General features: G+C 40.3%; 2 protein-coding genes and 1 long non-coding RNA gene across 4 annotated transcripts; 1 reads left to right on the top strand and 2 right to left on the bottom strand.

Annotated features, from left to right (window-relative positions):
* The first annotated feature begins 34,658 nt into the window (after window positions 1-34,658).
* CAMK4 (calcium/calmodulin dependent protein kinase IV) lies at window positions 34,659-174,238 on the top strand. Of its 2 annotated transcripts, none has more exons than XM_030968453.1 (11): window positions 34,659-34,949; window positions 94,125-94,203; window positions 114,194-114,256; window positions 114,815-114,897; window positions 126,982-127,054; window positions 158,935-159,025; window positions 160,839-160,913; window positions 164,283-164,358; window positions 167,968-168,094; window positions 170,075-170,227; window positions 172,462-174,238. In XM_030968453.1, the coding sequence occupies exons 1-11, from the start codon at window positions 34,777-34,779 to the stop codon at window positions 172,636-172,638; spliced, it is 1,170 nt and encodes a 389-aa protein (XP_030824313.1). In that variant the 5' UTR covers window positions 34,659-34,776; the 3' UTR covers window positions 172,639-174,238. The 2 variants fall into 2 exon arrangements, with proteins under 2 accessions (XP_030824313.1, XP_030824314.1); XM_030968454.1 differs by lacking the exon at window positions 34,659-34,949 and adding an exon at window positions 104,791-104,937 and having other exon boundaries at window positions 94,124-94,203.
* Window positions 174,239-187,463: 13,225 nt separating this feature from the next.
* On the bottom strand, window positions 187,464-194,295 carry STARD4 (StAR related lipid transfer domain containing 4). The gene is made up of 5 exons (XM_030968593.1): window positions 193,882-194,295; window positions 191,973-192,022; window positions 190,122-190,248; window positions 188,858-188,972; window positions 187,464-188,286 (listed from the first exon to the last, which is right to left on the bottom strand). The coding sequence occupies exons 1-5, from the start codon at window positions 193,984-193,986 to the stop codon at window positions 188,060-188,062; spliced, it is 624 nt and encodes a 207-aa protein (XP_030824453.1). The 5' UTR covers window positions 193,987-194,295; the 3' UTR covers window positions 187,464-188,059.
* A 50,980-nt stretch (window positions 194,296-245,275) lies between these two features.
* LOC115915107 lies at window positions 245,276-265,371 on the bottom strand. Its single transcript, XR_004061483.1, has 4 exons — window positions 265,099-265,371; window positions 263,549-263,611; window positions 250,367-250,444; window positions 245,276-246,958 (listed from the first exon to the last, which is right to left on the bottom strand). It is a non-coding gene; the product is annotated as an uncharacterized LOC115915107 (long non-coding RNA).
* Between the last annotated feature and the right edge of the window lie 11,523 nt (window positions 265,372-276,894).

Raw genomic sequence — 276,894 nt, 5'->3', positions numbered from 1 at the left:
CCTTATCTAAACATGAGTCCCATAACCAAGGCTACTGTGTCTCTTATCCGGTTTGTTTTATGGGTGAATAAGGTGAGGAATTCATGGATTTTTAACTTCCTCTGGAAAGCAGGCACATGGATTCACAGCTATCACACATTAAGTGTATGTTTTTGGGGTTACTTTAATAATGGCACCTGCTGTAAAGAAATGACCCCAGGTGAAATCTTCTCCCAACCCTTTAGCCATTTCTTTGGGTCTGCCCCACCAGTTTTTGAAGGGTTCAGATCCACTCTAAATATTAATGATATCATACAGTGGCTGGTGTTGCTGATAGGCCTGCTCTATTTAGCATTTAGAGAGAAGGGGAGACTTACCTGGATAACTACCATGACACCTGACCCTGCCCCACAGCCCACCCCAGCTAGGGATGCTGCTGCCCCAGAGCCTGACCCTGCCCCACAGCCCACCCCAGCTAGGGATGCTGCTGCCCCAGAGCCTGACCCTGCCCCACAGCCCACCACAGATGTGAACTACCCAGATTGGGTGGGGGTTTGGTGAAGGAGATACATGAGATGGGCCAGATGCTGAAAGAATACACTTCCCCAGCTGGTGAGAAGCCCTCCCCCGGCCCTGAAGAGGGAGAGTCTAACAGTGCAGCAGCGGAACCCACAGATGTTACAACTGTCCAGGCTCCAGCTGAATTGCAAAGGCAATCACAGCCAGCAGCAGTTGCCCCTGTAGAAACAAGGAGATCTAAGATGAAAGCAGAGCACCCAGATAGGGGAGGGCCCTCACAAGCCACAGGGGAACCAGAGGTTGCGATCATCACCGAGTCCCTGACGTACGAAAGTCTCCGTAATCTGCACAAAGACATTGTACGACGGGGACGTGAGGCTTATACAACCTGGCTACTTCGGGTCTGGGATCTTACGGGTACAGGCATCCAGCTGGATGGTGGTGAGGCAAGGAATTTGGGACCCTTGACCCAGGACTCAGGTATCAATCAGATTTTTGTAAGGGAGCCAGGGTCCCTTTCCCTCTGGGAGCGGCTTTTAATAAGTGTCAGAGAGAGGTTTGTTCACAGGGAAAGAATGCAGGAGCACCACCATAGAATGCGCTGGAAGACTCTTGAAGAAGGGATCCAACAGCTGAGAGAAGTGGCAGTATTGGAGGTACTTTTTGGGAGGGATGGACAGCATGATAATGACCCCGACAAAGTCAGGTGCACAGGGCAAATGTTGTGGAGCCTGGCAAATCTAGGGCCATCCCAATACACCACGTTTATTACAACAATTAATGCTGACACCAACCGAGAGACAGTAGGTTCTGTGGCCAACAAGCTTAGGAATTATGAAAGTATGATCAATGGCCTGATGCAGGCTCATGTCTCTGCCGTGGTCCAAGAACTCAGAGAGGAGATGAGGGAGATGATGAGGAAGAACAGTTCCCATATAGCACCAGTGCGAGTCACAGGCCCCAGAGTCAGAGCCCAACGTTCCCCAGCTACAGAGAGAGGGTACACCCCACGGGCTGACCTGTGGTTTTTCCTGCGTGACCATGGGGAAGACATGGGAAGGTGGGATAGAAAACCCACTTCTGTCCTGGCAGCACGAGTGCGTCAACTCAAGGAGGGAAACACTAATCAAGGGAACTCCAGTAAAGTGAAGGTAGCCTCAACCTCCCATGACCGAGCTGCTGAGTATGATCTGTCAGATCCCCTGGAAGGCACCTCTACCATGTATACCCAGTTAGAGGGGCCCTGCCTCTAGCCAGGGGGAGGCACGGGAAAACCGGATTTTCTAGACGGTGTGGATCCAATGGCCTGGCACATCAGAACCACGAAAGTACGATGCTTTAGTTGATACTGGTGCGCAGTGTACCCTAATACCATCGGGACATGTGGGGGCAGAACCCATTTCCATTGCCGGGGTGACGGGGGGATCACAGCAATTGACCCTGTTAGAAGCCGAGGTGAGCCTGACTGGGAAAGAGTGGAAAAAACATCCTATTGTGACTGGCCCAGAGGCCCCGTGTATTCTGGGCATAGATTTCCTCCGGAACAGCTATTACAAAGACCCAAAGAGACTCAGATGGGCTTTTGGCATAGCTGCTGTAGAAGCAGAAAACATCAAGCAGTTGAACACTTTGCCTGGACTATCAGAAAGCCCATCTGCAGTAGGTCTCCTGAAAGTAAAAGAGCAACGAGTGCCAATTGCCACCTCGACAGTGCACCGCCGGCAGTATCGGACGAATCGAGATGCTGTGCTCCCCATCCACAAAATGATCCGTGAGCTGGAGAGCCAAGGGGTGGTCAGCAAGACTCACTCACCCTTCAACAGTCCCATCTGGCCCATGTGCACAAGTCTGACAAAGAATGGAGATTGACTGTAGACTATCGTGGCTTGAATGAAGTGACTCCACCACTGAGCGCTGCTGTGCCGGACATGCTGGAACTCCAGTACGAGCTGGAGTCCAAAGCAGCAAAGTAGTATGCCACTATAGACATTGCTAACGCATTTTTCTCCATTCCTCTGGCAGCAGAATGCAGGCCTCAGTTTGCTTTCACCTGGAGGGGCGTGCAGTACACCTGGAACCGACTGCCCCAGGGGTGGAAGCACAGTCCCACCATCTGCCATGGACTGATCCAGACTGCACTGGAAAAGGGTGAGGCTCCAGAGCACTTGCAGTACATCGATGACATCATTGTGTGGGGAAACACGGCAATGGAAGTATTTGAGAAAGGAGAGAGGATCATCAGGATTCTGCTAGAAGCCGGCTTCGCTATCAAGAAGAGCAAAGTCAAGGGACCTGCCCGAGAGATCCAGTTCCTGGGAGTGAAGTGGCAAGACGGACGGCGTCAGATTCCCACTGAGGTCATCAACAAAATCACCGCGATGTCTCCACCAACTAGCAAGAAGGAAACGCAAGCTTTCCTGGGTGCCATAGGTTTTTGGAGGATGCACATTCCCGAATACAGTCAGATTGTGAGCCCTCTCTACCTGGTCACCCGCAAGAAGAACGAGTTCCACTGAGGCCCAGAGCAGCAACAAGCCTTTGCCCAGATCAAGCAGGAAATCGCTCATGCGGTTGCCCTTGGCCCAGTCAGGACAGGATCAGAGGTGAAGAACGTGCTCTACTCTGCAGCCGGGAACCATGGCTTGTCCTGGAGCCTTTAGCAGAAAGCGCCTGAAGAGACTCGAGGCCGACCCCTAAGATTTTAGAGTCGAAGCTACAGAAGGTCTGAAGCCAACTACACTCCCACAGAGAAGGAAATCTTGGCTGCCTATGAAGGAGTCCAGGCTGCCTCAGAGGTGATTGGCACGGAAGCACAACTCCTCCTGGCACCCCGACTACCGGTGCTGGGGTGGATGTTCAAAGCAAAGGTTCCCACCACCCACCACGCCACTGATGCTACATAGAGCAAGTGGATTGCTCTTATCACACAGCGCGCCCGTATTGGAAACCCAAATCGCCCTGGGATTCTGGAAATAATTACAAACTGGCCGGAAAGTGAGAACTTTGGTCTGACTGATGAAGAGGAACAAGAACCAGTGACACGGGCTGAAGAAGCTCCTCCATATAACCAGCTGCCCCCAGAGGAAACGCGCTACGCCCTTTTCACTGACGGTTCCTGTCGCATCGTAGGGATGAACCGGAAGTGGAAAGCAGCTGTATGGAGCCCCACATGACAAGTTGCACAAGCTACCGAAGGAGAAGGTGGATCAAGCCAGCTTGCTGAACTCAAAGCTGTTCAGCTGGCCCTGGACATTGCTAAGAGAGAGAAGTGGCCAAAGCTCTACCTTTACACTGATTCATGGATGGTAGCCAACGCACTGTGGGGATGGCTAGAGAAGTAGAAAAAGGCCAACTAGCAGCGTAGGGGAAAACCGATCTGGGCTGCTGATGAATGGAAAGACATTGCCGCTCAGTTAGAGAAGCTACCTGTGAAAGTCCGTCATGTTGATGCCCATGTCCCCAAGGGTCGGGCTAATGAGGAACACCGAAACAATGAGCAGGTAGATCTGGCAGCAAAAATAGAGGTGTCAAAGATAGACTTGGATTGGCAACATAAGGGGGAGTTGTTCTTAGCTCGATGGGCCCATGATGCCTCAGGTCATCAGGGTAGAAATGCCACCTATAAGTGGGCACGAGACCGAGGGGTGGATCTAACCATGGACAGTATTTCTCAAGTTATCCATGACTGTGAGACATGTGCTGCCATCAAACAGGCCAAGCGAGTGAAGCCGCTCTGGTATGGTGGGCGTTGGTCCAAGTACAAGTATGGGGAGGCCTGGCAGATTGACTACATCCCACTGCCCCAGACACGCCAAGGCAAGCGCTACGTGCTGACCATGGTGGAAGCCACCACTGGATGGTTGGAGACCCACCCTGTGCCTCATGCCACTGCCAGGAACACCATCCTTGGCCTGGAAAAGCAAATCCTGTGGAGACATGGCACCCCTGAGAGAATTGAGTCAGATAATGGGACTCATTTCAAGAATGGCCTTATCAACACCTGGGCCAGGGAACATGGCATTGAATAGATATATCATATCCCCTATCATGCACCAGCTGCCGAGAAAGTTGAACGGTGCAATGGACTACTTAAAACTACCCTGAAAGCACTCGGGGGGGGGACTTTTAGAAATTGGGAAATGAACTTAGCAAAAGCCACCTGGATGGTCAACACCAGAGGGTCCATAAATCGAGCTGGTCCTGCCCAGTCTGAACCACTGCACACAGTAGATGGAGATAAAGTCCCTGTTGTACACGTGAAAAGTATTTTGCTAAAGACTGTTTGGATTACTCCCACCTCAGGTAAAGATAAACCCATCCGTGGAATTGTTTTTGCTCAAGGACCTGGTTGCACTTGGTGGGTAATGCAGAAAGATGGAGAAAGCCGTTGTGTGCCACAGGGAAACCTAGTTTTAAGTGAGGACTGTGTGTAAGGTTTGGGTTTTGGGTTTTTTTTTGTGATACAGATGGAAATAGGAAAAGGGGTGGATAATGTTGAAGATTGCATGCAAGATGTTTTCCATTACCATCTGTATGGCTGATTACCTTGTCAAGTGAGCAGTTTACCTTATCTCTCTCTTTGAATGACTACATTCACACCTTCCTCCGCTGATAACAGACTATTGAATATCACTGCATGACTGATAAGAACTATAACATCCCTTTGTGAGATGCTCCGCCCAGAGGGAGGAGCCAAGCACTGCTACCCCATATACTCTGAGATTCTGAAATTGCAGTTCAGTTCTGTCTCCACGAGATTCCCCAGAGGAACAGCAGCTGCCTTTTCCTCCTGGATCTTCAGAGGAAGAATACATCCTTCTCTACAGATTCCCCTTGCTCCAACAGAACCACACCTGATACTTCAGAGGACTGCAGCCACATTTTCAATCGGACTGCCACCAACACCCTGACCCACAGGGTGTCAGGTTGGGCTCTGACTCTGTCAGTGTTGTTCCAGTGGACTGCATTGTTTATTTTATTCTTTTTATTTCTTCCCTATTAAAGAACTGTTATTGCCTGCTCCCATATCTTTGCCTGAGAGCCCCTTAATTTAAAATTATAGCAATTCGGAAGGGGGGGAGGGTTTACATTCTCAATTTCAGGGGAGGCTCCTGCCTTCCTTAGCAGACTCCTGTCTTTCCAAACCTAGACAATCATCCACCTCCAGCCCCCTGCCATGGGCAGGAACACCTTTCACTAGACCAGGTTGCTCAGGGCCCCTTCCAGCCTGACTGGACACTTCCAGGGATGGGGCATCCACAGCTTTGTTGTGGTCGTGGTGTCTCACCATTGTCACAGGGAAAAATTTCCTGTTCGTGTCCAATTTGAACGTACTGCCCTCGAGTCTAAAGCCATCATGTACACACGAGGTTTCTACAAAGTTTGCTGCTGAGATTTAAGAAAATCCCTTGTAGCACAGAATTATTAGTTTCTGGTGGTATGGTTCTTGGCAACCCATTGCTCCCAATTTATTGGATTGATCTGAAGTTGTCCAAAATACCTTAAATGTCAGTGTAATGAACCTCTCAGCTCGCAGGTGTTACTGTAGCTCCTTTAGAAGATCTTTCAGAATAATGTTCTGAATAAAGACACAATGCTCAAAGGTTGATAAGGCAGTATTTGGGGACCTGCCTCTGTGGAAGAAGGAAGTGTGGATAAAGAACTTTCATGTTGGGTCAGAGGAAGGGTCTGTCAAGCCCACTCTTCTGTCTCCAGCTGGAGGAAGGGAGATTTGTAGTATAGCAGCCTGGTTGTGTATAAAGCGATTGTTTCTCAAGCGTATCACAGCACCTTTCAGCAGACAGCAATTAGATCTCTGTGACCCATCTGTAGCCTGACAGTTGTGTTTAATGTTCTGTGACAGACCTTTTGTTCTCTGTGAGTTCATCTAATCTCTTTTAGAACCCATTTATCCTTCACAACATCCTGTAGTAATGGGGCCTACAATTTAATTAGCGGGAATAATGTATTTCTGTTTATATACTCCAGACCTGCTATCTTCTAACATTGTATGCCTCTCCTTGAATGTGAGAAATATCAGCTGTGCTCTAGTCTTCATGCTTCCCAGACTTTGCCTCAGAGCAGTGGTGAAAGGGTTTCTGCTCATGAAGGACATACTTTATTTTGCTGAGTGCATGTCTGCTTTTTCACTGACATCCAAGAACCCTTTCTGGGCACAGATGTTTAAATCTGTATGTACAAGATTTGTCTACAAAACCTGTAAGGATTGTGGAGCAGGGTTTTTTTTTCCCCTTCCATTTTCATGGTCTGCTTGATGTAGTCATAAGAAAAAACTCAGCCAAACAGGCTATATTATTAAAACAGAAACATCAGGATAATTTTTGTGGGCTATGTATGTATAACACAGTTGACATGATGTTTGCAGTCCTGTATGACCTCATTAAATGTGTTTAATGCAGTTCCTTATACACCTACCTATTTGAAGTCCACCTGGAGCATGTCAATAACTTCCTTCAGAATATAGTATTAAGATGTGAGTGATATCTCACCTTCTTTATTCTTGTCTTTTTCTCAACATTTCTACTCATCACTGCTATTTCAGGGGTGTTTTACTACTATTAGAGCTGTAGAGTCTTCCACCACTAGTTCTGATTGCTTCATGTTCCTGGTCTTTTATTTTGTCCTTTTTACTCCACATCAAAATGATAAACAACTTGCTGTTAATAAAAAACCTCTTCAGAAATAAAAAGTAATTTCCTCCTGTGAGTGGATGAAAGTAGATATTTCACCTGCTTTTTCCTGTATTATTACTTTGCCTGAGGCATAAAGGACAGTATTTTGTGATATTAGTCAAAATTTTTTGATTACAAGTGGTAATGTACATGGAAACTGAATTTGATAATTTGGGCTTTGTTGCCCGTAAGAACTCTGGCTAGCATGGTGCTTTTGTAATGGCTTATGCAACGGGATGTGGAGAAATGCTAGATGGATGAAGGGATATTCATGTTAACTCTAGGTTCTCTTCCAAACAGGGCAGCTACTGGGGATTTTACCATTCTTACACAATGCCAAGCCCATCTTGAGTAGCAGCTTGCTGTTAAAATTCTCTGTGTTATGTGTGTGTGACAGCGCTCCTTCCAGCTTCCTCTCAAGCCTGTCCCCACCTCTGTTCCTGTGCTTCCTTTTCACCATGGTTTTCTCAGCTCTTTTGGTTCCTGAGTGCAGCTGCTGCTCTTAGCAACTCCTGCACATAGCAGTCCTGTCAAGTTAGGTTCTCTGTACTTCCACTGTTTTCTTTTGACTGTTATTTTTTCCAGACACATTTGGTACTCCTGGTTGTTTTGAGACTGGTAGCTGGACCTTGCTGCCTGAATTTGCTACTGGGTGGATTCAGATTCTGCACAGTGAATGTTGCTCTTCTCTGATCCATAAGAAGCCTTCAATTTTAGTCGTCTTTGGTTTCCTTTTTCATTCAAGTAAAAATAGAGGTATTATGAGGCATGCGAACATGTAGACAGAGTAGAAGGATAGCAATGTTTACATTAGCTACATTGTTCAGTAGCCAACCTATACCTCTGACTTGAAGCTGTCCAACATTTTGTACATTTCAAATTTAACTCTTACTTCTTCAAGAAAAATATAAGAAAGATCTGTCTGTGCAAGTTGTTATACTGCAAGTCCTAGAGTAAGGACACTGGAAGATACTCATTTGCATTCTGTGACTTTGAAAAGGCAGGGTGTTTGTTGGCATATTTGAACTCTGTTAATGTGCTCTGTTTTAAACTCCTGTGAAGGAGTTTAGCATTGTTCAAGGATCACTATTACATAAGTAGTTTACTGTGTTGTCTGTTGGTGTCAGCCTGTTGTCTGATGTTTCCTGAATATCGCACGTCAATCTTCCCAGCACATCACAATTTGTATCTTAAGAGGTATTTGTTTTATGAAAAATTATCCTGTAATAAAAGTAATTTACCTTTTCAGAGATGAGGAATCCAATCAGTCTCTTATTTGATGCCAGTGCAAGGACTGGCATCCTTTACTTTTTTATGTGTTTACAATATATGTTAGAGGAGACCAAAATGCTGTCATTACATGTCCTTAACCCCTGTGCTTTTCTTTTTGTGAGGCAGTGGTGAATTGAGGAAAGCAAAATGAAAGATGAAATAATCAAGATTTTTCTACCCTGGCTGTTATGTCTTCTACTCTATGATTGTGTGTTCCCCAGAAGGATTAAATGAGCTCTCTGGTGCTTGTTGCACATCACAAAGCTTTGCTGTTTAGTAGCAGTCTCTGAAAAATTACTTTCCTCCACTGATGTGTGCACTGCTAGTTTGTGAAACAGCTTATGTGGTTAAGTGGAATTACATACTGCTTCCCTGACTATCCAGTGTGTTAAAAGATGTGCTGGCTCTGTAACTGTTAGATTATGAGTGTTTTAAGGACCTCACCCTGAAGGATCAGATCACCTTGGTGTTTTGCAGTTACCTGAAATCACCCATAGAATAAGTCAGAATCAGGCAGAAAAAAATGCTTGCAGAATCCTCACTCAGTTGCTATTTTTGTAGAGACTGGAAATAAAAAGAAAACTCACCTACTTAACTTAAGTCCAGAGGGTTCCTTCACCTTTTTTTGTTAGCCTGTAGCCAAGCTGATATTTGCCTTAGAGGTACACAGCTGAAGATCTATCACTGTTTCTGAAGTTTCCCAATATTGGTCTCAAAATGAGACGAATTTCACAACTCATCTCATCCATTAGCACTCCAAACACTTTTTGAGGGTTGTTCAGATTCACATGCCTCAAAAGGATTTTGTTAAGTATAGCTCACTGAAAAACATAGCCATGACATTCATTTCTTACAACCAGTGATGTTCCTGCTGCTCTGGAACTGTTCCATCTGTTTGGCACAGCTGGAACTGAAAAGTCACCAGCCTGTTGTAATGCTACAGGTCCCTTCCTGTCCTGTGGAGGAAAGGTTAAGCCTAGGTAAAAATCACGTTTTCAGAGCGTGTCAGGTTACATATTTTGTTGAACATCAGGTTTGGTCACACAGGGTTGTGCAGCTGGTTGTTCTTCACGTTTGTGATTAACCTTTGTGTTTGCCCATTGGTTTGGGTTGATGAAAGGGTGAGGGATGACTGCCCAGTTCTCTTTGAAGAATTACATTTCAACAGAATCAAGACAAATGTAAGCTATTTCAGCAGTGCTTACATCAGTGCTTAATTGAGATGGTTTATTCATGGTGCTAGAGTAAACAGCACCATCTGTACAGAAATCCCTGCAGGTCCCTTTGTGTTGGTGGGTGAGGATGACAACCCACTGGTGCATATGGAAAGGGAAGAAATACTTGATACTTTTTTTTTTTCCCCTTCAGTCTCCACAGGCAAAGCCTGCTTCCGTTTTCAGTGTGTACCAGCACCCTCTCTGAGGGAGATGCCAGCAATTGAGTTTGAAACTCTAGAGTGCAGAGCTCTGAAGTCACCTCATAACCAAGGGACTGCACAGGACTCGTGCACACATGCTGTCCAACATGAGGAGGTCCCTGACAACTGGGTTGAGGCTGTTGTGCCCATTTTTAACAGAGGTGAAGTGGAGGATGGGGGGACCTGTTGGTTCATCAAGCTTCCCTCACTCTCCAAAGAATCGTGGAGCATGTGCTGCATGCGCCTTTGGAATCCATCTCCAGTGCACAAAGAGAAAGATTAGGAGAGTCACGAGGGCAATTCCTGCTTGCCCAAGGTGCTCGCCTTCTAGGATGAAATGGCCGGTTGGGTGCACAAAGGAAGAGCCATGAATTTAATGATCAAATTTAGTGCAATTACAGCAGTCTGTGATTACATTATCATAGTCTATTATGAAACACTGTAAATTGCTACTCTGAAAGTCAACAGGCATGCTTTCAGTTAATATTTTGCAAATTATGGTGCTTGTTCATGGCAGTCTATGCACCGTGTACCTTTTATACCGCGAGCTGACTTAAGCATCATATTGGTTCTGCAGCACCAAGGTGTGTGAATTACTTCTGCAGTTATCCGTTACAATCAGCATTACAGAAATTAATTTAGTCGTGTTCTAATTATGTGTAATGCATGATTATTTTGTTTAATATCCCATAGCAAAGAAGCTCAATAAATTAGATGCAGAATGTTGAATAATGCTAATGGTATTCAAGAGATTTGCACTGAGGTGTAGAAGAATTAGGCTGCTAAACGAGTTGAAAGTATTTCAAGTGAATGGCTGACAAAAAATTATTCTAGAGTTGGTGTGTGCCACAACACACTTGGCTGTTTTATATGTTCTTGCCTTTTATCCACAGAGGTTTCAATTTTGTGTATCACCACTGTATCATGTCTCCTGCTGCAGCTATAGATCTTCCTTCTTTTTCTTCTTTCTTCTTCTTTTTACAATAGCTTCTTCAGCCTATTTCATAACCATTTGGTAACACAATTTGTGTTTGAACAAAGACTGTTCCTGGGGTACAAGATGCTTACTCTGGGAATGGTGAGAGGTCCAAGAAATACTGTTAACAGAGGCTGCAAAACCACACAGCCAGCTGAGAAAAGAGACGCAGAGTGCAGTTTTCTTAGTGTCAACGTGGTACCTAGAAATGTATTTGTGGAACAAGACTCTGCTGCTTAGGCTTGGAGACAGCAAATTGTGCAAGAAACAGACTATGATGTATCCTCAGGAGCTGAGTGCTTCTCAGTCAGGAAAATGCATGAACTGATTTAAAGAATCTGTGCAATCAGAAGTAGGAAAGGTTGTCTGTCCTCAGGAAGAGAATGGGCCCCAGTACAGTGGTACTTGACCCAGGAGAGAATGTTCTCTCTAGAGATGCTGTCCTCATTGCCCCATCTTTCTCAGAAATTAATGAAAATTTGCCTGAATATCACAGGAGTTACTACAACAACAACAACAAAAACTGATTGGAGGAGAAAAACACAGAGCATCATTTACACAAGAGGACTTGTAGATAATGAAGTAATACCAGTGTTCCTGCAGGGAAGCAAGGGTCTGATTACTGAAAGCCTGTAACGAGTGAAGACAAACATTCATATTTCTCCTCTTCCCTGCTTAGCTGTGGGAGCACTGAGGCTGTGCTGTAGAAGGTCTCTTTGCCCTTACAGTGAATTGACTGCAAGATCTTACCTTTATGCCTCAGATTAGTCTTAAGGCCCTTCTGCTTAGACAGGGTCACAGGGTCCAAAAGTGCCCCAGCTGGCTAATGTTAAACACCGAGGATATCACATGCAAGTTGCAATCCTGGCCTTCTTTGCAGGACCAAACAGAATTATTTCCTCATAAGCAGAAGGCCCAAACCTGGAATTCTGCCTTTCTGAAAACTGACTTGGTTTTCTATATAAATTGGGATTCAAGTCTGTCTGTTGTGATTGACAGTCTTGAGATCTTAAAGGGCAAGAGAAAGAAATGTAAGTGGAAAAATACAAAGATATTGCCAAAGTACTAACTTGATAAAAATACGTGAAAATTTTACAGATTTTTTTTTCTCAAAAGAATCCAATTAGTGAGATATACTGAATGTTTCTAGGGGCTGTCAAGACCTGAACAGATTTGTCTTTCTAAACAGAAGGTTAAGGTACAAATTATTTTTTCATGAAAATATCAGTTTCTTTGAGTTTGGGCAATTTTTAGATCTAATTTATAACTATTTAATAATCTACATTGTAAAGAAAGAAAGTACTGAAATTATTAAAATTAAAGGAAAAATATCAGTGAAATATTAGGAGAGAAATCATGAAAATTATTAAATTTTAATCCTAAGGGATAATGATACTGAAAACATTATCTGCTAATGAAAGCTTACCATGTTAGATTCTCTGCTTCATGCTCATGAGAATGTTTTTTAACTGAGCCTAGTACCTGTTGTTTAAAGAATAACTCTTGAATATATAATACATATGTAAATTGACTGTTTTGACATAAGTGAGGAGGTCCTGTTCTTCATTTTATGCCTTTTCCTTTCATGCTCTAAGGAAAGGCTTCGAAAATATGGTACTTTTTTTCAAGCAGAACCATAGCACAGCTTAGATACTCATTCCTCAGTTTATTTATCATTTTGGTATGTTGGAGAAGGAAATCCTGGAGCCACAGATCACTACAGATGATACCTTTAATCTTGACATAACCAACCCTTATGACCCCAGCTCCACTTAAGTCTCTGGACTAAGAAAGGCAGATGGAGCTCTGGGATTAGCTCTGTGAGCTGTTACTCGACTTCAGCATTGACCATGAGCTCCTTGATAGGCCTGGACAGCCTAAACAGAGACATAATGTACTGACTGAGGCATCAGATTCAGATGTTCCAATGATAACATGAATTTAAACCCATTTTAATTGATATATCAAGTGCTGTGGGCTTGTGCCCAGGAGTGGAGTGTCAGTGTTAAGCTGAAAGCTGAGGCTGGAGAAGGAACCAAACCCAAACCATGATGGTAGAATATTCTTACCATCTCAGTGTGCTCCCTCAATAAAAGAATGGTTACAGCAGCCTCTCTGAAGTTCAGCTTTATATGCTGCTCCAGATTTGCTTGTTACTCTGATTTAAATACTTTTAAAAATACTGGTTACAGTTCTAAAAGAGATGCTGTGGTCTAGGTAACTATTAAGCTGTTTTAGCTGTCTGCTTTTAATAACTGTCAGTCCTAAGTGAACTGTCAATTAAAATGACAGATTCCTGTTGATTAGAGATATCTACAGTGAATCTCTAGTCAGTGACAAGAAACAGGCTTCTATGCTACAGGACAGCCTGCTGTAATAACAGGAAAACTATGTTTTATAATAGGCCATAAATTAATTTTCTACTGCCTTTCCACAATAAAATAGTATGTTGTTTTGAAAAGAGATTGGGGTAAAACCTTTAAACAAAAATTTTGTAGAACTTACAAAGACAAGATTGCTAAATAAGAATTTTACATAATCATGATTGAGAACTACACTCAGAAAAGCTAAGTAACTGTTTTTATGTGCACTGGAGAACATTAAATGAAACAATTCACCGTCTTTAAATAGAGAAGGACAACTGGCAGTTTCCAACGATGTTCTAGATTCTGTTGTCCTGTTGTAATTAGTCTACATAGACTTACCACAGACTTCTACCTCCTACAAATACTAACCTCACTAGATATTGGAAACACATATTTGGGAAAGTGACAGACAAATGAAAACCATTTGAAATTATTTTAAGTCAAATAAAATAAAAAATTTCATGATTAAGAGAATGATGTAATTTTCCTGCTTTTCCTCCTTTTCCAATCAGTCAAAAGGCACTCATAAGATTTCTTCTTAGCTATGACTATTATCCCCCCAAAACCAGAAAAGCAGTTTACTTGCATTAATTGATTAAGTTTCCAACTATGTTTGTCAATCCTCTCAGTTTATATGAAATTGTTCTTGCAGTCTCCACTCCACTCCATATATCATCTACAGAAGTTTGAAGAGCTGAATCAAATTCTGCAGCCACATCTGGTCAATTCAGCATTTTCTTGTCCGTATTCCACAGTTCTCAACAAGATTCTTTCTTTGCATTGTTTAGTTATGCTTTTCTCCTTTGGCTAAAAGGGAGGATGTCTTACTAAAATGACAGGATTGTTGCTCAGATTGTACAAAGATAAAGGAAAAATCTTATTTGTTCCATTAATCTTTGTAATTTCCACTCTAGGATTCAAACTGTAACAATTATCCTTTGTAACAGACTGCTTCTATTCCTATTAGAGACTGGCTTGAAAGGCAGGCGCTTCTTTTTCCATTGTTATTTTGTTAGCAACCACTTTCTGAGGAGCTAATTCTCAGTCTAAGCAGCACCCACTCATTCCATGATGTCAGTAATAATTTCCACTTCCCCAATTGGAGGTTCAAAGACTAAAAGTGCTTGGCTTGGATAAATTTAACTTCACAGCAAACCATGAATAGGTAAGTGTCGTCAGAACTGTGTGACTTGTAGGAAAATGGACCATCTAGCATACTGCCATGTAGAAATATCTGTACATTGTCATTTAGGAGTGTTACCCAGGTGTTCAGTTCCCAGCTGTGGTTTCCAGGCCTAAAAAGCTTGGTGCTAGCTAGTTATCTCTTGCTTTTCTCATCACACAGTCTTGATACACCTGTTGTTGCTGAATGTCCTTTAGGAAGTCAGCAGAATGACTAGAAATGGTACAGAGGATTTCCAACTCTTAGCTCCAACCCTTGTCCTACCACTCAGTATTAGTCCCGTCTTGAGAAAACTGGAATGTAGGAAAAAGAGTAATGAAAGTCATGATTTCTGCATTCATGGTAAGCTGGGTTAGAGATAAAACTATCTTTTAGTTTCCATGGTGTGACCAACTGTATTTTTGTGGAGATTGCTGCTCAAGCACTTTACCCTTTAGCATTACCATTGCTAATGGCTCAACCTATCTTCTCCATCTCCAGCAAAACCCTTCAGAGCTTGTCTGCATTAGCTCCAAACAGCACTTCTAGATTTACAGGGGAAATAGAGTGATTTATTACCATTACACAGAGTAAATTATCCACACAATCAAATGCTTAAACATTACTCTAACACAACCCAAAACAATTTCTTCCTAGCGAAATAAAAGAACACTAAATGGTCAAGTCTGGCTCCTAATAAGACTGGATCATATAATAGTGTTCATATTCATAAATGAAGAGATAGAAATCACTGGGCTTTATTCTATCCAGAAATCCAATAAGAAATTGTTCTGTGAACTCAGAATACTTCACTCATGTGAGTCATTTTGTTGTCATGTGAATACTGATAAATCTAATTATAATCTTATTGAAAACTTTATCTTGCTCCTTTCTCTCTACAAAGACGAGTACCTGGATAGTCAAAGTGACAGTGAAGAATGCGTTGTTGACCTTAGGCTGTCTCATTCTTTCTACACTTGAACACTTCCAGAGATGGTGACTCCACAGACTCCCTAGGCAACTTATTTCAATGCCTGACCACTCTGCCAGTGAAAACTTTTTTCTGATACCAAGTCTGAACTTCCCCATGCACAGCTTATGGCCATTTCCTTCAAGAAAATCTCCTGCTGTGTGTGTACTGCTGAAGGCTTGTGGGTTTGACTCATAGCAGGGCATTTGCACTATTTATTATTTATTTACTGCATTGTTTGTGTGTATATCTTGTTGCCCAAAATTTCAGAACTCTGGTGACACACTATGGCCTAAGAATGGCAAAGGGATTGACATGGGGTTTGGATGCCATCCAGTACATGGAGGATTGAATGTAAATGCAGGTAAACCCAGAAACTCAGGTGAAATATTAGACCTTTCTGATACTGCCCTACACTACTGGACCCACAGATAATGAGTGTCCTGAAAACCAAAAAGCCAGGCAGATGACAATGGCCTACCTTCTTGCCTTTCTTTGCTCTCTCCTGTATATCTGCAACCCTTCACTATATGAACATCAGGGCTATGATTCATGGGCTCTAAAGCAAACCAGGATCCCACAGCACAGGAAGGGAAGTCACTCTCTTACAGCTCTATAAAAATACCTGAAAGGAGGCTGTGGGAGTTGGTCTCTTCTGCCAGAAGTCCCCACATAGCAGGAGATTTTCTTGAAGGAAGTTTTTCTGTGTTGCAATGAACGGAAAGGTTATTTAGAAAAATAACCTATAGGAAAAATCCCTTCAGTAACGTCTTATTTTTATCTAACCAGCTGTTTTAAGTTTTGCTTTATGCTGAGGTAAAAAATGTGAAACTTCTTTGTAATGACAAATGCAGCTCTGTTAGATCTGACCGAAGTGGCCGAAAACGACAAGGAAAAGTGAAATACAGCAAGAACGTCTACTTCCTCTAAAACACTTTCTCAGGCTTTACAAGTTGAAGTTAATGGGCTATCAGAGGCAAACATGGTTTCTAGGTGTTTTGGGATTCAAACAATGGATTTGTTTTTCCAATTTATGAATCTGCCTGGCTTCTTTTGAATCCATCTACATTTTAGGAATCTGCAGCATCCCACAGCAAGTAGTTTCAGAAATTAGAGCTGCTTCCTCTTGCTTATTTGAGGGAAGCTTCCTATTAACCCTACTTTATTTCCCTTGGTTCTGTCACAGAAAAATAGCACCACACAATCCTTATCCAACCTGGGCTCCCTCCTCCCTTGTCCCCTCCTTTTGATTTTCTAGTTCTTCAGTATGGGTAAAATTAAAACAGAAGCAGTTGAAAATATGACCTCATATAGGGAAGGAAAAATTTCTACCTATTCAGAGTAGATATGGGGATGTATAAACAGTAAACAGTGTAGGTACTCTTTTTCATTAAATTTAAAATATTTACAATTACTTTATGTTTTGAATGCTTTCATGAGTAGCCATGAAAACTGATTATTTCTTGAGTTGTTTGCAGCTTGGGATAACTGCAAACATCAGAGAGTAAGTTTCTGTCTGCATCATCCTCTTAGTTAGCAAGATAACTATTAACCTGGGAAGAAAACACAGGCAAACCTCCTGGAACCCTATGCTGGTTTTTGAGAAGATCTTTAAAAAAACAAAGCAAAACAAAACCAAACCCACAAACAAACAAACAAACAAACAACAACAACAACAACAAAACCATTAAAAATTCACAAAGTAGCAAAGTGAAGTTGACTAACTTGTTTTCAGGTACTTCATGAACTAACAATTACCAATTCTGGATTAAAAAACAAAAACCTATTCAGAGTGTATCAGCCTTTTGTCAATAATATGCCCTTGCTTGTCAAACTCCAAAGTCTCAACTCCATTTCAATGCTGAGAAACCATTTCAAAACAACATTGTTTTCCCTTGGAAATTTTATATTAATCAGAGCTTTGGATGAGATCTGGGCACAGGTGGACAGGTCTTCAGGTTGTGCTGGCCCTCTGAAATGCAGAGACTGTGCTTTTGCAGGTTCTTTTCAATATATGGAGCCATTAGCAGTAAATGAACAACCTCATTTGTGATGTCAGGACCAAAGCACTCTTTCTCTCCCTCATCATATAGGATGAGCTGGCAGCTGGTGAAGTGTGCTTGGCTTTGGATTGCCATTGTGGAGCAGCTCTGTTGCAAAAGCATGACCTGGCATTAAACACTTAAACAGGCAGAAAAAATGCTGAGAGTATGAGTTGTTTATTGTGTTCTCTGTTTTGCACACACATTTAAATGTCCATATTATTTAATGGGATCTCTTACATTGTTTGCAGACTCCGTAACTTCTCTGAGGCTCTGTACAAACTTTTAAAAGCATATTCAATGTTAATATTCAAGTACTGTAAAGCAAATGCAGGAGACTGATAAATTATATGTGACATTTATTATGCTACATTCTGTGCTGACCCAGAGCTAATGGAAATTACAGAGTATTGTTTGCCTGTATTTGTTCCCATTAAGAGTACTTGTCCTCAGTGGCTCTTTGGGCTGCTCATCTTATCTATTTATCTGTTTAGTGGCTCAAGCTGCCTGAGGTCTTTCTAACTCTTATGATCAGTTCCACTTCTGTAAGGACAAATAGACAAGGGGGATCACAGTCAGAGGAAAGATGTGTGCTTATATCTTCACAAATAATTGGATGGGTGAAGGTATGGGTGTTTAACGACTCGCAATGGGGTCTTAATGTCTCTGCTGACTTTGGGCAGCAGGTTTGCTGCAGAGCTCATACAGTTTGGCTCCTGAGACAGACAAGTGGGTCTGCACACCCCTGAACTTCGGAACCTTGGGGTGGAACAGGAGGTTCAAGGGGGGATATGGGGTAGGCGGTTCGGAAGGCTGTACCTCAGCCAAAGCGGAAAGGCAGAGGGCAACATGCAGCCGGGAGCTCAGGATGAAAGGAGGCTGCACCCTCCGAAACCCTGAGAGAGAAAACCCCACCGCCATGTGCCCCGGTGGACTCCCTGTCTTTATTCAAATAAAGGCTAAGGACTCCTCTGTCCCCTTTTTGGACATAAAGCCTAACGTTTGTGGATTTTCCTGACAAAAAGAAGGAACAAATCTGCAAAAAGGTAAAAGCTTGCAGTTCAAACAGGGGTTGCAGAAAAGCTGAGTTCCATGCGAAACTAGAACAGAAAGATGTCAGTTCTTTTCTCAGATCTGTCACCATCTCTCAGTGCCTTAAATAAAACTGTAATGTATTCCTGAGTTCCTTCATCAATGAACCAGTGCTCAGTGTGTCACTGTTACCAGGAACTCAAGGAATTTTTTTTAAATGAGCGAAACAACGCGGCAGACTAGAAGGAAATATCTTTCTCAAAATGCAAGCAATACTGAGGCACATAAAGGTTGTGGCCTGCTCTGTGCCAGAGTGTCATACTGTGCTTATACACGCCTTGTTAGAACAGTCACATTTAGCTCTTGCAAAACATTTCCAGCAGTTGGACTTCCATAACTGCCAGCCAGAATGATTGAGTAGTTTGGATGCCTTCCAAGGCTCATCCTTCTCCCAGTAACCTAGATTGTTTAAGATCAAGTGTGTCAGAGACAAAAATATTCCCTAGCAATGCCTGTTACAGGAACTGCTGGAAACTTCACTGGATGTGACTCAAACCAGAGAAGAATATGGTTTGTTGCAAATTCATATTGGCAGCTCTTGAAGTGTCAAGTTTGGTCATATTAAGCCTGAACAATTTTCATGTCTGGCCTTCTGAATTATGGACAGGGAAATAATCTCCTGATGGCAGGTGGTTAAAAGACTGCCATCTATCCCAACTCATAAAGGAATATGGAAATTCTACAAAGATTCTTCAACAAGGGAGTGTGGGTGTTCAGCCCCTTCTATTGAATGGGGCACCCTTCATCCTTGTGGTGACTGAGGTGTGTGAGGAGTGTGGTCCTGGACTCTGAACTGACTCAAAGGCAGAAAAAAGTATTTTTGGTGTTTGGTGATGACTTGAAAAAGCGAGTTCTTGAATATTTGCTCACAGCATTCTGTCCCTGTGCAGTGTCCTTACCTTTACTACCTCCAGCCTAGAAGAGCCTCAGGGGAAAAATTCTTATATTTTGGTGGAGTCTGTTTAGGAGCAATTACTTAGTCTTGAAAATGTCCAGACATTCTTCCTCTGTGGTAAGCATCATCATGTTTTAATAATGATATTTTCATTACACTTTCTAGCTACGTGGAGGAATGACTTCACCACTGCTGAGATACTGTCTGAGAAAGGAAAGCGAAATTTGATGAAGGCTTTAGTGGACCTGGACATCAGGCTTCATCTGTGATGCTGAATGCATTCACTACAATAGGAAATAGCAAAGGAAGGAGAGGCGGGCACACTTCAGCAAGTGAAGGCTCTTCAGGTCTATAAAACAAATGTTGAATTTTTTTTTTCTTCATTTTGTGATCAAGACACTAATTTTTCCTTTTTTTTGTTTTTTAGACACAAGCGATCTATGTGCTGTCTGCATTATATTAGCTGATTCTTGTTATGTGTTCAGAGATTAAAATCAGTCTAGTATACTTTTTAAACTGTAAGATTTTACTTTGTATCTTCAAATGAAGAGACTTCACCAGCTGCAAGTCAGCAAAGATATGCAGCCATGTATTTGCAGCCTCACTCTCCTCTAGCTTTATCTTTTTTAGGCTAGGAGACATTTTCAGCAACTCTGCTATCACATGGTCTTATTTTTTTTTATTTTTTTTTTTAATTTTACATGGTAAATTATTTGATGCCTGCTGGGAATAAAATTCCATTCTAGCTAAGGCTGTTACAGAAGGAGCATTGCTATATTGGTAATAGCAATGATGTGAGCACTAACTGTGAGCACAACAGCTTTTCAGGAAGTTAAGAAGGCTTGGGATGCAAAAAATGTAAATTCACTGCAGATTTACATATTTTAATGATAAGACATATGTGATAATTTAATCAGGAGATTATGGGTGGAGGAATGGGGGGCAGGGGAAGCACATGTTCATAGCATCTCACTGGCGATACTCTCCTTATGCTGCCAGAAGGCAACAGATAGTTTTGACCTACCATTTAATGAGAAAATGAGACGCCAATAGAGGATAATTTTGTAACTCACATATATTCCTTAGCATCCTTCTGCTTTCATCTCCTAGTTTGCATTCTGGTTATAAAATTTTTGAATATCTTGTAAGAACTTTGAGAGCAAGTGGGGGATACTGACATGTGGAACATACTGTCAGCCACTGGAAGTTGTCTGGAGCCACTGATGCCCAACAAGTTTAAATTTGGTCTGTCATAGTATTTGTTTGGTTTCACAAATGAGGCCCCTGGTTAATATTTCCCTCCTATCCTATAGGTCATCACAGCAGCCTCAGCACCAGTGTCCATACATGACCTCTCCATACTTCACCAAAAAAGTTCTCCTTCCCTCTGCCAGCGTTGTTTTCTGTCACTTGCAATGATCTGTTTCTCATGCCTCTTCAGCTAATTTCCAGTTCGTACCTATTTATTCTGCAGAACAGCAGCCTCCTAAATTAAAATGTGGTCCGCATACTCTGGATACAGCGCAACAAAATCAGGCATTGTTGCACAGGGATCCTTATTTTCAATAGCAAGTATAGATGATTCAGCCTTAGATGCAGCTCTTCTTTTGCCACCTGGTTATTCTTTTCATGGAAAAATCAAACCTCCCTGTACTTCCAAGTGTGTGAACTATGCTGATAGTTCATAGATAGTTCATTTTCACACAGTAGACTACTATGAAATAATTAATTCTTGTCATGGGGAACATCTCACTAGCAAACATACCATAAGGTACAGTCCCAGTCCCTGGAGTCTTTCTTTGCAATTTGTATGAACTCTTGCAGCTGCAATCCTGTTTAAGGGTTGACAGCGCTTTCAGTTTAAATTCACAATTTTTAAAGAATTCAGTATGCAAATATGATTGTGGCAGAAAATTGTGGTACCTACAGATGACTTAGGCAGCGGGCCTTCTTCTTTTCTTGGCTCTGGGGCTTTTTTTTAAAAAAATATATGCATATCTGAACCTTTGCTGTTTCTTTCAGCTTAAGAAAATATGAAAGAGACTGCTGGTTGGGAACGATGCTTTCTGTGGCCTATGAGAAAAGTTTGCAGTTTGTGTAGCTGCAATTTTAAACAACCTGCGTTTTTTAGGAAGTTTGCAGGGAAGTTTAGATGGTCCAATGGCATGGAACTAATGCTGTTTCTTCAAAATTTAAATTTTTTTGCTAATGGGGGCCATAACCTAAGCTTGTATTCACCAATCCACTTAGACTTTTACTTGGTTCAGCAAGGTGTACACGTGAGCTTAATTTCCAGTAAAATCTGTGACATTAATTGGAGCCCATTTCTTACACCTTGCTCAGTAAAGATGTTAGATGTAGAAGAAGAGCCTCTTCCAGGATGAGAATGCAGTGTGAGCTGGAGCTGAAAAGAGGAGAACCTGCCCTGTTCTTGGTGTGGTACCTGCTGATTAGACAACTGTAATCAGCCAGGAGGAAGTGAAGCACCTGATTGCTTGCTCCTGCACTAAAGACTTTAAAAGACACATTTCTGGGATTAACAGTTCAGGACAAAATCACCTGTGACCACAAGGGAGGGGATCTGAGAGCCCAGAGTGCACTCCCAGCATCCTGTATATCGGGTCGTGGTCCAAATCCACCAGAAACCAATTCTTGTTTTCGGGCAGATCAGCTCCTGTGCTGCCCTGGCCAGGCTGAAGGCAGATAAGCTTGTTTACAAGAGCTGGTCACATGTGTTTATGAATCTGAGCATGACTTATGTGTACACCATCTACACATGTCACATCAGCATAAGTCCATGGCAACCAATCCCACTGATATGAGTGGGACCAGGCATTCTGCCTCCTGCTTGCTTGCCTCTAATTTGTCACAGGAACATGTTGAATACAGGATTTTTTAAAAGTTTAAAGCTGCTCAAAGCTCTTTGTCTCTGTTCTGTGCTGCTTGTCTTGCTGTCATACCTTAATTCTGCTTTTCTCTTCCCATTTGTAGCCTTTGGCAGAGTCTATTTCTGGATGCATCATTTTAGTAGAAAATTTATGCTGTTGCTGTGGGAGTGATTCTCTGGTTCAGTGGGAGAAAAAGAGAAGGGATTTTCTCTGAAAATCTGTCACTAGTTTTGTATCAGTGGTATAACCTGTATCCTTGAAAATAAATATGTTGTGGTGAGTTGATTTCTAGAGGAAAAGCACTCCCTTAGGTGGTCTTGAATGGTGTTTGTTTTTGTTTTTGTTTTTTTTTTTTTAATTGAGAGCAAAGTTTGTGCTGAAATTATTTGGGTTTATCTAATAACAATATTAGAATTCTGCAGAAGTCATTGTAAGAGTGTAAACCAGCATGTTGTTCTACAGAAACGCTGTGTTCTTGACCAAGTCACTGAGGATTCGCTAATCCAAACTGAAACAGCAGGAAGATTAGATTCTTTAAAAGAAGCTGATGTTAAATGCAACATGGATTTAAAAACTTAATGTGAAAATTGCTTGTTGACATGGTCAAGTTATGTATAGAATAAAGACAATCTTACAGATCTCAGTGATCTGTTTTTCACCAGACCCAGCTTCATTGTTTGGTTTGAACATTTTGCACATATCACAGGGCCTCTCTTATAAAAGTTCTGGGTTTGGCAGCTTAGACAGAAGTTTGTAGGTTTGAAAACAGCATCCTGTATAGAATTGAGTGAATAGATGTAAAGTCGAGGTACCCTGAATTTCAGTACTCTATTGGTCTTGGTTTTCTCCTCTAACAACAGGATGAGGATGATTCATGTGGTCTCCAAATTAATTTTATTATTTTTCTAGGACTCCTATTCCATGTCATGCAGCTAGTCAAAATGCGCACCAGGTACTGTAGAAATTATTTTTGACAGAAAAAAAATGTACACAATGTTATAAGTTAAGCTTGTGAATTCTCCAAGCCAATCAAGAATTCTCTGAGCCGATCAGAATACAATTGAGAATTTATTGGGCAAGGATAACAAGCAAGTTCAGCGCGCTTGGGCGGCCGGGATTCTCTTCTCCCCAAGGTCCACAACTTCCCAAGGCTCCTGAGTCCTTTTTTATCCGCTCCGTCTTCCTGCGTTCGTGTCTTCTGTTTCTGCATACGTCCTCTGTAGTGTTCCAGGCTGTTGCTAGGGGGGTCTTTTCCTGCCTCCTGGTGGTCCCGACCCTCCTGTTTTTGCAAGCGAGCAGATTCTTATCTTGAGTGGGACTTCCAGCTGTGCTTATGGTGGGTCTGTGCTATTCCTGTTAAACAAGGCTTGTGCAGTTACAAGACTTTTTTTTTGTTAAGTATACAAAGTCTTATGACATTTAACATCCAGGCTCCTATAGTTACATTACATATTTTGGTGAACAAACATTAGTTACTTATAACACACAATACATAAGGATACAGGCAGGATATTACTTGGAATAGCTATACTAGCAGTTACTGTGCCTGAAAATGGTAAATATGGCTTGGCCAAACTTTGAACTTCTGTCTTCCTTTTATTTGCAAACTTTTTAACCAGAAAACTGTTTTTCCTGTGGCAGAGCACAGGTGAGACTTCTGAAGACTAGTACAAGGAGAAATATACAATTGAAATGCTGGTTTCATTGAAATGCTGCTCTCATTGATGTCAGAGGAACTCAGGCCTTTCTCTAATAATTTCAAAGTTTGGCTTGAAAATATTGTACACTTTTATGGGCAGAGTAACAGAACAGAGATATAGATGATCCATGTAGTTTCCAAAATATTTTATCAGTCTCCCACTTAATACCTGTAAATCTATTGAGAAAAATAATATTTGGGGATGTGGTATTTATGGTGATGCTGCAGCATCCACTTCACTCAGCTTTCCTCATGACTATTCTGTGATTCTATGACAAGGTGCTAAATTAGCTGTGTTACTCTTAAACTCTAGATATCATCACTTCTGGAAAATCTTCACACCTCCAGAGCACTTACCCTCCTGCTTTTTATTACTTCCACTCATTTGAACTCATTTGAACATGACAGTGGCTGATGCAGGATTTCTTGGTCTTTCTTGTCATGACCTGCTAAATGGTTTTCCTGCTGACATCCCGTCAGGAAAGAAATGGCTGCAAGTTCTACCCAAAAGCATGGTGTGTTTTGCCGTGTTTAGCCATGCTGCATGACTATGAAAAATGTGGAAAGCCATAGCCAAGATAAATGTACCAAAGAGATGGTTCTTCACTTTCCTGTCTTTTAGGCTCTTCATTGTTAGCAACTGAGGAGTTTGGGATTTTGGTTTTGTTTGGTTTTCTTTCTGTTTGTTTGGGTGGCCATTTTTTTGTTTGTTTGTTGTTGTTGTCTGTGTTTCTCTGTCATAGAACTGAGGACTACCTTCTCCAAAGGAAAAAAAATAAAAGCTCAAGAGGAATCCAGTGTACTCAGAGCTAAACTTGGTAAACAATTCCCTAAAACTGAAGAAGAAACTAATTCATTTCATTTGGAAGAAATAAAATATTTTCTATAGGTACTTTTGAAGTCAAATATTCTGCTTAAAAACTAATTTTTGTTCTTTTAAAAGTTCTATTGAAAAAGTTAACCCAATCTGAGTCTGATGAAGAATTTTGTTTACGTGAAATAAGTCACTTGCCTTTTACTGCAAGACCCAAAAATACTGATTGTAAGTTGCCTTAAATAAGTTAGTGTGGGATTTAACCAACCAACCAGGGAGTCTCCTGCAAAGCCAAAGATGAAACACACACACAAGTCTTCACTCTGGTGAGGAGCAAAGAGACTCTTTCTTGTTTACGCTCATTTCAGGTTGAAGGTACTTCTTTCCAAATCAGTCAGAGAAACATAACGAGCTCTGCTATTCCTCATTTCACTTTGATAGCTCACATTTCCTTCCCCATGTGAGTTAAGATGCTTATCTATGTAACTGCTGACATTTTGTACCAGTATCTGCTAAAAATCCTAGGGAAATATGAAAGTGGCGAGTTAAATGGAAGCAGTCTTTTGTGATTATTTTCTGGAAATCTTTTGTAGAAAAATATTAGCTGGTAAACAGACAGACCTAGCATTATCAGTACACTTTCATCTGGTGTTGTAAAAACCCCATCATTTTCCAAATCGGGGTCAAACTCTTGACCCTGAAGGTGGACCGATGGCAAACTTTCTCCAAGGTGTCTGACCGGATATTTCTTTCAGCTGCTAATAGGCTTAGAGATCATTGGCATTGCATAAGTATAAACCAATGTTTGTTTCTGATCTATTATTAAAATCATACAAATAATTGTTCAGCCTTTAACTGGATTAAGAAAAAAAAAGTGTCAAGAGCCTCTATCTAAGAGCCAGAAGGTGTGAGGAACATACAGCAAGAATAGCTTGGAGAGTGCTTAGAGTGCTTAATGCCTTAGTTTGTTTGTTTCCATACACTGATTAGTGATTTTACTATTGCCTTCCTACATGAGACTTCTACAGAAGCAGGAGGCATGGTCTTCAAGTGCAAAAACCTTTCTGTACATCTACAGTAATCATGTGCAGATCAGCATTCAAATTATACATTTTTTTTTACCTATACCTACCTTGTCAAGTACTCTTCTGAAGACTAAAGGATTATTTATATCCTCTTAGTGAACTTAGCTTTACTGTGAAGACTGGTCCACTGCAGGGTAGGATTTGTTTTAATGTATTTTGACAATAAGCAAAAAATGGACAGATCCATTTAAACACTATTCTGATTGATGATCATAGCATTTGGTTAAGTGAAGAATTTTTCACTGAAATCGATGTTCAATATTTCACTGACTGCATTTCCGTTCAGATTTTTTAAAGAATAGATATGTTATGCTACTTAAGGAAATCAGGATGTCCTTAAAATTTTACTGGCAACAAGAGGAATTTATGAGTCTTTTCAAAGTGATTTATATGAGTCAGATGTTGCCAAGGCTTTTAGGTACACTTCATAAATCAGGGGTCTAAACAATGGTAAGAGTATTTACAGTACCAAACTACTGTGTGAAAAAATAAACAAGAGGAACTGTTTACATAAGTAATTAAACTGCTCTACATTTCGTTTTGCTCCAGATTTACTGAACTGGAGTTTGCAAGGTGGGGTTTTGGTGGAGAGGAAGGTGATGGAATCAATTCCAGCCTGTTCAAGGGCAGACTTGCTGCTGGCTGAGTGAGAAGTAACACCTCTGGGGTAGCATTGCTAAGAACAGGGAAAAAAAACCCCTGCACAGCAGAGACAGGAGTCCAAAGAGAGGAGGGACCAAGGTCAGTGAAGAAGGAGGGCAGGAGCGGCTGCAGGCAGAAGCAGATTCCCCTGCAGCCCGTGGTGCAGCCCATGTGAGGCAGCTGTGTCCCTGCAGCCTTTGGAGATCCGTGGTGGATCAGAGACCCACCTGCAGCCCATGGAGACCTCACACTGGAGCAAGTGGATGTGCCCAAAAGAGGCTGTGACCCCATGGGAAGCCAGTGCTGGAGCAAGCCCCTGACAGGATTTCACGATCATCTGGGGGCCCTATGCTGAGTTTCTGAAGGGTTGCACCCCAAGGAAGGGACCCAGACAGGAGCAGTTTGTGAAGAACTGCAGTCCATGGAAAGGATTTGAGCTGGAGAAGCTCACTGAGGGCTCTCCCACATGGGAAGGGCCCCCATGCTGGAGCACAGAAAGCGAGTGGGGAGTCCAGCCCCCGAGGAGGGAGGAGTGGCAGAGGCATGTCCTTCACTGACCACAGCCCCACTCCTCATCCCCCTGCAGCGCCGCTGGGGAGGAGACAGAGAAAAACTGACTGAAATTAAGAAGAGAGGAGCTGAAGGGAAGGTGTTTTAAACTGAATCTATTTTACCTATCATGGCAACTGCTGGGTGACCTCTCCCTGCCCTTATCTCGCCCCAAAGGCTTTTCCTTCCATTTTCTTTCCCCTGCCCCAGTGAGGAAGGTGGCAATAGAGCAGTTTGGGCAGGCACCAGCCAGGGCCAATCCACCACACTGGTGAGATCATAATGGAATACATGGGTGGAGACTCTCAAATACCATCTTTACACAGCAACTCTTATATCCAACTCACTTTACTAGGAATTCTACCTGGATGCCTTATATTCTACATTTAATCTTGTACATTTTAGTTGGAATGCAATAGTTGAAGGGATGAGTATAGTAATAAAATAATACATTTGTTCAGTCTGCAAATGTGATCATCATTGTTAATTCCCACCACGGTAATTAATGAGGGGTACAAGATTTAAAAAATTTCGCCAAGCAAGAATTTAAACAAAGTGAAGTGCAGCTGATTTTCTTAAACCGCAAATAAAACTCATATCTTGTGCTTGGAAATGCACAATTTTATTGGTGTAACACATTTGAATATATATATGTGTATTGTGCAGAGAAGAAATTGGAGTGCTGTGACTTGGAAATACTGACTTTTGTTTTGCCTTGGAGGGATTCAGATTTTTCTGTTTTACAAGATGCAGCATATCTTGTATGGAAGTACAGTCTCATATGATCTTGAGTCATGTGTGAATTTATCAGGTACTTCCAATGCTTCCAAGTTTTTTATGAAAACAGCAGAAATTTTCTATGCTCTATGTACATATGCCCGCACTTATATCAGTGTGTCTAATGATACTGAGTTGCTGAATAATTGGTGGGACCTTGCATTTCACCAGCAGCTTAGTGTAAGGTATCCCTTTGTACACCCTTTCATTACAGTAACTACTTTTGAATTGTAATAAATACAGAGTAAAAATCTTTATGTGTGTGCTATCAGAGAGCAGAAGAGCTGCTGAAAGTCTTCCTTTTACCTAATAGCAAACTCTTCTCACCCTTAAATTATTTGCAGTGAATTTTCAAGAATCAAAATGGAAAAATCCAGGAATTATACGGAGAAAGTTGAGCAGAGTGAGGAAATTTTTTATTCTGGAGCTCCAGGACTTTTATACAAGAACTGTTGAAGAGTGAAGCAGTTAGCTGAGAGCTTTATGTTTGCGCGGAGCCAACCTCATGCAGGCCTGAAATAGGCACCACGTTTAGGTGAGACAAAGTGAGTTAGAATTTGTGTTTTCCTCCTCCTCTCTTCCACATTTGTCCACAGATAAGCTTATGAACATTACTGCCTGGGGCACAGATGCCCTTCTCCTGTGTCTCTGGTCAACCTGTGTCAGGGAAATATTGTTACAGGTAGTAGGGCCATATGAATCCAAAGACTCAAGGGCCCTGTAAAAGAACAAAACCCCCAAAGCACAAACATTCAGTCTAGAGGGGAGTAAATGGAGTAATTATTCTCTGAAATACTCACACACAGGCATTTTCACTCCTTTGGAATTTTTGCATAAACATTTCCCACAACTGCTGTCTCATTTTGAGATCCCTCAACAAAAGCATCAGGTCTGTCTCTTAAAATTATTGCCTTCATGGAGACCAAAGGCACAGTCTAGTACTGGACCTAAACACAAAACTAAATAGTTAACCTTTACTTTTGAATCGGATATTTTTCTAATACCTGGATTTTTTTCCAGAGTTAGATCTTTTCTAGAACCCCTTTAGCTAACACAGCAAGCCGGTAATCATCAATATCAGCCAGGGCACTCAAACAGATTAGATTGCAATTGAACAAGACCATATCTGGATGCTTAATCAGAAGGATGTACAAAACAATATCAACAAACTACAGCCATTTCCTGTCTCATAAAAGCTGCAATTTTCCTGAATTTGCAGAACTGGAAGCAATCCAATCAGAAATCACTGAAGTAAATTAGAATAGCTATTTTTTCTCTTCTGTACCATGCCCTGGGTACAAACTGTTTGTATTTCCCACTGTTGTCACGGGCACTCAAGTCACAAGAAAACCAGTCACAACTACACTACAGTTAACAGCTCTCTCAATTTAAAACCACTCAAATATGAGGCAAATGAGTGAAACAAAGAAGGTCTGTTCCATAATGGATTGCAGCAGTCAGAATTGATAGCCTTAATTGTTTTTCACAACACAGCAGGGTTTTATTTATTTTGTTTGGGGTAAGGGGAGGTCACAGAATCAGACAACTGGAAAGGCAAGATTACTTGCTGGTCTAGCTAGTAACTTGGCTGCCTTTTGGAACAGCAGTAGGGATCACCTTGAATTCTCTTCGATTTCAACAGTGAGCATTATGTTCTTGAAAATGGATCAGCTACTGAACTCACTTTACTACTGGATGAGGAGTTGAGGTGCTGGCAATGGAGAGTTTGCTTTACACCTGTAGTAAGAAATCTTGCATTGTTGAATCTGCATGTATTTATATGGGAAGACCAAGCAGACAGCTTAGACTGCCTCTCTCTGCTAGGCAATACAACCCAGAAGCACCTGCTGAATTTTTAACTGGGTTTTGCTCACAAATCAGCAAAAGGACATGCACAACCACTGACTAACTTTTAAAATTGAGTGGCAGCTGTTCCCCTTCAAGTTATTCCTTAATGTCTTCTTCAGCACTGGGCAAAACATACATTTTAGAAAATAGAAAAAATGTGGTTTAAATATGGAGGTTTTTTATTTCTTCAATTCATTGCAAATCCACACAGGGTGCTAATGCTTAAACGTCCTTGTAACCTTCCTCCAAAATGACCAGTTTACCAGAGTTGAGGTTGAACTCCAGCCTACCCTGGGAAAGTGAATTCTCTTCATAAATCACCATTCCTCAGAAACTGCTAACTTTGCCTTCCTCTTACAGTCTTCATAAAATTTCCTGTATGCAGACTTCTTTTTCCAAATACCAAAACATAGATGAATTTTTCTTTTATTTCTTGAGAGTGAAAGAAACAATATTAACATCACTTTTAAAATCTTTGATTTTAAAAGTTCTTGCCTCTGACTAGGACTCTTTATATTTGTTTTCCTAGTAAGTTTTTCCAGCTTTCTGTTGAAAGGGTTGAAAATATGGCATCACCTTAAACCTGGCATAAAGTTTGTATTCTTACTTGTACATTTTAGATTTCACGTCATGGTTTGCTTTTTTTGGGGGGTGCAGGGGGTGGTGAGAGGAAGGTGTTCCTTCTCCCTGTGATGGAGGGAGTTTAAACTACATATTTAAACTATTTAATAGCATTTGACAAGGAGGAGAAAATTTTGCCTTAGAAACAAGGAACACTACATCCTGGAGAAATTTCTCTAGCTGCTAATAATGGCAGAGGACCTCCAGCTGGATTTTGTTTGAGCAGAGATTAGAGACCCAGCAACAGCTAAGTGAGCTTAACTCAGGAAGAGCTATGTGTGACTTCTGTGGGTCCTACCAGGTGACTTCTGGTTTATGAAGCTTGTCCTCAAGGGGGTGGTTTATTTAGGTTTAATGACTCACAGGCTTGTGGACCAGCTTTATTTTTTTTTTGTGAACCAGCGCTGTTTGATCCTGGAAAATGAAAGGGAATGCTTCAAGTATCCTCCTACATTCTAGAAATCAAATGATTTATTGAATCACTTAAAGAGGGACAGGAAAGATAAGTGACCATGGTGCAAAGATAACTGTTCTGCGTGCCTTCCCACAATGACTATAAAATGACCCTATTGATACCCTCAGCCCACATGATGTGGTTCAGAGATGGGTGAATCACACTGTTTTCTAACAGTTTATCATCAGGCAATCACTCCTTTTATCCCCATTTACACGTCTGCTTTTCCCAGTCACTGGCAAAAAAGTTCATCTCAACTTCAAAACCTGTGGGTAGGGTTTGTGGTAAAGGGCACGTTGTTACTGTCCCTCACCTCTAATGTCACTCTGCAAAGGGTCAGTCTGTTCCTCCTCTTTGTTTCCTTGCATAACGACACCTCCTCTCCAACATCACTATTCTGCTGGCCTCTCCCAGCACTGCATTTATTCTCACCTGATTTAAATTCTTCATGTACACAGCTGATGAAAGAGTCCATCTTTACCCAGCAGCCCTATAAATCTTTAAGTAGACTTAGATTTACACATAAAACAGCATGAAAGATGATAATAAATTAAGAGACTGTGACGAACTTGTTCAATACAAGTAATAAGGCTTCCTAAACATAAATAAAAACAAGGAAATTGGCAGAAGTTTTTGGCATTCCCAACTGACAGGCATCCATGGAAGCTTACATAGTGATTCAGAGGTACTGGAAGTTGAGTGGGAGATGAAAGATGTTACAGAAAATAAAACCTAATGCAAGGCTTTGTATTCAGCAAGGAAAATCAATGACAGGGAAGGGAAGTGAAAGCTTTGGGGATTTGCCTTGATCTCAACTTTGACTTGTGTGTGACACGGTTTTAGCAACCTCTGTTTCAGAAGACTTAATCTGCATTACAATTATAGCAGGTAAGCATCTGGTCTAGCACAGGTGGAAATGCAGAATCTATACTGGATCATCTTTGTAAAGAAGGAAGTTCTAGTACACAAAAACCTCTTTGAGAAAAGTATTGCTTAATGGGGACTATATCTGACAATTTGCTTTTCACAGATAACCTTTATTGCAATAGGTGTGGACACACTTATACCTTCAACAAGAAGCTGCTGCAGTTTGTCCAGGAAGAAATGCTGACCTAAGTTTCAGGGGACTAACACAGTGCTCTTTCAAATGATGCCCACAAACTGGAAACTGCTTATTCAAAACTCGGGACAGAACTTGGTTTTTTTTTTTGAGTTCCTACAAAAGGCGTAACTACATAGAATTGTATTAAAATTTCAGAAGTCAGGTTTAAAAAGTTCCTATCCCACATTTACCTTTTAATTTAGCCCTCTAAGGTATGTTCTGCTTATACCTGGTGCAGTGATGTCTGTATAAAGGACAAGGGCATTCACAAAACAGGACTACAGCAACCAGGAAGGGAGAAAGATTACTGACCCCACACCTCCACCAAGACACCAGATAACATTCCTGCTTTGGGGTCTAAATTTATGGGTGACAGGCAAGAGGCAGAAAATTGGACGTCTCTTGCATGTATGTTTTGTTCATATAAACTGCCTCCTCCTTGACCTGCCTTTTTTTTGTTTGAGTTTGTAACCTGGGTTTGTTGCCAGGAAAAGTATGATCTTTGTATCTCCATAATAAAATTTTGTACATGGTGTGTCACAAATTGATAAATGCAGATTTGTTAGCGTTTTAGTTTCATGTCCAATACAGTTGGTGCAAATCTTCACATGGTTAACACAGACCTGAGTTGGAGCACTTCACATTTGAAACGCTGTCTTTGGTTTCCATGATACTGAGAGGCATTTTTTTGCTGGTTAGATACAGTGTGCTGAAGACTTCCTTTAATTCCACATGGACATATTTGGATCTCATGATCTTAATTTTTGAAGGATGTGGACCTTCTGAAGAGCAAGGTCCAGTCAGTTTTCAAGTACAAGGTTGTCAGCATTGTGCAGTGCAGCTCACTTTTGAGTCAAGAGTTTCAGAGAAAGTAACATGCCTTTTCTAGATATACCCTAGTAAAAAAAAAAAAAAATAAAAAAAGAAAATCCACTGGTGCTACATCATTTACCAAGGAGTAGCTGAAGGCTCATGGTAACTATATCTAGATCATTAGAGACACGAACCTGATTGCAGGTACCCGGATAAATATAGTACTACTAAAACAATTTCTTCAAAAACCCCACCAGAACTGAATTATATGTGCCCTTTGGCTTGCAAAATACATTAGAAATTTGACTGAAAATAGGATGTGGAAAACCACTGTCTTCTAAGTGTGCTGATTTGCCATTTTGTGTGTGTGTGATTTTCTTAATCAGTGACCATTTCTTCTCCCAACAAATAAGATGAAAAAGTGTCACCTATCAGCCAAAGACTTCTGAAGAAAAGCTCTGCATGCACCAGCAGAGGCAGAGCAAGCTGGGGGGTTGAAAGAGGGCACAAGCAGCAGTGAAAAGGCTGCCTGGTGCTTTGGTGCTGATATCAGCCCTGTCACTATGGGTGCTCTGGGCGTGACGTTCATCCCAAAGGAAATTTGGAGTTGCTGTCAAACTGTATTTGATGTAACTTGGTTTCCTAATCAGGACTTTGGGTTACTTTTTCCTGACTTCCAAATACGAATTTGAAAATGATAAAATCTCAAATTACAGTGGGGTCTACATTTTAATTTTATAATGGCAGTAACTCCAGGCAGAAAGGTTTTATTTCTCTTTTATCTATTTCATTTATCTCTCATTCTTTCCCACTAGTAACAAAGACTAGTTTAGAATATACTTCTTCTATTTGGTTACACAGAGAGAAGCACTTCTTTGTTAAGATCTTTGAGAAATTAAGAGGTTCAGAATTAAGATTAATTGCCCATCCGGTTACAGTTAGGAACTTCTAGAACAGTAAGAGACAGACTTGTTTATGAGGGGAATCAAATAATTTTGGAAAACATCACATCTGAATCAGCAAAACACTGAACAGGATACTGTGCTTTATTTGAGGAAGAAACTCGACGTTTGAAAAACAGGCCAGCGAATTGTGGTTGAAATTTGGAGAGCAATACTTCGTCCCTTCTGCTGTGCAGGTTCGCACATGGTCCATTTTACCTCCTGCCTGTGCTGGCATGGCAGTGCGAGTGGGTGTGACAGCACAGAGAGGATGCGAGTGGGATTGCTCTGGCACACTATGCATGCCAGGCACACACAACTGCTGCTGTTTTATTTCGCCACTACACCAACAGAAACGACCCTTCTTGTAGATGTTTCTGGCTAAGGATTCTGCAGTCGGGGATGTAGCATGCTTTAGTATAATTCGCGTGCATTTCATAACCTGCAGATTTCATAACCTGTTAGAGAGTGGCATTGCAGCAAAGCTATTTTATTTCTCTATGGCTTCTTTTAGTTCTCTGGTGGGAAGGGAAGATGTGTTTTGGGGATTTTTATAGTCATGTTCGAGAATTTGTCAGTCTCTTTCTTTCCCACTGCTGTTTGCCTTGCTCAGCCTCAGCCCCCACACCCTCCTCGCCAAATTCACGGCAGAATTCCTGAACTCCCGCTCGGAAACTGGAAAAACGCTGCGGCATGGCGGGCCGGCGCCCACCGCCCTCCGGGCTGCGCATCCCGCCCGGCCCCGCCGCACGCCGCCCGCGGATCGGGACGCGATTCCTGCTGCCGTGCGCTGTCCCCCGCGGGGCCGTGTCCCGCTCCCGGCGCCGCTGAACTCGGGGCGCTGCCTCGGCCCGGCCCGGCCTGCCCAGGGGCTCTCTCGCCGCAGGTTCGGGGGGCGGAGGGAGCGGGCGGGGGGCGATGCAGGCGCATCCCCCGCCCCGGGCCCGCCCGGCCCCGCCGGGCTCGGCACCCGCCACCGCCTCTCAGGGGCGGCGCGGGGGGAAGGAGGAGCAGGGGAGAGGGAGGGGAGAGCGAGGGAGGGAAGGAAATAAGTAAGGAAGGAGAGAAAGAGGGAGGGAGGCGAGGTGTAGCCGCCGCCTTGTCGCTCTGCGTTCTGCAGCCGGCGCGGAGGAGAGGACAGCCCCCGGCAGGCGTCCCGGCATGCTGAAAGTCACCATGCCCTCCTCATCCTCATCCTCATCGTCCTCCTCATCCTCCTCCTCTGGCTCCTCGGCCGCCAGCCGCCCCGGCTCCGCCGCGCCCGACTACTGGATCGATGGCTCCAACAAGGACACCCTGGCTCACTACTTCGAGCTGGAGTCCGAGCTGGGACGGTGAGGCGGGCCGGGCCGGGCCGGGCCGGGCGGGCGGGCGGGCGGGCGGGGGGCGGCCGGGGCTCGGTGTCCCTGCCCGCGTCGCTGTGGCCGGAGCGGCAAAACTTTGGCGTGCGTGAGCGGCAGCGGGAGACCGTGCGGCTTTCACCAGGGGCAGGCTTTCGAAGGAAAAATCCCAGCTCCCCGAGAGCCAAGCCGAGAAACCCCCGGGTGAAGGGAATGATTCTGGGGAGGAGGCGTCTCTGCGCTCGGCGGGCGGCTCTTGGGCAGGGTACCTGTGTGCTGCCGGCTGAAGGGTGGGCATCGCTTCAGAGCGCCGAAACGCCGCCTCATTCGCGGCATCCCTCACGCCAGACCTTCCGCCGCTCTCTCCATTAGCGGAACCGTGCGCTGACAAAACTCCCACCCGAGACAGGATTCCCTGAACAGGCCTCTGCAAGCAGGGTCCTTCCCATCGGGGTGCAGGGTAGGCGAGGCAGCTGCTACATCTTCATTCATTGATTTTTGTACTGCTACCCTGGTGATGGTCCTGCCCAGCAACTTAAAGGTCCCAAGTGTTCAGGTTCTTAAAAACTGAAGTCTGATGTAAAAACTCTGTATCTGACGTGCAATTTTTGCCCTCTTGATGCATTTGTTAATTCATGTTGAATTTTCAGGTAGAAACTAATGTGCAAAAAAGTGAAAAATTGCAGGGTCTTTGAAGTTCACAGTACATGGCTTAAATGTGTAAGTCAGTAGGCAGCAAATAGCAGCTGTTAGTTTTGCCAATGATAGAGCATTAAAACTCCTGAATAAATGTGGGAAATTTGCAGATACGTGGTTGCCTTGGAAGAATACTCTTTCCAGAAAGGACATGCAATGAAAGTTATTGCTACAAAGCATACCTGTGCTTTCTGTACCTTAACTAATAGGGGCAGGAAAGGGGATAGTAATATAATATAGCATAACTCTTGACTTTCTGCCTAGGTCTTATACATCTGCTGCTACGTTTTTTCCCCCCTCACTGTTGCTGCTATTCCTAGCCAGATTTAATAGGTATAATTTTATGTATACTTATCACATTTATATTTGACTTCACTGTACCCCTGTGCAGAAGCATAAAAATATAAAGCGGGAAATATTGGTGTGTTGGTTGTGTGTCTAGAGTCAACAGAAATGGAAACCAAACAAAATACAGCAGTTGATACCAACCCTGTCCCCTGTGTTAGAACTCTTCTCTGGTGTCTGTCTAGAATCCTTCCACCTTTTGTGATGGTGACTGTGGGCTTTGCTTTTAGTGCAATATGCATTGGTGATGCATCTTGGGTTTGTTGCATAAGGAGGTGTTTTTAACATGTGAAATAAATCTCCAGGTTTTGGTAGGAGGAGTTAATGCCTGTAAAAGTATTAGAGTAAAGGTGAGATGCAATGGATTTTTCTAACCTGCAAGGTGAGAGAAACACTAACAAAAGGTTTGAATGTGGAAGATAACCGCACCCAAGCAGTGTAGAGATGTGAGCCCTTAGGTCTGCTCTGTTCCTGGGTAGAGCTAGGAAGTAAGATTTAAAGCAGAAACAATATAGGAGAAAACAACCATCTTGATCAAAGATTGAGGTGGAGAAGGGACAGGTGAACTTGGAGGGCTACATGGTTTGAGAGAAAATTTCTCTAATGGGTATGGCAATGAGACCTTGGTCCTTAGGCCAGCTTTGAGGTCTTTTCAGGGCCAGCACCCAGAGTGCTGATGGTTGTCTCAGAAGCCCTCTGATAGGTGTATCATGGCAAATCTATAAAGAAGATCCAACAGTCCCTCTTGGTTCCCAAGTGTCATATAAAAATGTATTGCTTTGTCTTGGTAACCCTTTCTCCAAACTTTTAGTTTTGCATATGGTTTTGAGTATGTCTACAAAAACAAAATTATTTATTGCCTAGCTAGGTTAGTGTTGGGGAAAATGTGTCAGGTGAGGCTGAATAATGTGGCTATGTGATCCCTTTAGATGCAGTAAATAAAGTAATATACTGAAATAACCAATGAAAAAGATTGTCCTAAATTATCTTTAGCAAATACAGGGATTGAAAGATGTCTTTTGGCAGACTCCAGAGATCTGCATTTGGACAGCTGTAGCCAAATATGGGAATTCCCATTTGGAAGGAGTGCTTCTTGTGCAAAGTATATCTGAGATATCCCTAAGACTTCTAACTCTGTAACTCTTGCTTGCATGACTAGCTAAGGAGTCATGGAAGAAGAGGGAGATGATCCTTTAGAAAGAGTGATAAAATGCCTTTAAGCTTAGGTGGGAGTCAGCAGTTGTTTTTAAACAGTGGAGTTCCACAGGGATCACTTTATGTGTCTGTGCTGCTCAGCACATTCATAGATAGAGGGGTTTAACAGAAATATTTGCCGGTCTTTGTAAATTGTCAGGTGTTTAAAGGTTGTGTTGCCTACAAAGGATTACAGAAAGGAACAACTTACTCTGCTGTTAGGGCATTTAAATGGCAGATGAAGTTTGGATAAATAAAATGGCGTGGATGGAACATCTCATTAGAGGTGCTTGTTGGCTGGGGTTTTTTTTTGTTTTTTTTTTTTTTTTTTCTTTCATGCAGGCCCTTGGGGGTATCTGTCAAAAAATGGGGCATCCAGTCAAAACTCAGTGACAGGAGGTAAGGCTGCTTTAGCAGAGTGTACTGGAAGTCCTGGCCATGGACACTATGGATGCTGAGGGCTTACATGGACTTAATGGGCAACAAGACAACTTTACATGCAGGAAATCCACTAAGACTTATTAAACCTGAAGATGCTAACTATTGAACTGTAAGTTCTTGAGGGTTTTCAGGGTGTTCTCTGACAGTGTTGACAGGAGTTTGCTCTATTCTCACATTCTTCTTGAGGCATCTGTGTTTGGCCACTGTTCATACTCTGGGCTAGATAGGCCTTTATTCTCATTCTTTTATTCTGTTTTATGTTCCACTGAAGCCCTGATTAGTTCACCTTCCTCTTAATCCATTTTTACAAGGTTTTTGTGTGTAAGTGGAGCTCAAAAATGTGAAATTTTGTACCTTGCTTTAAAAAATGTCTTTCTTTTACAGGCTGCAATTGTTTATGTAGAATTTGGAATTTTATTCTGAGCGTATTTTATCTAAAAGCTTATTTTCCACACTTCCTTGGAAAAAGATGTTGAAAATGTTGTACTCTAAACTTAGATTTCCTTAAGGACTGAAACCTTTTGTTAGCCTTATATAACCCCTGCTTCTGAATTTATCTTTGGGCTTCTGAATTCAGGGCTGGTCTAAATATGGTATTTGACTGAAGGAGAAATTCAGTAATGATTTTTTTGATACCCAGCAATACTACAAAAAATGAAAATTTTCTTTGTTGGAATTTTACTTGACAGGCAACCTCTTTGCCTAACTAACTACACAACTGTCTTTGATGAAACTGTCTCATGTTACTATTGTAGGCAGATTGCAAATCTATTAAATGGTCAAAAGCAGATGAAAGTATTTCCAAGCAAATCCTTTGGGCTTTCTTTCTTCCAAGGTTACCTTTTCCTGCCTGGGCAATCTTTCAGCTGTGTGATCCTTGCTGAAGACTGAGACTGAAAGGCTCTCAGTACTTGGCAACTTAGCTTGGACTGACAGTGTGAGCTGAATCATAGGTGGTTTATGTCCTTGAGTTTTTAGCACAGAGAAAGTTTAAATCTAATGTACAGCTTGAACTCAAGATCTAAGTGTGCAGAATGACATCTTACTCTGTCAATCCTATTTATGAAAGCTGTCATTCTAACACGTACTTTTGTAATGGCAGAAGTAGATGAAATCAGCTAACTTCTTTGTCAGCTAATTTAAGCTAACAAAGCAAAAACTTCTTTGTCAAGCTGATAAAAGCTTTATTTTGTAGAAATGGATTGGTTTTGCACTTGATGCTTGGAAGTTCAAACAGTTTTTGCTTTGAAAGCATGCCAATTATTTTACCCTCCATCCCTTCATTAAAAAAAAGGTTCCTTTTTCTGTTCATCTCAAGAGTAATTTGTTTTACAGACTCTTTGCCCTGTTTATTTTGAAAAAATAATTTTCACAGTGTGCTTTAGGGTGCATTTAAATTAGGTCTGTCCCTCCTTCGTAACAATCTTGGTCACTTGCTTGTGAGTTTTTTTTGGTTTTTTTTGTGGACCTGAGGATTTTCTGAAGTGATGCAGGGATGCAAGTGACAGGCAGCACGTGTCTGTGGTGCTAGCTGTCTTTTAGGAATCGTGATGGGAATTATCTTTGAGCAGAAACTGCCCGTGTAGATGTGCCTGTGCCACAGACTGCACCTTGCCTGCTACCCTCCCACCTTCAGACAATGTGCAGGAGGAATTTTCCCTCAGACAGTTCCTGCCCATGGTGGGGAGGCTGTTGAGGAGGTGGGAAGAGTGAAGTTTCTGTCTTGGGTACCAGAAACCAGAACTTGCAGTGAATAGCCTGGGCTTTGACAACTAAAATTCTTTACTCAGTGCAGGGTGTGATTTTTCCACCCCTAGTTTTGTCTGGTTCAGCTCAAGAGCTGGTTGATTTGGAGGTAAAAAGCTGTGTTGAAAAAGCAGTGAAAGAAAATGTACTATTCCATAAATAATACCTGAAATGAATAGGTGATCAGTTCTGTGTAAATTTGACAGCTTTCTCATACTTAAAAAAAGAGCTATTAATAATGAAAAATTATGATAGAGAACAGTTATTTCTTGATTTTCAAGGTGGTTTTTTTCTGTCAGCCACCATGCATTTATGTCACTGGTTTAGATAATGTTTTCTAATTTGAAAAATTATATTTCTAATTGAGAAAATGAATAGCTCTTGAAATAAGTACTCTTAAGAATACTGAAAAAGTTATTTTCACAGATTGGTTTTAGGAGTGAAAATCATATAATTTGTGTTAATGCAAGAATTGTCAGGCTTGAAAAACATCACATTGAACTGCAAGAGGTAGGATGTTACAGAGTCATTCTTTTAGCATATTACAGAGAGAATCACAGAATATCTTGAATTGGAAGGGACCTACCAGGATTATTGAAGTCCAAATCTTACTGAAGAGAGAAAATCTGAAATCAAATAAGTATTTTCAAGAGCAATTGAAGAAAGTGGTTGTGGAATAAGCTTGTGTGATTCTGGGTGGAGAGCAGATAAATTTACTGAAGTTCTGTGGTATCAGAAGCATATTATCTGTTCATTCCACACAGTATCTTTTTGTGTGTGTAAGTGTGCACACTATTGTGTAAGGGATTGTAATGGACACAGTTGCACAGGCAGAATTCTTCCAGTAGAAGTTGTTTAAAGCTTGCTCACATAGTAAATAGCCACATTTAAAAAGACCACCAGTTATGAAAAACTCAGTGAAAAAATACTCAGCAGTTTGCAATAGCCTGTGCCCCATCTGTGGAAGTTCAAGTGCTCGCTAGGAAGGGCTAACTATCCTCTTCAGTCACTAAGATCAAAGAAGTTTTATTTTTCTGAATATTCTCTGAAAAGTTCAATAAGGAAATTTTTAAAAATAGTCATTCCTAGCCCTTATTTCGTTTCAAGTGTAACAGTTGAGCCAGCTTTATTGCAGTAGATGAGAACAATTCTTCTGCAGTCTTCTGCTATCCACAATATTGACTGGGCTCTGGGAAAGCAATCTTCTGACCTGCACATTGTGTAGAAAAAACTGCAGAGGTTTGAATATTATTTTCATCTATATATATGCAATATGAATGAGCCATTAGTAGGAGTTCAGACTGTATAACAATAAAGAACATGTACTTCCTTGTGCTTTGAAAATGAAGCAGAATTTAAACATAGAAACTTGCATATTTATTTGCTCCTTACTTCTTTGCTTAGGCATTCTTACCATACTTCCTTCATTCACAAAAAGCAAGCCTTTATTATCTGAACAATCAGTAATTTCACAAGGAATATTCTTTTTCCAGTACAGGGTTGATAATTCTGAGAAAGGGAAACCATTTATTTCCAAATGTTGGTGCTGCTTTTTTGTTCTTTGCTTGTCTAATGTCTTTTCTGGTATTTATAATTTCAGTTCTTCTTCCATTATAAAAAAAAAAGGGTAAGAATGACACATTTTATGACTATTCAGTAATATACTGGAAATTGTCTTACATTTTGGTGTTAGTGATGCTTTATTTGGCCTTGCATTGTCAATGTCATTACTATCATGGGTTACTCTCTGTTAAAACACATGGACAATTGGAGCCCATCCATATTTGCATCTGTTGCCCCATGAACAGATTGATGAGGTGTTATTTTACTCCTTAGAGTTTTATTCCAAAGTAATTCTGAACTAGGAGACCCTGTAACAATATGACTTTGCAAGTGGCCACTCAATGTGTAGCGAGTAAAGATTTTGAATTTGAATTTGATCTTCAGGGAACAAGAGGATAGAATCCACCAAAGTGGATTTGGTTCAGACATGAGTAATGGCTTGGACAACATGGTGCTGTAGATTATAAGTTTGCCTCCTTTCATTTATGTGGTTATCTGTGCTAGAGATAAAGGACCATAAAATGTAATAGAGAAGGAAATGGGAGCCCTCCTGAGGAACAAAAATAATTATGAAACATGCTGCCCTTTGACAGTGTACTATCTATATACCATGGCATTTTGAGGGGGATAATGTAAAAGCAAGTCCAAGAGTTGTAATTCACAGCCTGAAAAATAAAACACTAAATTTTATGCCCTTCAACAAATGTATAGTCTGTGTTCCAATGCATACCTTGCTGTGAGCATCCATATGCCACAGATAGGATGCCAGAACTCCAACTTTACCTCAGAACTGATGTCATCTCCACAGTCCTTTTCCCCAGACCCTCCTCACCGGAGACATGTGATGCTTTTCTCCTCTGGCCTGTCTCCAGGCATTGTGAAGAAAAACCAAAAACAACTTCCTTGGATTTAAGGAACAGCTGTCAATTCTAAAACAGGATCATGTATGTGTTCCTTTCCATGCCTTTCCCCACAATAATTTTTCCTTCTTGCAAATATTCGTATTTTGCTCTCAATTGAGATGATTATGAACACACCAATATGTTTACTTTTTTTCAAGCTTTTGATCTTTAAAGCATATCCATGTCTACCAGGTTCACTGCCTTTGGGTACTGATACTGCATCTTAATTTAGTCAATTTAGTGTGATTTCGTTAATGAAGACAACCCTGATTGCACCACAGACTTTAACAGAATGGAATGCAATTAAAAAATTCCAACAAATGTCTTTTTTTTGTCCTTTTGTATTGAGGTGACTGGGAGGGGCAGTCGATCAGATCAGCTGTCACTGGTATTATCTTCAAGTACTTCTGAAATAATGTTCATATTGATTTTCTCTAAATAGTCCTTGTTAACAGAGTCACACTGACAGTGCCAAAGGATGTGGTATGTGATTTTATTTTCTACTTAGATTTAAAAAAATTAAACGCACCATGCTGAAATGATTGGACTTCTGTACCCTTCTACAGAAGACTGGACATAAATAGTGCAGTTTTCACTTGATAATAAGATCTTTAGCTATTATATTTATTGGTGATTAGTTGTTTCAATTTTATTCAAACTTGAGGACATAACTCTTTCAGATTCTCTAAATACAAGACAGTGTTTGCTGTTTTCTGACGTATTAGGTGTCCTGCACCAGCCTAAAGTTGTGGATCAACATCATTATTTTAAGAAAATGCTTTGGACCAGAAAAAAATTCAATGCTTTTGACACAATATGATTGTTTTATATTAATGTGGTGGTATTACATAGTTTTAGATTTTTCTGAGAAAGTTGATGTTTTGGTAAGGCTGATAAAGCCCTGGGAGAGTCTTTACTCATGGATGAGGAAAGATTTTTTTAAATGTAATTTTTTAGCCTATTGACATATTTTCTAGTTTAATGAACCACATTTCTGATCTGATGTACAGTGCTTTACAGGTGTTTGGGTTTTTGTCTTCCTGATGGAGAATGTGTTTATCAGCTTCCTGTGTTGTGCAATAATGATTTGTTAAAACTGAATGCAACACATACTGAGAACTCCACCACCATTATCATAATGTATGCTCAGAGAGCTGTAGGATGCATGTACATGAATGTTTTTAGCTGCCTACTTTGAGTGATCCTTTCTTGGATCCTTCTCTACACATTCTCTTAAACCCTCATGATTTTCTGGCTGACTAGCTTAGTAAAATTAAAATTGAAAAAGTTGAAAGCTGATTTTGTAATGGGAAGCAACACTTCAAGGTATAGGTACTGATGACCCCTTAGGAAATGACTGATGACATTGTTTAATGACTTTAGGCTCCAAGTGATCAGAGAAAGAAACCTAACAAAGGTGGGGTTTTTCCCTTCTCCCTCTCACCCATCATTTTTTTTTCTGGGGATTCTGTTCAGCCTTTTCAATGGAAGCTGCAAATGCTTGTGGAGCACACTGTTCACCAGTCTGCTGCTGACTGTCAGAGGATTAACTTGAGTTGAAAGAGGAAGGCAAATGCTAATCTTAAAAAATGCTACTAGAACAACAAGTAACTGATAACATTGGAGCAACACGTATGGTACTGAAATGGCAATAATAAATTAATTTTGTTTGGTGCAGGGAGGAGGAAGACTGGTATCTTACTCTCCCTTCACAGCATTTTAATTCAAGAATGGCTCAACTGTAAAAAAGAACAGAGTTTAGTAGTTAAAATTAGCAACTGATGAATTCTAAGTAAGATCAGTAATCAATTCCAAATGGGGTCAATATGCAATATGGGGAAAATCTGCAATGAAAGAGACCCTAAAATTCACAAGCAGGTTTTTTTTTCTCTGTCTCCTAGGGGTGAAACCCATCTCCATCACTGTATTACCTCCATGATAAATATGCACATAAATTATTTTTTGAGTTTAAATTAAAATACCATCTTTCTTCATAATTTGTATTATAAGTCTTCAAAAGTGGGTGGAGCAGGAATAAAACCAAATTAAAAAGGCAGTTTTATTTATTGCTATAAAAGTTGTTCAGATAGTTGATTTGATTGCCAGTGGCATAAAGAGAATATTCTTTTCAGAGAATCATTAATTTCAAATTAGAAAAAAACCCCTTGGTCACCTTCTCCTTAGCACAATGCCATTTGAATATTGAGGTTGTCTCGTTATAGTACACTAGCTCATGTTAATGTACAATGATTTCAATTGATTTGGTCCATAATAGGCTATTTTTATTGTTCATGCTACACTTATATAGTAGAAGAAAAAACCAAAATATTTTAACCTCTTTGCATTTTTTTCCTGCATGACTTCAGAAAAGATGAAATGTCATTTGTGATGGAAAAGTCATATTAGATGTATTTCCCTTGCAAATGACTGTCTAAATTAGGACTGGTGAAATTTATTCTTCACATAAATAGCCCTCCAAATTACTTTCTTTCTCTTGTCAGTCTCTATTCTGTGAACTGGTTATATTTGCTATTTTTTAATTAACACAATAAATATATTCCAGATAGCCTGTTTAAGTAATTTTCCATGGTGTTTCTTATGAACCATGTGTTTTAACTGTATCAAATACCTAGTAATACCATTTTACTGTGTTTTGCTCTAAGTCACAGCTAAGATAGAATAATAATGATTAACAAGATGTGTTACTCACCCACAATGGCATGTGGCCATTAGCAGACCATATGTAATTCTTTAGAGCCATACCCGTTAAAGCTTGTTTTATCCACATATTCTTATCTTTGCAGTAGTTAATTTTCATATTTGAGGACTCTGGAATTTTCATCCCATGATAAATTTCAATATTTTGGCATTTCTCTTTGTTTTGACTTAGAATGAGTAATTGAAGTACTTACGCAATGTGGGTAAGGGGTAGTTTCACACCATGGAATTATTCAATCATTTTGAATTAAAATTTACAAATCTTTTCACATTTGTGTTTTATGTTCATTAAAGACATTCTTTGCTCAAAGTAACCAGATTGCAAGTATGAAGTAAGTTAATATCTTGTGTGATGGTACCTTATGAGAGTTCTGATTCAGGTCCCTCTTAACAGTTTTTGTCTTCTGTCTTTGATTCTTGCTTGGACTGTGATCTTCAAGCTACACCAAAAGTGATGCAGCTTTCGTGTGATTTATTTCCCTGCTGGAACATAGAGAGGTTACAGAAGCTCTGTTTGTCTACTGCCTCCAGTTACAAAATTGTCAGGCTTTTCTAATAAGAACAATAAACATTATTGAATGGGATGACATGGGGTCACATTTGCGTTTTTTACAACTGCTGTCTTGGTGGCTTATAGCTGTCTGGTTGTTTGTTGCCCAAACTGTATGTTTTCCATTTTCCTTCTCTGTTTGCAATTGATGGGATTTTATAGTGGTGTTCTTGTAATTTGTCTGTACTTCATGACCATGCAGTTAATGCAGCTAAATTTTATCCCTTTTCTCTTCATCCTACTCCCCAGGTAGTAAGTACAGGCTTTTTCTTTCTGTTATTATAGCTCTCTGATGCACTGCCAATGCCTCCCCACCTTTATCATCAGCAAACTGAATCAGCATACTCCAAAGTTCATGCCAAAGAAGATAATTCAAATATTAAATAAGACGTAGAACCAACCAAAGGCATAGTGCTCAAACATACGTGCATGTCAGATAAAAGCAAAAACACTGAAGTTATGTGCAATGTGTTTCTGGCAAGTTTTGGTGAAGGTTAGATGCAAAGGCAAAGAGACTGAGACTGAGAAACAAAATCCTAAAAGAAAATGGCTAATAAAATTGTTCTCCTCTATACCATTATTCCACTCCAACTGAAACTGAAACAAATCAGAATTCTTGCAGTATTGCCCATACCAAAAATGAGTCTCTTTTATTTTCCTTTGGTGATTCCTAGCTCCTTTAGCTAAGTGAGTCTATTCTCACCTTTCCTCTCCCCAGCTCCCAGTGCTTTCTCTAGAAAGAGGAAACACTCAAATGCACTCTCAATCATATTTATACAAAGAGGAAAAAATAATCTCCACATATTTAATGGGCACAACTTCAGAAGCTGCAAAATTGGTCATTCTACACCTGTCTTCTTGTGATGGGTGCCCAATAATATAATTGGCGTGCTAGTCAGGAAGCTGACAGAAATCTTGGTGTTTCAGTAGATTAGGTTTTAATATGCAGATAGGTGTAATCCTCCTCCTGTTCTTGAAATGTGGATTAAGTGCGTATAAATTTATTGACTGCTGAATGTTGAAGGACTCATCTCCAGTAAATCTGTCAGACAAAACAGAATATTTTTACAAGGCATTTGAAAATTATGTGGGTCTGTGAGTTATCTGCAGCCTGATAGGTACTAATTTTTTATCCATCCAGCGTAATAGTTGCAGTTGTGAAAAGTCACAGCAACATTGACATAAAATACTTGCCTTCCTAGGTATTATGAAAAATCTCTTTTAAATTTGCTTGTAAACATTTCCTCTGAAAACACACTGTGGAGGAATTTGGTTTTTTTACTCCCAGGTAGTTGGTTATGGTAGTTCTTCAACAGAGGACCACATCTGTGAGTTAGAATAATTAACTTAAATTTAAGGACTCCTTACATGCAAGGGTGAAGAGAACTACCTTGACCGTGGTTACAATAAAAATTTTAATTTAGAAGAAAGTCTGTAACCATCTGTACTTCTATAACAGCCTTTTAAATATGAGCAAGGCAGACAAGAATTGTGCCTAAAATTGGTATGTGATAGTTTTGCAGAAGAGACTGTACGACATGGTTGCCCATGTTACCAGGAGCTGTCTGGATGACTCAGGAAAGTTCTCAGTTATCTTCAGAATAACTGCATTGATTTTCAGTGTCCTCTTGTTGGCAGCAGTAAGTTCAGTATTGATCTGTTGATACCACCAAAGGATCAGGCAGATTCTCCTAGTCACATTCTTATCTCAAATTGAAATCAAAATGTCTTTAGGGGCCGATGTACTCTCCTGCATCCCTAATGCCTGGCTAGTGGAAAATGTACCTAAACTGCAGTTGTTGCTCTCAGAGATGGGTATGCAGTGCCTTGGGCATGTGTGTTTTAGTGTTTAAAGGAAAGTTAAATTTGCCTTCCAGAAAGAATCAACTCTAATGATACCATGAATGTGCTTTCCCATTTTGCTTGTGAAGACATTTTGTTTGGAAACATTCATCATTTGTTTCCAGAACTTTCAGCCATTTCAGAGTCTACTGACTAATGCATACAACATATATATATATATATATATGCTTGCAATACAATTTAGAATCAACTGGTCATCCTAAGTAATTTGAGTCTTTATGGTGTAAGAATGGTGGTGCTGGGTCAGATCAAAAGCCTGTTAGGGCTGATATCCTGTCTCCTATCAGCAGTGAGAAGCACATGCCTAGAAGAGTGGGTGCAAGAACATCTATCCTTTGATGCTTGCCCAGAGCAGCCCCTCAGCCTCCAGAAATCTGAAGCTAATCTGAACCTTCAGCTCTGTTCCTCATACCAGAGTAGTCACCTAAATTTGCATGCAGTGCTTGAGAGGTGACGCAGAATCACAGAATGGATGGGCTTGGCAGAGACTTATTAAGATCATCCAGTCCAACCTCTCTGCTTAACAAAGTTAGTTAGAGAAGGTTTCCCAGCAGAGCTTTGAATGGATGGAGATAAACCAGGGGAGACATTCACCCAGTGAAATTATACGTGGGCTAATACTTAATACCTCTTAACAGTTGTTGGGTTTGGGGCTGCCTTTTTTTTTTTTCCCATAGTCAAGGACTTGGTTTGTGTAATTTGTGTAATTTTGGACTATATATCAAGATGTCTTTTCTTGTGATAATAGGACAATTATTTTGTTTAATATAGGAAATTAGGATTGCGTACAATATTCATAATTTAGTATTTATTTGCAGGGAATTTTCTCTGCCATTTAATACCCTATAACTGAATCTCAGTGCACACCTGTTGCAGCTGGGCACAGATTTACTGTGGAGAAACTGGATTATAAAAAATTCCCAACCAGATATTTTCACCTCATTTCTCATCTCAGCTCCCTGGGTAGCAGACACCAGCTCTGGTCAATTAGACTTATTGATGACCTCTCTGCACTGTGAAAGCTTAAGTTTTATTCCTTCCCTGTTTTGTGTCTCTTAACCAGCTGCTAATTCATTGGTGCTTTCTGTAGTTTCTTCAAGTACCTGTTTTGAGGGACCTTATCAAGTAACTTCTGAAAATCAATCAAACCTACTTTATATTGAAAATCTTGCTGAATCTTTCAGAGAAGTTCTGTGGTTTTAATACACAGCTTCTTTTTACAGAAGCCCTATGAATTCTTCCCCAGGTGCATGTATGTATCCATATATCCACAGTTCATATTCTTAGAGCTTTATATGATTTCAGCCATGTAGAGCAACAGTACAGTCATTTAGTTCCCTCTGATTAACATTTTTAAAAATTGTCACATTTGTTCTGTTTCAGTCTAAAATAGCTAAGTCAGTGTTGTACAAAAGTTTAGATATCACTTTAATTTAAGCTATCTCATCTATGAGTTCAAGTTAATCAAATAACTGAGTCTCATCCACTGCCCATAATGTGCTATTGGTAATTTTATCTGTTTTTTCCATGTTTTTTGGTTCTTCACTCTCTCTATCTATATGAGCATTGAAGATCTTTTCTTTCTTCCATCTGTCTTCTGAGTAAAGAAAGATTCTAGCATTGGAAAACATTAGATTTATAAAAGGCTTTTCAATAGACACAAAATCTTTACATAAAATTTTATAATGATGTTGCAGCCACTTTTCAGTGCATTGTGGCCATTCTGTGCTTGCTGAAGAGATCACCTTCAACACAGAATGTTTTCCATTTGGTGAAAAAACAGGTAAGATGTTACTCTCCTGTCATTTGATGGGAATGCCCATTAACAGTAGATCTTAGGGGAGAGTGAAGCTGCAGAAGCTGCTGCTCATCCTTGCAAGGTTTCATCCTACACCTTCCTTTTACTGTGCTAAGGCACAGTTTGGGTAAGGTGAAGGTCTTCACATATTGTCACTATTTTTTATGTTTCACCACATGGTGTTCACCCCCTTTAAATCCAGCAAAGGAAAAATGTGCATGACTAAATATAAGCAAAATTTTGTTAAATTATTCTAAATCCCCCATGCAGTGCCAAATCAGTTCATTTTTCTCGTTGATGAATTGTGCAATGGACAGACCATTTTGGGAAGCTGAGGGATAGAAGTTGAGTTCCAGCCTAATAGGCAGATAGAGAAAATTTACTTTGTGTTATAGGCATAGTTTTTGGTGTAGAAATTGTGAATGAATGTTATGAGTCTTGCATCAAATTGGTGTTTTTCAGTGTTTCTGGAATATATTTATGTAACCTTTATTTTTCTTTTTATAGCTTATAAGAGAAATACAGGTGGCTGGAATAGGCTGGAAAATATATTGTCCTAATTGGACAGTGAAATATGTGCCTAAATGACTGCCATTTAGCCTCACAAAGCTGTGTAAGGGTGTTTCAATGTCTACTGTAGTCAATAATCTGAATGATGGCTCCTTGGCTGGTTAGTCCTTTCTGTCAGCCTCCATTGTCCCATCTGCTATCATCTGTGACCTTACATTACAGCATCAGTTTTGTTGTAGGAAAACTCCGTTTTGTTTAACTGCTAGGAGGTAAAACATTTGATTGAAGCTAATCATGCTTATCATTGTCCCTGAAGCAATAAGATGCTGTTGTGAATACTCTATAATTCATTCGGCTGCTGTGAATTCAAATGTGTGCGCACATGTAGGTGCGACCTCGGGTGGATGGGAAGGGGAGTGGCAAGCTTTTAATGTGTAGTGACTTTTGTGGTTCCTTTTGATGTCAGGTGAATGGGAACCACTGAAGAGGGTGCACTGATGGAGATGAAATGAGTGGGAGGTATTTAGAAGTCTAATGGAACCCTTATTTTTTTGGAAGTGTTTGTTCCAACTTCTGTTGACGGACAACACTGCATTCCGAATTTATGTTAAAAAAACTCTCCAAAGTCGGTTGAAAGCTGTTGGTCATAATAGTTCTTGAGGCCCAATAGAGGTGATAAAATGCCTACATCAAATAATGGAATTATTTAGGGTGGAAAAAGACCTCACCATAAACCTAATGCTGTGACATTCACCACCAAACCATGACCTCAAGAACTGTGTCTCAATGTCTTTGAAACGCCATGTTGCTGTTGCTGCTGACCATTTCCCCTTGGATTCTGGGGAATTCATCCTGCTTCATATCTCTGTCTTCCAGCCCAGGGGGCGGGGTATCCCAAGGTAACTCCTCTGATGTGCTGCCAGTGCTCTTGGCCACAGGGGCACCACGGCTGCACAGGTTTCTTCTGTGCCTTGTCAGGTGAAGTCTGGAAGTGTGTCAAGCTCCAGCAGCTGTACAGAGCAGCCTTTCTCTCCATGCTTCCCCACACCTGAGATGCTCCAAGCATCCAAAATTTCTGAGGCGCTGCCAGCACCCCAGCTGGTGGTGTCCTTTCCCACAGAGGTGCTCAGAAGGGATGTTTTGAATCTGCTCTTTCTTTCATGCTGACTCCACATCTCTTATTCTCAAATGGTCAAACTTCTGCCAACAGCTGCCGTCCATTATGGCTCGCAAATGTCTAGTTGTGGCTTCAGGTTGCTAGTCAATTTCTCACTTTCTTCAGCTAAATTCTTTTTGTGTGTCTTCTTGGGGTTACCCTTCTAATAACATGACAGAATAAAACTTCTCCTTTCTTACCCTGTTGCCACACGGTGCCTTCTGAGTGGTGGAAAGAGGAAAGCCAAGTGAGAATATTCTTCCTTGCTTTTAGTTTTTCAAAAAAATGCAGAAGGCTGTTATCTCTGATTTGGCCTTTTTCACAGCCTTGATTTGTGCTAGAACATTCTGGTGCTGGGAAGTAACAATGTTCAACCTGATCCCTCAGTCATTCAAAAATGAACATTTTCATGGACTCTGAAAGAAGTGTTATTCATCTCAAATGAACTGGCCTCAAAAAATTGAAGAGAAGACTGGAGAATGAAATGAGCATTATGATGCACAGAAACTGTTGATTTATTGTGGAGTGTCAGACTTCATTTAGGGCTCTACCTTGAACTGGGAATCCTATGAGAATTTGCCCTGCCGTGCTGAGATAGAGATATGTCATCCTGTCAATGATTTCCCTTCAAACTCCAATACAAAATACACGCTTTGAGCATGCCTTCTTTCATAAAATTCTCATGTGCCAGACTCTCTACCAAAGTAGTTTAAGCTGCCTTGAAAGATCAAGTGTGAAAACTATCAGTTTGCCATGAAGACTTTTGCCTCTGGGTTTCACAGGATTGGACTCTGACAGGGTTGGGATGACTAATGGGATGGGTGTTCACTGATTTTACACCAGCACCACCCCCAGCTTTCCCCATTTCCAATTATGAGCCAAATCTACCACCAAAATCAGTGTTTTCTGACTTTCAAGCCTGAAAAGCTGCAGAGAGGTCAGTGTTCTTTCATCACCATACAGAGTGCTTTCCAGCTTAGACTGCCATTACAATCATTATGAAACAAACCTGGTTTGTTTTCCACCTAAAGTATATTTTACATAAAACCTGATTTCTTCAAAAATGACAAAAGGGAATCTTTCACTGTGAAGAACATTTTTTTGTTAACATTTAAGAAATTTTGCCCATAATAGCATGAGCAAATCTTGGTACACAGCAAAAATATTGGAAAATATGCTTTCATACAACATGAATTTCCCTAAAATTTCATAAATTCAGCTTCAAAAACTGTCTGCAGCCTGGGTTTTTTACTTCACTGACTGATGGTGGGAAAGGAATTGTTAGTTAGAAAGCTGTCTTCAATTCATTCAAGTGATTGCTTGGGTAGGCACAGTTATTCTTGTTAAATGCAGATACTTAAGTGGAAGTCAGAGTACTTGGAAAACAGACTGCATCTGCCTACTGCTCTGCAGCAAATCCTTTGCTCACCACTTCTGCAAGTAAGAATTTTGTTGTACCATCTGCGTGCTTAAATGATGGTGAATGATTCAGGAATGGTGATGCTTCTTCCTGTGTAGTGGTCCTATTGTTCTCTTCCTTCTTCTTGGCAGATTTCTGGTGGAGGAATGTTGTTTGTTTCTGCTGCTCAACACCAAGAGAGTTATATGGGGAGCCTGAATAATGATGGTCCTGAAAGGTGTTTGGAGACTTGTCAGGCACCTTTTTTTGTCTGGACGTGCTCCTCTGTCTGTTCCCTTCAGCTATGGGCTCAGGAGCCCGGGGTGACTGAGGAAACAGGGACCTCAGTAGGTTTTGCCCCTTCTCAGGTGTCCTTTCTGTGTCCTTGCAGCTGTTCTGGCCCCGTCATGCAGCCTGCACTCACAACCAAAAGAGAATAGGTGATGGGTGTCTCTTCCATTTGGAACCTCGCCCAGGATGATGCTGTGCCTCCCCTCTTGGGAATGATCGGGCTGGAAATGAGAATATACCATGACAAGTGGTACATACACCATTGAAAACTCACTTTTTTTTTCATTAATATTCTAAAAGGCGCTTCTGAGTTTCAATCATTTCAGTTTTACCGAGACTGAAGTAGTTGCAGAACTAAAATTTAAGTAGTGCCAAGGATTAAAGATTCCTGTGCTCTACTTAAAAAGCTTCACCAGGTGACTTTTAATGAGGTAGTCAGTGGAGAGTTTCTGTGGTCTGCTGATGTTTTGCATAGACTGGCAAAGAGAGAGGCTGTCATCCTCTGTCAGCACTGTGCTCTGCGTCTGACTGAGGCTGCCTGAGAACTTCATCCGCACACATGCATTAAGGGACATCAACTTCCTGTGCATGTAATATCTGCTTAGTTTTCACTACGAATAATTACTTTGGTCAGCCAAGGCTGGGACATCTTCAAGACTCTTGAGTAAATTGGGGGATTTAAAAGCAATGAGTCCTGGTGTAGCCATACTGATGGAAAAGCAGCAGCTTCAGGTAGAATGATGGGAGGCAAATCTATTATGATGCAGGATAACAGGTTTTGGGGTTTTTCTGCTAATGCATTAATTGTTATTTGTAATTGCATTAACTTGAATAATTCCTTTTGAGGGAAACTGCAACATGCATATGGGCATCCTCTGTGATAAAATATTGAAAGTCCAATACATCAGGGCTGGTTCAAGCTATTGTTAATGTTATTGTTCAAGATCTTATGGCTTAAAGAGCTATTTTATATTCTACTTAGGTGTGGTTTTCCTTCCTGTAGTACTTCAGTCCCATAGGATTGGGCTACCTTACCATCTTAGGGTAGCTTGCAGTGTGAGACAGTGTTCATATAGGTTTTACACCAAAAAACTGCAAGATTTTAAAGGTAGCTCTGAAATGTGTAGTCCATTTCTCTCTGCTGCTTTTTTTGCTATTATTTGGATTTCTTCCTAGAAGTTGTGCTCCATTGCTGAGAGCATTTCCAGATGTTTCCATGGGGTACTTGCTTTGTGTGATTGCTGTCTCTAAGGTGGTGTTTGCATGTACACAGATCGTTGTGACATTGTCCCTTAGCTTTTTAGCAGTATTTTCCAGGAGTCACCAATGTATATTTACAGATACTTATGAGCAAAAGCTGAAGTAATAAACTGTGTCACCAGACATGCATACAGATCTGTTTGAAGGCAGGGGTTTTGCAGAAGAAAAAGCATTTGGATTTAATCAAATGGAAATCATGACTGACTGCTTCAAGCTATGCTTTCTTGCATATAATTGGGGATCATGATTTTTGCTAGTGTGTTAAATTCTTCTGTGCTGTGACTCCCCTAGCTCACCACTCTTCTTTTACAAAAGCTTGTAGCATGACCACTATAAGCTCTGTTCTTTGAAAACACAAATAACCCATCTCTTCATCTTTAGGGAGAAAATACTTTCTTTTTACTTTGTATTGAAGTCTTCAATTTTCTTTTCAGAATGATTTCAGACATCATTATTAAACTATATCCAGCAGTCTTCTTCACTACTCTTACCAAATGATTGCATGAAAAGCAGAGAAAGCCCATTGCTCTATGCTAGAAAGACTAAAAAATACAATTTCTAAAGAATGGAAAGTAACTGAGAGCACTCCAGAGTGCCAGGACCAGCTCAAAGTACACTAGTGTATAGCATCAAGTGTAGCAGAGATTTGCAGGAAACTGTAGAGACAAAGGTAAATATATATATATATATACATATATATGTGTGTGTGTGTGTGTGTGTGTGTGTATTTGTATTTGTATGGAATAACAGAGGATGTGTTCAGCTGCCTCCAGACTTGCCAAGATTCACCTCCATGTTGAATAGATCATGGGCATGTAGAGAGGTTTTATTGTATGAATTAACATCATCTGGAGATACCCTGAGGGAGGTATTTGTTTCTTCTAACTTAGCTGGGGAGGGGTCTTTCTGACTAGTTATTTAGATTGTCCAGATCTGCTTTAATTCTTGTGTGCTCTCAAGCATACATTCCCACATTTGGAGTGTCTGCAAAAAACCCACCTATTTTTGACTTGCTAAAGCAATCATGACCTGTCTATAATGACCTCTTATGATAATCCATGAAAGCACTGAGCAGCATCAAACAGAGGAGCAGACACAGGACTGTTGGCACATCCATCCATTTGAATAAATTGCAACTAATTTTAACTCTCAGATCATTTATAACTGTTATTTCAATGTGTTTACCTAATGTTTCACTAACCCTGTAGTGTTCTGTCCTAGACTGTCTCCCTATTATTTCTGAGAAGGGTGTGTGAGACAATGTCATAAGCTTCATGGGGGTGAAAGTCTTTGTCATCTTCTGCCTCCACTTGTAATGAGGCCTGTTACAGGGGAGGAAAAAATATGTTTGATAATTAATTGGTCTTGAAAAATGAAACTTTCTTGCCAGTCATCTCTTCATTCTCTGGTGCTGACAAATACTTTTCTTAAGGGTTTTTTTTTTTGCCCCTGGTATTTCGCCAGTGCTCACATTGTCTTTTCTTTTAGAGACAGAGGCAGTTTGGCTTTCTTGTAAGTTTCTCAGTCTGATAGTTTGTCACTCATTTCCCCTGAGTTAAAAAACAGCCACTTGTGGCTTTGAAATGTCTTCAGATCATGCTGTTAATATTCTGAGATAAAACTAATGAAGGCAAGCAATTGTGATAACATGTAATTTTTCTCTCCGCAGTGTTAAGCTGTTACAAAGCTGTTAAATTCTTCTGCTCACCTGAGAAACTGACCCTTTTGTGGAAGACAGAGATTAAACTTGAGCTTTGCAGAGATTTTATGACTGTTTTTTTTTCACCTCTGTACCAAGTAGCTGGTTAACAATGCTCCTAGTCTTTCTTGTAACTCTCCTTTGCCTTTGACCCTTCATATTTGGCCTTGTTTTTCAGAGATGTCCTGTGCAAGCCTTTACTTTCTTTTACAATTGTCATTAGTGATATGACCAGTTTTGTTTTGGAAAGGTGGGATGTCTGTTTCTTTGTTGTTTTTTCTTTTCTGCTTTTTCCTCTTTGTGGTTGAGGAAAAGTCCTGTTTGCTATGTTGGTCTTTTTTTATACTTACATCTCCCTGACTTGCATTGGACTATTTTGCACTGCTGCTTGTTGCTGTGTTTTCTGCATACTTTCCTGGGTGTTCTTGCCTTAAACTTAACTGTCTCTGATCCAGATTCCTGGTTCTGAGTGTGACTTCAAAACAACAAATCCAATATTCAATTAGTTACCTATTACACCCTGTACCCTATGACTACAAAACTGTTTCCAATGATTTGTCAAAACTGTTCATATTCAGCACTGAACAAATGTAAATTATAGAAAACGGTTCTGTTTTTTCTATTGTACTTTCCTTTTTTTATTTTATTTATTTTCATTTATCTTTATTGAAGCCATATCCTGAACCTCTTGTACAGCATTCACCTCTGAAACATTGCATGTAGTAATATTTAAGTCAAATAGCACATATACGTAGCTGCCAAAGTTTTTGTACTGAATTATATGTGACATTGCTCATATTTATTATTTTCAAGAGACATTCAGGAACAGAAATAAAGCCATTCCCATGGAATATTGAAAAGGCTTTTGTTTAGTGATATACAAGTCAGTACCTTCTCTATGAAGCTGGAAAGTTGATTTTCTATAAATTGGCCTTCCAAACAGAGCTGCCAACTGCAAGTAGGGTAAATATCAGTTATTTAGGTAAATATAGTCATTGTCAGTTACATAGGGTTGTACATTAGTAGTTACATGGGATTTCTAGTGAAGAGTTACAGTGGGCTTTTTCCAGACAGAAGAAATGGACACTTTGTGGATGTATTTACTCATAAGTGGCAGAATACACCACTCACATATGTGGAGATTTCCCCCTTTTCTAAGAAGTCTGTTGGTAATTATTCTAAGTATCTTGTATACCTACACTCATTCATATGAGCTTTCCAAAATTATTCAGGAAATTAGTTTCCATAAAAAGAAACTTATATAGCAACTATATTGAAACATGAGGAAGTCAAACACATTGTCAGTATCTCTTGCATAGAGCATGCTGTCAGTTTTGTTCAGACTTAACAGCCTTATGTTTCTTTTCCATGAGATGCTGGGTGCAGTTGTATTCCTTCTGTGAATGGGGAGATGCAGAGAGGTAATATGTTTTTGTGCTTGCTAAGAAGATAATTCCTTGAGTAGTACAGACTTAGTATTTTTCATTTCACAGGGAAGAATTCCAGGTCCTGTGAGATGTCACAAATTCTTAAGAATTCATATAACCAGCTGTGCTTGCTTCATCTGTGAAAGGCAAGAAAACCCAAAGGTGAAATGGTGCTAGTATCTACATCTGATAGCAACAAAATATTTTGGAAGAAAATCTAAAAACCTCAAAATCTGAGTAGTTGTACCATTAGTTACATTAAAATATTACATTTTACCAGATACTCCTGAGTACTAGTTTTTTGGGTCCTTGTGAAACTGATAGTGCTTTTGTAATTCTGATATTTCTAAACAATAATATACCTTACCATTTATCTAGCTAAAAATCTGTACATTTCAAGATTGGAGAGTCTTTTTTAGCTAGGCACCTCAATTGAGCTCCATAGGAGATCTCATGTTACAAGAGCCAAGTTCACACTTTCAGCATGAGACACAACTGTACCATTGGTGTTTTACAAGAACTGCTGAAACCTTCCATGATACCAACTTTTACTTCTAGAAATAACTGCTGACTGAGTGGGTCATGATATAAACTTAATTTTTGATTATATTGAATAGATCCAAACAACTGTCTAAATGTGTTTTCAAACTGTGACCTCAGAGTAACCTTACTGTTTATTTTCAGTTGCAGTTTCATAAACTGTTATGGTGTCCTGTGAGGTAATATCCCTCAAACTATAAAGGTTTGTGTCCTTTTACTCAGGAAATTAACTTTTTTAGTTAGGAATGCAAAAAAGTAAATAATGGCACCAATGACTAGCTGAGGAAGTTGCCTTCTTCTCTTCCCTATAATCTGGTCTGTGTTGGCCATTGCTGTGATGGGGATGTCTCATGCATGGAGTGAAGAGGAAGGTATAATGTACAGTGAAAAACACAGAGGCATGTTTATAAAAACAGATCAGGCTTTTCATAAAAAGTAGTTTTATAGAAGTATGGCATCAAGATGAGATGCACATTTTGAACATTTCAAGAGAATAGATTGTGAAGTGAAAGAGCTCATTGATTCAGATTATACATAAATACTTGAGAGTAGTCACCAGGTGTCTGTCCAGGCTGTTGACATGAAGAGCACACAGTTGCACAGTCAAGATTACCTTAATAGATTTATCAGAACAATATATTCTTAAAAACATTAATATTTAGATTGAACAGTGTTCAAAATAATCTGTCACTTGAAGACACAGAACTGTCTGATATTACAACAGCCCACTCAATGAGGGTCAATTTTAACTGTGAGAAGGAGACATACAGTATTTTAATATTAAAGTACACAAAAGGACAAATAGAAACACATAAGAAAGTACAGACAGCAAATACATGATGTCATGAAAGTCAAATGTCTGCTCTCAGAATAAATTTCTTTCTTTGACCTGTTACACTGAACATATTTTTAGTTAGATTGTAGGTGTCCTCAGCTGATTCTTTCTTCACAATTCTTGAAATGTTGACTGAGGTCCTAAAAATGCATGGAGAAAAATAACCCCCAGATGGCAAAAGATTAATTAGGAATATGCTTAGACCCTGAGGCCATTCACATTCATGCTGTACAAGTTGTCCAATTTTACTTTCAAAGAAATGTTTTACTTAAACTTAAAAGGGATGGATTACGGGACTCTTTGAGGCTCTGAATGTTTCAGTCATACCAAGAAAACATTGTAGAAAATGCATCTATTCCCTTTCTTTTTTCTGATCTGTTATGGAATTAAGTACTCATGGAATTAAGCTTTGGAACAGACTCAAAAGTACTTCTGTATTTCAATCTTTTTTTTTTTCTGCTTTCCTTTAAAACCTATTTTATTTATTATACATTTATAGAAGTGTACTTAACTGCTAAATAAATTTGCAACAAAAGGAAAATCAGATTGATTGTAGTTGTGAAAATTACTGGCTTGATGTGAACCACTACTCTTCACTTGAGGAAATTACACTTGAATTGTGCTTGAAGGCTGTACTGCCATTCGTGGGACATTGTCAGGCTGAAGAATTAGGCAGAGAGAAACCTAATAAAGCTGAACAGGGGCAAGTGTAGGGTCCTGCACCTGTGGGGGAAGACACCCTGTAGCAGCACAGGTTGGGGGCTCACCCACTGGTGAGCAGCTCTTCTGGGTAGGACACTGTGGTGCTGGTGGGTGACAAGTTGACCATGAGCTGGTCATGTGTGCCCTGGGGGCCAGGAGAGACAGTGGTATCCTGGGATGCGTGGGGAGGAGTGTGGCCAGCAGGTCAGGGAGGTGATCCTGCTCCCCTTCTTGCCCTAGTGAGGCCCATCTGGGGTACTGTGTTCATATTTGGTTTCCACAGCTGTAGAAAGAGAAGGAGCTACTGAAGAGGGTCCAGTGGAGGCTGCAGAGATGATGAGGGGTCTGGGGCATCTCTCTTATGAGGAGAGGTGGGATCTGGGTCTGTTTAGTCTGGAGAGGACTGACAGGGGATCTCACTAATGCAAATAAATAGCTCCAAGGTGGGTGCCAGGAGGATGAAGCCAGACTCCCTTCAGTGGTGCTCAGTGACAGGACAAGGAGTAATAGCCATAAACTAAAACACAAGAATTTCCATCTCAACTTGAGGAAGAACTTCTTCCCATTGAGGGTGGCAGAGCACTGGAAGAGCTGCCCAGGGAGGGTGTGGAATCTCCCCCTCTGAAGACATTCAAAACCCACCTGGGGCCATTCCTGATTCACCTGCTCTAGGTGACTGTACCTTGGTAGGGGGTTGGATGAGATGATCTCCAGAGATCCCTTTCAACCCTAAATATTCTGTCAAATTGTGGAGATTTGGGGGATTTAAATGACAAAGTAAGCTTACATTTTAGAGTGAAAGGCTTTGCAGATAGGAGGATAGTATAAAAATAGAAATTTGTGAGAAAAGAGAACAAAAAGATGTGGCTCTTCTCTGAAGAGCAATTCTGTGAATAGCATTGTACAGGCAGATAAAAGATCTTTTTGTATTTTGTTAAGTCCTGGATTAAATCTCTGATTCTTATGAAAGAGAATTTATTTTTTCCTACTCCTTCTAATAGTGCTTGACCAACAATAATAATTCTTCAGTCTTAACTGAAGACTCAACTTGTGAAGGCTGAAAAGAGCTTGAAAACTGAGGTCAGTCATATAACACAGTTAAAATCAAGCGTGTTTTTAAAAGCTGTAATAGGTCATGGTCACATAAAACAATTCAGCAGAGGATGTTCAGATAAAAGAGTATGAGCTCACTTTCCCTTTTGTTCACTCTTGCATTGCAGAGGAGATGTGTAGAAATCTGCTGCACTTTCTCCGAGTCCATAGAAGAAACAACATGTTCAACATCAGCGCCTGGATTCATTGAGTAAAGTGAAACTTCGCAGGATACACTGCAAAGTTTCCACAATTGCCTGCTGTTGTGCACTTAATCTTAGTCTATAAGGCACTGTAATGATTGATGAAATGAAGTGAATTAGGCCTGCCTTTCCCAACACTATACTGCAGTACAGGTATTTGCATTTTACTGGGGGCAGATGCAGCTCAGGTGACTTGTGCACAATTCCTGCAGATCATGGTGCCACTGAAGTCGCAAAGGTAGTCGTAGGATCAGACAGGGAAGTTTGTAGATCCCAGCTCTCTGCTGTGGATAAAGGTACTTTCAAGTAACCTAGAACATACTTTATTCCAGAAGTCAGTTATTTTTAATCTCTAAAGAGTTTTGCAAGGGTATCTTTTAAATACATGTCATCTGGACATTTTCAGCATGACCTGTGATTCTGCTGACATGAAATTTAACTCTTTGCTTCTATGCATTATTTTTTTTCCAAAGGAGAAAGGTAATTTCAATTATTTATGAACTCAAATGCAAGATCTTTAAATAGGCAGGAAAATTAAAAAGACAGAGTATCTGCAGATGTGTTTTCTGTCAGTAACTGTCAGAAAGCTGCATGGAGGAGGGGATGGAGGCTTAGTATCAGTAGGGGTCCAGAAAATGTGTGATATGAAACAGAGCAGCATTTACATACCTGTCACTCAGAAACCCTATAATTCCACCAAATTTGGATATAGAATCAAATTCAACTGCTGAGTTTGCCCACGTGTTTCTTATATTAAAAGGAGAGTGAGTAAGACATGTTGATAAAGCTTTCCTAATTCAAGTTAGGCAAAATCAGTTTCATCATTTTTAGAAGTGAGGCTTCCCTGCATAAAAAGACACGACAGCAAATTATATTTGAAGCAAAGTTTGAAATTAGTCACCCTTATTTCTACAGCATTGTGTGATTATGTAACACTGTACATACATTTATGCAGCATATCTGTAACTGATGTGTTCCGAACTCCCCAGATGCATTTCCCAACGGCACTGTTTGGAACATAAACTGGAGAAACAGAGATAGTGAACAATTACAGCTCTGTACAATCCAGGTAGCAGCATCATTTTGTAAACCAGTTACTATTATTGTCAGAATAAGCCTGAACTTTCATTGAAGTTTACATTCCTCACACAGAGTCTTCACAAACTTCACTTCTATCAATAAGCAAACTTCCTACCCAAAGTCAAAATCACATCATGACAGCACTTCAACACATAGGTCATTTACTGATGCTTGTCCTTTTGCCATCATTACAATGAAACTGTAAAAGCTACAACCATTTCCTGCAAGCAACATTTACCCTGAACATTTCTCTTTTTCATTCAGTGCTATGCAGTGTCATTGAGCAACAACAGCAGCTTTGAAACAGCATCAGGGCAGCCATAAGCAGCGTGTCTGATCTACCAGCTAGGAGGAGAGAGGGCAGAGATGAGTAGTTTCTGTTTGAGGCCAGCTTTGGGTTTGGGGTGACCCCGCTCTCGCCATCAGCCGTGCCGCTGGCCATGGTGCTGAGCGCCGGAGCCGGGACGGGACAGACCCGAGCGGGAGTGGAGGCTGTGGGAGCCTTACCCTGGAGCAAAAGTCATATAAACTGCTACAGGAGAAAGAAAAAAGGGACTGGTGTTCCTAGCAGAGAAACTGGGAAATAAAGATTGCTGCATGTTTTATTTTCCTTGTGAGTAAGGATGGCACACGGCGCTGCTGCGCGGAAGAGTTCAGGAAACTGAGAACTTTGTCAAACTTTTGGGTAATTGGCTGTAATTGAATTTAAACATTATTTTGATCAGACTTATTGCAGAATTGCTGCTGTGATCATTTCAGCTAGGAACTGTGTGGCTAGTTATGGCAGAAAAATTTGGTTGGAATTGCAGGTTATAAGGAGTAGAAGCAAAGGAGAAACTCTGTGTTTCGCCTTGTTCTTGCTTTTAATTTAAAGTGAGACAGCAATTTTTCTACAGTTTGTTTGAGTTAAATAGTAATATGGCATGCCTAGGCCATTTTTCCTCTTTCAGCCTAGAAACATTTGAAGTCCTGTATGCCGTAGCTGTTCTGTTTGAAAATCACTGATTTCTTTATCTCTTTGCAATATCGGTGACAATTATGCCAATGATAAGCAATGCTTTTTTCCTGCAAGTGAACAGAAAATATTTCTACTGGGTTTTTTTACCCTCTCAGCCTGAGAAAACTTATTTTAAAATTTAAGTTTCTGTACGGTGTGCTGCATTTGCAGAAGTCCTATCATGTTACAGCTGAACGTGCTTGATTGAAAAGACAAGTTTATATGTTTTGGAAGAACCTCCTCTAGCAGTCTTCTGCATTTTCCATGCCTGCTCCTATGTTCCCACACATTAGTAAGTTAACCAATGTTAAGTTGGTAATCAGCATTATTTTTTGATACCTTTGCAGCAGTCATATTTGGTGGAAATTCTTGCCCTTGTAAGCTGCTGCAAGCTGCTTATTTGTTTTGCTAGAAGATGTGCATAATTAAGGCATTCTGCTTATCTTACTTTAGTTTTGGTAGTGCAGCTATTAACAAGTATCTCCCTTATACAATCAGAATACAATTTACAAGCTGCAATGAATTACTCATTTTCTTTGGCTGAAGTTTTGATAAGCAGAAAAATCTTGGTGATGCTGTCAAAATGAAAATCAGTTGCAGAAAGCTGATGTTTTGTTAGTGTTTCCTTAAGCCCTCTAATGTTACCTCCTGCAAAATCCCTGCAATTAAGTGTCATGGACACCTGCAGATTTTGAGTCCTGTATTGAAGACAGCCTTTGTTTTGTGGCAGGGGAATTACCATATTCCCAAAATCCAGTTGATAGTCTGTATTTCTCTAAGATCCTGACTTGTCACCTGTTCAAGCCATCACTCTTTAAACAGTTCACAAACTTCGCCAGTGTTTGAAATGTGGGAATCACAGGTGATAAGATCATATTCTTTCCTCCTGGGTTTCTCTAAGTGATGATTTTGAGTCCTTGCTGAGGTCAAAAAAATGCAGAGTGAGACATTGGAAAGCAGCATAAGAAACTATTTTTAATTAAATAAATTAGCGTACTACTTTGCATGTATACTTAGTTCACTATACTATTTTGATGAAAACTCAATTTATATTCTATTGGAAAGGTTTCCAAAATACCACCTACTTCTCCATTGGAGAAATGATTTAACATTTTCACTTGCAACAGAACATGCAAATGTACAAATTGAGTGGGTTTGCTTTCTATGGAAATAATAGACAAAACGTTTGTAACTAGCTAGAAAAGATGCATTTTCTTGTGTTATAAATAACGCCACTTTTTCTGGCATTTCTTTTGTGCATGCTAAATGTAACTGATAATTCTAATAACATTTTCAGGTTTTATCCATTACTGCTTTTCTGGTCACATCAGATGTGTATTCTACATACCTTTTAAACTCTTCTGAAGGTGGGGGAAGGGGAGGGTCCATTGTTTTTCAGGTTTTCATTTCTTAATGTATGAGTTTCTTTCTAGTCACACATTTTAGTCTTCTCTTGGCATTTTTCTTTGAACTTGACAATGTACTTTTGCCCTTCTTATTTCTGCACAGAATGGTATTTTAATGGTTAAACTAGAAGATCAAATAGGTGGTCATGTTGCCCTTTTCTGCCTCCTTTTTCTGGCTTGTTTTCACTTTTGAGAACCTTTGTTGCTCAGTCTTACCTGGAAGTTTGTCAGCTGCTTCTTCTGATTGTCTTGTGATGCGAGACCTCTTGTTTGGCATGCAATCAGTTGCTCTGGTGGTTTTCTATCTGAAATGAAATGACAGAAAAGAAATTTCTAATGTGATGTCAAAGGGAGGACTGAATCCACCATCCCTGAATTAATTTCAAAATTGCAGCTTGTAGTGTGTTTTTCGGCAAAGAAATCTGGAAGGGGGGACGGGATGCCAACTGAGAAGCAGAGTTCCAGAATGGCTTCTCAGCTGTGCCATTCTTTCTTCTAACTTCACACACCATCTTGCATCTTAGATCCAAGGTCAGCTTGAGTGGGCTTGAGGCTAGGGACAATTTTTCACATGTTCTTCGTGATGGTAAGCGAACGGTAACAGGGCGTTCTCACACAAACGGTAGCAGTGTGAGAATGGCTTTGGAGCTCTTCTTTGTCCTACTGGATCTCCTCACCTCTCCTCATTATCACTCAGAGCTAACACTTTCAGTGCACTCACTGGAATAAAATCTGCTTTCTATCTGTGATGCTTACCTGATTTCAAACTTTGCTAACGTCCAAATGCTCGTTTTCCTCTGGCAGCAAAAAAGTCAGTTACAGTTCCAGATCAAATGTACTGGACACTGCCAGATAAAAGCACCTTCTCTTCAGAAACGCCGTTTTTGTACATTGAACTAAGTCTCATTTTGCCTTTTGCTAGCAGTAAATATGGGAAAATCATCCTAGAAGTGTGAAATACTTCAAGTACCCATAAATGCTAAATTCTTCTTGCTTTTGCATATGCAGAATATGCAGAGAGAAAAATTGCAGAATGTTGACAGAGAAATTTTATCTTCAAAGTTTTTTATGTCATTCTAAAACAGTTACTTACAGTGTTTGTATGGCAGAAGCTTTGTGATCTGTCTGTAAACTGAGGAACAACTTTTACTGACAAGCTGGGACAGCTGTCAAGAGAGGAAATGAACTTCATTGTTACCATTGTAATTTGCATTTCTTCCATTTATACTGTGGGGAAAACATGGCCATGCCTGTGTGGACCTAATGTGTGACTTTGAAATTGATGTAACTCCTGTTCTTTTCCAAGTGTGCTTTGTATCTGAGACATCTTTTATTTGCCCCTTCCCTGAAAGTTTATTTTATTCATTCGCACTGACATCTTGCAGTGTCATTTTCGCTTAACACCCATCTATGCATTCAAATAGTTTTCATCGTTTCCATTTTAGGATATCTATAAATCTTTTTCTAATCTGTCTTCTGAGACTTATCAGCTGCAATGTTGATGTGACCACTTCTCATGCCAGCACTTTTGTTTTTACATGAGGCTGAAAGAAAATCTGAGGCATGTTACTGACCTGTATTAAAAGCCAAGATATATGTGATTTGTTTATTTCCTCAGTGGTTTTCGTTGTCATTGTTTATTACTGTTTCTGTGTCCTCACAGTTATTGTAGGTGAATCAGAAATTAAGCAGTCAAATGTCAACTATCTTCCTTCTCAAACATTCTCGCTGAATCAAGCAATCTTCAGAGAAAGTTAAGTTACACCACATCCTAGTGGTGGGAAGTACCACACCCTTGCCATTCTTATTTTTGTGACTACCTGATAACATACTTTTAATAAAAAACCACTTTTTATGAAACATAAAGTTACTTTTTAATATTTTATTTTTTACTATGATGATTTTGCACACTGTTGGCTTTTGCTGATTTTTTTTCATGGCAGTTTAGATACTTGCAAAATATTTCTGTTTAGAAATATTAATCTGCAGAATATTAACCTGCAGAATGTGACAAATAACCCCATGGCTTCCTGTATTAATTTGTTTTCTGCTGTATAGAACAATCAAGTTTATATATGGGTACATCTCTTCTTTTTGTAAATACTGTGTCACAGGTATGTGATCTGATGCGGTGCAAGCTGACACCTGGTAAACTTGGACACATAGTGAGTTAATAACATTTTAATCCTGACCAGGACCAGGTTTTCTGTGCCTTGCATGGTTCCCAAGCTGAATCTATCTGATTGCTAAAATATGAACTAACTTTCTGTTATACTTTGCTGCATGACATCACATGAGAGGATGCCAGAAAAAAAAAAAAATAGAGTTGACCCATTAAAACTCCATGGGTGATATGAACTTGTGGAATGTGCAAAGAACACAAAATCACTTACTCTATTTTTTCCATATGCTAGATGGAAAAATACTGATATACTACTATTCCAGTTGCTATATATTAGTGACTGATGTGCAATCACACATTGTCTGTGCTCTTGTCTTGCTGGCAATGCTTCCCTAATGCAGCCCAAGATGCCTGGTCCTTCATTCCATAACCACCCTTATCTCCAAAGCCTTGTTAGGCTTTGCATCTTCCCTGGAATTATTGTTATTGTTGATTTGGGGTTTTTTTTTTGCTTTAGAATGTTTATTTCTCATTCATTTGAAACAGGCTCATTAGTTAAACTAATCTAGCGAACACTTGACTGAATCAGAATCCTCTATCTCGTCCTGTGTAATAGCAGTTAGTTTTCTTGGGCAAGACAAATTATCCAAGGACGAGAGATTGTCACATCTGAGCAATTAAATCTTGTAGAAATATACTATTAAAGTGATTAAGAAAATTAAATTTAAAATGTAGAATTTTGCTTGAATGATAAATGACAAAATAACAAGTTAGCATATTTTAAAGTCCATATCTCTATGGCAGAAAAGTAAGGGTCAAATATTATTAATCATTAGTTGTTACTGATTCAGGGAATAAGTTTATAACTTGTTTGCAGGATACATTATGGCAAGAAAATGTGATTGTTGCTTTTTGTTTTGTTACAGATGGTTGTGCCACACATATTTGTAAATTCAAGGAGATGTTTTGCCCAAAAAAAAGCTTTGTGTAGCCACAGCTTTCACTTGGTGGTGCACATGATGTGTTGCATGTTGAGAAACTCATGGGAAATAAAGTAGGAATTTTATTTGATCTTTAATTTAATCTGAAATGAGTGGCCACATGCAGGAACAGAGAAACAACCCTACCGGTTAGCAAAGCAATAACAAGTATACATTTAAGCTGGTTCTATCTTTTGTTGCTAGGGTTTCTTAATGGGAATATAGGAATCTTGCTTCATTTAATCTAGTCTTGAATATTTCTTGGTTTAAAAATAAGATGTGACATGCCACTGCAGTGCCTTTTAACTGAGTTCACTGTTCCTCTAAGCCAATAGCATTTTATCACCCCCAAATCCAGATTTTTTTCTCTTCTCTTTTCTACACATTTTGGAGGAAATGGACAGAATTCTGTTGGATGTTCATGGTTTCCAGCAGTTGTATTGCAAATAAAATGTAGCCTGAGAGTTTGGATGATGATATGTGCTTGTAGATTCATTATCTGAACATATTTATATTTTACATAAACGTGAAGTCAGAGTTTATATCAGAGCATGTCTGTATTGTGTTTTGTTTGCAAGCTCTGCTAGCATCCAAGATGATTATACAGAGCTTAGGTATATGTGAAAAATATATGCTTCAATTCTTTTTAGTGATGAGAGAGACTCACTGGGGTTTCCGGGTGAACAGTGTCAATGTACTATTCAAGTCTAAGAACCTGTGTAGGATAGATCATGCAGTTTCACCAAATCTTTTGTTTGCTTGATGTTCTGGATCTGTGCAGTGTCTCCTCGAAAAGTGGAAATAAAATATTCTGCAATGGGATTGAAATCAAGAAAGAAGAAGAACTTCTTTGAATTAGAATGAAAACTATTACAGCAAGATAAGTTTTAAATAAATAAGCTTCGTGCTTGGATAGAAATCTTGTGCCTTTTTGGCGTAATTATTTACTTTACACTGGTGTCTACAGCCTAAGAACATTAATGCTGCCCAAAGCACTGTGTGACAGGAGGGATGTCTCCCTCTCCACTGCACAGGCAGAACCCACAGAAACATGGACCAAGCAGCCACTGTGGGCGAGGAGTTAGGCCATGAACTCTGAAGACAGAAAGTCAGATGGGATATCCCAAATGTGTCTCAGGGAAAGCAAAATACCAACAACAAAGCCACCACCACCAAAAAACCCCCAATCAACCAAAGCCAGTGGGAGCCTGTGTATTCAGTTCCAGAAGTTCTGTGTTTCTGCTGGTCAGCAATAGTTCTGCTCATTTGTCTTCCCTGCTCTGTTGCTGCTCTTTCTGGTTTCGGGGCTTTCTAACTGGACCACCAGAGAGCATGGCATTTGAAAATTGAATGTCTGGTGCTGCTGGTGTGAGATGGAAGGCAGCAGGCACAACAAAGGCCATGGCTGGTAAGATGGGAGGCCCTGGGAAGGATTTTGTGAAGCAGAGAAATGTTACAAGACAAGAAGAAGAGAATTTACAGAATCAAAAGCCTCTCATGGTAAAGCTGTGGCCTGTGTCTGTTTTCACTCTCTGAGTTTTGTCTGTCCTTAGTTGCAGCAGTGCATTGGGAGCAGCTGACCTGGCTGAGCTCATCTGGCCTTGGAGCTACTGGGGGAGAAGCTGCAGAAGGGACCAGGAGTGACTCCCAGCCACTCCTGTCACCTAATCTGGGGGTTCCCTTGGCCAATGGCAGTGCTAGCCTTCAGCACAAGGACCTCTGGCACCATCTCCAGCAGCTTCAAGGCAAAGTTAAGGGGAAGCCTCTTGCAAAGCCTCCCTCCAGCTCCATCCTCAGAAGCGTCCATGTCAGCAGGATTCTCATTTCTGCAGCTGTGAACATTAACAGGTCTGAGCTTACAGGCTGCAGGTTTGACTGGCTTGCCCACATTCCCTCCTGAAAAGCATTTGTGTAATTGGCAATTTTGCACGGTCACATCTTCTCCAGATCTTCCTGCAATACAAAGACAGAAGTTTTGACTTCCAGAGCTAAATTAAGCTTCCAGTTCTTTCTGCATCAAACACAAGACCAACTTCCAAACCTGAAGTTTAGTCTTTTGTATAACAGGTATCACCTGATGTAGATATAAACTATATATTAAACATTTCTATCTAGGAAAGAACAGATCCTGTCTCAGTCCAGCATTTTGTCTCTTGTTTCTGTACCTCAAAACTCCACTTTTTTTTTTTTTTACAGTCTTGATTTTATAAAACTTTTCATGTCGGTCATTTTATGTTTTAAAATGGGTTCAGTATTTCATACCATTTGTTACTGCTGGAAGCTTGATCAAGACATGGTTTCTCTGGTGGTTGAACCTGCCTGAAGAGATGAATTGAGCTTGGCTGAGAGGCATATACCCCTCAAGGTGCTTTATTACCACTCCTCCTCACACCCATTCAGTTAATTAAAACACTATGAAAAGTTTTGGATCAGGATGGGGATAGGGAGATCTCTTTACTATTTATTAATATTTACCATGACAGGCAAAACAATTGCCCATGATCTTGGGGCAATTGATTTTATTTAATGCCAATTAATATCAGACTAGGATGGGGGGAAATGAGAGCAAATCTTAAGCCATTTTTCCCACACATACACACATCTTACGAGAGTCAACTTGAAGGGTTGCAGTCAATTCACAGCACTTTATCCCTGGTACTTCTCCCTCCTGATGCTCTTTCCCTGCTCTGATATGGGGTCCATCCCATGGGAGACTGTCCTTCCCAGCCTTCTCCAACATGGGTTATTCCCTTGGGCTGCAGTTCTTCACTAACTGCTCCAGTGTTGGTCACTTTCCACAGGGTGCAGTCCTTCAGGAACTGGCTGATTAAAATAGTTTTGGGGCAGGTGTCTCCTCCTGTGAGGCAAAATGAAGAAAAAATATAAATAAAGTTTTCATCAAAGCAAGACCAGTCAAACAAGAGCTTGACTATGTCTCAGTTGCTTCTGTTTTATTGCTGGAAAAACACGAGGTGCTTGGAGAAATGTTTTGAATTTCCAAAATACAAAAATATAGACAGCAAGGTCTGTGTAGCATGTCAATAAAGAATCTTGAAACTTTATGTTTGAAACATTGGATTATAAACTCCTTTTGACAAAATACATGCAATTAACAAAGCGTACATAAATAATTTGAATCAAACTTTCAAGTGCTAGTAGTAAATAGTCATTATGAAAATACTGCAAAATATAGGTACAAAAAAGAGCTGTTACTGAAATGACTGAACCTAACATAATTGAAGGTGTGCTGTATTTCCAGTGAATGAAAATTACTGCAAGGCACAGACTTTAGGCAGCAATAGAGGTCTTTCTCTTCTTTGTTAGATAGCACTGTTTAGAGGAAGAGACCCTGAAAATAAATTACAACTTTCTACCAATGCCAAGAAATTTAATTTTCTTTGTTATTGACCTAGAAAAAGCTTTGAGTATTGCAGCACGTAAATAAACAGAAGTATTTGGCCTTTGCCTGAAAACACAGCAGAACTCAGGCATCACCTAATGAGTTGCTGCGCAGTTAGAATCTTTCCCCAGTCATAAGAAATGTAAGCAATCTAAATAAGGATCCATTCTACTGTTGTGTGAATTTATGATGTTTGAAACAAAGTTAATGATGCATGTAATTCACTGAATTAAAGAATTAACTCACTCTTTGTTTCATGACGTCTTGATGACATGAACAAGAAATTGTCATAATAAATTAAATACAGTACAGCAAAAGATGAGAGAACCTCAGATATGTTTTCTTTAAGAAATAAAATCATTATGTATTGTCCTGGAATGTCAAGGCTGCATAGGAAGGGTGTTCATTTTAATTACCCCCTTAACATGATTGATAGAAAGTTATTTATTTTGGAGTCTCAGGATCCTTGTGACTGAAGAATGATCAGAAACATATGCTTGGATTTATTGTAGAAATGCAGAGCCAAGTGCTGGATTCTCATTTTTCTCCTCTCAGTTGGCACAGTGAAGAGAAAAATGGAAAATATATGCCACAGCTCATAAACTCATAAATTTATTTCTTACCATTTCAGATACATTTTCCAATTGTTTTGCAATTTCTGGACTGAAGAAGAAATGTGATGTGAGGCTGGGGAGTTCATCCATCCAAATTTTTGTGGTGTTCTGCCAACACACAAAAGTTATGTCCCTGCTGGAATTTTACCTAAACCCCATATCTGTCTGCCTGAGACATGTGCAGAATTTAGAACAAGGCAGATAAAAGATTGCAGAGTCAAATCAGTCACCTAGTGCTGAGCAACATTAATTTAAAATGTGCTTTCTGATGATCTGGTTCACTTCTGCTCTCAAATGCATGGTTATGAAAGAAACTTTCTGAAATGGTAGCTGCTGTAATTCTGTCTGACTGCTAACCTCTTCAGTCCTGATGATTTACTGAGGGAAGAAACATGCATTGCCATGGTTATCTCGAGGAATTTGGTAAGAAGCAGAAGTGTCCCCTACACCAAAATCTTTTCTGTAGCCTTTCTCACACATCAATTTAGTAACAAAGACTGGTAAAAAGAATATTTGTACCTAAGAGAAAGTGGCTAGGGAAAGAGAAAGTTGCTAAAAATACAGTGCTTTTTCCCTTCAAGTGGTATGTGGGGAGATCTGAGGAGTTGATTTGAGTCTGTGAATCCAGTTACAGAAAAGAACTAAGTGGCTGGCAAAAGCAGAATATAAACCCTCCAATAGTAGTGGTCACATGTATTAGTTGATTCATATATACCTGGTGAAATGATGTGTGAACTGAAAGTATTTTAAAGAATTCTGGTATTTTTGTCCATGTCTAGCTTGGAGAATAGGGTGTGTTGCTCAAGTAGCAAGAGTTTTGTCTTGAAACACTTGTGGGATAACTAGAGTTAAAAAAAAGGGAAGTAGGTGATTTGTCAGAAAGAAAATTGGGTCATATCCCTTTCCCAGAAAGGTGTTGTTCTTGGATGTGCAGGTGTAGGGGAAAACATTACAAATATATATAGTTTTTCTATAAAGACCATATTTGTGATCACACTGGATGAATGAAGCAACTGGAAAGAGAAAATATCAATGTTTTGTCTCTTCGTGATTCTCTACTTACACAGAACTCTAAAAATTTTAAAAAGTGTTTTTCACACTGCTTCTCTGGAATGTCTGGGGCTTTTTTCTTCCTTTTTCAAAAGTACTCTTTTTCATGTTAGTGTTAGGTGCAGATGCTGGCTTTTTAGAAATCATCTATGACACTCTTACTGTCGCCACTGGTCCATTACATAAGGAGCTTCTTGAAATGACAACCTTAAAAAAAGAAAGTACGTTTAATAGAAGGCTTCAATTTTGAATAACCCACAGAGTAAAAGGGGTGAACAAACTGGCACAGGTAGCTCTTTTCAAATCCAATCGTAGAAGAAGGTGCAGTGTACTTTTCCTGTCACTCATCTCTGAATAAGCGATTCCTAGCACTCTTCAGTAATTGTTTATTGGTTTGTTTTTCTTTAAAATAATAAGATTTTATGAATATATGTCTTTTTCCTAGCTGTTGCCTGTATGTGTGCACCTAGGATTTGCCTAGGGCCATGAGATGCCATCATGCCATGAGTGATTGATAGCTGCTGTAAGATGTATTCTTTCATTACCATGGCAGAAAAACTGTAGCTGATCAAAAGCAGCAACAGTGGAGGCAGTTACATACTTATTTAAATGATATGCTGCAAGAGCACTTAAAACCACATGATATGGTAGACTTAAATAACCTCACATTTACAGAACAGCAGTAGGCAGGTAAAGACACTGCAAGAAGGCAAAATGCACCTACTTAATCTATTGTGATAGTAAGAGATCAAGTGAAAATGGTTTCTTTTTTTCTTACATTTATGCATAGGAGCATAAGGGATTTTCAGTGCTTTTAGAAGAGAAGATGAGCTTGAGGGGGAAGAATATAGGCAGCCTATTAACGGTGGATTAATATGGTGACTTTATGCATTCTTCTTTAAAAACTGGGGTTTTTTCAGCTTACAGAATGAGTTTACTTTCATATGAAGAACAGACAGACAGATATTCTTTAAGGATGGTGGTTCTTCAGGGTTGAAATTTGAATACTATGAGTTAGGCTCGGTAGCGTCTGTCAGGCCACAGACTGGTCAGTTACACAAGGTGTGTAGAAAGGGCACAGGCCTGTTTAGACTACATTTTAGTCAGGCATGAGTTATGCCCACATGCAAGCATGAGGCTTGATACTCTATTTTGATGCAAGTTGCCACAGTTAACTTTTTTTTAAAATTATTTTTCCCCTCAATTCCTGAATCTGTAATATTTTTAAATGGCATTAGGTGTAGCAAGTCTACACAGCTGTGTTTCATATAATTTTTGATGCTACATTGAACCTTAAAAAATTGGCATCACATTTAGTTATGTTCAGCAAGTGTTGCATTTTCTCTAAGATACTTATGATTAAATTAAGGTATGAAAAAAGAAAAAATAAAGTCCTAAGCTATTATGTATTCTTCACTCCATTTTATGCTTCTCTATACTATTACTCATTGCCTAGACTTGAAGAGTAATACAGTTGTTCTCCTCAAACTTGCAGTTTCTCTCTTGCTCTTATTCTCTGCTGTGGTTTTTTTTTTGGTCATTGCATGCTCTGTGTCCCCAAACTCTGAAACCATGAGCCTACATGCTTATTTTCTATTTGCTGCTGCTTCTATTCTGAATTCCTTTTTCTCACTTCCTCTCTTACTATGCAGCTCTTCTCTTGGCGTGTCTGCTGACCCACTCTGCACACTCCCACCACCTCCTCCTCTCACCACCTTATCTTTGTGTGCCTGTCTTCTCACTTCAGCATCCATCCCTCCTCAGCCTTCCTCAGTGTCTAGATATCTACCTATCTCATCTCCAGATAGCTAGATAAATATAGATACATGTATACACATCCTTCTCCATTCCTTCATCTAAGATGGCTTCTCTGTTGTGTTTTTTTTTTTCTCCCAAAGGTTTTTCTTCCCTGTGTTCTTTCTCCTTCTTCTTCAAGTGGTGGTGTGCTGTGGGGAACTTTGTGCGTGCCCCACGACACAGTGTAGCCGCTTTCTCAGAACAGTTTTGTGGGAATTCATAAAGTTAGAGGGTTTATAGGAAGGTGGGAAAAAGACAGGCCTCAGTTGCCGCAGAGTTATGAATATTGCTGATGCATCAGAAGAAGTATGTAAGCTGTAGAAGAAGACGTGAGGAATAGAACAGCAGAGTTGTGTATTAAGCGATTTGGAATAGCTTTCTAAGTTGCAAAAAGTTTCTATAAGCAAGGTTAACCTCATGAATAGGGTTTTATGCCTTGTCTTTTTATAAATGAATAAGCAAGCATTGTTTTACGTGTGCCTATGTTGATTGGTTAGAGTCACTGTCAATATGCTTTTGCTTTGTGTAATTGGCTAGGACGGGTATTTGGTATGTTGTAACATAAAGTTTCTTTGGCTTGCTGCCGAGATAGCGAGCTGCTAGCATCTCTGCGTGGATCAAATAATGTAATAAGACAGATGCTAGAAAATAAACAGCTCTAGATGCATTCCAAGCAACCCCGTCCCATTTGTGTCTATATAAATTGCTGGCATCAGGTTCTGTCACACATGTTAGTCTGCACTTGTCTGGGGGCACGTGGGGAGGCAGAGGATTGAGAGAATCATGAAAATTTTCATTTTGACTACATCAAAAGAGTTTCCAGTGCTGTTCACTGACAAAGACATGGGAGGGCTCTGAATCATGAGAGACATGTATCATGGTGACCTTTTTTGCTGCTTGAGAGTCTTGAGAAGAGTTTGCCATGACCTGCATTCAAAAACTCATTGCTCTGTGGGCTGCTGTACTTGGAAAGAGTGGGAGCAATTTCCCCTATCAAAGACAGCTGCCTTTATAGGTACCTATATAAAGCTTTGTTGGTGCTCAGAGTTAAAACTCCTCCAGGTCATGTTATACCCGAACTATTAAAAATGCCCTTAGGACAGAATGAACCATGTTCCAAAACTGCCAATTGCTCTCTGTTATCTGCAAAGGGAATTCAGATAATTATCAGGGAGGTACACGCTGACATTTGATTAGATGAGTTTTGCTCACTGTTTCTGTACAAATGGAAAGAAAAAAATTGTGTTGAGTCAGACAAGCAGTTTGATGGTTCAGAAAATGTGTTCAGCACTCCCTTTAGCATCACAAACTGTCAGACAAATGGGAAGGCAAAGCCAAAGTAGAGTAAGATTCTGCCAATGAGATATCTGATGAGTCTGCTAATAAGGAAGAGTTACTCAAAGTCCTGTGTTTTACCAAAAGCTGATGTAAATACTGTTAGGAGATAAAATTAGCCAAAGGTGTTTAATACTTAATGTCTCAAGTCCTGGTCTTAACTTTGCAATATTACATCTTTCTAAACTCCCTTGAACTGACATTGGAGTTTTTACACTTTTTTCCTTCTCTGAAAATAAATAATTCCTTGGTTACACCTGAGAATGCCCAAGGGAGCAAAAATTTATCTGAAAAGAGCCAAGCTTGGTTTGAGGCTATTCTCTTGATGCTTGTGGAGCTTTTAACTGTTCTGTTAGGATACATTGTGCTGGTAGCTGACACCTTACGTGCTTTGGCCAAATTCTTCCTGGTTTTGTAACCTCTTCACCCACTTTAGGTCAATACTAAGATGAAGAATTGGTTCTTTGTAAGATTAATGTATGCTACGGGAGGTATAGATTTTAAAAAATCAGTTAAACAGACAATTTTAGAAATGTTGCCATTTGCTAAACATTTTCCAGTGCTCAGTAAAATGGTCTTTACAAGAAAATCTTAGGCATTTTCACCATATGATCAGCTCATGTTACTGATGTAGTATCTGAAGACAGAACTAAAAGATGTTTGCTTTTTCCACAGTGTCGTTATATCTGATAACATATTATCTCCTCATGCAGTTTGCCCTTTTAGAGTATCATGGCTGAAACAATATTGCCCCTCTTACAGTTACTGTATGGAGTATGGTGTTCACTTTATTGTATGAAAATTGCTTGAAAAAAATTACAAGTTTTTTTTTTAACGCACGCAAAAATTTATGCAACACAACCAGAGCAGCAATTTTCCTTATAGAGTTGTGTAGCCCTGCTGCAGTGTTTGAGTCAATGGGAGTAATTTCACATTACTGCTGTATACTGCCCATTTCTAGTACTTCTAGTACAAAAATAGCCTTGCATGTTCATTATTAATAGCCCTTAAAAATTTAAGTTTTTGAATACAAATGAAAAAAAAACAAAGCAACACCACAGCAAACCTCTAAAACAAATGTTCAAAAGCAACCCAAGCAAGATTAAAAAAAAAAAAAAGTGTCAAAAGACTGTGAGCCTCCTAATAGGCAACCATGTTGTAAATAACAGTATTTTCTGCAGTTTCTGTAACTTAAAACATTCTGTTTACAAGTGATCCATGTAATAGTGAACTTTCCAAGAAGGTCCCAGGTTGGAAGATTGGTGCTGTGCCTTCTGTCTCCCTGGGGCTGTGGCTGGCTCCTCTCCCCTTCCCTGGGAGCAGACCATGCTTCTCACATGAACTTCCCCTCTCTTCAGGTGATGCCTCTTGGGGCAGCATTCCTGTCTCAGACTAATGGGATGCATCTTTCTGATCAGGGACTAATGAAATTAGAAAGCCAGGATTCTTCCTTTTTTTTTTTTTTTTAGTAGTATTCTCATTCCTTTTACTTTACTAGAGGCAAGGGGCTTTCATTTATCATACTCGGTGTTTTTTATTATCAAACAGACTACAGTGCTATAAACCAGGCAGCAAAATAATTACCCTTAAATCTCTCTTTATAGGCAATTACTGTTAACTCTTTGCAAATTATATCCAGTCTGATGGACAAATTATGAAGCTCTGACTTACTATTGCTGTTGATAGGAGTAGATTTGAAACTCTGGAAAATTATTTCACGTCTTTAAATTATAGTCAGGGAGATTATTAGTGCAAATTGGGAGAAAACAAGCTACCTCTTCATTTTTTTAACACTGGCACTAGACCTTCCTGATAACTAGAAAATGTGTTGAATGCAGAGTTCCTCCATTAGGAACAAAATGTGGTGCACTTACAAAATTTCTTAAGCCCTTTGGTGAGAGAAGGGGAATGAAGATGAAAACAGGGTGGTTTGTTGTGTGATATGATAAATGGGAAGTTTGCTGATTTTATCTTTTCTAAATATTTACAAAACTAAGTTGAGCAGCAGGTTAGCAATACTTGTTAATTTCAGGAGGAAGCTAAGCTAAGCCCATTTTGTTGATACTTTGGAAATCAGAGTCTTTTGCAGCTACAGATGCTTTAAAAAATAAATTAGGGGGGAAAATTAGAATGATGAAGTCCTGTGGGTCATATCTCACAAAATCTGTGCTATTTCACAGAAATCAACAAGTGATCCTGTAAGTCTCATAACTGGGAATTACTTTTGCTGCCTACATTGTTGTAGTGTGACTGCAGTGAATGAGTATGAAATGCCATGAATGAATAAGAAAAGACATGAGCCAGTTGAGCCATGGTGTACTAATCCAGGATAACTTCTGTAATTACTTCCGATTTTATGTAACTGCATATAAAATATGTCATATAAATGGTGAAATCATTGCTGAAGTGCAAGCTGGGACCTCATTAATGTCCTGAATAGTTTTAGCAGTTTTATCAAAGACTGATTACTCTTACCATTTATCTTCATGGTGCTACAGCAAATATGTCTTTCTTCAGATTTGAATGATTGGGAATTCCTCTGTATAGATTTTCATTTTTCCTAAGGTCTCAGGGATACTCTGTTCCTCAGAGGGCACGTCAGCATCACTGTGCCATGCCCTTGCTTCCTGAGGGTGGTCTAGATTTGGGAGTTTCAAAAACAGGGCGAATACAAGTAAAAGGTGGTGCTGTGACATGGCTGATAGTTCTGTTTTACCTTCCAGAGAATTAATACAGCTGATAATAAACTTAATACAGAGCATTCTTTTATGCATTATATGTTTTGGGATTTTCAAAAGACTTTAATTCTGTGGCATAACAAAAATCACTGATTGGCGAATATTCCATTAAGTATTGCAGTGCAAGATCCTATCTTCTGTGAAAAGAGACATTCTCCATTAGAAGTTCATGTGTGCTTTCTAGGAGACAGAAGGCTGCAGTAAATGCCAATGTCTGGGATGAACTATGATGATGGAAAAACATTTTCACTAAACGAAGCAAAGGGAGGTTTTCTTTTGATTACCGTTTGGGGGGAATAGCTCAGTATTTGAAAGTTTCAAAAGTATTTGAAATGAAATAAGGGAAAAAATGGAAAAATGGGAAAAAATGCACTTTGTCCAGGAACGTTGCATGGTTCTCTCACTTTCTTGTGGCCCACAATAGCGTTTTTGCTCCTCTGCAGTCTGATAATGGCAATACAACATCCACTGATCGTTGCTATGCAGGACTGAAAAAATCTCTGGCTAAAAATCATGCACCTAGATTTTAGGGTATTACATTCAGTCCCTGAGTGTTGGTGAGGTGCTTTGCCTTCTGTGCTGCAGTGGAGAACGGGTTCAGCTCCTGGCAGTGTTTGGAGCTCATGGCTGAGTTGTCTGCTCTTGACTGTGCTGCATCCAGTGGAGTGGACCTCTTTGATTCATGGGCAGTGAACCACTGGGTGGGAGCTCAGTGAGCCAGGAGTGGGTTCCCAAGCAGGGGCAATGTGGTGTCAGTGTCCAGCAAAGGGATAATGTCTGACTGGTGCAAATAATACAGTGTGTCCTCCCTTATCTGACTGGCAAGAGGGATATTTGTAAATGTACATCAATTTTCCTGCTGATAAACACACTAGAAATATTCTAACTCCATCTGTCCTGTTTCCTTCCTTTGTTTTGAGAGGAGAGGCAGGATTAGCAGTAAATAATAAGAATGTTGTTTGGAATCATGACATATGGAAGTATGTTTGCTGAGTGTGACTTCATAATATTTGTCCTGTTCTCCTACCTCTTGAGAGCTACCCTGTGACCGCACCTGGGAGCTGTTTCACAGCCCAGATGAATCAAACAGAACGACATGGGTCTTTTGAGTCAGGGTGACCTTTTAAGAATTTTTTCTCTCTCTCTCCAGAGCTCACCATATGGCCAGGCTATCTCAGCATTTCTGCAGCAACAGCAGCAGCTTCTGATTTCTCTGGCTGTAGCCAGGCCCACCCTGCTGGAAGATGAGGAGATGAACTATGTTAGAAGTTAGGAATTCTCACTGGAGTTGGAGCACATGCACATTTAAATACTTAGGGTTTACCTTTCAAGAAGGCCAATATGCCACTTCTTAAGAACTCTGTCTTAATTTGACTTCCCCAGAGAACAAAAAATGAAAGACTAATGTAACGCACTGAGAAATCAGTTTCTCATGTAGTAAGATTCCTGACACAAATTAGCACAATCCCTATATTTTAAAATTAAGAGGTTTTGCCCTGGGGCAATAATTCAGGAAATGTACTTAATTTTCTGCTATTGTAGCTCTACACTGCAAAACAGCTCCCACAGTCAGCTTAGGTGTTAGTGAAGATATTTGTGAGGTCTGTGATCTTTGCCCTTTGGTAAAAGCTAAGAAGTATATGAAGTACATATCTCCTTTTTTTAACTTCCCTCTTCTGTTGTTTTTGTTGTTGTTGTTGTTGTTTGGATGGGGGCCGGGGGTTGTTGGCAGGTTTTAGCCTGTGTGTGATTTTTATTTCAAGAACATAGTAATTCTGTATTAGAAAACTGATGCTGCCAAAGGAAGGTGTATTTTGCTTTTTACTTTTGGAGCAATTAAGGCAGAAATTTCAGACTTTTAATTACTCCTCTTCACAGACATTACACTTCAGCACCCTTCAATTAGGACCCAGTCCTACTCCTTTGCTGCTGACAAATTCACCTTGTAGATAAATTTTGCATTTATGCTGCTATAGAAAGGCTTTCCAAAGAAAAATTATGTAAAAAGCACTCTAATTAGCTAAATGCAGCCATAAGGGTAAATCCAGGGATGTTGCAGCAAGTGCATTATAGCAGTGTGTTATTCAGGTAACAGGTTTTTTTCCTGGGGTTACTGATGGTGGCTTTGAAGAGTCCTCCTCAAAAATAAGAGTATGGAGAAATGAAGCAATTAATTTTAAATATATTACCTGAAGCTTCTAAGTGGCTTGTAATGCCTATAATTAGCTTCATGTAAGAACAAGGATATATAACAGATGGAAATATCTCAGTAGCACCTGCTTTGGTGTAAATTTATTGCTTATATCTGAATGACAAATAGATAAAGATATGTGTTACACAGTTTTTCTATAATCTGGAATGACAGCTCTGGTTCTTCAAGTTGCTCTGTGTGTGCTTTCTTCTTTAACTGACATATTTTTCTATGTTGTGCAGTCATTGTCCACAAATACATCTGCATGACATCACCACATCCCACTTCTGACCTAAACTCTTTTTCAGACCTAGATTAGATATCCATAGTTGAAAGCCACTCTTCACTTTTTATGTCCTGCCTCAACTTTCTTTCCTGCCTCTGCCTTTGAAAGGAGATGCAGAGGGTTTCTGAGTGTCTCAAGCAGTAGCAAAGTGCATTTGAGGTTGTCAAAATCTAAAGAGTGCTAAACTTATCCTTCACTGGGAAAAGGGCTTGCAAGAATAGTGCTTGTATTGAAAACTTCCCTGTAAGTACTAGAAAAATATCTTAGTGCTTCTGATTGTCCTGTTTACTGTTTTCACTTGCATAATGTCATTCCCTAGGAAAATAAAAAAAAAAAACCTAGGGTTTTTATCAGTGTTACTGTTTTTATTGTTAGACATATTATCTCTTAATCAGTTTTCTTCTTACAATACGTGTTCAGCAGGGGAAAAAAGAAGAAGGAAGTGGGTTTAAACCCTCATTGGCACCAAAGCAAGTATGTTGTCCATGTCCCAGTGTCCTGTGATTAAAATCAAACCACATGACTGCATGTGCAGTCCCTCAGATCTTATGGAGATTATGTTAATTGTTCTTGCTTCCTACAGCTAAATCTCTTTTGTGCTTGAGTCAGTTTGTAGAAGTAGTGTAGTTCCATGAGTCTGAATCACACTTTTTTTGTATAACCAGGGTATATGTAGACTGTTTAAGGTTGTAATATTTTACAGTCTAAGTCTGTAATATTTTAAATATGAGGTATTTTTAGTTTATGTTCTGCCTACCTGATTTATTAATTGACCCCAAATAGGACCGTGAGAGTTACTGAAATAGTGCACAATCTTCTCAAAATGCAGAAGTGCTAAGGGGAGAGCAGCACAGATCGTGGGCAATAAGTTACAGAAATGCTGATAGCTCCAGTGGGTGAATGGAAAAACCAGAAAGCTGCAGGAGGAAAGGGACAGAGTGGGACAGAGCCTCCAGTGTCCTTGAGACAACAGTCTGCCCTGTGCACAAACTTTTTGGATCCTTGAGCATTTTTAGAAAATGCAAGACAAAAATCTCTCTCTAAAGGACAAGGACTGTTTAGCCACAATCATTAATATTTTGTCAGCCATAACCACCTGGTCTTTTGTCAAGACAGGGCATCCTCCTACTCAGATTGCTGTGATCCTTGTGCTTGCAACAGTTTCTGAAGTTTGTGACTGTATTCAAAGTTTAACAAGCATTAGTGTTGCGTCATTAAAAGCATTTGTTTCTTAACAGAATTCACAACTTGCCATTGCCAACAGGTGTGTTACTAAGTCAGTGGGGGAAAAAATTATTTTCAAAGGTTCAGATGGAGGAATAAGGAAAACATTTATTCTGAATAAAAATGTGGATAAACTTCTCAGCAAAATAGTGAACCTCAAAATATATTTTTTTTTCAGGATGCATCAAATAATTCAAAATTATATTTTGCCCCCTTTTTGGAGCCAAAGCTTTTGAGAGCCCAACATTACTAAAATTCTGTATGGCACTGATGTAGGGTAAAACTTTGTGCTATTTTGTTAGATAAAAACATTAATAACTAGATACTTGTACAGAAAATATTGTTAAAGCATAACTGAGCATCTAGAGAGATGGTGATTGATCAACACGAATCTTATGCATCTGCAGTTAAATCTTCAAAAAAGAGTTCTTTGATTTTGGATAAATTTTGCCAAATCGGGCACAAGCCCAGAAGCCGAATTTTGACACCTGGGAAGTTAAGTTTGCAGAGTTGGACTTCACATGAGATCTCATTAAGGGTGTTTCTCTCCAAGCATCAAGAAAAGAAATTGTGGGAAGGGGTGACAGAATTACATGATGCATTTCACAGCTTGGTTCTTATTCAAAGGAGAATGTTCTGCATGTCAGTGTGACATCCAATCTGCAGGGCACGAGGGGGTTTGCAGGGACATGGAGCAACGTGTAGGGACCCAAAGGAGCATGCAGGGACACAGAGCAGTGTGCAGGAATACAAAGGGGTGTTCAGGGACAAAAGTGATGTGTGAGGACAGAAAGGAGAGTGCAGGGACACAAAGGTGGTTCCAGCGACACAAAAAGAGATGTGGACACACAAGTGCTGCTGAGGGACACAGAAGCACCGGCCTGTCTGACAACAGAAGGCCTTTGAAGTTCCACGTCCAAACCTTCTACCCTGCTGGTGCACCACAGCTCTTTTCCCAGGCTGTGGGTGATGTGGATGCTGGAGCTGTGCCTGCAGGGCACCTCTGCTGTGCAGGGCACACAGCAGCCACTTGCTGGCATGGACAGCTGAGCTGCATGGCTGTAACCCGCTTGGGGCTTACAGGGGCATGAACCAGCACATGGGCATAAACATGACTGTGTGTTTTGTTTTAGGTCGCTCTCTGAAGATACACACAGAACCTTTTTAAAACATCTTTTAAAAATGTGAACATGTAAATCCTATACAGACTATACAGACAGTCTTAAATACTGTCTAACTGCAATTCTATTTTACATTCCAGTGGAGTTTGAAAATGACAGCCTTCAGGTATGTCATTGGAGTTTCAGTATGATGGGGAGAGCACGAAAGTAATTTATTTCCAAACATCTGATACACCACTGTGCTGAGTTCATTATGTAGAGGAGTACAGACTGACGCAGATTAGATGAGATTCATTATCCCGGATTACAGATCAGCTCTGACAGCTAAAAAGTCTCAGTCCTTTAAAAATGGAAAGTGCAGCCTTTCTCTAGCATCACCAATTAAACACTGGCTTGATCAGTGACTGGTGCAGAGAACTTAAAGAAAAGATGAAAGATGTTCATGGACGAGAAGTTCTGGAATCTTCTCCTTGAAAACAATTTCATACTTTGTAAAAAGAGTTCCCTAATTTCAAGGATTGAGTAGTGGTGACACTGTCATGAAAACAATTCAATGTATACTTGCCTGCAGATGTGTGTGATTAATTACCAAGATGGTCTGTGATCATGGTGATTGAGAAGAGCTTCTTAGCATCCTGTTGAAGTTTCTGTTGGTTTATCTGCACTGGGAACTGTCAAAGTATAGGATGGTGAAAATCGGAATTTCAGAAAAAGTAGAAAAGGCAACATGGAACAGAATATACAGCAGTAGCACTAAGAAGGGAGGAAGCTGAAATGCATTATTGATTAAATTTACTAAACAATATATTTTAAAAATGTGGTGGGGGAAGAGGAAAAAGAAGAAAAAGATAAGTTCTTTAATTAGTAGGGAATACTACCAAAGAAAACATTGTGTGGAAAAAGCTGGAATCTTAAAAACGTTAAAGGCCCAATTAGAGCAGGTGTGAGAATATTTGAGTCAGAGTCCTGATGTCACTGGTGAGTTGGTAAAGAAGGAAACTTCTGGGAGGAATATCATAGTTTTCACCTGCAATCCTTCAGAGTAACTATGGGCAGGGAGTATGGACTAGGTGGAGTCTGTTGAACTGAAACACAGAAAGTCTTTCCTACAACAAAGGGTTTTTTTATGTAGTTCATTGCTCCAGGTGTCAGCTGATGCAGGAAAGAGAGAGTGGCTCATTTGGAAGTTGGTCTTGTGTTTGATGCAGAAAGAACTGGAAGCTTAATTTAGCTCTGGAAGTCAAAACTTCTATCTTTGTATTGCAGGAAGATCTGGAGAAGATGTGACCGTGCAAAATTGCCAATTACACAAATGCTTTTCAGGAGGGAATGTGGGCAAGCCAGTCAAACCTGCAGCCTGTAAGCTCAGACCTGTTAATGTTCACAGCTCCAGAAATGAGAATCCTGCTGACATGGACGCTTCTGAGGATGGAGCTGGAGGGAGGCTTTGCAAGAGGCTTCCCCTTAACTTTGCCTTGAAGCTGCTGGAGATGGTGCCAGAGGTCCTTGTGCTGAAGGCTAGCACTGCCATTGGCCAAGGGAACCCCCAGATTAGGTGACAGGAGTGGCTGGGAGTCACTCCTGGTCCCTTCTGCAGCTTCTCCCCCAGTAGCTCCAAGGCCAGATGAGCTCAGCCAGGTCAGCTGCTCCCAATGCACTGCTGCAACTAAGGACAGACAAAACTCAGAGAGTGAAAACAGACACAGGCCACAGCTTTACCATGAGAGGCTTTTGATTCTGTAAATTCTCTTCTTCTTGTCTTGTAACATTTCTCTGCTTCACAAAATCCTTCCCAGGGCCTCCCATCTTACCAGCCATGGCCTTTGTTGGGCCTGCTGCCTTCCATCTCACACCAGCAGCACCAGACATTCAATTTTCAAATGCCATGCTCTCTGGTGGTCCAGTTAGAAAGCCCCAAAACCAGAAAGAGCAGCAACAGAGCAGGGAAGACAAATGAGCAGAACTATTGCTGACCAGCAGAAACACAGAACTTCTGGAACTGAATACACAGGCTCCCACTGGCTTTGGTTGATTGGGGGTTTTTTGGTGGTGGTGGCTTTGTTGTTGGTATTTTGCTTTCCCTGAGACACATTTGGGATATCCCATCTGACTTTCTGTCTTCGGAGTTCATGGCCTAACTCCACGCCCACAGTGGCTGCTTGGTCCATGTTTCTGTGGGTTCTGCCTGTGCAGTGGAGAGGGAGACATCCCTCCTGTCACACAGTGCTTTGGGCAGCATTAATGTTCTTAGGCTGTAGACACCAGTGTAAAGTAAATAATTACGCCAAAAAGGCACAAGATCTCTATCCAAGCCTGAAGATAATATGATTAAAATATGTTTTAATGTAAGATTTTTCTTTCCAATTTCCACTCTATTTATTAATTGTCAATAATTAAAATTAATTTCCCCAAGCGAAGTCAGTTTTGCCCATGTTATAAACTGGTAAGGGATCTCTCTGTCCTCATCTCAACCCAAAATCTTTTCTGTCATGCTCCCCACCAGCTTCTCCCCAATCCTGTTGATGGACTGGAAGTGATGGAGCAACCTGGAGGGTACCTGGAGGCAAGGACACCCCCCTGCAGTCCTGCATGGTGTGCATGTGTCCCTGAGAAGGAAGGTGTGGTGATCCCAGCTTCCTGTCCACTTTGTGCCTGGCGCCAGGGTGGGTGGTGAGGAGGGCTCCATGACATCTGTGGGTTAGCTGAGGACAGATGCAGCGTTTTTCCTCTGTGCATGTGGAATAAATCCAGCATTTAAGGAAGATCTAGACCGACTTAGGTCTTTCCCAGCCACCAGAACTGAAGCTGGAAGAGCTGGTCTTACAGTTTTGGAAGACAGGACCTGACTTGAAACCTCCCCTGTGCCTACAGTAAGTTGACATTTGGCTGCCAGGCCTGGCAGGATTGCAAACCCTTTCACTCTGATGTAAATAACTCTCACTGGCAAAACCTGCAGCAGAGTACATGCCTTCTTCACCTCCTCAAGAATTTTTTTCTGTTTTATAAATAATAACTGTGTCTCTCTGCTGCAGCTTCATCTTTCTTCTGTAGCTTTGTCAATGCAGTAAAATTACAGCTAAGTGTTAAGTCTGCAGGTAATTTTTATGATAATGGCAAGTTGGGTTTTCTGACTGTGACAAAAATACTAGAAGCAGCAGATTAAAAGACCTCTCTATTATGGAAAATTAGCTATTTCAATTTATCTTTCGAGAATATATTTAAATATGATCAGAATACACAAAATGTTATAAAATATGTTAATTTAGGGAGCATTGGCAAAATATTATGCATTCCTCCCAATTATTTTGCATTGCCTGGCTTTCAGTCTTATAGCTTATGATTAGAAATGTCTGTCCCACCAGGTTTAAAGAAGAAAACATATGTAATAGCTAAAAACAGCCGAAGAACTTTTGAATCTGTCATATATTAAAATTTTCTTTGTTGTCTTGTGCTAAGGGATCCTGGGCTGGCACTGAACATAAACTTCTTGGCAAAAGCAATTTATTTCAGAGAAGCCACTGCATAGGAATTGATTATTCTGCACAACACAAACCTTCAAGGAGAAAACTCTGTAACTTACCAAAAAGAGGGCTATTAAGGATACACATGGGCACATGAGCTTTCAGAATCCAGAAAATGCCTAGACCTAAACTTGCTGGTTGTAAAGTTTGTTCAAAGCTAGATTTAAATGTGCAGACACAAACAACCATTAATTTTTCCCTGTCTGATTTCAAATAACTTTCCTATGTACAGAGCAAGCTGTTAGAAGTCCATAAGCTCCACCCTGCTTCCCTTCCCTCGACCAGGGGAACTAGAGTCAACATGTGAGGATGTTCATGCTGCCACATGCTCTGATTTAGTGTTAAGTTCAGTCTGCCTTCTGCATCTGGAGGATGCATGAAGAGCAGTAATCAATGGTGGTGACACCTGCTCATAGTACAGGCTGTTTAAAACTCTTCCTGATGAAGGAATATGAAAAAAAACCCAGGAAAAATAAAATTTAAAAAAAAAAAAACAGGCAGGTAATTTTGCAATGGCCCAGGAAGGAAGGCTTGTAACACAGAGGGTTTTACAAAGTTTTTACTGCTCAGCACTCTTTTCTCCTCACATGCCCTCTTCATGAAGTTTAAATAAATAATGTTTATTCTTCATTAGTATATTTTAAGAGGAGGAGGGGGGAAAAGTGCTGCTTATGAGATAGGGGTTGAAATGGCGCTTTAAACAAGGCACATGTATTCCCAGGAGGGGTGAGTTCACTGGGTAGGTTCAGTGGTCCGGCTTTGTGCGGCACTTGGGGAGGCCAGTCACACCATATCTGTGCACAGCATCTGTCTGTGACTGTGAGAAAGCCCTTGAGCCAGCCCAAGGATCTGGGGCTGCATCTCGCACACATTGTGTTAGCACTTGTGTTGGAAGATTTGTCTCACTGTGTCCAAAGTTCAGTATTGAGGACAAAAACATGCATGGCTTGCCTTGGTCCACTCTTCCACCTTCTTTTCTTTGCTCTGCTCATTTCACTGAACTGCTTAGACGTGGGTAGCTAAGAACTGTCCAGCCCCTGAAAAGAGAAGAGCGTTCTCAAGGACAACTAATTTCTAAATAAAATATTCAAGATCGCTTTCTGGGTCTGTTGGACTTCATGTTAAAAGGTGAGCTCCCCACTATTATAAGTTTGGTTTCAGCCAAGTTAAAGTCACATGGTTTTTTCTGACTTGGTAGGAAAAATTTGTGTTTCCTACAGGGAACTCCTGTGTGGTTTAAGAAATACAGCTACTCCAATGTGTGGTCTGACCCAACATATTTGAGGGGCTAAAGGAAAAAGAAGAAATGGTGAATGTATTTTCTATACATTTTTCTTACACAGTGCTGTAGGAAGTGCTCTAATCTTCACCTTGTATCTGCATTTCAGCAGTCACACCTGAAGTTTTGTTTAGGAACCCAAATTTCAGAAAGGTGGGATACTTCAAGGGAGCAATGTACACAGAGAACAGCAGTAACCTCTGGAATTAGGTGTAGTTTGAGTTCTGCTTCTGTGCTTTTCAAATTGATGCTTGAGATAATGATTCTTGCTTTTAAGTTTGGGTCAGCTATTTCCACTCAGTGAAAGGCAGTGAAGTCAGATTCAGTGCTGGGGGTCTCTTTCTTCTCAATATTTATCTACAAGCTAAACTGAAATTTAAGAAGTAGCATTTGATGTGGGGGAAATTATGTAGTGTTAATGTGGATATGAAAGAATGCAGCTAATGTGACACCTAACTGAATTCCTGCAGTTTAAAAAGGTGCTACATCCAGGTGTAACAATGTGTTTAGCCTCTCTGTGGGATAGAGGTCCTTTTCTGTAAATTTCCTGCAATATTTGAGGGAAGGTCTTCATTGGAAGCAAGTTAGAAATGCTGCTGCAGTGCCAGCAGGAATTATCAGCTGCTGGTCCAGCCACCGCAGCAGGAGTGGCTTGAACTGCTGCATTTTAATTTGTGTTTCAGCAGCCAACCTACCCCATGTCTAAAGAATTATAGTTCTACAAACTGTTATCTGTGGCATTTACAGGTTCAAGAATATTAGCAAGCACTAGTTTGATTACAGTTTTTTTGGTTTTTTTAATGGTGTAGGTCTTTTGTTGTGTTTTATCTGCTGAATGCAGTGAAGGCTGAATATAAAAAATAACTTTTTGGGCTATTGCATTGCCTTTGGAGGCCAGTCTGAACAATTGCTGAAAAGTCCTTTCACCTCAAATACTAGAAAATCTACTCAGCAGCTAAAAGTAAAAAAACAAAAACAAACAAACAAACAAACAAACACCAAAAAAAGAAACCCACCCCAAACAATAAACCAAAACAACAAAAAACTGAAAAGGTATGGATGTTTTAATTCTAAAAATCAAACCAGCCAGAACTCTGGAACGCAATTTCTTGAATTAGATTTCCTTTTCAGAACCATGTACATTTTTTCCACTAACCTTGCCTTCATTAAAGATTTGTTTTATTCCTCATAGTATGTGGGAATTCAAGGCTTTTTGCTGCTCCTAAATGATCTATGTTTTGTGAAATTTTCCATTCTGTTTACAAATCATGAAATAATGAGGGAAAAGGCAGGGCTACAGTGGCTTGCAATTGCTTGCAAGCCCTGTATATGTAGATATTGACATTTAGAAGAAGCTTTGAGATTAGATTTGAATAATTTAAGAATTGTTTGTTAGATTACTGCAGAAAGAGTTTGTTTGATACTTCTACATGAAATGCAAGTTGTGAGAATTCCCAAATTTACATGTATGTATTTTTGAAAGTGAAGGCAATATTAGTAATACCATGGAATATGCACTCTTAAACTAATTTTAATTCCTCACTGTTAATAGATTTTCTCTTATCTTTTTTTGTTTGTTTTTCAACATTTTTGTTTGGTTGGTTGGTTGGTTTTGGTTGGTTTTTTTTTGTTGTTGTTTTTTCCAGTCTTTTAACTTCGAACAGGATGTTTAATTTGGAAGTCTAGGAATAGTAATTTCATTTCTATAAATCCATTTTGACCTTTTAGTGTATATCTAAGAAAAGGTAAATTAATGAGCTTTAACTTTATGCTTCTGTAAACTATACAAAGAAATCAGTATTCTTTGTGGAAACCTATAATGGACTTTGATCTCTTGCTGCAGTTTTGGCAGCACAGATTTCCATGGCTTTGTACCAGGTGCAGTTTTCTTGGGACTGATCATTCTTTCCACGTGTTTTTATTGGACAAACTTGATTGTGTAATTATTCCTTGACTGCATGAAGCACAAACTAATTTATTTTCAAAAAATCAATCCATAACTTAAGGAATTTAATCCAAATGAAATTTACAGGAGATTACATTGAGGACTGTATTTGTAATGAGTTGATTCAGAGGCAACATAAAAACCAGGATGAGTGGGTATGGTGTGGAAATGCTGACCTACTTTTGAAAAGATTGAATTTCCTTCTTACAGTGAAATTACTGCCAATGAGTGTTATTTTATTTTAAAAGCTGCAGCTTGAGGAATTTACTTTTACTACCTACCTGTGGCCAAGTAAACATATGGCTGCATTTCATTTTGGTTGCCTTTCCTGTTTCAGAGGCAGAAGCTTTTTTTGGGTTTCAGGGAAGAAATGCTTTTTCCAAACTGGGTCAAATTCTGTCTTTTCCTGTTTTGTATTTTCTCTCTCTGCCAGGCTCTGCTGCAGGATCTTGCAAATTCCATTTTCTCCTTTATGTGCAAATTCTGCTGATCACTTCCACCTCCTTAACACCCCTCCTGGGCGTCCCTGCCTTCCTTCCATCTGTGCTGACACCACTATTTTTGACAGCATCTATTTGAAGTGTGGCCGTGCCTTTTCTCTCAGTCTTGCTGTCTGGAGTCCTTAGCACAGGCAGGGCACTGTGGTGCTGCTGCCCTGCCTTTAAAGCAGTGTCTTTCTGAAATCACTGGAAGCTCAGTAACACCTGAGAATCGTAATAACAAAAATAATCCAGAATGCTCAACCAATTGTATATTGAGAGGTGGGTGGGGAGGGGGCAGAAGGTTTTGCACATTTTAAATATTTCGAAAGCGCTTTTCAAAATCGTGTCTTAGACAACACACATGCAGAGGTCAGTTATTGAATTTGAGTCTATTTTGATGTATTTAGTGGCACACACTTACTTGGTTGACTAATGGGTGAGTGAATTTATCATGCAGCTGAAGTATTTGCACTTCAGGAAAACTATTTCTGTGCTAATACTGGGTTGTGTGTGCCTCAGCTGTGATACATTCCATGCACAGGACATCATGAGGTTTCTTATGTGTTGTCATTGTCTGCATTGTAGGTGGCATCACAAAAGTGAGTGTTTTTGTTGTCCATTATGACCACGCAATAAAGATGTATAAATGAGTTTCAGGTTTTTTCTAAGTTCAATACATATATGTATATATAGAAATAGGTTTTTGTAGTAAAGAATTTGGCGTCTTCACAATAAGATGACTCGTGTTGTTGCTTTTCTTCTTTAGCATGATCACAGTTATACCTGGGATTTTAAAAGTAAATCTTTAACAGAATCATTAAGCAGATTTCCAGATTGAAATACATGTACGAGTAAAGGAGAATGGCAATATTTTCAACAATTCTAATTACTATTCTCTAACTTGGCCAACTGCACATTCCAAGAATATGCTTTCTTTTCCTTTCCTTTCCTTTTTTTTTTTTTGTTCCTATTTTTCTTATTCCAGCCAATTTCAAATAATTTATGTTTTGAATTCAGGTAGACTGTTTCCAGGCAAAGGTGCAAAAAACCCAGCAGCTGGAAGCTCCTTTAAGCCTAATTTTGCTTAGAAGTAAATAAATGCACACTTACAAACACAGATATATATAAAATAAATATTGCATATAAATGTGTATGCATATATGCAAAGATATATATATTTCTATATATTCACTAAATACAAAGAGGCAAAAGCTGACCGAATCAATTCTAAATAGGCATACACAATAGAGTGAGTAATGTTGTGGAATATGGGAGACATGATTTCTGTTTTCTAGCCTGAACTGGTAATGGGTCACTTGTCAGTCATGCTCTGCAATGCACTTCTGCAAGTGATTATCAGCTGTTTGGGCTCAGGGCCCTCTCAGTTTCTCCCATTTAAGCTGTTAATGGGGGTGGGTTAAATAGTCTCCAGGGTTTGTGTCTGCTGCTTATCAAATAACCATCAAGTATGGGTGATCTCTTTCTATAGCAGTATTTACATTTATTGTTCAGACGAAGCAAACACCCCTTGCAGAGAATGGGACATTGGGAGGCTCCAGGTCTGCCTGTCTGGCCATGAATTCCATGCCTGAGGGAAGTGGCGTGTTGCCACAAGGTTTCCTGGTTTCTGTATATTTGTGTATTCTTACAAAACGTATCAATGAAGTTTTCAGTTGATGCAAATTCGAGAGGAGGTTCTGAGAAGCCGGGTGATGGCAGTCAAGGTTTGATGTTGCAAAAACGTAGGGTAGGGGCAAGAGGTTACAATTAGCAGCTCTCTGTGCTTCAGCTTCCCGTGAGAGTCTTGCAGCTGAATCTTCCCACTGCTCTCTGGTGATGAAAGCTTGAATTGCTCCAGCTGGTGACCTTCCAAGTCACAGAGTCACTTGGGAAAGCTGGATGTGCTGATTCAGCAGAAAGCTCCAGCAGGAAGCCAAAGAAAGAAGCAGAGCAAACCACCCGGATTTACATGAGGCAGTTCTGTTTATGCATTTACATTAAGTTCCATAGGCTGATTTCTGCTTGCACCACTTCCCTCCACTCCTCACTATCTTTTTTTTTTTTTAACTGTGAAGAAGTGAAGCTATCCGGTTACCAACAAAGATACAAGGAATCAGGTCCATACTAATAATAGGTCTCTGCTGTTTAGCGCCAGACGTAGTGTAAGCAGGTTGCCATCCCGTTCCTGATTTCCTATACTGGTTTCTACCTGGAAGAGGAAAGCAGAGCTGGTTGTTAGTTAATGTTAGGTGTTTTCTCTCCTGGCTGGTGAGAGCTGGTTAAAGCCATGTAAATCACAAGCAAAATCTTTCAAAGTGTTCCCAAGTCTTGCCATACCTTGTCATCAATTGTGCACCAAAGTAGGACTGCAGGGGTATGCAGAAATCTGTTCAATAGAGAATAATTTCCAAAGTAGCACCTTTGTTTGTGTTTTGAATATTGACTAATGAGCCTGATGTCAAACTGCTCAACTGGATTCTCTCTCTGGGCTATCTTGCATCTCTTTCAAGCATTATGCTGCCTGTCTTCCAGGTTTGGGTACTGTCAAATGAACTGTTAAAGGTGGTGTGATGCTATCTACCCTTTCTGGTGGAGATGTCCGTCTCATCTCTAAGACAGTTAAAGAATCTGGGGTGTTCTAGTGGCTAGGCTCTTATTTACATGGAAGACTTTGCAAGCTGGTGATGCAAATACTGACAGTAGCTTTACTGAGAGACAGGGACTGCCCTCCATTGCCACAGCAGCAGTGAACATCAAGAGATTTGTACAGGAATTATCATCTATTTATTTGGATTAATAGCTGCTGCTAAATAGCTTCTCTAATTCTGCCCTCACCCAAATACAATAAATTCTAGAAAGTTTGCTGCCTATTTGTAAGGACATATGTAAACTAATGAGTTTAATGTTTGTACTGCACTCTGTGTATGTGAAGCAGGGTGCAGGAATGATTTGCAGTTTATGCACTGACTTCCCCATTGCAATCCTGCAGTGAAGTACTGGAGATATAAACCTTATCACAGCATATTCTTAGAATTCTATCTTTTAACAGTTTTGTTGTATTTAAAAGATGTGAGGGGTTTTTTAATGTGATATATTTTTTCTTCATGCTAAATAGAGTCTTTGGAGACTTGGCTAGGGAGAGGAGATCTAATTAAATTCATGTAATGATTCTGGGAGTCATTGAAGCTCTCAGTACTCCCACACGTTTATCAATATACTTTGAAGAGAGACAAATCATTTTAGCATTTGAGATGAAGTGAAGATTAATTTATATGTGGTGCAGAGAAGCCCCCAGATGACTGAGCTGCATAACCCTTGCCACAGGCGACCTTTCTTTATGAAGAGGTCTTTCTGAAATAAATCTTCTCAATCAAATGCCAGTTCTTGTGCTCACTCATGAAATTATGAAAATAGGGATGTGCCTACTACTGCAGAGCCTTGTGTGGCACCTGTCTGGCCCATGCTGAGGCGGGAGAAGAGCAGGGCACCCATGGCAGTTCTGTACAGCACCTAGAATAATGAATCTTGTTGCCACAGCTTTATTCCTATGGTCAAGTGTGGCTATGCCATTCTGCTGTTTAAAAGAAAGCTGCTCCTGTCATGGTTGTCTCCTGTAGACTCACTGAGATGGGTTTCTCCTGGTTCAGAGGGATGTGCAGTGCAATTTGGCATCTGGTATGCGTGAGAGTTCGCTCACTGCAGAGCTGCTCTGTGCACTTCTGCAGTGGTTGTTCAGGAGGTCATATATGACAACTGCAGTCTCCTCTACCTTAAAAATATGCAGCTACTTAGAAGTGCTGAGTCTTGGAATGGGTCTGAGGAAAGGAAGTTTCCAAAAATGCCTTCAGTGATGGTGCTTCAGTACGTCTGTTTTGGGTAGAATACAAAGGGATCTGGATGGTTTCTAACCAGTATGAGCTTGCCAGAGGTTTCAACCTCTCTTTAGGTAATTCATAGATACAGGGCCCTTGCTTGACAGAAACAAGTAAAGCACAGCAAGTTGAGCCTCTCTCTGGAAACCGCCTGCCCCAACTATGCACTCAGAGAAGTGCCTTCCATCCTGCAGAGCCATAATTTTATGAGTGCTCAGGCTTTTCACATTCAAGTAATCACACCTTGAAGGCAAACAGAAGATGTAAGCTCAGGCTACTTTTGCTGTGAACAAGTCCCACCAATTTCCACTGGATTATCCTAAAGTGCTGCCTCCTCCATTTGGCTTTTTGGTCCAGCGGGCAAGGAGCAGCACAAAAATTTTCTCTTCTGTTTCACCATTGCTGTCATCAGCAATTATTGAGAAGGCCCCCCAATGTAACTTACTGTCACAGATATGTTGCCTTAACAAAGACAAGAAGTGGTGACTTGATTATCCAAGGAAATGTCCAGGGATTGCCATGAGACAGAAACGGTGTGGCCAAGAAGGATGTTAAACTCTTGCAACTTCCGTTGGCTGAGTAACTGCTGAGGTTCTCTGGTTGAACACAGAGGGGTTTTGACAATTCTTGGGGTTGGGGGGGAGGGTTTATTGCATCTGTGGGGAAGAGTTGAGATAGTTTTGCCCAAACTGGGAGGAGTAGAAAGTGTAGGCAACTCTGTTTATTGACAGATTCGAAGAGTTGTATGTACAACCCAACTATTCTTCCTTTTTTTTTTTTTTTATTATTTTAAATTTAGTGGGGCTACATCCATTGTCTACAGATGCAGGCAGAAAGGGACCCAGAAACCTTACGCCGTCAAAATGTTGAAGAAGACAGTAAGTCATTTTTGTTTTGTTTTGCTTTGCTTTGGAATATGTTTGGGATTTTCTCTGGGCTTTTTTTTCCTTATTTTTGGCCTTTTTTTTTGTTGGTTTTTTTTTGTGCAGGTTATTCATGTGGGGAAAATGTGCTAGATTTAGGATTATAAGCTGCTGAACTTGTATTTTCCATGAGTGATCTTTGGCTCCTCATCACCAAAACAGCTGTTAGAGGTAACAGTACTGTAGAGGGAATGCCTAATCCCCACAAATCTGGCTTGTACCTTCTGCTGGTGTTGTCTGTATACACTTGGATTTGGCAAAAAACTTAAAGAGAAAAATATGTCTTTATCTTTCATTAAAAAAACAAAAAAGGACACCTTGAAAAATTTAAATATTCAGTGTTTTGTCTTTGATGTAATACATTGCTTTGCTCAAAAAATGCCATGACACAATTAATCTTTTTTCAGAAACTGATTTAAAACACCAACTCAAACCCAAGTAAAATGAAATGTATTGTAGTGGGGTTTTTTTTACCACTATGAAATTGCTAGAGAACCAGTTGAGGTGACAATTTATTTTTAGAACTCCATGTATGTCACACTTATACTACAGCTATTTTTGTGTGTTCTGAAAAATAGACGGTGGAAAGCAAGAAGAGAGGCTTAGAGAAGAAAGGCAAGCTATGGACTGAGAGACTTCATGCAGAAAGACACTGTGGGGCATGGGGTAGAGCAGTTCATATTCCTAGGATGGAAAAAGAAGTCTGAGAGAAAGCAAGCAAGCTGTGAGGCATGCATGTGGTATTTTTTCATGAATGGTTTTGATTCAGTTTATCCCAGCGTTAGAACATTCATTATTCCATAATGTTCAGGAACGTTCACATGTAGAAACATAAGGATGGGTGGGTAGGCATAACCATGCCCAAATGGTGGCTCCACTGGTGGTCTCAGTGCAAGATGTAATGAGTAGGTTTCACATGAGTAAAATGTTGGCATTAATTTGTCGTCTTTGAACATGAGCCAAGGTTTAAACTGGCACAAAGATTCAGTTGTGTGTGCTGCTTTTGAATTTGCATCTGGCACACTGGAAGAAGCAGAGCATGTGCATTGCTGGAGCTTGTGGTCTGCTGTTCCTATGGAAGGGCAGAGAATTTTTGAGGTTTCATCTGTTCATTATGCCAGTGATTCTATAATGTTTTAGGAGTATACTGTCCTATAATTCTCATTCTGAAATGCAACAGGAAGAACTACATTTTTTAAAAATATTTCTCTGCCTTTTGATTTTTGTTTTTGCTTTCATGGAAATTTATGTTTACAATTTCACATTTATGTATTTATGCTAGATCTATTTTTCTGTGTCTGAAACTAGTCAATTTAGACATTGGTAGACTTGCTGTAGCACAGGCTTGATTTTTTTTTTTTTTTTAATGTCACCAAAGGAAAAGGCTATAGTTATGTAAGTTGTTTTTGCATCAGCAATAATATATAAGTTTCACTTAATGCAGTCTTGGTTATATTAGCAGTGTGGTTAAGCAGTTCACAGAGCTGAGTTGTTCCCAGTGTAATTAATGCACTTTAGGATGTTTTGCTATGAAAACAAGCAATCCTCTTAGGCAAATGAGCTTTTCTGTGTAAATGAGAACATGGAAGAGAATGCTTTAAGGATGCGCCACTGCTTGTGTCTGACCAATTTGGAGATGTAATTGTTATCACAGGGAATGAACTACCCGTGCCAGTGTTCTTACAGCAGGAGGTCTGATCTTTGCTCAGGGTGTCTCAATATAAAAATTAACCATGTGTGGGCCAAGTCGTTTACTAAAGTGTTGATCAGCTTAAGTTTCCTCTTGCCTTTTTGAAAACAATTAGAAAAAAGAATGGCTGTTCAATAGTAGAGGAAAAGGGATGAGAGGAAAAGAAGAGGAGCCTGTGATTGTTTTTTGGTAGAGTCCCATTTCTTCAATTCCATTCGTAAATGTACATAAGGGAGCTCTGAGGAGCACATGGGTTGAAGTTAGAAGACAAAGGAAGATGACAAAAAACCAAATACTCTTGATTTTTCCATTCAAACTGACTGTCTGAATGGAAATAGTCTGCTGCTTCAAATGAGACTGACTCTTTAAGGAAGAGGTCTGTAAAAACAGGGTGAGGGACAGGGGTAGGGTGGTCCAGATTGCTCTGGAAGTGATGACAAGTGATGCGTGATTAGGAGGCTGGTGGCTGATGGGCAGCTCCAGATTTTTGGGTGATGATCACTGAAGTGCTGTAATTTGAAGTAAAGTATTAGAAATCATTACTTTTGTCCCACGGGAACAGCTTTGGTAAGAACATAGGATCCTTTAGGATTGAAGTAGTCCACTAGGAACAGACTGCAAGAAACATAAAATAGCTATCAGGGTTCTTTTCATTTAAACAGAATGAGTAATTTTTCACTTTGCATGATTAATACATTCTTATTTAAGAGCAAATAAAATTTTGGGCAAGATCTATCATCCAGTTCTGAGAATACATGCTTGTACAGGGTTTTGAGCTCCTAGGAGGTTCTGCAATTAATACATTTTTTAACATCTTGTTTAATAAAATAGGAGTAGATTATTCGCTAATTTTTGGGGGGTCTGGGGGATGTGAGGGGTTTCATCTGTGGTTTAGGGGTTTTTTAAAGGGGTTAAACCATCAAAGAGTAACAGTACAAAACATTTATACAAATCTTTCTGGGTAACTAAAATAAAGTGTTCATGATATTACATTTCTGTTGAGAGGTTTAATAGTTCTTGACCATTAATACAAATTTTCTACAATTTCAAAGGCAGGAAGAAAAAAGGGTTTTTACTGCTTCAAAATTATTGAAGCAGAATGCTTCCATTTTCTGTTGATTTTAGTTTTGTCAAGCCCAAGTTTAGGAGTAGTTTAAAATCCTTTAATTACACTTATGGTGAATAAAATTTACTTCAACAAACACCTCTGATTCTTATGCCTGAAGTGTCTTAATGTCAAAGCTGGGAAACTAAGAGGCAAGTTAGAACCTTAGCTTCTAGAGCTGCTAAAACACAACTGTCAGAAGGGTTAGAGAGGTCCAAAGAAAAGTTGATTTTTGAATTAGCAGGAGAGACACTCTCCAATAACATATAAGAAATAAAATTTGTAATGGTTCTTAAGAGCTACCAAAAAAAAGTTTAAAACCCAAAATCTATGGGTCAGATGAATAAGCACGCAAAAATATTGCCTGTGACTTCATCATCTAACCTTTGTGCTTAGTTCCTGGGCATAACTGAAATGTATTGCCTGCTCATTTGCTATGTTTAGCAGGTCTTTTAAATTCCACGCAGGTGGTAAATGTAAAGATATGAACCATGTCATTTCTTTGGGGGGAAATCTATTTCATGAAGCAAGAAAGAAGCAAAAGCAGATCACATAGCACTTCAGAAAAAGTCATCAAATGAGCAGAGTACTGTGATGAACTTTTACACTTGCAATTGCAAATATGAGATTGTTTTGCTTTTTACTATTCATTTTACCGCTCCTTGATGACTCAGTGCTACAGAAAAGTGAAATATCTTTAGGATACACTTTGCAAAAATTATTCCTACTACTCTTAAACTGAGATTTAAAAATTATGATTTACAACCAGTCATTCTGGAGTGGTCATTGCTGCAAACAACATGCAGCATATGGATCATATTGGAAGAATGAAGTTCTCTAAGGAAGCAAACAAATATATGTGGTATTTTTTATATGAAGTCTCTTATCTGCTTTTCCACATTTTGGTGTGTTTTGAGGAAGCTAAGCAGCCTGGGGTAAGAATCTGGGTAGGTGAATGCCTTCCAAGAAATTAGATCCACCTCCGCCTTAAATTTCCTACCTGAGTCTGGACAAGTTTCTTTAAAAATAGTGATGAGAACAGATGGACTCTGCTGCATGGTTTCTAAACTAAGACACCAAGTGCCTGCCTACATTATTGGTCTACCAAGTGCTAACTACTGCAGCTGAAGTAATTTTGGTGCTGCCACTGCAATAAAGCAACATGCTCTGCTGAAAGGACAATAGAATTCTGAGCTGGGTTGTCTATAGCCTGGGTCCTGGCATGTTCCCAGTATTTCTTTTGGTTTCAACTTTTTCATCCATAAAAATAAGATACTATTTATTTTATTTGCTTCTCAGCAATGCTTTGAATGAAGCCTGGTTAATATTTCTCAGTTCTAATGGATATGTGCTGTCCCCTAAGCACAATTAAGCATTATGAAATATTAGACCCTGTCTGTCTCAGTCAATGAGACATACAAGTATAAAGACTGTTTTGGAAAATTTTCATTTTGTTTTCCTTCTTTTTTATGTGTGGGCATCCTCCCTCACACAGTTTGTGATGCTTAAATAATACTTCTGCAGCACTTTTATCAAAATCAGTACACAAGAAGCAGCATTCTTCCTGCAGACTGGTTGATATTCAAATTCAGGCAAATGTTCAGGCCCATCAATTTTTTCTCAGATCTGAAACAGAGCAACAGCTTTGAAGCAATACATACTCTGGAAATAGGTGGGCTGGGATTAATACAATTGTACAAATAAGTTAGACTGTTTGAAGACAACAGATACTTTATGTCTGTGGATCAGAAAGGAGAGTGAGCAAATGCAATGGGAATAGGCTTCCCTTGTGGATAATGAGGTTGGATATCTGGAGTTAGGGTCTGAAGGAGATCATAATGGTCTATAAGGCACATCTAAAAAGTCTTGGTTGCATTACTGTTTGCACAAATACATATTGACACACACATGTGTGTATATATATATATATATATATATATACACACACACACACATTGGGAATAAAAAATTAGAAAGCTGAAAGCTTAAATGGAACTCAATCTGGCCACTGCTGTGAAGGATAATCGATGAGGAAAAGGCTCAGATGCCTTCTTTGCCTCAGACCTCAATGGTAAGGCCTGATTATCCTCAGGGAAGCAGCCCCAGCTGGCAGGCAGGGACAGGGAGCAGAACAGACCCTGTGCAGTCCAGGAGGAGGGAGGCAGAGACCTGCTGAGCCACTGAGACACTCACAAGTCCATGGGACCAGGTGGGATTCATCCAAGGGTGCTGAGGGAGCTGGAGAAGGAGCTTGCCAAGCTGCTCTGCCTCGCTGATCATCAGTCCTATCTAAATGGGAAGGTCCCAGATGATTTGGAGGCTGGCTAATGTGATGTCCATCCACAAGAAGGGCAGGAAAATGGATGCAGGGAAGTACAGGCCTGTGAGCCAGACCTTGTTGCCAGGGAAGATGATGGAGAAGATCATCTTGGATGCAATCACATGGCAAATACAGTGCAGGGGATCAGGCACAGCCAGCAGGGGTCTGGGAATGGCACATCCTGCCTGACAACCTGATCTCTTTTCATGAGCAGGTGACCTGCCTAGTGAATGCAGTAAAGGGGGTGTGAATGTGGGTGTGTCTGCCTGGACTTCAGCAAAGCCTTTGGTACTATCTCCCCAGAAAAGCTGGCAGCCCATGCCTTGGACAGGAGCACTCTTGGCTGGGTTAGGAACTGTTTGGATGCCGGGCCCAGAGAGTGGTGGTGAATGGTGCTGGGCCCGGCTGGCCTCTGGTCACTGGTGGTGTCCCCAGGATCAGTGCTGGGCCCAGTTCTGTGTAATATCTTCACTGGTGATCTGGATGAGGGGGCGTCAATTGCACCTTCCATAAGGTAAGTTAGATAAGATAAGTAAGATAAGACTAAGTTAGATTAGAGTGTTGATCTGCTGGAGGGCAGGAAGGCTCTGCAGAGGGATCTGGACAGGCTGGATTGATAGGCCAAGGCTACTTGTATGAGGTTCAATTAGACCAAGTCCCAGGTCCTGCTCTTGGGTCACAACAACCCCTTCAGCTCTACAGGCTGGGGGAAAAGTGTCTGGAAAGCTGCCTGGTGGGAAAGGACCTGGGGAGCTGGTCAAGAGGAGCTGAACATGAGCCAGCTGTGCCCAGGTGGCCAAGGCCAAGGGCACCTGGCTGGGGTGAGCAGTAGTGGGGCAGCAGGGACAGGGCAGTGACCATCCCCCTGTGCTGGCACTGCTGGGGCTGCATCTCAAATCCTCTGTCCACTTCTGGGTCCCTCACTGCAAGGGAGACATTGCCGTGCCAGAAAAGAGAACAGAGCTGGGGAAGGAGATTAAGTCCTTTGAGGAGTAGGTGAGGAGTGTGGGTGTATTTAGCGTGGAGAAAAAGAGGCTCAGATGACCTTGCTCTCTAAAACTGAATGGAGGTTGTAGTGGAATGAGGGTCATCCGCTTCTCCCAGGTAACAGGAGACAGGATGAAAGTAAATGGCCTCAAACTGCAGCTGGGGAACTTCCAGCTGGACATTAGGAGGAATTTCTTCACAGAAGGGTGGTTAGACATTGGAATGGGCTGCCCAGGGATATGGTGGAAGCACCATCCCTGGAGGTGTATTCAAGAAATGACAATATGGCACTCAGTGCTCCTGTCTCTTCGACGAGGTGGCAATTGGTCAAAGACATGATTTGATCATCCTGGAAGTCTTTTCATCCCAAATGATTCTGTGATATATAGATATACATATATATCTAAGAATGTATGTTTTATAGACACAAATATACAAACACCTATACACGCACCCTAGAAGATTATGTATTAATATGATATTGGATTTAAAACTCTTATGTATTCCCAACTCCACAGGGAATATAGTTGGCTGAGTTTTTTATTTTCTGTTGCAGTGAATTGGTGGTATTAAGTTATCAAGAGGCTCATGCAAATGTTTAGTTTTGTCTCTTGAAGGAACACTGCTTTTTGTTGAGCCTTCCCAACTGATTAGGAAGACAAGCATCAGGGTGGAAGGGACAGGGGAGGAATGGGTGGAGACTTGTGTATCTCATTGGCATAACCAGAATTAGTAAATTGGTCCTATATTAACTTCAGGAGAAAATGATGTATGTTTGTAGGTGTAAAATTAAGCCTTCTATTTATTGCCATGTGGTCCTATGTGATTTATATTTTAAGTGCCTCCTTCCTCCATATGCCTGTTTCTCTATAAATTTTGTATATGAATATATACACACACACACGCACACACACACACATCTATGTGTATATATCTATATTTATATAGCTATCTATATCTATCTATATTTATCTATATCTATATTTAATCTATCCACCTCCATTGGTGCAGTAACTGTAAGTGCTCATAGTGGACAAATAGTTATGAGTGATAAAGTTTAGCAGGCAAAAAAGCAAGAGCCTGACATAATACACCAATTTGTATGACATGCTAAGGCAGTATCCTTTTTTCTTCAGGTTAGAAATGTGTGGTACATATTCACATTCATATGCTGATTTAAGGTCATTTTTTTCCTCACATTGTATTAATGTGTAATATTCTGATTTTTTTTTTCAAATTTTTCAAAAAAAGTGAAAGAATTGTTCACACTTAACCCTACGTGAAAACAGTCAACTGCACACCACTGTACATCAGTACACAATAAAAAGGACTATTTTTGTCCACTAGCTCACACTTTGTCTTCAGTTATTTTTTCATATACACACACATACACGTGCACACCACACAGGCCACTGCTTGGTAATAAAAGGGAAACAGTAATTTCCTAACTACCACTTAATTACCACTCCACCTGCACTACTACCTCTTAATTTTTCCTGGCTTTCTCATTTTTCTTCATCCATGTCATTATCTCATATGGATATACATATGCAGTTCACACTCTCATGTTTTTACTGGGAGACCAAAAAAAAAAAAAATTTAAGTCAAAATTACTTTGAATAAAGAAATAAGGCAGTAAAACTTTGAGTTTTCCACTTCTTATTTTCAGCTTTCCCTCATGTAAGGGGAGTCTGGTTTCCATTTTCTGATTCACTACCATCCAAAAGAAATGAGTTTTGAGTAGAAATACATCAAATGCATAGTGTCTAAAGTAGGACAAAGAAGTTCAATTAAATTCTCTACAAAATAAGAGACAACTAAAGCATTTATTTTCTACACTATGTTACCAATAGAGTTTTGCTCTAGAAGCTGTGAAATCAGGCACCTGTCAATAAAGGTGGAAATGTAACTGAAAAATAAATTTGTTAGGCATTTTAGTACTTGCAAAGAAACAAACAAAAAAAAAGGTTGTGTCAGGACAATTTTTAGGAAAGGAAAAAAAATCCCTTTCTACTATTGTAAAACCCTGCCCTATGTACATAAAGTTATTTAAAATCTGCAGTACGTAGTAGTGGAGGTATTATGTAAAAATCACTTCATGTAGAATAATATTTTTTCCTGTGACCATTTAGATTGAATTGCTATGTTATTCTTGAGTAAGTCAGAACTTTGGTTAAGATTTTGAGAATTGACAGTATGTATTATATTTCTTCCTTACCTAATTTATAGGTACTCAGAAATGGTCATTTTTGGTCTTCACAGCTTATTTTTCAGAAATACAAAGATCATATAATAAAAAGAGAAAAATATAAAGCTCAACCCATTATGCTGTTCAGGGAACCTCAACCTACACTCTACATTGCACTGTTAAACAAGTAGTTCTGAGTGATAATATCCTTTAGGTGATAAATTCGGTCAAAAAACCCAAACCCGAAAAAACGACACATGTTTAGCTTTTAATTGCTTGATAGGAACTCTGAGAAATTATCTCAGCCACAGGTATTCTTCCACCAACCCATCCATGCACATTTTGCTCCTTTCCTGTTGCAGTGATTTGTCTTCTCCATGGCTTTGCCCACGCCTGAGGGACCTCCGTGCCTGGGGTGCACATAAATGTGGGCGGGTAACACGGGGAGTAGGACCAGAAACTCTTACTCAGTGAGGCTGTGTTCAATGCCACACAACCCTACAAAGGGGTGGCATTTCTGCACAGTGGTGCAGAGATAAATATTAAGCTATCCTGAGATTATACCCCTCCTCTTTGGAAACCTTTCATTATTTGCAGCCTGTTAAAGAATTCTGGAGATGCACCCTGATTGAGCAGAGGAGGCCAGGTTTCTGCATAAGTGGTGAGTCTGTGAAGCTTGTGCTGGGGCTCTCTGAAAGTGTTCCTCCCCTGCATTTTAGGAAGTTTTTGTTTTTAGATGTGTATCGTGTGATGCTGTCATCACAGGTGTGACAGCTGTTCTTTTGGGGGAGAGTGATTCTAACCTGCAGAATAATGAATTAAGGGAAAACTGTATGCACTAAAATATGAAGAGGGCAGAAGATAAGAAATTATAGTGCTTTCTCCAGTGCTAGCCATTCAGGTTTTGGAATAAATCATGAACATTTTATGACTAAAAATGTGTCATCCTGTGCTTATTATTCTGAAGCTGAGTTCTCTGTAACCTCTCAGAGAGGCAAATCTAATTGAGATCTGTAGAAGAGAGGATTTATTTTACAAAGGGTTCTGTAATCAGAATGTTCTTACTTGACAAACTGGCTTATTTCCAGATAAAATATATGCTTTTTGGCTGATGTGGTCTTCATTTATTTTTGTCTTTTAAAAGATCCACCTGTAGGGAGGGAGGAATGAAAAAGCAAAGGTGGAAATTAACTCAGCAGCTGTATAAGCAGCACAATCTGAGGGCTCTGATACAGAAGCTTCTTTGAGAAATCAGGAATGCAGTACCTTAGTCTGATTTCCTTCAGATGCATCACCTGGCCAGAGGATCTCTCAAGACTAGAATTAAGGTTCAATACAAATTTCTAAGCTGAGTGTTGTGACAGCTGATAGCTGCAGCACTGGTGTGTGTGAGTGAGGTTTGTGACAAGTTTTTGTTACACTAAACTTGCTCTCTAATCAAGTCACTGAAAAAGGGCTTTCTTAAGAAAAAGCCCCAAACAAAATAACCCCAAAAGCCCCATGCTCCTCCAACAAACAATACACCAGCTAAACCCAAACTCTGAATAAATAAATAAAAAGTAATAACTTGTTTTCATACATATGTGAAAAATCCATCCCACTTCCTATCTTATTCTTCTCCCTTCATTTTGTGCAGTCTTCAAATACTACTACTCGTTTCCAAAAAGCTATTCCTTTACACTTTGCATATATTTAACAAGGAGTTGAAAAGAGCTGAAAGTATTTCCATAAATACATAGAAATAGCATTAATAGGATGATTATTTTGTATTTCAGTCCTGTGATATCCAAGTCTCTTTCTTTTGCAATTTGTTGGAGACAATCCTGATTTCAGATTTTTGTTAGAATTGCAGCTATTACATGATGTGCTAACTTGTGAGAGCTTCTAAGCAGCACTCTCACAAATATCAACCTGCAGAAATTTAGGTTTTTGTCTGCAAGATACATAACACTGATATAGGTTTCATGTCTTTGTAAAGTGATAAAAGAACAGTACTACAAGAAGAAATAGCATGATAATAATTGTAGGTTTCTGAATTGAGTAGTAAACACAGTAGATACAGGATTTGAATAACTCCATTATATGGTTTTCAAGAGTTTGTGAGAAAAGTCATAATTCCTGAAGATGAAAGCTCTAATTCCCAGAAATAAGAAGCCATAAATCTGTTAATCAGAATTATTACCAGGAAAATTATTCACTTCACCATTATAACTAATTTCAGTTATTCTTTTTGGGCCATTTCTGTGTTACAGCTGCACCACCCCGGTGAGAACACACATTAGCATTTCCATGTTTTATGGATGAGGACCACAGGAGATAGAGCTGTATTTGTATCCAGGCAGTTGATACCACAGTTCATAGCACATCAACAACTACCCCCTGCATCCTTTACTTCACAGGTAAAATCTGTCCTCTCATCTCCACACCTATGGGGTCTTGAGGGATTCCAAGTTTGGTTTCCTTTTTTTTTATTTTCTTTTTTTTTATTTTCTTTTTTTTTATATATATCATAATTGCATCCAAATCACACAGTAGAATCAGAGGCAGGTTTTAGGTCAGGTATTGTGATTTTCCAAATCTGCGTGTGACTTCACTGACCATAAAGGGAGACATAAAGTCTCCTGAAACTCAAAACCTGTTCTGGTTTGGGTTTATATAGCTTAAAATTTTCACCTTTCAGCATCTCCTCCATTTACTCTTAAATTGTATGAAGCATCAGGGAGCACAGGATCAAATATGAAAGGCACCCTGTGGCTCTTTGTGCACTGAATTCATGGGTTGAGGTGACCTGTTGGGGAGGGACATCACTGTATATTCCTTCTGCTCTCAGCCTGCTCAGTCACTTGTCCTTTTTTCCCAGCACAACTCATAGTTCTTAGCAGAGGAGGCAAGTTAACATGCTGCCATTAATGGAGCTGAGACATCCTCCATTGGGACTGGAGAGATGCAGGAACAAAAGCAGTCCTGTAAATTACAGTGTTATTTGTTGACACGTAGTGCTAACAAGAGAATCTCAGCTCACAGTTCCTAATCTAAGAAGCAAGCTCTCTAAATTAGTTACAAAGGCTTGCTTCCACGTCTGCCTATCTTTCTTAACCATCTCACTATTTCTACATGCTTCTCTGTATCATCTTCCAAGTATATAAAATACTTCTCATTTTCAGTCCCTGAAAATCTTCAGCATGAGAGTCCTTCCCTGTTTTCCTTTTAGCCTCCTCTGTTTTATTTAGTTATTCAGATTATAAGGTATACAACCTATAAATCTGAAGCACTTTTGGGGTCCATGTGTATGAGTCCCGTGAGCGTAGAATTGCAGGTTCTGGATACTATCAAGCAACCCAGAAATTGCTCCAGGACTCCTTGTTATCAGTGTTTGGGGCTGACCTGCCTGAGAAATGGGCTAGAATCCAGACATTGCAGGTCTCCTAGTACAGGGGTCATTTGAGCAGCAGGCTGAGAGATCCAGGATGGTTCAGAAGAGGAAACATGCACGACTTAATTTGCACCTGACATTGTCATGCTTTTACCCCACCTGAAATATTTTGAAAATAAATCAACCTCATTTGAGCTTCAGTGCCACCAGCTAAGCCTTCCCTACCGCCATCTGTGTAACTGCTCATAAATGGAGTGGTGCAGCATGTAGCCCCTTAAAGGCTACCATGAAGAAAATTAATTCCAGCCCAGACAAAACTGCTTCATTGATTACATGGAATTATTTGATATCTGTGATTGAGGTTATAATATTAACGGTAGCCTTGATGCAACAGACCTTCATTGGGTATCAGTGGACTCATACAAGTTGAATTGAGAAAAGGATGGATAATAAGGGTAATAAGGACCAGCTTATTATTCATGTGAAATTTCTTAACTAGCAGCAAGCATTGCACTTGGCTAATGATATAAGCAGATATAATTCATTCCAGATCTTTATCATGCAGCTGAGGGCTCCTGAGAATTCGGAGTGATTTTAAGATAAAGCATCAATGACAGGAAACATCCTATCACCAAGTAGCTCTCCATTCCTAATTTTCATGAAGCACTTTGTTTATTCAGAGGAATGGTGTGAATGAGAAGCCAAGATGTTTAATACTGGATGCGTTACCCAGGATAAAAGCTAGAATAATAAATTTTCACTGAGAAGAGAGGAAATTTTTGGATTTGTAACAGTCATAGCTGAAAAGCAAGAATATACAAGAAGATGGCAAGTACAGATTTATAAATAGAGCCATAAATGCATCTATTTTGGCAAAAACAAAAGAAGTTACCTTTGATTTTACACATTGTTCTTGCATCTTAAAAGTGTCCTCCCCCACCCAGCTTTGGGAACAGTAACAATGGCAGTAACACACTATAAATAGTGAATCGCTGAAGTGAGCAATTCATGAATACCTAATAGGCTTAAATTTGTTTGCATAAACTGCTCAACAATTATCTAACATATTTGCAGAAATCTGTGTGTTAATGAGACAGGGAAAGAGATAGCAACCAAATTAGTCATGTAGTTAGACCAGAGCCTATAATGAGGCTTATTCTAATGAACATATAACTTGTTTTGTACTCTCATAAATAAATATAAGCATAAATAAATATACAACATAAAATATGTCGTTGCAAATGACCAGTGCTGTGCAAGCTGTAAGTGGCTCTGAACCCATCCATTCACTCTGTGGGGATGACACCAGGTTAATGTGGGTGAGTAACAGAATCTGTTCACTGTGGATCCTGTGTCTTTGGGGAATGCTACCTGCATCTGGTTACCTTTACTACTGAAACCATGTGTTTTAAGATGCAGGGCCTGTTAATCTGACATGCAAGTGTTTATTTACTGTGCTTACAGACGCAAGTTTGTACAGCCACATGAATTTTCTGTATCCATCTGATGGTTTCCCTGCAAATGTACTGTGCTTTTCTTCAGAAACTGTAGAGTTGCTTCCTTGATGGAACAATTTACTCTTAACAGATTAACAGTCCTATCCCATGAAGATAGGTCAGTCTCTTTCAGCTTCTACAAACCCAGGTATTTGCAGGCAACAGCTACCAGACATTTAATCAGCTGACAGGACAAATGCAGGCACATTGATGTAACCAGCATTATTACCATGCAGGTATGTTCAGTCTGAGGAATATTCCTCACTTGAAGGACTGCAGTTGGAAATTGGAAGCATGAAGAAATGTGCAGAAAATAGTTGCTCTGGGAGTGAATAGTTTTTTGGGTTTTTTTCTTCATTAGTAATACAAAATTACTTATGTAGGGTAAAAATAAAGATCCTCAGTAACCCACTGTTGTTGTTTAACCCCAGCTGGCTCCTAAGGCCTGTGGAGCTGCTCGCTTGCTCATCCCCAGCAGGACAGGGAGAAAGTCAGAAGGGTAAAAGTGAGAAGACTCATGGGTTGAGATGCAGACAGCTTAATAGGCAAAGCAAAAGCTGTGCACATAAGCAAAGCAAGGTAAGGAATTAATTCACTGTGTTTCTTGGTAAGCCATCTCCAGGAAAACAAGGCTCTATCACCCAGAACAGTGACTTGGGAAGACTTTGAATTATCTCCCCCCACCCCTTTCCTTTTTGTCCCCCAGCTTTATGTCCTGAGCATGATGCTGCATGGTCTAGAATATCCCTTTGGTCTTCTGGAGTCGCCTGTCCTGGCTCTGTCTCCTCCCAGTTCCTTGTGCACCTCCAACCTTATCCCTGGTGTGCTGGAAGGAGAAGCAGAAAAGGCCTTGGCTCAGTGCAAGCCCTGCTCAGCAATAATAAAAGCATCCCCGAATTATCCACACTATTTCTAGCACCAATCAAAGCCCAACCCTATGCTAGCCACTGTGAAGGAGATAAACTCTATCCCAGCCAAACCAGCACACCTGCACTGTGCAAACTCGGGGCTGAGTTTAGGGAAGATACCACAGGGCTGTGCAGTTGCTGTTGTGCTTTATGGAGTTGTCTGTTGTGCTCTGTAGGGAGCACACGTTAAGCTTGAGTGCAGAAAGAGCCAGAATAATCTGGCCAGTGTAAAATACAAAAAGATTATTTCAAACTGGTTGGTTTTTTTTTTTAAGATAATGTTAGTCTGTTAGGAATTCAAAAGTTGTTGCTGCACCACAGAGAGAGGGCTGCAGGCCTTGCTGAGAAGGTCAAGCAATGTCCCACCAAGAGCAGCTGCTAAGACATAGGAGGAATTCTTTACTTGAGAAACTGCTATTGTCATTTAATGAACAAATCATCTGAAGCAGCTGTTAAATAAATGTCCTAATTGGAACAATGATGCATCCCTTCATTCAGAAGGGTCAATTTTTAAAATTCTGCTTTTACCTACTGTCCACTGCCATGCTGATTACTGAATTACAGCAGAGTAATTCAGAGAAGTGGGCTGAGTCTCATATAAGTCCCTAGTTTCATTTGTTCTGGGATCTTTCTGTCATATCACTTTTTGAAACCTTTATGTCTTTATCACTTATGCTGAAGACTGACATTTATCTCGTCTTGATACATAGATGAGATCAGATGATTTCAATACAATCCATCTTTATGAAGATGTAAATACACATTCAGAAGTCTTCTTTAAAGTGTTTTATCCTTGAAGTCTTGACTGAAAAATTTTGTGAGAAGGTACTCTATGAATGAACTGGGCAGAAACTGAAATTCCTGTCATTCAGGACATTCTGAAATTGAAAAGCAAGGCCTTAAACTGCATAGAAAATATTTTCTTTGAACCTTCTTCTTGTGAAGATTTATTTAAATTCAAGCCTATTTCTTTTTTTCTCAAACCTCTCAAGAGAGCCTAGGTAACCCATCACTACTGTGTTTAGTTGTGACAACTGGGAGCAGACCTTTTAGGCTATCAGGGAATGACAACTCTGCTTGTGTGTACAGTCTGTGTCTGTACATGTTTTAATATTTCAGCTTAACTGTGAGAAGGCAACATAATGCCAAAATTATAAATGGTAATTAGGAATTGATGCCATAAAATAAAGACAGGTTTGCGCTTCAGAGCAGTTACTGTATGAGCAAATAAAACTTTTTTCTTGGAAGCACTTTCAATAGTGTAGTGTCAAATACTAATAATGCTTTGCACTGTGATCCCCCCTGTAAGTGCAATTGCTCATATTGGAGATGTTCATGTGAGTCAAGAAGTGGGATATTAATTAAGGAGCTGTGCAGAGCTGGTGTGAACAGACTCCCTGAGGTGGGCAGTGCTGTGAAGCTCCTCAGGAGATGTTTTGCATTGATTTCTTCACAGCCATTGCCTGGGCACAGTGTTTTCACTGCACAGGGGTCACACCTGGGCAAATGTGCCCCTTTGCCTCCCCAGTGCCCAGGGGAAGGAGAACAGCAGAGACTGAGCTTGCAGGATGAGGAATGGGCTCTTCCTCTTGCTCTCTACTGAGTCCGAGGGCACAAGAAAACATCCATTGGCCGCCTGGTTTTAGAGTGGTACTATACTGCAAAGATGCAGCTGGATTAATCTGTGTAAAGTGGTGGTTCATTTTGTCTTGTTTCATTTAATTCACACAGAAACAAGACTTTTACATCTCAGCGGATTTTAGCATTACTCCATCTCACCATCTTGGGGCATGGAAACATGGAAGAACCTCAGCTTTCATTAAGGAATTTTCCATTCCTATCTCTTGTCAAAACAATCTGAAATTCAAAAATAAGAAGTGCCTTTAATACAAATCTAATGCTCCTTTTCTGCATGATCAGGATGAAATTTCAAAGACAGGGTAATTGCAGACCCATATCTATCTTTAAAAGACATAAATACCTAATTCTACTGAAGTGAAATAACTGGAGGGACAAATACTAGGAGTAATCCAGGAATGATCACCCTTTTAATGCAAATGCTTTGTTATAAATTAAGGGGGGAAAGCATTCCTAGATTGCTTCTTGCTCCCAAGTTCAGGCTTTTAGATCTTTGCTGCTGCAGGTACTTTATCTAGTTAGATTAAAGCCAGCATGCAGGTGCTTATCTCTGCTGCAGTCACAGCTCCTGGTTTGCTTGCTAGAGTTTACTGAGGAGCCCTGGAAGCCACAGCACCAGGCAGTGGCTGTGCAGCACCTACAAGCTGCTTTTGCAGATTTGCTGCCTGTCAGCGTTCCATGCGCCTCCACAGTAAGCTGAGGAAACACATAGGTGCTGTGGGTTTTAATAATCACAGGCCATCTAACAACTTTGTTTGGGTCGTCTTTTGGCCTATGACAGTGAAATCTTCAAACACAGGGTCAGCAGTGAGGGGATGATAAATAACTGCTTTGGTTTACCTGTCAAATGACTTCTCCTGATGTGGGTGTTCCATAGCAGGTTGTTGCTCTGCGGGCCTATCATGGCAAATGCCCTTGGATTACTTGCGATTTAAAGTTTGCAAATACAGAAAATAAAGCTTAGTAAAATTGCACCAGTGTCAAAATCACCTGACCAGGCATTTACACAACCTGGCATTACAGAAGTAATGTTTTTCACACAAATTAATCATTTAAGTAGAAATCAAATTACACTGATGAAATATTTGACCAAAAGTGTACTTTAGCCATTTAGCATAGATTAAAAGCAAAGAATAAAGGATAAAAGGAAAATTTCTCAACTAGTGGAACTGTGAAACCTCTGAAAGTTAACATTTGATTGTTTTTTCACTTCACAAATGGACCAGTTCTGCTGATCCCATTATTCTTGACTGTAATATACTGACACATATCTCACTGATGCTCCTCTGAGTAATGCTAATTTAAGGAAAGCTCAGATAGTTTTCAAGCACTGAACTGCCTATTTAAATTGCATCCAAAGAGGAGGAGACAAAATAAAGAATTTTGCAACCTCACTTTGATCAGTTATTACATACACACAAATCAGACCGCTGTATTTGATCTAGCCCAACATACTTAATTTGCCCAAACATTTGTGGTAATGGCATATTTTGATTAAATTATCCGAGTTTTAAAAATTGTTACTATAGCAACATACACTCTAGAGTGAGATGCCTGACTCTCATCCTAGCAAGTAATTTCTGTCAGGAAATTATTTGATAGGATGATGATAGGAAAATTCAATATAAGTAGTTGAATTTCTCATATTCCTGCCCAAACTAAAAATAAGCCAGGTTTGTCCCTGATATAAGTAGGTACCTTTTTTTTTGGTAGGAGCTGAACAAGGTAAGTGTTGACATAACTCTATCTGTTCTTAGCGTAGGAGAAGGTAAGAAGATAAAAGTGATAAAATAGCCTGTCTGTAATGAAATGTCATGACTAAATATGTCCCTGTTTTTACTCTGAAACATTTCATATCACCTGTGCATGCCCATCTCTCTAGTAAAATCTGTCCCAATAGCTATTACATATAAATATGTAACACTCCTGAGTGTTTCTCTGCAGCATATTTGACATTGAATCTTATCATCTTGAATTTTGAGGTACCTTTTCCTCATACCATCATCTGAGAAAGTGTTGAAAGTCTGCTGTGGTGTGTCAGGTCACAAACTTGATCACAGAGGAACTCAACTACAGTTTGAGAGTAAATGACTATGAAATGAAAAGACCTCAAACTGAGTCTTAGTCCATGTTTTGGCTTAATTAGGTGAGAGGCAAGGTGAGAGGAGGCCTCTGTACTTTGTCACTTGTAACTACTCAGTGCCAAAAGAAGTCTTCTTTAGACTTTGGGCAGCCTTTTCCATGCTTGCTCCCAGGTATGCTTGGTGCCCAAACATTTTCAAATCTGCAGGAAACAAACTGTGAGTTGTTCAGTCTATAGCAGTGCTTTTGGATAAGGTACATTTTTCAGTCTAAACTGCTCTGCTGGGAATATCACTGTCCATGCACATCTGTACATTAATTTTTCTGAGGTGCAAAGCATGGGGGAACAGTCACAGTGTGTATCACTGTGTGAATCATCAAAAGCCCTTTGTTGCCCAACAGTGACCTTTGGAGGCCTTTGCTGCATGTTTGCACTCACTGAAGTAACCCAAAGTGATGCCAAGGAGATGGTAAAACTGAGCAAGACCACAGGCTGGTGCTTGCAGCATTTTAGAAAAAGTTCACAGGAGCATATCGTCAAATCTGCTGCAGTGTTTATGTGGCAGAAAAAAGAAATTTGTTAATTGCATTTGGAGTAGAAAGCAAAAACATTTATAAATCATGCATTGGTCACAAGCTTAAAGGGTCCTGAGTTTGATCCCAGAGCAAGTGTTCATCCTTGAAGATTTTGTTATTGGCCATATATTTTACCTTCAGCTAGATGTTCAGGTAATGGAATATTTCATTCCTCTTCAATATTTGATTTCTTTTCCTGCTTACATGCACTGAATTTGTCCAAAGTTGGTTTTTCGTGCTTCATTTTGCTTCCTGGCAGAAGCACTAGAAGAGATTGAATGTCAGTGAGTTTTAAGAAAGCCCTGAGGACTCCAGTTCTCTACTCATTTACACCACTGTGGCATTACTAAGCTGGAATTGTCCCTGATTGACACAAGGGGAGCATCAAATTCTGCCTATCCAGTAGTTCTGAATGTAATGGATACTTGGATTTTGTTGACGTTAGAAAAAAATAAATTACCGAGGAGTAGCTCTCTCCTTTCAGGTGATAAAATGTGTCTTCAGATGTGTCTTCTTCACTAAGAATTTGAAGGCAATTTTATGACCCTTTAAAGGTTTATATATTATGACTGCTATTCATTTCCCATCTGATGTAAAAAGCCAGAACCAAAACCTGACTTTGATAAAAAGCCTCCACGACAAAAAAAGCAGAATGTTCTGCCTGACGTCATGTATGTCATCAACTTTGAACCACAGTGACTTGCTGACTCTTACTAATTTCAGAACCCTCTGAGTCATCAATGTAGGACTTCTCTAGGGTTTGGGAGAATATTTGCAAATCAGGTAGTTTCCTCATAAGTGTATTAATTGCCTTAGAAACATAAAAGCATTCATCATTTGCTTACAAACATTTTCCATTCTTGCCTGCTTAGGCATTCTAGTTCCAGGAGAGCTGCATTTTCTTTCCTGAACAAAATACTCCCTAGCTCCATGCTTCTTGTGAGAAATGACTGATGACCCCCAGAACATAAGTTGTGATTGTCGAAGACTGCAGTTTGAAAAGGGAAGGGGTAATCTTCTCAGAGGTTTAACCAATAATTTGAATTAATAGATCATTCTGTCAGAGATAGTTGAAGCAAATTGAGGTTAAACCTTGTACTCTGTGGCTGGAGGTATTTGGAGGTATTTGCACCACTTTTTTGCTCTAAGCAGTAAGTTACACTACTTTGATGAGCACGTCCTTCATGCAGAAACCTTTTCCAGCACAGCTGCTGGACAGTGTGTCAAAAGTTGCATAAACTCAATAAACATAAGTAGCAATAGACAAGGTCAGAACTTGAGTAAAACCAGGAATTTTCTCACCTTTTTCAGATATCTTTCCTATATCGTACTTCTTGTGTGACTCACATGTATAGTTGTAATAGTTTTGCTGGGTGTGGACATTTCCCTGTTATAGTATCCATCTTGTGTTAATGGAAAATTTCTCTTTCCAGTGTGCTTGACTCGTGTGTCTCACATTACCTTACTCTTCTGGGAGATCTGGAAGTGCTATTCATACATAGCATCCTGTGATTCACCCAGAAGTTTCTGTGCTGAACATGGAAATAATTTTTTCCCTTTTTCCCTCCCCACTTTTAACCAGGTAGACAAGAAAATTGTCCGCACTGAAATTGGAGTTCTCCTTCGCCTTTCGCATCCCAACATTGTAAGTTTAGCCAAGTTACTCCGCTCCACATTTCTTTCCTTCTTTTTTTAACACTCCTTCTGTTTATGAAAGACTGTTGTGGTTGTACAGGAAAAGCTGTACATGAAGACCTGTACAGACCTGGATTAAAACTCCGGGTTCTCTTAGTGGGCATGCTAGCAGCTTTTTTTATGAACATCTGTTAAGTTATACTTCCATTTTAAGATAAAACAATCATGTTCTTACAGAGCTGAGTGAGAAACTATGTGAAAGAAGTTCTGCAAATGAAAGTAGGAGTTGGTGTTTTTAGTCCTGAGAGACTTAAAGACCAAAAGGTCTCACTTTTTGGTTTCTCTGAGAGATTGGCAGATGGCATCTTAAACTCCTGTATTTCACAGAAGTTACTGAGGTATGAGAATAACCAAAAGAGTGAAAAAAAAGGAAAAATCTAGCACAAAAAAACTGGGAGAGAATGAGGTAACTCTCCCAGCTGTGTTCTCTGTGCTACTGTTGACCTTCAGAAGTGCTCTGCAAGAAGACAAATAAGCAAAAGAAATACTTTCTGTATTCTTTTACCAGATAAAACTGAAGGAGATATTTGAGACCCCTACAGAAATCAGTCTTGTTCTGGAACTCGTCACTGGTGGAGAACTCTTTGACAGGTAAGTTATCTGTACATACCTCTCCCAGTACCTTCCTTCCCCAAGGATGTTAGAGTTCAAATTTCTTCTCTGTATGTAAACCCTGTATTAGTAATTACTGGAATTATTTTACCAGCATATGAGTGATTCACATGAATAAATACCTGCAGCAAATATCCTAAGAGTGCCTTTGGAAATGTAATTACCATGAGACTTTTGGGGGGGTGAAAAATGAAAATGAAATTAAAATGGAGGAATTAGCCAGTAAATGTTGAAGAAAGGTGCTCAGCAGGCAGACAGCATCAAGTGTGTTAGAGCAGACAAAAGATGGGAAAAACTGGCAAAATCTCCTTGACAGATCATCATAAAACAGATTAGGTGGCAATCAGCCTGCTAGGAGGATAGTGTTATGTCAGATAAAAAATTTGTAAGCAGACTAACAGGAAAGAAATTCTCTTTGGTATTTACTGTGTTTATCAAACATCTGCTTTTGCTACAAAAGTTCTTCAAGACATCTGTTGAGTTCTGAAGGTTTTGCTCATGAGGCTGCTCATGCTTCTGAAGTGCATATGCATAAAGTGAGATGATTCTGTAATAGTGTTGGGATGTTATTTTATTGGTAGGGATTTGGGTTTTTTAGACCAAGAGATGATAAGGAAAGCATTTATACTGGCTTGAGTAAATGAATTAACTGACCGGTGTTAGTGATTTCAAGCTCACCTAAGGACAGGTTATTTGATATTCCTAGTTCTATAATTAAAATTTAGCATCATAGAGGAATATTACAAAAATACACATATTCAATCTGAAAGTATCTTCCACTTGAAAAAACAAAAGCATACTTTTTTTTTTTATACCATGATCATACCTTCAACCTAGACAAGAGCTATTCCTGAACAACAACAACAAAAGCAACTGCTCCTGTGACATCCTAAGTTCGACAGAAGAAGGGTGATTACTCTCTCAATACTGAGGCAAAGGAATGAGGAAAGACATGCTGCAAGTTAAAGTACTAGTGAGGCCCCAGTCCTGAGCTGGAGACAACCCTGGGCACAGTGCCTCACCTTTCACGAAGCCCTTTATATTTGCACATGGGTTTCAGATCAGATCATTCTCAGGAGGGCTGGATACTCTATAGGAATCTTTCATGAGATCTTGCAAAGGCAAAACACAAAAAACCCAGTGAAGCAGTTGGTTCCTGAGCAGCAACCATCTGTGTGGTAGGAGAACTGAAGAGAAAAGATTACATGAGATCCAGGATGGGGAACCACATTATTTGATTAAACCAGGATTTAATATACTGACAGTTTCAACATTCTGTAAGCTATACTCAGTGGTGACTATGGGATTTGATCTGTCAGATTGATCTTTTCAAAAAGATTGGATGCTTGATCCAATAGTTTGGACAGCTAGGACCAGTTGCATTCTGACTAGAAGGAAAGTCACTCAGTGGAATTGCAGAGCCCCCTTGTGATGCTGTAGATAAGCACCAATATTGTGGAGATCTGAACTCTGCACCCTCCTTTGCCCCATGTACAACAGAACTGGAAACTTTGTCAATACAGACCTCTGTGATTTGGAAAAAGACCCAACAAGTAATGAAACAAGAAACCATATTAAATTATTTTCAGCTCTTAAGCCGGGAGTATTACTTCACTCTTCAACCTTAAACTAAAAATAATTAAACAGAAATATGCAGCCAAGATGTTTTGCACTAGTGACTCCAATTAAACACTAGCTGTTTCCCCTTTCTAAGCTGGGCTAAAGGATTAAAACTTGCATTGTTCTGTACAATATCTGCCATCTGAGCTTTTGGGAGGATAAATTTAGCTTTCTGCCTTAGGGCAGATTCCCCTCTCATGCATAATCTTTTCAGTCCTTACATCTTTTTATCGTGCAACCAGGAAATGTCCTGACTGACAGAGAGACCTTGTGCACACCTTTTCCTGTGCTTGTATGATTCCCATCACAGGAGAAAGATAATGAATGACCTGGAATACCTCCTCCTGAGCAGAGGAGCTGTGTCAGCTGTCAGGGACAGCTGTGACCAGGTTTGAGATCCACCCCATGGCTGTCCCCAGGGTGAGACCCTGTGTGGACAAGCAGGACCCCAGTGTGGCCTGGCACCACCTCCAGGGTGTGCCAGGAATACCTTATTTGTCTTATTTTTAAACCACCGCCCATACACAGACAGCAAAGCAGCTTTTATACTCTGGAGGAGTTTCTCTTATCCCTCTTTCTAATCAGCTATGAGCAAATGACACAGCTGGGCCTGTTACACAAGCAGCGCTGCTCTCCTGGCTGCAAACACCTTCATTGCTGTTACTGCTAAATCTCGTAATATGCTGCTACTTTTTATATCAACTGTTTTATTGCTCCGGTTTTCTCCCATCCCAGATGTCCATTCTTCTTCTGAATACTATTTGAGCTGCAGAAGAGTAAGTTCTTCCATGCAAACATCCCTCTTATCACGAAGATGATTTTATAAACACCCAAGATCCAATTAGTCTTCTAGAATCCTGTTAGCATTGTTGATGTGCTGCTGGTTTCATGCCATTCTAACTAAAAGTTCTGGATAATGAAATTATTCTTTTCCTTCACCATATTTAACAGTACTGTCAAATCATCCACATTATTGCTAAAATGAACTGTCATTATGACAATTTTTCAGTTGTGTTACCTAAAGGAAGATAAATTCAAGTGAATGTATCAGTTTGACACCTGAGTTAATACAGTTCAAATCAGACTGATTAGGGCTGTATTTTTAAAAAGAAAACTGTTTCTCAGACTTCATACATCACATTGTGGGTCATATCCTACATACCACCCCAAATACAAACTCAAAACTGGAGACGTTGGTGTAAATTACAATATTTATTGATAATGTATATGATGATTTTTGCCAACCCAGCAAGTGAGGAGGGACAAAGAACTTGTGTCAGAGAATGACGAAGAGAATGGCAGACTACTGGAGGAATTTACCAGGATAGAGAGAAAAATGCAGCAGGTCTAAATTAACTGGTATTAAAGTTCTTTACAGGTGCTGCATCTCCAGCCTAGTGCTAGGACATACTTCTCACATTTGCCCCTCCTCTTTCATTCCTGCATGTCTAAAACAGACAGGCATGGTTGAAGTGCATTTAAACCAGCAGTGTTTTGACAGAGCCCCAAGGGACAATCTTCTGATAAGGCTCGGAGTGTTCCAGTAATGGTAAGCCCAAAAGCACAATCTGATATCTTGTCTTTTATGGGCTACCTTTTGTTCAAGTTGGGGGTTTTTTTTGCAATCAAATTTTATTCGTATCTATTGTCTTCCAGCTGAATCACCAGTATATATCTGTTTCTCAAATATGAATGTCAGCAAAAAAAATCAACTCTACTTTAACTTCTTTTTAGTCAGAATACCTGCAGATTGCTAAGAATAGTTTTTGGTTTTTCCACTTCAGATAAAAATGTCAATACATTCATAATTGTTTTTACTTTGGCATCTTGACCATAGGCTTTTCTGTTTCTTCTTTCATGTTATTATTAAGTGCACCAGACAATGTCTAAAAATAGCACTTGCAGCTGACAGTCTCTTGACTCACTTCCATTTCAAAGTTCACATAATTTCCTGTGAACTCTAGGTTCAAACTCATATTCTCTTCTTTTATATAGTATGCATTAACAAAAATATTGTTAATATTTAATTAATATTAATTAAATATTATTGTTCTAAATAACTTGCCTTTTTAAGACGTGTAAGAATGATTGCTTCTTATGGACAAAATATAGCAAAGCTTTCCCAGGCATTAGGAGCACCTTTTTGTTTGCGCCTTTGGAAATTAAAATTGCTAAGGGATGTCAAAAATATTCAAGGAATTAATCAGTCACTAAAGTGGGAGTCTTTTATGAGCTAGTGTCAGAATAGCACTTTCTGTTTGCTTCAGTGCCCTGGCCTCATTATGTTATGGCAGTCTGTCTGTCTTGTGAACAGGGGTCGGAGAAGTCCTTTGGACTCCCTGCTTCGTGGGACCATGTTACAGATCCCTCACTCAGGACTGGCAAAAATAGAAAGAGGTTGTGCCTTGACTACACCAACTATGCCTGTTCTCTGAAGCTGGAGTCAAGAAACAGAACTCTGATAAATGTGCTCTTTGATATCTTAGTAGTTTATTTAGCTTCTCTTGAATTTATCTTCAGTAATGATACGACCGAGTAATTTCAGAATAAAGACATGTGCATTAATGCTCATTTGTAGTCCTTCCTTCCAATGTAATTTGGTATTTTGTTTTTCATACAGAGTTGCAGTAATGCCTTTACACCTGTTTTTTTTTGGTGGTCAGTGCCCAATTTTATGTCACTCTGGAAACTGGGAAAGCCCTTTGTAAGTTGTACATATCAGTGCCTGTGAAGCTCTTTAGTTTATTAGATATTTTTAATATGAAGGTTCTTGAGATTATAGCTCCTCTGACAGATGTATTCTTAGTTTTCTAACACAGCCTTAGCATTGTAATATAGATATACATAGTCTGTATGGCAGACAAACTAGGTGAATTAAATTAACCTGCTAAATTAGTTAGAAAGTTGATTGAGGCTTAGCTGAATCCCTTGATTATTAATAAATTTTAATTTCTTATTTGATTGAAATTCAGAGATGTTTTCACAGCCTTTGAAGTATATATACCCACAGACTATATAACTGTACATATATATGTTCATACAGAAAGTCCCTGACTGACCCAAGTGTAATGATGTGCCTTCTGTGCATTGATTCAACACCTCTCCTGAAATTATAAAGTCACTTAGGACATGTGTGGCTTTGCACATTTTGGATTTAATTGCTTTTTTTGTTGGGGACATTATGACAAGAGTGTGAAGCGAAGTCAGAATGTTTTAGGAAGAAGTGCAGTTTTCCTAAATATTCAGAGCACTGAAATGCTTTTCCTAGATGATAATTAAGGGGATTTTTTAATGAAAGCCTGAAAAGCAAATATGTTTTAGGTAATGTACTTCTCAGTTCAGTGTTAATCTTTAGTCGCAGTTGTAAGGAATGGATCACAGACCTGTAAACTATAAAAGAGGTGCCAAGGCCACAAAAGAAGGTCTTGAAGAGGTGAACCTAAAATAATCCTGAACTGAATCATGATAATGTGAATGCTCCTGGGAATTGTGACATAGAGGAATATAAGCACAGTCTGAGTTATGCAAACTGTGCTCAGTTCCAACATTTGATGGTCTGTTGTTCACTTGTGCTGGGAAGTGGGTGATGTGCCAGAGCGAGCTCCAGAGCAACATGTTTAAAATGTCATGGTAGCTACAGCTGCACTGGTTTGGCATGGAGGGCTGGAGTGGGCAGGTGGGTCACCTGAACTTGGGTAGGATCTTTCTACCACCCTTGGGCATCCATGGTTTTGGTTTTTGTTTCTTAAATACCTCTGTAGTCTTATGTGTAAGCTATTCCAGTGACTCTCCAGACTGATAATTATATTCAGTGTCAATACTAGAAAAAACTTTCTTCTGTAAATTCAGCCAGTATTTGTTTGCCTTACCCCCAGTAGGTAGAGAGAACATAATTACTTTATTCCTTAAAGCACACTTTATAGAAAGCTCTCATGCAGCAGAGCATTGTGAAAGACTATTTTCTTTGCCCCTGCAGTCTTTTGTCCCTCATAATGTTTTCTCTGTTTCAGTTGCTGTCTGTTGAAAGTCCTCCACATGCCCACATCTTTCCCATATCCTGGGGCCCTTAGCTGGTCAGAGAAACCCGATTAAAACCTCAGTAGCTGTTGCTAGGTAGCTTCATTGGTGCCTTCAGTGCTGCTCTTTTCCCCTCCCCAGGCCACTGCCTGTTTTGCAAGCTTTCAGGGATTCCCCTGAGTTGTGACATGCTCCAGTAACTCCCTTTGCTGCATTGCCTCACACGGCCCCTTGCACGGGAGCTTTTGAGGGAAGCTTGCAGCCAGTTCATGAGCGCTGCGGCTTCACAACTTCTAGAAGCAAAGACTGTTGTTTTTTAAAATATCTTCCGAGATCAAGCTCCTGAAAGGTGAACTTGTCTAATTCTGTGGGTGCCGAGTTGGAAGTAGAAGGTTGAAGAGGGGGAAACAAGTCCTAGTATGAGCTATGAGAAATATGTAATCTTTCTCTAAATTCGCTTGCATGCCTCATCTATCAGAGAGTGAGTCTTGCTTAGTAACAATGGAAGGAAAACAGTTTTCCTGAATGACTGCAGTGCTGAATTTCGTTTATAAACACAGTATTGAAGAAAAACTTCTAGTTTGTTTCTCAGGGAATCAGATCCAATCAGTATTTCCCATTATCTTTTTTCAGATGACAGACAGGCAGTTTGAGTCATTAGAGACAGTAACAGCTAGCCTGCTCTGGAATATGAACATGGTTGTAGAATAAGGGAGATTCTGCAGAGCTAATTTTAAAAATATTTATTATTCCTCACTTTTGTAGTATGGAAAATGCATCCATATTTATGTGGGAAACCTTTTTTTTAACTAAACAAATGCAACTAGGAATTGCAATCACCTCAATACAGACAAGAACTAATAGATCTGTGAATCATTCATTGAGAAACTGTCCCTTGTGGAAACCATTTTGCTATTGAATAGAGTGATGTCATTTTCTTTTCCTGTTTCTGCTAGTTTTTGTCTCACTTTATCTTGTAGAAATCTTCTAATTTCATTTTAATTGAGTACAAGAATTTGCATAAGAATTGAGTGGTTGCAGAAAAAATCTCCATGACAACCAAAGCATTTTAGATAAATTAACATTTATTGTATAGAACCAAGCAATTTTTAAAATGGTTAGGACATATTGGCATTGGAATAGAACTTGTATGTATCACAGGCAGCATCCTGCCTGAGACTGTAGATGAAGTAGCATGACACAGCTAAGATGTGGTGCAAGGGTTTTGGGTAAAAGCCAGCTTAGAGGCAGAATGAAAATTACCCTAGAAAGAGTGATGGCTTTTTTTAATGTCACAGTAGTTATAAAAGATGGTCTGCAGGGCAAATACAGACAGCACTCAAAGAAAACAAAACAATGTTGGGAACTGATAAAGTATAATAATTTTTACTGTCTTAGATAGCCAAGTTTAGCAGGACTTTTGCAAGCCACATGATGTGTTTCTAAATTCAGCTAATATTCAAATGCTACCAACTCCACATTGTGAAGAAATAGTATTTATAGCAGCAACATTAAATAATTGCTAAGAGGTGTGTACTGCCAGTGTCTAGCCCCGTCTAGCATCCTCTGGCATTGGATGAATCCTCTCCTTGCTCAAAGCAGGTTCCTGGGTGGTTTTGATTTTCTTTTTCTACCAGTGCAGCCGTGCAAGCTCTGTTTCTCTTGCTGGACTTGGAAATAGCTTGCCCCCTGTGTTGTTACTCTTCGAAAAATCAAACCCCAAACCTAGTCCTGTCCTTCTCTGATGAAATGTTTGTTCCTTTAGGAGACACTGATTATTTTCACTTGCCTGATGTGCTAATCGTTAATGCCCAGAAACATGTCCTAGCCAAATGTAAAATTGTATACCAATATAATTTTAATACTCCTCTGAAAATTGATTCTTAAATGATGCATTGGGATTCCCTATCTCTTTCCTCCTTGATTTTCAGTTCCCATGTGTTTAGCTTAGCCGGACTGCGCATTTCCTTTTTTTCCCCTACCAGTAAAAATATTTCTGCAGAGCAGGTATGGCCACTATCTCCCTCTCTTTACTGGAATGGCCCACTGCTTTCCATGGCTTCACACAGATACAGTGAATTAAAGCCCAGCAGCAGGAAGAATGCCCCAAAAGGAGTAAAATGCTTTTCATGGTCTTCCCATATCACACTGGATGCTGCAGGGACGGGATGAATGCTGGTAGGAGTTCATGTATCTGCAGATGTAGACCCTCATGAAGACATGCAACATGGAAATATTATTTAAAAATCGGCAAGAGCTGCAGTTCCATGGTACTGAGGCTACACTGAAAACCATCTGCAAAACTAAAGAATTTATATTGCAAGAAAACTTCCAGTGCTCATAAGGAAAGGAAATGCTGGAAAGGCCAGTTGAATCTGGCGAGGATTACTGCCAATGATGAAACACTTGAACACATACATGTGTTTGATGATGGAGGCTGCCAAAATATCAGCTGTATTCCTCCCCAGACACACATTATGCCATTTCCACGTGCTTGCTGGGCAGTGTGATGCTGGGGTGGTTTTCTCACTGCTAAATCTGTTATACCCCCATTACCTGGCAAGGCTCTTCCACCCCTGGGCAGCAGCAGCGGCTGAAAGAGCAAGATAACACAGATTTCCATGGGGTGCCCGAGCCCTGCAGGCAGGCAGGAATGTGTCTCAGCACCATGGGACTCAGGCTGTTCCCAAAGGACATCTCCTTCTCTGCTGGCACTGGGAGTAGGAGCTCTGGGAATTATTTTCCTGCTCCTCTATTTAGGAGGAGGCAGATTTGTCTCAAATATGATGACATGTGTTTGGAAAGACAAGATTGAGTCAGGTGGTATTTTGGGAGAGCTCTGGCTTGCTGTCCATCTAGTAGCCATTCTGCTAAATGTGTGTCTTGACATATAAAAGTGTCAACAATGGATCAGCATATTCAAATAAATGTGTGTGCAGAACCATGAAAAAGGGATGCTACACAAACAGGCATTGCATTTTTGCTCGGTCTAGAATGTCTCTATTTTGAAGTTGCGTCTTAAATTTCCTGGATGCCTGCAGCACCAAATTAAGTGTTTTTCCAAGCATATTCTCTGTTTTCCAGCAGTTTCCTGCTGTATTCCTCACAGTTGTTCTCTCCAGCACCCTCTTGGCCTACCTGGCTCATTGATACATATCAATGAAAATATTTAATTAGTTCCTTCTTGCTGCTGTTCCTATCTTTCTGTCCTCTAAGCAAAGGCCTAATCTTCCTTCACCCATGATTTTGTCAAAGATCATCCTGTAAACTAGGTATAAATAGTTGGGGTTTGCTTCAGTAATAGTGAAATAAGATATTTCTGCAGGTTTCCTTCCCCTTATAGAAAAAAGGCAATGAGTAATTGTTAATCTGCAGGCTGAATTTGAAAAATCCTTTTAAAGAAGACTCATTGGTCTCAGGTAGGAGTCTTGCTGGCACACCTACCATTTGTCTTATGTAAACTGTCATGGGGAGGATGCAAAAAATAAATATGCAGATGATCCCCCAGCTTTACTAGATAACCTAAACTACAGGATAATCTTCTTTCACTATTGCTCTTACTGCCTAATAGCCAGGTTTTAGTTCTAAAGCAGAGTACCCTTGGAAATAAATTTTCATCTTTAAAAAGGGATATGTATTTTTTCATTTATTGCTGTCACAGAATATTGGGGCTTTCGTTTGCTAGATTATTATTAATTAAGAGTAAGGTTTCTATCCTCAATAAATCTGAATTCTAGACTTCTGGAAAACTGGAAAGGTAACTCTGTATGACATGACCTGTAATTGGCCAGTGCATATTATTCACCTGTAACATTGGCATATGGGTCCAGTGCATTGCAGAATATTTCTACAGTTGTTTCTTATTGCTTTCCAGAAATATGGGCCCACACTTCATTACATTTTTTATTTTAAAGTGTAAATTACAAGGCTTCATCTACAAGGTCTTTGTGTTTTCTCTGCTGTGCGTTTAATATAAATAATGACAGCAGCATGCTGTCCTTACCAGCATATATTGTCTAAATCAGCATGGACTCATCTTGAGGTCAAGAGGGCAGCCTTGAGTGTCTCTTTGATTTTTTCCTTGTTTCCAGTGGTCAGGTAATTAACATTGGCTGGGCATTTACAGGAAGCTCCTGTTTTCTTTGATTTTGATGAGTGGAGGAAAATACAAAGACATAGACTGCCGTTAAGGTTTTTTGTTTTGTTTTGTTTTGTTTTCATTCCCCTGGTTTACTCATTTCAAAAAGATAGAAAAAAGTCTGAGCTACCACACTGTAAATAGAGAATTTTTTTGGATTAAGGGAGAAATGTAAATTGAATTGTAACTGCCTTACTTCATAATCCCCTGATTTTATTCTGAGATATATTGGAAAAACAGAGTATTCTAAATACTGTTTAAGCCTTAGAACCTGCCTCATGCATTTCTGAAGTCAGGTGCACAAGGTTACCCTGCACTTGGGGGACTCAGTGTGTGGGGCAGGGTGGATGCTACAGACCAGCACATCTGGCTGACACTACTTCATTTGAATCAAAAAGGAGGAGGAAGAAAAGCCAGTGTATTTGGGGCAATGAATGCAAGAGCATTAATGGGGCTCAGGTATCACAATGTAATCTAACACAAGAGGATAATTCAGCCTGAAATGGCTGAGGAGTAATCTAGGCTACAAGCACAATGTAGAATTTTATGGAGTAATTTTTAGGTTTTTGTAACCTCTTTCCTATACTTCAGGGTAAAAGCCTAATATAATGTCTCAGTGAGTAAGATTTGCTTTGTTTTTCCCTTATGGTGATAAGTTCCAGTAAAACTCTCCCTAATGGTGTAAACAGATGACCAAAATAGGAGAAGGGCTGAAGGCATAAAAAAAGCAAAGGTGTTAAAGCAGTGCTTATGGCAGGACAGCTAAAGGGTTGCCAAAAAACCCAAAGAACCCAAACCAAACAAGCTTCTAGAAATAATCCCAAGCAATTATGCAGCAAAGAAATAATGATGAAATAGATGAGCTGTTTGAGGGGGATTACTTGCTGTTGTTGCTGCCGCACGAATAGACTCAGTTCTCTGTGAACACAATGAGTGTAAAGGTCAAGAGATGGCAGCTGATGGGGAATATCCCTGGCTTCCCACAGTGTGTTGCCTCTGTGTCTGGTGGAGTGCTGTCTTTGCATTGTTTCTTATTTCTAATCACTTAATGTTCTAATGAGTATAAAGTAATGCTTTTGCGTGTAGTTACTCACACCTTTCCTGTCAGTTTTGTGAAGCTGTGAGGAGCTGCATTGATGGTAACTCAGCATTAATCTGTTATTTCAGTGAAAGGAAGTGATAAAAAGTGCAGAGCAGGAGTAGTGGGGAGAAAGAAGGATAGCCTTCCTGCCACCAGCTAAGCCTTTTTATGGATCTTGGGGCAGAAGGTCTTTCCAGTGACCCCAGACATTAAAGGTTCCTTGCTGTTCTGCTTCATGGGGATTTTAGGATATTGTTTTATAAAACTGCCTGTCTGCTTGCAGAACATCATTTTATAGAATGTCTTGTAGGTGCCACAGGCTCTGTTCCAAGACAACATCTGTCTATGTTTTCTTGGGCTTTGAAAAATTAATATACTAAAAATATCAAGACTTCAGATCAAAAATCTGACCTTTAAGGTAACTCTCTGAGGGACAATTATTGTAGTTCACAACTACTATGTTCAGTTACAAACATTAGTAAAAACACTGTTGAGTGTCTTAAATAGAGTATTAGGATATCTTAATGATAGATCCTTCTTTTATTAATTGCTTGTACATCATTATGCAAACCTGTGTCTACTGCTGACTCTGTAAGGAAAAGTAGCTTTTCAGAAAGAAAAAAGTAGCTTTAGTTGTAAAAATCCTGGGTTTCCTTGCATATAGCATCCCCAGTTTTCTACTGAGGGAAAAGAGACAGTTGTTTAGCCCATCACACTTGAGGAATAATTTGAAACTAGTAAAGTTTTACACTAACCTTTACCCTTGAATAATTCTGTGTGTGCATTGCATTTGTTTTATAACTTACTATATATCTGTCTGTTTAACTAACTAACTAACTAACTAACTGGGGAACAGGGGCTTAAGTTAAATATAAAAGTGAAAAAACAGTTCCTAAATGTTGAATAGTTTTGTCTTTCAGTAATTCAGATTCCCTGCATGTCAGAAAGTTTAAAAAATTCTAACTAAATGTGTATGTATATTATGAGAATCTTATCCAGTTGATATCTTACCTCCTGCATTTCATTTAATTGTAAATCAAGGGTAACTTAAATTGCAAAAGGGCTATTTTCTAGTCTCTTGGGGACACTCCACTGTCCTGGTCATATTTCAATTTGATTGCTTAGCTGTCTCATTTTTGAAAAGGAGCATCTACCTTCACTGTTTATTCACCTTGGTTCTTAACTGTGTTGCTTTTTTTTTCTGTAGGATTGTGGAAAAGGGGTACTACAGTGAAAGAGATGCTGCTGATGCTGTCAAACAAATCCTGGAGGCAGTTTCTGTGAGTATTATCTGGCATATCATGCTCAGCACCTGATCTTTCATCCGTGGTGGCTCAATAAATATTTGTGTGTGAAAGAGGCAGTGTGCACAGGTTTCCTCTGACAATCAGCTCCTTCCTGATAATTTTTAAGTAATCAGTGACACTTTGAAGAATTGCACTTCAATCACAGTGACAGTACTGTTGAGAGAGAGCAGAATAATAATTGTTACCAGTAGCTTGTGCAATTTCTAATGTACCGTCTTCCTCTTTATGTTTTGTGCCTTTCAAACATTGGATTTTTTTATATAATAATTTCACATTCTATTAGTTAGAGAAATACAGATTCTTGAGGAAGGTTTCTAATGTCTACATACAGCATTTCTGTACATTTTCTGTGCTTCTTAGTCACTTGTGGCTCTTCCATCTGATTTCACACAAGATGTTCTCCAAACCAGCAATCAGATGCTGGGGAAATAACTTAAGAAATTAATTTGCCCAATGTCCAGTGTAAATGTTGGCAGTGTTCACTTCCAGTACAGAAGATAGGGGACAAGAGAAAAGAGAGGTCAGCCTGCAGGCTCATCTGAGGCATGTTAGTGGTGAGCAGGCTCTGTACAGGCCATCCATGGAAACTCAGTGTCAAAGGAGCTGTCCTCAGAAAAGGACTGGTGGGGATTACTGGCCTCTGCAGAAGGTATCCATAGATGAGGAGATTAATGGTTACAGCAGCAATTCTGTTCATCAGAAGGAGCAGGGCAACCTGGGCATGTTTGCCTGGGATGATAACAAAATACCTCAGTGTGAAAAACCCCTGTTGGTATTATTAGTGTGAGCCTGTTCACACTAAATAAGATTTGAGAACTGACGTTCACAACACTAACTGCACATACTGCAAGGCCATGCCTGTTCACTTCATGGTCCCTTCTGAATGATCTGATGTCTACTGTGTCACTGACATCCAAAGAAATCTAAATTATGTATTTTACAGCACAACATAATGCATTTGTATAAACTTTCAAAATTGGCTCTGATTATTATTTTATTTCTAATTTTTTCTTTCTGTTGAAGTGCCCTAGTTAAGATGGCTCTACATTATTTAACATTCTTTTACAAAAAAAAATTATTAATAAGTTCTGCTAAAATATATTTCAGACAGTGTTTAAGCTCTTTATTTTAAAGCCAGAAACAAAAGAAAAATCTTCCTCTTCTATGAGCCGTAATAGCTTGGCTGAAATCAATGGAACAGTGACGTATGAAAATTATAAAGCTGATTTTTATATAAGCAATAATTAGGATTTCTATGGTTCCTTGTAGTAGGTCCCTAACTAGGATGAACTCTATTCACTTCTGCTCTTACAGCTGACACCAAATATCTAAGCCAAAGCTGGAAGAGCTGTGGAAGTGGCAGTTCCCAGCTTGGGATCTCTGCAGCCCTGCAGAAGTACTCTGATAGATTTGGGCTATAAACTTGACAGAATGATGTTTGTGAGCAGGACAGGAGCTATTGTTCGGAACTGGAAAATGCTGCTGCAGCAGAATAATCTTTTCAAAATAAAAGGAAATGTATCCTTAGATCATTCTTAAAACCAAATATTTGTACAATTTGTACAATAGGCAATGCCAATGAATACCCTTCTGGCACCACACAGGCTTTTTGAACTATCTGAATTTTATAAATTGCTCTTTGAAAAAGCAGCGTCCAGCCTTCCTTTGCTGACCTCTCTTGAGCTAAATGTTTTATAAGGCCCCTGTTCAGGGCTGTTGCTATAGTCATGGATCTGTCCTTGCAGTGGATCATTAAGGAGGAGGTATTATGTCTTCATATAGCAAAGGTTTTTATGAGACACTTCTAAAGAATTTAATAAGTGTAGAGTGGCCTTTTAAAAGCACATAAGCATTTTTTATTCAATTTCCTTTGAAATTGTTAAAGCAAATGGACTGAATTACAGACTAATCAATAAAGATTAGTCAATCAATAAATTCTAGGTCTGTCTTTTTCTGGTTTTTTCAGGCTTTTGTAATACCTGAATACCTGTATGCCCAGCTTAACTGGCTTACCAACAATTAATCAAGCAACCAAAGTATCGCACAGAAGATTAATCTGAATCTTCATGTCACAAACCATCATAAATATATCAGACATCTGTAATCCCAAGATCGGAGAAAATAACAAAACCAGTGCTGTCATGTAGACCTCCACATTAATTTTGTCTTTTTTCATTATTTTCCTTTCTTCTGTTTACATCTGATCTGGAGTTCCCAGGCAGTGGCTGTATTTGCCCTTAGAGGGAACACATTACTTTTTTTTTCCTCTCTTTTGCATTTTTGCCTTTTCCGTTACTCTTTAGCTGTTCTTCAGGCTGGGAGAAAGCTTCATTCATAAGATAAAAGGCTTATACAAAACTAGGTCAAACCAATGTTCATCCCTTTAGCTCTTCTGCTGTGCTGTTCAAGACAAGTGGAGAGGTTTTGTTCCTCTCTGACAGCACACGGAGATGAGATGGAATCTCATGATTCCGTGAATGAGTTTCATGCCTAAAGAGGACGCATTTGAAGGCAGTCTTTCTTGGAACACTATTGTAATTCCTTTCCTCTCAGGGAATAAGTTACATGCAGTGTGGTCTTCTTGCACATGTATTTTAGTAGCAGTTTTTGGTTTTTTGGGTTTTTTTGGGTTTGTTGTTGTTGTTGGTTTTTTGTAGTGAGAGAATTTCTGCCTGTAGATGAGGCCAGATCTTCACTGAAGTGAAGAATGAGTTATTGATGTTTTGGTATCCAAGTAGTCCTCAAGAGATTGGTCACAGAAGGAATATTCTACACTTCTTTAGGAGAAGAACGCATATCCATTTTTTAGGTAGTTAAACTTCATAAAATTATACTGATATTTTTTTAATGTGTACTCTTCAAATCTTATATTTGTCACTAAAAGTAATGCTGTTCCTTCTTACCTATTCTACGTTAGTGTAAAAGGAATACTTTCTGCTTGGGGGCTAAATTACTCTTTTCAATATATTTAAATTTGAAATTAAGTTTAAAGTTTAGTTTTCTGTATTTAGGGTAGTTACTAGCATACATACAATATTTAGTTTTGAGCTCATCCATCAGTCTCTAAATTAATTTCCCATCAAATTTTACAGTAATTTGTTTTCTTAGATGGCCCATTATCTTGTCTAGATAGGAATACTTTCCTGAAGTTATATGTGGGACTCCCTCCATTTCTATTTTTTAGTTTAAATTTTCTACCGCTTCAAGCTTCATTATAGATCTGCGCTTCTGGATCCTTGTCATTTTAAACTCACAGGGAGCATGCTGAACTGCCAGGTATGGTGGCAAAGCCTGGGGGCACTTAAGCAGCTTGCAGGTTTGAGAGAGAAAGTCCAGATTAAAGGTTTCTATTCATTTCAGAGAATTTTGATCTGTCCAATAATGAACTGTATGTTAGTAGGTAAGAACCTACTTACGAATATGCAGCTTGCAAGCACATTTACAACATCTGAGTTACTGCTGTGTCTGACAATTGTTGCTTGGGCCAAATGAGCTAATCAGACTTCTAAAGGCAGGTTAAGACTCAAGAGAATTGATTTAGATATCTGGGGAGTTTGGCATTCAAAGAAAAGTGTGCAAGAGATAAAGATTATGCAGAGGTTTCCTTTTTGTTTCTATACAGTCATTGAGTTAGTTCTTGCTGGAGATAGAGACAACAAATGTATTTTTAGTTTTAGCCACCAGCTACAAGGTGAACTTACTTGAGGTGTAATTGTCACGTGTTTCTAAAATTTTGAACAAGGTGAATGTCTTACATTATCAATATATATTTAACAAAGCCTAAAAAGGCACACACCAAAAAAGGATAAGAGTTGGGAAGAAACACGGAGCTCAGTTCTGTAGAAAATGAAGTCAAAATTAAGAGAAGAGAATGACAGGGATGCCTAGGTATTACAACAGAGGGAAAAGACTTGTCTAAAATAGTAGCAAAATTTGGGAATACTCTATGCAGGAAGAAAAATACTATGCTTGATTGAAGATATTGAAGAACATTGACTTCCTCTCTTTAGAAGATTTTGCAAAGGATTTTCTTTTCAATAGATGAGGCATTTGTACCTTCAGGTTTCTACCCCGTCACTGATGAATCCTGAGTGTTTTCCATTTTCCCTCTGGCAGTAGAGAGTGGCTTTCTGAGTCTGCTCCTGGCATAAGTGTTTTTATCCATAAGGAGGAATTTAAGGAACAGACACTGTTCTGATCTATTACCCACCAACCCCTGCTTTTTTGAGGGAGAAAGAAGGGGAAATGTAAAATTCTTCTGTCAAATTTTCTGTATGTTTGCTTGAAAGTGGAACTTTAGAAACTTGCAGGTTTAGGCCAGATTCAGTATGTCTTCAACTATGTGGTTGTTGCTGAAGACCAATGCTTGATACTATAAGACAAGGAATTTGCTAAGGATTATGATTTTGTACTGTATTCCCTGAAAGCGTGGTCCACTTTGGCCATTACCCTTTTTACAGGCTCACAGCCTCTTGAAATAGCGTAGACACTACTTTGATAGTGGTTGTATTGCACTGCAGGATAAAGAAGTTCTAGCAATATTTCTAAAAAGGACTTCCATAATAAAACATGCCTCACACACACAATAAACCCTGTATAACAAAGCAGAGTGTCAGACAGAGGAGGAATGAAATAAGGGAAGAATCTGTTGTTTGGTTGCATTGTATCTTATAATACAGTGAAGGCAGGCAAGGAATGATGGTTGGATTGATATCAGGATGTGCTTTGCAGGTCAATTACATTTATTCTTCCCTAACTGGGAACACTGCCAGAGGCATGGCATGCAACCTAATGACTTGTATTAAGAATTAACAACATCTGTCCATCCCATGGCATTGTTGTCGGGTTTTTATGAAACAAAAAATAATTTCTACTTGATCTAGTCTAGGCGCAAAGTGTTAATTTTTTCAGGATTTACTTCTGAGACTTGAAGGTGAATCTTCTTGGAGAGAGATGGTTTAACACATTATGTACAGAGATGACTCCATGGAAGCTGGGAAATTGTCTTGGCCTTTTCTTCCACTTGGTGACAACGTTTTAACAGGGACTTGATCAGTGCCCTGGGAGATTATTCAGTCACACTGCTGTTAAGAACAGATAAACAAGTAGGTAAACTGAGAAGTTGTGTAAGAAACCAATCCAAGTGCTGCCCCTGCCTGGGAGAGAAATGCATTTGTGTTTCTCAGGTGCTGCTTCTGAAGCAATGTTCAATAATGGTTCCATACACAGATAATCTGCTTAGAGGGTGAAGGCATTCTTAATGAGTCAGTTCATAATATTGCAAGCTTATATTTGATTGCTTTTCATGTTTGTTGTAGACAGATTTTGAACTATTTCTTCTTGTAATTGGGGAGGGTAACAGAGTGGGACTTATTATCACACTAACTTGGTTTATCAGTGCCTTGATTCAAAATTATTTTTTTAGAAACATTTTTTGAGATCCATTTTCATCTGAGTACAAGGTCATCTTGTAGCACACATATTGAAGAAGAGTTACAGTCAAAAGAGCCCAGCAATGCTGTCATCAGCAATGAGGAAATGAGGGTATTGTATTTGCTATTATCACTAATAGAGGAAATGGAGTGAGCAGATTTACTGTATTACAGTTACTGTCCAGTGCAGCAAAAAGTCAGGGTCATAGTTGCGTAATTGTTACTATTTTATATTATACTTTCATCTAAGTAAACTCTATTGGAAAATATTGGAAAATATTTAGAAGTAACAATGAATGTGACTAATTATCACTTGATTTAACTCTCAGCACGCCACAAATGCCAAATGATGCTGTGTTTGAGTCAGTAGCTGATACCTAGTCCAAGAGACTGACATTTCCAGGGAAATTGCTGTCTAAGAACTGACTGGGGACTCAAGGAATTGACCTTTTCCCAATTAATCTCAGGGAGATGGGCAATCTTTCTGCACCTTCATTTATAAGATGGATTGTTGAAAATATTGTGTGAAGAGAGTGCTGACCCTGTCCAAAAGCTGAGTCTATCTGCCTCATTCACTAATTCTTGAGGCATTGTTTGGTGATGGCCTGGCCATCTCCTTTAGGGGGAAAACAGCATAGGAAACCAGCTCTGTGAGGGTCTGACTCTTGTCTTCAGACAGCCACACATTGCTCTTCTCTATGTTAGCCAGCATGGAGTTAGCAATTAACAAGCGCAAGTAAAGGAAAATGACTGCATTTATCTCAGGCCTTAAACTGCTAATACTCCTTTTATTACAATAATTTTTATTGCATGTATTTTGCAAACTGTAATGCAGGGATAGGGCACTCAAGTACCTGTTCCTAGGGGACTCACTGTACACTCTGCATCTCCAAAAAGTACATGCTGCTGTATGAGCTTGGCTCTGAAGGTTTCTGAGTTGGAGAAGCTGCTAAAGTATCCTGAGATCCTCACATACTGTGTATCAACAGTAAAAGTCTGCCAGCTGGGCGCTGCAGAAAGAGTCAAGAAGAATTGATGAAGACTAAGGAAGTGTCAGGAATTGCCCTAGAGGGAATACCGAAGTAGAAACCCCCCAGCTGTGCATGGAGAGGTAGAGGAGAATTGTGAACTGACACTGCAGGAATGCCACAGGCGACTGCTGCCCCTCATGCCAACTGTGCAGCCTTGACAGCCGTGTGGACACATATTGCAGTATTTCACTAAGGACTGAAAGGCATCTGGTTAAATGTTACATTAAAAAAAGAACCGCCTTGATGTTGCTGCTTTGTCCCCAAAAATATTTACTGAAGCCTAAGGAAATCCTTAGGCACAGTCCTCTAGGACTGTGTTTTTTGTTTCCTAAGCCACCTGTGCCTGTGAGACTAAGCAAGGACAGGCTTGTTTCCCTTGTGTCTTGCTATCCATGCATCAGCAATGAGGGTAAGGAATAAAGAAACGTTGATTTCAGGACTAAATTTCAACAGAACCTGTGAAAATAAAGACAATTGCCAAAAAATTAGTCAGTAGTATTATTGTAGCCTTATGCAATTCTGCACCTCCAATTTCATAGTACTAGACTGACTAAGATAGCAGCCTCTCAGCAGAACAGCTGCTTGCAAAATTGCATTTTTTTCATTAGGTTGTATGGAAACTTACCATAACCTCCATGTCTGTGATTTGGATAAAAGGGTAAGATAATTTCTGCCCTGTTGGGGGGAGATTCCTGGCATGCCAAGGAGTTGTCATAAGCTAAGATTGACTGACACTGATCCCTTTTAAATAGGCTGCATAGAAATTAATCAGTCATTGTTTCAGTTTGGTGGATCTATTTCTGTGGCCCTGGTAGCCACATGAGTGAATCAAAACTCCTCATTTAATCTCAAGATCCCTAACTGCTCCCCTGAAATGTCGGAAACTGTGGATATTTTGGAACTCACAATGAAACTGGATTTCTCCATTTTTAATTTACTATTTCCTGGTTATTTTTATGTCTCTGAGTGACTGGTTTACATGATGTTATTACACTTGTTTGCCGGCACATGAAGAATGCTTTCTGAGGCCTTTTACCTCCACTTTTATTATTTCTGTCAACAAATCCAGAGAATTTGAATTTCTAGACTTTAAATTTCACACACTCCTTCTTCTCATTTGAGCTTTACACAGACTTCCATGTTGGAAAAGCCAAACCCTGGTAGAGGTCAATATTGAAGCCAATGCTTCCAGCAGTCAGCACCACCCCACACTCACCACTTCATTAGATTTGAGTCCACAATTTTACTTCATGAGCTAGAAATAATGAGACCAGGTATTTATAAGAAACAGGGTCTCCTGTTCAGCTTCAGAAACAGGTTCAGGTAGTGGGGGAACAGGGCTTTTTAGGAGCTGTGTTAGATGGTGTCTGAATGAAGCACACGGTCAATGGTAGTTTGATTTCTGGACATTGACAAATTTGACTGTTTGGTGAACAGTGCTGGATGTGAGGATTTTTTTTATTTTCTGACACAAGTTCTTATGCAATGGTAAGGATGGGCAGCACCTGGAGTATTAACAAACAGTATATTTGCATTATTGAAATGTGCTTTTCCAAATACTCAGCTGAGTCCATTTGATGAGCAGCAATAGCAAAAATTCAGCAAGCTGTCAGGAAGTAAACATATGAATATTTTATTTCTTATGTTTTAAAGTTACTTTGTTTTACTATTGTGGTTTCCTGTCTATAAAACATTATTGTATTTTGTAATTATTATCATACTTTACAGCAATAAGATATAATAATTCTGAATTATATTTTAGTGAGAAAAATCTAACAACTGTAGAGCTAGATATAATAAATTATCAGGGCTGCAATCCTTTTCCTCACGTCTGACTGTGCCTGCTTCACTGGGGTCCTTATATCTTTTTGTGTGACACAATGATGGATTTTTTTATAAGGAACTTGGAAAGTCAAGCAATAAAATCTGTTAAAATTATGTCCTTTATTTAAAAATCAAGATTTAATCTAAAATTCCATATGGATTTGATAATATCTGGTATGGAGCATTGCTGCCAACAAAAAATTCCATATGGTTTTCTGTGCCGATGCAACCACCCTGGAATAAGTTTGCGCTTGTGGCTGTCTGGAAGGATGAATAATTGAACAACCTCAGAAAAGATAAATTTGACAGCTCCATGTCTCACAAATAAGAGTTTTTTCTTCCTGAGTTCTGAGAGGGTGCTTCATTAAAGTGTCTTTAGTCTGAGCACCGCATGAGCATTCAGCTGTACATGGAGTGTCTTGTCTTGTAGCGTTTTCCTTGATGACAGGGCTAAAAAAATATCTCCTTTGCTGGCTGCCTAAATTTTTCCACCTTAATTTAATAGTGAGAGATGTTTGGTATCGTGTTAGTTTCTTGTAAAATGTATTTGAAATTATTTAATAGTCTGAAAAATTATTACTTGGAGGGAGCAGACTGACTCCCTGCATCTTCTTCGTAAAGAAAGAAAGGGTAGAAGGCAAAAATAATGCAGCAGATGTCCTGAAGAGGAGATCTGTGCAATCAGGGTTTACCTCCTGTATTTTATTCACGTCAATCCTAGTTTTTTCTTCTGAGACCCTCCCTCTGACTTTGTTTCACGTTGGAAATCCAAAGCAGGGAGGATCAACAAGCGAGAGCTTGTTCACAGCTGCAGGCAGACAAGGTACCACAGCTCCCTGCCTAGAGAGAACTGAGAATTGCCTGCTGCAAAGACACCTTCTCCTCAGAGAGGGTCTTCCACCTCCCAGGGGCTGCTTCTTCTTTGGGTTTACCGGGCTCCCACCTCCAGGTGCAGGAGCAGAGGGAGGTTCCTGCCCTGCTCCTGCCCGTGCAGGTGCCGATGCAGAGGTGCACAGGGATCTGCCAGAATCTTTGCTTCCTGTGCAGGGACTGATGGAGGGGTGGTTCCCCTTCATGCTGGGTGCTTTCCACAGCTCCCATCCTCCAAATGGTGCAGTAGGGTAGTGCCATTTACTGTATACCCAGATTTGGTATATTTATTTTGCAAATAAAGTATTCTGCTGTTCACACGCCTACTGGTAAATCAAACAGATGAACCTAAGCCAGTTTTTTTTTATAAGAACAACATAGTTTCAGACTGAATATTCTTAACAAATCAGGGGTTATCTCACTATTTTGAAGGATTCATCTGGTTTTCTGTGAAAGCATAAGTCCTTGCAATAATTTTGAATGAATGATTGTCTAGAAGGGCAAACCTGTCAAAAATTAAATTAATAAATCCACAAATAAAATTAGAAGCTTCCATCTCTAGTAAGCTTTGAATTCTCTAATCAGATGGTGTGAAAAAAAAAATCTGGCAACATGTAGAGAAACCAACTGAAAGACAAATTCTGATATACTTTGCTTTTAAATATCTGTGTGGTCACTGAAATTTGCAGCAAGGATAAGGTCCAGTATGTCACTTGAATATAAAATAACCATTTCCAGCCCTACATGTTTTTGCAGTTGTTTCCATGTGAGACTGGAGGATGGCTGCTGTGCTGGGTTGACTCTAGTGTTATCAATGAAGGTGTTCCAGCTGCCACTTTCCTAAGCTTATTTTCAGAGTGGGGGTCTGTGAAGGATCCCCTGTTTAGTCAGGTGCAGACCTTCTTCCTTGCCAGACTTGCTGCATTTTCCCCATCTCTGCTGATCTTAAGGAAGAAGCAGACTGAAGCAGTTACATCTGAGCAGACCTTTAAGCATGTGTTTCAGGAATGCACAAAAGATTTTTATAGTTATCTTAGTGATAATGAAGAAATAACTGTTTAAATAACGTAAGGATACTTTCCAAACTGTTGGATGAGATGAGTGATATAATTGGGTTAACATTGCTGCAAGTGAGCTGGCTGGTAAATAGAATTTGGAATAGCCAGCAAAGCGTGTCTATTCTGCGGCTCTTTTTGAGATCTGTAACCCAGTAATCAGAGTTCAGGATCAAACATGGGACTGTTCCACCTGTGCTCTGTGGCTCGCATCACACCTCAGGCTTTAGAGCTGAGGGGCAGCAGCCTGGCACTGGCAAGGTGGCCTCTACTCCCATGTCCCCACTGCCACAGAGATGTGCAAGACACAGCCCTGGGCTGCACAGCTCCCTCATGCTCCAGCCTGTGCCAGATTCCCCAAAAAACAACTGCCAGAGCTGGCCAGGTTTAGATCTCTAACTCAGATTAAACTGTCTTCCCCAGAAAGTCTTTAGTGTGTTGAAAGCAAGGGTTCATGAAATTCTGTCACTCTTCAGGTCTGATGTACTCAATATGTTGTTATGCAGAATGGGCATGTGGCTCTTCAAGAGTAAATTATTCACCCCTTACTATATTACTATTTTACTTACTGTTCTTCCTGGACTTTATTTTCCATGACCTTTTCTCTTTATTGTTTCTTAGAATTGTTTGCTTTCTGCATGAAATGCAGACCAACGTATCTAAATAATGAAAAGTCATGGACCAGTTCATTGCTTTCTGTCAGTCTTCAATTTGATTGATATGCTTAAAATCACAGAGCTGATGTCTTCTATCTAGGCAAAGAAAATTAAATTATTTAATATGGTAAGGCACAGCTAAGCAAAAGAAAAGAAATAATTCACTGGACTATTGTTTTCAAACACTGAAAATCTACCTTGGAGAGATGAGTTTTTGTTTCAAAGCTGTGTCCAATGTCTTGTAAACTTGGCAAGGGCCTTTGGCTGAAATCCTTTCATGCAGCTTTGGACATCTAAGAAGGAATGACAGCTGAAAAATAAGGTTGGTCATTAGGCTTCCCTGTTGGACCTCCCGCCAGTTACCACAAGAACAAACCCTTAATCACATCCCTTCCTAAAGACAAGCTAAAACAATCTCTGACACAGCCCCTATAAAAATTCTCATCTGAAGCCAGAAGTGATGACAAGAGCCTGGCAACCCTTCAAACACAAGACCCTTAAGACCCCACAAGAACCTACTCATCAAAAACATTGAATGAAAAGCGCTGTGTACCCAGTGGGGTGTGTGGCCCTTCCAGCAGGGGCTGCAGGCATGTCCATCACTGGCCTTCTTGACCCTGTTTCTTGTTCTGCTGCTGCAGCATGATCTTGGTTTGTTACCAGTGCTCAGGGGAGTCTACAGTTTTTTCTGATTAGAAAAAGTAGTTTGTATGTTGAGTAGTTTGTATTCTGAGCTCGAAGTTGCAAGTGGGGAAGGAGGTTATCCCCTGGAGGGACAGGGAGATAGAATCCTTCACTACCCTTTTGGGGGGTGTCAGAGACTACTGGGAGCTTCTGTGTCATTCTTCCTGTAATCCTAGTCCTAATCCTAGTAACAGCTGCATCCATGCTTTTGGGTTGATCAATAAATGCAAAACAATGAGGGGTGAGAGGCCATAAATCCTCTCCAGTTCTTAAATGTCTGGTCCTTTCCTCACAGTGCTCAGCATGGCAGTAGAGACTAGAAACATGTCTACAGTGTTGGGAGGTCAGAAATCCAGCTCTGATCCTCTCCCTGGATGCAAAGTTTTCTGCTGAAACAAAATTGAATGTAGCTTTATGCCTGTTGTCCTTCCCTTCCAATGCAGGTATAGGACCTAAGGTTATTTAGATTTGCACAGCAATTAATCACACGAGATTTGAGAATAAGTTGCCACATCTGGCATGCTGTAGTTTGTTCATCTGCTATCAGTTCTGATTTACTCTGAATTACAAACCTAAATGTGTAAAATTTCTCTCAAACACAAAAGAGTGAAACATTCAAGTAAGATTTGTGCAGTATTTGGCAATGGAGGTAATTGTACATAACATTTCACGATAATTAAAGGACTGCTGTTTCTGTAATGGCATGGACATATGGGACCTTACCAGAATGAGCAGCTGATTCCTCTATGTTATTATTTACTCTTTTCTTAGGATCTGTGCCAGGAAAATATAATTTATATCCTTCCTAACTTAGGGGGAAGGTTACATTTTGTAAAGTGAGAGATTTTTGCCTTTCTTTACTGATTTGCCTGGGTTTTATTCAGTTTCAGGAGGTTCAGTCTCTGGTTGACTTCTAGCTCTGGTGACATTTGCTTTGAATGGAGAGCCTCACTACTGAAAATCATTTAAGTGTCCAGTTCAAGCCACAGAAGTTTTAAAAAGTCTGTTTCTTTAAACAAAGTAGTAAGCATGATAGGCATTGCACTTAGGCAGAAAGGAATTTCTGAATGCCATTGCATTTCCATTCAGGAGCATCATTGTGTTTCAACAATTTGGAAAGTCACTTTGAACTTGGCATGGACATTCGTCCTTGGGTTCTGTCATAAATCTTCATTTGCAGTGTTTACTTTGCATTCTGTGTTAATTTCGGGGGGTGTCTAAGCAGGGAAACATGGCTAACAAACAACAGTGGAATGTTCATTCTAATAGGTTGTGTGTGCAGTTTAACAGGTAGATGAGCTTGTCTGCAGATATTGTTGATAACACTAGTGGGCTTCTTCTTGAGGAATCAGAACTTACTTTAAAAGTAAAGAACTTAGATTTTAATTAACTTAGAAAACTCTTTGGTATAATTTAGTGGTGTAGCTGTGGTTTGTATTTCAAACAAGTCTGGTCAGACCAAAGCATTCTGAATGTTAAATAACTGCAGCCAATCAATAAAGAATTTTAGAAATAAATATTTAAAACACTGTTTGTTTGGCTTTTTTTAAGATTCCTTACCTGATTTCAGCATAAGAAAGAATAGATTTTTTAAAAAAGGGTGTGCTCTGAGGTGTAACATGAACACACTGGCATAAACCCAGCATCAAATCTGTGTAAAGAAAAGCCGAGGCTGTGCTGGGTTACACTTTGTGAGGCTGGAAAATACACCACTCTACAAAAAGGGTATGCACATCCTTGTTGCAAAAATTAGGTGTCACTAAGCAGATGCTCTACAGCATCCCACTGCCCTCCTCTGGGTCTGTCTGGGGTGGCTTTGCCCTCTCCAGAAAAAGTGTTCAGGCACTGGAAGCAGCAGCAATGCATGCTGCCTTGCTTGGGACAGGAATGGTTGCTTGAAGCCCCAGCTGTGCCTTGTTGATCGATGGAAAAGGAGAAGAGAAACCTGTGTATTTTGCCTTCAGCCATCATTGCAATAGCAGTTTTTTATCCAGGATTTGCCTTGAGAAGAAGGAGTATTTAAAGCAAAGGAAATGGTGCCTTCAGATGTGGCTGTAAAAAAAATAAATAGTGGCCTTCAGCCATTTACAAAAATACAGTTCTCTTGGTTGCCAAAATGAAAGCCTCTTTTTCGTATTTGTTTCTTTAGTTTTTTTAGGGTTCAGAATGTTGGCATTTCTCTTGAAAAGAAGTGGCTTGTCTTCAGGAAAGGACTGAGACGCCACAGAGTCACACATTTAAATGCTAACTACAGAGAAGTCTCTTCAGTCCCTGAGATGTGGCATGTACAGCCTCAGGTGTTGTGCACTGCTGGGCTTTGGCTGAAGCAGGTAAAACTGTCCCAAAGACTGAAGCCCTTTAGATAACAGATTGCACACCAGGTCCTGTCCTGAATTTTAGAATACTTTGTTATTAGCAAGTATTTTCCTTTAAAAAAAAAAATCACACTTTTTCTAGGGATTTTATTAACTTATTTTTGCATGTTTAGTTCACAGTGACTAATCATACCTCCAGAATTAATCCTTCTTGATTTCATGAAGGCTAGGGAAAGGGAAGGGAATATGCTCTGAACAGGGAACTAGAACCTTATATGCCCTTTTGCCTGCAAAATAAAAGCAAATAAAGCCTCAGCTGAAATAATTATACTTCTCTTGTTGAGAGTATTTTTTTAATAAGAGGCATTCCAACAGAAAGCAGCTATAATGTAATAATTTCCTGGCAGCCACAGTATATATTATTGCATGACCTTTTCCTTTGCTTTCATAATTCTGCCTGCCCTAGCCACACCAGCTGCCTGCTGCCTCCTTCCAGGATGGTCACAGCTCCCCAAACTGGGCCTTAAAATCCTGGTCAAGGATGTTGTCCCTCAAGTTTAGTAGGGACTGATGTGCAGCAGAAGGTACAAATGCACAGCTCCCCATGGAAGCAATCCTACTGAAACACACATTCTTAATTTTGCACCAAAGTGTTACAGGCTAAATGCTCTTGCTTTCTTCTAAAGAAAATGTTCCTGGTTTGGTTCAGTTCTTGTAGGATGTGGTGGTGTACATTTATATGCATACACTCATTCATGTAATGTGATAGTCTGTAGCTTAATGTTGCCTGCACTCAGTAGACATTGTGGTAATTTTTTTGTGTTGAAAATACCAGGTTTTCCTCATCATTCACATGCATACTGTTACAATTCTATGACAAAATCTTCCAAAACCTGGGATGAGATAGCTTAAGCACAGTGACAGTTAAGATAATTAGGTTTGTCAAAGAGGTAGATGCAGTAAATTAGTTTTAGTGGTGGAAAATGTTGGCATTTTCATAAGTTTTCATAACATTTTTGATCTATTCCTGCAAATCATGTGTTTGATGGTGTGCTTGAGAGTTTCTGTTCCCTTGTTTGGAAACAGCATTGGTTTGTATGAAACTGTTGTGACTTTTCATAATAATTTTTGTCTAAACACAGTTACTGTCATCTCTGCAAGTTCAAAAAAACTGAATGATGACTGCAGCACCTGAAGCCCCAAAGCTTTTGTTCACTGGTTTAGCAGGGGAAAAAAATACATCCTATACTGAAAACTGGGCATGTATTACATCAAAGTACAGATTTTACTGTGAATAAATCCTCCATCTGCAGAGGATCAATGCTGCACTGAAGCCAGTGGGGTAAACACAACAATTAAATTTGGTCTTGTTGACTCCACAGTTTGCAAAAAGCATCCCTGACTTCACAGGTGTGCTCACTTTTGGACTCTTGGAAGGATGCTCAAATCTGAAATTCTGTTTCCATTATCTCCATAAGTTCTAGGATTTTTGCTGTTGCCATCATAGATATATCGTCTCACAGAGCTGTGATCATGAGACCAGTCAGCTTTTTGCTACTGCATTTCTGTTGGAAACCTCCTTTGACCTCAGTGATTAAGTAACAGGCGTGAGTTTTCATTCCTCCTTCCATCTTGTCCATTCTTGTCTTGACAAACAGGATTTGTTTCCTCTCACAGCCTACAACTATTGTTAAGCCAAATAAGCCCATATGTTTAATCTCTGCTCATAAAAACATGGACTTCAGGCTTAATAGGTTTCTTACTGGGAGGTCTGAACCTGATTGCAACCTGTTCTGGGAAAACTCCAGTCTCATATTTCAGGCACCTGTGCTCAAGGTGAAATAATTCAAAATTAAACAAATTCTTCTGATGACTTAGATAGGCCTTATCTTTACATGTATCACCTTATATATGTAAAATATTGCATTTCACTTTATTAATCTTCCTTTGCAAAATGAGAATTTTCATGTTCTTCAAAATTCGTTTCTTTTTCAGTCCAGAAAACTCTCACTATATAAGCTAAATGCTACAGCACATAGTAGCATCATCAGCCTGTTTTTGGCATCTGATCTGAACCAGAGTCTTGTGGAGTGGCACCTCTGTCCATGACAGTATCTCCCCTGCTGCATCTGAGGACTGCATTTGTCTGTTGCAAAAAGGCGTTGCTCCAGGAGTTCACCCTGTGCCTCTGGGATGTACTCATAGCACATCTTGTGGTGTATAAACACACCTAAGCATCTCTCTCCCTCTTGCCTTTCCAGCTGGTAACTCCTCACCCATGAGCTCAACAACTCTGTATAGGTGTCCAGTAGCAGGAATGATTACCACACCTGAGGGATGTTGGTATATTACATTTTCCTGCGGACCTGTCAGCACTGAATGCAGCTCATCTCTGGAGTGGTCTTATGAAATTGGTTATATCTGCTGTGTGAGGAAAACAGCAGAGCTGTGTGCACTACAGGACATGCTGCCAGGATGCTGGAAGACGTGTAAACATGGATAAAGGCTGGTGCTTAACACAGATCCTGGAGTATCTGGGTGAGAGAAGCAGTGCAAGGGGGTGTGAGAGACCTAAGAAGGACGTGGAAAGGCTAAAACAAGTGTGATAATAGAGGAGGGACAGACCTTCAAATGAGCAAGAAGATACCAGTAGCTTGACTATTTAGCCCTGTGGAATGAATAACTGAAGAGAAAAGAAATAAAAGGTACCCTGAAACTAGTTTTAAAAAAGGAAAAGAGAAGAGCAGCAACAGAAGCAAAGATGGGTTATAGGCAACCTATTAACAGGATTCTGTGAGCTAAGTTAAAGGATGGTAATTATCCAAAAATCAATTTAAGTAACCATTAAAAACCTAACCAATTGAATGTACATAAACTGGAGACCTCATCATAGACAAGACTGTGTAGAAGCCTTGTAGTCTGCAGTGCTATCTTTGGTGTTTGACAAAAGTCTCAATGAAACATATGTTTGCCAATTTTATCTGAGCCTCACAGATTGAAAGATGTAATTTTCAGCAGTACCTTTCCTTTACATCCCTATTTCAGAGCTACAAGATGTCTCTGCACCATATTCCCTCTTGAACTGGAACTAAGCAGCCCATTAAATCTTTCCCCTTTGACATGTCAGCAGCTTGAGCAGCTCTTACCTGACAGAAGACATTCCTCATCTGAACTTCTTGCAGTGCATCACTGAGCAGACAGAAAAGCCATCTCCTCTCACTTATTTGCAGTGTTTTTTGTACTGGGGCTTTGGCTGAGCAGGGATCACTCTCAGTGTGATGTTCACCCTGGCAAGCACTGAGCTGAGATCAATACTTAAGGATGTAGTTGTCATTTCCAGTTCATCAGTGAAATAAAGTACTCCCAGCTCATTGTTTCCCTTTTGTCCTTCTTACTTTCAGCCTGTGTCCTCCTTCAGCCCAGTGCATAAATGCTTGCAGCCAGCTCTTACCCAAGAAATAGGATTTGATGCATGGAGTCAGATTCCCTATGCATCAAATCCTATTTCTGATAATTAGCACAACACACAGAAGCCACCAAAAACTACAACTAAAAACCACTGAAAAAGCTGTCTTTGGGGCTTGAGCCTGGCTCAATGACAGATGCCCACCCAATCTGCTCTATCCCTCCCCTTCCTCAGATGGGCAGGGGAGGAAAAAACAGCAAAAAGCTCATGAGTCAAGGGCAGGAAGAGATCGCTTAGCAACTTCCATCACAGGCAAAGCAGACTCAATTTTGGAAAATTAGTTTAATTTATTACCAATTAAATCACAGTGTGATAACGAGAAAATATTCTCTCTTCTCTCCTTGAAGTGCTGTTTCTGTGGTGAGGGAATTTTTTCCCTTCTTAAATACCTTATCCTAGAGTTGCCGCCCCTCTTGTTGATGGCCAGCCTTGGGTACACGTTGGAGCCAGCTGGAATTGGTTCCCTTGGATGGGGGGGAAGCTTTTTGGCAGATTCTCACAGAAGCCACCCCTATAGTCCCCTTGCTCCCAAAACCCAGCAAACCCAGCACCTTTTAGTATAAACTGGAAGGAAAAGGAAAAAAAATACCATAGCATGTCCTTTATAGCTGTACTTGCATGGCCTTAGAAGAAATTCTTGGTTTGACCCACACACACTCCTCCTGGAAGGTTGCCCTGAATACTTGAGACTTTCACAGTGAGGAGCTTTTTTCTCATTTCCGGCCTAAAAATATTCATAGCTACTTTCTGGTTGGGTTTTATGTGCCAAGAATGGGTTAGCTTAAGCCTGTTCCTTCCACCCTGCCTGGTGTTGATGGGTGTGTACTTGTAGAGGATGATCAAATCCTCCTTCAAACCTCTACTTTGCATTGCTGAACAGGGCAAATTTGGCACTGTCTCATCAAACAACAGCCTCTCCAGTCCTCCATCAGTCCCTCGTTTTCCAGAACAGGTTTCTCAACACCGAGTGCTTTCCTTGCTTTGTGCTCCTGTCTACTTTGCACTCTCCTACTGATCTCTGTTTCCATCGGTGCAACCATCAGCAAGACCAACTAGACACCAGAGGTAATGTTAGATACTTGACTGAAATCCAGACATATTCACATCTGTGATTTTTGCATGAAGTTTACTATCAAAACTTCCAAGGAAGAGGATTTCTTTACCTCCAAACAGCCCACAGGCAGGATGTTTTCTCCTTCAGCACTGGTGTTTATATTCACATTCGCCACTGAGCCTAGTCCAGGTGTGGTTTGATAAGAGGAGGTTCTGGGACAGGAGTGGCACCCCATGTTCTGAAATATGTTAAAATGAACATTGATTTATCTTCTCTTAGCATTTCTCAGTCTTATGGAATTGTTTAACCACAGCCTGCAGAGGCTGAGGGAGTTCACGTTCCTCTTATGTAATTATACCATGCAAAACTGTGAAAGACTTTGCAATTTTTACTTTGTGTTTCTTCATAATATTTCACATTTATAATCCACATCATAGCAAATCAGAAACCTCAGTGATTAAAAAAAACCCAAACATAAATGATGGCATCATAGACATTGAGATGATGAAAGCCAGGGTGTCAAGAAAGGATATAATTTTCAGTCGTCTCTTCACAGTTTTTCAGTTAGGCTGTTTTGTTGTTCTGATCAATAGGAGTTTAGCTGTTTACTTGAATGAGGCCAAAATAGCTTTTTTCTGTTTATTTGGATTTATGTTTAGATTCAGAGACGTGAGAGAAAAAGTTTTTCATCCCAGCTAGCATTCCTGTTTCTCATTACATATTTTAGATTTATTTACTGATATTTTGAGGTAAAAAGCTTTCTATACACAAATCTTTAGTACAATCATTCCTTCAATTTGGAAGTTGATCTAGAACAATAAATAGGTTTTATATCTCATACTGATTGCTAGGCTAATCAATAAAAATCCAAATAAACAGGAATCTGTGGACCAGATTCTTAATTATCCTGTTGTGTCCTTTTAGTATGGGAATAAATTTAACTTCAGTGTTAATCTTTAAGTCTCTTGTACTTGATACAAAAACACAAACCTAGATTAAAATACAAAATGAAAAACATACTGCCACCCTAATGTCCAGCCCTCAGAGTGCAGTGATAATATGTGACTGAGTGTTGGTCATTACATTTAATTCCACAGTTTTAAACCAGAAGACCTCAACTCTCTTTGAGAGCCACATCAGTGACTGTCTGCTGATCAGGGCTACAGGGATGTCTGAATTATGGTGGTAGTGCAGTGCAAAACACTAAACTAGCACACACACTGCGGTTTCTTTGAAGATGACAGAAACATTTACACTGATTTCATGGGATTATTTGCTGTTTGTCATGCGTGGCTGATCCTTTTTCTAGCTCTAAGTCCTAATTGAAAATTACCTGTGGCCTGCAAACGCCTGAGACGCTTTTGCACCCCTGGCTCCTCCTGTCTGACTGCAGAGCCTGAGGCAGATGCTGGAGGTGACAGCAGGTTCTCATATTTTAGGCATATTTTATTTAGGCATATTTTATTTAGACATATTTTATCACTATTCACCTGGAAAGCACTTTTATTTTTCGAGTTTGTCACTTGCTTAGAGAAACAGTTCTGGAAGTTGCAGTTTGGGAAAGGCTGGCTTATTTGCATTGGGAATACAATGCGTCCACAAAGTCAAAATACTAGGGTTTTCTTGTCAGTTCTGGCTTTTTAGAATATGTGACAGAGCACAACAATTTTTTTCTTCATATTTGTAGGCATTTTAATGAAGATTTTCTGAATACTGGGAAGAGTATGGCATACTAAGAGAAATTTAATTTTTGTAGTTTTTTATGGACATCTCCATTGTAATAGCAACATTTGGAATTAAGAGAGATTCATGTAGAAACCAGGAAAAATACTTGGAAACATGTTTCTGAAAATCTTTCAGTGATGAAAATACAATTTTATATTAAATCTCTTACTGTGTCTTCCAGTATTAGCAGATCTCATAAAGGAAAATGTCTGTAGCCTTTTGGATATTAAAACAACAGTCATATGATGTATTTTAAAAGTTGGTAGCATTGCCTGTAGTTCTGGACTAGAGCAGCAAAACCACAGGGAGGTTACTTTGTTAGACAGAAATTAAATATCCCATTTTGATCTGTTCCTGGCCTTTCTATAAAAGAGGAGCTGCTAGCAAATTCAGGTTTACAATTTAGCATTTCTCTGCATGGCACGTGGTATTTCAAAATTCCAGGTGTCTGAACAATGGACATGGAGTGCCTTGATGAAGTTGTGATGATTCCCAGCAGAACATGAAATTTTCCTCCACTTTCAAGAGTCTGCACAAACACGTAATATGCCTTTACAGAAAACTCATAATTATACTCCTGTGCAATCTGAGAAAGATTTTCAATAGAAGCAGTCACCTATGTATTAGAGTAACCACAGGCTAACCTGACCTCTTCCTCTTACTAGCAAATGAGAATTTTACATCTCCTTCCAGTTACATTCTTCAAGGCATAGCTAAATCTGTCTGATTTTTAAAAATACTTGATTTCCTTACAGATATTGCTGGTATCTTGTAAAGTACAGCAGAAATGTGTGTTCCTAATGCCATCACCTGAAGAAAAATTCAGGCTTTAAAACCTAGAATGGAAATGGATCTTATGAATTCTCACTGTTTTGGGGATCCTAAGTAACTGTCCATTAAGTTGTTTGGGTTTTTTCACTGAGTCCCCATGATAGAGCATAATAGACTTCTACTCTCATTTTACATATTTGCAAAAACATGAAAGCTGAGGATAGTTTACAGGCCTAGCCTGCAAGGTGTACCTTGAGCAAGGGGATGCCTCAGGTATGGTGCTGCCGACAGAAATGATATTTTATTTTCCTTCCTGATCTCAGAATAGGAGAGTGCATGTGTCATTTCTGTGAGGCTGAGATCAGTCCCAGTTTGCCACACCACCACTGTGGTTTAATGTAATGGCACCTGGAAGACTGATGTTGGCTTTGTTATTGCACAGGCTGAGGGCTCACATCAAGAAAATGAATGAGTGGAGACTCTTCCATGTGTGTACTCCTTGAAGGCTAAGCTGTTTAAAATTACATTTTGTAAAAAGTCTGTAACAGAAGTAAAAGAAGATTATTCTTTTTTTAATTAAATGGTTTATGCAGCTTAAATGTGTGGTCAGTATTAGACTTAACAAGTGATGCCAATGTAGGCCAAACTTGACCATTCAAGGAAAGCAGTATAATATAACACAAAAAAAATCTGTGTGTTATTTATGCATAAAGAAGAATTCAAATGCAGGATTATGAATAACCCATAGATAAGATGATGCATTAAAAATTACAGAAATTACAGACTTTTTAAAAATGCATATTTAGGAATGAGAGTTTTATGGATGGACAAGAGAAATTTCATCCTCTTTGGTTTTTTAAAATGCATATTTTGGAATGAGAGTTTTATGGATGGACAAGAGAAATTTCATCCTCTTTGGTTTATTACAGTGAAATTTCACCTTTGAAATAATTTGTCTGACTCTACCAAAACAGTCATTCACTGTCAGCAGTGACAGCTGGCTTGTTACAGACAATATCCATGCCATTAAATTGTGCCAGTGCCAGCCTTCAAAAACAAAAAATGGCCAGATTCAAATTGCCTGGTGGGAATACCCTTTCACTTGAGAAACAGGGTGTTGTTTTGATCTGTGCTGATTTACCCAGGACTTTTCTAAACATCTGAACAATGTAGACAATTGTGTACTGGCACCCAGGAGCACTTCCTGACATGGCTTAATTTTGTAGTGTACAGTAGTACAGGCAGAACAAAATCTGCTTGTTCAAGAGCACATACTAAAGACTAACTTACCCATTTAAGATCTACATTACTTTATGAAATATCCCTCTTAAAAAAAAAAAGGAAAAAAATAATCAAAATGAAATTTAGTGCTTTGATCGGAATCCAAAAAAATCAATTTCTTGCAAGAAAACTAAAATATGTTGGTTCAGAATGAACAGACACGCACCTGTGGCTAATTAGGGTATTGTATTTTGGCCCTGTTACAGTATCCTAGAGCTGTGGCTTGTGAATCCCTGTGGTCAGTGAAACCTAATGCTGACAGAAATAGTTTTCCATTAGCTAAATGTCTCTCTGATGATGAAAGTTACTGGGACCCGACCTAGCACCAGATATCATTGACAACAGCTTTAGATCTATTCTAGATTGGTTTTCATTTGTATGTTTTTCAATTTCCCAGTGGCGAAACCAAAGACATTAGTGGCTTGCAAAAACAGTGCTTGCTTTTCAATAACCTGCTCAGAATAGAGAATCTACTTAAGTTTTAAATTTGCTAGAATTGCAGTGATCTTGCTGAATTTTGCATTCTATATAGGGATAAAAGCCTTTCTGTAGGTATATGCCATTGGCTAAAAGGTAGAAACTCAATTTTATAAAATTAGTCCCTGCTTCCTTTCAAATTTGCTGTAGTTGCATTACTTTACAAAGACACGTTCGTGTATTTACAAAGCTTTTGAGAGGTTTTTTTTGTAGGTTGGTTTTAAATAATTCCATCTCGTATGCTATTTAAATATTTTTCATGTCTTGAAGTTAATTAAAAACTCTTGCTTATTAGGGATTTGTTTGTTTGTTTGTTTGTTTATAAAGTGACTGTGGTCAATAAAGTAAAATATGGTGAAGACAGTAAGCACAGCAAAGTGGTAGAATGCAATGTGATTTTGATGCTTTTTGTCTTCTGACCTCTGTACAAACCATAAAACCTCAGCACACTGTGGAGGGTTGGTTGTAAGAGCTCTGTTGAGTTGAGTTGAGCAGAGAGGTTCTATGAGCTGAATAAAACTGTAGATTAAATAGGTGCTTGTACCAAGGAAGAACTGCACTGCGAGGTTTTGGCTTTTGTTTTAAGAAGGGTGCTGTTTTGGGGGGAGTTTGACTCTCCCAGGTTTTTTTTGCACCTCATGAAGGAGAGTACTGTACCTCAGCAGGTCTGACAGATCGAGTCACAGCTGTTCAGCTCTGCCCACTACAATTTTGTGGCATTACCCTGCATCTATTACAATGGCTCTTTTGAATTCCACCATAAACGACTGAGTTTTCCCAAAACAAAATATATTCTTCACCCTTTCCATAGGAAACTGGAGAGGGGCAGGCACTGGGAAGGTGCCCAGTCTGTGTGGAGACTGCAGTGGGAAGATTTTCCTACATGAGGGGTCTGGCAATTGCAGGAGAAGATGCATCATCTTTGTCTTCTGTACCCCAGACATACAGAACAGAAAAAACCCCAAAAACACCAACAAACCAACTAACCAACCAAAAAAAACCAAAACCCAAACAAACAACAGCAACAAAACCACCCCAAAACAACAAAAAAAAGAAAATTAGGCAGAGTGGCTGTGTGAGCAACATGGTAAATGTATGTTAATTCTCCTCTGAATTCTGCAGGTGGGCGGTTGTTCTGGATGGATGTAGAGAAAAAGCCACTATATCAAAGCTCTTCTAGCTGCTCTGATGCTGTGGCCTACTTACAGCTTAAGAGGAGAATTTCATGCCACTGCAGACAGTTAGCTCTCTGCACAAAGCCCACTCGTTTGGGAGTTGTGTGGGAAGGTGTGTGTGTTACCATCTCCTACATATGTCAGATTGTACAGAAATTACTGTACATCGTTTGCTGTCACCACGCCTGGTGGCGTGTCATCATCCCTAAGGCTGCTTCACTCTCCTAAAAGCTAGAATGTTCAAAAAGATAAAAATGCTTCCAAATGTAAAAGAAAATTAACTGTGGGGAATGCAGTTGGAAGTTTATATAACCCAACTGCTTAATTTAAAACCTCCTTTCTGACCTATCTCATAACTCTGAATATCGTAGACCAGCAAAGAAAATAATGAGATTTGGATTTATTCATCTATGCTGATGCATTTCTTCATTCTTTTTCATAATACAAAGATTTATTATCTGAAATTATAAATCAAATTAGTTGTGTTAGTGCATACTTGTGCTAAGTACAAAGGCATATATTCTTTGTTCCACTAAAACAATGTTCAGTTAAATTAATCTGACTAGGTTAATGGATATTTTATGAAAATGTTTGGAAGTCAGTTTCTCGAGTAGCAAACATAATGGTATACTCCTATTTCCCAGAGCAACCAGTAAAAGGAAGACAAGTGCAAAGAATCAGATTTCTGCAAGATGTTTGGAGGAGCTTTCATTATTTGTGACCTTTCTAGGTCTCTGTTTTGTTGTTATCCAGACAATGAAGTCCATAACTTGCTGAAATAATACATCCAGAAAATAAATTGATAGTGGTTTCATCTATTGTGGTGATAAAGGGGACCTCTGTTCATTCAGTCTCAAAACCAGTGTGACTACCAGAAAGGAAAGCTGGCAAAGAGGAGATATGGATGTGTACATAACTGTAACTTGATCTCACACTTTATTACTGAAGATTTGCTGATGCTTGTGGAGCTGGGTTCTGACATTATCATTGATGGTGGGTTTTTATTTGGTGACTTTTTTTTTTTAAGCTTTTTAAGCAGGAATTCTAACATATACCTCTGCAAGACCTCTTAAAACAACCCCTGTATATTCAAAAATATTTCTATTCTTGTGTTCTATTTTGTACAGAAAAAACTTAACCCCAAACATTTTTTTTACCAGGTGAGAAATGAAGTTAGATAAATGCACTTTTACATAATCAGCACAAGTAAAACTATCTAATTTCCAAAGCCAAAGCATATAGGATTTCAAGTCCTGTTCTGCATTTAAAGTTATGTGCTGCCTAAGGGATAAACGGAACAGGAACAGGCTGTCATATTACTATACATATTTTAAATAAAGTCTGAAAATTTTGAAGTAGGGGAATTTTACATGGATTTCACTGGTAGCACCATTTAAAAAACAAATTATTATGTGTCCCCATTCCCTTTGCACTTTTCACTCTGACATCTGTGCAGCTTATATGCCTCAACAGTTTCAAAAATGTAGAAACTGAGATGCAGAAGAACTGCCTGGTTTGCCCTAGGATAAGCCTAGAGTAGCTTCAGGTCACATATCATATCCTCTTATCAATCTGTGACTTCTGTGCACTTGTTGGACCTGTGAATTGCAAATTGGCTAATACATGCATGAGATTGTAATAGTGCAGAGGTCCTCATTAACTATAATATTTTAGATATCTCCCGATTCCCCCAAGCTGCATGTGTCTTGTTTTCCAAAGTCTGCACCAACATGGAATGTAGGATTCCAGGTACATTTTCAGTGGTGCATTTTGAATGTTTCTCTGTACTCTATAAGGTCTGTACTGAATGGTGATTTTTAGACACCACATAGATGGAGACTGGCTTTCCTATTTTACCTGTATAAGGTGAGCTGACTCACCTTCCTAGGACTAGAAAACAGGATTTTTTTTCCCAATATCCTTCTAGTTTATTGAAAGTTTATTTAAGCTTCCTCTTAACTGATGCAAAATCAGCATCAATTAACCATGCCTTATTCAAACAGTATATGGCTGTAATCAAACCAAATTACTGTGCCGTAGCTTTCATTATGCAATGACACTCTTTTTTGCAGCTTTTGTGAGGGCCACAGAAAGAGCTTAATTACAAGTCTAGACATTCCTGAAAAGAGAGCAATAAAAGTCCCTGATTTCAGTTCCTTATGCATGTAATGACTGCATTTATAGCAGAAAATGTCCAATGCTGGCTTTGGTTTAAAACCCTACTGTCCTGGTTTTGTAATAAATTCAACATGTGAGTCCTAAATATATTCTATCCAGCAATGAAACTGGCGGAAATTTTCCTTTTGAAAACGTGAGTGAATCTGGTATTCATGATCATGGCTGTCACATTATCAGCATCCTGGACAGAAATTGCTGTAATGAAACCGCTGCACCAGCCACATCAGACAACAGACTTCTCCCCGCTGCTAATGCACACGGAAATCTGCCATTGTCTGTGCTTGAATGAAGGTCACTGCTTAGAAAGAGCCCATCCTGTAGTTAAACACTGACATGTGTGGAAGCAGAGAACAGGTCAGGGTCTACATGCCTGGGCTTGAATAACAGCAGGAATTCAAAGGCTGAAGCCAGGAAGGCCAAGGCAGAAAATGAGAATGAATCTAGAATGAAACAAGAGGGGTAGCAAGCTCAATCATCCCCATAAGAAGTGCTACAGGTGAAGGAGACCTATTGAAAGATGTCTAGAAGAAGGAAGCAGTTTCTATCTCTTTTTTTCCTGCTAGTTTCCATAAATGTTGAGCTATACTCAGATGTCTAGCACATTTAATAGCAGTGAATAAGCTGTAAAGGATGAGCCTACAATAAGAAAAATTACTAAAAATTAGCTTCAGAGTGTATTCAAATAATTTAGATATTTTTTAAAGTTCTTTGCACCCAGTGTCCTGCATGGTACAATCTTTAAAGATCAAGCTTTTTAAGCCTAAAATAGGTGTAATAAATAACACTCACATCCAATATTGGCCGGGCAGTGAAGCAGATATATTCAGTACTCACTTCCAGAGGAAGAAGGAAGGAATTAACTTCTCTTCCCCCAGAAATTTGAAGTAAATAATGAAGAAAATAATATGGGACACCTGGGGAATAACAAGGCATGGAGGACACCAGGAAGGCAGGATTTTGTTCAGATCAAGCCATGCCAAATCAATCTTGACATAAATAAAGCTTTCAGTACTTGACTCATCTGACAGTTTTACAGTAAATTATTGAAATATTATCAAGGTTATATGGCTTTAAGCTGGTTAGAGACTGGTTGTCTCTACTGAGAGAATGTGTATCAGAAGAGCAAAAGTGGAAGTTCAGAAGAAGCCTTGCCTGCTCTGCTTTTTTAGTGGTTTTTTGTTGCTAACCTCATATGATGGAATAGAAGCTCCTCTTACAAAAAGTCTGTACACCATAAAATTGGAGAAAGCTGCAAATATGTTGCAGAGTAGGATTAGGAATAAAATAATATTGCTAAAATTCAATGTCCTTTTTTTTCAGTCAAGGCAGTGGAAAAAAAGAGAAAGGGCTTGAAGGTTACACTGGATCAACAGGCAGACAGGAGTGGTAAATGCTGGAAATAAATGGCAAATACATTTATTAATACATTTTATAAAATTTGTCAGGCCACAACTACTGGAATGCATTTTTTGCATTTTCAACACATTAGTGCAAGTTGACACTTTCCTGTAGGAGAAAACAAGAATGACCACAAGTCTAGAAAAGACTGACCAAACAAAAGTCCTGCAATCTTAGAGAGAAGAATAACTGTGTACATGATAACAAGCATTCAGAAGGCTCTTGCAAAACAAGGAGATAATCTACTTTCTGCCTTTTCCATATGTAGGAAACAAAGCAATGGGTTTCATCTGCTCTTTTCAAAATTCAGGTGAGTTGCAGGGAAGTACTTTGTAAGAGTCAGAAATGCACAGCCCTGTAATAAATTGCTTGGGGAAATTCTAAAGTGTCTAATAGCAGAGGTCTGCAGGAATAAATTGAACAACTGTTGTAGGTGTAATTGATGCTGCCAAGGAGCATAGAGAGGAATAGATCATTCAGGTTCATTACAGCCCTACTTTTCTACAGTTCTGTGTAATGGGTGCCATAAATAAAATTAAGGGATAGGGCCAGAGTTTTAAGCAGTTTACATTTGTCCTTTTGTCATAAAATCTTTCAAGTTAGATAGATGCCTGAATTATTAAACAACAAAACAAAGACCAAAAGAAACTTTCATGCATCAGAGTGAGAGCTTTTTGGAAAAAAAGCTTAGAGGGAAAGAAAAAAAAAAGTCTTTCTGTTGCAGTCATAGTTAGAGTCATGGAAGTTGCTCAGTCATGAATTCCTGTTGTGTACCCCAGGAGCAAAGGCTGAGATGAAGGCTGTCTTCATTTTAAGCAGGTCCTACAGAGAAGCATCTGTATATCAAACTCAGCATGACCTAGTGTCATGATAAGTCTGACCTCAAAGTTTATCAAAGAGTAATAAGACTGTGCTACTCAAATTTGTTATAAAACTTTTCTCCAGATTACCTGAGAAATTTTTGTGATATTTTATTGGCTAGCATACTCTATTGAAAATCTGAAGAAAGTGAAAACTGAATATTTTAGCTACAGTGAGAGTACCACATCATGATCACATTTTAATGTGCGTGCCCTGTTAAACTGTTCTGCAGTGCTATGCATTTACAAACTCTACATCCAGACACAGAAATAAAGTATTTTCCAAGTCTTATCTATAACTTTTATGTGGGAAAAGTGATGTAATTCAGTAATGCCTAGGTTTGTAAAGTGAGTTCTGGCATGATATCTGGGCCCAGATCCTTCATTTGATCATATAACTTAGTCATGAAGAGCCATAACATATAAATAGTAGAGGACCTGTCTTACAGTGGAAATGCACAATGCCCAACTCTGTACTACAAACTAGGAAAGTCTTTGAAGTTATGCAAAGGAACATAACTTTTATTAAAATCGGCATATGAGAAATAAAGGGAGAGCAATCAAAATAAAGCACATATAAATTGAGATAAGTGTTAAACAAAGTGGATTATGCTAATTTAACTAAATCTGTTCTAAACCAAGATGCTTTATCTCATGCTGTTCATATTTCTACAAGACCAAATAGTATTCCTTCAATACCTGGAGCTCTAACACTACGCGGGGAGAATGGGACTGATGAAAATTTGGAAATAGGGCAGTCCCAGGGTATCTACTAACTAAGGGAGCAGTGCTGAAAAGGGACAGTGTTGCAAGGGGGTTGTGGAGCAGGAAATGCTCTCAGTGAGTGACAGGTGGCCCAGGCTGGAGGACAGGAGGTCGCTGCATCTGCTAGAGACCTTTACTAACAAGGCAGTTTGGAGGCAGACACCTTGTACAGAAGTCCAGACAGCTGTCTAACCCCTCAGAGGCCTAGGGATCCACAAGCCTAAATAATACTTCCATGAAGAATGGGGCATCCATGTCCGTAAAACCACTGGGGTTTTTTTGTTGGGTTGCTTTGGGGATTTTTTTATCCATGTTGTCCTTCTGTCTGCTAGTTCACAACAAAGCTATTGACCCTATTGGCAATACTCAAAAAAATTTGATGAATTATGAAAATATAAGCTGCCAACAGTAGCTGTTAAAGCCAGGACCTGGCAGCATGAGGCATCCCTGGCCATACACGTCTTGTCCCAGCCCAAATATGAAGTCAAGCAAGAGAAACAAAGGATGAGAGAGGAAAGAGCAGCAAGGACAGATTTTAGGGTGCGACCATGGCAGGATTTATGTGGGCTGCAGAGAGATGACAGAGGAGTTCCTGCGTCTGGGCAGGAATTCTGGATTAGATGCTGGGAAGATAAGGGGCAGTGTGGTGAAGAGGAAGTAGGTGCAGGTGTTGTGATGAGGGCACATGAGAAAGAGAGCTCAGATTATTGCAGTGACAATCTTTGAAAGGCATGGGTTAAATTATTGAGGCAATTTTCATTTCTTGGGCACGCCTATGTGTAAGTTTTATGCAAATGGTGGGCTGGACAGGGGAGAGAAATTTTCCTACTTGGGGTTTTGTAAGTTTGTAACAGAAAAAACAGTCTACACTCCAAGTTCAATGAGTTAAAAAGTAAGTCAGTCGTAGGGCACGGGAGTGGTTAGCAGATGTTCTCAATTATTGTTCTGACTGTGTCTGAGAAGGAGCCCCACAAGCCAGTCTCATTTTATGACTTAAAAGGGAGGAAAAGTTGAACAGCTTCTAAAGTTTTTCCCAAAATTCCCTCCCACAAAAATGTGTTTCTGGAAAGAGAAGAAAATTTCTATGTTTTCAGCCTCACAGCATAAAATGTTTTTAGGATTATGGGCACGTGGTAAAAAGGACCTGCTAAAAGACTACAAACTTGGCTGGAACATTGTCTGCACAAATTTGGTTAAGGACTTTTTGTGCAGCTGAATTGGCAGTGTCTGTTTTCCATCAAGTGATCATGAAATGTTTGATCCTTCTCACTCCTACAGAGGCAGCTAAACTGATTTTCAGCACATGAACACAGACCAGTTCAGACATCTTTTTCTGTCCACTCCAGTCTGATGGCTTTTGGTATCACCTCTGCATGTCAGACACATCACTGCTATGCTGTGGGAGCTACAGTTAGGCATGATGAAGATATATTTTTATAGAGGGTAGACATGATTGTTTACAGGCATGCAGATGTGGCTGCATTAAATGATGTAGCAGTGTACTATCCATCAGTTTCCATATGTTGTTGGCTGTTTTTATCTTGGATAATTGATTAGTTACCTCACTGTGGAAAACAGCTGGAACAAACACTTAAATTTCGCTGTGAAGTAAGGTGAAAGTCTTTGCCTGATCTCTAAAAGCCAGATCATCTGGTGGCTTTAGGATTGCAGAGAAAGTCAATAAAGAACACTTATTGCACTGTGAGAAAAAACACTTGTGAAAAACACACAGTGTCACTAAAACAATGGCCAAGGACAGAGCAATGTATTCCTTCTTAATGTTATTTAATCACTGGCAATTTATAGGAGATACGCAGTCAAGAATTCACCTCAGACACTAACTCAAGTGTACATTATTATAGCTGTATTGTCTAGGTGAATATTCAACCATTTGTCATTTCCTGGATAAATATACACAGAGACTGGGGTTTTTTGGTAGTGAAAACACAGCTGAGAGAGATGCTACCAAAATGTAGAACAGGAGACTTTTGAATAAGATAATGTTATTCTACCCTTCAGCAATTCTCTTCTAAGACTTCAGAGTTTTGTGTGAATATTTTATCAACAAGAAATACAGATTTTCTCTCACCAGTTTATCCATTTTGTCTATTGTATATTATATTTTATATTGTATATTATATATTGTATATTGTATATTATATTTTTTTCTATTTCTGTCCATAGCAGTATAAGTGGAAGCCATATGTTCTAGAAATTCTTCTTTCCATTAGTGCATGGCAGGAATTCAATAGTGAGTGGATTTGCATGTACTTTGGCAAGACAGATGGATTTTTGGAACTTTCCAGTTGAGTGGTTTTAAAACTTGTAGAAAATCTGCACCAAGGGACCCCAAGCATTGTAGTTGACCCAGGACACCTACTGCATCATTTCTATTCAAATACGTCTATTTAATTGTTTAATAGTTACGTGGCCATTTTCCTATCTCTAAGAATGTTATAATGTGCAGAAACTGCCTTCCTCTGAGCCAGACTTTGGCATCTCATCATCTGTCAGACTGTTTCGTAGGAGCTACTGCTGTATTAAAATTCAAGGATACTTTCTGACATGCTTTTGTTCCCATATGATGAACATAGTGTTATCTTTGAACATAGTGTTATCTTTGCCTTCCCAAATTTTATTTTCCTATTCAGATTACAGTATGAATCCAAGGATTCTCTGCTGAGCAAGTTTGTAGAGAAAAGAGCTGCTGAAAATTAGTGAAGTAACTCTGTGTCACACACAGAGAAAATATTAATCTGTTGCTATAGAGAATTAGAAAGACATCAAGTCATGCTTGACCATTCTCACTCACTTGCTTTGACTTTCTCTTTCTTAGTATCTGCATGCAAACGGGATCGTGCATCGAGACCTGAAGCCAGAAAATCTGCTCTATGCAACACCAGCACCAGATGCACCATTAAAAATTGGTGAGCAGCATTAAATGTCTGCCTCCCTGATGCCTTTGCATCAGTAGCATGTGCTAACTGATGTTTGGAGAATATGCATCTCACGATCACCCTATTCGAAGCCAGTGCTTAATGAACACCATCTTACTTCAGCAGCACAGCTGTTAATGATGGTTTCAAAACCAATGCAAAACTAGATGCTTGCTTAGAGAATTCATTGCCAAAATTGTGCAGAACGTGGCAGAGATTAAAGCACTGGGAACAAGAAGAATCATGAGAACTGCATAAAGGTCTGTGCACCACTTCTATGCCCCTTTTTTCTGTTAAACTGGTAGCTTAAGAGGAAGGATACACTGGTGGGAAAATAAAAATGTGCAGATAAGTGGCAGAAAGCAAACTGAGCAAGGCAGGCTTCTGTTTTGAGGGCAGGTTTGAGGGACATGCAGAGATGTTTGCAAAGAGCACAGGGAAACTCTCTGAAGCATGGTCAGCCCCAAACAGGGGGCAGGGAGGAGCAAGGCTCTCCTGATCAGGAATGTATTGTGCCAGTTCTGCTGTAGATGGCAGACTTCCAAAGGGAATGACCTCCAAAAATGTTGGGCATGCCTAGTTCTTTGCTTGAGCAACAAGGAGCATCTGTGCAACCCTTCTGAGTTTGAAAATACCACCTGGTGCTCCCTTAGGAATGAGTGTTTCCACGTTCATCAGGCTGATGTTCATAATGGTTTTCTGGATACAAATTTCCATGAAGTGGCCTCAAGCAATTTTGTATAAATTTCTAGGAACGTCTTGGTTCTCACGGTGATGATATAGTACTTTATATCTTATTCTACTTCTAATCTTTCCTGGAAAGGCTCTAAACTTGATAATTTAATGCAACACCAGGGGCTTTGGTTTGACATCCAGAGCGTGTAAGGCTTTTGAAACATTTCCTAAGTGCCATGACTCTTCATCTTCCTGGTAAGGTCATTGCCCTGTTTAAATTGAAATCCAATTTACAGTGAGTGGCTGTGTTTATAAAAGTAAACTGTATTTCTAGTTAGATAAATTACAATGCTAAAAAGGATAGCCATTTAGGAAAAAGTGATCTATTTTTATCCTGATCTTGAGTTAGAGTTAGAACATTCACTTTTATATTCGGTCTTACAAAACAAAATCAAGTCCTTTATTTTGCACTTTTAAGACAAAGGTGATTTTCATCATCTAAGAATAAGTCAATTTGAATAAGCTCCATTTATTTTTGGTGAAAAAAGAGTTGTGAACACTTCAATTTTTGTTACTTTTATGAAGGAGTCATGCAAATACAGTGTGTATGGTCACAAAGGCCCTCACTCTGTGAATAGTAATTCAGGATGGAACATTGGAGAAAGGATGATCAATACTTCTTCTGTCACCATCTTTGTGCCTCTAAAAGCCTTCTGTCAAAATACTGCTGAGATTTTGTCTTGCAGAGACTACACACTTTGACCCTTGACTAAAAAAGCAACCTGAAATAGTTCTGATAATTTTATTGGATTACTCACAGAGTGGGAACTGAATATATACCTAAAATATATTTTTGAATCTCTGCTTGTATGCCCTTAGGCCTCCCACTGCACTGGCTTTGTGCAGTTCTCCTACATTTCTGTCAAGCAAGAGCCAGGAATACTCATTTGTACAGTAAATTTTGCCTCTGGATTGCAGCATGGGTAGATTCATTAAATCAATGCTTACCTGTGGAAATGTCAATACCATTCATTTAATGTATAAATGTTTATTTAATTGCATATACAACATAAAACCCCACACTATTACAGGGACTAAGAACATTAATATTCCCAAACCATCTTAACAGCTGACTTTGGACTTTCCAAGATTGTGGAAGATCATGTGACCATGAAGACAGTTTGTGGAACTCCAGGGTACTGTGGTATGTTGTTTTGTTACTTATATTTGCTTTTATGACTGTAGATTCAAAGGCAAGAGGACACTGCAGAGGATGGTGAGATCACTCTGTTACCTCTTAGAACCACTGATAAGGCAATTCAGGTGACATTGTCACTGTCCATTACCTTGTATGACATTGCCTGCAAAGCACAGACGTGTGCCAAGTCTGCTTCAGAGCAGCACCTAATTCTATTCCAGTTAGTTTCATAAACTGTGTTTCACATATTAGCTGTTGATGTTCTTGTTCTCTTCTCTTGTGACAATTATACTACCAATGCCACATATCCATGGTTAGTGCTTAGTGGTTTTATGTCCATCTTTGTATACTGTAAAAACAGGATAAGCCTTATTCCTGTAGAAGAGCTCTTAGAGTTATGCCAGCTGGGTAGGAAGGATTGAGGCTGAATATTTCTGCAGGAAAGGGAAGAAAGGAGCTTTATGCCCATAGTTATGTGCCTATAGCAATCCTTGGTTTACAATTCAAGTTAACTAACTGTGCAGAAGTCCTGGTGACCAGAAAACATTCAAGCATTACTTTCCAGAATTGGAGGAAACGCAGGAGAAATACTGTTTAAATGCCAAATTAAACTATGAATAATTGATGGTTCCGGGCTGCCAGCTCCCACATCCTGCCCACCCATCTATCAGCAGCTTCTCCAGAAAGGACACAGCAACAAAAACACATACTGGAGTCTGAATACTTTGGCATCAAGACTTAACAATCTATAGTCCTTGGGATGTACAGATTGATGCAGAGGACTGAAGACAAGAAGATGATCACAGAGAACTTAGTTTCCTGCAATGTTGTGCCTTCAGTGAACTTAACAAGAAGAGCATAAGTGATTTCTGAGAGTAGCACAAAAAATCAAGCCAGTGCAAAAGAAGTGATTCATGATCAGTCTGTTACAGGCAACATCTAAACTAACACAAATGTGTCAGACAAATCCATTCACCAAAAGCAAACTTTTGGAAATCTTAAAAAAATACTAAAAGCCCTTCTGTTCATGGCTGTGCAAGTGTAGTGTGGGAAGGGAAGAGATTGCATTGATGTTCGTAGGTACAGCCAGCCCACTGTGCTCCAGAAATGTGGCAGTCATCCCGTGTGCATCACAGATCCAGTGGGACCAGGGTCCTCAAGCTGTGCCTGTCATGCTGCTTAGGCAGACACTGACTCCTCTTTCCTGTTGCAGAGCTGGAATCCCCCAAAACTGCCTGGCCTTTCTGTCTGCTCCTCACAGCAGCAGAAACAACTGTCTGAAATGGTCTGTCTTTCCTTCCAATTAAAACAGAATATCAAAAATAAAGCCTAAATACAGTGCCAAGTAAATAGACTCATAGAACCATTAAGGTTGGAAAGGCCTCCAAGATTATTAAGTCCAGCCTTTGACTGCATACCACCACGCTCACTAAGGGCTATGTCCAGTTGTTTCTTGAACATCTCCAGGGATGATGACTACTGTCTCCCTTGACAGCCTCTTTCAATGCTTAACCACCCTTTCTGTGAGAAAATCCTGCTTAATGTCCAACCTGAACTTGCCCTAGTGAAGCTTGAGCCATTTTCTCTTGACCTATCATGGTTACATGGGAGTGGAAGCCAACTCTCACCCCACTACAGCCTCCACCCAGGTGGTTGCAGAGACTCCCTGAGCCTCCTCTTCTCCAGGCTGAACACTCACACTTCCTTCAGCTGCTCCTCTTAGGATTTATTCTCTATACCTTCACCAGTTTCTTTGCCCTTCTCTGGACAGGCTCCAGCCCCTCAAGGCCCTCTTGGTTGTAAGGGGCCCCAAACTGGACACAACATTTGATGTGTGACCTCACTGGTGCCCAGCACAGGGGGGATGGTCACTGCCCCACTGTTGCTGACGCAGGCCAGGATGTCCTAGGCCTTCTTGGCCACCTGGGCACAGCTGGCTTGTGTTCAGCCACTGTCAACCAGCACACCCAGGTCCTTTCCTGCTGAGCAGTTTTCCAGCCGCTCTGCCCCCAGCCTGTAGCACGGAAGGAGGTTATTGTGTCTCAAGGCAGGGCTGACATTCAATCTTATTGAAACGTATGCCACTGGCCTTGTCTCGTGGATCCAACCATCCACATCCCTCTGTACAGCTTTCCAAGTCCCCACCTGACTTGGTGTCCTATGCAAACTGACTGAGGATACCCTCAATCCCCTCATCCAGACCAGGATAAAGAAGCAAAACAGGACTGGTCCCAGCACTGGACGCTGGGGAACTCCCAGCCACCAGCTGGACGTAACTCCATTCATCACCACTCCCAGGGTCCAGGTGTCCAGACAGTTTTTCACCCAGACTCTGGAGCTGTTGAAGCCATGAGGAGCCAGTTTCTCCAGGAGAATGCCACGGGAGATGGTGCCAAAGGCTTTACGAGAGTCCCCATAGACAATATCCACAGCCCTCTCCTCAACCACCAGGTGGATCCTCTGCTCATGAAAGGAGATCAGGTTGTCAGGCAGGATGTGCCATTCCCAGACCCCTGCTGGCTGTGCCTGATCCCCTGCACTGTATTTGCCATGTGATTACATGCAAGATGATCTTCTCCATCATCTTCCCTGGCAACAAGGTCTGGCTCACAGGCCTGTACTTCCCTGCATCCATTTTCCTGCCCTTCTTGTGGATGGACATCACATTAGCCAGCCTCCAAATCATCTGGGACCTTCCCATTTAGATAGGACTGATGATCAGCGAGGCAGAGCAGCTTGGCAAGCTCCTTCTCCAGCTCCCTCAGCACCCTTGGATGAATCCCACCTGGTCCCATGGACTTGTGAGTGTCTCAGTGGCTCAGCAGGTCACTGCCTCCCTCCTCCTGGACTGCACAGGGTCTGTTCTGCTCCCTGTCCCTGTCTGCCAGCTGGGGCTGCTTCCCTGAGGATAATCAGGCCTTACCATTGAGGTCTGAGGCAAAGAAGGCATCTGAGCCTTTTCCTCATGCTTGGTTCCAGTGTTTGCCTCTGCATCCAATTAAGGGTGGAGATTTTCATTGGCCCCATTTTTGTGGTTGATGCATTTATAAAAACACTAGGTAAAATACTGAAGTTAAAGCACCACCTTATTGGTCACATTGTAGCTCCAGTGCTGCTGTAGCTTTCTGTGGTTCCTTCCACAAACATAAAATACAACTTGAAACCAAAGTACACTTCTCATTTCATTCTGGCTCTGCTTGGACATGACTTCTCTTGTTTTGTATTCAGTGAAGGGAATCATTTGTCTAATTAAGGGCTTAAATGGGCAGTCCTAATATTTTATAAAAGACACAACTGTGCGCGGACTTCAATTGTTTTTGTGACTATTTCTTCACTCAACTTTTGTGTTACTGACAAGTGTTTTGTCCTCTGCAGCACCAGAGATACTACGGGGATGTGCCTATGGCCCTGAGGTGGACATGTGGTCCCTGGGGATTATCACCTACATCCTGTAAGTGCAAACGTTGATAGAGAGAAGTTAACTTTTTAGCATCCACAGGATATCATTACAATATGAGCTGTGGCATTGGAAAAGACAAGATCCTGAACTTTAATTATTATATTCCTAACCTTACTGAAGTAAGTCAGATCCTAGAGGAACATGGCAAAACACTCAGTCTAAATATTTGATAACTATAACACTTCTTCCTGAACAGCAGCAAGGCCTGTGCAGAATCATGCTACTAATGTGAACAAGTATAGAACAAAAGTTCCAAACACTTGTGTTTAAGTAGCCATTTGTGTCTAAGTCTTATTGGGGTTAGTCATGATTAATTAGTAAGAATTACAATTACTTTATTATATTGATTGAATCTTTCAAAGGAAGATTGTTGAGAAGGAAAATTGCATATGATGTATTGACTCTCTTCTTTATGGGAGAATAATTATGAGACTTAATTTAGACCCTTGGCAATGACAATACTTAGACGGCTCGTGTAGTAATATACAATACTTCTAGAATGCCTTTTATGGGAAGAAAATGACATTTTATACATGTAACTTAAAGATATGAAGGATTTTATACATGTGGGCCATTATACCTCCCCTACTACTTGCTACGTCCAGCAAGTACAGTGTGGAATAACACAGTTATTTCTATTTTTAGCAAAGAAAAAATTATATTCTCTAGTGTTTATACTAAAAGTCCATGTAAGAGGATATATACACTCTGATATTAATGTCAGAAAACATTAATCTTTTCTTCTGCACATAAGCCTCAAATAATTCAAAGGTCTCTTTTTGGGTACCTGTAAATAATAGGCTACAATATTCCTGTTTGCCATTTCGTTATTTGCTCATTTTAAATGTGTGTATCTTTGTGTCATGGTCTGATTTAAGATCCAGACCTAGTGTTGAAGATCACATCTCAGATATTGCCTGCCAGGTGCTCATTTCTTGTCACTTCTAAGATTTCCACTCATGACAGAGAGATGTGAAACTTGCCAGCAAGACGGTCCCTAAGACTGGAGATGTGATTTCTGTTGCCCCTTACAAAGCCACTTAGATTAAATCATGGCCTTTCCTAGTTACTCAAGGCCTAATGAAGTTATTGCACTTCAAACTAAGAGCCTTTCTTAAGCAGAACTTATTTTCAAGTGCAAGCAAGCTCCAACAACTCCAAACAGTTCCTATCTAAATATCTGGCATTTTCTATATGCATCTTCTCAAAACCTTCCAACTGTTCAGGGGATGCTCCCAAGCCACACTAAACCTCAGCATGTGTGTAAATACAAGTTGTGTGAGTGTAAATGCAAGTGTGTGAGTTCCTGCCCTGGATGGGGCTGCATGACTATAGATACTCTTCCATTCTCCCTCCTTCTAATACTGTCCTACTCCCACCTCAAAATCCAATTTGATCTACAGGAACAAGATGCAAAAATCCACCTGGCTGTCTCTTCCATTTAGCTTTAACAGTACTCCACATTTAAACTCTTCTATTGTGTGTAAAGCTTTGTGGTTCAATATGTCTGATGGATCTTTGTGGATCAATATGTCTGATGGATTAGAAACTGAGACCAGAAAGGTACATGTAAAATTACTAAGTCATTAACCCTGGAGCCCAGAGGACAATGTTTCATGTCTCAATCTCATCGTTCAGGAAAGGAAGCACACTTACACAGAGACAAAAAAAACCCAACATTCCTGTATGTCCCCCCAAAATAAAGTGGATGTAAGAGTTAAAAACCATGTTACAGAGGATCTGCATAAAACTCTATCTTGCCAATAATCAAAGTGGACTTACATTTGATTAAAAAAACTGACACAAATTCTGACAGAACAGTTTTTCCTGAGGCAAATTATATTAATACCTATTGGTGGTAACTACCATAATTCGAGGGAAGCCACATGTATAGTTCTAAAAGTCAAGAGGAGCAGTCCTTTTTCTATTTCTAAAGCAGGTAGAAATCCTTCTGCGTGTTTGAGATGCAGACAGTGATCAAAAAATACAAAGTCTTTGCCTGTAGTTAAAATTGCATGGATTTAACTAAAGGTGTTATTTCACTAATTTGCTTAAAAGGACACTAGACCCCATCTGGTCTTTTGTAGTTGTTTTTTAAGCTGCTTACATTGACTTTTCCTTTATTTGTAGGTAACTGATTTAAAGTGAATCGCAATAATAAAATGTTATTTCAAAATAAAATAAAATCAAGAGCAGCCATACTAGGTTTTGCACTGATTCAATTGATCTAATTTGAAACCACACCTCTAGATTTACTCATCTGTTCTGGCATGTAGCAAAAAAAAAATACTCTCTGCTGAAGTGGATTTCTAAGTAGAAGTATATCTATTGAAATTGTTGGTAGGAAAGCAATAGGTTGTAATAGTGAGTTACAGTGAAAACAGAAAGCGCACTTAGGAGACTTCCAACACAGTCACAGGTGTTCCATGGGGACAGCAGGGACCTGCTGCCAACCCAGAAATGTGATGGGAGAGGCAGCAACAGGAGGGAACCAGCAGAGGGGCTCTGCCTGGCCACCACCTACTGAAGCACAAGGTTTGGAGGCTGGATCCTTGTGTTTTAATACACCTCTGCCAGACTTGGAAAAATAATGTGCCCAGAATGTGCTTGCAATGAGGTGTTTCTCCTCTTCAGCAGTGGAATGTGATGCAGCTGTTCCACCCACAGTTATGCACCACTCCCAAAACCACATTTCTTCCTTGACCCTCAGCCTCCTTTTTCAGAACAGTAAGCACATTGTGTTTAAAAATACAAAAACAAGTTAAAATGTAAGGCTTTTCTAGATTTGTTGCTGTCTTGATCATTATGATCCGCTGTTGTTTTCCTCTCATCATCTCACTGCTTGTTGCATTTTCTGGAAGCCGAGGAGAAGATAGCCTTTCTCTGTTAAGCTCAGATCATATACTGGCTGAATAGGAAATTCACTTTAAAAAATCTGATTATGTGTGCAGGCGTGATTAAAGTGCAGTGAAGCGATGAAAAAAAGGACATTATACAAATGGAAACCACATCTATGAGTCTGCTTTCCCTGAGGCCAGCAGTGTGGATCTCTGCTGGGATCTGTATTATTCAATACATTTATAAATGCAGTCATTAGTGAGATCACAAGACTTCTAGACTGTACGAAGGTTACCTAAGTAAAGATGAGGCCTGATCATGAAAACTTAACAAAGGTGTTTACATATTGTGGCTGATAGAATGGGAAAAAGTACAGGGATAAACATGTCTAAAAATCATTCCTAACTGGATATATAAAAACTTTAACTTCATGTGTAAGATGGGTTTCCTCAGCTAATTTCTATTCCTCTGGCAAGAGTTACAGGGATTCTGATAAATGCTTTATGATCCTATATTAATAGTTCCAATTAAACACATGAAAATAGAAAAATTACAGTTAGAAAAACTTTTCTGAGTGTTTAAGAATACTTGTGACCACATTTTTCTCTGCTATGTAGGATTAGGAGTTCGTGAGTACATCCAGGTCTGGTTTCCCAAAGTGATCTACAGGACACAAAGTAGAGAAAAATACTACCATGAACTGTTTCTAACAACCCAAGACTAATTAAACTTTGATAAATTAATTTTTTTTTATCCTTTCAGACTTTGTGGCTTTGAACCATTTTATGATGAAAGGGGAGATCAGTATATGTTTAAGAGAATCCTGAGCTGTGAATATGACTTTGTGTCCCCCTGGTGGGATGATGTGTCTCTGAATGCCAAGGATTTAGTAAGTAAAGCAAAAATGAGACTGGAATATTTAGTATTTCTGCCACTGTTCATTTTGGGGTGGGAGCAGAATAATTGGTTAATTAATTGTTTATAATTGTTTCCTCTTGTCTTTGCTACATTATGGTTAATATCCCCTGTTAGTCCAGTGCTGTAATTTGCACTCAGAACATGGATATTCAGGTCCTTGTGTGAAGCAAGCCATAGATTGTTGGCAGCTGTCACAGTGTTCACATATGCCTGCCTTTCCTTCCAGCTCTGAAGTGTTTCACCATTCATCTTTTCCGGGCAAACACCTTCAGGGGAATGTAGAAACAAGCCCTTCTTTTTGTGCAGTTTTCAAGTCTGCATTTTGGGGAAGAATATAAAAAGGAATAAAACTTTCCTCCCACTGCTTTTTCTGACATATTTTTCTGTCCGTTAAAGTTTTTTTTTTTTGGTAGGTGAGGAAAGACTGACTACTTTTAAATATGCTCCATTAGCAAAATGCAAGGGCTGGCATGCTATCTGCACTCTATTCTTTTATTACTGGATAAAGTAATTTGGATCCAGGAGACACTGATCTGCAAAGATAGGTATGCTTGAGTCTGACTTTTGTCAATAATAACTTGCATAATTCAGTTATTTTATAAGCACTGAAAACACAAGTGCTCTGTTCCATATACACTTATGCAAACTGTGTCACAAAACACTACGTCATTGGTGTTAGTGAAGTACTTCAGGATATTTCAAATGGAAGGACTGTAGAGGTTCAAAGTACTTTTTTGGTGTTTTATGAGATGTGAAGTTTTTCTAAGGCCAAAAAAATATAATTTAATGCCAGATAAACAGCAGTCTGCAGGTAAAGCTTTTGAACATTGCATAGGAAATTGTAGATAACGACGATGACCATGACTCTCAAAACCCATGCTGTGGGCAGTTCAGTGTTCAGTTGAAGGGATTTCCTTAACTCTTCCTTGGAGACACAACCAATATTCACCACAATGCCTGTTCTCCTGCATGCACTTTAGGGCAGCAACTTGAAAGCTATTTGTAGGGGGATTTCAGAGAACCCTAAAGCAAGTTTTCCCTCACCCTTGGGCACATAGGAGCAGTGGAGTCCTGTGCCAAGCACTTGCACTGCTCCAAGAGGGTCTGCAGTCAGGAGAGCTGGGTAAGTGCGGCTCTGCAGAGTGCCGTCTGTGTACTTTGTTTCTCCATCCTCACCTTTCTTCTCTTTTTAAAACTCCACTTGTCCAGAGATACAATAAAACTCGTGGAATGTCACTTGACTGGACACACTTTGTATCCAGCAGGACCATCTCCAGTCCCAAGGGTATGTTTGCAGTGCCTTTTCCCAAAAATATCCTACTGTCATGTTTGTAGAAGTCCAGGTTTTCTGGCTGTGGTGATAGAAGGAATGGTGTAAACAGCATTAGTTTCAGAGCAGGCTAAGGCAGAAACACTTGTACAATGCTTTTTTTAATATGTACATGAGATCTTTCAGTGATTGAAAGAAAAATTTCCTTTGTGATGTATATGACAGGGACTGCGTGGTACAAGCCTGCAGGAGCTGCATGCGCATAATTTAAACCTTCTGATCCAGTTTAAGACTTCTCCAAATCCTGAAGTAGAGAGAGAGACTGCTCAGAGACTTTGAGAACCTCTTAGGGTTTTTGTGACAAGTCAGACATGAAAGAGCCTATGACAGATACAGGTCAGCTGCATTGATACATACCCTTAATATGTTGGTAACCAGTTGATACTTTCTCTTCTTTCTTCCCCCTTAGTGGCTGTCTTAATCAGATGTTATTATGGAGGACCAAGAAATAACAGAAGCAAAATACTTGCAAAGAAACAAATGAAAACTCATGTTGATTTCTTAGAATGTCTCACCTAAGATGCTCTCCAAACCAGGGCCAGAGCCCCCAGATGCAAAACTAGGTAAATTTGAATGAAGAATAAGGTTGACAGTCTTTTGTATTTCTTGCTTGTGATGCAGGTTAAAAAGTTGATTGTTTTAGACCCCAAGAAACGCCTCACCACTCTACAGGCTTTGCAGCACCCATGGGTCACAGGGAAGGCAATAAACTTTGCACATATGGACAACGCACAAAAGAAACTTCAAGAATTCAATGCCCGGCGTAAACTTAAGGCAAGTCTCTGCTCATAGTCTCTGTTGTGGCTATGAAAGCATGCAATTAAATTAGTAGCCTTGCAGAAACCTTGCACATTTTTGAGGACAATATTCCATGGTGTTATGGAAGCTTTTTATTTAAGATGTCTGATGAAGACTGAAGAAGTTTGAAGTTGATTCAGTCAATGACCAAAGCCAAAACAAATAAAAATGGGTGAAGTTGGTTGAAAACTCTATCTACACAGATAGGACTGCTGTGGATGTACACGCTTTTCACAAAGTCCTTCCTTTCCATCTTTTATTCCCTTCTTCCTTTCTTGCTTCTGTCCATCCATTTGTCCTGTATTGCTGGTTAGAATACTGACCAGAAAGAACAGCATACTGAGCAATTTTTTAATGAGCATCCATGAGACGAAAATTAGTCTATTAAAGCATATTTTGATCCCTAACCTACCCGTACCTATCAATACAAAGCAGGAGGTTTAAGCCATCCTTCTGTGTGAACTCGAGTCAGCATTTCAGATGTGTAGGTCCATAAGATATCCCCGGGATACTCCTTTACCATCCAGTCCACATATCTGCCATGGGAAGAAACAGGGAAATGTCTTTAGGTGCAAATAGCAGGCAACTGGGCACCTGACTGACATCATATCAGGAAACTTTCTTCTCTCCTAATCAGTTTTTTAGTTTTTAAAGATTTTCATCTGATCAGGAGATAATTCCAAGGATACCTCTGCACAGGAATTGTTAGCAACAGCTACAAACTATCACTTTTTATAAGTTTATTTCTTCAGTGCTTCTCTGTTAAAGATTAAATTACCAAATCTCCAATTATTAAGAGGATTGATTGAAGTTAGCAGTTCTTGTAGAGTTAATCATTTTCCACAAATATATCTGTAAAAGAAACAATAAATTTTTTGACAATTAACTCCTGGTCAAAAAAATAAAACCAAAGCAGACATCAAAGTAGTGAGTACACGCTTTGGCTGTTGTTTTGTTAGCAAGAATAATTTGTAATTATTTTCTCTTTCCCAACATAAAAGTCCATCAGCAGACTTTCTTTATGTAAAGACAAATTTTAAAGAGTAACTCTCAGTTAGGATTTGGTTTCTCATAGTCTGTGTTGAATTTGTTTCATAAACATCCAACACTGCTTGCGACACTAAATTACATTGAAAGTGCCTTTAGACATTATAGTAACACTGAGTGGCTTGTTCTGTTTATAATCAGTTTTCCAAATCCTCTCACCACTAATGTGGAGGTCTGTGATTTTTCCTTTAAGACGTCTACTCTCTCAAAATTCTTGCCCATTTCTTTGGTTTATGCCTTATAGTATTTCTTCATAATCTGTTGTAGCTGATTCTTTTTTTTTGACAATGTTTATGTTATCTGCTTTTCATTAAAATCTTCTTTTTTTCCTTTTTATTTCTTTGGGAGAGTTTTTTGTTTGTTTCTTTTTTGTGTGTGTTTGTGTGTGTGTGTGTGTGAGAGATTACCTCTCCAAAGAATCCACAAAACTTGCTATGTTCTTTGTCTCTTCCTGCAGACCCGCTTTGATGTCTAAGCAAAAGCTGCCAAGTCAAAAATAGCTTGAGCTGTTGCACACAGAAATTAGCATTTATTTCCCTCACCCCTGTATCTCTGGTTTTGTTCAGGCAATAAAACTGTTCAAGGCAAGGGCTAATATAACTGTCTTCATGTGTGTCTACATTTTGTGATATTTCATGTGACATGAAATCCTACTCCTAGTGTGTATTTTCATATGCCTTTACATAGGAAGGTGCCCATCTGCACTGCAACATTGCGCTTGGGGTATGCAACAGTGCAATAATGATAAATATTGTGTTCCTTTGTGAAATTTTCATGGAATAATCAGTGGTAGTACTGGTTTTTTTATTATTATGACAGGAGATGATGACTTTCTTTTTTGCCGTCAGACTTCAGTGCAGGACACCTGAAGAATTTCTAAAAAAAAACCAAAAAAAACCCAAAAAAACAAAAGAAACCAAAAAAACAGCAGGTATAGCTGAAAAAAAAAAGTTCACATCACCCAACCTGTAACCTTGTGAAAGCAGCAATTCTAAACCTCAACCCAGTATGCCATGTGGCCTTCTAAATCCACCCAGGCCCAGACAGGTATCCAAAGCTGACATTCCGAGGAAGACTGAACGCAGTTGCTGCTGTCGGGGCAGCGCTGCATGCCCACAGGCCACATTCCCTAAGGAATGTTTGCTTGGTCCCCTCTCTCCCAGGCCGCAGTGAAAGCCGTGGTGGCCTCCACGCGCCTCGGCAGCGCCGGCAGCCACAGCGCCCATGAGGCCCACAAGGCCGGCCCCAGCCCGGCGCCCGGCCGCGACAGCCAGCCCACGGACACGGACAATCCCGCGCAGGAGACAGCGGCAGCAGCGGCTCCCGGAGAAATGCCTTAGGCCGATGGCGCTCGCTCGTGCCGGCGGAGATGTCATTTCATACACCAGCTACCTTGTCATCCAGCGAGAGAGATTAGCAAACTTGGCCTCTCTGGTTCTGCTTCGGGGCGCCACAGGCCCCGCCTGATGATCCTACCTTCAGTGCATGTGACTGCTTATGAAAGTAGTAAACTGTTCCATTAGGCATGTCATGGAAACAGTGTAATTTGCAGTAATATCGGCAGGTGAAAACATGGGGATTATTAACTACCTACCATAATGTGTATACTTCATCTATCTAGTGTTTCCATTTGAAACAAAATGCTATTTTGTTTGGTTTTATGGAAGTAGGTGTCTTATCTATGTTGTGAGTTTCTTTGAACTGTTTCCTTCCAGGTTCATAGTCCTTCAGCAGACAAAATGGAAGGAAATACCAAACCAATGCTTTTAAAACTGATGTATGAAATAATGTTTTTTATCTGTAAAATTGAAAAAGTATTTGGGGATTTACATGCAAAAAAAAAAACACAAAAAAACATTCCACTACTTCTGAGAAGAAATTGAAATGGTAGTTCCACTAGGCATGAAAACGTACATTGTTCAAGCTTGCATTGAGAATGCCTTATTCTGACTTTTCTTGTTTATATACAGTATTTTAATAACAACCAAAATTACTCTGCCATTTCATTCCACAGTAAAGTGTTAGTGAAACAAAACCACAGACTAAACAAGGATTAGAGTACATGCAAATTTCTGGCATCCCATTCTATTTATTCATTAAAATTCTAATCTGCAGATAGAAGACATTTTATAGGCCCTAAGGGAATAATCTGCATTTAAATAAGTTGTAAATGCTTGAAGGAATCTATTTCACAAATACTGATTTTGCTTTGGGGAAACACTCTTATGCAAGGTCTGGGAGCAAGTAGTATAATCTAGTTGGTTCCTGGGTAGTATAACCTCATGAATGAGCAGTTTCCACTTGTAATTAGTCCACATTTTCCTAACAAAGGATGCCTCCTGTAAAGTGATCCACCAGCACGATCTTGCATCCACCCAGAGCTGTGTCTTGAGTTAGCAGCTGTGTGCATCAATCAGCTTGCAAAAGTAGGGTCAGGCTCTTCAGCTATCTTGATGTTCTTGTTGAATGTGATTGATAGGAACTGAAAAACTAATGTGCATCAGTATGTATGATCACTTACACTTGTTTGTTATCTATTTGACAGCATGTGACTATTGTACCGATATATTACAAAAATGGCAAAAAGAACCTGACATACAAAAATGTCATTTGTGCTTGTTAAACTTTTTAATACTGATAGTTACCTAACATCCTAATACAATCATCATTCCTCTTTAGCTTTAATTGTTTTTATGTTGTTGTTAGGCCTTGCACAACTTGCCTTGAAAAAACATAGCAGCTACTGAAAAAAATAAGACTTTACTAAAACATTCAAAAACTGCATTTCGTGATGAAATTAAAGGGTAATACAATGTTATTCGTATGGTAGATTTAATAAATAAAATGTGCCCTAAATTAATATATAAAGGAGGATTAAAGATCCTGTCTTTACTGGGTGAAAATGCATGCTAATGGATCTATTATACTTGAGATTTTTTATCCATTTCTCAGAACTCTCTGAATTTGAACAAGAAGTTTTGCTAACTAGGAAGGGTTGAAATGTAAAGTACATGCATCCATTCAGTTTTCAAAGGACACACTTTGAGGTCAGCAAAAACATCTGGTGGGGGCACAGCAGCTGTATGCAAGCCAAGATGACACTTTTACGGATTTTTCCCTTGGAAACAAGTACAGCAAGATTAATAACTTTAGAGAAGATCGTAGATCCTCCTGTGAAGATCATAGATCCATCCCCCTGTCTCACTTTTTACTCTCTGTCTTACCTCCTTTGAGTACCTAGCTGATATATTTCATGTATGACAGCAGCTGGGTGCATGCATGCGCTGGGATGCAGGTGTTACCTGCACTGGCTTTGTCTGAAAAATCACATCCTGGTGGCATCTGCTGTAGTGCAGACTGGGATGTGCAACATCAGTGTCTTACTGTGGCTGAAAAATGGGAACACACTTGAAAACTACTGGGAATGGACCAGATGTTTCCAAATCCATGGTTATAAGCTAAGTAGAAAGTTACTTGTGCTCTTTTCTATTGAAATCCTGGGCTTTAATTCTTTACAATATTTAAGATATTAACAAAGTTCTTTAAGTACAAAAGGGGAAACTTTCCAATATTTTTGAAGTATTTGAACTTAGCAAAACTTTTCCTGTAAAAGCAGACTTCAGCACTATCCAATTGTAGGGTAATATTTTAGAGCTGAGATGATGATAAGATTGCTGTTAAATGGCTAAGGAAGTCCTGCCTTTGCACCACAGCAGGGGTTTTCCCAGTTTCAGAAAGATTCTCTCCAAAATAGAACAGATTTCCTGTAATTCCAAACACTTTTGCTTGCAATTTTGCGGATGACATAGTAGATTGCACTGTGTGAGCCTGGTGCTGGTTTGCTGGCTGAAGTTTGTACTTTAAAGTGTGCAAAATGCTGTAAAGAGGCAGACACACCATAATCAAACTTCTGAATGCAGAATATCGTCCAGGCAAAAGTTTTTGATAAAGCAGGTTCTTCAGAAGACGGGTACTAAGGGTACTATTTGTCCACACAAATGAGCAGGCTGTTGGACACACAGAGTATGATAGAAACTGCCCAGCAGTCCCTTTGCCTCGGTGAATACAGCAAAATGCTCTGAAACACAGTGTGGTAGCAAAGCAGGATCAAAGCATCAACCAAAAAGTTTTTTGAAGTGTCCCAGACCAGCAGGGAGGCCCAGGCTGCAGGAGGCTGCGGCTCACTGGCACTAGGCCTCCACACCTTCCAAATGAATCACCATCTCCTACAACTCACATTGCAAGTGGAACACAGAAACAGCTGGCAGCCATGGGAAAAGTGAAGACAACACCACATTTTCTACTGCCCAGCAGCAGGGAAAGGGAAAATGGTACTGGGAGCTGTTAGTGTCCAACTCAGCAGAAGGAAAGCAATATCTGACAAGCAGCAAATGCAGCAGGACTCTGGAAAATAAACCCTCATCTTTAAATAAATATCTCTCAGCTCTTGCACACGTGCTGGGCCATCTCTGGGGTTTTGAGAGCAGCATAATAAAGTGTGAGGTGGAGGACTCCCTGCAGATCCTTGCACATTGTCCTGCACATTGCCTGCTTACAGAATGGCAGACACAAGTGTCAGCACAGTGCCTTGACCCAAGGCTTGGGCAGAGGCTTTTTCTCTTGGAAAGGAACTAATTTTTGTGTGGCTGAGCCAAAATTGTTGCTCCTGAGGTTATGTGTGCACAACTTATGGAGGCATGGCATCCATGTACCAAAAAATATCAGAGGCTGACCAAGAAAGATGCACAGTTAGACCTGGAGACCAGTGGCAGGGATACACACAAGTCCTGAAGATAACTAAGTAACATAAGAGACAGGCAGAACATCCTTAAAGTTACTTTATAAAACAGTAACTCAAAGAATATCCTTTATTCCTTATCAGAGTTAATCCAGTCAGAACATAAACAGAGATCATTCTTCTTTTGTATAAAGAATTTTATATTAAATTCCCTGATAAGCACCTGCACAATACCATGTTTTGTTGAACAAAAAAAAAAAAATCAACTGCATTGCAGAGTAAGAAGAAAATAAGGAAGGAAAAGGGAAAAAATATGAGGGAAATATTTGCCTAGTATAGACACAGAGATCTTGAGCAAGGGTTGCAGAGGGTTACAAAGATGACGACAGGACAGGAACAGCTCTTTTATGAGGAAAGGCTGAGGGAGCTTGGCCCTCAGGGATGACTGAGAGGGGATCTCATTAATACATGGGAATACCTGAAAGAAGGGTGCCAAGAGAATGGACCAGCCTCTGCTCCATGGTGCTGAGCAATAGGACAAGAGGAAATAGGCAGAAACTGATGTCCAGGATGTTCCCCCTGAAAAAAAAAAAAAAAAAGAAAGAAAGAGCTTCTTTACTCTGTGCAAGTGTCCACACCTGGGGACAGATTGATTGCCCAGAGAGGCAATATCTCCCTCACTGGAGATGTTCCAGAGCCTGGACACAATCCTATGCAATGTGCTTTAGGCTTGAGCAGAGAGTTGGGACCAGATGACCATGCCAATGGTCACTTCTAGCCTTACCCATTCTGTGATTTTGTGATTTTATGATCTTAATTCCAGAAGACATATAAATTCTTACTGGCAAGGCTGCAGATTGTTTACATCTGGTAGGTAAAATTTCTGGCCAGAGTAATTCAGAAGATTGCTGGAGGGAAATTGAAGAGCATTCCTTGGAATGTGAATCCTATAACTAATATAAGGATAGAACAATATACATGCACATAACTAAAAATTCACCAAATACTTACATCCTCTTCTACCCCTCCCAAGTGGAAAAGAGAACATGAATGCAGTTATTATTGGAAGGCATTCAAATATTGTGGGAATAGGCATAGTACAGAAGCAGGAATATAATGGAATACTTGAAGTGACCCAATTTTGAATTTAGCAGTAAAATTATAGATTGAAATCTGAATATGTATATGAACACATAAATATATAAATTTATCAAATAAGAAGCAGAGACTGCTGAACAATCTGAGAACCAAGTCTGTATTGAAAGTTGCAGCAATGGCAGTTTTAAGCCATCATTTGTCCCTTGCCAGCATTACTCAGCTGGACCTGAAACTATAATGATTACCAGTCTGGTGTACATAGATCATTGCTGGATGAAATTCAGTAATGCATATCAAGGTATGAAAGATGAAAAATACAGCGGTATGGAGTTTTGCCCAGCTCTGCCTCCTTCCAAGACACAGCTGGGAAAAATATCATTTCAGTGCCTTCCTTTGGTGTGCTCAGTACAGGGGTGGAAGAGGAGTGACAACACCAGCACAGCATTTCGTGAGGAGTTGGAGCTGCCCCAAACTGCACAGAAGCCCTGCCCAGTGATGCTCCATCCACAGCATGTGTGAGAACAGTCTGGCCCTTTATTTGTATATCCGGAAGATGTTTACTGGCCAAGGTATATTAAACAGCATGTGTTTGCCCCTGTGAAGCAGCACAGAGTTCTTCCTATAGGAAGATACATAAAGATCAAAGCTTAAAAGAAAGGGATATTTTTTTTTTCTGTTTGAAACTCTGGCTTCAAATTTTGTGTTAACGTGTTAACATTAATGGCTAAAGGGCTTATTGTTATTCTTCTCCTTTGTGCTTCATCTCTTTTTCTTCTGGCCCAGGGGCACCCAGGAGCAGCTGTCAGCTGCCAGTCAGTAGGTAAAGAGCCATCTGACACCTGCAAGGTTTCAGCTTTTCTGCCCTGACAAATCTGCTGTTGCCCTTGTGCTCCCAGAAGAGTCTGGGTTCCATCAGTCAGTACATGTATTTCTCTGTGAGCCACCCCTGGTGTGATTTGTCACTGCCAGTTGGTACCCAGGGAGAGGTATTTCTACTTTCCCTCCCCATTTCTCAGATTCATGCTGTTTCCTGGCACCTTCAGATTCCTTTCTTAACAGCCTATACCTGGCTGACAGAAATAGCTCAGTGGTGTGCAACAAATGCCAGACAGACACAGAAAATAACTGAGCTTCTTGGGTTATTTTCCCAAAAGAAAATGAAGGCACCTGGGCTGCTGTAGGCAAAGGGTGAGGGGCTCAGAGCAAAGAGGCACAAGAACAGCACCATGCCAGGTTCTGCTCCTCAGCACCAGGAAGCTCCTTTGCCAACAGCACCTTTTTCCTTCCATGGAAGATATTGTTTAGGTCAATCCAAAGAGATAAGTCAGGCCTGGGAATTCTGAAAAATATCATGTGTTCTATGACCAGTGACCTTCCTAATATTGTTTACATAATATGAGTTGATACCCTTAGAATCATATTTTATGCAACATTGCCATTTACAGTGTTGGCACAACACTGAAAAGCTGTGGCACAGAAGCTGCAGAGTCAGTTTGGAGTATGTGGTCCCATTTGTTGCCTGGAACTGTAAGCAATGATCTGCTTTGTAATACAAAACTCTGGAGCCAGTCATTGTATCTGCATAAGTACACAGAGGGAAAGTCCATCAACAAGAAAAAAGACTGTAATTCTTATCCCTATGTTGGGTGGATCTGGGATAGCTCTTCTAATTGAAATTATTATTTCAAATTACTCGAAGCAGCTCTTCTGGCCACTTGAAAGCTGAGGACAAACCATTGGGTTTGATTTACAGCTGCAAATGCCATGTGGTCTGTCCCAGAGACTGTATGTTCTAGGAGCCACTGAGTCATATTTGTTCATCCACAGAACTGTGCATGGGGGTCTGCACTATCCTATCACCCCTCAGATCCTAAAGCATGATGATGTTACTTACAAACGTGAAATTTGCATGAATGACCACAGCTACACAAATCCCCAAATAACACTGCACAATAACTACCCACAACAAACAAACCAGAGAAGTCTGCTACAGAACGCACCAAAAGGAGCTCCTTTTTAACTTTGTGACAACAGAGGATAAAGTGAGAAGTGTCTATATATGTACATTCTGAGGTCTCAATTTTCTTGATTTCTGTTATTTTCCTGACATGTCCACCAGCCATGTTTCTGGAAGTAGTGCAAACATATCCATTCAGTGACAGCCTCCTCCAGATGGAAAAACATCACCACTAACCCTACCCTTCATTTGTAAGACATTGAAGTTGTATTGTTTGTACTATTAATATGTCCCCCAGTCGTCTCTCCCTCAGCTGACCATGGTGGCCTGAAGTAGTCTTTTACAGAAAACTGTCAAGAAACATTTCATGAAACTAAGCAAATGGACTGTATGTATATTTAGACAAAAATATCTTTGAAATATCTCCTAAAACCTGCTGCAGCAGTGTTCTCCCTGAGAAGTATTTTCCTTGGGAATGACAAGGACCATCCAAGGCTGGTTCCATCATCTCCATTACCTCCACTGTAGTGGTAGGTGCCTTGTTTGCTCTGCTCAAATCATTACCACCTTGGTTGCAGAGAGACAATAATTACAAACAAAGATTCTTATTACTGAAAGTAACTAGAAACAAGGACAGTTACAACTACTAACTGGTGAGAGCTGACCCAGTTTCCTTGTGCTGCTGAGCACAAGAACCACTTCCTTGTTCACACCACATCCTCATGAGATGCCACGCTAACACTTCTGATTAGACAGCAGAAATTTTACTTCATGTTCCATAAGAGGGCATTATTTTCGAGTCTGGTTGTTCTTTGGGGTTTTTTCGGCTTTATTTTTTGGAATACATGGAGACAAGTGGCCTATGCTTGTGAGAAATTACCTCTGAAATGGTTGCTCAGGGAGAAGGAAAGATGGAGAGGTGGAGGTGAATCCACATCATAGAACCATAGAAAGGCTGGGAAAGACCTTTGGAAGAGATTGGTTGGGAAAGATCATGCAGTCCAACTGTTAAGCCAGCACTGCCAAGTCCACCATGAACAGGATGTTCTTGCAGGGCAGCAGTGGTGGTGGCTGTTCAACTTGTCAGGGAGCAGGAGAAGGGAAGACTCATTGAGGCTCTCTGGCCTGGGGGAAGAAGTCTGTTGGTCCCCAGGAACTATTCCACACATCCTTGCAAGATCAGGGGTACCAATCAGAGGCTGACTGGCTGCTCCCCACCCACAGTAAGGAGCTCATCAGCTTAAACTGATTTTAACCTGAAGAAGTGTGATACATGAAGGGTGCATGTCTGGCTTGGCCTTGGTTTGGAGGCTTCTGGCTGGATGAGGACCATAAGGAGGGAAATGTGTGCTTTTGTGAATTCAAGAATCCTGTATGCTGGATGATTAGGGTATGTGCTGATGTTTCCAAGACAAACAGAAAAAAATGGTGCCTTTGATTAATAACACAAAATATTTTATAAGCCTGTTACAGGAGCTCATTGATCTCAGAGCAGTGGAGGCTGGACTCCAACTAGTAACAATGAAGAATGTTGTAAATATATATAGCAGACTCTGTCAAATTAGCTCCATGTCCTGTGTTCCTGGCTCCTTATTTTACTGCTTAATGTGTAAGAAATCCTGTACTGTCTACACTGTTTTCTTATACTAGCAAAGATGTAAGCAACTAAATAGCAGTTTATAGTCCGCTTGTTTAACTTTACCCTTTTGCTTCTGATTAAGCCTGTTTGTGTAGTAAATTTCCTTATACTGTGCAAGTGAACCAGAGAGAAATTTGAACCAGAAAAAAATGACCATTTTGTTATTTCCATGTATTGTGTGTGGGACCAGTGTACCTCCTTGTGTGTTTGCATGGGAATGCTGATAAGCCATGAGAAAATGCTTCAGTGATGGGATGTCTATTTTTAGTAAGTGTCTTGCATGGCTGATCTGATGCTAAATAAACTAGTAAATCTAGAAAAGGTTACATCTATTATTTGCTGACAGCTAATGCTCAATGTATAGCAAGGAATAATATTCATCCTTATAAAGAGGAGTCATCATGGGTATTAATTGGTTATATTGCAAAGTCTAGATTGAATTCCAGCTTGGCACAGCATTTCCCCTGCTCCTCTTTCCTCAAAAGTTAGCAGCTGAATAACAAACAAAATCTGTTATTAATGGTGGAGTACAAAACTAGGGGCTGTCCAGGCTTCCTCTGTATCCCAGGGTGGGTTATGTGATATAGATGTTTGTGTCCCTTTTTGTTAATTACTTCCAGCAATTAAGAAATTACCACCTCCTTGAACATTCTAGTTCTGCTTCTCTTTTAACTGCGAAGTATTTTACAAAGTCCCAAGTATTTTTGTTGCAGTTAACAGTTTTTCTATCACAATGATATGTTTTCTGCAGCCATTTCACAAAGATTTTCTTTCTGTAACCTAATCTAAAGGTTATTAATGTGCTCCTTCATTCAGCATCCTCTTCTCTCAGCAGTACAAACAAATCCTTTACCCCAGAGCTCATACACTCCTCTTCTTGCTGGAATATGAGTTTTCTGCCTTTAGTTGACTACTCTTTGTCTTGAGCTACATTGTCAAAAGCCGCACATGGTACCTGAATGGAGAATATTGCAAGACCAACGTGTTGAAAGGACTTGTTTTTTTTTTAAATTTCTCTGCTCTGTTCCCACATCTGTCACCCTCAGCGGTGTTCCATCTTGCCTGGTACTGGAGCATCCTGTTATTCTTGTCACCTATAACTCCTTAGTCTTGCAAACTGCATGAATGCAAAGTTCCTTCACACCCTTTTGTGGGAGATGATTTCACAAAATCTCTCCACCCTGGAGCAATGTAAGAAATAAATTATTATAAGCTCCACAAGACATTTTGCATGGCAACAGTGCTCCAGGAAAAAAAAATAGTCTAATTTGGCACTTCCATGGATGTTGCTGAATCTTTTCCCAAGCTAATGCAAGGCATACATTCTTACTGCAGTTTCATGAAATCATCTTGGTCACATCTCCGTAACAGAATGGAAATGGGCAGTGGAAAGACCAAAGGAAAGAGGAGGGCAAGTATCGAGCTGGCTTCGAGCTCCCCCTGGAGCTCAAGGGTTGCTTGCTTTTTCCTGATCTCTTAAAAATAGCACATCAAACAGCTGAGTTGGAGCTCATGATACAGCACAGCATTACACTGGCTTTATAGTGAACTTGAGACAAATGAGGAAATGGGAAATAAAAAAGAACTAACAAGTCAGAGGAACTTTTAATGAGTTAGGATAGCTGGGGAGTTAAACATAATGATCCTGCCTCATAACTATCAAATTTCTGCATTTCTGTTGATGTCTGGTGCAGTCTTCTTTTAAAAGCCCTGGGCTTTTGTGGTTATGATGTCCTTCTCAGCAGTTCATGCACTTGTTTCTTTCAATGTTGTACATATCCCAGAAATTATGTTTCAAATATACAATGATGCAGGTAGTTTTGAGAAGTGATTCAGTATTTTTACATCCATGGTGAATTCTCCATACTTTCATTTAACATTAAAAAAAAAAGTGCATGGAGGGTCTCTTCCTTACTTCTTTGGTACTAGTGGTGGTCATCAGATTTCCTCAATTTCATTTCCACTGAGACTCTACTCCCATGGTGTGGGCTGGGAGGCACACAGCAGAACAGAAAGATGTTTTGCCCATGTTGAGAATATACAAAATTTTATTTTCATTTAGCTGATTGAAACAGAGAGATCATGAAATTCTGCAGATATGGCTGCGCACATCCAGGCTGCACCCTTAATCCCGTATGCAGAAGAGAGGGTGGTTTCTGGAGACATGGCTCATGCTCCAGCAAAAAGGCCTGCTGTGGTTTCTTTCCTTCCCCCTTCAAATTGTAAGCAGTTTGAAATCCTGTTAGGCATACAGACAAGAAGGGGTTGTATGGCACACAAATAACACGGGTCAACCAAACTCGTGTTTGCTGCTGCTCAAATGCATCCACTTGAGCATTGCCCTGCCTCCCCAGTGCTGGAGCTGGAATTGCTGAGACACCAATGCCTCGGCAGCAGTGCTCCCTGACTGGAAACCAAACTGCAGGCTGAGACAGTCACAGAATCTTGGCATAAAAATTTTCTCTCCAGGGTTATAAACTGCCTCAGAGAGGGGTCTCTGCTGGCAGGCAGGTCAGCAAGGCCCAGGTACAGAGCTCAGGAAGAGATTTCTACCTCTGTACATGCCAGGGCAGAGCCAAACTGGTCTAGCGAGGGCCTGAACAAGGTCAGTTTCTGGTTACACTTCAGGCAGTAACTGATCTCCTAAGGTCAGTTGATCTTTGATACAGGTAATTTAGGTTACCTGTATCACAGAAAAACTTCTAAGGTTTATTAGCTTGTCCCAGTGTCTTGGCACGCTGAAAGAAATGTTTTAAAGAAAGTAACTCTGGAGAAGGCAGTTCTGGGTAATGTGCTGGTATTTGAGGCTCCTTAGTCCAGATGTGGCAATGTGCTGGTATTTGAGGCTCCTTAGTCCAGATGTGGCATTTCGTATCATGTGGATCAGCTATGAAATATGCACAGGTATCTCCTGCCACATGCTGCTACCATCTGCGTCTGCTTTCTCCCTGCTAGTGGCACAATTCCAAAGAAGGTTAACTCCATGATAAGCAGTCCCTACCTGAACTGTAAAACTGAGTCACCAGCACAGCCCAATGAGGACTGGAAAAGTCAGAATGTGTTACAAAGTTTAAATTGTGGTTTAGGACTTAAGGATATATTATTTTCTAAAGAACATTTAATATTTAGTGTAGGTTTAAAATCTCTCTCATCTTTCTACATCTTTCACCAGGAAATGGGTTTGAATATCAATGTTTTAACAATTCTAATAATTAATGTCCTTAAGGATTATCCAAAGATCCCAAGTGGCCTCTATACCTATCCCTACCACACTTTGCAGAAGGTGACATGATACATGCCCTACAAGGGTGTGCTGTTTCTCAGAGGCGACAGTTCCTTCTGTCAGCAACAGAGGTAAGTTACAACTCTTTCCACTGAAGTCAAATGTTACAGAACTTTACTGCCTTTATGCCAGCTTTGCAAGAGAAACAAGGGAAGGCTCTAGAGAAGATACAGGGATTTTCTTCATTTCTGTAGATGCTAATTAAATACATGACAATATACATGTTGCAGCTTATTTTATATACCTAATATACATCTATATGCCTTCCACCGGGTGCTACATGCTCATTTATTTAACATTTATGGTTAATAGATCACTTCTTAAACATATAAAAAGGTAAATAATACTAAGCCAAAATAAAAAAGGTCTTCCACAACAATCATGGGCCATCAAACACTTCTGTATATACATTTTTAGAACTGAAGCCTTGAGAAAATACAACCTGTACAGCTTTCAAGACATTTCAGTTAGGCATTTTCCTCAGTCTAAATCAAGTTTCCAAGTGAAGGCAGGCCTTATGGCTTTCAAATTTAAGGACACAAATTAGTATCATTAGACATCACCATGCAGCTGAAGATGAACCACATCATCAGACATAACTCCCCAAAAATGCTACATATGGTTGCACAAGTATTGAAGAAACTACATCACGAGCCTGTTGGAATCCATTATTTATTCTGCATTTGCACTCAAAATACAAATACAATCGCTTAAATGCTGAACACAGTAAGTTAAACCCACTGTTAAAACAGACTTTGACTTTCACAGGCACAACTTGAGTGTTTCTCTAGAATTAGGGCTATTTTTACAACAGTGTATCTCTTAGGTTAAACAACCAGGCCACACCTGGTGTGTTCTGGCTACTTATGATTACTGGAGGAATTATACATGCTGTGTTTTATAAGTTCATCATGTTTCACATTTATAAATTCATCAAATTTGAGATCAGGGCCTGTGCACAGAGTATCTCTCTGAAATACTAGTGCACTTCCCAGGCAGATTTGGTAGAGTACTTTGACTGCCTCTAAATTTAGCTTAACCCTAGCCCTGCATCTTCTGCACATCACAGGCAAGGTTTAATGCTGGAGGTTTTAGATGAGGAACAGAACCCAAACATAAAAATTATCTTCAGTCATGTTTCCCATACACATACAAAGCACCTAATTAAAGTGCCAAAGCGTAAAGTGTCACATTGCCCAAATCCCCAAAAAAGTAAGTTTTAAAAAAAATTATTAGACATATAAAAATAATTTTGATGGTTCTATATACATGCTATTTGTCTAGCAAAGCCAGATTTCTGCTATTCCTGGGCAATTTTTTCAGAAGTCACTTCTAGATAACTATATTCCTAAATGATAGAAATCTATACTAAGCATTTACTTTGTCTCCCATTTCTTCTGCATAAGCAAAACACAGGCTCCTGCACTTTGTCCTTGCCACTGCTTTCCTGTTTTAACCCTCTTCGCTCCACCTAGATTGTCCAGTAACTCAGGAGGAGAATGCAACAGTGGGAGAAGAGGCTCTGATATTGTGGCTTTCTTGGTTCTGATGTACGCTAGTTAAAGAACAGTTCTTCTTCTTCTCCATCTATAGCTATATAAAAATAACATAAATTTCAGGTTCAAATAAATACATTTGAAATGGAACATCTTTTTTTCTAGTTCTGTATTAATCAGTAGCTGAAATTTTTATTAGAAGTATCAATATACAAAAATACACTAGCAATTTTCTTATTTTAGCTCAAGTTCCTCTTTCTTCAGCCACTCTGTGCTTCACCAACTTGTCTCTACTGAAAGCAGAAAAAGCCATTTCACTGGATACTAAATATGGATAGATACTGTATATGTGTCAGAGCTACTAAAATGGGTGTTTGGAATAATTACTTTTCTGTGCCTGGTGTTGTACAAACAACCTCCCGTAAGTGTCTTGTGCACCTTGTGATCCATTTCTCCAGCACTGAAGTGCCTCTGTGCAGATTTAAACTGGGCAATATTTTTCTCTACATACATCTGAATCACAACCCCCCATTAGTCAGTCCCAGCAGCTCTAAAAAGAGAAGACATGAATATGCAGATTCACTGCACATGTAATCTTTGTAACTGGGAAGAAAAAATAGGATACACTTCAAACAGTTTCCTCTACAATCATGTCATCATTCATCCCACGGAGCACCACTGCCAGAGATTTCATAATTGCCTCTGTACCAGTACTAGAAAGGAGAGGATTCTAGCAGCAATTCCTTGGTGTCCTTGGCAGTAGAAGATCACCTTGTGAGCTTGCAGTACTTTGGCAGACACAAGGAAGGTAGAAAAAAAATGGGACAACTAATCGAGAGGTTTAAAGGGAAATGCAGAACACACAAAACCTAAAACGGAGTTAACATTTTCTGCCCATGCAGACCCAAAGGCTGTTTCATGCATTGTTTTTAACAGTATTAAATAGTACTAAACATGTTAAAACATGAAGCAGGTTGAAGAAGCCCCCACTATATTTGCTATTATGTTTTTTCTACCTCTCTGATTGAGCAATGAGAAAGTCCTCACTATTCAGAGTTCAGTTACAGTGGCCAACGTCAAAAAAGCCAGTATTACTGGGAACTTTCATCTGAGTTTTTGGTTTTTTGAGGGTACATTACCCCTCCCTGGATTATATGTATACAACTCCACAATATCAGGGATCCAAGATACCTTCCCAAACTCCCACACAGCTAAACTTGCAACTGTGAGCACTGGCAAAACATGGGGATAACTACAGCATCACCTGAGCAAATGACACATACCAACATCAAAGGCTTAACATCAGATTTTGAAGAGAATTCATGTTCCTAGCAGGGAGGGAGTTATTTTTTAAATGCTGCTGCTATGTATCTGTCAGAATCACAGATTCAGATTGCTGAATATTCTTGAAATCTGCATCTTAAAAAAAGACCCTGTATCCTTCAGCAGATCTCAGCAATTCTGCACCTTCAGCTTTGGCCTTCAGTTGCTCATGTTTTAGGATGTTAATTTATTGCAAAGATCAATCTAGGGGAAGTAGCACAGAGCACTCCACAGCACCAGAACACTGGCAAGTCTGTGCTGTTGTGGCTACAGCAACAGCACTATCCCTGAAGCAAGTGAGTGTCTCTTTCTGCTGCTTTTGTAATTCCAGGGTTTGCAGTTAAAGAAACACACACAGAAAGAAAGCCCCACAAAAACCCACCAAATGAAATCCCCCACACACTATTACATGCAACTTTAAGTCAAAAACTCCTTAGAAGTACAGGGTGTCACTGAAGATCCACTGGAGGTTTGCTATTTTGACAACTGTATGATTAAAAGTTCACAAAAAAAAAACTATGGAAAGACCCCTGATGACCTAAATGAGCTTTGGATCAGCTGTAAGGGCATTTCTTTATGTACTGAGACTGTTCTATACAACAGCAAATAAGTTACAGTTACAACATCAAAGAAATGCCAATAATGAACACTTATTTTTGCTCTCAAGTACAAATAGCTTTCTTATGAATAGTATCATTTAACAACTTAGCTACATAATATCCATACAATAAAGCAAATTTTAAAAACAAATTACAGAGGCAGATGAACAAACGTTAAAAAATAAATTAAAATTTAGGTAAATATAAATATATATAAATTACAAAATTACATCTTCAATGAGATGCTGCCTGTACAGCAACCTGCACTATCAAAATCCTGAGCACCTGGCTTCCAAAACTGCTGAAGAGAGCTGAGCTCACACTGCATTTTTCAAGCCCACACACACATCTTGTGCTTTCTACTGAGGAAGCTGGCAGTTTAGAGATTCAGGCTATTCCTCACAAAGCTGCAGAGTGCTGAGCAGTAAAAAGCATCTCGCACTGTGCACTGGGAATGTATGCCAATGATCACATCAAGAAGCACTTGCTAAAGTTGTTTGGATCCTCAAGACAAAGGTTCGGGCGTCATTCAGGAAGAGCGTTACCTCAATTTAGTAGGTAACCTATGCTAAGCTAAACAACATAATCTGATTGCAAGGAATGCGCTGGCTTTTAAGTCACTGTTTGTCTACGCTTTGAGTGCCTTTTTGAGGTCAGAATAGAAATTGGCCAGGGTGCTAGACATGGCAGTGTCTACTGCAGACTGCGGCAGCATCCCTCGCAGCTCAGTCTGGATGTAGCCTGTCAAAAGACTGTGGCCAGGAGAGTCCTTGAGAGGGACACAGAACCAGCCGCAAGGGTGATTGAATCCACGGACAAAGTTTGGTCTCACCTCTCCGTAGTCCAGGCTTATACCTATCAAGGAAAATAAAAGAAACAAAAAAGAAAGGAAATTAATTTGAAAGAGGTTAAAAAAAAATTAACGTGCAGTAAATTTGTAATATATAAGGTTCTGGTTGGGGAATTTAGTAGTAGTGACAGGCACACTACGAGTTTCCGGGTATTTTAATGCATGGAATTTGCTGTTTATCCAAACTCTGCGACAGACAGAAGAGCATGATTAGCAAAAAATCAAATGTTAAGAGGACATTCCTCCTATTTACAAGAAGCAAGTTGTTACTCATCCCATTTTGCTCTAAGACCACAGCTGAAGGACTCAACTTGTCTCTAACACTCCTGCCCCACAGCTGACATAAGTGAAGCCTGGCAGAAACAAATGGTCCATAGGTAAACCAGTAACTTGTACACTTCTTTAAATATGTAAAATGTTAAAACACCTTTACATTTGTTAAAACACCTTGAATTTATATGCTGAAAACCATCTTAGACCATTTTTGGAATGTTTACTACTACTAAATCTGAACCAAATCTTAAGCCAAGCAACTGTTGTAAAATAAGAATTTAGCAGAGGCAGGTGGTGGCTTACCACATGTTAGAAGCCCATCTTCATAGCTTGTAGTGTAAGAGAAATCAACAAACTCCCTCGGTGCTATGATGTTCCAGAGCTGGCCAGCAGTTGTATAGCGCATCACACAGCAGTTCTTGTTGAGTGACAGAATTATAAGGGAAAAAAAATGTAACTTAGGATAATGAATACAGGGAAAGGTAATGCTTGCAGGGAGCTAACATTTTTCACAAAGTTCACAGCCACTGTCAACTGCACTGCAAATTCAGTGAGGTCTGAATGGCTGTGCCATTCTCAACCTAAAATCTGGAAGTTTTAAGGATTTGTGGTCTACAACTGAGAGTTATGGAAGCAGAGAGTATCTGGCACCATAAAGATTTAAAGATCTGAAGCTAGAGAACTTTGGCATGCCTGACAACTGAAAGCTACGTGGCTCTTATGTCACCAAAGAGCACTTGGGAAGTCAAAAAGGACCATAAACAAACTTCAAGAGGAATCTCTTAGTACTAAGATACTCTATCTAATACTTTTATCCACTAAGTGAAAAATAAAATGGAATGTGAACAATTCTTCAAAATAGGCTTTCTTATAATAGAGTCTGTATAAATTTTATATAGACAAAATACCTTGTCATATAAATCTTCTTTCAGAGACAGAGCAAATGACAATCCATGTTCAAGCCACGTGTCCAGATGAGGGTTTTGAATTCATACTGCATGTCTGCGTTAACCAAAGGAAGGCTACTAGCTGTTCAGTAACCAGCTTCAAAACTACCTTTCTTTTATCAAGTCCTGACCCTCAGTATAACCTGTTTTGTGTCTCAGCACAAAGCCATAATACACAAGTCAGCCCTTCAGGAAGAGGGGGAGGTTACAGCTTCCAGATGTGTGGAGTAATACTATTGTTTGCTGCAGAACAGAAGAAAGCAAGCTGCATGAAATGGCTTTGGCATACACAGTATTACACAGTAGCCCTCTGTATGTGAATTTTATCAGAGGCTATCAGACCTCCCAGGTCCAAGAGAATTGTGACTGACTCCCTTATTTTTAGCATTAATGGAAAGATGCACTTCAAGCTTCAGAATAGGACTGTGCTGCCAGAGAGCCTGATGTGTGGTCACACAGGGCATGTATGCACAATGCTGCTCATGCATGCAAACAAGAAGGCTGAGAAAGGTTCAGATCTGTTGGAATAGCTCTGCTCTACATGAATGTTAAAGCCATGAATGTTAAATTCATGTATTCATCAGTACACATCTCGTTCAAGAATCTAAGCAAGTCTTCACCTCTTCAAATGTTTCCATGATGTCCATTGAAGTCATTAGGCTGTCCCAGTCTAGCCTGTAAGGTCCAGGGCGAATATGATCCACTATTCTGTTAGTAACATCTTCCACCACTCCTTGAGCTTTGTAGCTAGAAAAATGTGTTTACATTTAGTAAGAAATTCTTCATATTACATTAATTTTCAACAGTACACTTACATTAAAACCTTCGTACCAGGGAGTATGGTCGGTGGACAATTGTATCAGAGAAAACAGTACAGGAAAACACCTATGGGTGCATCTATTCTTCTCTGCAAGAAATTTGTTTCTGAAAAATTTGTCTTTTTTATACAGTTAGTATTTTATAAATGGCAAATTCCTTCCTTGGATAAAAATTATTCTGTTTATTTCTCTAACAACTGTAACAATTTGTCATTTTACTCCTACTGCTTGGCTAGCAAGGGAGTTCACCTTAGGTAAGTAAACCTAAAGTAAAAAGGAGATCACGAATATAATGGGAAAAACATTTTTCATAAACCAGAAGTATCAGGATGTTGGAGATTGAAATGCTATGGTTTACATCTTGAACAGTTTTGTGAAGGACTTTTGCCTATTATAGCAAAACTGTGTAATAAAAGCTGCACAGAAGCACCCTCAATGGGCCTCCTGACTGAGGCCCTGGACTATAAATTGATTTGAGACAAGATAAAGTGACTCAGGTCTGGGCTGGGGGAGAAAAATACTTCCACAGGATTAAACCCAGCACCTTTGGGTGGAGGCCACAGCCCCAGTCTTATCTGCTGTCAGGCTGGAAGGGACCCTCACACCAAAAGGGGGAGGATAAGACATTTTGGGTGTGTGGTGAAAAAGCTTCTGCTCAGAGGCAATGAAAGCCCAACACCAGCTCAGCTGTGGGGCCTCTTCACCCTGGCAAAACCACATCTAAGGGACATCCACATGAGGGACAGCAGAGGGGTTGTCATGGCCTAATAAAGAGACCGCCCCCTCAAAGGGGGCCCCAGACCCTGCACCAAAGCTGCATATGATGCAAAATGACATAACGGATCGAGTCAAGCAAGGGACAGTGTCAAACTTGCCCCCCTCAGGGGAGGCACCTGGGCATTCCCACCTGCCCAAACCCTGTATTAATCCATGGGACTCTATACTTTTGGGTGGGGGACCCTCACCACCAAGAAGACTAGACTGAGGGGAACAATGAGACATCACTGGGACCCGTAGAGGGGTAACATGCTTCTACTTAACCTGTCACGCTCCCTGTCTCCCCAAACACACTCCCCTTCTTCTACTTCTTTTTTTCTTCCTTTTTCTTTGCCTCTTTCACTACTAAATAAAATGTATGAATTTTTCAGCATCAACACCTAGCCTTGTTTGGTTTTAATCAAGTCTTGGGAATATCTGAATGGTTTTGGGTTCATTCTGCTTTATTCACAGAGAGTCAGTTCTCTTTACTCCTCTGTGATTAGAGCGGATCATAACACAGGAGTAGAACCAAGCTAATGAGTACAAGGACTGACTGAGCTGTCAGCCAGTGACCCTGCAGGACTACTGAACCCAGGCTTGATTCTGAGCTTTACAGGACATCATTTCTGGGCAGATGCTGTTGCCACTTCAGCTAATGGGAGTCCTGTGGTGTGTTCCACAGACTTCACTGTTGCTCTAGACACCATGCAATGCTAAAGTATCAAACTGAAAAACTAGAAAGGAATCATCCAGCCACAGCAGGTAACCCATTTAGCTTTCCCTCAGGAGGATCTGTGTAGCTGAGGGCTATAGAATTCACAGCCTTAATCTCTAAATTCTACAGAACACATTTGTGGAACATTAAAAATGTATCTCTTGTGTAGGCAAACTTACAGGTATCCACTGAATTCCTCTGATGGTTTACGCCACACAGTTGCATCTTTCTGAAAGAAAATATAAGCCACAGTATTAATTGTCACTTGGATACAATTGCAAGAAGTCCACAAAATGCTTCAACTTCCTTGAAGAAAAGCAGACAACTTTATAACTAGCCATGGTTCACCTGGGCACCACTGCACAATTTTCCTCAGATTTTTCAGATATCTTTTACTTGTAATTTTCTATTATTTCAAAAAAATCAGAAAATTTGCTCTCTCAGAGTGAAATGCCAGAAGTCTGTGCAGAAGTAGGGTTTGGTAGGCCAAGTCAGTTTACTGTGAAAACACACAGAGTAATGGAACAACATTAGCAGGGAAAGCCTTCCAATTGCAAGGCCACTGGAAAGCCAACAGCCGGATGTTGCTCAGACAGGAAGACCACACTGCTCCTGCTTGCACTCCTTTAACACACATTACAGAAGCATGCATGAGGTGCAGGTGCAGAAAAGAAAGTTCAATTACCTTTCTCTCCTAGATGCCTGACTAGAAGAATCTTGCAAGCAGTAGTCTATTTATTTTAAAGTTACCCAGAGAAAATAGAGAAACCAGTATCTTCTGATTTTTATGTAACTATGACATGGAACCTCTGTACAAAGTGTCTGAATTTTGGTGTTGAAAAGAGTACCATATGGCACCCCTTTCTTTGGAATCATGATTATATAAGCAAAAAAGACCAAATGTCCTAAAGAGCAGTACTGTTAAGTACCAGACCCAGAATTATTTAAGGTATTTTGGGGCACAACACGTCTCCTTGTGGTAGGTAAAGCTTGAGTTTCTTTTACATGGCACAGTATCAAAATGGAAAGAAGGGAGGAAGAAAAGAAAGGAAAGAGGAAGGAAAGGCTGGAGAGGGGTAAAATCTGAGGATTTGGAACACAAGGATGCAGGCAACTTTTTAAAGGAATTCAGTAGTACTTAATATAACAACACATTTAGTAGAGTAGAGGTGGTATAGGTGCATTGCAAGAGTAAAAGGCTTGGATGCTCCATTCCTCCCTCTCCAGACAGCAAATTTATTAATTCTGCAAATAATAAGTTACATTTGGATCAGATGCCTCTGTCCTATCAGTGTCTGCTCACGATGGAAGAAAAAATAAAAGCACTACTCAAACCACTGTAACAAAAAGACAAAGATAGAAATTTACCACACTAGTCCTACCATATTGCTACACTTCTACTTTCTGTGGATGGGGAACCAAGAAGTATTCACCCAGCCTAGGACTGGTGCACAAGCAAAGGCTATTTAGCTTGTTGAAGCACAACTCAAAAAACCCAGGCAGCTCAAGAGGATGGCAAACTGGTTGGAGAGAGCAGGAACTGTATTCTCTTTCAGAGAAGGAAACTTAGGATAATGTGCAGTCTCTAAAGAAGATCAGAAAAGTGAAACAGTATAAGAGGAAGCCTTGAGAATTATCTCATTTCTTAAGAAGGAAAGAATTTTCTCATTTCTAAGAGGAAGATATTCGAAAGCTAAAGCATGATGAACTATTTATTGACAAGAGATTCCAGATGCCTGTGTCTGCTTTGCTGGAAGTACACGTGAGCCTCTTGCAACACGATTAATGCTAAGTACTTCCCATTTTGTAGTAAGTCAAGCCTATAATCCCACACAGGTTCTTCCGTGAGATACACCCCTGAAAATGGGTAGAAGAAATGACAGAGTATGCCTGAGAACAGGAAAAACACATCCTGTCATCTAAAGATATTCTAGAGTGATGGTTTCACAGCGTCTGTCAGTTTAAAGTCCTGCAGGGCGCGGCCAAGTGTTTCTCAGCCGTGTGGCACGGCACAGCGGGCTCTTTCCGCTGCACCGGTGACCCACAGCTTCCTGCGGAGCAGAACCGAGAAGCGCCCAGAGCACTCACGGTTTTCTTCGCCACGCGCCAGTCGCCGTCTCCGATGCTGTGGTACCGAATCAGCGTGTTCCGCAGCTTCGAGGCCAGGGGCGCGGGATTGGGCAGGGGATCCATCTGCTTCCCTTCTGCGCGAAGATGCCTAATCACACAGACACAGAGCAGAACACGGCACGGAGTCAGGGATGCCAGCAACAGCGCGGATCTTCCAAACCCGAACGGAGGATGCGGAAAACACCGCCGCGTGCACACTCGCACATCTCCCAGCCGGGTTCAGGTGGCAGAGAGCGGCTACCAGGGGCGCAGGCCGAGGGTCAGGGGCTCAGGCCGAGGGCCAGCAGCCGCCACCCCAGCCGCAGCGCCCACCCGGGATCCGCCGGGGACGCGGGACAGGCGCGCTCCCCTCACGGCCGCGCCGCCGCCCCAGCTCCGCGCACACCTGCGGCCCGCCCGACAGCGCGCGATACCGGCAGCCAATCAGAACGCGACCGCCCCGCCGGCGCAGCCAATGGTGGCGTGGTCCGCCGGGCGCGGGGGCGGAGGGGACCGCCCCTTCGCGTCACGCGACCTCGCGGTGCGCTGCCTCCGTGACGTCATGAGGCAGAGGCGGAGCCTTGGGCCGGATTGGGAATGGCGGGGGTGGTGTGAGGGAGGGCGGAGATGGTGTGAGGGAGGGAGGCCGCGGGAGCGGGAGTGCAGGCGGCCCCGACACCTGCGGGCGCAGGGAGTGGGCTGATTTGCTCACGCCTGTCTGGCAATGCCGCTTTGTGCTGATCGCAGAGAGTCACAGAATTGGCTGAATTGAAAGGGACGCATCAGGATCATCGAGTCCCAACTCCTGTCCTGCATAGGACACTTCAATAGTCACAGAATGCCCGAGAGCATTGTCCAAACGCTTCTTGCACTCGGTCAGGCTTGTGCTGTAACCACTGCCCTGGGGAGTCTGTTCCAGTGCCAAACATCCTCTGGGGCAAGAACCTTTACCTGATACCCAGCCTAAACCTGCCCGGACACAAGTTCAGGCCATTCCCTTGGGTCCTGTCACTGTGTACCCCAAAGAGATCAGGGTCTGCCTCTCCTTTTCCCTTTCCAATGAGGAAGTTTCAGACCCCAGTGAGGTCTCCCCTCAGTCTCCTCCAGGCTGAACAGAACAAGGGCTCTCAGCCACTCCTCACAAGGCTTCTCAAGGCCCTTCACCAGATCTGTGTCCTTTCTTTGGACACTCTCTAGTAGCTTTAGATTGTTTTTACATTGGGGTCTCCCAAACTGCCCCCAGGACTCAAGGTGAGGCCACCCCAGCCCAGAGCAGAGTGGGACAATCCCCTTCCTTGCCCAGCTGGGGATGCTGGGCCTGATGCCCCCAGGACAGGGATGTCCCTCCTGGCTGCCAGGGCACTGCTGGCTCATGTTCAGCTTGCCATGGACCAGGACCTCCAGGTCCCTCTCTGTGATGCTGCTCTCCAGCCTCTCATTCCCCAATCTTTCCATCCATCCAGGGCTGCCCCATCCCAGGGGCAGAGTCCAGCATGTTTCCTTGTTGAACTGCACACAGTTGGTGATTGCCCAGCCCTTTGATTCATCGAGGTCTCTGCAGGGCCTCCCTGCCTTTGAGGCAGTCAACAGCTCTTCCCTGTCTTGTGTCATCTGCAGATTTGCTGAGTCTCCCTTCCAGTCCTGCGTGCAGGTTGTTTATGAAGATGTTAAAGAGCATAGGGCTGAGGATGGAGCCCTGCAGAACCCTGCAAGTGACAGGTCACCAGTTTGATGTCACCCCAGTCACAGTAACCCTTTGTGCCTGACTGGTGAGCCAGTTGCTGACTCATTATGTTTACATCCATACATTTTGAACATCCAGATGTTCAAAAGATCAATTACTTGTAAGCATAAGGAGCAGGCAAACAGGGGTGTGGTGAGTCTCTGGGACGTATACAAGGCAGTTTGAGTGGCAGTTCGCGCAGGCAGGGCAAGCAGGCAGGGTTGCCAGCTTTCTTACTGGTAAGGAGTTCTCTGTGTTGATTGAGGTCTTTCTGCTGCCTGGTTGTGTTTGAGGTGTCTATTAGTAATGGTTTCTACACGGTCAAAAACTGTTGCTGGTATGAGTCTGAGTGACCAAGTTGAGCCCTCCAAAAAGGATGCTTCTGTACAGACCCATCCGTGCCCAGAGTGTCTGAGCTTATCAGTGGCTTCAGGGAGTGTTGTGGAGGAAACCTGCCTGGGGTGTGAACAAGTGAACGACCTCCTTTCACTAGTGGCTGAGCTTAGGGAGGAAGTTGAAAGGTTAAGGAGTATCAGGGAAAGTGAAAGAGAAATAGACTGGTGGAGTTCAGCCCTTTAAGGGAGGCCTCTGACCAAGAAACTGAGGACTTACATGCCTCCCGCTTTCAGGCAATAGAAGGGCACCTGAGAGATGAAGAGGAGTGGAAATGGGTCCCCATTCGGGGAGGTAATAACAAAAACTCTCCCCCATCCCCATCATCCAAACAGGTGCCACTTCAGAATAGGTATGAGGTCCTGGATCTAGAGACCCAACTAGAAGATATAGTGAACCCCCCAATTATGATTCATCTGTAAGATGGATCACTACCTCTAACATCAGGAAGAAAAGAAGGGTAATTGTTGTAGGTGATTCCCTTCTGAAGGGAACTGAGGGCCCCATATGTCGACCAGACCCATCCCACAGGCCTGTTGCCTCCCTGGGGCCCAGGTACAAAATATCACTGAGAGACTGCCTGGGCTGATTCAGCCCTCTGATTATTACCCACTGCTGATACTCCAGGCTGGCAGTGATGAAATTGAAAAGAGGAGTGTCAAGGCAATTAGAAAGGACTTCAGGGTACTGGGTCAGGTAGTTGATAGGGCAGGAGCTCAGGTAGTGTTCTGGTCAGTCCCTTTGGTAGCGGAGGAGAATGATGAAAGAAACAGGAGAATCTGCATTATCAACAAGTGGCTTAAGGGCTGGTGTCATCGGCATAATTTTGTATTCTTTGATCATGGGGAAACTTTTACAGCATCTGCTCTGCTGGAACCAGATGGGGTACATCTCTCAGTTAAGGGCAACAGGTTTTTAGCTCATGAACTGGCAGACCCCATTGAGAGGGCTTTAAACTGGGTTTGACGGGGGAAGGGGAAGCAGCTGAGCTATCTGTAAGTAGACCCAAGGGTTGCAAGGCTAAGTTAGGGGTGAAGTCAGTAGCCCAGCTGAGATGCATGTATACCAATGCACGCAGCTTGGGCAACAAACAAGAAGAACTGGAGGCCATGGTGCAACTGCAGAGCTATGATGTAGTTGCTATCACAGAAACATGGTGGAATGACTCACATAGCTGGAGTACTGCACTGGATGGATACAAGCTCTTCAGAAGAGACAGGAAAGGAAGAAGAGGTGGAGGGGTGGCCCTTTATATTAAGCAGAATTTCAATGCTGTAGAAATTGAAACTAAGGAGGACGGAGTTGAATGTCTATGGGTAAGAATTAAGGGGAAGGCCAACAAGGCTGACACTCTACTGGGAGTCTGTTATCGTCCACCCAACCAGGAAGAAGAGGTAGATGACTTATTCTATAAGCAGCTAGATAATGTTTCACGATCATCAGCCCTTGTTCTTGTGGGTGACTTCAACCTACCAGACATCTGCTGGGAACTTAATACAGCAGTAAAAAGTCAGTCCAGGAAATTCCTAGAATGTATGGAGGACAACTTTTTGTGAAGGGACTATGTTAGATCTGCTGTTTGCAAATAGAGATGGGCTGGTGGGAGATGTGGTGGTTGGAGGTCGCTTGGGGCAGAGTGATCATGAAATAATAGAGTTCTCAATATTTGGTGAAGTCAGGAGGAGCACCAGTAAGACCCTTGCATTAGACTTCCGGAGGGCAGACTTTGGCCTGTTTAGGAGGCTCATTCAGAGAGTCTCTTGGGAAGCAGCCCTTAAAAACAAAGGAGTTCAGGAAAGCTGGGCATGCCTCAAAACAGAGATCTTGAGGGCACAGGAACAGACTGTCCCTGTGTGCTGAAAGATCAGCCAACGGGATAAACATCCAGCCTGGCTGGGCAAGGAGGTTTTGGAGGAACTTAGGAATAAAAAGAGGATGTATCAGCATTGGAAGGAGGGTCAGGTCTCTAAGGAAGTATTCAAGAAGGCTGCTAGAGTATGCAGAAAAAAAATTAGGGAGGCCAAAGCTCAGTTTGAATTTAGAATGGCGACATCTGTAAAGGATAATAAAAAATGTTTTTACAAATACATTAATGCTAGAAGGAAGGGTAAGACCAGCCTTTGTTCTTTATTGGACAAGGGAGGGAACTTAGTATCTGGAGACGAGGAGAAGGCAGAAGTGCTTAATGCCTATTTTGCCTCAGTTTTTAGTGAGAAGATGATGTGCCCTCAAGACACCTGCCTGCCTGGGCTGGTTGATGATGTCAGGGAGCAGGATGGTCCCCCCATTATCCAAGAGGAGGCAGTCAAAGAACTACTGAAATGCTTGGATGTTCATAAATCTATGGGACCAGATGAGATCCACCTCAGGGTAATGAGAGAGCTGGCAAATGAGCTTGCAAAGCCACTCTCCATCATTTACCAAGAGTCCTGGCTCACTGGTGAGGTTCCGGATGACTGGAAACTGGCCAGTGTGATACCCATTCACAAAAAGGGTGCAAAGGAAGATCCTGGTAATTATAGACCAGTCAGCCTGACCTCAGTACCTGGCAAAATAATGGAACAGTTTATATTAAGTGCCATCACAAAGAATTAACAGGATGGCCAGGGTATCAGACCCAGTCAGCATGGATTTAGGAGGGGTAGGTCATGTTTAACCAACCTGGTCACCTTTTATGACCAGGTAACCCGCCTAGTGGATGCAGGAAAGGCTGTACATGTTGTTTATTTGGATTTCAGCAAGGCCTTTGACACTGTCTCCCACAGCATACTCCTAGACAAGCTGGCAGCCCGTGGCTTGGACAGGAGCACTCTTTGCTGGGTTAGGAACTGGCTGCATGGCCGGGCCCAGAGTGTGCTGGTGAATGGTGCTGCATCCAGCTGGTGGCCAGTCACAAGTGGTGTCCCTCAGGGTTCTGTGCTGGGGCCAGTTCTGTTTAATATTTTTATCGATGACATGGATGAGGGTTTAGAGTCTTTCATTAGCAAATTTGCAGATGACACTAAGCTGGGAGCATGTGTCGATCTATTAGGGGGACAGAGGGCTTTGCAGAGGGACTTGGAACGGTTGGATGGATGGGCAGAATCTAATGGGATGAAGTTCAAGAAGTCCAAGTGCCGAGTCCTGCACTTTGGCCACAATAACCCCCTGCAACGTTATAGGCTGGGGATGGTGTGGCTGGACAGTGCTCAGGTGGAAAGGGACCTGGGGGTGCTGGTTGACAGTCGGCTGAACATGAGCCAGCAGTGTGCCCAGGTGGCCAAGAAGGCCAATGGCATCCTGGCCAGTATCAGGAATGGTGTGGCCAGCAGGAGCAGGGAGGTCATTCTTCCCCTGTACTTGGCACTGGTGAGGCCACACCTTGAGTATTGTGTCCAATTCTGGGCCCCTCAGTTTAGGAGGGACGTTGAGATGCTTGAGCGTGTCCAAAGAAGAGCAACGAGGCTGGTGAGGGCCTTGGAACACAAGCCGTATGAAGAACAACTGAGGGAGCTGGGGCTGTTCAGTCTGGAGAAAAGGAGACTCAGAGGTGACCTTATCACTCTCTTCAGCTTCCTGAAGGGTGGCTGTGGTGAGCTGGGCGTCGGTCTCTTTCTCCGGGCAACAAGAGACAGAACAAGAGGACACAGTCTCAAACTGTGCCAAGGGAGATACAGGCTAGAATTAAGGAGGAAGTTTTTCACAGAAAGAGTGATCAAATACTGGAATCATCTACCCAGGGAGGTGGTGGAGTCACCATCCCTTGATGTGTTTAAAAAAAGACTGGATCTGGCGCTTGGTGCCATGATCTAGTTGAGGTGTTAGAAGACGGGTTGGACTCGATGATCTTAAAGGTCTCTTCCAACCTAGAAATTCTGTGATTCTGTGATAATGGCCTTGTTAAGGTTTAGGACTCAATGTACTTCATTGTCACGATTTAGGGGAAGGTTCAATGCTCAGACCTAAGAGGAGATTGACAATGCCTAGAAGAAGAATGTACTGTTGCAAAATGTGGAAGATGTAAAACTATTTTAAGAAGGGATGTTTTTTAATGTATTACCTTTTTATACTTTCAACAACAAGATTTAATCCCTGAAACAGAAAACAGCCAACAAGCTCTAAGTGATGTCCAGGTGTTAGAAAAACAGACTACTTTTTTGGCAGAATTAAGGTTTAGGGCTTGGCAGGCCTCAATGATCTCAGACCTCTGGGAGGTTTGCAAAGTTTGGGGAGGAGGATGTACCACTGATGGTGGACACAAAGAATGCAGAATTTACAAGCCACAAGGATATTCGGCAAGAATCCCAAGAAAAGGAAGAAACTAATAAAGGAACTCAGCAATTGTGTTGAATCAGGCATTATCGATTCCTCGATTTCTGGGCCTCAGCCTGTGCCCTCTCAGGGGCTCCCCTGTTGGGGGAGACTCTCCTGGAGCGGTTTTGTGTCAGGAAAGAGAGATGCGCTGGACTATTTTGGTCTTCAGGTTCTTGTTTATTATTATCTTATCTAAAGTTTTGCGCACTGTCCACACCAGGTTCAGTGCACTGGAAAAGCACTGCAAAAATGGCTAACAATCTCTTGTTACAAGGTCTTTTAAGACTTAAATTATCCAATTAAGAACTGGCACCTAGATTATTTTCCCTTTTAACCCAATAACTGATCCCAAAGAGCCCGCAATGCAGACTTTTCTGCCCAATTACAAAATGCCACCCAAACCCATGAAAAAGAAGGAAAAAGAAGCATGAAGAAGGAACTCGGGACAACACCCTGTGCCCTCCATCTTGCTTCCATCCGCAACATACTAAAAATCCCAAAACCTAAATTTCTCAGCAAGTGACATACCTACACTGCTCTCTATAATCTATTTCACGCTTTTGTGGATTCCAGTCTGTCTCGAAGTCTCAGAAGCTTCTCCATGAATGAGGGTCAAAGTCACTGCTCCCCTGGGGGTCAAGGTACCCCAGAGCAGACAGAGAAATATTCTCTGTGCCCTGGGTTTCCACAAGGTATGATTGGGTAAAAAGTAATTCCAGCAGCAGGAGATGCAACCACTGACCCAAAACTGAAGAAAGACTGAGCATGCAGACTAATTAACATAAGAAGGGAGTGACTCAACCTATAGAAGATAGGTTGCTAATTAATAAGAGAACTATGCAACTTGTAGCCAATGAACATGAATTCCTATTTTTGCTAAAATGTGTAACTAGTAAAAAGTTATGGGAATCATGGTGCTGGCTTTGTGGATTTGCCACCAAGCCCCCATTGCTGCACAGGTCTGTAAATAAATCAAGTATCTGTTCTGTGCATGGGTTGGCCTCCTGCACACCAGGTGCAAGAACAGATTTGGGGACAGCAGGGCTTCTTTACAGTGGCCATATAAAGGTTTACACAGGGCTGCAGCTTTCCAGAGTCCTGTGTATTTGCTGTTCAGCTGAAGCATGTCGTTTGAATGCCAATGTGGTGGGCAGGAGCAGTGAAGGAAGATTCCCTAGGTCACCATCTCCAGGTGGCTGTTAGCTGTGGCTTTTGTCACAGCACCTGAAACTGAAAAGAGCATGTTTGCCCACCCAGAAAGAGCTTAAGGTGCTGCAGAGCATGGTGAGTGACACATTGGGGTGAGAAAGCCGAAGACACTCCTGGTCCAGTCAGCAGTGCTAGCAACACAGCTCAGCAAGATACTGAGGAAGTGCTGAAGTTTCGCTTTGCTCTGTAAAGCAGCAAGCAGACTGGATTCCTGTCCTAGGAAGCAGCAGTACCTATGGCCAGCCCACAGCTGAAGCAAACTTCAAAAGTGTGTGTAAGTGCTTGTTTCCTGCAGGCTTGCACTGTTCACTGGGCATCGTTTCAGTCCAGCAAACACATTGGACAGTGTCTATGTAAAAAGTGAAACCTGTTGTTAAAGACAGGAAAATAAATTGGTTAAAAAGCAGATGAATAGAGTACGAGGTCAACAGATCTTCTTTGTGTGGTAATATGTTGTTCATTTTGGCCAATGCTGGCTCCCAAAATGAGTGTTTGGAACATGGTTTTGTTTTCAATACAGGGCTTCACACCAGACCTTTTGAACTGTCCCTAGTTCCCTTTGCAATTTACAACTCTTGCTCATTTTCCCAATTGAAAACGGGTCTCTAAACAAAGGTCATGCTAGCACATATAAACAAAAAATTACGATATTTTACATGCAGTCCTTGAAATTTTAGAAATTGCAGAATCAAGAGAGAAGTTTTGAGTTGAAAGCATAGCGACTATACAGGAACATACTTCATTCATCTTCCATCAGATTGCTGTCTATTACATTTCTCTGAGTGAAAAGGTGTACATTTGACCAGTCCCTGGCTGCTTTCTCCATTCTTCCTTGCCCTGTTACACTCCTTGAAGTCCAGTGCTTTCATGCCTTTGAGCATGACATTCCTTTCCCATGGGCTGTTCCTAGTTTAAACCACCAGTGTAAGTTTGTTCATTTTTTAAGTGGGAAATTTGTTTTTCTTGAAGGGGGAAATGGCAAGTTTGCATTGGAAAATGCTGATGGTTTTAATAAAACCTAATTTGTATAAATGCTTTGTGTTTCCTTGGACTAGGTGGATTATAACAGAAGGTTGTTTGGGCTTTTTTAAGCTTCTCTGGGAACTCATACATCAAGTTTCTTAAGTTTAGGAGATCTGTTAGATTTCTGCAAAGTAGTCTTACAGATTATAGATACTCTTTATTCTCATATTTAACATTAATTATTATATGAGCCAACAGGGTGCTTTCAGGACTTATAAACTGTTTCTTGCTCACAGTGAGGTATTTCCATACCTTCTGGCTTCCCAGCTGTGCAGAGCACAGTGTCAGTGAAGCGTGTGAGATAACCAGTGTGATGCTGAATATTTCTCCTGTCTTACATTCCTTCATGAGTTACAGTAATACCTACAATGCCACAAGCTTGTCCCTATGTGAGAAATGTGCTGTGAGCACGTTAATGTTAAATACTGCTAACAATACCAGAGCTGAGCTTTTGCTGCTCCTTCCTGCTGGTCTCTCTGGCCCATCTCTGTGCAGTAACTCCTGAACCACTCCCAAATTACACCACAGCTGTGTCATGCCTGAGGTATGCTGTATTCCTGTGGAAGAACATCTGTTCCTCTTGTTACATAACCTAAAATTCACCTTGCACGGGTGAATTTTGATTACCATAATGGGTGAGACCCACAAACACTGTCAAAAAGCCCAAAATACCTCTGTAGCCCAACAGGAAAGTAACTAGATAAAATAATTTTCTTTCTGGAAACATCTGCATTCATCTCCATGAAGAGGAATGCTTAGAATGCCTGATATTTCATATTAGAAATCTTGTTGTTTGGAAAAGTAGGATATTAACTACTGGCATTTAATTTTAATTTACCATTGCCTGGCAATAGCTTTGATCACTGAAGGTGCTCCTCTGTAGAATGTATAACAATCTTGCCTGCTTTTTAGACACAAGGAACTGTAGACATTTAATCCTAATGTCTTGCAAATCAGCAAAATGTCTGCAGTTTACCAAACATATTGGACCAAGTTCTGCTTTTGTAGAAAAGGGTATAGAACCATTAATACATAATGTGCTCATTCGTATATGACACTCAGCACGCTGGTTCCAGCCCAGAACAGTACCCAAAGTATTTAGCTGGATGAAACATTAACTCCAGCTGTCGGAAGAAGAGCAAGTGGCACACAGTTACCTCATTAAAGTTATTCTGACCAATTTTTTTCTCTTAAATTTAGATGTATTTTGTGCCCTTTCCAGATAAAAAAGATGTCCTTGATGTCCCTGGCAAGTATTATATGATTCTAAAGCTCAGCAGGCTGCCATTAATAATAATGTATTTGATATTCTCAAAGTTAAATATAATATGAACTTGTGTCACACAGAGGACTCTAAAAAACCCAGCATATTTTGTCCTGAAAGACTGTTCTTTGCTGGTTGAGCTGGCTTGATCATATGGAGATACAGTATCTCCATTTAGAATTAAATTAGTACAGCTCTTCAGAATGAAATCTGAAGTTTGGAAATGAAAACGCAAATCCAAGTTCCATGTTACCAGGCTTACTGTTTTCTCACTTCTTTTTCCCAAGTAATCAATAGCTGCAGATAAGTTGAAAAGCTGGGATCTTTCTCCTGGTTTTCTGCCTCATTAGGAGCTTTCTTCTTTCTACAAGCATTAACTAAGGCTTGAGCAATTAGAGGCGTCAGATAGTTCCAGTGCGGAAGGGTGGAGATAATGACATCCTTCATTCTTTGGGTCATCTACATCCCTTTGGCTGATGGGTTGGCAAGAGCCATTAGAAAACTTTTCAGGAATTATCACTATTTGTCAGTATGGCTTAATAATTTTGAGGAAAAAGCAGCATTTTCTTACTATATTTTTTAAACTATTTATTTTATCATGAATAAGCTGCAGTGTGTCAGGGAGTGTGATTACCAATATAGTCCAATATATTTATTCTGAGCTTGAGTCTTTTTTAGCAGTTATGAACTTATGAAAAGTAGCTACAATATCTGTGCCAATACATGTTCTGTTGTACAGTTCTATTTTACATATCACTTATGAATTTTGGGGCTTTTTCTGATCTCTTGCTAGAGCTGTGCTTAATTTGATAATGAGCAGTGTGCTTTCCTTATCTGGTCATTGTGCTCCCTGTTACCAGGACACTGCACTCAAATCTTCATGAATCTCCTCACTGGTGCAGAAGATCTGAGCAATTTCAAGCAGTGAAAAATACTCATAACTGTCAGTACAATTCAGAACGTTCGTTTTTGTTTTCCTTTTTTTCCCAGGTATTAACTTGAGTTGCTTTTAACTGTGAAAAGTAGAAAGCCCTCCATGTACTCAGATTTCCGCAGGTTTGAGGCCTTTACACAGGCATCAATTTTGTGGCAAAATTCTTTATGTTCTCTGTCAATAAAATGAAATACAAGTATCCAGGTTTGCAACTGAGGTGTAAGCAAAACAGTTGAAAGTTGAACTTAGACAAAAACCTGCCCTGGAAAACCACAGTCTTGGAATCTACTGGAAAGAGCAAGTGGCACAGGAGGACTGATATTTAACTAAAACAATTTTGTTTTGAGACCTTTTAGTGACTCACCTGGAATTATATGACACAGAAAATTTCTTGCTAAATCATAGACTAGCAAAAGTGTTTTGCTCTTAACCACTCTTGGTGTATTCAGTCAGACTAGCATAGCATTTCAGCTGGCAGGACAACTGCTGGAGGAGTCTGACTTTCTAGAAAGTTCAGCCAGTGAAATCTTGAGAGGCCATCTCTTGCTAAAAACATGCACATGTATTGTTCACCCACAAACTGTCACATGAGCCACTAAATCTAACTGATTATACATCTTTGGTAAGGAGGCTCTTTCAAATGAAGCATGGGCAAAATTTTTTTCATACAAGCATGTCACATGAAGAAAACAAATAACTTTGTTTTTCTGCTGAGCAGTTAAAAAGTGAGCCACAACAAAAACAAAACAAAACAACCAAACAAAAAAAACCTCCAAACTTTGTAGAAAACCTCTAATATTTTTCATGTCTGATCTTCAACCGTCTATTTAACTTTAGCTGGATTAGGGAAGTGTACAATGTGATGCCTTTCAGTCATAGTGTGATAGAAAGCAAGTCTTTATTTTCTACAGTTGGCCCACATAAAATGACAGAAATGGCATTAAGATTTCATGTTTGCTTAAAATGAGCTGTATTAAATCAGCTAGCTTGACCATTCCCTGTAAATGCCAAAAAAATCCCAAAAGGCTACATCTGGAGTCTTAGCACGCATACATATTGCCAAATGCAACTTTCCAGATGGTGAGAAGTGTAACTAATAATATTGCGTGTTTCACTTACATAGCCCTGGTAGGGTTTGCCTCAGCTTGTGAGTGAGCCAGACTAGAATTCAGCTCACTTCTCACATAATCATTCAAACTAATGTATTTAACTAAGAAACAGGAATGCAATAAGAATTCACTGGCTTAGGCAGATGTGGGTCAAGGGAACGGTCTGGAAGAGAGAATGGGCCATCATCCCACTGGTGAGACCTGGGCTAGCTGCCACAATTTCCTTCCATGGTATCAAGTTGTTGCAGGAATTCACTGGACTGCAGGTCCATGCTGTTGCAAGCTGCAGTGTTGTTTAGGGAAGAGGGGGTGATGGTCTGGAGCACAGCTTAGGCCAAGTAGCATTCCAAAAGCAATCACTTCACAGACCAGCAATTGTACCTCTTTTTTTTTTTTAAGTGCATTCTGCGGTTAAGCCACAAGATGGCAGGAAAACAAAATAAATATTATTTTATGAAGCAGCTGCCCTTGAAAGTTACATCTAAAACCAAATACCATCAAGAAGGGGGCAAATTTTCCTCCTGAAAGTGTTGTTAAAGTCTTATAAAGTTTTAAAATATGTTAGATATCCCTTTAATTAATGCTGTCTAACTGTGATTTACACTAAACCATCTTTCTCTTATCTGCTGTTTTATGTCTCGAAATGTCTAATTTTTTGCCTATGGACAGGAAGTAAAAAAGTTAGAACTGCTTATTTCAATTTTGGTTCCCAGTGTAATATGGTGTGTAACAAAATTAAATTCAGAATAAAGTCTCTTTGTATGTGGAAGGAGAATCATGATTGCCCTGAACAGTGATTAGTCCTTGGTTTCTCTATCTTACATAGTATACCCTCTCATTCTACCCTTGCAAAAAAAAATCTACCCTCACATTATTCTCAAAGCAGACTGCAAAGCCACATAGGAGATTCAAATGAGGAGTTGATTCTTCTTGATTTGAAGAGTAAAAGACACAGCACCTTAAAATCATCTCTATAGTTATCTGCCTGTGTCATCTGATATTAAGAAAAACACTGTAACTTTTTCTATGAAAGAATTTCAGATGACTGGATTCTGTTCCTCTCCTGCCATATCCCATCAGTGGAATTTTAAAGAGAGTGGCTTCTCAAATATCTTAGCTCCTTTTTCAAAAGCAGTGGTCACAATGTCATTGTTAGTACTGCGTAAAGGAGCAATAGTGCACCACAGCAGTATGTGGCAATAGTGTCTGTATGAGAGGTGTGCATGGAGTCTTACGAGCAATTCCCAGTTGTTGGATAGTCTTGTCCTGCAAAACACTCTTAAATGCCCTGTAATGCTGATTGCAACACAGAGAATATGTTGTCTACCATAATTAATAATGTTTAGGGTGTCTTAAATGTTTTCCTGACTGTAGCAAGCTGAGTGTAGTAAAAGACCTATGTCCAATGATAGATGGAGTTTTAACCTCTGACCTTATCTGTGTTCCTGGACACACTTGTCTGTGGCGTCTCTGCAGTTCATCATAGTGAACCAGGAAGCTGTTCACCAAAATGCCTTTATTATCTCCAAAAAAATTGTTGAACTTGTTTTGGACAGGCTTCAATGACACCCTCAAGGGCTTTCTGTAGTTTGATCTGTTTGGGAACTTATTGCCTCTTTCTATCCCTGCTGTTCTCATTTACTGCTTCTAACAGGGGCAACCTTTTCTTCTCCAAGAGGCAGCCCTGGGATGTGCCAATGACAGAGCAGGGCCTCTGCTGAGCTCGTCAAGGAGGGCACCATTCTGCAATAGCTGTGCCTTGGCCAAGGGTCAGAAGCACAGATTATGGGCCATGAGGCAGTGTATAGAACTTTACCACTGATAAGAAATGAAGAGTAGTTCATGGCTTTGCCATGAAGTTAAACAGTCATGGTTGATGTGTGCATATGTAGTTGCCCTGCTAAGAAAAGGAAAAATGTATAACTGAAAAATTACCGTGTTGGTAACTCCTGGTTTATACATACAACACACTTACTTGTGAGAACTACTGATTCCACATTTTCTGGTAATAAAATGTTGGTTTATGATAAATTCATTGCTGTCCCTAAAGCAGCTATGATCCCTGGGAGTTTTGATCCCTGAGAGACTCAGGCAGCAATCCCAAAGCAATGTTTTCTTTTAAAGCAGTTATTTCATTGTCTTTTCTGTGAATTGTCCGTGCTTGTGCTGCTATGAGGGAGTAATAACAGTAAGATGTAGCTATTGGATATATGCCTGTTCTAACTCATTATCTCAGTCATGATGAGGAATTCCCAATTTAAATAAGTACCAAAAGTGACTTCTTTGTGTCAATCATAAAATCTGTCAAGTTTTCAAATGTTCCTTGAAAGACTTCTCAGGTCATAGGCAGAAGATGACATTCAGGTTTAGGAAACCAGATCTTTTATTACAGCAATGAGAAAACAAAAATAGAAAGTTGAGATTACAAATCTTTGAAAGGTGGATATTGGCTCAAAGCAAGGGCTCTGTACAAGACACCACGATGTTGCACTTTGTCTGGAAGGACCTGCAGCAGTAATTACCATTCTTTGTTTAGAAGGCTAATGTTGAAAGGGTTTTTAGAAATGTGCTGCCCTGAAAACTTCTTGCCACCTATCCATTGATTTTCAACTTCGGAATTGTTGTAGTTACGCAGTGCGTTGTGATTTCTGCAACAACACTTCCAAAATCTTAGTCTCTGCTGTGTTTCCTTTTTTCTCCCTTCACCCAAAGTGAGACAACAGGATTAATGGAGCTGGTTGCTGCAGACAAACACTGAAGCTGAATTTACTCCTAGTGGTCTTACACCAATATCCACTCTCACTCTGCCCACTCAAGCTGCTCACAACTTCAGCTGCTGTAGTTTTGAGGAAACCATGGCAAAAAAAAAAAAGAAAAAGAAAAAGAGACTGAAACAATGACAAGTAAACTCCAGATCCACTTTTCCTGTGGGTTTTTCTTTTAATGATTTAATTTACCATGCCCCTTGGCAGTACTGTAGGCTTTTGTACTATTTTCCTATAAATATGTGCTAAAAGCCCCTGTGGCCACACATTGCTCTGCTTTGGTATTGCCCTGACATTAGCAGATCTGGAAACCATGTTCCTGATATATTTTCTGCTACACTGTTTATATTATTTTGTAAGTAAATTTGAATATATAAAATTTGCTGACCCTTTTACCATTTTAAATGTACATAGGTATAGGGCTGCCTTCATCACTGAAATATTTTGCGTGAATCATGGTCACTGTCAAGAAAAACAAGACTTCTTTTCATGTCTGTGATCTCCAGGCTTGATGGAAATGCTTAAGCCTGGTAATTGCCTTTTGTACCATATATTCTCTGAAATAACTGTTACATTCTTTTCGCAGAAATTATTTTGTAGCTGGATGCGGGTTTTTTTGTTGTTTTTTTTTTTTTTCTGAGTGGTGGCAGAACATTATGACACACAGTCCTCCTAGATGACCTTTTTTTCTTAGAAAAGTACCCTTCTTATCATCCATGTAAAATATAAACTACTTAGAATACTTCCAGGGTAACAACTTGGAGCTTTTAAGATCTTAAAGTATGTTTGGCAATTTTTCAGTGAAGTAAGATACATTTATCATGGATGTCTGAGATATTTCTTTTCAGAAAATAGCATTAGGAGTTGCAAATAAGCCTTTTTGACTAATGAACAGAACATGACATCATTGTTTTAACATGCATTCTTTCTTAATTAGCTAATTATATGGACATAATAAACGTCTCAGTTTTCTCAGCCAGTCTAAAACAGACTTGATATCTTGGTTTACATCTTCATCCTGGTTATAAATGTAGTATTTGGAGTATTAAGTGAGTCGACTAACATAGGGCAGTATTGTTCTGGTTGAGGATTGCAGTCGCAGACAGGAAACCTAAGATATTTTTCAGATGTGACAGTGGCAGAAGTCTGAACCTGATTGTCTTAAAAGCCTTCTTTAACCCTATGACCTCTTGTTTTCTTAGCTTTGGTGAGAACTTGTGGTATAAATAAAGCAGTTCTTCCCCTGTACCACGGAGGCATGTCTTTGTCTTTTCAGATGATTCTTAGTACAGTGTGCTCCAGGGTTCGATGTGTGAGGAGAATAACAGTATGGACAACAAAATTCAGAGCACAGCTTAAAACTCGTTGTGTGCAATTGTTGTCAGGATTTTTTTTTCAATATAGAGGGACTCCTTGAGGCAGCCTTAGATGAGATAAGAGATGACTAGTAGAACATTTTTAGGAAAGAATTAATTTCCTGGATGAAGAGCACCTTTGTCCAAGGATGGGATCCTGAAAGGTCACCACAAAAAAAACAAAAACAAAAAGAAAATAAAAAAAACCAAAAAAAACACTAAAAAAACCAAAAAACCAAAAAAAAAGCCCCAAAAAAACAAAAAAAAAAAAAAGAAAGAAAACAAGACATAGCAGAGAATTGATAGAAAAGTATGCAAATTACCAGGTTTATGCAGAGTCAAAACAAGGTTAGAGTTCAAGGAAACCATGCATGTAGCCAGCTAGAAGGAGGCTGATGATTTGGGGAGGGTAGTTCAGATGATAAAAGAATGTAATTCTGTTGGGTAGTAACAAAGGCTGCACAACAGGGGTCAGAGAGAGACTGTGTGGTTTCAAATAAGAGCAGAACTTTTAAGGGGCTTCATTCACATCAACTGCCTGTGTGTACAGCAAGGAGGAACTTGAATAAAGCTCTATTAGAGTTCAAGGAGCTTTAATATGTTTGAAGGATGCTCTGACCCAAGCTTTTATGCAGTGCTCTGGGAATAAGAGGATGAAATTGGGTCAAGAGAGCAATATTCTTCACAACACAGTATTTTAAATTGCAAGATGCATTAGAAGGCCTGAGTGACTTCTTCTCTGCATAAGAGGTTCAGGAAACTAAACTGTGTGTTAATGCATGTTTTTCACAGAAAATTTCTCTGCTGTATTTCTGTGGCAGAAAATTGTCAGATAGCCTAGAGAGAAGCCATTTACATTAGTTTGGTTTTCAATTAATTGTGATTAAAGTGGGAGGAAGTAGGTGGATTCATTGACTCTGCATATACCATAAATGTGGTGTGGATAGGTCTATTCTCTTTTAATGATACATTAAAACATGTATCATTAAAAGAGAATATACGTATCCACACCAGCAGAATATAGCTTAGTGGCTTCAGCTTGCTATATGAGAGAATTTTAAAAGATGTCTGTACAATTTTCTGAAATACAATCCAGAGGTATATTTATTTTTAATAAAATAAATGCATTTAATTTTTTGGAAAATATTTATGATTTATCATAATTTATTTTTGGGGTAACATTGGACATTTTATATACTCAGTAGTGGCTGACAAAGTTTTTGAGTGGTGTTAAATAGCTTAAGGTAATAATTGTGGTTGAAATTTTCTATGACTACAGCTGTGAAGTGATGGCAAAGAAAATATGATAGTAATAACTCTCATGGGTTTATTTCAAGTGAAAGTCAGCAAAACAATAACGATTCTAACAATCTAAAACAAACAAACAAAACGACTTTCCTAGGAAACAACACCAAAAGTTTAATTTGTTAAAATGTATGGACACTTAGCCTTGGAAAACTTTTACAATGTTATCTGTACCTGAAGGATAATAACTTTTGTCATTTAGGTTAACATTAATCAAGAGCATGCCAAAAGCCTGTGCTGAAATGTGACTGGACTCTTTTCTACAGAAACGGCTTGGAATTCTGGAAACTCTTCCTAATGGGTACAGGATTTACATATTTCTTTTTTTTATTTTAACAAAGTACAATAAGCATCAACAACATTGTAACTGTCCTGTATTGCTTCCTTGATTTTCACACATCTTCTCTCCGCATCTTCCCGATCGGGACAGCCTCCGGTTCCTTCTCTTTCCCCTTCCGCTCTTCCCTTCATCCCGCAGCTTGTCTGCATGGAAGACCCGTGTTTGCTCAGGGAATCGCAGCATGTGCCGGGCGGCGAGGGCCAGCATCGGTCGGGAGCATCGCGCCTCGGGGCAGGGCAGCGGCGGCGGCGGCGGCGGCGGCGGCGGCGGCGGCGGCGGCGGCGGCGGCGGGCGGGCGGCAGCGGGGCGGCGGCGAGCGGGACCGGCGGGGCAGCGGCAGCGGCAGCGGCGGGGCAGCGGCGAGCTGAGGTAGTACTTAGGGCTCCAGGCTAGGGGCTGGGCGCTGCGGAGCAGTTCATAACTCCTTATATACGGCCTGGCCCCTCCCACAGTCCGATCGTCCGCAGGAATCATTGGGTGGTCCAGGGGAGTTCATCCTGGCGACGGAGCCTCCCCCCGCCTCGAGGGGAGCTCGGAGGGGGTTGCTCGGGGAAGTCATCCTAGCGACAGAGCCTCTGTGACCTCGTCCTCCTCCTCCTGCCGATCCGCGGGTGCTCGTTCTCTCTGGGCACGTGTCGCTGACAAGGCATGTGTGGCTATTCCAGTATATTTAACCTTAGTAGACCACATTTTTAAGCAACAGTTCATAATAAAATGCAAACGATTTAAGACATTTTTATTTTAACATTAATGTTCTCACTCAGCTGAGGGAAGAACCTTTTCCTGATACCCCTGACACAACTTCAGGCCATTCCGTCAGGTCCTGTTGATGCCTTTTCCTGAGCCTCTGCGCATCACAGAGAAGAGATCACTGCCTGCCCCTCCTTTTTCCCTCAGGAAGAAACTGCAGACTCCAGTTAGATCTCCTCTCAGTCACCTCCAGGCTAAACAGACCAAGTGCCCTCAGCCACTCCTCACAAGGCTTCTCCCCAAGGCCCTTCACCATATTCATGGCCTCCTTTGGACACTCTCTAGTAGCTTTAGATCATTTTTACATCTCCCAGACTGCCTCCAGGACTCAAGATGAGGCCACCCCAGCCCAGAGCAGAGTGGGACAATCCCCTCCCTTGCGCAGGTGGTGATGCTGGGCCTGATGCCCCCAGGACAGGGATGTCCCTCCTGGCTGCCAGGGCACTTCTGACTCATCTTCAATTTGCCATGGACCAGGATCTCCAGGTCCCTTTCCACGGCACCACTCTCCAGCCTTTGATTCCCTATTTCCAGCTACGTTGTTTGGCAGCTGAATAAAACCAGCGCCTCAAGGAGGTGAACAGGGCAAGTAGCTCTGAGCTAGGCTCATGCCGACACCTCCAGATACGCATGAGAGCTTTGGTTGCATAATCTCAGTTGTATTTTGAGAACCTGGGACGGGTCCCAGACACAAAGGGACTCAAAGGGATCTGTGGATTCCATGATTGAGTCTGTGATGTTAAAATGCTCCCTTGCTCACCCCCGCAGTGGAGCCCAGGGAGGCAGTGGCACATGGAAGGGCCTGGGAACACCCAGCCCTGGCTGCTCCCAAGGAGCCACCAGCCCCTCAGAACCCACCTCAACACAGCCAGAGCAACACAGGAGGAGCCCAGAGCCAGGTAGGAGCTGTGCCCTGTCCAGGCTCTTCCCAGAACTGTCCCAGGGAACCCACCACCCCGTGGCACGGCTGTGACACCCATTACAATCAAAACTCAAGGCTGGAGCGGCTTTTGAACGGAGGGGGTTTCTGCTGAGAGGCATAGGATGTGTTAGGGAACATTTTAGGATTGCAGAGGATTTATAACAGGCTGTTTTGGGAAATACCAAAGATGGGAAAGGAAAAGATGATTTGGGGAGTAACAAGTGAAGGAAAACAGAGGGACGAGATGACAGAAAGGGCTGTTTATTTCTAAATAATTGTATTTTTCTGCCTTTGCCATGTGCCCAGTTAGCAGAATCCGACCTATCTTCTTATCATATTAATTACCAACTCTTTGTTTTTCCCCTGGGTTTAGGGAGGAGCTCTGTCTTGGGGCCCAGAGGAGTCCCAGCTGCTGGAGAGATGTCATGGTCTGGGGGTCTCCAGGACAAAGGCAGGTGCTGTGTCTGTGTGAGACCACAATGTGGCTGTCTCAGTGCTGTCTCTGTCTGAGGTCCTGTACCTCGAGTGCTCCTACATCCAGTGCCAACAACTCGGGAGTCTGGGATCCAGGGACAGCTGCTGGATCTACATCCTCGCTGTCCTGCTCGCCCAGAGGAGGGAGCAGGATGACGCTGTTTGTGCTGTGTTTATGCGAGTGCTCTGTGTGCCTGTGCCCACCGTGTGGCAGGCTGTGATTACCTGTGCACGTGTCCTGCATTTCTGTGCTCCGCATGCATCTATCTGAGTTCTTGGTCATCTCCAGGTTGGTTTCTCGTGTCATTTAAAGACAGCTCAAGCCATGTCACAGTAGAGAAATTTTGAAGCTCTTGATTTCTGCAGAAAGTGTCTTGCAACGTGACAGATGGCAGTTTAAGTTAGTTACAGAGAAAGGGGTTTAGCATTTAAAGGCACCCAGCAAACTGAGTTTACTATCCCCCATTATCTAGTCTTTTAATAATGAAATTCACACTTCACACAGGCCAGTAGATAAAATTTTGTCTATTCATTTTAACAGAAAATATGGGAGGCTGATAAGTGAATTTTTAATTATCTTTTTTTCCTATACTACTATTACTCTTTTCTTCAATTATTTCTTTTATGCTCATTTTATTTCTGGCATTTGTTCTGTTTTGGTTTTTTCTTTGGCTTTAGGTTGATTGTGGTTTTGATTATTGTTTTTTCCCTGGTGCTGCTTAATGGAAGAAAAAATATAATTACTTATTCACTGATCTCCCACGATACTTTTGAATTTCTGGGTTTTGGTGGTTTTTTTTCAGGAAGTAGAAGTTACGGTGGGACAAGATCCAGAATATTTGTGAGACTGGTTTCAGCTCAAGATTGGAAGTAATGAAAAAAATGCAATATCAGCATGGATCTTTTCCTTAGATCTAATCACATGTATAGAAATATGTTTAAGTTTAAGAATGAGGTTTGCATTTTTGAGATAGTCTAAGCAACCAGAATAGGAGACTGCAAATATAGAATGTAATTTCACCTCCTGCATAAATCGTATTATCTTTAGGAGAAAGTAAAAAGAAGTGGGCAACTCATGCCACAGAGAAAATGTGCCATTTATAGCATAATGTTCCTTAAATTGCTAAAGCAGTATAGTCTATTTCTGTAAAACATTTATAGTAGTATTTAAGACATCCATAATGATTTTCAGAGTTTCATAATATACTGCAAAGAACATAAGAATGTCTCTTGCAGTGGCCAAGGGCAGCTACTTGTAGAAGAATATAACAAGTTAATCACAAATTAATTTCCACACATACACTCTCTCACCTTTTGATCATTTGCAGATAGATATTTTTATAGGATTTGATTAAATTAATGTCTGGTTATGGATTTTTCTCCTATGAATTTGCCTACTCGCTTTTCAAACCTGTGTAAAATAATACTGTCCAAAAATTTGCCATATGCTACAAGGAAAACCATCTCCTTTTGCTTGTTTTCTATCTGCCTTCTGTTACTTTTATATGAAGCCCTCCCCAGCTCTGGTGCTGGAACACAGTGAACAGTCAATCCCCATTCAATATCTCTGTGTACTTGGGCTTTATTGACATCTGTTACAGACCTCATTCAGTTGTCTCTCTTTTTTCAGACTGAAGACTCCTCACTTAGGAATCTTCACCGAAGAGTCTTCACATAAATATTTGTTGTGCAGAAGGAATTGTAGACATCTGGGCCACGTTCTTTGCTTTTCCCTTAGCCTTTTGCAGTTCTGTGTCCTCTCAGTCAGACCTACATAAAATATGCCAGTGACTCTGCTTGGAGTAACTTGCTTCTAACTGTTGGGGAAAAAAAAAATTATTTAGGTTACATCTGCTAGATAGATAGATCACATATCTTGCCACATGTCTCAGGTGTCTTAACATTTGTACATTAGGTGAAACCAGGCCAACATCTGTGAGTATTAGATCTTGCTAGACTTTGACTGCTGATTTACAGAGAGTAGGGTTTGCTCGTTGACCAGTTCTGTTCAGCCAGGAGCTGCTCAGAGATCCTTTCCAGAGGTAGGGGTATTGGTTTTGTGCCACTGGTTACTCATAGACCATGGTAAAGTTTCTCTTGAAATTATACCCCAAAATATTTTAGTCAGTTCTTTATTCTATAGCTTGAAGAGAAAAGATAACAGATGGTGTTTTCTTTGCCTAACATGGAAGAGTTGTTTGTGCTGGCATAGGGTAAATGATATTTCATTACTTCTCAATGATTTTGTGTGGTTTTGAGTGAGAACAGAAAAAAAAAGAGGGTGCTTCATGAGTTTCACTGCTCTCCATTAAAATCTTCTTGCTCAGTCATACTGCAGCCATTTCAGTAAATTCCTGAGGAATTTTTGGTCTACTTTTTTTTCCCTCCTGCCTAAGATAATGACAACAGTAGCATTATGCTTGAGGTTAAATATGATGTCCTGGTTTAACCCTGCCTATTCATTTAGCTTTTACTCTGAAGATTAAATACTTCTGTTGTGACAGGAGTCCTTGCTGTGGTCACTGAGAGTTGTGGACAATATTGACACCAGTCTGGATAATACTAAACTGGTGCATCCTTCATAACTCAAGACTAGGCATTCTTCACAGAGGATGTTAATGATCCTCTCAGCTTCTTTATGGCATGCCACTTTGTCTGGTCCAAGGGCTAGTGCTGCTTGGATCTTTTACTCCCCACAGTGTAAAACTTGCCATGAAGTTCTGTACATTTCTTCATGTTGTCACCCCTCTTTTAGAGATGGGGAAAAGCTGCTATTGATGCAAGACCTCCCAGGAATCTTGACCATTCACACAAATATACCCTGCAGGGCCTTAGTGGAGGAGGCAGCAGTACTGCCTCTGGGGAAGGAGCCCAAGAGTCCTTTGCAAGGGGGATGTGGGGAGACTGATTTACACTTATCATTATAAATTGAAATGATAATAACAGACAGAAAAACTCTTGGAGGACAAAAGAAAAAAAATGGAGAGGAAAGATGATGTGAGACCTTCAAGCAGTGAGTGCTTAGTTCAGAGTAAAAACTCACCCAGTGTATTTTAATTCTCTGCAACAAGTGCAGACTATGGGTTTTCATTCCTAAACTGGCCAATATACTAATGTTTCTGCTAGGTATTTCTGTTTTAGCACTGGCACTGCACCACAGACCTATAAATTTTCCTTATTAATCACTCTAAAACCAAATTCTTCCTTAATCAGTGACCCCTTTCCCCTTTTGAAATATTTGTTACTGCTTCATACAGAGATTGTCTGGAATTTAGTGTTTGGGAGTAATGTAATTATTTCTGGTTATTCAGGACATCCATTCCTGTCCTCCAGCTTAATTCTTGAAGGCTTCCCACTTTTTACCAAAGAAATGCAGTTTTGTCAGAGGCGCACATGCTCTGCCATACTGCCCTTCACCTCACATGGAAGGTCAGAAGATATCAAGTTACCCTTGTGGAGAAGGCTTTTCAGAGACCCAAAGGCAGTAGTCTTTCAGCTCTGCCTTGGAGACAGAGGAAATGAAGCAGCTTTCTACTTTGCCTGGTCTCTCAGAGGACCCTTCTGTTGTGGAGCTGCAGAAGGTCAGAGAACAACAGCTGCCAATCACCTCCAAACTGATGAGGAAGATTCCCTGGTACCCTTCCATTAGGTGATTTATCACCTGCAGAAAAAAGGAGTGATCTGCAGGGGCTGTTCATCCTTTATCAGCCCCATGTAGGCTGTGTGAAAGTTTGAGGAAAAGGGAGACTAGCTGAATGAAGGGAGGCTAATGCCTGAATGAAGTCACACCATCACGGAGTGCTGCAGTGCTGGACACGCTGGAACTTCAGTGTGAACTAGAGTCTGAGGCAGCCCAGTAGTTCACAGTGGGTATCACTGATGTATTTTTGTCAATCCTTTCAAAAGCAGAGTGCAGGCCACAGTTTGGTTTCACCTGGGGCTCTGACCCCAACCTCCCTTTTGATCGGACATTAATGAACTTTGATGGAACCATGAGCACAGCAGTGATTGATTCAGAACTGCATTCCACATGCAACAGTCCAACACCACACACCTTCTCTCCTGCCTGAACACTGGTTCTGACAGATGGAGCCCAGGGTCATGCACTCACTGAGCTCAATGGGCTTTTACAGGGATGGTCCACAATTTAAGGGAATTTTATCTCTGTGTGTGTGTGTGTGCCAAGAGAGGAAACTGATGAGGTTTTGGGAAGTGGGACCTGGAATTATACAAATTATATGGAATATGGAGTGCCTACTCTCTTAGTTTCAGCTGGAGAAGAGAGAATTTTCTTCCCGGCAGCTGTTAATGCTGTATTTTGTATTCAGTGTGGGAATAATACTGATAACACACTGATGTTTTTGTTCTTGCTGAGCACTGCTTATCTTAAATCAAGGACTTTGCAGTGCCTTGTGGTCTGCCAGTAAGGAGCTGTTGCAAGAAACTGGGAGGGATCATTGAGATGGGTAACCCAGTATGACCAAAGGTATATTTCATACCATGGAAGGTCATGCCCAGTAGGTAAACTGGGGGAGCTGGCTGGCAGGAAACAATTGCTGCCTAGGCATCAGTCAATGTGTGGTGAGCAGCTCTTGTCTCCCTTGTGTTTTAGTTCTCTTTCTCACCTCTCATTACTATTGTATTACTATTGATTTTCTTTATTTCAGCTATTAATCTGTTCTTATCTCAGGCCATGTGTTTTTTGTGATTCACCTCCCGGTCTCACCAGGGGTGGGAGTGAGCCAGCAGCCGTGTGTATTTATTTGCTGGCTGGGATTGAACCAAAACACCTTATCATTTTTGGAGTTTACAAATAACAGTTGTTGACTTGCACAAAGCACTGGATCTGTATACACAGAGTATCCATGGATACACTGTAAATACAAGAAAGAATTTCTTATTACTGTGGATGCAAATTACAGAATCACAGAATCACAGAGTAAGCTGAGCTGGAAGGGGCCCACAAGGATCACCAGGCCCAACTCCCAGCCCTGCACAGCATCATTCCCAAGAGTCACACCATGGGAGTATTGTCCAAAAGCTTCTTGAGCTCTGCCAGGCTTGGTGCTGCGATGGCTGCCCCAGGGAGCCTGTTCAGTGCCCAGACACCCTTGGAGGAAAGAACACTTTCCTGATGTCCAAGGTAAAGCTTCCTGGACATAAATGTAGGGCATTCCCTCCAGTCCTGTCACTGGTCACCCCAGAGAAGAGATCAGTGTCTGCCCCTCCTCTTCCCCTCACAAGGAAGTTGCAGCCCCCCATGAGGTCTCCCCTCAGTCCCCTCTTCTCCAGGCTGAGACAGGTAGAACAGATGAACTACCCTCAGCTGTTTCTCACATGGCTTCCCCTCAAGGCCCTTCATAATTTTCACTGCCCTCCTTTGGACTCTCTCTAATAGTTTAATATGTTTCTTTTGTTGTGGTGCCCCAAACTGCACACATTATCTAAGGTGGCTGCACTAGTGCAGGGCACAGCTGGACAATCACATTTACATAACATGTTCATGTCTTGGTTGAATTGTCAGTAAGTCCTGAAGATTCACTCACCTTGAAGGTGTACTTGGTTCAAGTTACTTCAACAACAGCTTTCTGCAGACAATAGAAGAAAGTTCCCAGATTATGAAAGGGACAGAGAACCTGCACTGTGAGGAACAACTAAAAGAGTTCAGTCTTTTCACCCTAGAGAAGAGAAGGCTTAGGGGCCATGTGACTACAGTTTTTCAGTTTTTAAAGGCTAGCTACAGAGAGGACAGAGCTTGTCTCTTCACAAGGACAAGACAAGGGACAATGAATACAAGTTGCACCAGGAGGGATTTCAGCTTGTAAAGAAAAAAAGAAAATTTTCATGGTAAGAGCAATTTTCACTACGACAGAGTCCAATTTACTGCAATATCTTTAATAAGCTGGATAATTAATTAAACAGCACATGGAATGGTTATTCTGAAATATTCAGAGATGGTAAACACATGCTCTTCAAAACATTTTTCTGCTTCTCTGTGTTCTTCACCCCAATTCACTTGTTTATTGACCTGACCCTTTTCCAGGTAATAATCAATTTACTTGCCTACTCAATTACATGCTAAGACAGTGAAATCTTTCATGCATTTTCCCAGAAATGTGGTAAAAGGACCACTAAAAACCTTACCCTTCTTTCTCTACCTTTTATTTATTTATGTTCCCATTCTTTTAAGAGGATTGAGTTTTTTTCACATGTGATTGTGACTCTGACAAACAGCAGTAATTACATTGATATGTACTTTATAATGTTGCTTCCTAGCCTAAGTGTTTGCTATTTTCTAGGTTGAACTCCTCCAATGTGAAGAGGTCCTCATTGTAGTTTAGAAAACACTTGATGCTCATCTTGATGCTACCTAATGGCTTTAAAAAGCACTAACATTCATTGAGTAATTTTCTCAGGCCCGATTTTGACTGCTAGTGATTTGAGTCCACTTAAATACTGAGTATGCAAACTGGCTTGACAGGAAATAACACATGACTATTTTGTTTTCTACATACTATCAGTGAAGGTTGGTCTTTCAGACTATTAAAACACCGTCCAAGAAAGGGTAGGACATCACAAAATCCTTATTAATTTCTTTTTTTCATGCAGTTTTGTAAGAAGAACAGCAAGTCTTGGTATTTTGTAGAGGTTTTGTAAGGCTCTGTGCGTGTGTGTTCATATCCTCAGAACAGGATACTATTTTACCTCTTTCATACAGTTCAAATGTGGCTCCCTTTTTTACCAAATGCTTAGTTTTCACTCCCATCCTCACATTTAAAGGTAGCATAAATAGACTGAATATGTGTATTTCTTTGTAAAGCAGTTTGATGTTAACATCCACAAGCTTGAACTTTGCATAGTGAGTCTTGTAGCCCCTAGTAAAAACCTTTGGATTTATTTGGGTTCCCATAGCTATGCCAGAGTTGCAAAACCCAGGAAAATATTCTTCATCTGAAAAAAAACCCAAAACAAACAAACAAACAAAAAAATACCCCAGAAAAACTTACTGCATTGAAAAACCTAAGTTTGCTAATTACTATCTAGGTAACTTTCATTCTTGAAGGGAGGCCTGCACCGAATTTTTGGGAGAAAGACAAAGATGTGGTACTTGTAATACATTCCTTACCTATCAAATTCTTATTCTTCAACAGCCAAATTAACTACTGCTTTGAAATAGTAGTATCACCCCAACATTTCATCTGGTTTTCTCCTAGTTTCTTACATTGCCATTTCACCACAATGGAAAGATTCATTTGCCCCGAGCATGAGGATATAACAAGGTACTGGAAAACAGCGTATGCAGCTCACGTGTGGTGGCAGCAGTACACAAGCCTGGTGTTCAAAGGCTCTTTGGTGCCTAAAGAGTGTCTGCATGGCAGTCATGTGTGACTGCAGGCATATGGAGCTCTACCAAAATAGCAGAGGCCCAGTTTTTTTGATGCCAGTAAGAGATAAGTATTATTAGCCAACGAAGCTTGCACAGGGCAAGGATAGCCAGCCCAGGCCAAAGCACTGGCAATGCTGGTGATGCAGGCTTTAAGTAAAATTGGCAAAAATTTTCCTGTTCTCTGTGTTTTTACTTTTCTGCCGTAGATTGTGGGCATATTCAATGCACTGCATGTGTGTGTACAAACATATGCATCACCCCAGGATCACTTCCAAGATCCCCACTGCCAGGTTGACTGTCATTAATTTGGTAATGTTATAATAACTGCAGCACTGAAAATGCTGGCAGGATTTATGGTAATTTTGATTCCTGTTTCATTACACTGTGTCTTTAGATGGTTATTTATCGGTTCTTTCTGCTTTCAGAAATTTTTGTATATCATTATGCAAGCTGATGGTGGTTCTCTTAACTAAATTTAAAGTTTCCTATGTGGATGTCTTAAATAAATTTTAAAAGGATCATTTACTTATTAACTGGTGTAAAAGGGAAAATACTGAAGGTAGGGAGAATGTTCTGGATTGAACTGATGGATAAATGGGAAATCAAAAGAGTAAAACTATTCATGGGTTACAGATGAAGTTTCCTGTATTCAATAGAATAAGAAAGCCAAGGATGATGAGGTAAGGAGATAAGCACTAAAATTCCTGATAGAAAGAAAATGAGGTCGCCATTGTAGCAATAGAACTAGAGCCCTGGGGGAGGAAGGCAGGTGTGCAGACAGCAAGGTTGCTCCTGCTGGAGCACTGATCTCCAAGGAAATTGTGCCCTGGGGACCTTGGGGACATGCAATGCCAGGTGGACTGGAGCTCTGCAACATGGTGACAGTGAGTATCAGATCCACCCAATGCAGAATCCTCCTTCTTACACTGATATTTTTCAGGGGACTGGAACTGTAACACAAAATGATTGCCACCCACTTCAGCGTGTGTCTTTCACTGTGGGTACAGAAATCCAGACAGAAGTCCTCCCACATCTACTCAGGACACAGGCTAACTGAGGTGGGGGTGATAGTGCATCCTTTTGCTATTTTCTGTGTGAATGGGTTTGTCATCCTTATCACTATGGGATTGACTAAACTTCTAGGCCATGAGATTCTACAGTGAGAGCATTTCCTGCTGTTCAACTCCTTTGGAGCAAAAGCTGAAAAAGCCAAGAAAAAAATTAAGCTGAATGAAAATTCAATCTGCACTTGTGATTATGACATTTCAGCGAGAGTTCAGATGAGAGGGAACCTCTTTTTTCTCTCTGTGCTCCAAAGACTGCTCTCAATTGCTAGGCAAAAGGAGCCTTGATCACTTTGTACACAGTTGAGCCTGTAGGCCCAGCTGTGCCTGTGCCAGCCTAGTAGGAATGGTGACTGCTTTTCAGAGGAGAGTTTTTTGGTTAGAGTGTGCTATATATAAGCTGAGACCATGGTTCCTTTGGTCCTTTTTAAAGGAGGGTTTTATTTCTGGAATGGGCCTTGACTTCCCACAGGCCTCAGAGCTGTTGACACCTTTGCAAACAGATGTTTGATAATAAATGTTTGAGGAACAGCAAAATGCAGACATTATATTAAATACCAAAACTTGTTGTTCACACATCTTACTCTCAGGAGTCACAATCAGAAAAGGCATTGGAGCAGTTGAGAACTTCGGTCCTAACCACACTCTTTTTCCTCTGCTATTCTAGGTCTTCTCAATGAGACTGTTCTATAGGTAAAGAGTGAAAGAGCTTTTCCTGCATGATGTATGTGAGCAACACCTGGAGCTGTCTCACTGTAACTTGGCTTTTTTCCTTGGCTGTTCCTACATCAGATTTTTTCTTAATTTCCCTTGGTAGAGATGGTGGAAGGCCTGTACCGTATGTAATGAAATGCTTCTGCCAATGCCAGCAAGAATGTGAGCGTGCCGCGGTGAGCCAGCACGGAGGCCACAGAGGCACCATAACCACCTGTACTGCTCCTGCAGGTCTGCAGGTGGCATGGTGGCAGTGTGTTCAAACAGCTTCTCATGAGTAGCAGAGGTAGGAGATACTGCCTTCAGTCAAAGCTTTTATTTTTCCTTTTAGCCCCCTCTAAAGACTTGTGTTTGACTGAGGGCAGTTCTAAATCAGGATTCATCTAACAAGGAGGTCAAGATGGCAAATAAGAAGGCAATTATAACAACAATGCTAGCGTTAGCCAGAAAGCCATCAGATCATAAGTCGAATACATAATGTGTGCATTAGTCTTCCCTCTAATCTACTCACTGTGGAAAAGAATTATCCAGTGCCTTTTCTGAAAGAATTAGTGCAGAGACTAATTAGCTATTGTAGTGCGTAACCACTCACACATGGTGGAAGAATTATTTCATCTTACCAAGTCAAATATTCTGCACTTGCTTCATAGTACTATGTGATGTATTCTCCATGATAAAGGTGGAAATTGTACAATAAATTTGCTTTGTGCAACCTTGTAACATTTCTCCTTTGTCTTCACCCTCAAATTTAATGTTCTAATTAGTAGAAAACAGATAGGTACAGAAAAGCACAAACCTTGCGATGCTAAGCAGTGACTTTGACTTTGATCAGATTATGAGCTTCAAGAACACATGTAGGACCTTCACAAATCCAATTATACAGTTTATGCCAAGAGGAAAAATTTGTTCCCAGCACAACCCTTGCAGTCATGAATTCTGACATGAACCATAAATCTATTCTGTATTAACTCTAATTCTGGTTAATTTAACAGCAAATAACATCTCATTTATGAAGAATATGCTAGATATTTTTAATTAGTTTTTATCCATTTAACCTATTTTCCTTCTTTTTCTGATAGAATGAGATAGAAGGTACTCTGTTTATTATTTAGTTCAGCACGTAATTAAATTTCTCCTCTTGATTCTAAATTGTTTACTTCTATTTCTTCAGTGGAAGGTCCTTTTCTTCTTGTCTTATGGAAACTGAACAGGTGACACTTGGCTGACCCTCTGACACTGACTGTTATAGGATTTTTCTATTTGCTGTGCCGTTTTTGAGTTAGGACATGTCTAGTGGCCAAAGAAAAAAGCATTGCAAAAAGCTGTTAGATGCTGCCAAATAATTATGTCCCTGAAAGGTCATAACCCTGCCAGCCTTGGTCTGATCTCGAGCTAAGGAGCCTTGCTCCAAGGTCTAATAAGATTAGGTGTTGCAGGCTACTGACATGGGATTCCAGATCCAACCTCATATTTTATTTACAGTTCTGGGACATGTCCATGGGTGAACGAGCTTTGAGTTCCACTATTCCAGTGAAATTCACCAGTACACAAAGGAGAATTACTCCCTTCCACGTGTAGGACCCAGCCTTCTGCATCTGAGGCCTTGCTGCTCAAGTCCATTTTGACTTTTGCTTAGCTGATCCTTGTTGCTTGGCTCAGCAAGTGGCAGCTACACACATCTGCCTGCTCCTGGATGCCAGTCAGAGGACATCCTGCCTAAGTGCACAGTGAAGATCTCCAAGCCGGGTGCAGGTAGGGCCAGCCCTATCCACACTGACCCCATGAGGTGTCCTCAGACAGCACAGGCTGGACATGTTGGACGGTGATAGGACAGTGAATGTGCCACCACTGCCCCTGAAATAAGCTGCCAGACCTATTGCTGCACACTCCCTACTGCATGGGGAGAACTTGAAATATAAAGATTTTCTCTCCGCTTTTGGGCAGAAGTTGAAATACAAAGATTTTCAGCACTGGCCCGTTCCTGTCCTCTCCCTTCTACAGTGTCACTACAAAAGAGAAGACAAAAACACTTAGTCTGGTTGCAAAAAAGCTGTTTATCTGGGATAATTTTGTTTGGTTCACAAGGAGGTTCTCAGTACCATACGTGGTAGTCTCTGCAGCATAGTTACAGCGCCAGTCAGTGCCATGGTGCTGTAGCTGTGCTGCAGAGACTGTGCTGCTCTCAAACCTGGCTTGCTTTCTTGACCTTCCTTGACCTTCCTCAGGTCAATCTATGCTGCTCTTTGAGCTGTTCTGGTCCAGTACAAAAAGTGAAAACAGTCCTGGGAGATCCCAGAACCTCCTCAACCCTGCTAAATTGTTTCTAGCACTAGGCTGCTCTCACTTTCTACTTGGTCTTTCTATAGGATTATTAGCCTGTGGCAGAGGAGGGAAGGAAGGGAGATTTAACAAGATCTTTGCGTAGATGTCAGAGGATTCTTGCTGGGAACTGAGACCTTAGGTCCTACAGATTGTATCTCATGATCTGGAGCAATGTCTTATCCTTTAATTAACCTAGCAGCTGAGTACTTTCCAAGTCTACATGCAAGTTAAAGGATGCCAAAGCAAAGCACAAGAGAAAGGCTTTAGTCATCAAGGAACTGAAACAAATGAATTTTCAGGTGCCTTTGGAAGTGACAGGTTTTTTTCTGAGGCTTTAGCACTTACTCTACCAATTTAGCCAGACTAAAGTCACTGCAGTGTGTATGCTTGTGCAGCTCTTGATCTGTCCTGTCAGACAAATTCGCTTTGTGGATTGCCCTTCATGATCTCACCACTGACTTGAAGGGAGTGTGACCCCAATCCCTTGAATTTCCTTGTTGGTTAAAGGTTTTACAATGTCTGTTTTGCAGGTGCCTTACAGAAGCTGCAATCCTAGAGGCCTCATAGTTCTCAGAGAGAGGAATATTTGTTAAAAAAAAAAAACAAAACAAAACGCCAAAAAAAAAAACCAAGCCCACAAAACAAAACAAAAAAGACTGCAAAATACTAATTTGTAGAAAACACAAAAATGGGGCAAATGTTTTGCTCCAACTTAAGCAATACATCAGGGTTAAAACTGGGGATATTTCTTAGTGCTAGTATCAGACAAGAAATAAATCAGCATATTTGACCCAGGTTTATCAGCAGGAGTTATGGATAATCAGTTCAAACATTGCCCTGTTAGTAAGCAGAAATATTCTCTTCACCCTCTAGTGCATTCTAAGCCAGATGCTGCTCAGATAACACTTAACATTTTGCAATGTTGTATTGACATGAAAAGCAGATTTTTATTGTTTACCTGCAAACAGGTGCTGCATTCTTTTTTTCCAAAACTTAAAGATAATAAATTATGTTTCAGCACAACTTAACTGATACAGAACTGACCTTGAAATATTTTCTGTATTTATTTTAGTTGACCTTCTGTATTTTTCACCAGCAGAGTATTTGTCCTAAGCAGGACTTCAGGCAGATTTTAAGATTTGAATAATGCCTTTCAGAAGCCTTATTTTCCAGAAAAGAGGGGTTCTTTCAGTCTTATTCACGCTGTGTATCACAAGTAAGAATGTGGCCCTCAGCTATGGACACAACCTGAAATGTTTAAAATTGTCTACCTGGAGAAGTTTCTTTCAGCCATAATATTGTGTATTTGCCTTTATAAACCCCATGCAATTGTAACAATACCAACAGAAATTGTCTGTTTAAATAAACACTTTAAAAAAACAGAATGGGTGACTAATGCTATGCATAAATTTCAGCACCTTCTCATCTGCACTGGTGTATAAACACCTGACTTTCTGCAATGGTATAAAATATATTTTAATAATAGTAGAGAATGCTTTTCAACTGGTTAAAATTTCAAGTTAAGTAACAGGTTATCTTAACATATGGCCAGGAAGTGTCATAATTGCTCTAGATTAACACTTCTGATTTATGTCTGCCTTAAACCAGAACACAGAAAGTTTACACAGCAACCCTTTGAACTAGTAAAACATTCAGTAAAAATGATGTCAGCAGGATGGGTGAGACTCAAGTCTGTTCCTATTTTTTGTGTTGTTTATTAGCCTGCCTGTACTGACTGGAAAATTCATTGACCATTAACTTTATTTTCTGCCTTTTCACCTCAACACCGTGTGGGCTGTGTGGCAGAGGGGGATGTTCCTTCTTGCATTGTCTGTCCTGTACATGTTAAATAAAGTTACTGATTCTAATGATGGCACTTCTGATTGTTTTAACATTTTGTGTGTTTAATATGATTTTGTGGAGTTTGGTTTTCTTAGCCTTGAGCTGTTGGAGCAAGGGTCGATAAAACAAGTTGCAGCAGTGAACACTCTACAGAAAATGGTTAATTTGTAGCTTTAGTGTCTTCCCTTACTTACAACATCATTAGCGTTTGTCTGCTAGGAGCTGCATAATGCGCATGCAAGAAATTTGCCCAGGTGTTCTGGGAATCTGTAGTTTGTGCTCCAACCAGACAGTCTGATCTCCCACCCAGAAGAACAAAACCCACTCTTGTCCATAGGCGTGCCTTCCAAGCATGAAAAATCACATATGCAAAGACATGTTGAAAATGTGGCAGGCCTAGATGCACTTTTTGGATTACTAGTTATTTAGGTAGATAACGAAGCTTCAGGTTGCAGCATTATTTTTCCCCCTTTTATTTTCTCTTTGACCTAAGGTCTATTTGCTGCAGGGAAAGATACCTGAAGCCAATTTTCCCTTAGATGGGACCTTTATCTGTCAAACACTACAGCAGCAGAGCTGTACTACCTGACTTCCTGCAAGTGAACAGTCTGCAGTGGAACTGGTTATTTTAAATAGAAGAGGTGAGCCAGTACTTCACTGCACTCAGACCAGGACATCTGAAACATTACAGAACTCAGCCCCTCTTCTCTTTGGTTTGGTATTTTGTCAAATTCAAAACCATGTCAGCTGTGCAGCAAATTTGTAGTACAATCAAGTTGCTACACAAGAAGAAGCAGCCAGTAGCTGTCTTGTATCTTCATGAGAGTTTTTTGAGAACTGATTGAGATCTTTGTGTGGAAACATGTCTAAATTTCAAACATGTGAAAAAAATTTTCCACATTCTTTTGACCACTTGTGGTCATATTAAACATATTATAATTAGTTTGTTTTTAGAAGTGGGGGAAAAAAAGTCTTTCTTTCTGATAGCAAAACTTACTCTCCTATTTTTAAAAATATATGCTAACATAACTGTCTGTGGTATTTTTGATTTGGAAAAATACTATCAACCAGAATGCCCTGAAGTATTGGGGTCCTTTGGTAGCGCAGTGCTTGGAATGCAGCCACCTCTAAATCACATTGCATGATGGTAGGTAGGAAAACCTGAAAACAAACTAACCTTGAAATGAGCCATGCGTACTTGTTTTGGAACATCAAGAGAGCAAGGAGGGTTGTAAGTCCTCAAACTACGTATTTTTGCAGTCATCTACTTTTATTTTCCCACCATAAATCAAGATTTGAAAAAAATCTCAGAAAAAACATCTCTGTGGCTAAGAAAACATGCTAGAAGTACAACAAAAAGCTGGAGCAATTCTTCCAACTCTGTTATTCAAAACCTCTGACTTTTGCTTAGCTTTCATTTCAGGACTTGTTAATGAATACTGCTAGGGGAGGAGCTAATGCTTGTCTCTGATTTACCAAGTAGAAACTTGCAGATAGATACTGTGCTCTTGAGGCTGGCAAATGAGATTGGACTTTTGGCATCTCTTTCTCGCATGCTTGCCAAGCTGGACAGCTTCCTACACAACTGCTGCCTTATTTGGAAAATGCTTAAACTATTTCTTGGAAAGTGTTTGAAGGTCAGGCAGAGGGTTTTTTTCTGTGTTTAACAGTATTTATTATTACATAAGAAGGTTGTGTCCTACTTGTCATAGAGATCTGGCTAAGGATACGGATATGATGGAGCATGCTTCCTGACACAATAGAAACCCTGCTGAAGACAGTGAAAGGCAGTAATATCTACATGTCCCTCTACCTGCTACACATCCATATTTACATCTAGGAAATAGGCACTCTAGAACTGTCTTTTAAAGCTCTCAAATATTTATGCACTGTGCAAATTTTGGGGCTCAAAATGAGGATTCTGATAATACAGTTTTGGAATCATCCTACTCTGTGGCAGAGATCCTCAAGAGGTCTCTCCCTTTGAGACACCTCAGACGTTCTCAAAACACGGCAGAAAATTGTGGTAGAGGCTGTGAAGATATAGGCAGAGGGAGTAACAGGAGGCTGCGGGTGAAAGCACAAATCATAACTGGTTAGCAGACACAACAAAGAACAGGAAATATTTATACCAGATGTAAAAATCCCACACGTGGTGAAAACACAGGAGAAAACAGGGAAGTCTCAAGAATTCTCACAGCCCCTAGAAGAACAGAAACACAGAGAAAGGGGGAAAGAATTGGAACCAAAAAAAAAAAAAGAGAGGAATTGCTCCATTTTTGTCTTCTTCCACTAAGGAGGACACCATTGCTCTTTCATCTCATCAAGTTCCCATCATCCTAAAAAGATAAGGGCTGGTTTTTGTTTTGCTAGCCAGTATATTTTGCCTGTGTGAAGTGTCTCTACTATCTCACTGTATAATGCAAGTTTGGCCCCTACAGAGCCCCGTGTGCATGTGTGTGTACACATGTGCCTGTGTGTCTGTGTGTGTTTCCCACCCCAGCCTGCCCACACAACGAAGTGATTGATCTGCAGCACTGAGCCAAGTTTAAGCTCAGAGGCAAAAACTCACTTGAATGAATTTGAGGATTTTAAACCTCCTCTCCACTCCCTCCCACAGCTTCTTTGATCTCCTTTTAAAAATCTCAGACTGTCAAAACATGAATGCATGTATGCATTTATGCACATGAATAGTCCCAGCAAAGGCAAGGGAACAGCCTTCTGCCTACTCTCCCATTAGCACATGTGATGGAAGACAAACCTCTCCTTTCCTCTGCACTTCTATTCTTGCCTTACCTGACCACTGGATTTGTTCTTTGCTGGCTGCTTTCTGTCCCACACATTCGTGCATTGCATAGAAGAGTGCAGTTAATTATAACTAATTAAACCCAGTTAATTATAATTAATTGAATTGCAAGAAAAGCGTGTGATTCTAAGAGCAGCAGCCCTGCTGTGCATAAAAAGAACAAAATAAAACAAGGAATAAAAAGTTCTAGGGTAGGTATTGGTATTTCTTTTATGTTTTCTCTTTTAAGGTTAGGGTTGTTCTTGTTTTGTTCAGCATAGACTTAGATTTCTGGGTGGAGGAGAAACTGTTTACAAAACAGTGTCCGGATACTGTGGTGTTCTTAGGTTTTGGCAAAATGTCTCCAAATTATTTGAAGTGTTAGCTTAAGAGATGCTGAGATTTGGATTGAAAACAGTGAGACAATAATTAGAAAAGTACCAACTTGAATTTTTGAGTATTCTGGGGAAAAAAAATAAAATAAAAACAAACCAAAACCAAAAAACCCAAAACCAAACAATCCTCTTTAGTTCACTTTATGACTTTGAGAAGGTACTCTATGCTTGCACACCAACTGTTCTCCTACATCACCACAGTGCCACAGAATTACAGTGCTGCTGTTCTGAGGCTGTCCCAATAATTTCACTTTATGTTTACCTATGGTACAAGTTTAAAGCTGGCTTTGCCTTCCTCTGAACTTGGACTGGAAAGGCAGTCAATAAACTGCCTAAAGTTTGTGGGCAAAGGCCCAGGTTGCCACATGAACTCCAAATTATCTCTCTGGCAGACTACAAACATGATTTTCAATCTAGTGGAACAGTGTCACCAGATTGGTGCTTCTCAGCTGAAGGTGGCTTCCCTCATCCTATTAAAATTTTCATTGCTAACAGTGGTGTAGGGGAGATGTGAGACAGCATAAATATGGAGGCAATGTGTAGCACAGACATTCAGTTAAAAACAAAAAATAAATAATTTGTGCGAATCACCCTCTGGGAAAATTATTGGTTTTTGAAGTATGTAGGCCAGGCCCCATGAATGACACAATCTGATAAATTGTCACACATGCCATATGTTATAGCCTTGCTTCAGAAGCTCCCCAGAGGAAAGTTATGTGAGACAGACCATTTCAGGACTGGATGCATCTTCCTTTTTCCAGTTCTTTGTGAGTTCTCAGCAGACTCAAAATTATTTGCAGAAGAGGATCAAATTTGGTAGTGTCCTTAGAATGAAAGCACTCCCACAAACACAACTAGGGAGCAAGAACCTATTATGCAATAAATTACACGAGCCATAGTTGACCTTTGCCTTTGCCATCTTGCTGAACAATTGCACATTTAGTCTGAGATAGCTTTAAACACCAGGCTAATTATATTCCTAGGATGAGCAGCATGCAGAACTTAAAGAAACATCTGTTAGAAATTCAAGACAGATCTACTTCCTTCATACCTTGCTCACTTTCTCTCTCAAATGTCTCTCTTGCAGGCTCTTTCAATCTTTACACTTTTCTCTGTAAGCACACTGGCATTGAACAAAGTGAGGCAAATAATCTATTAATTGCAGAAATGAAAATAATATTCATTTTGTCCTTTGCTGTGACTGGGGTGTAATTGCTGGGAAAACATGAAGTTGAGAGATTCTAAACAGATGTTGGCTACAACAGTGTAGAAAGTGATCTAAGTTGCAGGTGGAAGAAACCCTTCAGACATTCTTTCAGTTCTTGTCAGTTCAGATTTAATCCAAGGAATTGTACTAAGCCCCAGTATATTTATACTATTTATTACAAAGGAAATACCAGGTGGAATGTTTCTCTTATAACCTTATTTTGTATTCCATACTGTTGGGATGAAATACCTTCAGGCTATTGGAGCATTCATGAAAATGAACCATATGAGAATTTAGAGAATTCCCTTCATAATTACGCATTGCTTTTTTTAGCAATTCATTCACATTGCTGCAGAAGCCAGTAAGTTTAGTTTGATGTTAATGTGCAGGTACTAAATCAGATCTGAGGCCTAATCAGTTGAGTTCGTGGAGTTCACCCCATCTCATAGAGTGCCCAGATGCAGAAGCATTTGGTAGCTGAAAAGCTGGCTGGTAGGAAGAAATTTTTTGTGCTACATTAGGTCTTTCCTTTTATCTCCAGTAGCAAAGTAGCTGAACTCATGAAGTTAAAATTAAAGAGACACCGTTTGATGGTGGTCCTCTTATCTGCATGAAAGTCACCTCTGTAAACCTTCCTAAAGTCTTGGCTTCACCTCTGAAAAAGAGTGGGTACAAAGCTTTCTTTAATGAAATTTAGTAACAGCTGTGTTCGTTCAAAAATGAGGAAAAATACACAAAGTAATCTAAGCACTACAAAGTTCACAAAATGGCAAAAAGTTAAGTAATTGGCATAAATTGCTGTCATATAATATAGAAAACACAATTCTTCATGTCAAATTTTCCTTAGAAGTAGTTTGCAAAAAAAAAAACACCCAAAAAAACCAAAAACTCTTTATTTCTTAACTAGTATAAAGAACATCTTTTATTTAACTTCATTGTACAATTGTACATTTGAGGGTACAATTTCATATCTATTGACTGTCTAGTTCTGACAAACCCCATAAACTTACTATGGTGTCAGTCCTTAGGATTAAGCATGAGTCAGTCCCAGAAACAACTTTTAACTTCTATATTCAGTACAATGCATAATGAATTTTTGCCTTTTAAAGGTACATGAAGTACATTATAATCCTCCTGAGAATAATGATGTTAAGCAGATGATGTGCCAGAGTTCATGGGCAGAATACAGGTGTTACAGACACACTTCTGAGGGCAGAGCTAATGCTAGCATGAAATCAAAACTTGCTTTTGGACAGATAATTATCCTGGTGGTTATGTGTGCCTAGACAAAGCTTGAGGCAGCTTGGATGTTACCAGATGAGCCCAGAGAAACAGGCCTTAACCTTTGAAGTGTCATGTTGTGTGTTAGGAGCAGGTTTGCAGATACAAATCTGCTCCTCTATATCTTCCTCAAGGGGAATGCTGCAATAGGCAGCTTGTTCAGCAGTTTATGTCCAGCCTGTGCCACCTGGTAGGTTTCAGAAAGGCGAAGGTTATTTCCAGGAGTCAAGTAGATTAGACCTCTAGCTTCAACAGAAGCAATAGTTTTTATGCATAAATTGCACATGTCAGTGTCTAAATGTTGGTCTAGTGCAGGTTTTGGCAGCTGGTGGGGACAACCTGAGTTGTCTGTGGGACCCCTCAGCAGCCTCACAGCAGAAAACTCTACACAGTGATCCATCCACTGGGGTCACAAACACCCAGCCCATGCCCAAACAGCCCCTGCCCATGTCAGTAGCCAAAGCTGCTGCATTGCCTCATGAGGCAGAAATAATTAGAAATACATTAAATTCTGGCTTTCTCTAGGCACCTATGTAAGCTGTTGGGAGCAGGGTGGACTAGAGGGCACCTGGAGCAGGTGACCTTGTTCTGCTCAATGCAGCACCGTGAGCTGCAGTTGGGTCCAGGCCCATCTCTCTTGGAAGCAGCACCTGGTGGTCCTGGTTTGAGGGTGAAGGTGGGGAGCTGCCTGCTCTTCTTAGCGCCGCATCAGTGGGATGGATGATTTGAGGGGGAAAACTGGCTTATTATCCGAGTAGGTGTCTTAAAAGAAACCACTCTCCTTGGTTTTAGTTGTTTTCTTAAGGCAGTGAGATAGAGTGAAAATTTAAAATAATTTTTGGAACAACATAGATATAGGTGGTAGAAATAATAGAAACTGGACGAAGTGAAACTTGTGTTTCACCCACTGTTTTTCTTCCTCCTCACATTATCTGTGATAGGTGCATCATATATTCAATTAAAGCATAGGGTCATTAGGCCAGGGGCTATAGACTGCAACTGCTGCTTCTGCTGGTTATTAGATTACATGCAGCCATGAAACCAGTAGTTTAAGCACAGCCTCATCAGAGTGTGACACGAGGGCAGTCAAGGTTCAGAGTTTTATGTATTGGTCTGCTTTCACCCACAGAAACCAGCACACTTAAACATACAGTAAATGCTTTAAGTGGGGTGCAGAAAGAGAGAAAGGAAAGGATGAAAATACCAGAAGTACAAAGCACTGGAGTCTTTGGTTTATTAACATGATGTTGCATTCCTCATTTAGGTATTGGAAGATTGATATTGCAACCAGCCTGCAAGACCTGGTTTGGGATAACAAAGGCAAGGGGGAGTAGGCATCAAAGGCAGCAGCTTTTGTGGGGCAGGACATCTCCACCAGATCCAGAGGAACAGCACCACTACCTTCAGAACAGCTTTACATGTCTCTCCCTGGCCAGGCTTGCCTGGAAAGGTGTCTAAGATCTTCAGCCTTCTTCAGCAGTATGAACTACCTGCATGGTTGTGAAGTTTTTCACAGCTTGTAAAAAATTGTGCAGTTTTCTAAAATGCTCTGCAGCAGAGGCCAAGCTGTTAGGAGACCACTTTCAAACATTAAACCTAATGCTTCCTACCAGAATTTAGGCTCTTTGCACGCTCCTCTGACTCTCATGGACCAAGAAACAAAATTTTTCCTCTTCCCCTTTGCAGCTGCCTTTTTTGTTGCACTTCCCTCATATTAGAGTAGAGTCCCATTTCATGCAGACTTTCCTTGCTGAGCACATCTTCTAGACCCTTGGCTACTCTCACTGCTCTCTCCTGGGCATCCTCCAGCTTCTCCCCATCTTGCAGGAAGTGCCTTGCCCAAAACCAGATACACAGCTGCTCATCTGAGGTTTAGCAGATGCTGACAGGAGTGGAATGAGTTCTGCATGAGCCCTGTAGGTTAATGCTTCTGTTTGTATAGTCTGGTAGAGTGTTAACTTTTCTAGCAACAGCAGCAGATTAATTCCTCTTACCTACAGATTCATTGTGACTCCCAAATGGTTTTCCACAGAAGTATTACCCAAAACTTTGGCTGTCTAAGCACTGGGTGACATTGGCCTCCTCTTGACTAACACTCTCTTAAAAAGAAAAAAAATGTCAGTTTGTCATGAAAATTTCAAGTGCTCCTGCTTTTCAGCACTGGCACTGACCGTACTCTTACCTCAGTCCCTGAATATCGGTTGAGTTTCTTCCTAGTTCAATATCCTAGTTGCTGGAAATATTGATTTGGAAAAAAGATAAGGACTTAATTCACAACTGTGATTTTGTATTATGGCTGGGCACTTCTCTGGTATGTTTCTCCAGTTTTGTTCCCACACAAATGTATTTCATCCAGTCTTGGTTTGCCTAATTTATTTATGAAAAGATCCCATCAGCCAATATCAAAAACATAATGAAAGACAAGATTTATGGCTTCTATTGTTTATTCACAAGCCTTTACCTCATTATAACCTCCCATAAAGGAAATGGGATTGGTTGGATGCAATTTTGTTCTCATCAAATCCTTGCTGACTGCTAAAAAAACAGTTTGTATAATATCAATTTTGTTTCAAAATTTCAAACATTTGCTATTTTGTCTTAAAACCTGTGTGATCAATTAATTTAATTGCCTAAGGCCAGCTTCTCTTATCTTGAACAGATGAAGTACATGCCTATGCACAATACCCCACAGTGTAGAGAAGGATTGGAAATTTGGAAATTTCTGTTGCAAGGCATTGCTAACTCTAGAGGAGAATGAGACTATCCAAATGATTTTAAGGAATATTTTCCTAGTCATAGGATAAAATAATGGCCAAATCCCATACCTTATGATCAGCAATGAGTAGACCCTTATGGCCTTAGCAAGCAACTCATCCAAGGTGAATTACAAGGGCTTAGAAAACCTTGGTTACATTAGTCAGTGTAATTTGAGTTATGAATATCAACCATGACTATTGTTATTAAAAGGTATGACAGGATTTTTGGAAAGCTGTGAGTAACTTAAACTCAAAAACTTACATCAGGAGTAGACTCAAATAAACAACAAAACCCCAAATGGATACAGCAAACATGTAAATGTTCCTCATAAGTAAATCAGGGCTGAATATATAGAGAGAAGTAACAACTATTGTTAAGCCCAAATAATGTTGCTGCTAGAGTACAGGAATATAGCTGAGGGAAAGCCTGTGTGTTGAGACAGGTTGGCTGTAGCAGGTATTTCATATTTGTAGAGTCCTGAAGTGTCAGCAATCTGTCATTTGAGCCAGTGTTTAGAAAGAAATAATGACAACCACTGCATGTAGCTTTCATATTTCCATGTATCAGACCACCATGCTTTTAGTATTTCAGAGTAACTGGGCTGTCCCTGCAGCGCTGCTGAGAAGGAAGAAGGTTGTGTTTTATGGAGGAGTTCTGATGAAAATGGGCAAGGAAGTGGGGGTAGGTTACACAATTGGAATGCCAAAAGTACACACCAACATGGAACCCATAGTTGGTTTCTTTTGTTTTTCTCTTGCTGCTCGTTGTTGTTGTTGTTGGTTTTATTGTTCTTATGGTTGGTTGGTTTTGAATTTTTTTAGATCTGACACAGAGTGACTGGCAGTTGTTGGTATAAGAAATCAGTGAACATGACTAGTTTCTCATATTTTTTTTTAGTGTCACACTCTGCTCTTTTGGCTATTTTTAATGTACACTTTTAAATTGCTCTCAGGGATTTCTGCACCATCTCACATTCCAAAACCTAATCACCAGTATTATTTTCTCTTACACTCTTTCTTTACATTAAAAAGAAGCCGGGGATAACTTAAAGTTACTTTTTCAAAAGCAGCTGGTGTGTCGGGAGCTGTGGCTTAGAAGCACTTAGAGATATCACCTCTTTAAGGACTGCAGCTGTTCCTGGGGGAGCCTCCGGCTGCTCCAGGCCTTCCTGCCATGCATCCTCCTGGCTCTCCTGCATCCAGCAGCACAGGCGTGCTGGCCCGGGGGAGCAGGCGTTTCTGGTGCAGACATCAACCTTTATCCCTCAGGGATTTCAGCTCTCCTTCTACAGCTGCTTGCTTTTATTAGAGCCAATAAGTTTTGAGAGTGCTCAGAGAGTGCTGCGTGGGTTGGTATCAAGTTGGGACACACAGCACATTCACTGTTAGATTTTCTCTCTACTTTTTCTTATGAGTGCCAGGGAATCAGCAGTAAATCAAGAAAATAGCACAGCACAGACATCCATGACTGTTCAGACTGGCATTGTGAGCTGCATACTCCTGCAAATGCCGTGGCCCAAGACACTGATATATGTATTTTTGTTTCCCGGCGGGGGAAGAAAAATATTTTTAGCAACTAGTAGAAGACAAGCAAGTCATGAGCATTGGATAAAGCAGTTTCCCTGACCTACTGCTTTCTTTTTATTTGCCTTCTTTTCAGTAGCACCCACATATCATTCTGGGAACACGAATGAAATAGAAAATCAGTCAGCAGCACAGGCTTGGCATGAAAGCAGTGTACTTTGAGGAAATACTAGCTGAGACCTGCCAACTCAAAGGTGAGTGGTGCAGTCCCAACTAGCCATGGGCACACAGCTCCAAAATGCTGTAAGAAGCTGATTGCTGCCCAGAGCCAGTTCTCAGGCTCAGAGAAAAGACACCTATTCTGACCTTGAGTTACTTTGACACACTGACATACTGAGGGCCCAGCATGCTAGTTTGTGCCCTCTATGATGCCAAACTAGCCAAACACATCTGTTCCATGGTACAGGAGTTGCTTTGTGATGCAGAGGAAGCGGGGAGATGTACCATTCACTTATCTGCCCTCTCCCAGGGGGACAGCAACTATTCCTGTCCTACTCCTTTGCTTCCTGCCTGTACTGTAAAAGCAACCTCCTGGCTCAGAAATGGGCAACATGAGGCCCCTAATCTGTTTTCCTCTTCCACACTGTACTTGCATAATCCACAAGAGAGCCAGGCCAAATCTGGTTATTTATAATCCAGCAAAACTTGGGCCTGCTGTCTCCATTGCTCCAGAGGGGGTTTCCTGAAATACTGGTGAGATGTTCACCAGCCTAGTTCTGGCAGTTTGCTTTAAAAATATTTGTGCTAAAAATTAGGTGCATAAAATGTAGCAATATGACCTAATTTAAATATTTATTATGTTTTCAGATATACCTATCACCCTGAGTATAGGTAATTTTGTTCATTATAGAGTCAAAAACTCTAATGTAGGTTAACAGTACTGAAATTAGGTGCTCTGAAATTATCATTTTTGCCTATCCCTTACAGTTTGTTATTGCTGTGAAGCCTATGGAGAACTATTTCTCTTGGTTTTGCATGATATTCCTAATATAACACATTACATAATATTTTCTAGGGTTCAAGACTTTAAGATTAACCAGAAAACATTATGTTCGTCTCCAAAGGGGAAAAAAAAAAGGACTTGGGTAATTATTTTCTCAGCCTTCAAAAATCCATTTCCTTAACAGCACTCTATCCTCTCAAAAGAGAGTTTATGCTTATGGGGATGGTTTGCTGATGGGCTGTGCGGGAACAGGTTCAGTATTTCATGTGTGATTCCAAGAAGCACAAGAAGCCCAGCTTTCTGAAGTGGGTCCACCTGTACCAGTCTGAAATAAGCACAAAGTCATATAGTTTTCAGAAGTAGGAACAAACCTTGCCTTACCTGCCACTGGACAAATCATTACTGCACTATCCCCAAAAAAACTTGTTTGTTCCATAACAATCTGTAATTTGAATTGCTGTTCACATTTCTGATATGAGTGTTTACACAACCAATAGGAGGGGGCATAAAATAAAAAGTGTATTGGCTTTGCAGTACAGGAATTAATGCAAGGGAAGAGAGTTGTGTGCAACTTGTGCCTTCTTTATGGCCCTGCAGCTCAAGACCTGTTTTTGATGCCAGTCCCAGGCTGTCTTTACCTTTCAAGCACTTTAGAGCAATGCAGAGCGCATTAGAGCATCTGGAGAAATCTGAGTTTTCAGGGAACCTGTGTTCTGAATCCTTTCTGAGGCCTGTAATACCTAAATCAGTACAAAATTATTCACACACTACCCAAAAAATGCCTTATAGCTGATTAAGTGTTGTTTAGGCAGGTCCTGAAGCTTCCCAGCAGAAACTGAGCTCTGGCTTATGTCATTCCTCCACATCAGAGTAGTTCAGTCTATCAGGAGGGAACACCACAACACAATCACCTCGATAATAAAGGAAACCTATCCACAATTAGAGTGGTGGACTTAACATGCATGGAGAGCTCCAGTTTCTGATCAGTAGCAGCCAAGCACCCCTGAAAGGAGAGAAAACCTGAGGTTTGCCTTTCAGCACCCCAGGGTGGGTAGAAAGGCAGGGGTGGTGTGCATGGGCAAAGCCCACCTGAGGGAGATTTGCCTACCCCAAGCAGAGTTATGCCCTTTTGCTCAAACTCTGCCTGTGTGTAAGGCAATGTCAGGGACACTGTCTGGGCTATGAGAGCTGAGCTCTGCAGTTTTCTTTACCCAGCTGGAATGTCTGCCTCACAAGTGCATCAAAAGTTTTGGGTCTTCCCAAGAACCTGGTTTTGATCTTGTTTATTCAGCCTGGTAATTCCAGTGGGACAGCTCAGCATTCACCACTCTGTGAGATCAGATGGATGGTTTGCTGTTTCAAAATCCCTGGGTTTGGCATGTGATTTAGGCACACAGTGTCCTTGGATTGTCCTTAATTTATTGGAAATTAGGATAGATACCACTAATCATAGAAAAGGCTTTGATCAAGATACCTCTTTTCTATCACAGGGAGTCATTCCTTACTTTCCAGATCTTTGACCATCTTGCTTTCCAGGACTGGGATAATCCATCCCCCTCCTCTCATTTCTCTTCAGCAAGCTTCTCCCCAGCCTCTGGACATGTGTCCTGTATCATGGGTTATCAAATACACCTGGGGGCTGTAGATAGGTTTCATGACTCACAGCAGACAGGCTTGGGCTTTTCTGGCTGAAACTTCCTTCTTTGTGACCCTTTGGGAAAAGGAAAATGGAGCAGAGACCTGCAGAGAGCACTGGGGCTCTGGCAAGGTGGGATGTGCCCAGCTTTGCACCCTCTTGCCAGCATCCAGCTCCTCTCTTCTGGCTTCAGAGGTTCAGGTCCTCCAGTGACAGGATAATGCCCAGCAGATGAAACTTGGGGAACAATGCCCAGTTTCTTTCCTCTGCTCTCATCTGCCAATGCTGTGAGCTTTAACAGTTACAGCCAATTGCAAGTCTGCTAACTTGAGGTTCCCACTGAAAACAGCTACCTCAAATTGCTCGTATTGATGTATTTCAGAGTGAAAAGCATGAAATGCATCTTTTCTCTCTTTGTTGATCAAAGTACACTTTTAAATAGTAGCAGTTTTGCACTTTATGTAACAATTTCCTGCCATGGCTGGCTCTCCAGAATCTGACAGAACTGTTTCCTGCTGCTGCAGTTAAGCTACTGATAACTTACTGCTGTTTATTTACAAACACAGTGTTCAGACATCCCTTTTTTTGTACCCTCCCTCCCCTTTCTTTTCTCTCTTTTTTTTTTTTTTTTTTTTTTTTTGAAGGGTGTTTTTGCCTCACGCAGCCCTGTCCTCATGCAACCTTCCTGTGAGCAGCGCTGCCAGCTCGGGTGGGCTACCGAGGAAACACCGAGAATTCGTCGGGCTTGAAAAGGAAGCAAAGGAGCTGTGGATTTTTTAGAGCCTGCAGGTGGTGGCTCTGATCGGCTGGGCCGAGTCTGTGCCGGAAACATTCCGGCTCCTGGGCCTCCCGGGGGCCCTCAGCAGACAGGGCCCCACAGCCACGCCGATGACTCACGGGCCGGAGCTCACCTCCGAGCCAGTGGCGCTGGTGGGGAAAAAGTGACCGGGCCAAAATGACTCACAGGGGAGCAAAGGCGGCGGAGCAGGGCTGTCCTGGCAGCCTGCTGACACACTCAACCCCAGCAGCAGCCCTACAGCCAGCGAGAACAGCGGTTGCATAACCGGTGGGAAAGCAAATCTAGATGTAGCTGTAAAACCTGTGGCAGCCTGGTTGAGAACATAGCAGCCTTTAGGGCGTGCTGTCCAGTAATTTGGTTGGAGAAAGCTGGATGGCCTGTGGTAAGTCTTGAATGGATGGGTACGGAGAGTTTTATTAGGAGCACACAGCTGAGAAAAGCAGCTTAGGGGAAGATGCAGCATTGAATGGAGAAATTATATCACAGAGATCTTTCTGCACTCTTATATTTATCAGTCAAAGTCTGTTGAGATCAAATGGAGACTTGAGACTGCAAAAACCACCTGAGAATGCAGGAAAAAATGCACAAGAAACCTGTACAAACCTTTCATCTTGAAGCTGTGTCCTGGAAAAGAGAAGTCCCGGGTGCTGTGACTTTTTGGAACCTTTGGGGTCTGTTTTAAGTTACACAAAATAAAATACCCAGTAAAATGATTATCTGTCTGGTCAGATTCATGGGTTTGACTTTGGACACATGCAATATGAATTTGAAACAGTGCTGTGCAAACAGGATACTCTTTCTTTGTATAAAACATCAGCTGTTGGGTCACATCTCTTCCTCTGGAATCACCAGCTGGAAAATATTACATGAGTCACAAGAATCTGACAGCTCTGAAAAGCAGCACACACCAAGTGACATACAGGGTGAAAGCTTTAAACCCACTACTTAAAACACCAAATCAGAGCCCTCAGAGCAGGAACAGAGTTAAGCTGCTCTGAAGTGTTATAAATTGATTGGTGAGATCAAGCTAAGGTGCCCAGGCAGCATCAGGAATGGCAAGATAGAAATGAATACACAAAGAGCATGAGCATCCTTTTCTGACTATTTTTTCCCCCAGGCAGTGCTGATTCTGCAGTTACTCTGCTTCCTGAGATAATTTACACCAGCCTACACAGCACTTTGTGCTCTGGCCATACCCTGACAGACAGATGGTAGTTCTGGATGCACTTACAAAATAGTTCAGATGCGTAGGTGTAGGCCGGAAGGATTGTCACTGTGCTAGTAGGATACCTGAAGATGCTAGGTTATGTTTACATACCAGCTAAACTGTAAATGCAGGATGTATTTTCTTCTCTTTCTTTCTTTCTTTCTTTCTTTCTTTCTTTCTTTCTTTCTTTCTTTCTTTCTTTCTTTCTTTCTTTCTTTCTTTCTTTCTTTCTTTCTTTCTTTCTTTCTTTCTTTCTTTCTTTCTTTCTTTCTTTCTTTCTTTCTTTCTTTCTTTCTTTCTTTCTTTCTTTCTTTCTTTCTTTCTTTCTTTCTTTCTTTTCTTTTCTTTCTTTTCTTTTCTTTTCTTTCTTTCTTTCTTTCTTTCTTTCTTTCTTTCTTTCTTTCTTTCTTTTCTTTCTTTTCTTTCTTTCTTTCTTTCTTTCTTTCTTTCTTTCTTTCTTTCTTTCTTTCTTTCTTTCTTTCTCTTTCTTTCTTTCTTTCTTTCTTTCTTTCTTTCTTTCTTTCTTTCTTTCTTTCTTTCTTTTCTTTCTTTCTTTTCTTTCTTTTCTTTCTTTTCTTTCTTTTCTTTCTTTCTTTTCTTTCTTTTCTTTCTTTCTTTTCTTTCTTTCTTTCTTTCTTTTCTTTCTTTCTTTCTTTCTTTCTTTCTTTTCTTTCTTTTTTCTTTCTTTCTTTCTTTCTTTCTTTCTTTCTTTCTTTCTTTCTTTCTTTCTTTCTTTCTTTCTTTCTTTCTTTCTTTCTTTCTTTCTTTCTTTTCTTCCTTCCTTCCTTCCTTCCTTCCTTCCTTCCTTCCTTCCTTCCTTCCTTCCTTCCTTCCTTCCTTCCTTCCTTCCTTCCTTCCTTCCTTCCTTCCTTCCTTCCTTCCTTCCTTCCTTCCTTCCTTCTGCCCTTCCTTCCTTCCTTCCTTCCTTCCTTCCTTCCGCCACTTCCTTCCTTCTTCCTTCCTTCCTTCCTTCCTTCCGCCACTTCCTTCCTTCCGCCACTTCCTTCCGCCACTTCCTTCCGCCACTTCCTTCCGCCACTTCCTTCCTTCCGCCACTTCCTTCCTTCCTTCCGCCACTTCCTTCCGCCACTTCCTTCCGCCACTTCCTTCCGCCACTTCCTTCTTTCTGTCTTTCTGTCTTTCTGTCTTTCTGTCTTTCTGTCTTTCTTTCCCCTTAACCATAAGCAGGTAGCATTGGAGTATGCAAATATGGGCTCTTTCTTCAGGGTGATACAAACTACAGTGTCTGCTCTGTTATACCATGTTCCCTACTTAGTCCAGGACTAGGACACAGGCTCTGAGTGTGGGGCGTCTCAACTTTGCCAGGCATGTCCCTGGGCAGAGAAAGTGCTAGAGTCTCAAGATCCAAGCTGGGATAAGCATGCACCCTACCCCTGACACCACTGGCCAAGACTGTCTTGTCCTGCTGCATCTTTTTCCGAGAAGGATGCCAGCCTCCCCCCTCTCCTGCAGCTCCTCACTCACAAAATTTCCAGAGGGGAAAAAAACCCCATTAATGACTGTCTCATAAAGCCAGGGTTTATTCCTGCATGTATTCAACAGGGCATTTCACAGGTCCGTGTCTGTGAAGGAAAATAGCTGTTCCAAACTGGAGTGGGACACTTGTGTTTTCTCTCTGCAAACCTTGCACCTCTGGAGCTCTAGTTCAGACAGGGTCCAGACAGGCTCAAGTTCTGAATTTCTTATTTGTGCTGAAGTGCTTGCTGTATTTCTCTCCATGTTTATTTCTTTTTTTCCTCCCCTCTTTTTCCTCCTCCTGGTCCTTGTTTTCTCTGCACTGGAATGTAAGTTATGTCTTCATGGCTGCAGCAGCAAAGCCCAAAGCTCCTGCATTTCTCCTCTTACTTCAGCAGAGCTCAAGATGAACCTTAGTGCACACGGGTGTGAAGGGCCACAAAAAGGGGTCTTGTGCCTTAGCACATAGATCATGGGCTATTGCTGAGTGGTCTTACACCATTACCTCACTTGGCTTGCTGGTTATACTCATGCTCCTTTTTACACTCACAAGAACATAATGCTGATAAGACAGATCTGGGATCATTCCATTCTATTTAAATTTCCTTCTTCTGTTTGAACTTCCTATGTAGAATATTAATTTTATTTTTTATCTTTTGCAATATGGTAGTACAGCTTTAATAGTAGAAATTTAATTGGAGTCTGGTACTAAAGTACTATTGATTGAAATTTTTTATGATTGTTTCCATATGTTTTATACGCTTGCAGACAGAATTTAGCTAACTTCCAATGAATGCAATTATTAATATGAATCAGATTTTTTAATACACATCCTCAGGATGCTGTTAGTGGCACAAAATCTTAAGTGTAAGGATTGATGTATTCTGCATTTGGTAATTAATGATGCACCTTTTTTAGTATTGGAATTTAATTGACAACACATACCATTATGCCCTACTCTTCATTTAAAATATGATGCTCAATGGTAAAACCAGTTAGTTCCTAATCCGTGATTTTGTCTGTGTAGCTTAAAATGCTTTATGAAAGCAAGAATTCATTACTATTTCTATTTTTCAGAATTCATTTTTGGGGTTTTTTTTTTGCTTGATTTGCTGAGGGACAAATATTGATTTGCTAGATTCTCCATGATATGTTATAAAAAGGTCTGAAGTTGGAACCAGTGTTTCCTGAATCAATTTGTTTGACCATAATGCTTTCAAAATACTCTACTAGTCTATTTCAGAAATTATTATTTAATGAGGTAGGTAAAAAAGTAGCTGGTCATGGTGTTCTGCAACAAGTGACTGTGAGACATTTACATTGTGCTTTTTTGCCCAATAATTCCATTTATATAATTTTATACTTCATCCCAAATATGCAAATATATGCATTCAATCTGAGGGGCATTATTAAAATGGCCATATAATTTTTTTTCCTTTTTTAATGCCTAATAGCTATACCTTTTTTCCTTTTTTTTTTAAACCTTATGAATCTGATACTACATGTATACCACAGCGACTATTGCAGATGCAGAAGTGTATGCCATCTTTGCTTATTCTGCAAGTTTCTAATAATCACAGTGTCTATTATATAATCTCTGCCTCTAATATATCTATACTATTATGAAACCAGTATATGCTCTAAATCTTAGCAATGTGTGTGTTACTTTTCTACCAATTTAAAAAAAATAAAAATAAGAACTGTGCTTAAGAGAGGGCTGTATCAACACTATTTTAAACCAAATTACCACACAAGGGAAATAATCTTTTAATTCAGTTTACCAGAAGTAGAAAATGAAACATATTGTATTTGCCATGCACAGCCCCAGAGTGTCCTCCTGGGGCTCCTAAAAATGGCATTGAGTGTCACATCTGACCCAGCCACTCAGCAGTGTGGGAAGCCACTGCCATTGTCCAGCGAGCTATCATTTCCCAGATCCAGGTCTGGCATTTAAGTTATCTTGATAGCTATTGTTTAGCAAGCAGCAAAAGGAATTACCTTTTACTTCACCAGATATTCCTGAAACAAACCTCAGGATTCAGGAAAAGAACAGGTGAAAACAACTGGTAACGGGAACCCTGTCCTTATTGTAATAAGGAAAGAGACACATCACAGCTACCCTTAGAGCTTGCATATTTATTGAACAAATCCTACTAAAATAGCTAAAATACATTGGGTACTTGCATTATTAAAGATCACATTGTTACAAAAGCCTGCATTTTCAGCAGTACACAACTGCAACTATACATAAATGCCACAACTGCTGAATATTACTTCTTGCTCTATATACAGCACAGCAGACGTATCTATTCAATTGGAAAATAAAGTGAGTGTACAAGGAAAGGGATACAGAAGGTAGGGAAAAGAAAGAAATCTAGAAGTGCAGTGCATGCATTGGTATTTAACAGTCAGAAGCTAAGACAGTTCAGAACAAGGCCTGCCCTGTAAAAGGAATAGCTAAAAGACAGAATCATATAAAAAATTAAGGTGGGCTTTCAGACTGTGTCTAACACAACAACACTCCATGAGTAGATGATACTGCTTAGTTTTGTGGTTTGTGTTATTTTATATTTATAGTAGTTTGGGAGCAAGAACAAAAATGTAAATTCCACATGTTGACAGTACTGTGGAAATGTACTCTTTCCCCTTTAGGACTTCTCTTCCCAGAAATTTGCTGTATTTTTCTTACTATATCCCCTAGTTTATGGATTTGAAGAGGACATTAAAACTTGTCCCTTCTTTAAAAAAGGCTTGTAAGAAAAAAAGACAAAAATCAAGAGATTTTGAGAAGTTGGTGGAAAATTATTGCTCATCTTCCTCCATAAGGTGGATAGGAGTCAGAAGGGAGATTTTACGAAAATTACAGTTTTGTGATTGCTCCCACTATAACTGCATGTTTGTGAGTGGACACTGATAGGGAATCAGTTCCTCACTTGTACACTATAAGTAGTTACTCACCTACAGCACTGAATAAGAAAGCCACACTGAAGACACAAGTAAACAAGTCAGTCCAGTCTAAAGAACAACATTCAGAAAAACAAAGTACCAACACCCTCTCAGAACATGGAAATAAAAAATAACTCCATCAGAGCTACCTTGCCAAGGAGCATATTTAAAGTCCAAAATAGCACCATTCATCAGTGTCTCAAATCCCGTGGCAGCATCACGATCACTTACCACAAGGAAACCATGAGTTTCATACTACTTCTATACATCAAAAGAGTACATGGATAAAATATAGAGATATACAGACAATCGATGAAAATAAACTACTAGGCTTGTTACATCTAAATGAAAAAAAAGGGGGACTCTCAGCCTCTGCAAGAAGCAGTTTGGGTTGGTGGAAATGGAGAGAGTGGTTTACCGGTTGTGTGTGAGCTGTGGAGTTTGAGTAGTGAAAGACATTGCTGTGGTAGAACCAGGCCTGAGGGCCCACCTGTAATGTTTGTAAACATGGATTCACAGTGTGAAATTCTGAGAGCTTTCGCTTGAGTTAGAATGTTAAAAACTAGTTTTTATGGTACACGTTTGTCCACTGTTATTCCCTAAAGCAAGGCTCAGAGTCCCATAGTTTCTTCTTACACTTGATGATTTACACAGAAACAATTTCCAATATATGACACCATGACCTCATCAAACCCATACATCATATGCAATACGAATGGAGAAATTATGTTTAAAAAGAGTAGAGGTAATTGATTTTGGTGAAATGTTGTCCATAGCCACTTGCTGGAGCCAGGCGCGCCCCCTCCGCCTCACTTTTCTTGCGATTCACTTCCTTCGAGATGGGGAGATTTCCCTGTGGAGAAGAAAAAGTGGTATTAGCTGTGCTTTGTCTGGTGCGGTGCTCCCTTCTTTCATCCTAAAGTTTCCATAGTTCCCTAGCTTTGGTTCATCTACTAAACATGACTGAAGCACCTGATGCCACAGAGAACAAAGGGTTGTTTGAAAACCACTAAGTTCCAGCATCTGAGAAAAACATTTCACGTGGGCATGAACAAATGTGTCCCAGCAGCAAAAAATGCAGAAGATCCAACATGAAAGTGCATTTTATTTATGAAATATCATCTTAACATTATGAGAACTTTTTCCAGGTTAGACCTCTCATTTTTAAAAAACTTTACTAATTAAGCAACCAACATACACTACTAAGTCACTTCTCTATATTAATCCACCAAAAAGACCACACTAAAAACACTGCAGTGTTTTCTTGTTCTGAGCAGGTAAGGAAGTGGCGTGCCATATGAGCCAGCTGCCTCAGATCTTTGTTAACCACACATTTTAATAGTGCCTATTCAGTAAAGTTTTTAAACAGCATTTAAATATATGTTTCATTTTAAGGCCTCAGAATGAAGCCTAAAGGCTAAGAACATGATTAAATGTCACTATGGGATCTGAAACAAAAATAATTTGTTTAGCTTAAGATAAGGAAAAAGAAAATCTGTGGTTTTTGTGTTTAAGTGGTAAGAATTGTAAAGGTGTTTTACTGCTCATATTGTTTAGGATGTGTTTGTCACATAAGCTCAATACCTCTCTTTGCTTGAGAAATTAAAGTTATCTTCTCCAAGTTCATTTTTTTTTCTGATGTGAATTTCTGAACTAGGAATTAAACACATGGCAGTTTCTCAATCATCAATAAAGTGCAATTTTCAGCAATTTTCCTTTCTTCAAACCCAGAATCTTCACTGGGATGTTCATACTTGCTGGGAATTTACTTGCGCTGGGAATGAAGCCATCCCATGGGTCTCCCTCTGTCTTTATCACAGTGTACAGGATAAATTCTGCTTTTTAGGTAGATGAACTCCCCATGGGGTTCTGCACTGCACACAGGAGCAGTTTTCAGGCTGAGTACAGAGCAAAATCCCTTCCTGGAAATAGCTGGTGACCTGTTCCTTTGGGGCATCAAGAAATGGAGGAAAGGAGAAGAATTTGGTCAGTACATATGCAGAAGGGTAAGGAGTTGTAACGTATATTTGCTAGAGCCAATATGGGTATTTTGCAAGAATTTCAAAATGAGAAAATAACATTTATATTTTAGTGACTACACAAACATGTTTCCTCAAAGTACTCTAGAAAATTCCATCCTCATGATAATATTTTTACTTATTTTTGTTTTACTAAATTTGCTACTTGTGTATCATTACAGGATACAAAGGGAAAACTAGAAACTTACACATGCAAACAGGCACACCACACAGACCAAAGGTCTGGGCAAATTTCCAAAAGCATTGTGTCGGGCAGTTCCTTTTCAGCTGTGAAAACAATCTCAGTCCTGAAATCCTGCCATACAATCATGAGATATAAAGTCTCATGTGACCCCTCTACATCTGGAAATAAACTGTCATTAAGAACTGAAGCCTTTTATATTTGTTTGTTGCATGAAAATAAAATTAAAAAAAAAACAAAACCACCCCACTTTTATCTCAAATAATAGTTATAAAAAATCTATGTATTTTACTTTATACTTTCAGAAGTTCAAGCTATTTAGCATTGAGTAGACAAAAGTGCTCATCTGGACAACTGAAAACTTTCTGCAGTTTTTTTCACCAATTTATCCTAATTAATTTTATAGTACAAATGAAAAAATTTCCAAAGATGCACAGTTTCTGTTAAAGATAGTTCTCTGCTGGAAGCTGGACTATGTGCAATTAATATTGAAATTGCTTTTGAATGTCAATTGTGAAATAAAATTTGGAGCTAGTTCTAAAAACTGGTTGTTGTACTAGCACATGCCAAATATCTTCTGAAGAATTACATAAAGGCTAGGAAAAAAACTGTATTTTAAAAGCAGGAATCCAGTAACTTTAAAAGGGAAAAAGATTTATAATATGTTTTGGCTAGTTGAGAAACCGTTATCCTTTCTGAGAACATTTTATTTTAAACTATGTACAGCATAAACCCACAGCTATTCATAAATCCGATATAATGCAGCATTGTTGCTATGCTGCACATAGTGCACAGTTTCATTCCTGTGCTTTAGGAGAAACTTTGTTTAATGATGAATGACAGCTTACTGAAAGCTTCTAACTTAACATTTTGAATAAAAATCATCTACTTAACACACAGCTGATTCATAAAATTACCAAATTCATTTGATGTAAGATTGACCCTACAGAGCACATTAATCAGGCTCTGGCACTGCTACCAGTCTTCTCAGCTGAACTTTTGGAATACTGTGAATGCTGAGAATCACAGTACTGCCATTTATGCTAGTTTAAAGGCTGGCAGGCTGGCACATGAGGCTGCAAATACCCCACCTATAAACTTTAGAAGTTCCCTTGTAGAGGAAAAAGAGTAGAGGAAAATATAGTGTTATCCATATGGAACAATAGCAGAGTTTTGTTAGCAATGAGCACAAGCCTAGTTATTAACTGAAACTTAAACAAGACAATTTTCCATGTGTTCTCTTCTTTACTTACCTGCTTGTGCCAGTAATTGAAAGGGAATATGAAAATAAAACATGTACATCCTGTGATTCTGCATAATCTTTATCTTTCACTACTGAAATTTCATGTCCAGTTTCACATTTTTAAACCAGTAATGGTAACAGAATAAAATCTTATTAATGCTGTCTGATGAGCCATATCTCCTGCCTTTGTATGTGGTACTTGTCAAACTCAGATGAAAATTGCCAGGCTTTGTATGCTTGTAACTCAAGCCAGCTAAGCCACAAGCAAGATACTTAATAAAAGATAAGCAACACCACCTGGTTCCTCCTGCTGCATTATCATTGACTTTTTCATCTGCATTGCTAGGAAAGCATTGCCAAAATTAAGCATTCAAAACTCAGATGTCAAGCTTGTAAAATCAAGAGACAGGCTTAAGAAATACGAGCCTTTGAAAATTAGTATGTTTTCCTTCTGGTGTGCAGCCAACAAGAGTCCATGTTTTCTGCAAGCCTGAAGGCTAAAAACATAATTATAAAATGAAAACTGAGCTCTTCAGTTAACTGCATGGTGGAAGGAGCCAAGGCTTTAAGAAAAACAGAGCAACATGAGACTCGTGATCAAATCAGGAGTGCTGGCTACTTTCTTGAAGTGGTTGTAAAATAAAATCCATTGAACTTTCAATTTTAACTTTTTTTTCTCAAAAACTTTCATCTTAGCAAACTATTTCTTATATGAAAAAAATTACAGATATACAATAATATATATGTAATAATATATATGTACAATAATATATACTACATATATACAAATAACTTTACCTTTGGAAATCCCCCATCCCCACAGCTGGTTGGAAAGATCTTCTGGCTTATCCATATCATTGAACCTGGCTGATAAACCTGCAATGACATAAATACATACAAGATCTTACTAAAAAGAGAGAGTCATTAAATGCAGTGGTGTCCATGTGACATTCCACGTCACTAAAACAAGTCTAATGTCAGTAGAGCTTGGCCCAGGGTGTTTAATGTTTAGTACATATATTTTGTACCCATGACAACATCTGTCTCTAGAGCATTCCAACTATTTTATTTTATGTTTGCCTGCATTCAACAGATACTTTAAAAAAATTAATTTAAAGAGTATAGGATGTATTTTTTTAAATATCTCTAATAAATTCTTTATAGAACATGTCTGTACTAATGAACTTTCTGAGGATATTGTAAGAAAATCTGTCCATTCCATTTTGCCACAGGTCACTGGCAAAGGGCTGCTTAACGAAGTTCATTATCTTTGCTGATGACTGTAGGTGGCAAGAGCACCACACCTTTGGTGTCCTTTCACAATGACTGGTGAACTAGAATGCATACCTTTGTAAGATCATTGAAACAATTAGAACCCCCTGTTAGCTCCCTGGATTTTCCACATTAAAGAAATTCCAACACATTATAAAACACATACAATAAAGTAGCTGGCAGCAGGATTCAACAGTTAAGGTGCTGTCCTACAATGTCCACAGGAAAATTTTTCAGTGTAAAATGGGTAAGATCCAAAGCTGGGCACTGACTACAGTAGAGGTTAAAGTGAATAAATATCATGATGATACCTCTCAGGCTCAAGATGAAGATCAGAATATCTCTTAATCTCAGTCTCAGAAACACCAAAGTGGTCAGGTACAAGTTACATACAATGCTGAAATTCTTAAATTTATTTTCTCGCTGGATTTTTCTCCTGGGCTCTTGGAGTTGGGTGAATTGAACTCTTTCTGCATGATGCCAGGATGTCAAACTGTCACTGTTTTGAGCTAGCCACTATAAACTACGCCATTCAGATTTGTTTGCACTTTGGAAATCAAAACTTTCACAGTCAGTTAAGTAAATGCTGGGCCTGTTTTACCCATTCTCTTGCTCCTGTGCATATATTGAAACATGAGAAAAGTTTTCATTTCTGGGGTGGTGCATGTTGACTTATTAACTGTCACAACTGGACTAATTCTATCCTGTAGAAAATATTGGAAGAGTATTTAAATCCTCTTCCCAATAGAAAATACTGAATTCTTCTATAATGTAGAGGACAAAAACAGAGAAGAGAAATTTAAAACACAGAGCTCAAGGCAGTGCCTGCTTTGTGCATTCTCCTGTGTTTTTCTGCAGTACAAACAGTACTTTCTATGGATTAAAGCAAAGTTTTTTTCATATCTGAGGTCTCAGACAAGTCAGTTCAGCTCTCTGGATGTATTTGACATAAAATAACCAATGTGTAGCATAGGGCACTCTGTGAATTCAGTTAACGCTCACTCTGAATATTTGAACACTTATATGAAAGATACCAAGTAACCTCTGAGCTTTTCTGTCACTATTTATAATCACTTGTTATTCATTCTGCAATTATGTCTTGATTTTATTGTGTAGTCATACTTTCTGTGGTGGGAAATAGCAGTAGGAGTTCAGCTCTACTGCAGGACATGCTGTTCACACCAGCAAAGTATACAAAATGTATATGGGAGGATCACATAAGCATCAGAATGCTGAATTAGTCATTATCATGAATACAAACGTGTATATTTTCCATGGAGTCTGAGATGTATTTAGGTTAGACTATGGGCTGTGTTATCCCTATTAGAAACCTAATAGGAATAAAATAAGCACCAGAAGTTAGATGAAAAAGAGAGGATTCCTCAAATTAAATTCATAAAAACTTGGAGGAATTGCAGTTTGTGGGTGGATTTTGGGAATGAGGCAGGAGGGAAAAGCTGTAAAGTGTAAGATGAGCTCACAACTATGCTCAGGGTTTAAAAAAACAAACCCCAAAACCTACCACCACCTGCAGAATACCCACCATAGGCCCCAAATGATCTTTCATAGTAATTATCTGTTAAAAAAAAAAATCAATAATAACCTTTTTTCTTCTTCAAAAACAAATACTGTGGCCCATATTGGTAGATAATAATTGCATGGACCTATTTCACATAAAGTTACTGTTCTGCTGTGACTGTACCAGAGCCCTGAATGGACAAAGGATTTTAGGTATCTGCCTTGGGAGCAATGCTGAAAGGCTGGAGAATCATGGCTTGGAATCTGGCCAAGTGGAGGAAGATTCTGGAATGGAAAAAAAGATGCTGGTGTAGAGAAGTCCACTTTACATTTGCTGTAATTCACCAGAAGGAGAAAAAGAAAAAAAGATATAAAACAAACCATGACATCTTGCTGTGCTTTATAAATGCAGAAGCTACTTAGAAGTTCAAATATACTGGTAACTGGAGTATTAGAAAAACACATAGAACATTAATTCAGTTACAGCAGCCCGAAAGTACTGATATAAATGTTGCAAGATGAGCTATGAGAGAGGAAAGCAACGCTCCATTACAGAGTGGGATGTAAGGGTTACAACATTCCAGCTGTTAGCATGAAGCAAACACTGCTAAATAAATGGTTCCATTGAAACACACCGAATTTTCATTTCTTAGTACTTCCTGTGTGACTGTTATGCAAGTGCAGGCTTGGCTTAAATAACCAAAGTATCAGGACTCGGAACGGAATTACTGAGCTTTAGGGGTGGATTGAAAAGTACAGTTTCTGCAAGTCTGCATAATGCTGACTCACACTGATAGCCTCACTGTTTGATCCTCATTAGCCAGACAGTAAAGCCAGGAAGCTTCATCCATGAACCATCGGATGTGGGAAGAGCTACCTGAGGCACAACAACATGCAGCTCTGCCTTAAACATTGAGGCCAACTTGAAAACTGGGAATTATGGGTTGTCTATGTTTTCAATTTTGTAGCCTCCAGTCTCCTGAAAAGATACAAATAATGCAATTTAATATTACAGAAGAGCAAAAGTGGAGGCAAATAAATGCCTAGTCTGTTTACCAGATCTCTCTGATTCCAGAAGTACTGATAGTTTTTTGGGTTGTTTCAACTTGGGCTTTTTCAAACCAGGAGGATTAAAAACCAGCAGAGTCTACTTTAGTCCTTTGTCCAACAGACTGAGAAACTCTTTTGCTCTTGCTCTGTTTTACTGACATTTCAAAATTCTAATTCCTGGATTTTTTTCCATTTTAAGCCATGCTTTCTTAAAGAAGAGTGGTAGAGGAGTATAGTCTTTTGCCAAGCCTTAAAACAGATATATAAAACACTTTTAACAGAGCTGAACTTAACATGCTCTAATAGTCACATCAAAATGCTAAAATTGATTTGGTATCCACTCTTCATTCCTATTCACTAAGAGCATCTTTCAAACATTCACATAAATCCATCAACAGCAAAACCCCCCCAGATTTATGGCATGCTAAACTTACTAAAATGAGTATACCCCTGTTAAGCATTCCCAAGGTTTTTATAGCTAAGAAACAATTGAGAAAATCCTTGTAATTTTTTTTCTAAGATTTTTTTTCCTTTTTTCCCCCATGTGAACCACAACTGAATTCTTGCAATCAAGTCTTATTCAGGACATAGAATGGTATTCAACTGCGCTCTTGATTTCTTAACTAAAAGTTTATTGAAGAGCAACTGCTCTGAGGAAATCAGCAGCCACCTTTTAGAGAAGCTTCAGGTAACCTCTTTGTCTTACAAACCAATTTTGAGGCAGGGGGAAGTGAAAACAAAAAGGAAATGATGACAAGTGCTGTAGATCCTAATTCCAAATAAAAGGTGACCATGTCCAATAATTCTGCCTAGGAAAGGGAAAAACAATATAAGATAAATATTTACTATATGGATTAGCAGTGTAATAGCAGACACAGATGGCCACATGCGGAGGAACATGGGAGTAGAATGATAAGAGGTGTGTGGGAAAAAGAAGGACAGAAAGAGGTGTGCACGTTCTCTCTGCAGCAGTGTGCAGCTGTGAGGACTGAGTGCCCTCTGTCCCTAATCCACAACAGAGGAAGGGAGAGAGGCCACTCTCCTCCTGAGAGTGGGCTGTATAAGCAAAGAGGAACACTGCTTCTCATTTCTGTACCCACATTTCTTTAAAATTTCTTAGTTGCCAGCTAGTTTGAGCTGTAGATGTACGTTTCACAGCACATCCTACCATGTACTTTTCAATTCCCCCAAATGCCTCCCACTGCAGTAAAACATTTTCTTTCTAACCAACATCCAACAACCACAATCCAAATACATAAACAATCTTACTGCACCACTGCTCGAACACTAAATAAATAATTTTGTGAATGAAAACCTCACTAATTCTTTTTAAACCAAACTGGAGGGAAAGCTTGTGCTAGGATCAAAGCCTTTGCTTCAGTGCAAGGGATAAACTAATGCTCCCATCCTCAGCAATTTATTTTTAAGACTATGAGGGGAACATTATTAAAGTACAAAATACAAATATCCACTGTGTTCCTAACTTAGCATACAAGATTTAATAAATACAGCAACTGTCAGTTGAATGGTTGCTGCTTTTTGAGAGTTTAGTTGGATAGAAGTATTCTATCAGTCACAGCTTTTATTTTCTAGATCTTCTGGAGAGGGCAAGGACAAAGCTACATCAAGAGTACTCATCATTACTCCTTATTTCAGTGAGTCCTTGAAGTTTTGATGAGCCTTTGTTATATTTAAGAAGCTGTACTCATGATGGAATGGGAGGCTGCTGTTGTGATAGCCTGATTCTGTAACAGGCTTACTGAGGAAGATTTCCCTGCAGAAACAGCAGAAACCAAACTTGCCCAAGTTAAAGTGCAACTTCATTACCTTAGCTTAATAATTTTAAAATGCTGTGAATGTGTGATTTAGCAGATGTGAGGCTTAACAAGTTTGTGAACTTGTTTGCATTTTTGAGTGTCTCTGCATCACGAGTCTGAGCCTCTGCCTGAGGTGCAGCGACAGTCATCCCAAATAACCTGACTTCATGCTGTCAGGGCAGCAGGTTTTTTGTCATCCCTGGTTTTCACATCAGTGCCAAGATCAAAAAAAAAAAAAAAAACCAGTGGGGAAAACCAATAATTTACATTTCTTTCACTTGGTTAGTTCCACAAAGTAAAGGTTTGATAAATGGTTTGAGAGAACTGATGAAGAGTTACATCATGACTCTGCAGCTGGGATTGCTCCAAGTGGCACACCTTTGTGAGACTTTATCTGCCATTGCAATGATAATTAATACTTGACAGTATATATCAGCAGAACATGGCAAGACAGCTGTACACCTGAATTTGCCTTTGACTTCTCTGCATCAGCATCTTTTGATGTCTTTGCCTTTTCATGGGGAAGATATTACTGCTGCTTTTTATTCCTCCCCATCTGATGACTCAAAGTCACAACCACATAGAGATGAAAAGGCCTAAATGAGACAAGTATGCTTTTCCTTGCATCCCCCTCTCCACGCTGCAAATGAATTACAAAGTTTATTTATTAGGTATTTGGTGATTTTTGTAGTCCTTTTGCATCTCTTCTGCAATTTCTGTAGATTTCACAGAATAGGATGTCATTTGCTCCTTCCCTACACAGCATAAGGAAGTGACCTTGAAAAGCTTCTCCTATAAACCTCTTGTCATCTGTTGTTTTCTTTGTTGTTCTTAAAGCATCTATTCTTGAGATTACACTGAAGAATCTGCTCCTATGCAGTCTCCTACCCTGGCTTATCTGCATCAGCTTCTTCAAGGGACTCATTCCTGTCCTCATCCATATACCGGCTGCATGTTTTATACGTGTCTTTACAAATAAGACTTCTGCACACTTCTTTATCCAGTAAGAACCCCTCTACAGAAACTTTAGCTGTATTCTAACATAGGTGATTGAATGAGGTTAGTTCTAGAAAACACTTTCTAACTTTCCACTCCACACCACCTGAATGTGATGCAATTTTTAGGAATAAATTTTCACTTTTCTGCACCAGTAAGGATCAATCCTACTTGTGTGCTGCAAGTGTCATGCTGCTTTTTTACTTCATTAATACGCAAAAATCATTGCAAAATATTGTTAATATTTATCATGCATACAAAGACTAAGAGAAAAAAAATTAAGCAGTAATAAGTAATAAGTGAACACAGTCATAAATGCTCCTCCAACTTCTTACTGAATTAATGAATTTTACTAAGAGTAAACTATTACCAGCGTATTGCACTCCTTGAAAGAGAAAGAATACATTTATTTCGGAAAAAATAAAAAACAAATGCATATTATGTGGAAAGTTCCATCAAGTAATAAAATGGCTGCAAATTACTTTGTTCCTCCAGTAAATTTCTGACTGTGTTCTCCAAAACTGCAAACATCAGAGAAATCAAAACAAGCAAATCAGCCATCCAGAAAACCTAACTCAGAACCCAGTACAACCCCACATATTTATTTTGTTTGCCTCTGTACCACAGTATTTTTTTTGTTTTACTTAACATGCAACAGACAGAAAAACAACAACAATAAGGCTGAGAATTTAAATAATGCTTTAGCTCTCAGTTAATTACAGAGGAGTTTGTAATTTGCTCTTCAAGTGCAATAAGGTAGAGCTTCGTTAGTAACTATTTGCACCTACATTTAATGGTAACTGCAGAACAAGATGCATAAGCAAGTCTTATGTTACAAACTGAGGTGGATACACAACAAAAATTGGCAACAAAGATTCTGAACCAAAGGATGCATAGTAGTATTTCAGTAGTTTCATACATAACATGGACAAATTACTTGAGCTACAGAGGAGGAAGAAAAGGAGCATGGTCAGAGGCTGACCAAAGAGTCTATTTAGTCCAATGTCCTCATTTTATCAAGTTTTGATCTTAAGGGAAAATCCAGCAAGAACAGTGGCCAGTAGAGAACTGTTAAGAATAGGAACAGAGACCAGAATAATACCTTTCCTGTGTGCCCTCCCAGACCTGGCCCTCCACTCTTGGGGTGCACAAAATGTATACACCAAGCAGTCTCCCAAAATAAGTGTTTATTTCTCAAAATTTCCTATATGTTTTCTAAATAATGGCCTGAATGCTGTAACTTACCGAAGGCTCAAGTGACTGCTTTGGACTACAACAGCTTTTCTCCCACATACCAAAAATACCAGCAGAAATCCAGCCAGGGATGCAGCTCCCCAAGTGCAGAGCCCTTCTTTCCGCTCAGGAGGTGCCAGCCCCTTGCCCAAGCAGCGTTTTGCAGGCAAGTATTGAAAAGCCCAAGCCATGCTCTTGGAAATGGGAGAGAGAACCACCTTGTAGAGCCAGTCCTTGCTTACCTCATTAAAAGAGATGTAATGAGGGCAGCTGATTGTTAACAAGTGCTTGAAAGCACTGCAGTACATTTACCTGAAGCCTCCCTATTACCAGCCTCTACTGGGCAGATAGTAATGCAGCTGAGTGCTACTCCAGACACAAAAGCACAAAATGTATAATGGATGTTCTGGAGGCTGAAAGTAATAAAAAATCTGTGGGTTCTGGGGCTCATCTAAGGAGCTGTGTAAACTCATGCTCTTTTGTGATGGAGATTTATCACAGACTCACAGTCATTTTAAAGCAAAGAAGAAGATTTGTTCCTCTCTAACCTGACCTTTCTAAGGTAGCTATGAGGTGTCAAAGTGTGCCTTCTAAACACCAGTGCTGGAAGAGGCCAGGGGTTCTTTCTGATAATGTGTATATTAAGCCAAGGCTTTTACCATCTCCAGCGAGGACGCACAGATTTCTTAGAACTTTTTTTTAACTTGCTCCCACCTAAGTATGCCAAGCCAGTAGAGATAATCTGGTTGCTGTTTACAAAATTATTCCAGAGACACTTCTTCCTGCAGGATAAGAAAATCCTATTTATTCTGAGGGTGGGTTGTTTTTACTTGTTTGTTTGTTTATTTTAATGCAGTATTTACAGAAGGAAACATCAGGAATCCTCCCAGCAACAGGTACACAAGGATTCATTCAGCACTGCTACTATGAATTTGCCAGACCAGAAGGCCAAACAGAATTGCATGTAACACTCAAACAGCAATTCATACCATCATTCTACATTAAACATTTGGAAATAATATTTTTTCACCTTTGAAGATTGTGCCCTCAATTAATATAGTTTAATGAGGTGAATAAATATTTGAAATAAAACCAAAATACAAACAGATAAAACTATTTTTATTAAAATATCCTGTCCCTGTCAGTGATGCCAGCTGAATTATGTTTATAAAGTTGTTCTAGAACTATTGTGTCCTCCTTTGCCCATCTCTTCAGCATATACAAGGATCAGAATTCAGTTATGAAGCAGTAGTATAGCAAAGTCAGAAAAAAAGTAAAAATATTATTAGTGATGGCATTAGATCCCAAGCCTTAAAAAAAAATGTTATATCTGTAGTGTTACTAGATGTATATCCTTATTTCTGATTTTCCAAAATTTCAGCCTTTGAGAAAAAAGATAGTGAAGATTTTTCCTGGACTTAGTATTACATAAACCTCCCATTCCATGTGTCAACACAGTTTGGTTCAGATAGAGTATGCTGGGGCAGAATAGCAAAATTTTAGCATCCAGAGCATGTTTCTGACTGAGTGGAAACAAGTATATAAAAAGCTTTTGTCTTTTCATGTGCATATGAGCTCTACCACTGAAATATCCACAGTATCTATAGCTTCGTGCAAAAATTACTTTTTTTAAAAACTCTGCTTTTCTACCCATAATCAAGTAAAGGTTTGTTTTCTGCTCAGCTGAACAGGTGGCTTGACAGAAGTATTGCAAAAACTGGTTTGTATTTCTGCTTATAAACCTTGAAAGCTGGAAAAGCATTAATTCTCCCTGAGTTTTCAGTAATCAAGCAGCACTGTGCAAACTACACACAATGTATAACATGCACACTACATAAGCATAATAAAAAAGCACAATATACGTGTTCAGATGGCCAAAACTATTTAGCTTCCATCCCTCACAATTACTTCTCTTGACCAAATTCTGGCCATGCTATACATGAACAGAAGGGGGTCTGACAGTCCTGCAGGTTCTGTGTGGCTCTGACTTACCATAAAGGAGACTCCAATTCCAGTTCCAGCACAGGGCTTGGGAATAATCAACCAGGTATGAGTTTTCTCATGCCAGACCAAGAGCTGCTTTTTTCCAATGTGTATCGAGTAATAGGCTGAGCATAATGTCTCATTTCATTACTTGGCTTTTTTTTTTTTGCCTTTTTTTAAAATTTTCCTCAGAGCATGTAAAAGCTTCCAAATAATGCCTGCCTCTGCCAGACCAATTCTAGGCTCCATTCTCCACAAATAATCCTAAAATTATGAAAAGCTGTTCCAGCCCAGGGGCACAGAAAATTACAGAATGTGTAAAGATACCTGCATGTAACTTCCTGAAAAAAGGTTTGTGATGGTTAAACTGGTATGAAATTTTAAACACAAAATTTTCTTCAGAAATATCTTCACCTAATGTAAATGATATTATATATTTCTCTACAAACTAGGAGAAAAAAACCCACACAAACAAAAAACTAAATGGGATGGTGATTTTCTCTTCAACCAAATGCAGGCTGTCTTTTCTTTCCCTCTGACTTAAAAAAGAAGGGCTTTTCTCCAAACCATTCTCACCCATAAAGGTCATCATCCCCTATTTCTCTTTTCCTCCAAGTAAGACTATAAAATGCAGGGCATGTAAATGACAAAATATGACAGAATAACCTCAGAAGTGATGCAGTTCAGGCAAGGATGCAGGACAGGAAGCATTCAGCCCAAGTGACCTACTTCCAGAGCCTTTTTGCTCTGCGATGACACAGCTATACTGTACAACAGCCAGCCCAGAGACTCCCCACCAGTAAGAAATGGCATCTCATTGTGGCAAGTCAGGAGAAAATGAATGATTGGCTCTACACTATCTTCTGTTTACTTTCAGAAAAGTAAAAATTAAATTCTTAAGGATCTGTTTACTAATATACACATTTATTAACATTGTTAGTTTAAATTCTTTAAGCACCATCACTGTGAGCTCCCAGAACTTAACTTTAAATCCACAAGAAAGAGAAAAGGACACACCTCAGTGCTCTGAAAGCAAATAAACAGACTACTTCTCTAACTGTCTAAAATGATGATCTGATTTCTTTATTTAAAAACTAATATTTACCATAACAAAAACAAACAACACAAAACCCTACCCTTTTCTGGTTTTGGCAGGAGCCTTCTTTGAGGTCACAGAAAACTGGAATTAGGACTTCCTTACTCCTGCTCTAACATGTTCCTTTATTTAAATTATTAGATCACTTTCAATGATTGGAAGTGGCAGAAAAAAATTTAAAACTAGTTCCTTTTTCAAAATTATTTTTTAGTTAGAACTGGTTTCCCCCCTTGTTAGCCAAAATTTTAGTTAATATTAAGTAAAATTTTAGTTTGCATTTCATAACACTCAGCACTTGCCACAAAGGTAGTATATAGAAGTTCTAGCATTTCAAATTAAAAGACCACTTAAGTCACCTCAGGATTTTATACATTGTACATAAATATAAAAGGTTCTTTCCTCCTTCAGGTAGACACTTAAAGGAAATGTGTTATGCAGAAGTAAGGACAGATCTTCAAATGGCAAATGTTCTTGTCTAAAATGGCTTAAAAAGTCCATGAGTTAAAATTATAATAATAATAGAAAGTGCACTCTTCTCCTTTTCTGTTCCTCTTAAAATTAAGGATATTATTACAAAACAGGTGCAAGATAGAATGATTAATTAATCAGGTAATTCTAATTCCAAGTCCAGGAAAATGAGAAGCAGCATTGAAAACTAATGTGTTAAATAACTTGCTTTCACTGTTTAAAATGTTCAAGAGACATTTTATGAGAAAAGAAAATTAAGAAACTAAGAGAGCAAGACAGCGAAGTTAAACCAAGAACTCATCTGTTTTCACTGAACAAGTTTATTCTAGTCATTTCAAATCTTACTGTAAGCTTAGCTAAATAATTAATGAACTTTCAGACTGGCAAGGGAATAAGAAGGCCATTTCCCCCCAATTTTTAACATCTATCTGAGTCTTCTGAAACACAATAGCTAAATTTTAACTGACCAGTGAGAGCAGGGTAGAGCCTTTGCATATAGTGTGATATTAAAACAAAGTAAGCATATTCATTGTCATGTATTTCAGTGTGTAGAAAGTATATGCAAAAAAGTATTTCCTGTAAATTAGAATGGTTAGAGAGATACTTGCAGTTAACACAAGAAGAAATATGCCAAAGACAAGTGTGTCCACTACTGCAAGGAAAGTATGTCATTGGTCTGACTTAGAATTACATTCAGTGTTAGTGTGCCAGAAGTGAAACACAGGGGGGGAAAAGGGTGGTGGTAGGAGAAGAGATTCTGCCAAGTATCACATCTTAAACATCCTTGCAAGCTGGGGTAAAACCTAATAGTACATTTTAATTTTTATCTAAAAAAAGAAGGGAAACTTTTAAAAACAGCTAAATGAGGTTTGTATTTATGTTACACTGCAAAGCAAACAATGGGACTAGACAGGTGGGTAACAACATTTTATTTTTTGCATTTGGATAGCTTTAAGTTGTATTTTATGTTCTGGCCCAGAGACTGGCTCTATATAAAACTGACTACTACAGGAACCTTGCTAGATTTATAGAACCATCTGCTGGTAGAAATCAGTGGCTATTTTATGCCTAACTAAACTTAAAATAATCTTTTGTTCCATAATAGGCATACATTGCACAGAGCAGCCTGCATAACATCTAAAATGTGGGCTGATTGTCACCTTGGTGTTGGTAGGAAAACAGTTGCCTTATCCAATATTCCACAGTGTGTGAACAACATGTATTTTAGCATGATTTCTATTCACAGTTTAAGTGAATCATTTCCCTTTTAATTCCCCACCCCCATCTATTCACTTATACACAGATGAGCAAAGCACTTTGATGAAAGTAGGTTCCAGAATAGACTAAAACTCCAGAATTTGCAAGTTTATTTTTGCAGATAGAAATGATATAAAACAAGGAGCCAAAAACAAAGCCTTTATAACAGAGTACGTATCTGCTTATTTTAATAATTCTTTGATCATCACTCCTCCCCCATATCAAAACAACCCCAAAGAACCAGACAGGGATAATATTAATGCAATTAGCCCAATCTTCATAAGAGTATGTCCCTCAGAACCTCACACTGAGGAAAAATATTCTGTGCTAATGTACATCCTATGCAATTCTACTTAAAGCATTGCTCAATACTAATTAACATTAACATCATTGATAATGATTTTATCCTGTAGCATCCAAAATGTATGACTTTTTTGCCAGCACATGTATTTAGATATGATCCTGAGATAGCTGCATCCTCAACTAAGAATGCTATAGGATGAAAAACTGTCTGAACAAAATCTGCCTACTTTGAGCATGTTTTCTGAAAAAATACAGTCACCCTTGTCCTCCTGAGTCTGAGACACTCCTTCTCAGAGAATACCATTTTTACATGCATATCCTTAAAATCAGGAGCTTGTCAGCAGTGGTATCTCAGAATATAAAAAATGGTCTTCAATCAATAAAAACAGAAACACAATTAGAACTGAAGGAAAGAGGCTGTTGTTCATTAAACACATTCCAAACAAGTGCCTGTAAGTTCAGTCAGGTTTGAGGCCTAAACATTTTTTTCTAGAACAGATCTGTGTCACAAAGAATGGTGTATCTTCAGAAGGTTAACCTAATAAGAAAATTTAGGTTGCACCTTATGTACTTCCCTGACAGACTAACATTAAATCTTTTTCACTTACAAAGTGCAATGACCTATTTCTTCTATTTGGGAGAAAGGTGTCAGTGTTGGCATTACTGGATATTGTTTTGTCTGCATGTACTGCTACATGTGTTATGATGTGTATTTTTCACAATAACTTAAATATTTCTTGTTTCAATTAAATAAGCCTTACTGCACAGAGACGGATTTCAGATTTTTATTCAAAAAATGCAAGAAAATAAAAGATCCAACATAAGGAGCTTTTCAGAGTACATCAGTTATTGTATAGCAAGTCCCCATAGCCTCAAAAACTATGTCATATAAAGGTCTTATTTATAAATGAGTATTGGGAAGAGGGAAATAAGGTTTGTAATGACACAAAAAATTATTGATACTCTGCTAAAGCAACTAATTCTTACCATTTTTAGGTTCTGTTAAGTCTTGGGATTGCAGTTTCTCTCAAGTAGCACAAGGAGAACAATCTGAAAACAATTTTAAAAAAATTAAAAATGAAAAAAAAAGTAATTCAAACAGCTGCAATAGTTAAGAGGGTTTTTTTTCGCCAGCATAACAGTGGGTGAACCAAGTATAAGCTTCAGTGGTTAAGATTAAAGTCATGCAAATTATTCTAACCACACATATGCTTATATATCATGCATCTCTGCACTTCAGTGGTCTGTAGGCTTAAATATAGGACAAAGGAATCCCTGGTACCTGGACTTGCAGAACCCTATGCTATTCTTAGCACTGGGTATATTTCTGAAGAGTCCTATACGTAACGTTTAACACAGGTAAAAATCAGTCAAGAGGACAAAAACCTGTCAGTCTATGTTTACTGTAATTTGTGGTCCATTGTTCCCAGGCATACTACTAAGTGTGGGTTTTTGCAATCAAGGAACAAGTATAACACAATGTAACAGCCCAGAGAGTAGGTATTTTTGGAAATGGCACTGCATTACATAACCTCCAGTTTTCTCCCTCTCTCTATTCCACACACACCCCCTATTTTAAACAGGGAGAGAAAAAAAAGAAGAGTAGGTCCTACCTCATTTACCTTAAATTATCACGGTCTTAATGGACTGAATTTGTAGCATATCTCCTTTATCAGCTTTCTTTATAGAAACAAAAATTACAAGTTCTCTTCTACTGATTACATATTTCTTACCTACAGCATGTATGTATGAAATATAATTAGGTATGAGTCATATGTTTACACAAACACACATACATATTGGATTTAAAACTGCAAATTCACATATCCATTAATATACACAGAAATGTTTGAAAAAAGTAGCATGTCACTACATGTTCAGCAAAACATGGTTTGTTTCGGCTTTGTTGTTTTGTTGCCTTTTTTTTTTTTTCTCAACAGAACCACCCAAAATTTAACTGCTGCACATGCAAAAATGCAGAAGGCTGTTGCAAGAATGACTGCTTTCTAAAAATAAACCCCAGCAGCCTGAGAGGAATCCAGTGTCAGGGCGGAGAAGAGGGAGATTCGTTTTACAAGGGAGAAGAAAGGAGATGATAAACCTGTCCTAGAGCCTTGCACGCATTCTAACAAAGCCAAGTGCATTAGGTTCAAAAATGCATTTTGGTGTTTGCGTAGTGCAAAACCCAGAAAAAGGAAAACATTTTAGAAAATCACTTCTCATCTCCCCTTGCATGTGTGCAGAAAAATCCTCTGCCTAGAAATCCAGCCTTAAAGCACAAAGACAAAGAGTTAGACACATACACTGCACGTTTTCTCATTTTCCTTTAAAAAGCCTGTTTGGAAATGTGCACCGAGAGGGGAAAGCCAAGCTGCAGCAAAGTCCGGCTAAGGACAGAAAGAAATCAAAAAGAAATGAAAAGAAACAGAGAATCACAGAGAGAGGAAAGCAGAAAGGGGGGAAAGGGAGGGAGAGAGAGAGAAAGGGGATTAATTAAAAAAAATTAAATTCTGTGGATTGGAATTGTATATACTTACAGACAAAAGCCCCCGCTCCCTGCTCACTTTCTGTCCTTTCTACATGATCTGAAACACAAATGTGGATTACAAAAGGGCAGCATGCTACAGAAGGGAATTTATAGTTGGGGGAGTGGAGAGAGAGGGTAGGGGGTGTGGGTAAGAATGACTGCACCTCTTCCAAAGTGCAGCCTCGGAGAAAAAAAAAGAAAAAAGGGGTGGGGGTGGCTGGGGGAAAGTCTCTCCCTCTCCCCCCCCCCCCCCGCCCGTTCCTTCTCTCGGGCTGGGTTTTGCTTGCCAGCGCTGGTTATATTGAACAATGAGCTAATTCTGATGGTAGGTGGCCAGCTGCCAGCTCCAGCCCCCCTTTACACTCACACACACACACACGCACACGCACACGCATACAGGCACACGCACTCCCCCTGCCCGCCCGCCTCCCCCCGCACGATGCTGCAGCGCCAGACTGCTTAGTCTGCAATAATCCGCAGCCCCGCGTTCCCCCCGCTGTCTGGGAGCCCCAGGGCAGCGCCCGCCCCGCCGCCGGCCGAGCCCGCCGGGGCAGCGCGGCTGCGGGGAGCGGGGCGATGCTGCGGGGAGCGGGGCGATGCTGCGGGGGAGCGGGGCGCGCTGGCTCCGGGCCGCGGGGATCCCGCACCCTGGGCGGCGGCCAGCCTGGCCGGGCGGGGAGCGCGGCCAGCGCGCTGCGCAGCGCGGAGGGGGGGGGGGGGCAGGCGGAGCGCAGCCACGAACTGTAATAATAACCCTGCAAAGGGCATCTGAGGAGAAGGGAGGGAGGCGGAGGCAGCCGCCCGCCCGCCGCTTCGCCTCGGCCGTGCCCGTCTGGGAGGGGAGAAGGCGGTGGGCGGGGAGGCTGCGCAGCGCCGGGAGCGGGCGGGCCGCGCGGGCCGGGGCGGCTGAGGGAGGGCAGGGGAGGGGAGCGCGGCATGGCGGGGCTGTCACCGGCGCTGCCACCGGGGCTGTCACCGAGGCTGTCACCGAAGGGTCGCCCCGGGCTTGCAGCAGCGGGGTCCCGCCTTGAGCGAGCGCAGCGCTGCCAGGGACAGGCAGCGGGGACGGGCAGCAGGGACAGACGAGCGACGCAAAGACTCTGCCAAGGCTCCCGCTGTGCGGGCACCGGGGAAGGGACAGCGGATCCATGGAGGGACGCAGGGCGGTGCGGTGCTCCACGGGGCCTCTCCCTCAAACGGCGTATACAGCCAAAAAATGGGAGAAACGCGTGTTACCTGTTACCCTGCAGCGTGTGAGGATATCTTCCTCAGAGTTAATGCCCATGGCAAGAGAGACTAAAATGGTATGAAATCATTAATGATGCAGGTTAATAGAAGATAATGCCTTCTCTGTCAGGCCTAGGTCATAAGCGACTAACCTTGTTTTTCAAACCCACCGGTATTTAACTCCCCATAAAACTGCATTATTCTGTGGTCCACATAGGATTTCCATTTGTTGAGTGCAAGCAGTTGGCTAGCATGTCTCTGCCCCTTCCTGAACAACTACTACATCTCTGTGAGTGCTTTGCAGGCCTGCCAGCTTCAGGAAAATTCAGCAGCTGGAAGGGAGAAATATGGGACATAAACAGCCCCTGATATTTAAACCCCTGGTAAGCTGTGGTAATAATTCTAAGTTTAGTGCATTAGGATCAGATCATTTGCCTTAAAAATACAGTTACTACTGCTCGTGTCTGTTCAGCTGCCTACCTCCTCCACAGATTTCACCCATCAGCTGTTAAGACTGAAACACATCAGAGCTTGAATGTTTAAACTTTATCTGGAGAGAATGATTTAATTGTTGGCGGGGGAGGGGTTCTGAATAACAAATATGGGTCCAGTGCAGGTAGCAGGCCCTCATGGCACATGCCCACGTGTGAGCAAGGGGTTCCCTGTGCCTTTGGTGCATCTTCTAACCTGTAGACTATATGTCCTAGCTAGTGAAATGTCAGGGATTCACCACTTGTAGAGATTTGGCACTGTGGAATGAAGCTAGGCACCAAAGACCTGACTGTGGAAGGTGGGAAGCTTGTGCTGATGAAGCCCCCAAGAGGCTGAAGTGGACAATGCTGTTCTACAACACGGAGGAGGGGATGAACAGATTCTGTCAGGGATCCATGGTAGAATAATGGTTGCACTAAGTCATAGTTGCAACTGAAGGTTTTTATTCTCAGAAGAATAAACATCCTATATTATGACTCTCATAGCAGAAAATTTGTTGCAATCAATAAGTCATGTAATACAAAATTTCTAATACAGCTTAATTTAAATTTTTTCATCGCCTAGGTTCTAATTTAACTTGTAATTTCTATTCACCCCTGCAGGTAGTTTCCTGTAAAGCTGTGGAGAAGAGAGATCTAAACTCCCAGCTAGAGCTGTTGTGTCTTTCTCCATTCCCTGCTACCTCAAAACCATATGTGCCCAGTTTCCACAGTCTGTCTATAGTCCATTCTCTGCAACCCATTTGAGAATCTATTCACATCATAAAATTCCTTCTGGAACCACCAAGAATGGCTGTGGATAGGTGTAAACATTCTGAGCCCTTTTGGCTTTAATCTCCTTTCCAATGACCTGATTTTGTAGCATGGGTAAGCAACCTGCTTTGCTGTGCTCTGTGTATGTGACTGCCTGTGAAAAGTTATACCTGTCTGCTGCCTGTGACAAGCTATGTTGATAGGATCTGCTCCAAGTCTGCACTCTCTAGTTTGGCTTTAGTGTCTGCAGTTTCCTTTTTCTTAGCCAGCTTCCCTCAGCGGCTCTGATGGAAACTGGAAGCAAAGGTTTAGCTGTTAAGAGGAGTCAGAGGGCAAGAGCCTGCGTGGGAGAACAGAAGGGGGCAGTTTGGCCTCATTGTGAGGCAGGAAGAGTTTTGGAAATGCCATTACACTTCCAAATTTAGGAACACAGAAGCCTAACATGGACTCCAATGAGGTAGAAACCGAGAGACGTTAAGAACCAATTCAAGCAAACTGCTAATATTGAACTAAAATGTCTTTGAAAAAAAAAGAAAAAACACTTTACTGAAATTATTAGTCAAGAAGTAAGTTTTTTATATTAGGTCTTTGTCAAAGTGGCAAGAGCGTTAGGATGCTGAGAAACACCCAATAGGTGAGCAGCCTATTAGGGGAAAGCATTGCCCTTTCTAAAATGCTCTGTTGCAATGTAGTGGAAATCTTTTTGCACCTGCAGTTCTGGCCTTCAGCCTGGCTGGGAATCCAATACCAACATTCCAATGCTCTTTTAGTCTTTAATCACTCCTCTAAAACTTCATTATTGCAAATGTGACACTCAGGTAGATTGTCCTGCTGTCCTCAGGAAAATAGGTTTAACCTCAAGCCTGATTGTTACACCCTGTGGTTACCAAAACCAGTCTGACTTTGTTCTGCAGTCAATTATAGATATGGAGAAAAAGTTTGCTCCTATTACTGTCTCTCATCTTTGACAATTCCCTTTGATTCCTTTTCTCTTTATGTCTATCTTTGTTCTGATTTATAAAAATTGATAGAGTCCTGACCTACAAAGCATTACTGTTATACAAATAACCTAAAATGGGCCTGCAAAGTGGACAGAGCAGAACAGGCCGTTGTGGCTGAGGAAAAGGTAAAAGCAGCAGAACAAAAATTTACTGTTATAAAGCAGCTGAGAAACTCCATGGCTTGCAATGAATAGACCTAAAAAAGTCACCAGAAAATCACTCTGAAGTTGTCCTTTCCAATTCAGACAGGAACCAGAGAAACTGTGGGCTGCAATTCCATCTTCTCACCTCTGTCCTTCAGCCATCCAATTCCAACACTGGGCACACCACACAACACTGGCAAGACTGTGGTCTGGAAATGCATCAGACTCAAGCCTGCTAGAGGTGGTTGAGAGCTGCCTGGTCCTGTGATGAATTCGTTTGGAATTGCCTGGAGCACCTGAAGAAGGAAGGGGGTTAGAAGGTGCACTGTTGCAGTGTGATGCAATTTCCTGTTTTGGCTATCCCAGTCCTTTCCCAGCTGTGGCAATACCTTCTCCCTTCCCCTCCCCTTGCCTCCTGTCCATCAATCTCGGTAGGCCAGCAAGGGCATCGTCTGATAGGTGAAGTTCAAAAGATGCCCCTCAGCCCTGGGGGACGTTGGGCTATCCAGGTGCCACTTGTCTCCTGAGACTTCCCCCCCCTCCCACCTGGTTGGTGGCATACCTACCCCTTCCCTCCCCCCGAGCTTAAAAGGACACTGAGACCATGCGGTCGGGATTCTGTGGGAGCTGTTACCAAGATTCAGAGATCAGTGACCCTGGAATAAAACTCTGGATTAAACCCTCCGGCAGAATCCGTCTCCTTTTCATCTTCACCTCGCCTAAAGCTTCTCCGTCAGAGGTAATAACTGAATTCCTGCTTGTCTGGACTTGTTCCAAGAGCCAGGTGCAACATCCAGCCAGCCAAAGGTGTCTCTGAGGTCAAACACCACAGCTGCCGCTCTGGTCAAGCAGCCAGGCCCAGAAGAGCCCAGGCACGTTCCACCCGGTAATATTGGGATCATATTCCAATAGTGCACAAGATTCTGGGTACAGGTGACATCTTGGCAACTGGAGCCAGATCATGCACACAACTCATTGCAAACACATCCAAACCCCAAAATTCAGTTATGTTTGCTTGTGGCTTTTGTGAATATGCAGTTTCCATTAATGGCATCTGCATCACTCCATTACTTACACGGATAAGTCCTAAAAGCATCACAAAGAAACTCACCATGTGGGTGAAAAAATAAAACAGTTTTCCTTTCCTTCAGATTCTTCAGTCACTTGTGCTATTCCGATTCTTAAGTTCAATTCTCAACATATAAATCTGAGGAAGAAAGTGCATAAAAAAAATTTGGAAAGATTTAAAAAACCGTAAAGGGGGCAATGGATTATAAGTGGGTTATTACCTGGTATGAGAAATGATGTGTGATGTTTTTTGTGGCAACAAGTTGGAAGTTAGAGTGGAAGACTGTCTGTTAGCTGATGCTTTAAGAAGACACAACTGTGGGTTGTATTTTCAGCTTAGCTTTCTGGAAGCTGGATTCAGTGGGCTAGTTTTTCATGCATAACATCCAAATTTATGAGAGTTTTGTTTTCATTTATTTTTATTAATAAACAAAATGTATGCATAAATAAGAGAAGAAACCAAGTTTTCTGGAAAATTTCCAAATAAGGACAGCTTGGAATGGAAGGACCACACATCAACTGCCATACAAACAGGTTCACATTTAACAGCCTGAAGTTCTTCACATTTCCAGAGTGAATTCTTGGTTTAACCTGTTGTGGTTCCTCTGCAATGATGGCTGACACTGGGCACTTGACAGCAAGGTATGATCTGAAATATGCAGAACACTTAGATTATTTAGCAAAGGAAAGGAAATCGTGGCAAGGCCTGGACAATTGGATTCATTTCCTTTAGTGCATTGAAGCTACCTACATGTATAGAGTTAAGTATCCTGCAAAGGTTAAGCATATACAAATTGACGTGAAATTCTATATCTACTGAAATTCAAGGGAACTTTGTTATGGACTGAAATGAAGTGAGATTTTTCTCTTAGATCAGACAGAAAAATAATTTAAGAATACTATAGGAGAAAAAGCTGTATGATTTAGGGTCTTTAGAGGGAAAAAAACTGAGCAAATTTCTGTCCTGAGACACAGTGAAGTGAGTAGAGCTCCGCAAGTAACAGTAAATGGCTCAAAGAGCTGCTGTTGAAGGGAAGCAAAAGACGCTGGTGCTGGCTGTCTTTATTTTGTCCCAGTCCATACTAGTTCATGATTCCCACCTTTGCAGTTGTGCACTTGGAAAAAGCAGCCATAGTACCACTAAGTGCCTAAGAGTTCAGGTGAAGAAGTCCTTCTTTGGACTTGAAAAAGAAGCAGCAGGAAAGAGTGGCTATATTGTGTTCCTTGCTGGATACTGTTACCCTGCATGTGCTCTTCACGGATCTTAATTCAATTGTGGTCCCTCGATCACTGGCTCTTAAAAATTTTGCCAGTTTTTACTACATGGAGAAAAATGCTTTATCTCATTTTATATAGCCTCCCTGACAAATCAATTGATTATCTCCCAATTCTTATGTTGGAGTAAAACAGAACAATGATTCTCCAATCAGGGTTCCCCTGGGTTTTACAGGAAGTTAAGGTTTCTTTTGTAGAGCCAGAGCCAGAAAGCAGGAATGGGTCTGAAATTATCTGAATTAGTGAATCATTTAACTAAACCCAGAACCTGTTGGTCTCTCTAACTTAGCCTTTCAGAGCATGTGTATGTTACTTCCAGGACATGGATGTAGTTGGTATCAGTTCCAATAATACAAATATTTGTACCAAAATACTAAGCACTGGTAGATAAAAAAGTCCTATAGATAAAAAGTAGTCGGTAAAAAGTGTTTTACATTTTGAAGAAATCTTGCATATTAACAAACAATTGCATAACTAAATGTTTAGGATTTGGCTTGACCTTGACCTTGTATTTTTCTATAAACTAAATAAGTCTTTCACGTTGTGCTGCCTGATTGCCGGAATATTTAGAGCAGTATCTGCTTGTAGGGAACAGGAAATCTCCTGAAGTCCTGAGTTCCCTGAAAACCCCAAGGGTGGTCACTCTCAAGAACAGGGCTTGCTTTGTTGCATGGCATTGCCACTCTCATGCCTGAGTGTTACAGAGACACCATTAACTGAGTTTGCTGGAGCATGGAGCAATGCCTAATTTTCTTGTAAGGAAGTGATGGTAAATTACTTAAAGAAGACAGATTCAGAAACTGGGGGGGGGGGGAAGGTACAGAATGGGCTAGACTCCTTGCAAACTCAGGTACTTTGGTCTGGAAAACAGTGGGAAAACATTTCACTCTGACTGAGAGTGACTAGTTCTGCCAACTGGGATAAAGAATTGGCAGGTGCTCCCTGGAGAGAGAGAGATGGAGAACAGAGAGAGGAGAAAGCCTTAGGCGTTATCAAACTTCAGAAGGAAAGTTAAAATACAGATCAAAGGATTTGTTGTTGATAGCTACCAACCAAAATTACACCCAAAGCAGGTGTGTAATTTTTTTTTTGTTCAAACCAACATGAGACCTCTCCTAATTACACTGGCAGATTTTGTGAATGTCATTCTGATTTATAGATGAGAGTGTCTGTGTGTACAAGAGCGCACACACACACACATACACACATATATATGTATTTTTATATATACGTGCAATGCTGCCATGCTTGGGATGTTTAGGAGACATAAGTGTGAGGGCAACTCTTAAACCTTCACTTCTGAAGTAGCATTTACTCACACTAGTGGCTGCACAAATGTGTTAATTGCTGTTCCAAGCAATAGTTCAAGAGACCAGCCTTTCAATTCAAGTCGATTAACTAAATGCAGTATGCTTAATTTAAATTCATGAGAATTTGTTTAATTAAAGATGCACACTACAGTTTTCCTATTATGGGCCATGCATTTGATTATTCTCTGCAATCCAGTGAAAACCTGCTACATTACCTTAGTCAACACTTCATGAATTTAAGTCAAACTTAAGTTTGGCCATAAAGCAGAGTTTAAGGTTAATTTCGCTGAGAGGCAAGAACAGAGGATGAATTGTTGCTAGTTCACCACTTCTGGAAAAGCAGGAATAGAAGATAGCAGTTTGATTTAAATCAGTTCTGTCAGCTTATTTTCAAATGTCTGGATTTTGATGATTTTTTTTTTCACCACAATGTTAAGTAAATAAATTCAGTCAAGGAAAATTCATTCTAGATTGGGTACAAAGCCACTCAGGTTCACACTGCCAATGATGCTGAAAGTGTTGATGATCTGGGTACACTATATTACAACAATAGTGATTGTATTAGAAAACAAATATCCCTTAAATTTCTGCATTCAGACCTGGACCCAGCAGGGTTCTTGAAAGTAATCATAAAAGGGAGAGAGTTTGGGTCAGACAGGAACATAAATACTTGTGTTTGGGGAACATAAAGAGGAGAAAAGAATCAGTTAATCTACCCAACTATATCTAGGGAAAAAGTTAAATTATCACAGCTCAGGGACCTCTTAATGCTGTATAATATGTTATAGCATTTCCTTTAGAGTGTTTCAGGACAAGTCCTACAAAAATGGGAAGTTGTGGAAGTGATGGATATGGAATTAATTGCAAATTTTTTGCTAGCTTCCTAGGCTTAAAACCAAAAAAAAACCCACCAAACTTTCCCTTTAACCAAAATGGCTTATGAATTCCTCACTATGGAAAGACATGATCAGAATCTTCTGGCCTCAAAATTCTCCTTTTTTCAATTTTTTTCAAAGCATTGCACTATGGTGTCTCTCACAAATTGTATCATGATTTACTTTTCCTCTTTCTGCCTGCAGGGTATATCTGAAAAAGGTCATGACTGCTCACCAACACATCTCCCATTCATTTGGAAGAGACTAAGCCTCAGTCCTTTATCCTTCATCCAATAAATCTCTCTTTTTCCTGGTATTTATCATAACAGTGGCCAAAGAACAGGCAGTAAAAGATTAAGGTTAGAAGAAAGTTAAAAGATCGCTTTTAAATGGTGAACAGAGCTTCTTTCTTATAGACATGTGTGTCTGTGCATGTGTCTGTGTGTCTGTGTGCATGTTCACAGAACACTTTGTATTTTGCCACTTATGCTGAAGCCTGCAATCCAGCAATTCCAGCATAAAAAAGTAATTGTGCATTTAAAAAAAAACCAAATTAAAAAGAGATCCAAATTACAGACTCCTTCCTAGATTTAGCCGATTAGTTACACTGTATTTTATACTGATTAATGAAAATCCAGTTCTTGGCTGGAGAGGTAGTTACCCCACTTCATACCTGCCAGATATTCCATGTAAAATGTCAGACATGCTTTTCTTGCACAGTCATTGTCATTCCAAACTAGTTTGGGTTCAGTGGAGTTTTGTTCTGGGACCAAAAGGCTGCAATCAGTCTTTCATTCCTAGGTTATAACACAGCCATAAACATACAATGTCTGCTTCCTTCAGCCTGCTGCCTTGTTTTTAATGACACTTGGGTTTTCTTTTTTCTTTTTTTTTTCCTTCCTTTTTTTTTTTTTTTTTTTAATCCAGGGAAATTGTGGTTAGTTCTTAAAACTAGAAATTCCCTCTCTTGAACAGCTGGAACTGAAGTATTCAAACCATGGGCAGATGGAAGACTGAGCAGCTGCACGTTACAACCCAGAGAGTACTCACCTCTGCAGATGGCAATGGTTGCTTGCTGTTAGCAAGTCAGTAATGCATTTTAAGTGGCTTTTAGTGGAAACTTTCTTGGTTTGTATCTGCCACTGTTAAAAAAGAGCTTTGTTCATGATTGTCCTCTTGGTGTTGCCTTTTTAACCCACAAGTGTGCTTCACCATTTTGTAGGGCCATTCTAGAAGCAGATCTAGAGCTCTGATGAGTGCTCACACTTCATTGATCACCACTATAAAACACTTACACAGCTGAGGGGAAATTCCACCTTAAAAAAAAAAAAACCAAAACACCTTTATAAGAAAGTCTGGGGCAGAAATGCAAAGGAACAGATGCAGAACTGTGGAATGATATTTGACAAGCAGTAGGGAAGATTCAAGTTAAATGATCTATGTTAATGATGTTAAATTTCCTCCTTTGGCCCCGCTCAATCATTCACACGAAGCATGTCTGACTAATGTTCTGTCCTTGTGAACACTCTATGATCACATTACAGAGTTTGCATCATTTTCAGAAATGTGTACTCAGACAACTCTCTCCAGCAGCAATAGTGCAGAGTTCCAGAATTTAAAAGTTATTCTGAGTGTTATTTTTATGAACAACTAATATGAAACAGATTTGAAACCTAAGCCCTTTTAAAAAAAAACCTTAAAAATATTCTACTTTCTCCCAAATGAAAAACATATTTCCCTTCAAACTACTAAATCTCAAAAACATATTTTCAAGTTTATTTCCAACCTTTCTTGGGGAAATGCATCTTGGGTCAGAGACTGCACATGAGAATCAAGAACAAGGGTAGTGAAGTCAACATCAGGCTTGTCATGAAAAATAATTACTAATCCCCTCCAAGATGTTGACTGCAGAATTTTCAGGGCAGCTGTGGACTCCATGAAGCTGTGCTTTCCTTCTGGTTTTGTAAATGTCTGGCTTTAATCATAATTGATATTTTAAAAACAAAGGCAGAATCATAGAGATGCGAGCCGGCAATTGAGAATGGAAGTTCTTTGTTGAGGATTTTCCTGGGCTGTCTAAAGGCTCTTTCCTGATTCCGATGCTGCCAGTGAAGATGCTGCTGAGGCAGCACTCAGGGGCCTGGAGCAGCAGAGAGCTGCCAGAGGCAAGGGGCATGGCTGTCACCAGCCTCTCCTTCAAGGATTGTGCAGAGCAGGACAAGCTCCTCTGCTAAGAGGGTTTGCAAGGCCAGATTTTGCTAGTGGGGTGCTACAGGGGTGGCTTCTGTGAGAAGATGCTGGAAGTTTCCTCCATGTGTGAAATACAAAGCTGTGTTTTGTGTCAGGTACAAACAGGTGATGTGTGTATTTGTGAGTGCACCGACAGTGGGAGAGCTGTGAATTCTAATAATAACTGAGGAAAATGAAGCATGGAAAAAGGCCTTTGAAATTAACCCTAGTTGATTTAGGAGCATTGGAATTAAAGCGTTAAAGATGTTGCTTTTTGCTTATAGCTAATCCATAAAGAGCTCTGCAACAATAACCTTTTGAAGTATAATTTTAGAATATTACTTGTATCCTTGAAACTGTAGCTTTGGAATATATAGAAAGGAAATATGCTTATCTCACACCCTATTGAAGCAAAGAAAAACAGCTTGAGAGAGGAAGATGAACACCACCTCAAGGGTTTATGGTTTCGACCAAGGGAAGCTGGACATCACTGTTATTAGATTTATAGTGTCTGCAATTAGAAGGTGGACCCACATCTGGGGAGTTGGACTGCACCAGATGGGATTTGTCTTTCTTCTTTCAGAAACTGGACAGCCACCATCTGGGAATACTCCTTTTGAGATACATCCTGAGAAAAACTAAATCACAATAGTGTATGGAATTGTGATGTAATAATTTGGAATAAATATTGCTGATGAATAAAAAATTGGAAATAGAAACTGCTGAAAAAACTGATGAGTACCCCTATAAATACCTGTAATCCTCAATTATTGGTGTGCAGTTGGAGGGAAAACTTCCCCCACCGTACCCAGTGCTGTATTGCTCATACTTTACCATATTAATTAATAAACTGATTGCTGCTTGAATATTGGCCTAGTCAAGGTTCTTATTTATAACACACGTCTGGCAGAGCCAGTGCTAGCTGCCTCTGGGATGGATCCATCTCTGGTTGAGGCCAAACCCATCAGCAGTGGTGGTTATACTTCTGTGATAACATAATTAAGACTAAGAAAAATAGAAGTTATGATGCAGATGTAGTTGAAGCCAGACAAGAGAGGGGTGAGAGCATGTGAGAGGAGCTGCTCTGCTGACAGCCAGGGCAGCGGAGCAGGAGGGGCAGGGCCGAGATTGCCCCACAGCCATGGTGAGGGCTGGGGAGAAGCCCCTGGGGCAGCCCAGAGATGCTGGAGCAGGGGGAGGCCTGAGGGAGGGCTGCCAACCTGTGGGAAAACTGCGCCAGAGCAGGCTCCTGGCAGGGAGCTGCAGACCTGTGTGGAAAGGATTCCATGCTGGAGCAGGTTTCCTGGTAGGAGTTGCGGCCTGCAACATGAGGGACCTGCTCTGGAGCAGGCTGTGCCTGAAGGGCTGTGCCTTCGGGAAGGGTGACCCACGTTGCAGAGAGCCGTTTCCTGTGGAAGGGACCTCAGTTTGGCA

Source organism: Camarhynchus parvulus, chromosome Z (genome assembly GCF_901933205.1).
Source record: "Camarhynchus parvulus chromosome Z, STF_HiC, whole genome shotgun sequence".
Classification (NCBI taxonomy): Eukaryota; Metazoa; Chordata; class Aves; order Passeriformes; family Thraupidae; genus Camarhynchus; species Camarhynchus parvulus.
This window is presented reverse-complemented; position numbering and strand designations above follow the sequence as displayed.

Coding starts and splice junctions, on each gene's coding strand:
- CAMK4 (XM_030968453.1), top strand. CDS start 34,777: ATGCTGAAAGTCACCATGCCCTCCTCATCCTCATCCTCATCGTCCTCC. Junction 34,950..94,124: donor CTGGAGTCCGAGCTGGGACG/GTGAGGCGGGCC, acceptor TTTTAAATTTAG/TGGGGCTACATCCATTGTCT. Junction 170,228..172,461: donor ATGCCCGGCGTAAACTTAAG/GCAAGTCTCTGC, acceptor CCTCTCTCCCAG/GCCGCAGTGAAAGCCGTGGT.
- STARD4 (XM_030968593.1), bottom strand. CDS start 193,986: ATGGATCCCCTGCCCAATCCCGCGCCCCTGGCCTCGAAGCTGCGGAAC. Junction 188,973..190,121: donor TCATGGAAACATTTGAAGAG/GTGAAGACTTGC, acceptor TCACTCAACAAG/AACTGCTGTGTGATGCGCTA. Junction 188,287..188,857: donor AGATGGGCTTCTAACATGTG/GTAAGCCACCAC, acceptor TTTCCTTGATAG/GTATAAGCCTGGACTACGGA.